Source organism: Lampris incognitus, unplaced genomic scaffold (assembly GCF_029633865.1).
Source record: "Lampris incognitus isolate fLamInc1 unplaced genomic scaffold, fLamInc1.hap2 H_2, whole genome shotgun sequence".
Lineage (NCBI taxonomy): Eukaryota > Metazoa > Chordata > Actinopteri > Lampriformes > Lampridae > Lampris > Lampris incognitus.
Genome location: NW_026611077.1, coordinates 850,210 through 1,138,567, shown reverse-complemented (window position 1 = coordinate 1,138,567; position 288,358 = coordinate 850,210). Strand labels below are relative to the sequence as shown.

Here is a 288,358-nt window from a genome sequence, read left to right as displayed (position 1 = left end):
CAGCATGCTCTCCAATGAGGACGTGTTTCTCCATCTTCTCTCCGAGTTCCCTGACCTCACTCAGCCCACATTCTCGTCATCTACGACCAAACATGGGGTTGAACACCACATCGTCACCACCGGCCCGCCGGTGAACGCCCGAGCTCGGCGCCTCGACCCGACCAAGCTCTCTGTCGCCAAGGCGGAGTTTGAGAACATGGAGCGCCTCGGCATCATCCGTCGCTCCAGCAGCCCGTGGGCTTCACCCCTCCACATAGTGCCTAAGCCTGGCGGTGGGTGGCGTCCATGTGGTGACTACCGTCGGCTCAATGACGCAACAACACCGGTCCGCTACCCGGTCCCTCACATCCAAGATTTCTCCGCCCACCTGGCTGGGAAAGTGATCTTTTCCAAGGTGGACTTCGTCCGTGGATACCACCAGGTGCCCGTCCATCCCGCTGATGTCCCCAAAACGGCTGTGACAACTCCGTTCGGACTGTTCGAGTTCCTGCGCATGCCGTTTGGGCTTAAGAACGCCGCGCAGTCCTTCCAACGCCTCATGGACTCAGTGTTGCGGGACCTGCCTTTCCTCTTTGTGTACCTGGATGACATCCTGGTCGCTAGTACCTCCGTGTCCGAGCACTTGTCCCACCTCAGAAGCCCTTTTCGAGAGACTCAGTCTGCACGGGTTGATAGTTAACCCGGCCAAATGCCAGTTTGGTCTGAGCACCATCGACTTCCTGGGCCACCGGGTCACCAAGGACGGGGCGGCCCCCCTTCCATCTAAGGTGGAGGCCGTCGCAGACTTTCCTCGCCCACACACGGCCCAGTCCCTCCGGGAGTTCATTGGCATGGTGTCCTTCTGCCACTGGTTTATCCCCCGGGCTGCCGATCTCCTCCGCCCCCTTTATGAGGCTCTGAAGGGCACAGCCCCCAAACACGCTGTGGACTGGTCTGCAGAGAGGGACACGGCTTTTAAGGATGTGAAGGCCGCCCTGGCTGACGCGGCGATGCTGGCACACCCTGTGTCTGTAGCGCCCATTGCCATCACGACGGATGCTTCGGACTACGCTGTCGGCGCGGTTTACGAGCAGTGGGTCAGCGGTGCGTGGCAGCCGCTTGCCGCCTTCAGCCGGCCGTTGAACCTGAGAGAGCGCAAATACAGCACCTTTGATCGTGAGCTGCTTGGCCTTTTCCTCGCTGTTAGGCACTTTCGTTTCCTACTAGAGGGCCGTCAGTTCACGGCTTTCGTTGATCATAAACCGCTGGTGTTCGCGATGGCCACGGTGGCAGAGTCGTGGTCAGCCCGCCAGCAGCGACAGTTGGCCTACATCTCAGAGTTTACCACCAACGTGAGGCATGTCGCTGGGAAGTCCAACCCGGTCGCTGACTGTCTCTCCCGGGCCATCGCTGGTGCCGCCCATTTGGGACTCGACTACAGCCAGATGGCGGCTGACCAGGCCGCCGACCCAGGAGTGCAGGCATGCAGGACCGCCGACACAGGGCTGCAGTTGGAGGATGTGGCTTTCGACGACGCCGGCGCCACCCTCCTGTGCGACGTCTCTACGGGTCAGCCCCGACCAGTCGTTCCGACTGCTTGGAGGCGACGGGTCTTCGACGCAGTCCATGGGCTGTCTCACCCTGGCCAACAGAGTCTCACACGTTTTCGTTAAATACATACGAATTTAATCAAATACATTTCGTGACTATATACGAAAAGAACGTATCAATATAACGGGCGTCGACTTCCTGGTTCCCGGTTTACGTTGTCTGGCTATAGTTTTCCGGTGGAAACAACCACATGTTTTATTTGGAGGAAATAAAATAAAATAGATGGATGGATTACGTTTATTTGGTCCAACCGAGTAACGTTACGGAGAAACGGTAGTTAATGGTAGCCGTCAGTACGTGAATGTCGTTATTTCGCGAATAGTGGGGACGAGCGGGCGGTCTGTGTATTATTGATATAATGTGAATTCTTACTTAATGTCGTAAACTGTCTATTTATTTAATTTGCCTCGGCGAAGTTAACATAGCAGCCATGTATGTGGCAACACAGGTTGAATTGCTGGTAGCCCACATTTTACATAGTAGTTAAAAGGTACCGTATAGACTTGTGTGCGCGCATCTACTGCATTCTAGAACGGCAACACAAAACGTGCACTGTAATAATAATAATAATAATAATAATAATAATAAGCAGTATCTTTAGGAAGGGATCGAGCGACCAAGGGAACAACGAAGGAAGGACACGTTGTTATTGGAACTACACCTTCGCGCGCCAATCTCAATGTCCCATGCGCACAACGGCGCTGCGCTCATTGCGACGTCGACTCTGGTAAGTTGAAGACGTGTCCATCAGGCTTTATCTTACGCATATAGTAGCATGTGCAGTTCTGTTTGAGAGCGTTTTGGCTACAATACACACGTTTCTGCCATGTTACTCATTTGTTTGTCAAAGTATGGCCTAAACGTTTGGTCCAAATAGTTAATGAGAGTGGAATTAGATCGCTAATAATGTCAGCTAGCTAGCATGCTAGCAAGCATGTTAGCTAGCTAGCATAGTCCGCAGAGCTAATGCGTTGCAAAGTGGGGAAGGGGGTTGCTATTTTTTGGAGAATGGAGAGCCTCACAAATGACTTTTTCTGGCTAACACAACAATTTCGTGTAACTGACTTGCTAACCTAGTTGACTAACAGTCCTTATAGCTTGTACATAGCAATAGCATGACATGAGCCCATGTTTCGCCACGAGTTGCTAGCTCATAGCTGCATTAGCCAACTCGGATCACCGGTATACTGTAGCTCGAGCGGTCGGAGAAGATGAGGGTTTCTCTAACCTCATCAACATTGGATGAGTATTACTGTATGTGGCAATATAGTATTCAGCCCTCTTTTCCTTGTCATTGCAGCTCCAGTCAGTCATTGTTTTTGCCCCACCCTTGGATCACTCAATATTATTAAACCCAAAGGCTCTTTTAAGAGCCAACCTCTGTCATTCTGTCTGTCTGTCCTTCCGCCCACCCATCCATCCATCCATCTCTCTGTCACTCTTTTGTCTATCCGTCCCTCTCTCACACTCTTGTATTTCCAACATCTGTCCATCTGTTCGTCTCTACCCTGTCTGTCTGTCTGTGTCCGTCTATCCATCTGTCTGTTTGTCTGTCTGCCTCCCTCTCTCGTTCTCTCACTCTTAGTTGGTCTGTCAAAAATGAGTGTTCCCACAAAAAAAGCTTCCAACAAAAAGACTTGCACTTTCTGCAAGGGTGTCTTGTTTTGTGCAGCAAAAGTGTGTTGCCACTGCAAGAGGGACCAGCCTAAAAAGCAGTGGCTGCAGAAAAAGCTACAGAATTTTGATGCCAAGCGGGAGGACTGGCTAAGTCGCCTACAGAAAAATCACAATACCGCATCCTTAAAGGATGAAGCCATGTTGTTGGTATGTAGGTTATTTGGATAAATATTTCATTGAGTTGAACTTAATCTGACAAAGGATGGACACTGCATCATTCTCATAATTTTCCAAATCTGCACAGCCCTTTAGAACCTTTGTATGAGCTATTGCAGTATAAATGACTTGCAACCTAAACATACACAGCCTCAGCGTTGTGGCTGTCAATGAGAGAGACAAATATTATTGAAAGAAGGGCTGATAGTCAGTGATTATTTTGGATGATCATATTTTAGATGTAGTTCTGCTACTACATGTCCTGCAACCTTGACAGTAGAAGTAGCCTAAAAGGCCTTCTGGTATTCAATTAATTCAATAATACAATTTACATTTCCCTCTGTCCAGCTACATTTTAGTTTTGTTTTGACTATTGTGCCTATGATCGCGGCACAGCCATTCTGATATTCATCTTATCATAGAATGGCTTCGAGTGTTGCTATTGCATATTGTATTGACTATATTAACCTTCATACTGGATCCTTAATGTCATTCCAGCTTGAGAAACTCCAGGCTGTGGGGTACAGACCCACTCTTCTCCTCGGCAAGCCAAGCAAAAAGAAGCTTTTTGACTGTGAGATCCTACTTCCCCGTTCCAGGCTCACAATCATGCTCAAGCAATGGTCAAAAAATTTGAGGGGATGTATGACATGGTCTGTGAAGGTAAGATCAATTTATTTTGAAGTCATAATTCAAAAATAATGTATCATTTTTCTGTGACTAATACGAATACTTGTTCACCTTCTTTTTGCACAGGCTGGGTCCCTGGTTGCAGTGATGAACATAGCTTAATTGAGGAGGTCTGTTTGGATATTCTGTTTGCATTGTATATATAGCCTTGGGGGTGGCTGTGGCTCAGGAGGTAGAGCAGGTTGTCCAATGATTGGAGGGTTGGGTTTGGATAAAAGTGCTATATAAGCGCTATTTATCATATATATTGAATTCCAAACATCACTGTACATACATTTGCACTGTATCGCTGTAATTTTCACTGTTATGACACGTCAATGTATTATTTTCTGAATGCACTAATTGACCAAGTAAATTCCTCTTAGGTGAAAGCCTACGTGGCAACAATAAAACTCATTCTGATTTTCACAGACATCAGACCTTGTGACCCTGAATCTGACAGCTGTAGACCCGGAGGAACCCATGGTCCACGCCACACCCATGGAGGCACTTGAGGATCCCATGGTCCACGCCACACCCACGGAGGCACTTGAGGATCCCATGGTCCACGCCACACCAACGGATACACTAAAACCTGTTGAATCGGGAGAAGAAGGTACCAGAGAGTGTTGACATTTCTATAATGCCTATGAATACCTACAGGATGTTTTTGTTTACAACCTCATCATCTCTTTTTTTTATTCAGTCGTCACAAACTCACTGGGAGACCTCACTGATCACTACAGTAATTATTTGTCTCACTTTGCCTTCATTTTACCTGGAATCTAGAGAGGCCAGGCTGAGGCCAGGCTGATTAGGAGTGAAGCATGTGAGCTTCCAAGAGTATGCTGGTTTAATGGGGTACACAGCTAAACTTCACAGGAACCGTCCAGCTGTGATGACCAGTTTAATATAATAAATTAAATATTAAGAGCACTTTATCTTTCTCAAACCCACAGCTATCTCCACCAGATCCTCCTCAGCCTCAAGGAGGGGGGAGAAAAGGACAGGTATGTACAGAATGTTAAGACTGTGAGTAGATATTTCTCTGTGAAATCTGAGAAAATGTGTACATTCTCTAGTCAAGGCCAATCCCCAGGGCACCTGGAGTGACATAAGAACTGATCTCAGTGTACCATAGAAGAATTATGAGTTTCCTAGGACACCGAAGTGAGAAATTAAGTCTTGGAAATCTGTGTCCGTATGCCTTATAGAGCCTGTAGTTTCAGAGTGAAGAGGTTGCCATCTAATAATTGCAAATCTGATTGAAATTTGAATGCTTGTGCCATTTTAAAAATATTGAAGCATCTCCTGTAAATACAAAATCTCACCCACAGTTGTCTGTAGGCCAAGGGAGGCTAAAAAGCCAACAAATGTTAGGTTTTCACTATGTCTACTGCATAATCATCGCTCAAGGTATTACCAGATTTTTCAGCCTTTGATCATAACTCTTACGTTTTTCGTTGACCTCTCACCTACTGTATAGTCTGTTTGCCTAGTTGCAATCAACATGAGTTTATTCTGCTGATTCCTATAGACCCTTTTCCTAGTATCCATTTAAACATGTCATACCAGGGTAAACACAAATGGCCCTGTTCTATTTAGGGTAATTCATACAATCATTCTGAATCCTAAGACTTGAGAGTGTCACCTTTCAAATGAGCCCAACATCATGACTGTAGCCTAAAAGTATGAGGTATTATGGGTATGTCATTTCAGGAAAAAACATTAGAAAGGGGTGATTGTTAATCAGTTACACCTACCCTACTATCACACGTCAAAATGGCTGCTGGGGAAAGGGGTCATTGTCGTTCAATAGGGTTGGTTGTCTTAATAAGCATCCACAATAATCTGAGTAAAAATAAACATTCAGAACTATTAGAAAACCCAGTTCAAAAACGTCTCATTTTGCTGTTCAGACAATTTCTCAAGACTAGGTGGGCGTGGGCATGGCCGATTACATTTTGATTGACAGCTCCCTGTTCCAATGGTTACGTACAACAATGGCAGCAGCTACTTTTCATGTTGTCCAGCCCTATAGAGACAGAGCGCATTGAAGTCCTGCTCCCACCGTAGGGTAAAACAGTATTATCGTTCCATTGATTCTGTATTGCGTGAGGTGCCTCCCTTCGCTTCCATCTGCTAGAAAGCAACATCACATTGTCTAAAAGGTTATGTGTATATAAACTAGCCTACACCAAGAGGGTAACGAACCCGCCACTAAGTTTGTATAATCCGCCAAACCGAAAAACTGCCTTTCAAAAAGACAAAAGTGGATCCACCACCAGGCACAGTGCAATGCTGAGGAACAACGGCTTTGCCAATCGTGTAGCCTAAATGTGTTGTCAAAACGCGTAGCCTAAATGTGTTGTCAAAACGTGTAGCCTAAATGTGTTGTCAAAACGTGTAGCCTAAATGTGTTGTTGAAATGTGCGCTGCATATGCGGCTGCTGTTCCTGACAACAACACCGCGGCTCCCCAGACACGTGGTCCACTGTTTCTCCACCAGTTAGGGAATAAAAGAATGACACGTTGTCACCGATAGATGTGCACCCGGGGACAGCACAGAGAGGCATGACGGGGAGCGGGAGATAGATAGAAAAGGTTAGAAAGACTCAGACTCATCACTGTTTTTCAAGCAACAAGCAAGACAGTGTTGGGGGTGGGACAACTGTCGTGAATTTGTTCATGATTGGTTGGATTTATGACGCCATAAACTGTGACCATAACCCCGCCCATTTCAACCCTACTGAAACAAACACTACAAAATAAAAAATGACAATATTACGGATTCGGATTTAAACGAATTTCTAATACTTCGAGATGCTTATTATTATGTACATAGGACCCTCAATTACGTAATTAGAAGGACATTGTGGATCTGGGTTGCCAGGGGCTTTAAATTCTAGAAGACCACATTCTGTTAACAAAACCATTTGGCATCTCTTTCACCCATTGGCCGAGCTACCGCTTCATTTTTCAATGAAATCTTTCTTAATTAATCACTAAAAGCTTCAGCACTTCACTTCGAAGTGGCCAGAGACCACACAGGAGTACAAGCGGACCAGTGTGTGGTTGTTTGTTGCATAGTCTGGTATGATTGAGGTGTTCTCATCTCTCAAAACATACCATGGTGATGTTGAATGCCATCCAGTGTTCAAACAGACTAAATGTGAAAGCTGTTGGACATTTGTAATTTCACCTCTCCATTTGGTCATCACAACTCCACGCTTTACTAATGTATGCTTTTGCTTTTTTCAGAGTGCTCCTATCACAGTGGGCTGGAGGTTTTCCCTATCTGGAGTGTGAACACTACCAGAGTGAGAAAGGTTAGAAAGACATAAGATAAGATGCAAGACCTTTCAATTATATTATCCTCGCTGTGACACTACGTAGCATTGTTAATGCAAACTATTAGGCTTTTTAAGCATAGACATAGCATTTTTTGTATCAATTCTGGAAATAATTAATCATACACCAACGTTGCACCAATGTTCCTTACTCAATTGGTAACTCATTCTTTATTTTTCTCTCTCCCCTCAATAGGGCAAAGCAGAGATTTTTGTGGACTGGCAGCCCTGCCCAGTATGGTATGTACCCAGTATTTTTTTTTGAAACCGTTATCACCTGGACTTATCAGAGTAGGAGGAAGGAATGCAGCACTCAACTTAAACATCACACTCAGACTCAGGGCTGTACAAAGATGTTCCACCAAGTCTGTGGTGGTGCCAACAAGAGTGGGAATTAGCCTGTTAAGTTACAAAACAAGCAGGACAGTACTGAATTTGGCACAACACACAAATGATACCACATTGATATTATCTGTTGTTATTATTATTATTATTGATATTATTTTGTTTGTTTTCAGTGGAGAGGAATGGCCCCCTTCCTGGCAGCCGAAAGAGAACATCGAGATGACTCGAATAAATTAATGAAAATGAGACATTGGACTTTGAGTTCCTCCTTGCTTTCGCTATTATGAATAGTGTGTTTGTTGTGGATAGGTGGTATTTTTTCAACATGGTAACTGGTGCCATCAAGAGAAGGCGGACAAAATGCAACAATTGAATCTGAAAAGCTATATATTTATTCTGTCAGTGTACATTGCACATAAACAGATGTCGAAGGGATAGATAGGTAGAATGACCCAAAAAACATCATTTAGTAAAGCCTATATGTCAGTACAGGGATTGTGTTCTACACAATACCTGCACTCTTCATATGTCAACAAAGGTGAGGAAACTATTTGTAACCGGTAGTAGATCTGATCAAATAAAACAAATAGTGTTGCCTGAGCCAATATGACCAAGCAAAGAATGTAAATTTTGTTGGTCAATTTCAAATTTCGCAGTAACTATAATGGTGATAAGTAACTATAATGGTTTCAAGAGACACTATTTGGAAGTGGAAACAATGAACCATCCCAAGAAGACGGATTGGATGACACGACTACAATGCATGAACAGCGTCGACGAGTTCAGAGAAGGCGGAAGTATTATCTGACAACTGGACGAAACATCACATTTGCAGAGGCCTATCATTTCCAAATCATTGACCACTTGACTTTTTCAATAATTGTAATACACAATTTCAAGCGACAACATTATATTTTAAATTATAACAATAATTAATATTTAGAAAGAACTTACAGGACCATGGAGAGACTATCAAGGTACAGCCCCGACACATATGGAGGTAAATGTGCCATCACATGCAGTTGTGCAGTGATCTGCCCTTGAAAGGGATGAGTTGCTTAGCCGAAGGTTTACCTGCGTTCTACCAAAGCCACGTGACCGGAAGTTGCTTTCAACTTCGCTAACTCAGCTAAGGTGCCCAAATCCCACTCTCCGCCAGAATCTTACTCCCCCTCACGGAAGTGGTTGTAGCTACGGCTGTGGGGGTGCTGAAGACATGAGCCAATATACTTCTATATACGCCAGAGTCTCCTGAACACGGAGAGACCAACCCCAAGTCGATCGGCGCTTTCTCGGCCGAGCTATAGCTTCTTTTCCGCACCTACTCCCACACCGGCAAATGCCTCCATTTTGCGTCTTGCCAACCCAGGCTAGGTGGTTAGGGGTAGGTGCAGAAAAGTGACCATAACTCGGTCGATAAAGCTCCGACCGACTTAGGGTTGGTTTCTATGTGTTCAGGGGACTCGTGCGTATAAAAACGTGCCGGACTCATGTCTCTATCACCCCCACAACCGGAGCTACAACCGCTTATGTGAAGGGGAGTGAGATTCTGTCGGGGAGTGGGATTTGGGCACAACACCGGCGCTCAGGGCGTAGGCTACCCGGGCATGAGCACCCTTCTCCGGTTACAGAGGGCGCCGATGATCGGTACCTCTCGCGGCACCTTACCGCCGTGGGCTGCATAGCTACATGTCAAATTGTCGCTGGTGACACACATTACATAGATAGATTGACAGACAGCTATATTGATAGACAGCTAAATAGATATTTTAATGACCCCCGCTATAGCAAAGAACAGTGAAGATCCGCAGCAGCCTGCCAGCCCGTTGAAGCTCGATGTAGCCTATCTTATAAGGCATGCTTCGTCAAGAGACTTCAGTGTGTTTCTGTCATTAGGATACTGTATGTCACAATGACATGCATATAATCAAAATATTGAGTAAGCAACCTCAAAGAGGTTCTTTCATTAGAGACCAAACATATGTTTGTACGTGAAGAGGTTATAAGTTATAAGCCTTCTATCTTCAGTATGCTGGTGTCCAAGTGTTCCTCCATCCATCCGTCCATCCATCCATCCTTCCACTCATCCAACCATCCATCCACTCATCCATCCATCCACTCATCCATCCATCCATCCATCCATCCTCTATGGGGTTTTCATTGTTTACTTCACCTTTTGACCCCAGCAAGATAAGGGTTGTGGCTATGGCTTAGTTGTGTCTGTGTGGGTGACAGGACAGTGGAGGGTCTGGGTGGAAGTTTTGCTATCAATCAATAGGCAAGAACTGACGAGACTTCCACTGAGAACACCACTGAGTTGTAATGCAGCAAATGGTTATTATCGATAGATTAGTGACAATGTGTTTCCAGGGAAGGAGACTCTGAGGCCATATCTCTGGAAGGCAGCCTGTTAGACACATAAGCCCAGACTCAAGATAAGCAGAATCGCTGGCTCCATTGAATATGTTATTTGTAGTATTTCATGCAAGATTACATACACTGTACTCCAATAACACCATGTGAGAGGCAAATTAACATTGAAGTCTATGGGGGGGGGGTATAACGTCAAAACACTATTTCTCTGAAATACAGCACACTCCAGAACTAAGTCTAACATATATGTTTAGATATATGTTAGATCTTTCCAAAAATGTGTTTGGTTGTGTTCTACAACAAAACATTCCAACCCTGTGACTTGACAGTTCAACTTGCCATGGAACTTGTGGTCTTATAGACCATGCATGGTTTTTGGCTAGGGTTGGGAAATTGAGCTTCCTTTATGCTAGAGCCAAACCAAAGATATTTTCAGAAAGGCCTTTGCTTCCAGAAGAAAGCTTGCAAATATGAAAGATTGGAGTTGACCCTAGGCTCAGATATTGACCTTTGAACACTGACCAGAGGTCACATTTGAAAACGCATAGCTCTGTAATTAAAATAGCCATCAAAATAAAGTAAACTCTTTTGGACAGCTCCGGACATGTACTTTCAGAGGGGTGGAAGTGGGGAACTGCAAAAATAATTTTAGCTACTTAAAATGGCCTAAAATCAAATTCTGGGCTTTGCAAGTGATGTAAACTCACACAGCGCAATTATGTTGTATATATTGGTAGAAAGAACATATCTTGAGATTCCCACCTAAAAAGATTTATAACTTAGAAGATAATGCTATGTTTGATTAATAAACTACATCACCCATAAGAATTTCAATACAAACATGCAACATGGCGCCCATATTTGTAGTTCAGTGAGATGCTGAGCAGGGTTATGGTATATTAGGGTTACAATCTGAATGAATTATCATTTCACTCTATACGTTTCTAAGATCAGAAGATGCATTACTGTCCACAGAATGTGGGACAGGCGCTGTTTCAACATTAGAAGCCCTCTGAGTGACGTTAAAAGCATAAAACATGCAGAACTATGTGAACAATTCTGGCCAATTGGCTTTCCTCCACGTGGGGTGCCAGAACGCCGCGAACAATCTCAGCCAATCAGTAGTGTTGACCTTCCAAGCCTCGTGCGTGTTGCTAAGCAACATCGTTCTGCGTAATGCGGGATTGTCTATTGATTCATATCTTCTCCGTAGGCCCACTCAACATTCTTTGTCACCTACGTCATTTCATGTTTTTAAGTAGCCTACACAGGAATGGAAACGCTCATTCACGCTGTCAAAGGCAAGGTCTTCATAATAATATCTAAGTACACATTATGCACTGAACAGCGTATTATAATTATAATATCTTCATTTCGTTAACTACATTTCCAAATGACTGGGAGGTGTAACTTATGCATCCTCCAGCTAGCTTATATCACAGCCTTAACTTTAATCAATGTTATCCCCTAATAAATCGTAAAAACTGTTCCACTGCTAAAATCATATTTATATGTATATGGTGTGGTGACCCACATCTATATAACTAGAGACATTCACCTAAGAGAGAATGCACTTCCGCTTCCGGTCCAGAGAGTTCAGTGTCGTTGTCGAATATATGACATGTAAAGTTGGAGCTAGTAAACTACCTGGACTACGTCTACTCTCACGTCTCCTGTCTCGTTGTTTTCTAACTCCACAATGGGATATATAGCCTATATCCCATCCCTTGGTCCTTTCTGTGTGGAGTTTGCAGGTTTTCCCCGTGCTTGTGTGGGTTTCCGCCGGGTTCTCCGGTTTTCTCCTGCCATTAAAGACATGCATGCTAGGGTGCAATTCAGCATGCAACACATCACAGAATTTCTCCAAGAGGATTAATAAAGGGTTCTTCTTCTATTTTCAAACTTAATGTTGCCAATTACATATATCACATATATCAGTGACAATCAAACAAGGAAATGATAACAATTGGTAGGACCTGAGTAAGAAACAAGTAAGGTAAGCATGGTAAGCTCTACACCCTTTAAATTGATTTTCTCTGTTTATAACCACAGGGCACAATATTGTAGGAAAAAAATCAAATAAAAAAGTGATCACAGTATTTTCAATATCTTTATTTCACAATTAACAGGCACATACAGGTGTTACCAGCTCACTCTGCGTGGTGTTATGGTCATTGAGCAGTCTGGAGACCGATGTACTGCATCCAACATTTATTGAGCCCATCTGCGTAGAGTAATCATAGAGCAAAAAGATTTGATCGCAGGGCTCTTTCCCAGCTTAGCATTATTGGCCAGCTAGCTTCAGCTTCAACAACATAAATCATCGTCGTCACTCTCATTGCTTAAACTATTCGTAAAAAAATGACATTTTCACTACACAATCATACCTATAATACACATGACAATTTAGAGATATTTAAATCAAACATTATGGACATTCAAACATTCTAGCTTCTCATAAAAAGGATGTACATAGAGCTCCTGGGATTACTAACCTCTGCCCACAACAGCTAGACCTGGGAAAGAGACAGAGACCTAAGAGTTCACGACCCCGCCAATGTCCCAGCTCATAGCCCATCAGTAATCAGGATATTAAATGTGGCCAATCAATAATCAGGATATTAAAATAAAGTAAATAAATCAATAAAATGAAAAATTAAACAAGACAGGCGATCACAGAAACAGAAAAACAAATAAACAATAGCAAATTAGACATAAAAATCTAGTGAAACATACAAACAAAATGAATCCTGTTACACAGGCAAACAACCATGCATACCCCAGGAGGATACCTAATAATAATATTAATAACTCAAGATTTCTATAGCGCCTTTCAAAAAACCGAAGGTCAGGTAAGGGGTCGGGAAGGGCAGTGGGGGGCAGCAGCAAAAAAGGGGAAAATTAACCTAACTAAACTAAACTAACTAATGGGGAAAAGCCTTGGTAAAAAGGTGTGTTTTGAGGGCTGTTTTAAAAGTGTCCAGGGTTGGGGCGCCATGGATGTAAGGAGGGAGAGAGTTCCAGAGGGTAGGGGCCGCCACACTGAAGGCTCTGTCACCAAAAGTCTGCAGCTTAGTATGGGTGTGGAGAACAGACCCAGGTCAGAGGACCGTAGGTTCTGGGATGGAGTGTACTGGTGGAGGAGCTCAGACAAGTATTGGGGGGCGAGGGCATGGAGGGATTTGTAGGTGAGGAGGAGGAGTTTGTAGGAGATACGGCTCTTGACTGGGAGCCAGTGGAGATGGATGAGGGTGGGGGATGATGTGCTGCCAGGGCTACCTAGGTTGCCTCCTCTTCAGCCTCCTCCTCACTCTCTTCCGAACTGCTAGGTTCACTTTCCTCTTCATCATCCAAGCCTCCAAGGAGAGATGCATGTGGCCCCAAAGCAGCCTGGTAGTGGTGTAGGACCAACCGCAAACTACCTTCCACTTCCGAAAGTCTTCGAATAAGAAGACATCGTAGTCCTTCACTTCCCTCTGCTGACATTCAAAACAAGACAATACACAAACCAATAGTAAGGATTCTGATAGTATGTAACATCTAATCAAATGCCTGCTGATTTTGTGTTGCAAAATTTTTTTGGTGGGATGGCAGTAACATGAATGGAAAACAAAGTTGTTGTTTTTTTTAACATACCCTCACTTATAATTTTGGTCCTGAGAGCCGAGGCCAGGTTTCGCAACGAAGTGCAGTGTTGGGCCATCTCCAAAACCAGGATGCTCCTCTCCTCTTGCAGGCGTGTGGTCAGCATCTGCTGGTCATGCACTCGTCTCTTGGTGCTGATGTTCACTGATGATCCTGTAAGTTATACAAAAGATCCCCTATTGACTTGCTAAATGTCACTTTATGATGCATGATCAGGGCATAGTTCCGTAACTTATATTCTATATAATTATACCCTGGGTCTCAAAACACACACATTTGAGCATCTCAAAAGGCACGTACCACTGCTGTACACCTCCCATGGCCATATGTGTGACACAGTGTGTCCAGCCAGCGACCTCTCGACCACTGCCACATTGATCTGCATCTCTGACACCAGCCTGTTGTATTCGGCAATCTGTTCGAAGAGACGCCGCTTGTCTTTCGCCAAATTTTTGCGCAGGCGGTGACGAAGCTTGTTGCTGTCTAACAAGACAAAAGTAGCACAAAAACAACTGACAATGTAGTGAATGGGTAAGTGATCATGTACATGTTTACATATGATACAAATAAATACTTAAAATTTTACCATACCATTTTGACGGTAGAGGCTCTGTTTTCTGTGGTGAAGGCTCAGATGAAGCCCCTCAATGGACTGTTGTTGCAGGGATCGTTGATCACTGGCGGCATCTGTTGTCTCTACAGAATTGGGAAATAGTAAAGGAATACCAGATATAGATATTTAATCTAACAAAATCATTTAATCGCACACCTACTTCACAGTTTGTATATGTGTTGCACTACTTTTTCAGCATTCAATAACAGCTACTTCTGAAAGTACAGATATAAATGCAAAAAAAGGACAAAAAGAGATGGGAGAGATATGATTTCCTGTCATCCTTACCCCCAGCCCATTCCTGAACATCCATAACCCACTGCAGTGCCATCTCCTCTGAGCAATGGACCTCTTCTCTGAGCTCTAGAAGTCTTGCTGTCTCCTCCACAGCTCTTTGACAAGTCTGAAAGACAGAAATATTTTCAGCATCAATTTCAAGTCAGGTACAGTCACCCAAATCTGCTTCACGCATGTGGGTTTAACCAGATACACAAACACATAATGATACAACAAACATGAATACAGGACATACCTTCACATATCTTGTGGAGAGGGCCTTGTGGAGATTGTCTCCCTTGTGCCTGTTCCATTCCATTGCATGGACAGTCAGCATGTCCACACGGGCTGTTGGAAGTAGAGGATGTCATTATGGACCGCAAATTATAGAACAATGTGAGAAGATGACACACTTCAGGATAGATACAATGCCACTTTTTAAAAAGAAAATTAGAAAACGAAGTGAGAGTGAGTACAGTAAGGTACAGTTGAAGAGAGTAGAGTTGAGATGAGTAGGGATTGGGTGCTGGAAAAGTGCTGAAAGTGACCAACCTGCTTTAGACATATATTTTGTTGTCAGAGCACAACGGGAGAGGTAGCTGTTCACCTGCTCAACCTCTTCACCAGCCGTTGTGCCCGCTCCCTCCTGATTCCTGCCACTCCATTTAAGCTGTTAAAGGAGACAATGAATGTAGTCAGGAAGCTGGATTGATCAAAAGTACCAGTGGCCCTGCCTTTGATCACGAAACACCCGGAGAACCCTGCCCCTGCCACTGACAATGGACTGAACACTGATATTAGCAGCAGTGCATGAAAATTGACATGGAATCTTGAGCTGAATCTCAATATTGTTTCTTTATAAAACAATACATAATAAATTGAAAAAATGAAAATATACCTCACACTTTGTGGCATGAGCCCTGGCATGCATGATGCTGAGGAATGGCCTCATCTGCAAGAGCCCCTGGAGTGGTGGAAGGGCAGCCACTACCTTTTGGAGGTATGGCCAGTACTTGCAGGTGACATCCATGGCAAAGAATTTGACATTTGCTGTGGCCTGAATTTCTCTCTGGAGATACAGAGGGTAGGCAAACATTTCACCCCGGTACATATTTAGGCCTTTCAAGAGGTAGCCATGGCGACACACGGCTACCTCAACGCCCTCCTCATCGAGTTTACTGGCCCTCCGTGAGGTTTCCCTGGCTGCTGCCCACTGCGAAGCACCGCATGTTGCTTTGCCTTGCGTCTGTGAGAACAGTGCATTAACAGAAACATTTGAAACACAGGTACTACAGCATCATTAACATTCCTTTCACTTAATACCCATTGGTATCGGGAGTAGCTGAATAGCCCACTAGTATGTGGTGAGTACATACAGTAACAACATGATTAATGTATACTTGGCTGGTGTAAGACTTACGCTTTTCACTGCAGTCCTAATGGTGTCAACAAAAGCTGACACCTTACTGTCCTTGGCAAGAAACAGCCCTTCAAAAAATGCAGTGTTTTCGAAGCTAATGAAAAAAAAACAACAACCATAACATCAGTAAACCATTCCCGTTGTCCTAAAGACCAAATTCAACAAAAAGACCACAACCAAAAGACACACCCGCTGGATCGTTTAAAGCGGTAAAGCTTCCGGTTTCCATCAGCTGCTACAGCCACCATTTCTGGGGTACAGGCGGGGCAGGTGAACGGGGTCGCACAGCAGAGCTGGTCCTCCTCAAACGAGCAATAGCTGAACTCCAGGAAGCTCCGCTGAAGTGCATCCCCATTGATTTGCCCTGACTGAAGTGTACATAATTATGAACATATGGGTATTGTCTATTTAACAATATAATAATAATTATGAAGACATTTGTTCTATTACACTTAACTCTTCCAGCACGCCGAGTGCGATGTTCCAGCAACTTTGCAAAAGCTTGCCTGGAAAAGCCAGGTGAAATGACCTTCAGGTCTTGGAATGAGTGGAAGAGGTCAATAGTGTACAGGGTCTGGGAATGTGAAGAGGCTGGCCAGTAACCACTCTTGATTAGATCTTTAAGATCCGGGGTCCAGTGTTGCAGGCAGATATTGCACACATGAACAGGCATGTGCAAGTCGAACCGTCCTGGTGATATATTTAAACAATTTAGACAATGACATGTCATTATGCTAACAGATATGAAGTATAAAAGGACAACTCTTTACCGTTTATGGTGATAAGGATGACTTCTCTGCCTGGAGACATAGTGACGTCAGCAACTTCACATGAGCATAGCTGTGGTGCGCGCACTGTGGGTAAAATGGAAGCTGACAGAAAATAAAATAGAAACATGTTATTTGCATAACAGACAGAATAGAAACATGTATATTTTAATGTCATACACTCTCACAGAAATAACTACCAATCAAAAATTTGAGAACATAAAATAATGCCTTAATAGTGAGTGAGTAAAAACACATAGAATATGTACCTTGCTTGTGTGAGATGTAGTGTCCAGTTTCCCCTTTAGTATAGCATGTGGATGGTGGGATGGCCTTGAGGAAGCCATCCACCACGCTGTCTCTGTTGTGGAGTGGCCATCTTTTATGGTGCAACACATCACAGGCCTCACACAACCACTCCTCGGGAAGGCAGTCTCTGCACCTATGCAAAGAAAAACAGATAATTATTTCATAAGCAAATAAGACATGCCATATATTTTCAACTTTGCATTTGGTTGGAATAATTGGAGTAAGATTGAGCCATGTCCTTTTGTTAGGACATATCCTTCCGTATTTATTCAGCCTATGATAACAGTGTGTAAACTAAACTATTTACAAAAACTGAAGAGAGCTGCAGACATCTGACTCCAACCTTATAACAGCAGCCTGATGGCAGATAGAGCACAACTCCTGGCCAACAGCCTCAGTTGCCAGTAGATATTGCAGGTGGTCTGGCCGAGCTTCCTTCCACTGTTCTTGGGCTGTCAGCTGACGCAAGGACCAAGACGAGGAGCTTTGCAGAGGCACAGCAGGCACATCAGTATGGAATGACCCAGAAGTCATTGACAGCCTCTCCATGTTTCGGTCTATGAAGGAAATGCAAAAGCATGTTGAATATGTTAAAGGTGCAATAGAGAACTTGTAATCTCTACTTCCATTTGAGTGCTCAAAAGCCATAAAGGGTCGTTGAAAATCTAACAGTACCATGCCTGTATATGAATAATCACGTCTGATCAGTTGCAAATTACTAAACATCTAAACTAAGGATTACTTGGATCAACAGGGTGAATGACAAAAATTTTATCTGTAGATGCAGTATTACAGACCAAGTGAAACATGTCTATGGTGCAATGAATGAATGGTGGCAGGGTGCTTTAATGAGATATAACCCCAAATAGTATAGCGTCCTATACCATGGCCAATTGATACCCTGTGTGGCATCTTTAAGATTTCAGGATGATGCGATCTATGTGTACAATCTTACCAAATTCTTCTTGAGCAAACACTCTTGGCTGGGAATTCCCTGCAGTAGTCGTGGCCTGGGAGTCCTCCGTACCAGGGCATGTGACTGTAAAACAAGACATGCAAGAATAGAAAGAGATTAGGAGAACCCTAACATGTTTTGAAGGTTAAGGCAAAATAGCAACAATCTATTCACATGTTCATTACACTACAAATGACGACGCTCAACAACAGCTTGACAACACTGTTAGTCCCATCCTTGGCGTTGATTGGCTAATCATTAGAACCCGCAGGATTTCCCACACATAGTAAATACTTTGCAGGCCGCCCAAGTATATTCATGGCTGCCAACGTATTGAAAAGTATCAAATCTAGCAATAGCAGAGTCTGATCATACCCCACCCCTGCTACCACCACAAGTATATTTCAATCATGAGGGAAACGCTGATCCTGTGATCACTTTGTAGTCAGAGAAACAGTGACATGAATGATTAGTTACATAGTAAATCAATGAGACTTAATGAATTTCAAATTTGTTTAGGAGTTACCAGCAGTTGAGGCTCGACGCCGTCCTCCACATCTCCCTCTTGGCTTGCCTCGTCCTGCATGGTTCCTTTTTATCGGCTGAGGGACCTTTCTTTGCGCATTCTGTGTGTGACAATTCTTGTAAGACTGACATTTAAAAATAATGATGAAGGCACTGTTTTGAAACTGAAAATGTAAATCCACACAAATTGCTATTAAAACACTAACCCTGGCTTCAGTTGGGACAGCATCGTGCTTCACATGGAGTGCTATGACCCTCCCCTCCTGGTAGGCCTCGTCCAGTAAGTGCTCGTCCACGTCTTCAGCATAATCAATTTCATGCCTCAGAGCAAGTGCAATGCGCCTCCCCTCCTGATAGGCCTGGTCCAACATGTCTCCAGTCAAGACAGCTTCATTGTTGAAAGCATGTCCAATGCGCATTCCATAAGTGTGGTCGCGGATGTGGTCCATGTTGGAAGCCATGGATGAAATAGACAAGAGCGTGAGAGATGGATAGCAAGAGTGTGAGAGACTGACAGACAGACAAGAGAGTGAGAGACTGACAGAAAACGAGAGTGAGAGGCTGACAAATAGGCAGGAGTATGAAAGAGAAGGATGGATGGGTGGGCGGAAGGATGGACAGACAGAATGACAGACAGAGGTTGGCTCTTAAAAGAGCCTTTGGGTTTAATAATATTGAGTGATCCAAGGGTGGGCAAAAACAATGACTGGAGCTGCAATGACAAGGAAAAGAGGGCTGAATACTATATTGCCACATACAGTAATACTCATCCAATGTTGTCTTTTTTTGGAGGTTAGAGAAACCCTCATCTTCTCCGACCGGTTGAGCTACAGTATAGCGGTGATCCGAGTTGGCTAATGCAGCTATGAGCTAGCAACTCGTGGCGAAACATGGGCTCATGTCATGCTATTGCTATGTACAAGCTATAAGGACTGTTAGTCAACTAGGTTAGCAAGTCAGTTACACGAAATTGTTGTGTTAGCCAGAAAAAGTCATTTGTGAGGCTCTCCATTCTCCAAAAAATAGCAACCCCCTTCCCCAATTTGCAACGCATTAGCTCTGCGGACTATGCTAGCTAGCAAACATGCTTGCTAGCATGCTAGCTAGCTGACATTATTAGCGATCTAATTCCACTCTCATTAACTATTTGGACCAAACGTTTAGGCCATACTTTGACAAACAAATGAGTAACATGGCAGAAACGTGTGTATTGTAGCCAAAACGCTCTCAAACAGAACTGCACATGCTACTATATGCGTAAGATAAAGCCTGATGGACACGTCTTCAACTTACCAGAGTCGACGTCGCAATGAGCGCAGCGCCGTTGTGCGCGTGGGACATTGTGGTTGGCGCGCGAAGGCGTAGTTCCAATAACAACGTGTCCTTCCTTCGTTGTTCCCTTGGTCGCTCGATCCCTTCCTAGAGATACTGCTTATTATTATTATTATTATTATTATTATTATTATTATTATTAAAGTGCACGTTTTGTGTTGCCGTTCTAGAATGCAGTAGATGCGCGCACACAAGTCTATACGGTACCTTTTAACTACTATGTAAAATGTGGGCTACCAGCAATTCAACCTGTGTTGCCACATACATGGCTGCTATGTTAAGTTCGCCGAGGCAAATTAAATAAATAGACAGTTTACGACATTAAGTAAGAATTCACATTATATCAATAATACACAGACCGCCCGCTCGTCCCCACTATTCGCGAAATAACGTCATTCACGTACTGACGGCTACCATTAACCACCGTTTCTCCATAACGTTACTCGGTTGGACCAAATAAACGTAAAAAGTTTTGCTCTATTTTATTTTATTTCCTCCAAATAAAACATGTGGTTGTTTCCACCGGAAAACTATAGCCGGACAACGTAAACCGGGAACCAGGAAGTCGACGGCCGTTATATTGATACGTTCTTTTCGTGTATAGTCACGAAATGTATTTGATTAGATTCGTATGTATTTAACGAAAACTGGTGAGACTCGGTTGAAGCCTGCTCACCTGGACTTAGACCGCCCTGTTGGTCTTACCCTGCCCCCACGGCGGGGGCGCCCCCCGGCTCTGCCCCCCTCCCCCGGCGAGCCGCCCCCTGCTTCCCCAGCCCCTCCCTTTCCCCGGTCCAGCTGTGAGGACTCCGCTGCTTTGCCTGCGGTTAACCAGCCCCCAGCTCCTGTTCAGCGGAGCCGTTGGGGCAGAGAGATCCGCCCCCCTCGCCACACTGACTTTTCGTATTAAGGCGAATTATGGGGGGACGTGTGTAGTGGTTATGGGGCTACATAATTCCCCTTATTGAGCTAGTAGGACCGTTAGTTTAAGTTTACAGCTGCTGTTTCCTCGGTTCGGGTTTACAGTGACACACTTCCGCTGCGCGGGTTTTTTGTGGTGGTTGTAATGGTGGAAGGAATAAATGGTGCACGTTGTGTAGCCGAAAGAGAAAGTTGTCACGACTCCTGCTTGAGCTCCTCTACAGAGACTTCGTTGTTGTGTTTGGTAACAGCGTTTTTTTTCTCAAATCCAAATGTTTCATGTTTTTTTACATCATATTTGGGACTTGAGCTCACTTATATGCGGGTTTGGCCGCTTCCAGTTCCAATCAGAATCGCGACCGCACTGGACTCTGAACAATGCGCACCTGACACCGCTGGACTTATTATGTCAGTAACGTTACTTTCTCCTGCCTCTTGTTTATTTTACCAACGTTACAGGTTACTTAACGTTAACATGTTATTACTGACTGCGCTTAAAGGTTCCATGCTGGTTCATATGTTGCTTTTATTTTTCTTTCATTTCTGATCACTGTTGGGCTACGTTACTTGTAAGTACACAAATGGGTGCTTCCATGCCTGATGTTAATGCTACACCCAGCACAGTTGACTGGCCATATTTAGTTTAATATTTGAGAAAGGTATGTTTGAGAAGGGATGTCAGAACCGACCATTACAGTCTTTTTTTCCACTTTCCCTCTCTTTATACACAATGTTCTATGTTTTACATTTCTCTATACAAAGGTTTAAGATGGGAATTGTTTTATTTCATTGGGGAGGGAGATTAACCTGGGAAGGATATGTTTATCCAGGAAGGATTGTATCCAGGGAGATACGTAAGCTTGCAGTTTCCTGCGGGACTGGGGTCCCCCTGGGGTGAGTATGTGTGTGTGTGTGATGCGTGTTGGTCCCCCTTTTGCCCCCCCTTTTTTGCCCCCCCTCTCATCTCAATTTCAGGTACAGGTACGACTTAGGGAACCATGTCAGTGAGTGGTAGAAACATCCGCTTCATCTCTTGGAATGTTAAAGGGATGAATACTGCCATCAAAGCTAACAAGGTGACCAATCACTTGCAGCATCTTAAAGGTGACCGTTGTTTTTTACAGGAGACACATATCCGCACCTCAGACATTTCTCGAATCAAAAGATCATGGATGGGACACCTGTTCCACTCAGATTTCTCTGAGAGCTAGAGGTGCCGCAATTATTATAAACAAGAATGTGGCTTTTGAACCAGTCACCACCATAGCCGACACCAATGGTCGTCATGTTATAGTGACAGGTAGATTACAGAATACTCCCGTGGTCCTGGCCTCACTGTATGCTCCAACCTGGGATGACGACAAATTCATGTCTAATTTTTTCTCCTCCTTACCTAATATCAATGATCACTATATTATTATTGGTGGGGACTTCAATCAAGTTCAGGATACAGTACTAGACAGGTCATCCTCCAGACTCTCAACAACGTCAAAGTTCGCCAACATTTTAAAATATCATGCTGAGCAACAGGGCTTAATAGACCCTTGGAGAACTAAATTCCCCTCCAACAAGGTTTACTCATTCTTCTCACATGTTCACCACACTTATTCATGGATAGATTTCTTTTTACTTGATAATAATCTAACTCACAATGTTCGCTCCTGTGACTATCACAGCATAGTTATCTCTGACCACGCCCCCACATCTGTAGAAGTTAACTTCCCTCATGGCAGACCACCTTCCAAACCATGGACATTTAATACACATTTATTAGCTGAGCCGGATTTTAAAAGCTTTCTTGCTACACAAATTCAGGTCTTCTTTGACATAAATGACACATCAGATGTTAGTGGTGGCACACTTTGGGAGTCCTTTAAGGCGTGCCTCCGCGGACATATAATTTCATTTGTCTCCCCTTTCAAGAAGCAAGAACGTTCAAAATTGATAGAAATTTCAGATGCAATACGAGAACTGGATAGACAATACTCACAGAACCTCTCTCCAGCTCTATATACAAAACGGCTTCAACTTCAATCGCAGTACGATTTACTATCAACCGGTCAAGTTGAGAGACTCTTCCTACGTACCAGACAGCGCTTTTTCGAACAGGGAGATAAGCCAGGAAAACTTCTTGCATACCAAGCACGTGCGGAAAGTACATCCCGGCTGATACCTAAAATACATTCACACACTGGCGAGGTCACAACAGACCCAATAAAAATTAGTAACGTCTTCTCTGAATACTACTCTAAATTATACTCATCCGAGTCATCACTGTTTGACTGGGACAACTTGAATCCTCTAGATCTATTGACTCTTCGCCAGGTGGATGACTAGCGAGCTGGGCGCTCCCATAACAATTCTAGAAGTTAAGGATGCAATAAAGTCACTACAAAGCAGTAAGGCACCTGGGCCTGATGGCTACACCACTGAGTTCTATAAAACCTTTTCAAAAGTACTCGCCCCAATCTTAGTGAGGGTCTACAATGATGCCTTCTTAGTAGGCTGTTTGCCCTCTACTTTATCAGAGGCTTCAATTGCACTGCTGCTCAAAAAGTCTAAGGACCCACCCCTCTGTGGGCAGTTACAGGCCGATCTCTCTTCTTAATGTTGACTTAAAAATACTGGCCAAGGTTTTGTCGTGTCATCTCCAAAAAGTCGTGCCGGCTCTGATTCACCCCGATCAGATGGGTTTCATTCACGGAAGACAATCCTTTTTTAATACTAGAGGGTTGTTTAATATATACTCTTTTCCTCCGCCACCGACTCACCTGAAATAGTGCTCTCCTTAGATGCGGAAAAGGCGTTTGACAGGGTGGAGTGGGGGTACTTGTTTTACATACTTGAGAAATTTGGTCTAGGTGCCAATTTTGTCTCTTGGATAAAAGTCCTGTACTCCTCCCCTGTAGCGTCGGTCTATATTAATGGCACTAGATCAAGCCAGTTCTCACTCTACCGCGGCACCCGCCAAGGTTGTCCATTATCCCCATTATTGTTCGCCTTGGCCGTGGAACCACTAGCCATTTGGCTCCGTGGAGAGGACAGATTTAAGGGCATTACACGGTTTGGGGTGTCTCATAAACTGTCCTTATACGCTGACGATTTGCTGCTCTACGTTACTCTACCCACTGTCTTCCATTCCCGTAATCCTGAACATTCTGGAACAATTCAAAAAGATTTCTGGATACAAACTTAACCTCCAGAAAAGTGAATATCTACCTATTAACCCTCCCGCGGAGAGACTCCCCCAGGCTCCATTTCCCTTTAGACGAGTCACCAAGGGATTCAAATACTTAGGAGTCTTCTTCACCAAATCTTTTACTGAGCTATTCGCAAAAAATGTCCAACCCCTGTTAGATCGTCTTAGGTCTGACCTGTCTAGGTGGTCCTCCCTCCCTCTATCACTTTCAGGACGCGCAAATCTGATTAAAATGACAGTTGCTCCTCGTTTTCTTTATGTGTTCCTCCACATCCCGATTTTCATCAAGAAATCTTTTTTCTACACTCAATCAGATGATTAACTCATTTCTGTGGGGCCTTGCCAAATATCCGCTACTATTACTGGGCGTGTAATATCGGTAAGATTCTCTTCTGGAAAACCACGGCGGCACAGGATAACCTGCCTCTCTGGGCACAGATGGAGCTGGCCTCTGCACGTCTCTCACTCTGGTCGGTGGTCTGCTCGCAGTTACCCCCCTCAGCTAGAAAAATATCACAGAACCCAGTAGTCACAAACACTTTAAGGATCTGGAACCAGTTTAGGAAGCAGTTTGGCCTGCACTCTCCAACGGGTCTAGCCCCAGTATATAGAAACCACCTCTTCTTACCATCATGCTCTGATCCAGTGTTCCAAATTTGGTCAGAAAAAGGACTATTAACCATCTACAATCTGTACGCTAATGGTGTTTTCTCCTCCTTTGCAGAGCTGTCAACAAAATGCACCTTCCACACACCCACCTGTTCCACTTCTTCCAAATCAGGCACTTTGTTAAAAACCAGTTCCCACAGTTCCCTGGTCGCCCACCAGAAACACAGTTAGACTTGTTTCTGTGTCCAGACGCTAGTCGTAAGGGTCTCATCTCAATCCTATACAATAACATACTCAGACTAAACCCAACTCACCTAGACTCCCTGAGAGCCGCTTGGGACCAGGACCTCGGGACCACTATGACAGATGAGCAATGGTGGCAGGCACTAGACCTTGTACACACTTCTTCTATATGTGCAAGACACAGTTTATTGCAGTGTAAGGTTTTACATAGAGTCCACTATACCAACGCTAGACTAGCTAGGATTTATCCAGACAGAACAGACTCATGTAACAGATGTAAACAGTCTCCAGCTGATTACATACATATGTTCTGGTCATGTCCGCGGCTTGCTGAGTTCTGGACAACATTTTTTGATATATTAAGTACCGTCTCGGAGACAGTGATAGACCCTGTCCCTCTCACTGCCCTCCTTGGAGTTGCCGAATCCCAACTTATGTTTCCTAAGGCCACAAACCAAGTTATTGCATTTACTACTCTACTTGCCCGAAGGCTCATACTTCTTAAATGGACCCACTCTTCCCCTCCCACTCACAATAGCTGGATTCAGCGGATACTACACTGCATCAAACTTGAGAAAATTAGACACGCATTAAAGGGTTCTCTACAGACATTCCGTAAAACTTGGCAACCCCTCTTAGAACACATTGACACCTTAACTATCAATGAAGAAACTGACTGATCAGAGCTGACCCCAACCCCCCCTCTTTTTTATTATTCATTATTCATTCTTTTCATGTTATCCTTATTTTATTCCTTTTAGTTTACCATCTCTCTTCGTTTACCATGTTTTCTCTCAACTCTCTGTAGTTGGCCCTACTTTTTTTCTTTTTTTTTCTCCTCCTTCCCCTCTCCCTTGAAATGAATGTGTGTGTATGAATGTGACCCCAGGGGAACGGGCGGGATAGTGGGCGGGGGGGGGGACTAGAGTGGAGGGTGGGGAAGGGGGTTCATGGGATGGGTGGTGGGGAGGAGGGTTCATGGGATGGGTGGTGGGGAGGGGGGTTCGAGAATTGGGTGGGCTTGCTTTGAGGGATGGGTTTTTGTATCACTAGCAGGACAATTATAACACTGTTGTCTTTATTGTTCCACTGCTAACACAATCATTCTTAATTCTACTGTATAACTGTATACATGCACTTGCCTCCCTGTGTGAAAAGCAATAAAATTATTTAAAAAAAAAACATTTCAATCCAGTCTTGGCCTGAGTGTTTGTCTGTGTTGTCACCTCTGAATGTCTGGAGTACTTTATCAGACTTAGCATGGACAGTCACATGTGGAACGGCATGTCTGTTAACATCACAGTGTGTGTTTTGGGTTGTGGTAGTAGTCTGGTCGCCACTATTCATATTTACAACACCAGATGATATTAACTTTGCTACAATGGATTCACCAATTTGAGCGCCTAACCTCCCGACCATGTCTGTAAAATGGCGGATGGAATCGACATCACTACCAGGCGTAGAAGAGTGGGGACCCTCCCTCATGAACTCACTAACAGGAGTACAACCTGCGTTCTCACTTGTATCTGCACAGTTATCATTCATGAACCTTGAATGTCCCACATCCCTACTGTTGGCAATATGACCAAGCCAAGCACCCATACCTTTTGGCAAAGTGGGAGTAGCAAACTCATTCGTTTCCATTTTAGCATTAGTTTTAAACCATTAAATGTACTTGCGTTGTGTAATAATATTTTTCCCACAGAATCAACGTGAAGTAAAAAAAAAAAATCAAGTCAGAACATCTATGAAAAAAGCACATTAGTTAACAGTTATAGTTTCACTGAGGAAAAGCTAGTATGTAAACACTATACCCTAATCCACAGTCTTTCTTAATTTTTTTCTTTTACTTTTACTTTTACTTTTATTTTTCTTCTAACCAGTCAATTCTGCTGAAATGGAGATCAGGACGGCAGCACAGCATCCACGGCGACGAGGATCAAGCTGGTCTGAAGATCCCGAGGGTCACGGCACCAATGTAAGGGATGCGGCTAGGGCATAGAAGGAGGCAACTCTCAACGACAGTTTTTCGGCAGTTATTGGCTCTGCAGAAGACAAACTCTTTATGGACATGACGACTAATGCGGTTTCTCTCAAGCTGCCGGAGTTCCGGGAGTCGTCCGCCTCGGCTTGGTTGGCCCAGACAGAAGCGCAGTTCGAATTGCGGGAAATCACCGCGGACGCCACAAAATACTATGATGTGGTGTCGGCTCTCGGCAGTTCAACAGTAGCATAAATACCAAACACTCAAGGCTCAGCTGTTGAAAGATTTTGAACTTTCTGACGCTGAACGGGCCAGCCGGCTCTTATCTCTACAAGGCTCTCCCGAGAGAGCAAAGCCCGACTTCCTCTTTGTCGAACTGTTTTTGCGACACCTGCCTTGTCAAGTACGGGCTGCTTTAGTCAGAAACGCCATCACTGGCTGTCGTGCTCTGGCCGAGGAGGGTGATAGTTTTTCCTGGCTGGTCAACAGCACTGCGCCGCCGCGTTTTGTTTTTGTTTTTTCCCTGCCCAAACATTTTCAGCTCCTCAACGGAGCAGGACCACGGCCTGTGTTTTTACCACGCAAAGTTTGGACCCATGGCCAAGCGGTGCCGATCTCCATGAGGTTTCAGCGCGGCGGGAAACGCCGGGGCCGGCGCTCAGTAGTGGCCATGTGCATCGGCCGAACTGGCAGGCTGCTCTTCATCAAAGATACCATTTCTGGATATGCCCCCCCCCACGGAAGCCCCTAACGGCAGCCCCATCCGCACTTATGGCACTAGGTACGTGGAGCTGTGTTTCGGATTCTCACTCCCAACTCGTCACATATGGACGCTTGTTGAGGACGACCTCTTCGTCACTGTTCAACGCTCTAGGTACCCCTTTAACATCAACTTTCAACGTTGAGGGTAGTTGTAGGCACAACCCCCCCCAAAAAAACATAAACATTCGAGATTATCCCTACTGATTTTTTATAGAAGTATCTGTGTGCATTCATCAACATAATCTCACAGAAATACGTGAAATGACCACGACCTCTTAACACTTGCAGTATGTGGTTGTGGCACGTAATGTTTTGTGTTAAAATTACGTGCCGGCACCAAGGACGATTTTTTGTTCTCTAAAAACACTGATTTGTGTGTGATATAACTCATTTTGATGTAATGATGTTAGGGTTAGTGTTACGGTCGTCAAGAAAGTGGCGAGGCGTCTCCTTCGAGACTGCCGGCCGGAGAGATGCAGTTGGCGAACGCATGCAGTACGGGGGTGGGTGTTTGAACTAAAATGGGGATCGATTGGCCACTAAATTGGGAGAAAAAGGGAAAAATCAGAAACATATTTACAAAAAAAAGAATAAAATGTCGACCTTCTGAAAAGTATGTTCATTTATGCACTCAGTACTTGGCCGGGGCTCCTTTTGCATGAATTACTGCACGAATTACTGCATCAAAAATTACTGGCATGGAGGCAGTCAGCCTGTGGCACTGCTGAGGTGTTATGGAAGCCCAGGTTGCTTTGATAGCGGCCTTCAGCTCGTCTGCATTGTTGGGTCTGGTGTCTTGATATATGAATGATATATGAATCTTGATACATGAATCTTGATGTATGAATAATGAACTTTTCCACAATATTCTAATTTTTCTAGATGCACCTGTAGGTTCAGTCTGTTGGGAGGCCGTATCTGATGGCCATATCGAGAGAGAGCAGGAGAATGGGGTGACGATTGGACAGCAGAGGTGTCCAAAGTCTGTGGTGTCTGTGGTGGTTCTGGAGCCCATGGACTGCTATAGAGCCTGCTGGGAGAGGGTTGAGGAGAGAACGTGCATGCCCTCTCACCCTCCGTCTTTTCACTCTGTGGCTGAGACCCACTGCATTCAGATGAAGGCCCCTCTGCGCCAGCCCTAGGGTTTTGTGATGGCTTTGGCTCTGCCATACGTAGATCAACACGACTGCGATGATACAAGGTGCCCCTGACATCTACCAGACATGATCGTGGGGCCACTTTCTGCAGACACACTCCCCGTCGCCAGATGCCAGTCCTGTCCCCTGGTAGTGGTTTCATCTGAACTGCTTCTCCCACCACGAGCTCAGGTAAATCCTTATCAGTCCTGTGAGTTTCCTGTGTCGCAGCTTGTCTACAACATCCGTAATGACGCATGGCTCAAGAAGTGCATCGCCCACTGGCAGAGCTGACTTCAAACGCCGTGACATCAGTTGTTGGGCAGGACTGCTGTCCATACCCTCTGTCGGGGTGTTTCTTCATTGTAAGATTGCCTTCCAGGCATCCTCGCCATCACGTAGTGCTTTCTTGCACAGGTTCTTTGCAAATTTCGACCGCTGCTTGCGCCTTCCCGTTGGCCTTAGGATGCCTTGGTGAGGAGGTGTTATGGTCAAACCCCCACTCCACAGCGAATTGCCAGAACTGAGTACAGGCGAACTGGGGCCCGTATTCGAAAATGACCCTGTCAGCAATTGAGCCTTGCATCATTTTATTATTGTCTCCGCGCTAAGGTCTGGCAGAACATCAATCTCCCAGAAATCTGAGTAGTGATCAACTACCATCAGAAATTCAGAACCAGACTTATGATTTGCCAGGGGTGTGTGGGCAGTTCATGGCTCAGCATTGTCTCCTCTTGCTATTCAATTGCATACTCATTGCATGTAGAGCATCTACTGACATAATCCTTGATTTCGTTCTGCATTCCAGGCCAGTATATGGTCTCCCGTGCTTGTCTGTAGCAGGCCTCACCACCGATGTGACTGCCATGTACTCTGGCAAGCATCTCAGGACGCAATGATTTTGGGATCACCACTCTTCTCCCCTTAAACAAGACTCCGTTCAGGACACTTAGCTCCTCTTTGATAGGCCAGAACTCTCTGACTGCCCCGCTCTGTTTCATCCTTATCAGCGGGCCAACCCTTCAGGATACTAGACTTCACGACTTGCAGCTGTCTGTCGTTGTCTGTGCGTTGCTGTATCTGTAGCAGCCTCTTGTCTGTGACATTCAGATAGTCGGCCATATTTATGTGCTCAATTGCCAGCTGCTTGTCCACCATACTGCAGACTGTGTGCTCTGCATGCATAGAGCCAGGGTGTGTTTTGGAAGTGACAGCCCTGCTTAATATGTCACTCACAAACATGTCCGGTCCTGGTTTGTAAATCACCCTCAGGTTGTAATTCTGAAGAGCCAGTAGCATGCTCTGCAAGTGCTTGGGAGCATTGAGGAGAGGCTTGCTGAAGATTGCTACGAGGGGCTTGTGATCTGTCTCCGCTGTGATATTGTCTCGACCATACAGATAATGATGGAAACGCTGGCAGGCAAATACTATGCTGAGGTATTCCTTCTCTATCTGTGCATAGTTTTGCTCTGTAGGCGTGCGTGCCCTCGACGCGAAGGCAATAGGCTGTCCCTCCTGCATCAGGATGGACAACAACCGGTGGTTGGTTGGAGAGTTTTTGACGTCACTCTCTGTCCACCACATCCTTAAAGGATACTTCTAGAGTCGGTCTTCTTGTGTGTAGTCCCTTGACACCAGATGAATCATAGCTATAGTTTGCGAACATGTGTATAATTTTGTCCAGAATTCAGTGGGGGTGGGTGTAACAGAGTTGAAAATGACCTCACTCAGATAAAGTGAATTCTCCCAAAATTTGTATTTTAACATGTTATTGTAATCCAATGCTTTTTGATGGTTTGTGTAAACCCCAGATGTTGTACCGCATTCACTAAGGTTAAATATGAGGCTGCGCGACTGTTTGTCTATTTACTTTCGCTTTGACACATTTTGGGCATTTGCGCTACCCGTGCCTTAGAGCTAGACCATCTCCGCTGGAGGTAAGCAGGCTTTGGGAGCGCTCTGTGAATAATTTGATATTTTAATAAATGAACATGTTTTCTTTGCAAACTATGGGTTGGATATAAATGTATATAAGTTGTACTAACTAATGCTCTCGAAAAGTAACGATAGAAAGTGATTTGTAAGTGTTTTAACCGAGTTAAAGTATAATTTTGGCGGCAACCACGCTGCGCTGTGCGTCATGGAGAGCATTGTTCTTATTTTGGTTTTTATGCTATTTTAGACTTGTATGCAGTCGCGTTGCAGCAGAAACCTCATGGATTGTTGTTTTATTTGTGAATGCAGGTACGTGGTTTATGTATAATGTAAATGTGTAAGAACTTGGTTATGAATATTGCAAGAGTCAAGAATTTCTATGTTAAAACTATACGATCACTCAGTGCGCTATGCCAGTGCTGTCTGTCCTTTTGTTTGGTTTGTTTTGTACTTTTGTTTACACGAAGATTAATGAGTTGTGCATTTTGATTTCCATGTAAGTTTAGTATGCTATGCAACGCATGAGGTTAGCCAGGAGAAACATTGTTTGCTAGCTCATGCACGAGAGAGCTAGACCATCTCCGCTGGAGACTTGTATGCAGTCGCGTTGCAGCAGAAACCTCATGGATTGTTGTTTTATTTGTGAATGCAGGCAATAAAAACCACTGTTAGGAACCCCTGGTCTGAATCTCTATCACGAACACCTGCACAAGTGAGGGTCGTTACACTGGTGCCGTGACTTCTTCTGGATCAATTGGATCAGCTCCGCAAGATCGCCGAGGGGGCTGCGCTGCGCTGTCTTCCTGGAATGTGCAACGTGATTTTTCTGGTGATTCCGTATATGACCGCTAGGGGACACTCTAACACTGCATTTAAGATATATCCATGGTAGTTTTGATACGAGGAAGTGTAACTACACTGTACATTGTCTAGCCATTTCTCTTTAATTTCAGTGTACTATATTGCTATATTTAGAAATATTTTTCTCAAATCACACTACAGTTTAGCGTCCAGTATTTTTCAGGTGGTGTGACAGCAATTTTCTGCATTTGTCATTTCTAGTTTTATTATTATTTCTTTTTCTAATTTTATGTTTCTAAAGGTATCATGGCTGAGGGAAATAACAGTCAGGTCAATGGGTTTAAAGGCTTCTCTGTGAATAGGGGCAGGGGTGCTCATTTTAATGGTCTGAATGCTAACACATTGTCTAGTGGGTATGGAAGTGAGAGTGCAGGTGGTCTTCAAGAACATGTTAGTGTTGTTTGGGACTGGGGGCATAGTGTGAGCCCGGGCTGGTCTCCTAGTGAACAGTTTTTGAGGGTGGATGCACAGACTTCTACTCCGGTGAATGATAGCATTGCCATGCAACGCCTGACTGATATGGTAGGCCAACTGGGAGAGCAAATAGGTAACTCCATTGCAGCTAGACTTTTCTCTTCTGGACTTACTGATCGTACTAATACACATGATACACCTTTGACTGACAAACCAGCGACTGTTCTGACTTCAGGCCCTACACAACATAACACAACGCCAGTAGTAGTTCATGTCAAGACTGAACGTGAACCTGTGACTTTTAGGGGAAATAGTTCTGACAAGTACTCTGTTCAGGAATGGATAGCCATGACGAAAGCTCACCTTAGGAAACAGTCTTACACAACAGCTGAACAGGAGGATGAGATACAAGGAAGGCTTTTAGGAAAGGCAAGAGACGTGGTCAAAGTAGCTCTGAGGAGTGATGACACACTTGATGTGAAGCAGAACCCAGATCTCATGTATGACATTCTAAAGCGATATTTCAGTCAGTCTTCATCATCACTTCCGTTGCAAGATTTTTACACCACACTGCCCAATCCAAAAGAAAATCCAGTCGACTACTGGATCAGACTAAACAAAGCAGCAGACACAGCTGATGAGGGACTGCACCGTCAGGGTAGGAGAATGGAGAACATAAGTGGAGAGGTGGCACAAATGTTTGCGAAGCACTGCCCTGATCCGCAGCTTTCCTCAATTTTGAAATGCAAGCCTGTCAGTGAGTGGACCTCTAAAGACATCCAGCTCAGGATAGATGAATATCAAAGGGAATGGGGTGCGTCTGCAACATCTTACAGTGTCCCACAGCTGAAAAGTCACCCTGAAGCTGTGTTCAACAATGATTCAAACACCTGCGCTCACTCTGATTCTCATCGGATGGACTCCCAGTCAACTTGTCCACCATGTTCTCATGCCACGTCTTTGTTTCAGACTCCCAGCTCATGCTCCGACTCTGCATGTGTCCAGCAGAACGTCCAGCGACCACAGCACGTGCCGTCGCCACAGAGTGATCAGCAGCCTGATGATGGAGTCCTCGGCCGCATGATGAGCATGCTTGAGAGAGTCTTGGCCAGGGTGGAGCCGCGCAATCCTGAGCGTAGCCAGAAACGCCCCAGCCCTTTCAGCGCACCGCCATGTAGAGTTTGTGGAGATGTTAATCACTCCACCTTGTTTCACTGCAAATCTGACCATCTCTGTTTCAAGTGTCTGGCCCCTGGTCACTCAAGGCAGCACTGTCCAACCCCAACTCAGCCCGGCTTCGGGAAACTAGCTGAACTGTATTCAGAGGGAGGCAATACAGGTCATAAAGAATCCTCCCACTCGCTAGACACCGATATTTTCCATTCAACTTTTAATTTTGTCAATTTTTCTCAATTTCAGTCAACAAACATTGTGTATCAAAACACTCAGACTGTGGGTGGCAGTGACAGCTTATTTTACGTACCAGTGAAGGTGGGCGGCAAAGTGACTCTTGGGGGTATGCTAGATAGTGGCTCAATGGCATGTACAGTCAGTGATACTGCTATGTGTAACCTGCTCTCTGTTTGGGCAGTGTGTGAAGCAGAGAGATTCTCCACCAATGTGACTCTCATTGGTGTTGGTGGTCGACGAGTGCACCCGAAGTCAGCCTTTTACATTAACATGGAAGTTAATGACTGCAAAATGATTGTGCCGACGATTGTAGTTGAAGGACAACATGATGACCTAATTATCGGAACCAATGTGATCAAACACATACTGTGTGAGTCAAAGAAGTTGTAGTACGTACTGGACAGCAGTTTCTGCACCGTCCTCTACCGACACTGAAACTGAACATTTTCTCTCCATGCTAGCTGGCTTGCATAGATGGGGCGCTGGTGAAATGCCTGACAAGATAGGCACAGTACGTTGCAACTCGGCCACTTGCCTTCAACCCGGCTGTGAATACCTTCTGTGGGGAAAGCTGCCAAAACTCACACATGTTTCACCTGGTAGTGCGGTGATGACAGAGCCTACGTCAGTACGGTCTGCACCCAAAGGACTGATGGTCGCCAGAGTTGTCACACCCCTGTGGGCAGATGGATGGGTTCCCTTGAAAGTGATGAATGTCTCTGAAAAGCCTTTGTTTTTGAGACGTAACGCTAAGCTTGCTGACCTGGTACCCTGTGTCGCTTTGGAAGATTTAGACCTAGTCAGTGGTCATCAGAGCGCTTCCACCGTGCCTGCTACTCCTGTCTGTCCTGATGCAAGATGTGCTGGGGAGAATCTAGAGTCCATTGGCCTGAGTGAACTGGACATCAGCCTGTGTGATGCGTCATCGGACTGTAAAGACAAGTTGTCCAAACTTATTGTTCACTACCAGGATGTCTTCTCACGCAACCACCTTGACTGCGGAAAAGCAGAAGAGTTTGTCCACAGAATCCACTTGATTGACCAAAAGCCATTCAGACTTCCTTTCAGATGTGTGCCACCGAGCCAGTATCAAAAACTACATCAGGTCTTAAGTGAAATGGAAGAAAAAGAGATCATTCGAAAGTCAACAAGCGAGTATGCCTCACCATTAGTCCTTATCTGGAAGAAGAATGGTGATTTGCGTGTGTGTACTGACTTCAGGTGGCTGAACAAGAGGACTTTGAAGGACGCTCAACCTCTGCCACATCAGGCTGATTGCTTGGCAGCACTTGGTGGCAATTCATTGTTCAGCACAATGGACTTGACTTCAGGATTTTATAACATGCCCTTACATGAGGATGACAGGAAGTATTCAGCGTTCACTACACCTATGGGGCTTTACGAATACAACAGGCTGCCACAGGGGCTCTGTAACAGTCCAGGGAGTTTCATGAGAATGATGACTTCCATTTTTGGTGATCAAAATTATCTAAGTCTGTTATGCTATTTAGATGATATTTTGATTTTTGCTCCTGATGAAAGTTCTGCCCTTGCACGTCTTGAAATGGTGTTCAAAAGACTCCGTGCCCACAACTTGAAATTGGCACCTAAGAAATGCTACTTTTTGAGGAAGTCTGTCAAATTCCTTGGCCATATTGTTGACGAGCATGGAGTTTCGACTGACCCAGGCAAAGTTGAGAGCATAAGCAGTATGACTGTGACTGACTTGATGGACGCGGATGGAGTGACACCATCTGAGAAACGTGTGCGATCTTTTCTTGGCATGCTAAATTTTTATCAGCACTTCATCCCAGGATACTCAGCCCTTGCGAAGCCTCTGTTCTCACTGCTGGTTGGTCAGAAACAGAAGAAAGGCCGAAAACCTAGGTGTGCTGTAGTGAGCCGCAAACTAAAATCAACCGACTGGACTACTGACCATGATAGGGCATTTGCTGAACTCAAACAGGCCCTCATAGATTCCGTTGTTTTGGCCCACCCAGACTTTAGTCAACCGTTTTTGCTGTCTACGGATGCCTCGTTGGATGGCCTTGGGGCCGTTTTATCTCAAGTGCGTGAAGGTGACTCAGTGGCTAGACCAATTGCATTTGCTAGCAAGTCCTTAACTCGGTCACAGAAGAACTATCCAGTCCATCGATTAGAGTTTCTTGCACTGAAGTGGTCAGTTTGTGACAAGTTTAGCCACTGGTTGAAAGGCCACGACTTTACTGTGTGGACTGACAATAATCCATTGACTCATATTATGACTAAACCTAAACTTGACTGTTGTGAGCAGCGATGGGTGTCAAAATTAGCCAGTTACAATTTTGACATCAAATATGTGCCAGGCCCAAGACATATTGTTGCTGACGCTCTCAGCCATGTCCCTTTTTGCAAAAGTGTCGGTCGCAGACTGGTCAGTGAACCACTTCATGACCTCACCAGCGAAGCTGCTGTTTTGTCTGACACAGCTATTCAACAGACCTTCAGAGAGTCAATCAACCAGTCTGTAATGGCAGAGAAGCAAACACGTCTTGTAGCCACAAATACCCAGTCCCTTCCTATGTCAGCTCAGTCTTTATCCACACAGGAAGTCTCCGCTGTTATCCAGTCACACACTGAATGGACCTCTGGAGCAAAGACGCGTGCGACAGCCCTTGTGCGTCACCTACCCCAGCTCATTCCTGACGGTTTGCCCAGCCTGCCTGCCTTTACTGCTGGAGATCTCCGTGATGCACTATCTAGAGATGGTTCGTTGTCTCGCATTCGTTTTTTTGTTGAGAGGTCTCGGAGACCATCCAGACGGGAAAGAGCACAGGAGTCGAGTCAAGTCCTGAGGCTGCTGAAACACTGGGAAAAGTTTGTTCTGAGTGATGACGTCTTGTACAGAGTGTCACGCGATCAAATCTCGAAGACAAGACGCCATCAGTTTGTTGTTCCTGATTGTCTGAAGACTAAAGTCTTGAAAGGAGTGCATGACAGTGCAGGTCATCAAGGTCAGTCAAGAACCCTGAGCATTGCCAGACAGAGATTTTTTTGGCTGCACATGGACAGAGATGTGCGAGAATACGTTCGTCATTGTCAGCGTTGTATAGTGAGCAAAATGGCCGAGCCTGTAGGAAGAGCTCCTCTTGAAAGTATTGTCACTTCCAGACCACTGCAACTTGTATGCATTGATTTCTGGTCAGCTGAAGATTCGCACAACAAATCTGTGGATGTTTTAGTAATGACCGACCATTTTACCAGACTGGCTCAGGCCTTTGCCTGCAGGGATCAATCAGCCAAACAAGTAGCGGAAGTCCTCTGGGAGAAGTATTTCTGCGTCTATGGATTCCCTGAGAGGATCCACAGTGACCAGGGTCCAAGCTTTGAAAGCGAGTTGATCGCTGAACTTCTACAGTTATCTGGTGTGCGAAAGTCCCATACTACTCCATACCACCCGATGGGAAATGGCAGCGTCGAACGTTTTAATCGAACACTGGGCATTATGATCAGAGCTCTTCCCTCAGAATCAAAGCAAGACTGGCCCAGATGTTTACAAACTCTCATATTCATGTACAATTGCACTGCCCATGAGACAACAGGATATGCACCATTTTACCTGATGTTTGGAAGGGTGCCCCGTCTTCCAGTAGATATCCTGTTTGGAAACATCTTGACTGACCCTGATGTGACCGACTTTGGCAAGTATGTCACGAAGCTGTCTGAGGACCTTAAGGAAGCCATGCTAATTGCTCAAGAGCATGTGACAAAGGAACAGAATAGACAGGCAAGACTGTATAACAGGAAAGCGAAAGGACCGACAATTGAAATTGGAGACCGAGTGCTTGTGGCTAATAAGAAAGAGAGAGGAAAGAGAAAAGTTGCTGACCGATGGGAGTCTATTGTTTACACTGTGACTGAGCTGAATCCCCAAACGCACACATATAAGATAAAGGACACTGTCACAGGGCGTGAGCGGACTGTCCATCGTAATCTACTTATGCTGGTGAATTTTCTTCCTATTCAAGATGTGCCACAGTCTTCTCAGTCTGGTCTCTCAATGTCCTCCATCCAGGCCTCTGTATCTGTCCATTCCATGGCCTCAGGTCAAGCTACGTCAGAGCACACTCAGACTCAAGTGTCCGTTCAGCAGGATGAGACTCAATGTGGAGTTGATGATGTGCACAGTCTTGTGAGCTTCCCTGAACCTGAAAATTACTCAGATATCCTGCCTGCGTCTGAGGAGAGAACCAGAGAATGGGTCAGTCAACTGAACAACACCCCAAGTCAACAGTCTCCTAAAGGAGGTGCTAGGGAGCCTTCTACTGACTTTACTAACGACGTGTTGACTGACAAGGTCCCAGACTCACACTCTGAACTCTCTCACGCCTCACTCACTAATGACACTGTTGATAGGGATGACACCTCGACTGTTAGTGGCCATCACACAGTTTTGTCTACAGTTACTTCTGACTCTGTAAGTGACGCTGCACATACTGTTGCACCCACTGAACTGCCTGAGTCTGCACCACACCGCACTACACGTCTGGGTCGTGTCGTTCGACCAGTTAACAGGCTCCTTTACACGATAGCTGGATGAGATGTCACTAGACGACTGCGGCAGAATGTTCAGACTGTATGCAGCGCTGTAGTTCAAGCTCTTAGGGCATAAGTCTCTTTGTTTTTTTCTTTTTTTGCAGATCTTTCTAATGTCCTTAGAAGTGCGGTACTAGGTGAACACTTATACCTACTTCTATGTGTATTGACAGTTTTAGGCAAGTGTAGAATGTATAAGGCATTCTATAACCGGTGGTTGGTTGGAGAGTTTCTGACGTCACTCTCTGTCCACCACATCCTTAAAGGATACTTCTAGAGTCGGTCTTCTTGTGTGTAGTCCCTTGACACCAGATGAATCATAGCTATAGTTTGCGAACATGTGTATAATTTTGTCCAGAATTCAGTGGGGGTGGGTGTAACAGAGTTGAAAATGACCTCACTCAGATAAAGTGAATTCTCCCAAAATTTGTATTTTAACATGTTATTGTAATCCAATGCTTTTTGATGGTTTGTGTAAACCCCAGATGTTGTACCGCATTCACTAAGGTTAAATATGAGGCTGCGCGACTGTTTGTCTATTTACTTTCGCTTTGACACATTTTGGGCATTTGCGCTACCCGTGCCTTAGAGCTAGACCATCTCCGCTGGAGGTAAGCAGGCTTTGGGAGCGCTCTGTGAATAATTTGATATTTTAATTAATGAACATGTTTTCTTTGCAAACTATGGGTTGGATATAAATGTATATAAGTTGTACTAACTAATGCTCTCGAAAAGTAACGATAGAAAGTGATGTGTAAGTGTTTTAACCGAGTTAAAGTATAATTTTGGCGGCAACCACGCTGCGCTGTGCGTCATGGAGAGCATTGTTCTTATTTTGGTTTTTATGCTATTTTAGACTTGTATGCAGTCGCGTTGCAGCAGAAACCTCATGGATTGTTGTTTTATTTGTGAATGCAGGTACGTGGTTTATGTATAATGTAAATGTGTAAGAACTTGGTTATGAATATTGCAAGAGTCAAGAATTTCTATGTTAAAACTATACGATCACTCAGTGCGCTATGCCAGTGCTGTCTGTCCTTTTGTTTGGTTTGTTTTGTACTTTTGTTTACACGAAGATTAATGAGTTGTGCATTTTGATTTCCATGTAAGTTTAGTATGCTATGCAACGCATGAGGTTAGCCAGGAGAAACATTGTTTGCTAGCTCATGCACGAGAGAGCTAGACCATCTCCGCTGGAGACTTGTATGCAGTCGCGTTGCAGCAGAAACCTCATGGATTGTTGTTTTATTTGTGAATGCAGGCAATAAAAGCCACTGTTAGGAACCCCTGGTCTGAATCTCTATCACGAACACCTGCACAAGTGAGGGTCGTTACACTAGCCATGTGCAGCCATGATAGTAATTGTCGTTCTGTTGTTGTTCTTGACTTTAGTTTTCACGGTGTCTGAGGAGGCGAATGGGAGAGTAATAAACACTGGACATCAGTATGAATCGTGGCCTTTTATTAAAGTAAATTGGACCTGTGTAGCTACAGTGAAAACGTAACGCCGATGCTGCCAAGAAGAGAAAAGTGAAAGTAATCGCTAACGCGGCCGAGAGAGGCAGAGCTAGCCAGCGAGGGCGAGAGCTAGCAGTGACATAGCTAGCCAGCTAAACCACCGCCAAGGCGCACGAGAGGAAAACGGAGCAGGAGCAACGTGAGCTGAAGAATTCCATTGAGAGAAAGTCTGCAGGCGAAGATGTGTAGAGCCGCGGTTTTACCACAAGGGGAAAGCGGTGGACAGTAAACAGTTCTGCATACTGCAAAGAGCAACCATCGGTGTGGGACTGTCATTGTCGCTAAGAGGAGCCTGTGGATTGCATCATCCAAGAACCAGCGTCAGGTTTGAGTGATAACCCTGCAACGTTATAAACGTCTGAAAAGGTACTATAGGAAAAGAGACATTGATTAATCAACATCAAAACCTATTGGCTTATTCTTGAATGCTACTGCTGCATTGTTGTGAATGTTCTAATGTGTGCTTGAAAAATAATGTTGATTTAATAGAAATCCAACTATAGTAGAAAAGCTTTGGGTGAAGAGTGTAGGCTTATTTAATTCATTCAAGTTCATAAGGTTTATTTGAATAGCCAAATTCATTACTCCTGAATATCAGTAGCCTACTTGGCTTTTACTCACAAGAAACACACCATTGTGGTAAGCATTTATTTTGCACCTTACAATAACATTGTGATTGATACAACACATTGCACAACATGTCGGAACATAGTGAAACATCACATGGTGGTGAATTAAGGAAACAATTAGATTCTCTCCAACTAGAATTTATCAGATTATGCGAAGAAACTGAAAAACAGGGGGATGATGCTGAAAAAAATAAATCTGAGGTACTCATCAATGAGCTATATACTGAAATAGTAACGCACCAAACAACACTGAAGGAGCAAGAGGCTTCTAAAATGGAAAGATTTAGCATGCAGTACGAAAAGTGGAAAGAGGGAGTTAGAACTGCACGTAATAAACTGAAAGCTGAGTGCTCTGACCCAGAGTTGACCGATATGATGGAAGCCATTGAAGGGCTAGAGACACAAGTGAAGGATGCATATGATCAAATACGAGTCCAGGCTGCACCTTTCCCTGATATCAGAAGAAAGATGGATACCTGCGGAGCATCAACAATGAGGATGATGGATCTATTGAAGGTACGCATGAGTGAAACAGGACCAGGCGAGTTTGATGCTGAAGCAGAAAATGCAAGACTGCATAATGTGCTGAATGTCAAGTATGCCCGGTCCATATTTGGGGGCACAGTCTCTAGGCCTGTCCCTAGCCACCACACAGGCCTATCAGCAGGGCAACATAGCCTCACAGTACAAAGAGTAGAGTGCGCCGCCGCACTTGCTGCAAAGAAGGCAGAAATAGAGATGACAGATGTGATTGCAGCACAAACACTAGAGCTTAGAAGGTTAGAAAATCAGAGAACAGATGAGATTGCAGCACAACAACTAGAGCTTAGACGGCTAGAAAACCACAGAGATCTAAAAGTAATAGCTGCCAAACTTAAGGCATACTCTGAAGCTGATTTAGGTGAGAAATATGATGAAAATAAATCAATAAGTGGTGAGGTAGATGTCCCTCACCCGGTACCTGAAAAGGAAGTTAAGAAAGAGGACATGTGTAGGCCTAAGAGCAAAGATAATAAACAAGCAAACAGTACTACTAACAATGAAACAACATTTGTACAAGCCCTACATGATGCAATGATACTTACCAGACTTCCCACACCCGAGCCCTCCGTCTTCTCAGGAGATGCGCTGAGCTTCCTAGAGTGGAGCACAAGTTTCAAAGCACTGATTTGAACGTCGCTGCACAAATCCAGCTGACAGATTATTTTACCTACAGAAATACATCAGTGGAGAGGCACAATCTGTATTGGAAGGAAGCTTCTTTAGAAATGATGATGAAGCCTACGACCAAGCATGGGCGGCACTGAACACTCGGTATGGCCACCCCTTTGTGATCCAGCGTGCCTTTAGAGACAAACTAAATAACTGGCCCAGGATAGGTTCGAGGGAGTCCATTAAATTAAGACAGTACAGTGACTTTCTCAAAGCTTGCAGCAATGCTATGCCACACGTGAAAGGGCTAAAAGTGTTAGATGACTGCGAAGAGAATAAAAAGATGCTTCAAAAACTGCCGGACTGGGTGACCTCGCGCTGGAATCGTCAGGTCACAAAGCAACTGCAACAAACAGAGGACTACCCAAGTTTCAAGGAGTTTGCTGATTTTCTTGCACAAGAAGCTGAAGCCGCATGCAATCCTGTGACATCCCTCCACGCGCTGAAGCCTCCTGAAGAAAGGCAATCCAGAGATATTAAGCGCCCAACTGGCCAATGCATTCCTAACAAATGCATCACCAGAGAAGTCAACGACAGACAACACAAAGGAGTCTTCTGAAGACAAGGAACAATCCTTATCGTCGAACCCAGTAAAATGCATGTACTGTGAAGAGAGCCACTCCGTTCACAAATGCCAGAAGCTCCTTTGTCAACCTGTGGAAGAAAAGAAAAAGTTTGTAAGATACAACAACCTGTGCTTCGGGTGTCTCAGAAAAGGACACAACTCAAAAGACTGTAAGAGAAAGGCTACTTGTGGCATATGCAAGAAACAACATCCAACTCCACTTCATGAGGACAGATCTCCCGCAGACAAAACATCTGCGCATGCCATGCAAGCAGCAGAAGAAACCACATCTTCTCAGTCTTGCTATGTAAACAGAGGCGATGAAGGAAGCACATCCATGATAGTGCCGGTATGGATGTCTTCGGACACCACCAAAACAGAGACCTTAGTATATGCCCTACTAGATACTCAGAGTAGCAACACGTTTGTAGACAGGGATGTATGTGAGAAGATGGGGGCAGTTTTAGAACCAGTCAAGTTGAAACTTTCCACTATGATGGGAAAAGACTCTGTAGTTCAGAGTGAAAGAGTAAGTGGGCTTAGAGTTAGAGGGTTCACATCACAAATCACTATCAACTTGCCACCCGCATACACCAGGGATTTCATTCCATTAGAACGATCCCACATATCTACCCCAAACACTGCCAAAAAGTGGAAACATTTGAATAACATAGCACAAGAAATACCAGAAAGAATTAATTGCGAGGTTGGACTCCTAATAGGCTACGACTGCTCCAGAGCATGAGCTCCACGACATGTCATCACTGGAGATGACTACGATCCCTACGCCATCAAGACAGATCTGGGCTGGAGCATCGTCGGCGGTTCACTGCGGGTCATAAGGTCAACAGACGTGACAGGTCTGTGCCAAGGACAATGTTCTGTCAAGATTCGAGAGGTTCTCAAAATGGCAGACAGCACTGAATGTTGTTGCTCGAATCCAACATCTAGCAAAAAGACAAAACAGCAGAGCCCATACAAGTGGAAGACAGAAGAAAGGCAAGTCTTTTGCTCGTCAAGTTGGCACAAAAGCATGCCTTCAAAGAAGAAATGAAAGCTCTGAGTCAAGGCGAACTGTCACAAAACCACCAGTTATACCAGCTCGATCCAATCCTGCAAGATGGTGTTCTCAGGGTGGGAGAGCGCCTAAAAAAGGCTTCCTTACCTCTCGACTTGAAGCACCCAGTAATCCTGCCGAGGGATGGTGTGATTACACGTCTGATTCTGGACTACTGCCATACAAAAAACTCAACACCAAGGCTGAGGAATGACCCTCAATGAACTGAGAGAAAATGGATATTGGATTGTCAGTGGGAGCGGCAGATTAGGACAGTAAGGAGTGTGCTAAACTCGGTCCTCTCACAGAGCGCATGTTACATTTTTAAGAATGACGCGATGGCCGGTTCTTGTATAGCACATTAATTTTTATTTTTATTCCTGTTGGAACATAAACAAACACAACATCAGTCCTGGCGTCTGTGTATTATTCGTGCGTCTGACGACTCATTCTACTAGTGACAGGCGTCAATCACCGATACCTTACACCTACAGCGCCCCCTGCTGACCATGTGTTCCAACCATTTAAGACAGAACCAGAAATACTAGAAAATAATAGAAATCACATGAACAACATTGAAGCAGTAATTTTAACATATTTTAAAGTCTTTCGCTTTTTTTATAAGGAGTTTTAATTTTAAATGGGGGGCAAGATATTTTAATCTTGTTCATGCCAATGTCTATGAAAACACTCAGCGCCACACGCAGATAGATTAGATGATGCTTCGTTGAGAACGTTTTTCTATGAAGCCATGTCAATCGTGAATAGCTGCCTACTCACAGTCAACAGTATCAATGACCCCAAAAGCATAGAGCCACTTACACCGAACCATTTGATCACCATGAAGTCCTCTGTTCCATTGCCTCTGCCGGGAAAGTTTGGAGTGGAAGATCTGTATGCCAGGAAAAGGTGGCGCAGAGTACAGTATCTAACGGAGCAATTCTGGAGCAGATGGAGGAAGGAATATCTTGCAAATATAACTCTCAGACAGCGGCGGCACTCTCCAAGACGGAATCTGAAGATAGGAGATGTTGTCATTGTCAAAGAAAAGGAGACCCACCGTAATGACTGGAAACTCGGAAGAGTGCTTAATGTTCACAGAGATGATGATGGACTGGTACGGAAAGCCAAAATCCAAATAGGAGATAGAAATCGAGGGAAAGAAGGTCAAAGGCTCATAAGTCCCTCCACTCTTGAGCGTCCCATACACAAGTTAGTGGTACTTGTAGAAACCAACTAAATACTACCTGTGAATAGATCTTACCTGTTAAAGAGAGTAAAGTACAGTTAATATCTTGAGAAGAGTTGTTTAAAACATCCAGTTGGTTGTTGAAATTACCAGATTTGCTCAATACTTACATCCCAAATCGCAGTAATTTGGTGGGAGTGTAGCTGTCTCAAAAGTAGAGACTTGGTTTGTTATAGTTTCATTATGATTTCATAAATAATTTCATGTGACAAATATGTGATTAAGAATATAAATACAGGTTAAAATGTTATAGTTAAAACAAGTGACTTTTACTTTGAAAGTTTGTTATGATCACATGATTGCTGTACGTAGTTGCACCTACAACTACTGCATTATGGAAAAGAGAAATCTACCGCTGTGCTGAGACGCCATGCAAAGTTCCAAATATTCATTCTACACATGGTCTGAGAGGCGCACACGGTAACTATTTCACAGTCTGTATTATTTTATGTATCCTGTCATATCTTTATGTTTGTTGATCTTGTGTGTAATTGATTGTCTATATCGTTGTTATGTTACATTGTACAATGATGGAACCTAGCCATGTGCAGCCATGAAGTAATTGTCGTTCTGTTGTTGTTCTTGACTTTAGTTATCACGGTGTCTGAGGAGGCGAATGGGAGAGTAATAAACACTGGACATCAGTATGAATCGTGGCCTTTTATTAAAGTAAATTGGACCTGTGTAGCTACACATCTGTTCCGGCCCCAAGGGTCCAAAAGGTGGTCATGAGGCTGCGAGCCTCATCCAGTTTACACTGAAGAAAAGCATCTCTTGAATCGACCAGTGCGAAGACCTTGGCTTTAGTCAGTTTATAGAGCACATCCTCCAGTGTGGGCATGAGGTAATGCGAGCGCCTGAGTGCCTGGTTGAGATGGTGCGGCTGTAAACATATACGCAGCTTTTCTGGTCTTTTGACTATGACCATGTTGCTGATCCTATACGTGGGCTCACAGACTGATGTGATATGACCCACTCTTTCGTATCGATTGAGCTGAGCCTTCACAGCTTCCTTCATAGCCACCAAAACATTGTGTGGTGCAATCTACACCGGCTGAACCGCTGGATCCCAGTCGAAATTAACCTCTCCAGGGAGTGCCTCCACAGAACCAGTGAAGACATCCTGATATGCTCTGATGACTGTACTTCTGGTGAGAGGCATGGTGGGGCTGTCGTCCACTGCGTTGAGCCCTTCTACTCAGAGCTCTTCTGCGATGGTGGAAGTGTATGAGCCCCATCTCCTCTGACGTGGACCCTGACAGCAGCGGCAACTGTCCCGTATTTACGACCTCAAAATCCAGCTTGTATTTGCTGCCCCGTACAACACACTCAGTGGTAAGGACCCCCAATGATGGCAGATCTTGTTCTGAGTACATTTTCAGTGTGGTGCTACTATGCTTTAGTTTCTCTCTGGGAGCTAGCCTCTTCTTGTCCCTGAGACTCATTACATTGCACGTAGCTCCTGAGTCCAGTTGGCATCTCTGTAGTTTGCCATTCAGGCAAAGATTGGCAAACAATTTCTTGCCTTTTATTCCCACTGCACCAATGCTTTCTGTTGCATACACATCATTTGTGTCCATGACTGTGTTGTCTTTATCCATGTTCAGTCCCTCAACTGCGTGGAGTTTACCATCTTTTTTCTTATTTTTATTACAAACTCTCGCAAAGTGATTGGCTGTGCCACAAGCATTGCAGGTCTTGCCATATGCTGGACAGTGTTCTCTTCCCCACTCATGTGCTGTGCCACAGTATTTGCATGCAGAGAGGCCCCCACCTTGTGAGCTGGGGTGCCCACTCATTTTCTTTGTAGTACTGCCTGATCTTTTGAATGTTTCCCTACAACATTGACATTGTCCACGAGTGAGCTCTCCTGCTCTATGGATCTCAACTGCAAATCACTCAGCTCTGCTGCTCTGCACGCTTCAATAGCACTGGCTAGAGTCAAGTCCTTTTCCCTTAACAACCGTCTGCGTGTACCCTCCTTTAAATTTATTTCTGATTTTTCCCTTTTTCTCCCAATTTAGTGGCCAATCGATCCCCATTTTAGTTCAAACACCCACCCTCGTACTGCATGCGTTCGCCAACTGCATCTCTCCGGCCGGCAGTCTCGAAGGAGACGCCTCGCCACTTCCGTGACAAGGCAAGTCCAGGCCGAACCACTGCTTTTTCCGACACACACAGATACGCATTCATGTGACGAACACAAGCCGACTCCGCCCCCTCCCGAAGACAGCGCTGCCAATTATTGCTGCTTCATCGAGTCCGACCATAGTCGGATCTGACGACACCGGGGCGCGGACACCGGGGCGCGAACCCCGGTCCCCAGTGGGCAACTGCATCGACACAAAGCCGATGCTTAGACCGCTACACCACCGCGGACTAGACTGCGTGTACCCTTAATGCCGATGACTATTCTGTCCCTGATTAAGTCATCTCTTAGGGCTCCATATTTGCATGTGGAAGCTTTCTCTCTGAGCCGTGTCACAAAGTCTATTGTTTCACCTTTCTCTTGTTTACAACAGCCAAAACCTTAGCGCTCATGAATCACATGTTTAGCAGGTTTGAAAAAGCAATGAGTCCAGTATGACGGTCGCGTCGACCACGCTCCTGGATAACGTCAGCGCTTTCGCATCGGTCCACAGTCTCACATCCCCGGAAGTCTGCGGTCGGCGGAATACGTTTTCATCTGCCACGACGCCCACCGTGGACCCCTGCAGTCTCCCTACGACGGGCCGTTCCGCGTCCTGAAGACCGGGAACAAGCACTTTGTGGTGGAAGTCGGCAACAAGCCAGAGCGTATTTCAGTGGATCGCCTCAAACCAGCTCAGTTGGACTTGGACCGACCTGTCGGACTTGCCCAGCCTCCACGACGGGGGCGCCCTCCTACCCTGCCCCCACCCCCCAACAAGGCCCCGAAGGTTCCTCCACCCCCCACCCTACCCCCACACCGCCGCAGGGTCCCTAAAGCCTCTCTTATGGGCTCCCGGCCCTCCGCACCTGTTCGGCGAAGTCACTGCGGCCGGGCCATCCGTCCCCCTCCACGTTGACTCTCTCTATTATGGTGAATTCTTGGACGACGTATGTAGTGGACTATATGGACATAATTCACCATAATAGGTTCTGGTCGCTTAAGAAAAAGTGTTTCCCGGTTGACAGGGAGAGCTACGGCGATGATTGATTGGAGCAGCGCCATGTTGCTCGGACTATTGGTGGGTAGAAGGAATAAAAGACACACGCGTTCATGTAGTCAATGAGAGAAATTGTCCGTCTCTACTTTCCTCCAATTTTCACAAGCACAGTGTCGGCGCCAGAACAAATCTGACGGCCGGGCCTACGGTTTTCACGGGGGGGGGGGGGGCATGAGCAGTAGGGCTGTTAAATTTACATTCTATATTTGAATATTCTTCGATTGTGACATTTTTTTATTAATTATTAATTATTTGCTAAATTAACTGTTGTGGTTACACCGCCCCGAGCTGCCTCCCCGGCACGTTCAAGCCACTCCCCCAGCTCGGACGTGCCGGAAACATCCGAGCGCTCGGCTCGCGCTCTGAGACGAGCGCTGCACTGCACCAGGTGTTTGCCATCATCCATCAGGCACACCTGTGGCAATCAGGCAGCCTTCTACAAAAAGCCTCCCAGAACGTCTCTCAGTGCTTCGACGTACTGAACCCTGCGGTGAAGTTCTGATAAGCCCTCCAGCGTTCCTTGCTTTCTGTTTATTCCCCAGTGTCTATCTTCGTGTCTCTGTTTCCTCCCAAGACTCTCCCTCCGCGATTTCCACGGCTCCCCGCGTCTCCCTCGTCCCCAGCGACCTTCACGTTTCTCCCCGGACCTCTCCTGCGATCTCCCCCCTTGTCCCTCTACCTGGACCCCTCCTTTCGGACTCGACTTCCCGGATCTCGGACCTGGATTTTCTCGGACAACCCCTCTTGGATCACGGACTGGACTTTCTCGCCAGGTGCACGCACATTTCTTAAACACCTCCTGGTCATTTACATACCGCACCACACATTGGCTAAAAACACTCACACATAGTTATACACGCAAACCACGGGACACCACACATAGTTTATTCACACATCCCACTAACGGAACGCCTTTTTTCACCATACATTTCCCTCCCACAATAAAACCCCCCTTTGTAGACTTAAAAGTCATCTCGTGTTTGTCTGTCTTGGGTTTCGCCACACGGGTCAGGTTCTGGTGCGCGAGCATAACAGAACGTCGAAGCCATTATGCACCCAGGCAAACCCAAGGAGCGGACGGTCCCTGTGACGCCCCTGAGCCCCGTCCCCCTAGAGGCAGTAGTAAGAAGTCACAGTTGCCAACTTGCCTCTCTCTGCTCAGAGCTTACTACTGCCTTCACCCGTGTCACCGGAGAGATCAGCGATCTTCAGTCCGGCTCCCAGGCCGCGACGAGCACGTTAGATGCCCTCACCGAGCAGATCGATGCACTCTCCACAGCGTCTCCAGGATGAGCGACCACCCTGCCCTGGCCTCGGTCTCTGCCCCCAGCTCGGCCTCCGGTTTCCCCGTTCCTGGTCCCGACGTTCCCCCTCCGAGTCAACCCCCACTGGACCCCCGGTGCGAGCCTAACCTCCCCTGCCCCAAGGCCTTCGGTGGGGAGTTCGAGCTGTGCAGGGGTTTCCTTGGTCAGTGTGAGCTCCTGTTCAAACACCAGCCAGCTAGGTATAGGACAGGAGAGACCAAGGTAGCCCTTGTCATGTCCCTCCTCACCGGCAAAGCCCTCAGCTGGGCCATAGCGGCGGTAGGCCATACCGAGCAGCTCGCCTCGGACTATGGTGCCTTCCGCCGCGAGTTCAATCTGGTGTTCGACCACCCAGCTGACGGGCAGGACGCTGCCGGCCGCCTCCATTCCATCCAACAGGGAGCCAGGTCGGTGGCAGAGTATTCCCTGGAGGTAAGGATACTCGCGGCAGACAGTGGGTGGGATGACACTGCACTAAGAGCGCGTAAAGGAGGGGGCTGAGCGAGCCCATCAAAGATCTTATCGTTCGGGACCGCCCTGCCTCCTTCAACGAGCTCGTCACCCTCGCCCTCCAGATGGACGAACGGCTGCGGGAGCGGCGGCAGGAACGCGCCCCGCGCGCTGGCCCCTCCCATAGACCAACCCCCGTCCGTCCTACCGGTGCCTTCCCTGGGTCAGCGTCCCGTGGGCTCTCTCCACCCTCACACTCCACCTCGCAACCCTGGGTGGCTTCTGGATCCAGGCCGGAGGAGGAGCCCATGCAGTTGGGTCGGTCACGGCTCCCGCTGGAAGTTAGGGAGCAGAGGATGCATGGCCACCTCTGCCTCTACTGCGGGAGGTCGGGCCACTATATCAAGGCCTGCCCGACTCGCCCAAAAAGACCCGGCTCACTAGTGAGGGGTGTCCTAGTGAGTCTGACGACCCTTCCTCAGCCCCAGCCCAAGAAGGAGCACAACCACCTCTTTCTGGTCACTCTCACCTGGGGTAACCGCTCACTGTCTGTTGGTGCACTCCTGGATTCGGGGGGGCGGACGAGTGTTTGATGGACACCTCGCTGGCCCGGCAGGCGGGCATTCCACTCGTCCCCCTAGACACACCCCTCACAGCCCAAGCCCTAGATGGACGTTCACTAGGTAAAATCACACACAGCACTGCTTCCCTCACTCTTTCGGGTAATCACGTGGAAGCTATCCGTTTCTTGGTTTTGCGCGCCCCTGGTGTTAGGAAGACCGTGGTTGGAACGGCACGATCCCTACATCTCTTGGTCTACTGGGCGGATTTTGGGTTGGAGCGTTGCGTGTCATGCCAACTGCCTTCGCTCCGCCCACTCCCCGTCCAGCGGCCTCAGACCCGTGCCTCCTCCCACGGATCTCACTGGTGTTCCTTCCATTTATCACGATTTAGCCCCTGTATTTAGTAAAGAAAGTGCTCTTTCCCGGGGCCGCCCTTCCCACCGGTCGGTTGTATAACCTCTCCGTCCCAGAGAAGGAGGCTATGCGCAATTATATCAGAGTCCCTGGCCTCAGGAATCATAAGGCCCTCGTCTTCCCCGGTGGCGGCGGGCTTCTTTTTTGTGGCAAAGAAGGAGGGCAGTCTGAGGCCTTGCATAGATTATCGAATGTTAAATAATATCACGGTGAAAAATAAATACCCACTCCCCCTTATGAGTTCCACGTTCGAGCCACTCACTCACGCCACGGTGTTCACGAAGCTGGACCTGCGCAGCGCGTACCACCTGGTGCGCATCCGGGAAGGGGATGAATGGAAGACGGCCTTCAACACCCACCTAGGGCATTTCGAGTACCTCGTTATGCCCTTCGGCCTCACCAACGCCCCGGCCGTCTTCCAGGCATTGGTCAACGACGTGCTCCGGGACATGCTGAACACGTTCGCGGTGGTGTACCTGGATGACATACTCGTGTTCTCCAGGACTGAGGAGGAACACCACCAGCATGTCCGCCTGGTCCTCCAACGGCTGCTGGAGAACAGGCTCTTCGTGAAAGCCGAGAAGTGCGTGTTCCACTCCGCCTCCGTGGAGTTCCTTGGCCACATCGTGGAGAAGGGGCTCGTCCGCACTGACCCCAGGAAGACCCGAGCGGTGGAGGAGTGGGCACGGCCCACCAACAGGACGCAACTCCAGCGCTTCCTGGGGTTTGCAAACTTCTACCGGCGCTTCATCAGGGGGTTCAGCCGTGTGGCCGCCCCTCTCACTGCACTCACCTCCAACCTCCGCCCCTTCTCCTGGACCTCGGAGGCGGAAGCCGCCTTCTTGGCCCTGAAGAGGCTGTTCACAACGGCTCCGGTGCTCGCCCACCCGGACCCGTGCAGACAGTTCATCGTGGAGGTGGACGCATCGGACACGGGCATCGGAGCCGTCCTCTCCCAGCGGTCGGAGGAGGACCAGAAGATCCACCCGTGCGCCTTCTTCTCCCGGCGTTTCAGTCCTGCGGAGAAGAATTATGACATCGGCAACAGGGAGTTGCTGGCCGTCCACGCCGCCCTAGAGGAGTGGAGACACTGGCTGGAGGGAGCAGGGCAGCCGTTCATCGTATGGTCCGATCACAAAAACCTGACCTACGTACGGACGGCTAAGAGGCTCAACCCCAGGCAGGCGCGCTGGGCTCTCTTCTTCAGCCGGTTCGACTTCACCCTGACCTACCGCCCGGGCACCAAGAACGTCAGGGCAGACGCCCTCTCCCGTCTGTTTCCCGAGGGGTCCCCTGACGCCCCAGACACCATCCTTCCCCCGGCCCGGGTGGTGGGCGCCGTCACCTGGGCCATCGAATCAGTGGTGAGAAGGGCCCAGCGCGCCCATCCCGACCCAGGCAATGGACCCCGGAACCGGCTATTTGTGCCTCCCTCTGTCCGGCCCAAGGTGCTGGAGTGGGGCCACTCCAGCCATCTTGCCTGCCACCCCGGTGTCTACCGAACGGCGGCCTTCATCCGCAGGGGTTTCTGGTGGCCCACCATGGAGGCAGACACCAGAGAGTTCGTGGCAGCCTGCGCCCGCAGCAAGGCTCTCCATCGCCCTCCAGCAGGTCTCCTGCGCCTCCTTGTCCCCGGCCGACCTTGGTCCCACATTGCCTTGGACTTTGTAACTGGCCTTCCCGTGTCCCAAGGCAATGACAACATCCTGACCATTGTCGACCGGTTTTCCAAGGCCGTCCATTTTGTTGCCCTCACCAAACTCCCCTCTGCAGCCGAGACGGCGGACCTTCTCGTCTCCCACGTCGTCCGACCTCATGGGATTCCCCTGGACATTGTCTCTGACCGTGGTCCCCAGTTCACTTCGAAGGTATGGCAGGCCTTCTGTAAGGGGATTGGGGCCACGGTCAGCCTCTCCTCCGGGTATCACCCCCAGACCAATGGGCAGGCAGAGCGGGCCAATCAAGCCCTGGAGGCGGCTTTGCGTTGCGTTACCACCAGCAACCCCGCCTCCTGGAGCAAGTACCTGCCCTGGGTGGAGTACTCGCTTAACTCCATGGAGTGTTCGGCTACCGGTTTGTCCCCCTTCGAGTGTTCCCTGGGCTATCAACCCCCTCTGTTCCCCCATCAGGAGTTGGAGGTAGCGGTCCCGTCCACGAGGGCCCATCTCCGCCGATGCCGGCGCGTTTGGAAGACCGCCCGGGCCGCTATGTTGCAAGCTACAGAGCGGGCCCGGCGCAGCGCCAACCGGCGGAGAGTGCCGGCCCCAGCTTATCGACCTGGCCAGAGGGTATGGCTCCTGGCCCGGGACCTGCCCCTCCCTACCCTCAACCGGAAGCTGGCTCCCCGCTACGTCGGTCCCTACACCATCGACCGCATCGTCAACCCTTCGGCGGTGCGTCTCCATCTCCCTACCTCACTCAAGATCCATCCCGTCTTCCATGTCTCGCTCCTCCACCCCCCAGGGTCCTCGACGGTGGTGAGATGGTCTGGGATGTCGACCAGCTGCTCGCCGTACGCCGCCGGGGGCGTGGGTACCAATACCTGGTGGACTGGGTTGGCTATGGGCCCGAGGACCGCAGCTGGGTTCCGCGGTCCTACCTGGCCGACCCCGCACTCCTGGAGGAGTACTATCGGGCCCACCCCAACGCCATCGGATGGTCGCCCGGTGTCTCCCGTAGGAGGGGGGGTCCTGTTGTGGTTACACCGCCCCGAGCTGCCTCCCCGGCACGTTCAAGCCACTCCCCCAGCTCGGACGTGCCGGAAACATCCGAGCGCTCTGCTCGCGCTCTGAGACGAGCGCTGCACCAGGTGTTTGCCATCATCCATCAGGCACACCTGTGGCAATCAGGCAGCCTTCTACAAGAAGCCTCCCAGAACGTCTCTCAGTGCTTCGACGTACTGAACCCTGCGGTGAAGTTCTGATAAGCCCTCCAGCGTTCCTTGCTTTCTGTTTATTCCCCAGTGTCTTATCTTCGTGTCTCTGTTTCCTCCCAAGACTCTCCCTCCGCGATTTCCACGGCTCCCTCGTCCCCAGCGACCTTCACGTTTCTCCCCGGACCTCTCCTGCGATCTCCCCCCTTGTCCCTCTACCTGGACCCCTCCTTTCGGACTCGACTTCTCGGACCTGGATTTTCTCGGACAACCCCTCTTGGATCACGGAATGGACTTTCTCGCCAGGTGCACGCACATTTCTTCAACACCTCCTGGTCATTTACATACCGCACCACACATTGGCTAAAAACACTCACACATAGTTATACACGCAAACCACGGGACACCACACATAGTTTATTCACACATCCCACTAACAGAACGCCTTTTCCCCCCCTACATTTCCCTCCCACAATAAAACCCCCCTTTGTAGACTTAGAAGTCATCTCGTGTCTGTCTGTCTTGGGTTTCGCCACACGGGTCAGGTTCTGGTGCGCGAGCATAACATTAACCTTCGAATGTGCGCTTAGAATCCTTACTTGTGCTCTGCTCTTTCCCCCCGTTTTCCATTCGCGCACAGACGCTACAAGCAGTTCGCGTGAGCTTACTCGCAGCAAACAGCCCACTACAACAACGCACTGATATGCTAGCTGCACTAGCAATGCACAATGATTCTGTTCTGGACTTTGTTAGTCATTGTTTAAGTTGAGACCTTTATTCTGTCGACAGACTTTTATTTTGAAGTACTTCATTCGCGACCGGCAAATTGTAAGCAGGAAGTGTTATACCGTCTTACCAGTGCATCGTGTGTGCCGCAAAAGGTTACCCGCCATCATTGATTCTTACATTTTGATACACGAAATGTTTTTTCACCTTTTGGAAAGTAAACATCATGAGCTTCACTCCGCCTCCTGAAATGATTGATTGCCAAAGAGTTTAGCTGACTGGATAGTTGGGTTATTGCTCAGATCCTCCGAGACCAGTACAGTGAAAAAAAATATCAAGCCGTAAGAAGGGAGCAGCTGGATAAGGGACTGAAGGACCGTCACACAGGCTTTGAGCAAGCCTCCACGACACCCTCCCTTGATGTTCTCACGTCAGTGAGCCCACAAATCTTCTCTCACCATGGCAGAAGGAGGTGCACATGCTAAAGTTCTAGAAGGATGTGCCACAGAAGAGGACCTCCCCTCATTACGTTCTCGTAGTTCCAAATCATCACTCACCATCGTCAAAGTACGAGCCAAAGCTGAGGGAGGTATCTCCAAGATGGCCTATGCTCAGAGGAAGAAGGAACTTAAACTACAGAAGGCCCATCTGGAAGCTGACCTAGCAGTAGAAAAGATCAGCATAGAAGCCACCCTAGAGGCTCTTCAAGTAGAAAAGGAAACGGATGCTGCACGGATTGAAGCAGACATACTGGAGTCAGGTTTGGTGGACCAAGACCATCAGTCACGTAGCAGTAGCGCCTCTAATCATCTCTCACCCCAGACACGACTTCAGTATAGAACACTATGTACTGGACCAAGCCAGCCTGCAGTCCAACCCATTCAGCTCACATGCCTCACCTTATCCTGAGCTCCAAGTCACAAGCCACATCCAGCAGCCTTCTACATCCATCCCACTCTACAGACCCCTTCCCATGAAAATGGAGCCGCTCTGGTAGAACAATGGAGGAGTGGACAAGAGGGATCAACAACGACCCCTCAGTGATCGTAATAATAACCAAAACAGAGCCGTCAGCCAAGGTACCCCTGACACCTCCACCACTAATGACCTCGTCAGGTTTCTTGCACGGAGCCAGTTGGTGATTTCAGGGTTGACCAATTTCGATGATAAGACAGATAATTACTGGGTGTGGAAGTCCAGCTTCAACGGAGCCATCACAGGCCTGTGCCTGTCAGCGGGAGAAGAACTTGATCTTCTCATCAAATGGCTTGGCAAGGAGTCTTCGGAACAGGCATGGTGGCTCAAAGCAGTCAACATTAGGCACCCTCAGGTCTGATTGATAATGGCTTGGCAGAGACTGGAAGAATACTACGGCTCACTCGAGGCAATCGAAAGGGCTCTCTTCAATAAACTTGAAAACTTTCCGGAGGTGATGCAGAAAGACCCGTACAAGCTCCACGACCTGGGTGACCTGCTCCTAGAAGTGGAAGCTGCAAAGAGGGATGGCTACTTAACCGGCATGTCTTACTTGGACACCTCTAGAGGAGTGGCTCCCATCATCAAACAAACTTCCATACAATCTTCAGGATAAATGGGCATCATTTGGATCCACGTACAAGCAACAAAACAATGTGGCCTTCCCTCCATTCACTGTGTTTGCTGACTTTATCCGCAGGGAAACCAGAGTAAAAACAGATCCCAGCTTCAACCTCCCACCATACCACACAGCACCTGAAAGGAATGAGAGGTCAGACAGACATGGGAAGACAACTATATCAGTACACAAGACGCAAGTGTCTTGTACAGAGAAAACTGAAAATCAAAAGAAAGATTTTGGCCCTGGAAAGCACTGCCCCATCCACGACAAGTCCCACCCACTGCGGAAATGTAGAGGCTTCAGGGAGAAGACTCTAGAAGAGCAAAAACAGTTCCTCAAAGACCATCACATATGCTTCCAGTGCTGCTCCTTCACAACCCATCTTGCTAGAGACTGCGACATAGACGTGGACTGCAACGAATGTGGCAGCGACCATCACACCTCAGTTCTCCACGCGTGTCTGGCTCCCTGGAAGTCCAAGTTGTCTACTCACGCTTCAGAGAACGGACGGGAGGGACAAAAGCGGACAACCAGGAAGTCCCCTCCAACTGCACTGAAGTATGTGGAGAAGGAATACGTCTTAGGGCATGTTCGAAGATCTGCCTAGTCCACGTTTATCCTGAAGGACGCCGGGGGGGGGGGGGTCCAGAAGGATGTATGCCATTCTGGACGAGCAGAGTAACCGTTCCTTGGCAACACCGGAGTTCTTCAGTATCTTCAAGGTAACGAGTAGTCCATCACTGTACACACTCAAGACATGTGCAGGACTCAAGGAGACAGCTGGCAGAAACGCCTGGGGCTACATTGTGGAGTCAGCAGACGAGAAGGTCAGTTTCCCTCTCCCCACACTACTCGAATGCGATCAGGTACCAAACAACCAGTCGGAGATCCCAAAAGTTGATTCCAACTGAAACGACATGCAAGCTCTGTTCAGGCAATCCCAAACTGGAGGAAATCCCGCACATCACAGACAAAGCCAGAATCCATTTGTTGTCCAACCGGCATATGACAATTGGGCACCATGGATTGGGAGGGAGACGAGGAAAAGCAGCAAAGTACTCAACACGGAGTATGAAAAGGTCCCATTGCAGACATCGAACTAGAATAGGGTCTAATTGGTTTTTCAGATTTCATCTTTTCATCTTTTAAAGGCATGGCAAGGTTTTTGCCCACTGGACAGAGCAGTCCAAAGCTCTACTGAGAGGTGACCTGCCTCTTGTCTTCAGGCTCCCAAGACTCCGGAAACGGACGTTTTCGGAAGTCGTCCAGGTCAGATTGAAATTCAATTTAACTACCGGTATAATCAGAACCATTAATAACTAATACATTCAGGTGCTTCAAACACTTTATTAACTAATGTTGAAAAGTGCATCTACTCATTTATTTTCGTAATTTGTGTGTGTGTGTGTGTGTGTGTGTGTGTGTTAGTTAGTGTAGATAGCAGGACCGAAAACTAAAGCATTTATGATCCTAATTCTTTTTGGAGGTGGTAGGTATTGTCTCGGAGAGTAAGGGAAAAATCCCAGAAAATTAAAATTATGCATAATTATGCATACATATGCAAAATATGCATTTTTTCTAAAAATGGCTAAAAACCACTTTTCTCGGCATTTCAGATGATTCTGAGCATCTTTGATTTTTTTCACCTATATAAAAAAAAATTTCTAGGACATGTTTTGGCATTATGCAAAATATGCATTTTTGCAAAAATGCACTTATGATCCTAATTTTTTTTGGAGGTGGTAGGTATTGTTCCAGAGAGGAACAGAAACATAGCAGAAAATTTAAATAATTATAATAATTATGCATAATTATGCAAAATACGCATTTTCTAAAAATGGCTAAAAACCACTTTTCTCGGCATTTCAGATGATTCTGAGCATTTGGGGGAGGGAGTTGGAGTGGGGGGGGTTTAGGGGCAGGGGGAAGGCGGTTAGCTGGCAGGATGAAGAGGAGGGAGATTTAGACGGGTGGATAACCAAACCGCTACATTGTAGCGGGGTTCTCCTAGTTGTTAAATAAATATATTTTTCAGTCATCATCTGTCTTGTTGCTCTCTTACATTACAGGAACATAACGAGGGCTTAGAACCAGAGGGGGGTAAGTGACATTTGACAAACTTTACAGGACAGCCACAACAAAAAATGACCATACATTGTCATTGCGTGTTGTGTTTTTACGATATTTGATGAATTACTCTGGATTGGTTTAGAATTCACAAGTTGTCCTTTGCCACACATCCCTAGAGGTTCCTTTACATTACTTGATGACCACTACACCCACTACAGCAAAGATGGCAAAACGTGCAAGAGAAGCTCGCAGGTCTGCCCATGAAAGATTGGTGGACTTCATCACGAAGCTGAAGGGGTCGGACAAACGGCTACTGGTATGATACTAATAATAATAATGCTTATACATAAAAACATTTCTAATAGCAAAAAAATATGATCAAAGCCTGATCTCCTGCAGTGCATTTATTTGACATGGTCTTTGTTTCTATACGAAATAATCACAGGTGAAGGCAGCTCCAAGTGGCTGGTGAATTTCAGGTCTGCGAAACCAGACAGGGTCTTCACCTACCTGGAAGAAGACGACCAAATTGATGAAGTTTTTAAGCACATCAACTTGGTCCTCAAAGGAGCCACAAAATGTGCACCTTATGTCCCAACGACAGAGTTCCAGAGAGTCAGCTTCGTGTTGGATGTGCTGATGCCTGAGGTAAGGTTTAACTCAACCATCTAATCTTAGTTACATTGATTTCAATAATTGTCTGTTTATCCAGTCATCAAAGCCTGTATTATAACTGTTAAAAGGGCATTCCACGATTTAGTGAATGGGTTACGGTCGCCCCTCCACTAATTTGTAGTGTGTTGTAAATATGGGACCCCTTTTAACTGGAGGTTACCTATTTCTACCAGGCCATTGTCCACGCTCTTGTGGCAGTGGACAACCTCTCTCTAGCTGAGGCAAAGAGAAGATTTAACGCGGGACCATTGTATGATGAAAGGTACAAATGTCTGAAATCAGTCTACCACTTTGTGCCTAACATCCCCTAGCTGTGTTAATATTCATGATACACCATGAGTTCTCATGTCCGATCGATTGTATTTCTTATCTCTCCTTTTCTCTGTCTCTTTTCTTTTCCCAAGGTATTCTTTAGTGAAGTGCAAGAATTTAATGATATTATCAAGATGCAGAAGAGGCAGTAGATCGAGGCCGAGCATTACTATTTTTATTTCTATTTTATTTTATTTGTACTTTATTTTATTTATTTTGTTTTTGTTTTGATGTTTTTGTTTATTATTATTATTATTATTATTATTATTATTATGTAAAACCCCAACCACATTCTTTAAAATGCTGAACCCGATGATAACACTGAAAAATGATAAAATAAATTACTTTAAAAAAAAAAGAAAGAAATGTGCGTCTGCCTTGGGGGCCCTCCACCCCGGGGACCTCCACCAAGCCCCTGGTCACAGATGTTTACCATGTGAAGATGTCAAATGTTGCGCACAATGTCACATTAATAAAGATTGTTGTTATATTTAACCCAATTTATTCTGTTTGTACATGCATATTAACCCTCAATAGAGTGGGATATCCCACTGTTATTATGGCTAAGACAAATAGTCTCCTTGTCATATGTATCTTAGACTGTGTGCACAACTGCACTGGTAATTGTAAGATTTGACTGTATGAGAGGAAATGCCAAATTTCTCAATTGAGTACACATCACATTAGGGATCGGCTTGATAGGTTTTGAAGATATTTTACGTTTAGACATTGAATACTAAAAGCCTATGTTGACTTAACTACTATTTCACCTGGGCCCTATACTACAAAGTGAGTTTGTGTGTGTTTGTAAGTTTCGGTAGATAGCCCCTTCAGTCTCATTTGTCCCAGTAGTAGATAATGGAAGGTTTTATGGGTGTGTTTAAACTGTGGTTGGATAAGGCACCATGTTATCAGAGCCTGTGTATTGTGCTCACAGTGTTTGCTCAAAGGGGCATCTGTTTGCCATTGAGTCTAGGTTATTTTGCCCTCGGTGGGCTTCTGTAAATCTTGCCATAATTGTTACACACTCAGGCAGTGACTTTCTGTATCCGATAATAACTGATTAATGAGGGTCGAGTCGTTAGGAAAATAGCCCACATTCTAACCATCCATAGCAAACGTTAGCTGGCATTCGCTAGTGTTGTTAGACATGTAGCTAACGTAACGCAATTGCTAACATTGTTGGCTAACGTTATCTAGCTAACGTATCGCTATTGTTGTGCCTCCTGCGCATGCTCCTTTCAAGTGTATCTTGCGCATGCTCCGGTCAACTGCGGAGATGCCTCTTGCGCATGCTCCTGGCAACTGCGGAGGTCACGTGACGGTCCTGTCAACTGCGGAGGTGCCTCTTGCGGAGGTCCGCCATTTTGTCTGCAGCCAGCTACTCTTGGAGATTAACCAGTTGACTAAAGGATCCGACCCGTTAGCTAAGGGCCAACGTGTCTCCTTATCCATGCACGTTACACTACCCACCTCCTTCGGGAAGCGCTTCAGCATATCAGCTCCCTCACGCCTCTGGGCGCACGCGCTTTCGATCACCTCACGGTCTCACCATTCCACTTCTGACACTAATGTAGCAAATTCGGGGGGCAGTCTGGGAAACTGTCGCCACAGCCGGGACGCGAACCCGTGTTTCCCACTCCGCAAGCGACAACGTTAACCAGTCCACTAAAGGGTCCGAACCGTTGGCTAAGGGCCAACGTGTCTACTTATCGGTGCACGTTACACTAATGTAGCGAATTCAGGGGTGCAGCTCGGGAAGCCGCATCCGGGACGCGAACCCGTGGCTCCCACACCTCAAGTCATTACGTTAACCAGTCCACTAGTCGAGCGGTCAGCGATGCCGCCCGCGGTGTGGGCGAAACGGGTTCGCGTTCCGGCCGCAGCGGTTCCTGTGGTTGCCCCTCCAAACTCGCTAAAAGATTAATAATTTTGGATTAACAATGCTTTTTGTGATAATTTCATTTGCTAAGGTTAAAAATGGTAAACTAAGCTAAATGTAGCTTCCTGTCGTAGCATGTGCATTTAGGCTATTTGTAAGTAATGGGAATTAATTTGTGCTGTACTTTGAGAACAGTTTGGAACCAAAGCATTGTAACTTTGCATTTATTTCAGTTTTACAACAACAAAAAGGAAGAAAAGAAAAGAAATGAGGACTCAGTAAAACACCTTAACTTCACTCCCGTATTCGACTTTTCTCTGAATCCTGTTTGTTTGCTATCTGTCAGTTTTTGCGTTGATGAAACATGCATCAGGGACAGAATAGTAAAAAAAGCAACCTCACATTGGGTACAACAATTCAAGGAAAGAAAGCTTCACTTTAAGCATCCCTCACTCATTATCACGATTCATACGCCTGGACGGCATCAGCATTACATGATGGCAGAGGAAACACTTGACATTGAAGATGCAATAGAGCAAAGCCAAGCATTGGAGACGAGATCCTTCGCCTCCATTTCAACAAATGGATGAAGGAGCTCATCAGCTAGTATAGCCGCTGCCAAGGCTCGTGCGAAGCTGGAGGCCGCCCAAGCCAGGGCTGAATGCCACAAGAAGGAATCTGGAGTTTTGATTGAAAAGGCTCAATTAAAAGTAACAGAGGCTCATATGGAAGCGACTCTAGCAACCCTGAAGCATGAAAGTGAGGTAGCTGCAGCCATTGCCGAGACAAAAGTGCTGTAGGCAGCAGTAGAAGGTGAGCGTGGAGAAAATAATTCAGATGTAAGAGAGGTCTCTGAACACACTCGCGACTACATACTGTGTCAGTCCCAGCTAGGTTCAACAACTCCTTTAAGGGTTGACCCATATCAACCACCTCTAGAGCCCATCATCCACGTGTTCAGACCTGAAACACGATTGAGGTAGCATCATTGTACAGCTCAAAATGTTAGAGCTACTTGCAAAAAGCTTGATAATGATGATGCAACACAGCAGCCTCAGAGGCCAACACCAGTGATTCATCACAACTCTCCAGCACCGCCATTCACTACCTCACCTATTAGGACTATACCACAGCCATCACTCAACAAAGACATGGAACGTAAGTGATGTCGCTAGGTACTTTGTACGCCATGAGCTTGTTAACTCAGGACTCACAAAGTTTGATGATCATCCCGAAAACTATTGGGTGTGGAAGTCATCTTTCACAATTGCCATAGAAGGGTAGCACCTATCAGCTAGTGAGTAACTAGACCTTCCACCAAAATGGCTGGGAGAACAGTCCGCGCATCATGTGAGGAGAATTTGAGCCGTGCATGCAGGTAATCTTATTATGGGCCTAAGAAAGACTTGAGAGCACCTGGAAGACTGTTATGGCTCCCCGGAGGTTATTGAAAAGTCTCTCTTCGACAAGATTGACAACTTTCCAAAGGTCAGTAATAAAGACACTGTAAAACTTAGGGAGCTTGGAAATCTCCTACAGGAGGTGGAGTCTAATAAATATGAAGGCTACTTACCTGGACCTACCTATCTTGACACCTCCCGTGGTGTAGCACCCATTGTAGACAAGTTACCTTGTAGTCTTCAACAGAAGTGGATGGCTCAACGTTCCCAGTACAAAGCTATACATCATGTTGCCTTTCCTCTATTCTCGTTCTTCGGTGACTTCATCTGCAGAGAGGCACGGGCACGCAATGATCCAAGCTTTGCTCTTTTCTCAGGAAATCAAAGTTTGTTAAACTGGAGCAGCCAGCACAGAGGCAAGGGAAAAGCTCAGTCTACACCCACAAAACAGAGGTCTTGACAGATACTGTGAGTCAGACAAGCAGGAGCGATTTGGATGATGTTGACAAGAAATGCCCACTTCATAAGAAGCCCCTAGACCAGACTAGCTTGGTCTAATCAGAAAGGCACGAACTGATGAAGCCTCTTGGATGAGAGGCGAAACGTCTTCACGGATATATAACCAAGTCCAGTTGCACTTGATTCAATTCCTTTGGATAACATGGATAGAGAGATGTTCATGGATGACAGCAACAGTTAGGTGGTGCAGCTACCATTCAGAACACCATGCCAGTGGCTTCCCAACAATAGAGACCAGGCATTAATATGCCCTACTTCTCTTCTACGCACACTGGAGAAAGAAGCCTGAGATGAAGACTCACTTCATCACCTTCATGCAGAACATCTTTGATCACGAACATGCTGAGGTAGCCTCTCCCCTGCAAGAAGGCCAGGAGTGTTGGTGCTTACCTATCTACCACCCACAGAAACAAGATCAAATCAGAGTTGTGTTCGACTCCAGTGCACAAAAGCAAGGCATCTCACTCAATGAGGATCTTCTTTCTGGTCTACTTGGAGTTCTACTGGGTTTCAGACGAGAAATAGTAGCTGTGACTGCAGACATTGAGCAGAAGTTCCACAATTTCCTTGTAAGAGAGGACAGCAGAGATGTCCCTCGTTTTCTTTCGTTCAAGGACAATGACACCAGCAAAGAGATCATCAAATACCGCATGAGGGTGCACGTGTTCGGGACCCGACGGGACCCGACGCACAGCTGCCCATGATGAAGAGGAGTATGGTTCAGATGCCAAGCGCTTTGTTGAGAGAGGGTTTTATGTTGATGACGGACTTCTGTCAATGCCAACAACTTCTGTTAGCACGGACACAGGAGATGCTCGTCACCTCAAATCTCAGACTTCACAAGTTTGCCTGTAACAGCAAGGAAATAATGGAAACATTCTCCACCGAAGATCATGCGAAAGGACTCAAGGACCTTGATGTGGAAGTTGACCCTATTCCTATCCAACGCAGCCTTTGACTTTTCTGGGATCTGAAGAAGTGACATATTTACCTTCAGGCACGTAGCCAGGTAGGTGGTTTTCGTGTCTGAACCCCCCCCCCGAAACCCCACGGCCCGTCTGAAATGGCACCAATAATTATTTAGTCATCGTTTTGATTATTTGTCACCGCCCCTCTAGCCTACTCATACACTGCATCTATCGTGACTGACAGGCGTTAAACCTGTCAGTTAATTTGTTTCCAAACATGATGTATCTTATTGGTCTGTTTCGTAAAACAAATAAAATCACACGCTTTTGATTGGCTCAGGGGTCTGACGAGTCAACTAAGCAACCTGCCACTGGTTATGCTAGCTAAATGGTCGATCTATAGTTTGCTTTTCAAAAGCAATGGAGCCGCCGAACGCTACCTGTAAATCAGGCAAGAGCAGTAAAGTTAATATTCGTAAAATCAGTGATTTTTTTTGTTTCAACGTGTCCCGACTCAAAAAAGAAAAAAAAGAACATCACAGATGATCTGGTCACTAACGTTACCGATTTTCCGGAGCAAGTGTTAGCAGACCCACTGCCCTCCTCGGAAACGGAGCCAGAGTTAGCAGACCCGCCGTCCTCTACCTCGGAAACGTTTTCACACGACTTTGTGGATTATATTGGTGGGAAAATATTCAGACGAACAGAGAAGAGAACTATACTCACTGGACTGGACGGCCAATATCGGACAAACATTCCCTACAAAACTAGGAGGTAAACTACGTTTCCAACGTCTTTGGATTGACCAGTTTAGCTGGCTAGTATACTCAACAAGGTCCGACGGTTGTTTTTGTAAGCACTGTGTTGCGTTTGCAGTCGAGCATGTGGGCAAGGGAGGGCACAGAAAAGCTGGCAAGCTAATTAATGTCCACTTCTCAGACTGGAAACATGCTTTAGAGACGTTCAAAGACCATGCACAAAAGGCATATCACAAGGATGCATGTTTGAAAGCGGACAATTTCCAAATGGTTCTCAACAATAAAATGGATGCAATTTCACTGAGGCTAGATTCTGAGAGAAAAAAGCGAGTCCAAGAAAACAGAGAAAAACTCAAAAGCATCATTGCAACGTTGATTTTTTTTGCGGTCGCCAAGAACTCGCCCTGAGAGGTGATATTGATTCAGGACCAGTGACATTGAATGAGCCAACTCACAATGACGGAAATTTCAGGGCTTTACTCAGGTTTAGGGCTACATCTGGCGACACAGTACTGTTACAACACTTGAGTAAATGTGCAGCAAACGCTAGCTACTGCAGTCCTGATGTACAAAATGAAATAATCAGCATAATTGGAGATGTGATAACAAACAAACTGGTGCAGAAAGTAAACTCCGCGCAGTGTTTCACTGTGTTGGCAGATGAAATGAAAGATGTTTCAGGGCAGGAGCAGCTTTCTGTCTGTGTCAGATACGTGAACCAGCATGACAGCCAATATAGCATCAGAGAGGATTTTTTGTCCTTTGTTGATATCGAGAAGGTAACCGGGGAGGCAATCGCCAATTCAATGGAAAGTCAGTTGACAAACGCAGGCGTTGATTTACAGTTTTTACGTGGCCAGGGATACGACGGCGCATCTGCCATGAGTGGCCGTTTAAATGGTGCCCAAGCTAAAATCAAAGAGAAGCACAAGCAAGCAGTTTATGTGCACTGTGCCAGCCACAGTTTGAATTTGGTCCTAAACAAGTGCTGCACTGTACAAATGGTGCAAAATTGCTTTGGAATTGTCTCGGAAATCTGCACTTTTTTCCATGATTCGGCTTTGCGGTCTGCATGCAGTCTGCGGCACGAGACGGAGCGTCTTTTACCCGACTGCAAGAAAACGCGACTGACGAAGTTGTGTGAAACGAGATGGGTCGAACGCCACGACGCAATATTTACATTCAACGAGCTTTTAGACCCTGTGCGATCCAGCCTGCAGAAAATCAGTGAAACCTTCACAGGAGACACATCTGTCAAAGCCACTCAGCTCTTTAATTCAATTGACAATGCAGAATTAATGCTGTCCATGAATGTGAGTGAGAAGATGCTTGCAAAAACCTACCACCTGTCCACCTTCCTTCAGAAGGAAAATTGTGACTTGGTGAGTTGCGTTTCAGCTGCTGATGCTGTTATTAAGCAGGTAGATGAGATGAGGGCTAACTCTGAGATGGAGTTCAGGCAGATTTTCCAAAAGACCTCTTCCCAAGCAGCCAAGTATGGGGTTGAATTTCGACCACGAAGAGGCATGGACTGCAATGAGGATCCATTGAAGGCCTGTGAAAATCACTACCGGCAAAAGCTTTTCATAGTCATGCTTGACTTTTATTCATCACAGATGAAGGAACGCTTCAGCAAACACAGAAATGTCATCTCCAACCTCTGCTCCTTACTGCCATCTAAGGTCAGCATGCTGAACGACAGCTCAGCTCAAGCGCTCTCCAACCTGTATCCTGATGAAGTGTCACCGCATCTGGAAGTTGTAAAGTCAGAAATTGACACCTGGCGGGATAAATGGAAAGATGCAACTTATGTTCCACAAAATGCCATTGAGGCATTAAATGCCTGTAACAGTGAGTTGTTTCCAAGCACCTTCAAGCTTCTCCGCGTTTTGACCACGCTTCCTGTCACCAGTGCCCATGTCGAGAGAAGTTTTTCCCGTCTGGGAAGGATCAAGGACAAAATGCGCAGTACAATGACGGAAAGACGGCTTAATGGACTGACATTGCTCTCGGAGCAGAGACATTGTGGTGACGCCGGAAGAGGTACTGGACATCTTTTGCAGACAAAAAAGACGATTGGACCTGCTTTTATAAGGTAAGACCCACTTTTATTTATCAATGCATTGATGATTATCTATGGGCCATTAATACGTTGACATTTACCGTACGGTTGGGTATTAGGCTATAGTATACAGTGTGGGAATTTTATTTACCGGTAGCTTTCGGCAGTGTTGCCCGACCCCCCCCCAAAAAATATGTTTCTGGCTACGGGCCTGTTTACCTTCCGTGTAGCTGACACCGAGAAGCCTTTTACAGTAGAGGGGTATTCGCTACCATCAATAATCTCTTCAACCCACTCGGGTTTGTCGCACCCATCACATCCAGGGAAAGTTCCTGCTACGGGAATTATTAAGTGAGGCTGACCTCCACAGACAACAATGGAGGCAGGTGCAGCAGCTTGCCAACACCTTCTGGAGCAGATGGAGGCGTGAATACCTGGCAACACTTCAGAGCCGAAGCAAATGGCAAGAGGAGCGACAAAACCTGAATGAAGGCGATGTGGTCCTTCTTAAAGAGGCTCAAACCAAGCACAATGAATGGCCCATGGCTCTTGTGACCAAGGCATTTGCTTGCAGCGATTAAAGAGTCAGAAAGGTTGAGCTCAGGGTCGCAAGACCAATCAAGATGTTCCTCAGACCTGTTCTTTAGCACCCCTTGTGGTAGTTTGTTGTAAAAAACGGTGATAAACGTAAAGTGTTTTCTCAGTGGTCAGTTCAGATCATGTGACTCGTAGGTTAGAGGTCAACCAGGAAACGACGGCAGTTTGTAAGAATTTCTCCATGCGTCTGACAGAAAGTTCCACTCCATTTTTCTTAACGTCTGTGCCCTGGAGAGCCTTTGCTTGTAAGTTTGTAACCTTACCCGTGTTTTGTGCAAATGTGCACATTAATAATTTGGAATTCAAAAGTTTGGATTAACAATGCTATTTGTGATAATTTCATTTGCTAAGGTTAAAAATGGTAAGCTAAGCTAAATGTAGCTTCTTGCTGTAGCATGTGCATTTAGGCTATTTGTAAGCAATGAGGATTCATTTGTGCTGTACTTTGAGAAGAGTTTGTAACCAAAGCATTGCAACTTTGCATTTATTACAGTTTAAAAAAAAGAAAATTAAAAAAAGTAAAAGAAGAGAAACGAGGACTCAGTAAAACATTTTAACGTCACTCCCATGTTCGACTTTTCTCTGAATCCTGTTCGTTAGCCTTCTGTCGGTTTTGCGTAGATGAAACACGCATCAGGGACAGAATAATAGAATATAAGAGATACAAGATATAAGATATAAGCGATATGAGATAAGAGATATAAGATATAAGAGCTGTATAAGAGATACAAGATATAAAATATAAGCGATATAAGATATGTGATGTAAGATATAAGCGATATAAGATTTAAGAGATATGAGAAATAAGATATAAGATATATAAGATATTGTGGCGGACACTAGGGGCTATGCCTCTCACCCAGCAGGACTGTGAGCTGGGGGCGTGGTTTAGGTTCCCGGGCTCGCCGGTGCGCGATATTATGAACCCTACATAGGCCTCGCCAAAATCCCGTTTCTGGCTTTGTCACGTGTGCGCCACCGTAGCAACGCGAAAATATGTTGTTATGGGGTTAGCGCTCATCAAGGAAACGCTGTACACCCACAATTTAACCTGTCTAAGTTATCCACAATCAACATTAACGTTTTTAACTCAATCTTTGCTTGCTCCACGTTTGAGCATAGGATACTTCACCCCTTATCATGACTACAAACAAAACGAGCTCCTATATTGTAGTAATATGACTTTTACAAGTCTTACACATTAGCGCCACCTTCAGCTCTTGCACATTAGCGCCACCCTCAGGAAGATGACATATTTGACTCTGTCGTGATGTAATACTCAATGTAACCTTTTAGCTGGGGTTCATTCTGATTCTTTGTCTCATCAAGCCTCAAATGCATCACAATTATAATACCAATAACGTATCCAAGGAGCAGAGGCAGACCTTGTAACCTAAAATTGTTAGGTTAGTCAACTTAAGGCTATTCTTTCCCTCACAATCATAATTTCAACCCCATGGTTCACTTTTTAGACGATTCATAAGTTATGTAACTTAATATTTTGATTATTTTTAATCAAAACCAAAAATAATCTAGACTTCCTGCTTAATTTCGTTTTCAGGGCAAACACTTAAATCATAAGACAAACATCCTAGTCATGTCTTTCATTTCATTTACCAGAAAGTTTACATTTTCTACTATTAGCCTAGGCCTATAGTGTATAGTGCACAGTGTTGTATAAAGAAGGCCTGCTGAAAAGCTATAGGCTACTTGGGTAAAAGTAATGAAGTATCAGACATCGAAACTACTCAAGTTTCAATGAGCAATGAGGATCATGAACAGAGGAGAGCACATAAGACTGCCATTTTAATTATTATTTTGCCACTAGGGGGAGAAATTTACTAACTTTGGCGACCCCTCACTCTCGACAGGAGCGACTGCAATAATTGAAAATACCACCATTCATTTAGATAAAAGCAGATCTAAAAATAGGGTCCAGGGTCTTAAAAATTGAAATTCCCCTTTAAAGAAGACACGCCATGGATTTCATGAAATTTATTACAATTTTGACTGTATTATTACAATTCTAAAAGGAGAGAGAAAAAAATCATTAGGTTGCTACTGCATTTATAAAGGAGATTGGATGTACAGTATATCACACTATCATGTGCGACTAGTCTGCTGGGATCTCGCAACTTAACACTTTGTTCCCTGATGGAACAGGGAATCTGTCTGGCCAGACAGATAAGCCAGCCCCTTATGTCTTAACATGACTCCTTACGATGGGACTGGACCTCCGCCAATAGGGGCTCAGGGCCCAACAACCGTTTTTGTTCTCAAGCTCTTTTTCAAATAGATGAATTCAAATAACACCGTCACCAACCTAGATTGCCATTCTAATGGCAAGGAGTCCCTGGGGTTCCTCAAGAAACCATAGTTTTGAGCTATAGGACCTGCGCCCAAGCAATGGAGCCCATTTCCTTTTAGGGAGTAGAGGAGCTTCTGCACAAAGCTAAGAACAGGGCTGAGCTGAGCTGAGCCAATATGTGGAAAGCTATAGCTTTTTTTTAACCTTCAACACCCAGGTACCTGACACAAATCAGTTCATGGAGGTCCATTTGTACGTCATTGGTCACTGGAAAGTGCTATTGCTGAATCAATATAGTTACCATATTTTTCGGTGTATAAGTCGCACCTTTTTACATAGTTTGCCAGGCCCTGCGACTTATACACAGGTGCGACTTATATATGAAAATATTTTGGCCTTATACACCGGTGCGACTTACACACCTGAAAATACGGTAGTTATTACTATTATTCATATTAGAAACAAAAGCAAGCACTTTACCAAGTATCACTTGTCCTTTTTAACTGCTAAAAAAAAATCTATTGACAACATGCTCGTGTTATGGGTGTGAGTCTGTCATAGGCTCTAACCTCTATGAGGCATCTACAGTAGTTGGGTATTCCTTATGGGAAATAGTACTAAAATAGTTGGATACTTCTAATGGGATATTAAGCTAAAACATGAACATAAGTGAACAATCTACCAGCAAATTGTGCTCAATTACAATATTTCTCTAAAAAGAGAGAAAAAAATCATTAGGTTGCTAGTGCATTTATAAAGGAGACTGGATGTACAGTATATCACTCTATCATGTGCATGCATATGGCCCTCAGTGTGTCTTCCCTAAGGCACTGTTTTCTTGGACACAGAAGGAAAGATTGTGAGGTGCGGGCTTTGCTCTTCCCTTCTTGTTGTAGCCGTGCTCCTTCTTAGAGCTTTTTGGGGGCCGGCCGGCTGCAAGGCTTCTCCTCCCACCCAAAGGGGTCTTTCTGCGTCTCACCGCTGTAGGTTGGACACCTATTGTGGTGGTTGTTTGGAGGAAACCCCTTGGTCTCTTCCGTCCCATCGGTTGGGCTTGTGGTGCTTTCCCTATGGAGAACAAAGCAGACTGGATGGCTGAGTCTGTGTGGAGCTTTGAGAAAGTGGACAGAAAAGCCTTAACAGGTGCGCTGTAGCTCTCATCCTCCTCCAACTTCCTTTTCAGGTCTCCAACAAAGTCATCCAGCTGCCTCTTCAGGTCCTCTGTGTCTGATGTGCCTAGATAGATTAAATGGTAATTAATTTGATGCTGAGTATCAGTCAAGGGTAGCGATAGGATCTGAGGATTAGTTGTGACCTTACTTGTTCCAGCTACTGAGCTGCTAGTAGCTTCATAGGTAGCATCAGATGCCTCATCTTGATGTGAGGGTGGTTCGCCTGTCAGGAAGTGGCAAAATGTAGATATTATGTAAGGGATAATGCCCGGAGTGAATTGTCATCCAGCACAGTTAAGAATTGCGAATAATTTTACACTTTTTTGAATGGGACCAATCTCAAATATATGTCCCTAAAGTGTAAAAGACACGGTTACTGCCCTTTGATGCAAATGCAAACTTTTTCATCTGCAACATTCACTGGACAGCCTTTATTGAAACAGCCTGGAGACACACGTGTCTGTCTTTCATGTAGGTAGCTTGTCCTGAGTGACAGCCTTATGGGCTGTTTTTCTTTTAGCCCAGCTGCGCCTTTGTCTTGGCTGTAAGACACAAGCACCTCCCAATACGGTAACAACAGTGAATTATGACTGCCACAATATGGGGTAACATGGTGAGCAAAACAATCAAAACGAATATTTTCAAATGTTTTGTTGGTTCATCTTTAAATAAGTGTCAGCTTATTACACTACACTACTCTTAAAAAAATACTTGCACCTAACCTCGAGCTCTTTTGCTTTCTCCTCTGCAATCTGACTGGGCTTGCAAATCTGACAGCAAAGAATATCTGCCATTTCTGTAAAGCAAAAGGAAGTAGGGGATGAGCAGACAGAAAGTGTGTGTGTGTGTGTGTGTGTGTGTGTGTGTGTGCGCGCGCGCGCGCGTGCGTGCGGGTCGAGAGAGGGGGCGAGAGAGATAGGAAGGGACTTATGGGTGTGCAGCGAGGGGAAGTTCATCTGGATTGCGCGTTTTGGCATGTTAAACCTCACTTTCCTTCACAAAGTCAACTCTACTTGTGCAGTAAGTTAGCTAGCTGGTAAATAGTGAGATTGCTTTTTATACACAGGTAACAACTTACTGATCAGCTTTCTTAAATGTGAGAAAGTCTATTTATTAGATATATGTTCATTTTCAGACAACTAACGTTACTTACCTCCGTTCTGTTGTTGACAGCCAGCAGTCCAAAATTACAAAAGCAGCCAGCTGTCCAAAATTGCAGCGGAAATCCGGCGTCCGTTCGCGAGATTTGGGACAGGGTACGGGATTTTGGCGAGGGCTATGTAGGGTTCATAATATCGCCGCCGGTGCAGGGTTGTTCCTGCTGCAGTTGGTTTTTGGAGTTGAGGAATAAACATCAAACTCGCCTTCGTCTGCTGTGTTTTTCCTGCCACATTGGTGACCCCGAATTGAACATGTTTGGAGCAGAAGAGGAGTGTGAATCCACTTCGGCCACGCCGCCCCAACTCTCACAGCCGGCCGTTCTCGCCGCGGCTGTGAAGCTCCCAGAGTTCTGGTAGAGCGACCCGGCTTCGTGGTTCCAGCATATCGAGGCGCTGTTCCACCTGCGTGGAATCTCCGCGGACGACTCCAGATACTATTTGGTCGTCGCTGCGCTGGACCAGCAGTCCACACGCCGGGCCATGCAGCTGTTGCGCGCCCCTCCACAACACGATAAATACGTCGCCCTCAAACATCTTCTGCTCCGGAGATACAGCCTACTGCCGCAGAGAGGGCAGATAGAATCCTTCCCCTATCCGGTTTGGGCGACGGGACGGCTGTGGATCTCATGGACAATATCCTGCCGCTGCTAGGCTCGGACGAAGGTGGATTCCTTTTCCCGCACGGTTTCCTGCGCCAGCTTCCGTCTCCTGTGCGCGCGGCTTTGGCTAACTCCCCGTGTCTGGCCGCTGGTGACTGCCAAGGTTTGGCTGAGGAGGCCGATCGGGTCCTGCTGGCTACCAGACGGTTCTCTGTGCGGAGTGTGGCATTGGAGCCTCTGCAGCCGGCGTCGGAGGACGCGGACCCGGCAGTGGTGGCTGGAGTGACTGCCCGGAGACGGCGCGGAAGCGGCCTCTGTTTCTTCCACCAGCGGTTCGGCGGCAAGGCGAGGCGCTGCGTCCCTCCGTGCACGTTTGAGGCGCCGGGAAACTCCCGGGCAGCGCTCAGTAGCAGCTGTGGGCGCTGGCGGACGTAGTGAGCTGCTCTTCATTAAGGACACGATGTCAGGAAGACGGTTTCTGGTGGACTCAGGCTCGCAAAAGAGCCTACTCCCTCCTGCTAAGACAGACAGGTCGGCCGAAGGAGGCGGCCCACATTTAAGTGCAGCTAACGGTTCGTACATTGCGACGTTTGGCACAAGGTTGGTGACTGTTTGCTTCCACGGGCGCCATTTTGAGATGGAATTTGTAGTCGCCTCCATTACTGTTCCTATTATCGGCGCGGATTTTCTGTGTGCTAATGGTCTGCTGGTTGATGTTGCAAACCGCCGTTTAATTGATGCTGTGTCTTTCGCCACTTTTCCGTGCGAGACAGGGGGAGCCGGGCCGTTAACACACGCTAACTTTTTAGCATTAGGGGATGTTTTTCAGCGTTTGCCGGCGGATTTTCCATCGGTGACTACACCTGCTTTTTCCACCGCGGTTACTAAACACGGGGTAGAACATTTCATTCCCACTGTGGGACCGCCAGTTTTTGACGCGGTAAAATTGGCTATAGCTAAGGAGGAGTTCGCCATCATGGAGCGTCTGGGTAGAGTGAGGCGTTCCAACAGCCCGTGGGCCTCGCCGCTTCACATGGTGCCCAAGGCGGATGGGGCGTGGCGGCCTCGCGGCGACTTTCGCCGCCTGAACAACGTCACCGCCAATGACCGCTATCCCATCCCACACATACAGGACTTTTCCATACGCCTGGCAGGTACCACTATCTTCTCTAAGGTGGACCTGGTGCGCAGCTATCATCAGGTTCCCGTGCGCGCAGAGGACGTGCCCAAGACAGCAGTGATCACCCCATTTGGGCTTTTTGAGTTCATACGCATGCCTTTTGGCTTGAAGGGGGCAGCGCAAACCTTTCAGAGGCTGATGGACTCGGTGTTGCGTGACCTTGCTTTCGTGTTAGTTTATCTCGACGACATATTCGTGGCCAGTCCGTCAGCTGAAGAGCACCTGGCGAACCTGAAACAGGTTTTCTGTCGTCTGGATGAACACGGCCTGATAGTCAACCCGGCCAAGTGTCAGTTTGGACTGCCGGTGATTGACTTCTTGGATCACCGCATTTCGCCGCAAGGCGCGGTCCCGTTGCCTTCTAAGGTGCAAGCGGTGGCGGAATTTCCCCGCCCAGTCTCTGTTAAGGCATTGCAGGAACTCTTAGGCATGGTGAATTTCTATAACCGTTTCCTCCCTCGCGCCGCCCACCTCCTTCAGCCACTTTACGAAGCCCTGCGGCTTAAGAAGGCTAACGACCCTGTCGATGGACTCCCGAACGGGTCCAGGCCTTTGACGGAGCTAAGTGCGCCCTGGCTAACGCTGCCCTCCTCGCCCATCCCACACCCACGGCGTCCATAGCTTTAACAACCGATGCGTCTGACATGGCCGTGGGGGCTGTGGTTGAGCAGCGTGTGGCGAATGCGTGGCAGCCACTCGCATTTTTTAGCCGCAAACTGCGAGATAGCGAGCGCAAGTACAGCGTTTTTGACCGGGAGTTGCTGGCACTGCACCTTGCAACCCGGCATTTCCGCTTCCTGCTGGAGGGTCGCCCATTCACGGCTTATGTGGATTATAAACCGCTGACTTTCGCCATGTCCAAGGTGACTGAGCCGTGGTCTGCTCGTCAGCAGCGCCACCTAGCGGCAATCTCCGAGTTCACAACGGACATTCAGCATGTGGCCGGGAAGTCCAACCCTGTTGCTGATTGTCTGTCGCGTGTGCTTGTGTGTCCTGTGCACCTCGGTGTGGATTTCTCCGCTATGGCTGCCGACCAGCCCAGCGACCCGGACGTCCTTGCCCTTAGGTCAACGCGTACCGGCCTCAAGCTAGAGGACGCTGTGATGCAGGAAGGCAGTTCTGCCCTCCTCTGCGAAGTCTCCACCGGCCGTCCCCGCCCCGTTGTTCATGTGGCCTGGCGCCGTCGAGTTTTCGATTCGATTCATCCCCTCTCGCACCCTGGAGTTCGGGCGTCGGTGAAGTTGGTCGGTTCCAAGTTCGTTTGGCCTGGCCTCCACAAGGACGTCAAGGGGTGGGCGGCTGCATGTGTGGCGTGCCAGCGCGCTATTGTCCACCAGCACACTAAGTCGCCCCTCGAACCGTTTCCGATCCCGGCCAGACGTTTCGACCACGTGCATGTGGACCTGGTGCGCCCTCTACCTTCTTCACAGGGTTTTACGCACCTGCTCACAATGGTAGATCGGACCACTAGATGGCCAGAGGCTGTCCCTCTATCCTCCACAACATCCTCGGATGTTGCACGCGCTTTTCTGTCCTCCTGGGTCGCCCGTTTCGGCACTCCGTCATCATCTCAGACAGGGGCCACCAGTTCGTGTCAGAGCTCTGGTCGGCACTTGCGCGATCCTTGGGTGTGCAGGTACATCGCACTACCGCGTATCACCCTCAGGCTAACGGCTTGTGTGAACGTTTTCACCGGTCGCTCAAGGCAGCGCTGCGTGCTGCGCTCTCGGATGGTAACTGGGTGGATCGTTTACCTTGGGTTATGCTCGGGTTGCGTTCGGCTCCTAAGGAGGACCTCGACGCTTCGCCCGCTGAGCTGGTGCTCGGTCAGCCGCTCCGCGTCCCTGGGGAATTTTTGCCTGGGAGTTCCGCTCCTCGACCCCGTCATGCCGTTTATCCTTTTTTGTCCGACAGCACTTGGGTTCCAGGCCCCGTTCACCACTGTTTTCCGCGGTCGTTCGTGCCTGCGGAGCTCATGTCGGCTCGTTTTGTTTTTGTACGGCATGATGCTCACCGCTCGCCCCTCCAACCCCCATACGATGGCCCATTTCGGGTTCTTGAGACGGGTCCTAAGGGTTTTGTGCTGGATATGGGTTGGCGTAGGGAGCGTGTCACGCTTGATAGGTTTAAACCGGCGCACAGGGTGGCAGGCGAAGTTGTGTTTCCGGCCCAGGTTCCCCGTCGGGGTCACCCTCCTTCCAGGACCCTGGCAGTGTCTTCACGGGTTCAGCATTCTGCTTCTCAGCCGGCTTTGGACTGTTTCACCTACTGTTTAGGCTGAGGGACGGCGCAACCGTTATGGCAGGCTGCTTAAGCCTCCAGTGAGACACTCATTTTCTTCCCTGGAGTACCTTCTGGGTGTTCGGGGGGGGGGGGCTGTGTGGCGGACACTAGGGGCTATGCCTCTCACCCAGCAGGACTGTGAGCTGGGGGTGTGGTTTAGGTTCCCGGGCTCGCTGGTGCAGGGTTGTTCCTGCTGCAGTTGGTTTTTGGAGTTGAGGAATAAACATCAAACTCGCCTTCGTCTGCTGTGTTTTTCCTCATCCTGCCACAATATAATATATAAAAGCTATATAAGAGATATGAAATATAGTATATAAGAGATACAAGACATAAGATATAAGAGATATAAGATATAAGCGATAAAAGGAGGTAAACTGATCCAACGAGCCACTCCTGGCTCCTTCAAAGTTAAAACTGTCAATCCCCCCCCCTCACATGTACTCCATACATTTATGTACATTTATGCTTGCACATGCAGCTAACAGGTGTCTCAGGGCAGTAGTATTTCCTATCTTGGTGCCTACACCGAAAAACGATAGTAAACCCCAAGTACAATAACACCACGTTTGATAAAAGTGAATCCTGTGAGGTTTGTAGCAAATGAGTTCAGATTCACAGACTGAGACTGTTGAACAATACCCCACAAAATCCCCAAAAAATAACTTAGAGAAAGACAGACCACAGTGTACTTTATTTAAATGAATTTGGTACCGTGTGTTGCATTTGATTCAAATAAAAATTTACAAAAAAATGCAATATATACAAAAATGGCATGTCACCTTTCCACTCTTCATTTGATTTTTCCAAGAAATTGTATATTTTTTTCTATTTAATTGATTTCAGCACTTCAGACTTTAATCACACAATGCAACAAAAACAATAATTACATCTTGAGCATTTTTAATACACCACATATACCACTTTTTGTATTTACTCTGTAGCACATCATCATAGTAACAGCCATCAATGGCGGCATCAAACCTCAAGACAGCCTTCACAGTCAACTCAGAGAGGAATGTTTTAACATACAGTTTGAATACACTTATTTACAGATAAGCTTCTCAATGCACTATTTGATCTTGTTTTCCGCAACCAGTTTCTAAAAGGCTATCTATACATGATAATTATACAAGTCCCACAGGATACAGAACACCTGGATTCCTCTTACTCCGTTACTGTGCTTGTACTCAGATTTATACAAACAAAATCTCTGATCTTGATTTGTGGTCAATATTTGATATTCTGCTGATTTCAGCAGGGAAAAAACAAAGTGGAACTTTTGTTTTCCTGAAATAGTCTAAGTGGGACAACGTATTCCAAAACATTTACACCACCACTTTGCTCTTTATTGGAAATTAGTTTTTTTTATGAACATTAATGAGGTTCATGACATAGAAAAAGGCATCCTAATACTTTAATCTTTATTTGCTAAATAGTTGACTTCAACATAATGTCATGACTGACACCTCAAGAGAAAACTCATGAGGCTCACCGAAGAGACATGAACATCTCAGCCCGAGCTGGACACAGGAAGCTGGTCGGAGAGAGAGTAGGGTATGTCTAACACTTATAGAACACAGACTCATCGATAAGTACTGCCTGCCAAAGTATATGCACAGACTTATTGAACCAAAATGTCATTAAAACGTAATGAAAGACACATTCATTCATTCACACACCACTTTGACCGGATGTGGATAACGCACCATAAAAGAAACTCTTGAATGATGAGGATTAAAATTAAAAAAGGCAAATATATTATTGAATGAAAACAAATTCTACTGCTTTAAAGGCTTTGTTTTCACGGAAGAAAATACATTTCTATTCCTCTAAGTCTCATGATGGGGTGTTTATGTAAGTGCATTTCCTGTCGTTTCTTCACACTTGATGCACGTCCTGCGGCCTGAGCAGCACCACCATCATGCTCACCCTGCACCACCATGGTCACTCTGCACCACCATGCTCACCCTGCACCACCATGCTCACCCTGCACAGCTCCAGCACCGACACAACCAGCACCATGCTCACCATGCACACCCTGCACTGCCATGCTCACCCTGTACCACTATGCTCACCCTGCACAGTTCCAGTACCGACACAACCACCACCATGCTCACCCTGCACCGCCATGCTCACCTTACACCACCATGCTCACCCTGCACCACTATGCTCACCCTTCACAGCTCCAGCACCGACACAACCACCACCATGCTCACCCTGCACCGCCATGCTCACGCGTCACAGCTCCAGTACTGACAGAGCCAACTTACAGCACGCTGCCCAACTGCTGTGTTTATGGCAAAATTAGACATAAATCATTTGAGGTGCAGCCAAGACTGGTAGAAAAAGGCACCCCCAGAATTTAACTAAATCAATCAATAGCAAAATGACCATAACCAGTTGTGTTAAACACTGAAGCGTTTTTTTTTTTTGGTCTCTTAAATTGACTACAGAAATAGGGAGCTGGGTGTGAAGTGTCATACTTTAACTAGTAATTGGACCCAAACAGGAAGTGTTTGTCAGTGTCACAGTGGAGGGTTGTCTCTCCATGAACCAAGCTGAGGTAGCTTTATGTACAATTTCTATGTCAGCTTCTAAGATGGACAATTATACAATAGCTCTGATAATTCAACAAACATATTTGAGAGTTAGGCTACAGTGTCGGCATAAAAAAACGTTGTACGACATGCATTAAGCACGCATTAAACAAGAAAAAGTCGATTTCAAAGAACTATTTTTACACTGGGAGCAAAGTAAATCTCTTTGCTATCTGACCTCTCTAATGGCCAACTTATAAAATACAAATATTAATAAGATAATATGTAATTATCCCTTGTTTGTGAGACCTTGAGATGAACTTAGTAAAGAGAAAAACTGCATTTTTTCCCCCATTTAGGTGAGTAGTGCCTAAGGTTTATCGAGAAATAAGTTCCAAAATATAAATCAATCCGGTCATGCACAGGTATGAGGACTAAGTACATTTCTTTTTTATGTTTGGCATCTTATTGTGAAACGTTGACACTGAGGACTGTGCATAGAAGTTTAGGAAGTTTTGTGCAAAAACCTTGCATCAATTCTGATGTAAAGAGAGGCTCACACTAAACAAGTGATTTTAGGCTCATTAGCAGTATTAGTAAAGTCAGTGAGAGCAAGAATTATGTCTATTTACTTGTGTTACTGAAATAAAAATAACACCAATATGCATTTTTCAATTCAAACATAATTTGTCCCAAGCACTTCAGTTTCTCTTTCGGACTCCTTGGCATTAATGTTTCTAAGGTCTTTGAAAAATTCAGGCATTTGGCTCCTTTTCTCTCCGGGATTACAGATAACATGAGAAAAAAACAAAAACAAAACACTGTCTGCATCTATACTTAAGGATGGTGAGATTGTGAGAATAAGGAATACCATAGTTTGGATAGCAGGGAATGTGTCACAGATGGAGAAGAATTGAGTCTGTGTGTTGTGACTACTGAGCACATCCGTGGAGGTGACATGGAGTTACATGGAGGTGACATAGAGTTACATGGAGGTGACAGAGTTACATAGAGGTGACATGGAGTTACATGGAGGTGACATAGAGTAACATGGAGGTGACACTGAGTTACATGGAGGTGACAGAGTAACATGGAGGTGACAGAGTTACATGGAGGTGACATAGAGTTACATAAGTGTGACATAGAGTTACATGGAGGTGACATAGTGTTACATGGAGGTGACATAGAGTAACATGGAGGTGACAGAGTAACATGGAGGTGACAGGTTACATGGAGGGGACAGTAACATGGAGGTGACATTGAGTTACATGGAGGTGACAGAGTAACATGGAGGTGACAGAGTTATATGGAGGTGACATAGAGTTACATGGATGTGACATAGAGTTACATGGAGGTGACATAGAGTTACATGGAGGTGACATGGAGTTACATAAAGGTGACATAGTAGAGTTACATGGAGATGACATGTCTTTACATGGAGGTGACATAGAGTTACATGGAGGTGGCACAGTTAAATGGAGTTGAAATAGAGTTACATGGAAGTGACAGAGTTACAGCTGCACTGCTGCAGACGACACCATCCGATCCTGTGCTCCCATCTGCTGTTGACTTGTCAAACGACAGTTTATATGTGAAATGGAAAATAAAATCTATTCAGACAGATTTATATTAACATAGCAATCATAGTTAAAGGCGTGTGGTGTCACATGAATTAAAAATAATGTCGTGTTTGATGTCATCTTTAACATGACAGGTGATCGTGTGCATTATAAACCTAGGTAGCCAAAGTTACGATACCCAAATAATATTAGTAGGCTGACAGAAGACTACTCTTTTGTTATTAAACATTTTCATGCTTTATTCCATGCTGAAACCTACCTTTTACACACAAAGGATGGTGTGCAACAACAAAATATTGGAAAATAAGGTAGTTATGACTTCTTTTACTGTGGTGTGTGCTTTGTGTATGCAGCGATGGGCAGACAACACCTGCTGTGTGTGCATGGGATGTGATGACACTTTTACTCTACATTTTATCTATAGGAGAAGTATGAATTTAATTGTTCTTCAAATCAAGTGAAATAACATTTCAACTTGATAAACATGAGAGGCACCAAGACCACCTTAAAGTAACTTCTTGCTTTCTAGGGCTTGTCATTCGGGAGAAGCTGCTGACACTCCTGCTGGTCCTGACTGATCCAGCAAAACCTTCAGCCATCTGGTCAAATAAGTCAGTAATTCATTTTGCGTTAATATTTGATCAATTCTTGCACCCGGGCCTGTCATCACTCGCTTCTGCAGGTTGCCAAACATTTAGAATTGCTGTGATTGTGAAGGCATGACTAGAGCCCCTTGAGAAACAATCCTCCTCATAGTCAACATATTTAAATCTTTTAAGAAATCCAATCTGCCTCTGATAATAAATCACACCATCTGATTCTCTGACTTGATTGGACGACCAATGAATTGTCGTCACCAGTCTGTCAGTTGGTCTGTTTTCGAATAATTGCCTAGGAACGTCAAGTTAGTTGTGACTAACTACCGATTATGAGCTCAGGGTGGTGCACCTCCAACCTTAGAAGACTTTGCTTCTGTTCAGAGGGGGGCGCTAAAACCGTTATAAGAAATCAAATGTTAGTTAAAAACTGAAGAAAAAAGACACCCCAAACATTAATATTCTACGATATTGGTGACATATCAGCAATTTGCCTTTTACCACCAGACGTTCCGGCGACCAGATGCTGCAGCGACCATCCTGTCTGCCCTACCTGCGATCTGATGACGTCTGGCTTAACTAAACAGGGAATTGACCTGCTGTGGTTTAGGACGTGATTTAGGATGATTCTTGAAATGTTGACTTTAATCACGAAGGTTATTCACCTTATAAATTAATTTTTTCATCCTCACAACCTATTTGAGACAAATTTCAACCTTTGAGGGAGCATAAATGGATGGAAGTTCAGATCTATTGTTGACGAATATCCTTCTACTGTAACAAACTAAACTCAGTATATCTTTGAATGCTGAAATGTTGAACAACACAATACTGTGTACAGGGTTAGGGTAAGTACACACTGATTTTAGTTGTTTACATTTTGAATGTATGGGATTATCGCCTCATTTAGCCTGTGAAAATTAATCCTTGCATATTGTAGCGAATTCGGGGGACAACGCAACCACAGGAACTGCCGCGGCCGGGAAGCGAACCTATATCGCCCGCACCGCAGGAGACATCACTAACCGCTCGACTAAAGGGTCAGACCTGCCGGCCAGCGTGTCTGCTAATCCATGCACGTTACAATATATCTGAAGATAGTTGTGTTGTATTGTTGTTATTCTATGTTAAGTACACTTCGTTAAGCCACGAAAGTGTATATTAAGTACACTTCGTTAAGCCACGAAAGTGTATGTTAAGTACACTTTCGTTAAGCCACGAAACCGCAGACCTACATGGCCAATAAACATGATCCTGATTCTGAAATAGCAACGTCAAATGAGCCTGATGCTAACTGACGCGAACCGACGCGAACCGGTGCTAACCGATGCTAACTGTGCATCCTTGACTGGCTTGTAGAGGATTCAGTTGAACACGTCACTGTAGAAACACAAAACCCAACCCTGATCTGCTGCTGGTGCTACATGTAGCATTATGAGCTACTGTTTGGTTTATTTGCCTACAGTTTGCCACTGATCAAACCTAGCCTGTTTTTACAATCACTGGTGAAGACACAGTGCTGCAGATTACTGTCAAATTTCCCCAACATTTTTGGCCTCAATACCTTTTTCTCAAAAAAGTAAATGAATAGTATATACTACTCTATACATTTTCAGACTTACATGGGAAATAAAGACATTTTATGAGAGTAGGTAGAGTTATCATAAAATAAAACAACACAGTATGATCATAATAAACTGGTTCTGCTCCATCCGTCTCTTTAAACAGCGAACCACAACCCAACGGCTGCTGACTAGCCTGCCCTCATCTTTATTAAAGTCAAAGTAAAATATTATGAAGTTTATTGCTATAAAGCAGTGTTCCTAATAAACGTTCCCTAAACAATGTAAACAAATAATTTGCTCTTGTACAGTACATGATCTGCATACAAAGTATTGCCATGTAGCGGAGTATGCAAATAATTATACTGTTCCTTGATTCGAGATACTGCATTTGTCTCTGATGGACACTGCAGTGGCTTTATCCGAATCTGACTCAACTTTTTGTTTCTATTAAAATGAATCCAAATAAATGATGGCTACCCCCTTGTCCTCCTTTTATACAGAAATTGGTAACGTAAAGCATTTTTATGACTAAATGGAATTGTTTTTCAACAGTCATATGCTGCACATGAGTTATGTCCAAAATGGGATGCTGATGACGGAAATGAAGGATTACCTTTTCCTCACAGAAACAAGTGCATTTAAAGAGACAGCAAGCCCTTTATTACATCTCTTAAGCTAAATACATCTTGGATTTTCCTTGAGTGGTAAAACGGATTTTCCCACTGATAACTTGAACAAAAGCCAAGAACACATCCGCCAGCTCTATGAGGGAGAGCATCTATGCCATGTCTTTCTCTCACGGTGAAGACCCCCAGCGGCCAGATGCCATCCCGCTGCTGACACACATGGGTCCAGAAACAGAAAGGCAGCTCTCTGGGTAAACTTCTGAGATGCTGGGCTATGGCATTCACCTACAGTGTTGCCACCTTCAACCAAGGGCACAGATGCCATTTCAATATCGGAGGGAACAAGATCCCGTACGGCGGTTGAACGGTTTTCAAAACTGGGCTTTAAACTACCATTTTATGACTGCTTCCGGTGAAAAAAAGACTATTCCACATCATCAACCAACCACTAACAGAATATTTTTTTTCTTTTCTGGAATGTTTTAACTCTTTTACTGTCCACATCACACAATTTGCATGCCAGAAGAGAGCAGGTCATTGGTGGCCCAAATAGTAGCGAAGGGAACACGCGATAACCATAAGCGACCTGTGTGAAATACGGGAAGTTCGGAGGAGAAGTTGAATCAAATCATCCCATCAAGAGACGATTTGTGTAGGCTAAATCATTAATGAATGGCAAATGAATGCTGAATCAGTCTATTCAAAAATTACAAATATTGGGCGTCCGGGTAGCGTAGTGCTCTATTCCGTTGCCTACTAACATGGGGATCACCGGTTCGAATTCCTGTGTTACCTCCGGTTTGGTCGGGCGTCCCAACAGACACAATTGTCTGTGTCTGCGAGGGGAAACCCGGATGTGGGTATGTGTCCTGGTTGCTGCACTATCGCCTCCCCTGGTCGGTCCTAATCCATGTTGACACAAGTGCCCCTTTTTAGTTGTTTAACTAGCAGAAAAAGTTGTCTCATAATTATAATAATCATAAATATAATAATCACAATATCAATATCAATCAATTAAGCTGTATTTTATAGCGCTTTTCTAGCTGCAACAGCCACTCAACGCGCTTTACAATTAATTAATTCACACACACACACACACACACACACACACACACATACATACACACACACACACACACACACACACACACACACACACACACACACACACACACACACACACACAAACAGCTGTTGGTGTCGTTAGTAAGGCTTGCGAAGGGAAGTTCGTAGGACTGGGCAGCTGAATGTGGGGGGGGGGGAGTGGTGGTCACTCTCCACGCTCCTGCGCAGAAGCTTGGACATGACGTCACACTAGTCATACGCCTCTGCCCCAATAAGAAGCGAGTAGCGTCACATGATCCCACCATTCCCGCCAATGCAACGTTTCAAAGCGGAAGCAAAGCGTCACTGCCTGTCTGTAAGGTTTGAATTTCAAATGAATAGGGGCTGTCTAAATACATCCTCATCAAATATGTACCACTCCTAACAATATTGTGCTGTTCACATCCTGGCTCACCCTGTGCTTTTCCAGGTTTCTAATGATGCCACTGTGATTACTGAAGCATGGTCCCTTTTCTGTATGTCAAAGAATCTGGTAAAATAATGTTCATTATTTTAAACCAGTAAAACATAGGCTTGTAAATTCAAAGAAAATGGTTAGATTAAAGCTTATGCAAGCAGCTGCCGATTAACTTGTTCTCCAAAAACATGACAAAAGAAAACAGTACACACTGAAAAGTCAAGGTATACAAAAAAATAATAAAAATAAATACATTATCTGATGGTGCTGTTAAATATAGGTGTCTAACTAATCAAACATGTCCTTTTAGATTCTCCTGAAAATCCATTATTTCACTGACAAAAATATAACAAATTTGGTAGTAACGCACATACAGTTGGTGGGGTGCAACAAGGCCAACAAATGTAGAAAAATATTCATACAATTTTTGTTTGTATGGTATAAAGTTGTTATATAGCCAATGTTATAAAGCTTTAAAATCTGACACTTGAACAACTTAGAAATGTTAAAGCAGCCAACTTAAGAACTAAGTGAAAAGACAACAGGAAAACCTGAACTAACTGTTTCCTGCAGAAAACCTGGAGCCCATTTATGTGCACACAAATACAATTATTTTTCCTGACATTTTTTTCTCCTTTTTTTGTTGTTAAATCAGTGAACTTAAATACCGTTTCTTGTCAACTGTAGCATGCACAAGTTGATATGCACGTACAAAAGCTGGATACACCAATATCCAACCAGGACACTGTCAGGTGTATATCTAATAACATGTTTAGGTAATTTTGTGATCCGTGATCTGATCCCATGGTGATATTTAGAACACACCATTTACTTAAGAATGCAGGGATATTTGTTTTTTTTTTTTTCGTTTTTTTGGGGGGGGATTTCCCCCCCAGTTTTGTCCGGCCAAATACCCCACTCTTCCGAGTCGTCCCGGCCACTGCTCTACCCCCTCTGCTGATCCGAGGAGGGCTGCAAACTACCACATGCCTCCTCCGATACATGTGGAGTCACCAGCCCTTTCTTTTCACCTGACAGTGAGGAGTTTCAGTGGTGCGTGGGAGGATCACGCTATTCCCTCCAGTCCCCCCTCCCCTTCCAAACAGGCGCCCCAAACCAACCAGAGGAGGCGCTAGTGCAGCGACCAGGATACATACCCACATCCAGCTTCCCACCCACAGACACGGACAATTGTGTCTGTAGGGACGCCCGACCAAGCCAGGGGTAATACAGGTATTTGAACCAGTGGTCTCCATGTCGGTAGGCAACGGAATAGACCGCTACGCTACCCGGACGCCCCCATGCAGGGATATTTGTAAATGTGATATTAAGAAGTATATTACTGTATATGTCTGGCATAAGCCCTTATTAGGGAACTGAGGTGTCAGAATCCTAGATGCACATGAACAGGCTCATTGTGACAGGCACATCTTATTAGGCAGAACCAACATAATTTCCTCATTCGAACATTTTTAACAAAAACATATATCCTTCACTATTCCTTTTCACTATTTTCACAAACTGGGAGCATTCATTTCAGGCCCCATTTTGACATATTTCCTTTAATCTTGTCCATATTGATAGGTTAGAGTAGTCCAAACGACTAATATATGATCAAATCAGATGGGTCTTATACATCTTAGCCTACAAAGGTCTGCTTTGATAGCATGAAAACGGTTACAGCCTCATGCTACAATAAGCTCCTTGACGTATTTTGTGCTTCTTACCATCCTGCTATCCTCGGGGGGAAAAATAGGGGAAAAAGACATTGCATTTGTGTACTAGACATGACAAAAACATATAGTAAGTACCTTGAGCAAAGAGGTTTAAGAAATGTTGTTTTTAGATGTGCTACAGTGTCAATATTTCCCAGAGGGAGGGTCACTTCGGGAAGGGAGCAAAGAGCTGAAACTTCTTCTTTCCATTTACTCAGCTTCTACAAGCACAAAAAACAGCTGATTTGTGGATGTCTGCTTTAAATAGCTAATCTGTATGATGATATCCCTCCTTCTGACTTCCCATAGTTCCTTGGAGCCTGTCTGTTTTCATGGTAACAGCTGGCACCAGTTATGCTGTGGTAGATTTCTCTTGCAATTGGTATTAAAGTTATCATCTGCCATTTTAAGCTTTCAATTTTTGTTGTAACAAAAACAAATTGTCTCAGGCCCAACCAGGCACTGCAATGAACACAACTGGATGTGTTCTTGGGTGGGAAACACAAAGGACAAATGCATCACCATTTCAATTAGTTCCTGCTGGCAGCCTACACAGCAGTGGGGATGGACACATGGGGGAAATAGTGTGAATTTCCCCACACCTTACGTCCCCTTGTAGAAACTGGCAGCTGGCAGGTGAAAAGAAGTAGTCAGCAAATCCACAGGCATTGGAGGACAGGGGTTTTGCCATGATAGGAGAATAGAAGAATGTAGGGAATTGGACATGCCAAATTGAGTGACTATTCAATAGGATAGTGAAACTGTGCAATTGTTTTATTTCCATGAATGTATATGAAACTTTAAAGGGTTACGTCTGACGTTTAGGTTTCGTGTTCTCACAAAATACTTACAGTGCAGAGAAAGCTTCAGAATTTTCACTTCAGTTCACAAAAAAACTTAATGCTAGCATTGCTGCCATTTCTCATTTAAACCAGTCGGTGCTAGTAGCTGCAGGCTAGTTTGTCATCTTGCAGTTAATGGCAACCTCTGGTTCCAATAATAGATGTGAACAGAACCTGAAGGACAGATATGAAAAAAAAACTCCCTGCAGGATAACAAGTGTCTGAAAAAAAAGCTAAAAGGTCAAAGTAAATCTTTAATGATTCACTTGGCGGCACAGAGCAGATTATGGCATTTCAACATAGACCTTCCAGCTTTTTGCTCTATTCTTATAGCCAAACATACCACCTCTTGTGAACACATACGGTTGCAATAATTTTATTACACTCTAAATTGTCTGTAAAGTTAAAAAAGCTGCATGTCAGTGTACTATAAATCCTGGTAGTTTGGTTTGTTGGGTTTTGTTATCCTGATTGTTTACCTACTTTGTTCTCTTGAGCTTCCTCTCATCTTTTCATTACTCCATTTTACTCTCTTCTTCACTCCATTCCCACTTCTCTTTGATTCCACTGTTGGCCAATTCACTTCTTCCATTCTCATTCTTTTTTTTAACCCTCCTCAAGCCTTTGTCATTTTATCATTCTTGCCCAACTTTTACACCACCTCTCCTTTTTAGCACCTTCTCTACTCTCCCCAGCATTCATCCCCGAAAAGCAGAAATCAGTGTCTTTGTAAAGCCAGGTGGAAAGAGGCTGATTGTTAACAGTTGAGTTGAGCTGCCAGAAAAGTCTTGTTTGCCATTATATGATGTTTTTTTTTGCAGATGGTAGACCAAAAATTTGTCTGTCATCGTTCACTTCATCTTTGTTGAACATTCAAGTGCTATTTATCCAGAGACGACACAATGATGCTACTTTAGCGGTTGTTTTTCAAGTTGTTCACTTTCTGCTGTACCTCTATTTTTTTGACTTTGTAGTCTAGAATAGAGCTGTTACTGACTAGTTGGGCAAGAAAAACATTTTTCCAGATATAAAACCATAAAGTGGAACTTTCCTAATCTACATAACTCTAATAGAAGAGCAGTCAGAAGGAAACTTTTTGGCACAAGAACACAGCTGATGACCTTTAGGATGTTAGAGAAGCCTCTTATATCAAGATGTAAGTACATCTTCCCTGCTCAATCTAACTCTGCAAGAGCTACGGATCATTGAAACTTGAAATCCTTGGAACTTGAAATCATTCCAAAAACACAAAGCATTACAGTTTCTACTGGCGTTGTATGAATTTATTCTTCTGTTGGGCTTTAGACGTAGAGCAGTTCCTTGATTATTCTCACCTTCTTATGTAGGAGAATATTCTGGATTTCCAGCTACTATTCAACACAAGAAAGGGGATTACTTGATATAAAATCAGGGGTGTTTCAGTTTTCAGTGGAAATCAGGTATTGCATTCATAACAGAAGCTCCCCACACCAAAGATCCTATCTGGATATATGTTGCAATCTCAGACTTTGGTGGACAGGATTCTTGCTTCTCCAACCTTTACAAATGCTAAACAAAAAAAAGTGTTACCTTGGGGGGTGGGCGTGGTTAATTAGTTTGAAACCATTCTATCAATTTAATTAGCATTACAGAGGATTTTCCATGTTAAGATGAAGTAGGAATGACATTGAGGCTTCCCCCTGGAGCTGAGATCTCCTGGAACAACCATCCATGATGGCTGATCCTGTTGCTCAGCTGGAGTGCCTGGTGTTATCGTGGCATTTACCTCAAGCATAGCACTGATACTGCCAAAGGTTAGGGGTTCAATTCCGACTGGGGCCATTCATGTGATATAGGCTATGAATGTGATAGCAATTTATTGCTGCAGTCCTTGCTGCTGTTGATCCAATAGGAGGATTTATTCTGCCAAACAGCTCCTTTCAATTTCCCCCTACAAGTAATGGTAGGGTGGGACTATAATGTGGTCTCATACTCCAATCTCTCCTGCACCAGAGCATCATCTTTGTACTGCAACCGGGGGGCTGTAGGGGAGAAGTCTATAGCCAGGATTGCCTTACGTATACTCCGGTCCAGGACATGACGTTCCCAAGCTGGGTAGTGGTTCCGACAAAGATCAATCTTGATTACGGTCTCTTCAAGGCGTGGGACACGAGATGAAGGTGTGGAAGGTGCAGTGGGACGCACCTGGAACACTGGCATACAACCATCCCGTTCTGAGTACTTCCCCATATCACGTTCAAGTGTTGTGGTACCACCGCGGTTAGAGCGCAGTGAGTTGGTGGCACCTTCTGAGGGTAGTGTTGAGAACTGTGCAGTAGGGTCCAAGTCAAGTGCTTGGCTGCTGAGTGAGCGTCCAAAGCGTGGACCATTAGGGTGAAAAAAGGCATAGTACATGAGCATAAAGACTACACCAGTCAGAAAACTGCTAAAAATCACACAGAGTGCGGGCACAGCAAAGGCGTCAGTGGTATGGGGCAAGCGGTAGAGGTACCAAAGCGTGCTCAAAGTTGCATTCTCCACTAGGATCACCAGGTAGTAGATGAAGAGACGACACCTGCCACAAAGACAATGTAAAGTCAAACTGACTAATCAAGTGAAGAGGGAGATACAAAGAGAAATTAAGTGAAAGCAAAGGAATCAGCTTAGCACAATTCAATGATTTGTATCATAAATAGGAAGAGATAAAACTAGAGGAAATCCACATATTCCCACTCAAAACAGCTATTTTGAAGCTGTACTGAAGTCTACTTTTACTTTATAGTGGTAAAAAAATAAATAATTAAAGGATAACATCTGTATTTTGATTTACAGTTAGGGACATTTCAAACTACAACTTCTTTACACTTTTAATGAAAATACATTTCAACAACACAATATGAAAAACCCATTCTAGGTCATATATAACAAATAATCAGATTTTCTTTTTACAATACTTAAAAGTAACCAACACACCTATCTTCTGATCACCTGAACAACTTCAAAACAAAAAACAAGGAAATCAAATATCACTTCACTGTCAGATTAAAGCCATGTATATTGAAAAGGAGCTTTGAGGAGCTAAGAATTTTTTTTTATTTGGAATTAAAGCAGAAGCATTTATGAAATTATATGAAAAATGAAGAGACATATTGTCCTGAAATAAAATTAAAATGTTGACCAGTAACACTTTAAAATCAAGGAAATTATATAATAAATGAACTAAAAAGAATGAACAACCGAGGGCAGCATTCACAGTGCAAACAAAGAGTATTCCAGTCCCACATAAAACCCTGTTCACTCTGGCCTACCTACTCTTTTCTGTTTTCTCTTTTGGTTTTTTGTGTTTATTGTTGTTTGTTTTCTTACAGCATATATATAATCCAGTTAGTCATGTAAATTCTCTATGAGACAGTACAACCCTGTTTCATGCCATAAGCTATAAGTATAAGCATCATTATCACATGAAACAGGCTTGTACTGTCTCATAGAGAATTTACTTGACTAACTGGATTATTTTGCTCCTTATTTGTTGAGCACTTTCTCTCCCGTTGAGTGTTTCTTTTAACAGTTATATATACTTAGCACAAAAAGTAAGGAAATGTGTGTTTGGTAGATTATTCTTTTGTTGTAACAATGGTTCTTGGCAATAAATCTTGTACCGTTGGAAAGCCTGTTTATTTCCCTTTTAAATGGTGCCTCCTTTGTAAGGAACATGCATTTGTGCGATGAGCAGCAGAGCTGAGTATGTGGGCTGTGCCCATGAAACATTTGCCAAATCTTCTCTGCCAATGCCAAACAGCTTATTTTGCTGTTGCTATTGACTCTTGTTTTGAGCTTCTGGTACCCCAGGTGCTGACAATCAGGTGCCTGATATAAGATTTATTGCCAAGAGGCATTGTTACAACAAAGAAATAATCTACCAAACACACATTTCCTTACTTTTTGTGCTAAGTTTATATACATATATTATATTATATTTATATATTATATATACCGCTATTCCTTGTATTTTCCTCTTTTATTAATTATTAATATTATAAAAATATTAAATAACTATTTATATCATTCATTATTTCATTCATTCTTTCATATATTCACAGGACCTTAAAATAAATAAATGAATACGCTGAAGCTAGTGTAACGAAAATTTCATGGATGGTCAAATTCAAAAGTTGACTTTTTATTAATTGATTGACAATAGCCAGATACCATTATATACCCTCAGCACTACAAACATCAGAGAAATAACTGAGTAGAATAGACCTGACTGGAATAAAATAGAAATGAGCACCAGCCTTACCTTGTGCGCCCTTCCTTGACATTGAACCAGGAGAAAATGTAGATAATACCCACCACCATATCGAACACAATCTCCTCCCACTTGCTGATGCAGAAATCAGTCTCACAGTGGACTATCCAAAAGGTCATGACACACCAATGCAAGACAATGAATATTCCGAAGTACAGCTGGAACACGGAGGCAAAAAGAGCGAAGGTGATGACTCGTGCCGCTATGGTGAAAAAGTGCCAGCAGAACTGGATGATGACCGCCAGGTAACTGATGGGCTTTTTGTCATCCCGAGAATCACGGAGAGCCTTCTGGTAGGATGCCAAGGCCCATGCCAGGGATACCAGGGAAGCTGCTGCTGTCATTCCTGGTACAAAGATGGAAGGACAGGGGCATAAGCAGAAAGGAAGGTAAACAGAAAGATGGACACACACACACGCACACACACACACACACACACACACACACACACACACACACACACACACACACACACACACACACACACACACACACACATATATATATATATATATACACTACCGTTCAAAAGTTTGGGATCACCCAAACAATTTCATGTTTTCCATGAAAAGTCACACTTATTCACCACCATATGCTGTGAAATGAATAGAAAATAGAGTCAAGACATTGACAAGGTTAGAAATAATGATTTTTATTTGAAATAAGATTTTTTTTACATCAAACTTTGCTTTCGTTAAAGAATCCTCCATTTGCAGCAATTACAGCATTGCAGACCTTTGGCATTCTAGCTGTTAATTTGTTGAGGTAATCTGGAGAAATTGCACCCCACGCTTCCAGAAGCAGCTCCCACAAGTTGGATTGATTGGATGGGCACTTCTTTGAGCAGATTGAGTTTCTGGAGCATCACATTTGTGGGGTCAATTAAACGCTCAAAATGGCCAGAAAAAGAGAACTTTCATCTGAAACTCGACAGTCTATTCTTGTTCTTAGAAATGAAGGCTATTCCATGCGAGAAATTGCTAAGAAATTGAAGATTTCCTACACCGGTGTGTACTACTCCCTTCAGAGGACAGCACAAACAGGCTCTAACAGGTACTATTTAATGAAGATGCCAGTTGGGGACCTGTGAGGCGTCTGTTTCTCAAACTAGAGACTCTAATGTACTTATCTTCTTGCTCAGTTGTGCAACGCGGCCTCCCACTTCTTTTTCTACTCTGGTTAGAGCCTGTTTGTGCTGTCCTCTGAAGGGAGTAGTACACACCGGTGTAGGAAATCTTCAATTTCTTAGCAATTTCTCGCATGGAATAGCCTTCATTTCTAAGAACAAGAATAGACTGTCGAGTTTCAGATGAAAGTTCTCTTTTTCTGGCCATTTTGAGCGTTTAATTGACCCCACAAATGTGATGCTCCAGAAACTCAATCTGCTCAAAGAAGTGCCCATCCAACCAATCCAACTTGTGGGAGCTGCTTCTGGAAGCGTGGGGTGCAATTTCTCCAGATTACCTCAACAAATTAACAGCTAGAATGCCAAAGGTCTGCAATGCTGTAATTGCTGCAAATGGAGGATTCTTTGACGAAAGCAAAGTTTGATGTAAAAAAAATCTTATTTCAAATACAAATCATTATTTCTAACCTTGTCAATGTCTTGACTCTATTTTCTATTCATTTCACAACATATGGTGGTGAATAAGTGTGACTTTTCATGGAAAACACAAAATTGTTTGGGTGATCCCAAACTTTTGAACGGTAGTGTATATATATATATATATATATATATATATATATATATATATATATATATATATATATATATGTGTGTGTGTGCTGCTATTAGCATCTGATGAGTGCACGACGCACGAAACAGGCTTGTACTATGTATTAACGCTTTTTTTCCCTGCATCTGTATAGCGTTTTTTGACGGTTTCCGAATTGAGCATTTATCAACACCATTGACGGTTTCTGGAAAAAAAAGTTTTTTTTCTTTTTCAGAAATCGTCAATGGTGTTGATAAAAGTGCTCAACTAATGAGGAGCGGAATATTAGTGCGCGACGCACGAAGCAAGCTTGTACTGCTATGTATTCAAAAAATTTTTTCCCCTACATCTCTCTATATATACGTGTGTGTGTGTGTGTGTGTGTGTGTGTGTGTGAGAGAGAATGAATGCCAGCTAAGATGACTGTCTGCAATACTACAATACTGGCAGTACTTGCCATTGAGTATGAACTGGTTAAACAGATGCACTTTAACGACATTATAAAGGACTTTGCATCCAGTAACCCAAGGAAGATGGCTGTATAAGAGGCAAAGATGAAGCCATAAGGTAAAAAATTTACATTTTCTACTAAGAAACGTATGGTGTAAGCATAGCAGATCCTTGTTGGCCTTGGTGTGTTTAAATGTGTCAGAGTTCTATTATGGTGTGTGTGTATGTGCGTGCCTATGTAGTCCTCTTTACTAAGTCTCAGTTTTCATTGCATGTGCTTAGTAGGAGAGAGAGCATGCACATACGTTGATATGAGTAAAGCAGATTTTTTGGGGGGGGCATTCAGAGGACCTTTTCAGGGGCCCTGCGTTTTCTATGAACGGGCCTGTGAAACAGTCTGAGACATGGGAGAAGCAGATAGATGGGCTGATACAGTGCTTTGAAAAACTCAAATAAACACAACATACAGTTTTTAAATGATCATTTCCTTTATTGAAGAAAAGAAGTTATCCAACACCCATATTATCCATGTGGAAAAGTAATTGCCCCCTGAACTTCATAACTGATTGTATCACCTTTAGCAGCAACAACTGCAACCGAATACTTCATATAATTGGAGAGCAGTCTTTCACATCACTGTGGAGGAATTTTGGCCCTCCTCATTACACAATTGCTGTAATTCAGCGACACTGGCAGGTTTTCGAGCATGGACTGCCCATTTAAGGTCCTGCAACTGCATCTTGATGGGGTTCAGGTCAGGATTTTGACTAGGCCACTCCAAAACCTTAAGTTTGTTTCTTTTGAGCCATTCTGAGATGGATTTACTTTTGAGTTTTGGATCATTGTCCTGCTGCATAACTGAGTTACGCTTCAGCTTAAGATTCCGGACTGACATCCTCCTTCAGAATTTCCTGGTAGAGAGCAGAATTCATGGTTCCTTCAATGATGGCAAGTCTTCTGGGCCCCGAGGTAGCAATGTACCCACACGCAAACACACTTCTACCACAATATTTTTGCTGTTGGTATGATGTTCTTATTGTGAAATGCTGTGTTAGCTTTATACCAGACAAAGCGGGACCCGTGTCTTTCAAAGAGTTCTACTTTTGACTCTTCTGTCCACAGACCACTATCCCAAAACGCTTGGAGATCATCAATGTGTCTTTTTGCAAATGTGAGACGAGCACTAATATTTCTCATAGCAGTGGTTTGCGCCTTGACACTCTCCAATGAATTCCACTTTTTCCCAGTCTCTTTCTTATTGTCAAATCATGAACAATGACCTAGAAATGGCTTTGTAACGCTTTCGAGAGTGATATAGCTCAAAAACATTTTTTTCATCTCTTCTGGAATTTCTCTTTTTTATCCACCCCCCCCTTTCTCCCCAATGGTATCCAGCCAATTACCCCACTCTTCCGAGCCGTCCCGATCTCTGTTCCACCCCCTCTGCCGATCCGGGGAGGGCTGCAGACTACCACATGTCTTCTCCGATACATGTGGAGTCACCAGCCGCTTCTTTTCACCTGACAGTGAGGAGTTTCGCCAGGGAGATGTGGAAGGATCACACTATTCCCCCAGTCCCCCCTCCCCCCGAACAGGTGCCCCGACTAACTTGAGGAGGCACTAGTGCAGCAACCAGGACACATACTCACATCGGGCTACCCAGCTGCAGACACAGCAAATGTTATCTGTAGGGACACCTGACTAAGCCGGACGTAACACATGGATTCGAACGAGCGATCCCCGTGTTGGTGGACAACAGAATAGGTATCCTCTGTTGCACACCGTTTCATCTACTCTCCTCACCAGATTCACTTTACAGACAGCGGCCTGCTGAGTAAGTTGTCGACAGTGCGTCTGCAGATTACATATGCTGTGAGTGGGTGAGTCTTTCCTTTGTAGGCACGAGGTTGATATTGCAACAAATGCAAAAAATTAAGCCACTTTGCCAAAGTATGCAGAACCCAAACACCGACATACAAAACACAGACAAAGAAAAATCCATGCTATCACAGACATTGCATAGAATTCTGAAGAGTTGTTCATTGACACCATCATAAAAGAGCAATCCTTTGCTGAATCAGGAATCAGGAACACTTTGTCATTTCACATATCCAAAAACTACAAGAACTGCAAGAACACATATATCCAAACTAACACATAAATCCAAACCAAAAAAAAAAAGAAAAAAATACTGTCCAGGAGAACGAATGCCAGCCAGGATGACTGTCAGAACTGCTGGTCTGCATGAGCTAGCAGTTAGCTTAGCCTGCCCTGCTTCCACGTCCTGTCAGACCACCCTAGGTGTTTCTTCTTCGGGCTCAGCTCTGGGTAGGGCCGTGGTCCTTGGGCCCACCAGATGCAGCAGACCAGGCCCCCTCAGCCAATCCAATGCCAACTCTCTCTGCCAGACACCTTTGACACACCTTCCTGCACTCCACATGACGACACTAAAAACACAGTCAATGCTAGGCGAGGCTGCTGCCAGACTGCCTTTGGAGTTATCAGAACTGCCGGTCTGCACCGACTAGCAGTTAGCTTAGCCTGCCCTGCTTCTGCATCCTATCAGACTGTCCTACCTCTTCAGGTGCAGTTCTGGGCAGAGCCGTGGTCCCTGGGCCCAAAGGATGCAGCAGACCAAGCTCTCCCAGCCGATTCAGTGCCAGCTCTCCCAGCCATCAAATGAAGACACAAACTTAGACGCAGACGTAGACAAAGACACTGCAAGGACAGTACTGTGTGAGGCTGCTGCAAATGCGAATTCGCACCATCATCTTCCCACACCGGAAGCAAAAATAGGAAGTAAAAGTTGGGCAAAAACACCAAGTCAAACTCAAAGTAGATACAGGTGCCCAAGCAAATGTAACACCTGCAAAGACTTTTCACAAAATGTATCGAAGCAGGGCCGGCCCAAGCCTTTATGGGGCCTAAGCAGAATTTGATTTTGGGGGCATCAGGGTAGCCCAGCGGGTTATTCTGTTGCCTACCGACATGGGGATCTCAGGTTCGAATCCCCGTGTTTGGTCAGGTGTACCTGCAGACACAACTGGCCATGTCTGTGGGTGGGAAGCCGGATGTGGATATGTATCATCAGAATCAGCATACTTTATTCATCCCCGAGGGGAAATTGGGTTCTATTACAGACAGTCAAGCTCTAGTAAGAAAAAAATAAAAATACTACTACTACTACTACTACTTTCGGCTGCTCCCGTTAGGAGTTGCCACAGCGGATCATCCGTTTCCATCTCTTCCTGTCCTCTGTATCTTCTTCTGTCATGCCAGTTACCTGCATGTCCTCCCTCACCACATCCATACACCTCCTCTTTGGCCCTCCTCTTTTCCTCTTCCCTGGCAGCTCCATATTCAGCACCCTTCTCCCAATATACCCAGCATCTCTCCTCCACACATGTCCAAACCATCTCAATCTTGCCTCTCTTGCTTTGTCTCCAAACCGTCCAATCTGAGCTGTCCCTCTAATATACAAGTTCCCAATCCTGTCCTTCTTCATCACTCCCAATGAAAATCTTAGCATCTTCAACTCTGCCACCTCCAGCTCCACCTCCTGTCATTTCATCAGTGCCACTGTCTCCAAACCATATAACTTAACTGGACTCACAACCATCTTGTAAACATTCCCTTTAACTCTTGCTGGTACCCTTCTGTCAGAAATCATTCCTGACACTCCTCTCCACCCACCCCACCCTGCCTGCACTCTCCTCTTCACCTCTCTTCTGCACTCCCCGTTACTTTGGACAGTTGACCCCAAGTATTCGTGCATCCTCCTCATTCCACTGTCCTCCCTCTCATTCATGCATATGTATTCCATCTCGGTCCTACTGACTTTCATTCCTCTTCTCTCCAGCGCATACCTCCACCTCTCCAGGGTCTCCTCAACCTGCACACTAGTCAAGTAAAGTCAACTGAAGTCAATTTTATTTGTATAGCCCAATATCACAAATTACAAATTTGCCTCAAGGGGCTTTACAGCAACACAACATCCTCTCGCTACAGATCACAATGTCATCCGCAAACATCATGCACTTTTACCTGACTTTTACTCTTACATTATTTTTACATTACATTTTACTTTTACATTACTTATTGTCAAGTTATTTAGGGGAATTTGCTTCAGCTCCTGCCCAAAATTGAAAAAGGCCTAAGCCAACCACAGGGAATGTATGGCACAACTCAAACAGCAATCTTCTTTAGTCTTGTTTTAATTAAATTATTTCATCTTTCAAGCTTTTTGATGATTGCGTTGTTAGGTTGAAAACATTTACATTACAAGGAGAGAGGAAAAAATAATGCGGCCATTACTGCTAATTCCATTCCACAAGTACAGAAAGATAAACCTAATTTTTAACTTAATCATTCTTTTTTAAGGGTATACAAAATGAATCCCACTCATATTCTACATCCTTTATCAAATTAATTCGATATATAACCATACATATTGCACATAATTGCACAGAACATGGCTAACCTCAAGCTAACTGAATTACACATGAGATAAGCTACACAGCAAGGCAATCTGAGTGATTAGCTAACCGTTTTCACATTACCCTAATACCAGAATGCTAACTAGCATTGAACTCTAAAAGCAGTGCTAACCAGCAATGAATTATGAAGACAAAAACGGATTAATTAGCCCACCAGTGGCATCCCTGTAGACGGCCAGCAAGATGAAGCTCTCCCCACTCCAGTTTTGGTTTAACTGCGACTAGTTGGCTCTCAATTAGCACGCATCTGCAGCTCATGCCACACACTCTGTCTCTCCGTTTGTGAGCTCTTTTTATCTTTCTTCTTCCATATGCCCTCCACAGCCAACTTAAATATATATTGGATGGAATGAAGAAGGAGGGCATAATTCGAAAAGTCACCAAACCTACGGACTGGGTTAGTGCTCTAGTAGCTTTCGAAAAGCTGAAAACAAGGCAAGTTAAGAATCTCTCGGAGACACACAAGCTTCCCCTGCTGCTTACCTTGTCGTGATAGGGAAACTTTTGTGTCACCATCGGGAAAATTTCAGTGTAGAGACCAGTCACAATTAAGCACTTGGTCCTTTAGGTTGGGGGTTGAGCGTGGTGCCAACAACTCCACCCATTCAACATCCGCGGACCTTGCAGTGGACTTCAGCCAACCTACTGGCAGTAAGACCACTCCTGATGAAGACCTGCTGCAGGACGTCAAGAGAGCAAAAACTTGGGCTCAATGCCAAGATCTGCCTAGGTGCATGGAATGTCAGCACCATATTCGAGACATTAGAAACAGTACAGGTCACCAGTGAAATTAAAAGATATAGGCTGGAAATTGTGGGTATTAAGTCAAGTCAAATTTATCTGTACAGCCCATATCACAAATTAGAAACTTGCCTCAGTGGGCTTTACAACAATACAACATGCTCTCCTTAGACTGTCGCATCAGATTAATGATTGCAGATGGACCAGCTCTGGATGCCAAGTGTCGAGCAATCGCAAAGTTATCATGCACTCTGGGAACAACGATCAACACACATGTGACATTTGCCCTCATAATTGTTAGAGTGGGGGCCCCTCAGTGACAGGCGGATCAGAGCCTTCTTCACCTCCAAGCACGGCAAGCTCACCATCATTCAGTGGTATGCACCAACAAATGAAGCAGAGGAGAAGGAAAAAGATGACTTGTATGAGTCAGTCTCCAAAGTTCCGCAGCAAGATATGCTTCTGATCATGGATGACATCAATGCCAAGGTTGGAGCTGATAATACCGACTATGAGAGAGCCATGGGAAGGCATGGATGTGGTGTAATGAGTGACAGTGGTGAATGACTTGTTCAAATTTGCTTGAACAACTGTCATTGGTGGCACCATCTTTCCACAGAATCCACAAGCTCACATAGAAGTCACCTGATGGTTCCACTATCAATCAGATCGACCACATCTTGATCAATGGAAGGTGGCGCAGTTCTCTTCAAGATTTTCAAATTTGCCATTGAGCCGATGTCAACAGTGACCACTGCCTTCTAACAGCCATCATCAAGTTGAAACTAAGGAAAGTGGCAAAACTGGGTCATCACAAGAAAGACCTCCACATAGCCAAGCTGAAATGCCAAAAGACCAACAAAGAGTTTGGCATGGAGCTCTGGAACCGCTTCAGTGCTCTGGCCGACCCAACAAATGAAGACTCAGAAATCAACAGCAAGTGGAAGACCATCAAAAGGTTTTATGTAGTGGCAGCCACCAAAGTCTTAGGCTACAGAAAGAGGAAGAACAAGGAATGGATAACACCTGGACTGGACTTTAATCCCCCTGAAAGGGGAATTAAAGTCCAGTCAATTCAATTTTATTTGTATAGCCCAATATCACAAATTACAAATTTGCCTCAGTGGGCTTTACAACAACGCAACATCCTTAGACCTTCTCATCGGATAAGGAACTCCCTAAAAAAACATTTAACAGGGAGAAAAAATTAGGAAGAAACCTCAGGGAGAGCAACAGAAGAGGGATCTCTCTCCCAAGATGGACAAGGTACAATGGATGTTGTGTTTACACAATTTACAGAATACAACATTGAAAGAGGATAAACAGAAATATAATGGACTTATAAAATGTATATATTTATAAAGTATCAAGTGCAGAAGATAAAACATTATTGTAGTAGTCCATAAGATCAGGGAGTGAGGAGGTGGGAGCAGGAATGGGGTTCAAGGTAATTAAACTGCTGAACATATCTAATGTTGTTGTATCATATGGTACGATGCACCCTTGATTTACTGAGCAGTAGGTTGGTGTTGAAATACACAGCTTTATGGTCAGAGGTTCTGGGAGGGAAGAGTGGGATGTAAACAATCAGTCACCTGGAGAAGACTACAGAGTGCTGCAGGTTGGCCGCTAGCATTCGGCTACCCAGCCGGTTCGGGTGGACTCCGTCAGTTCTGAAGAGAGAAATGATCCCAATACAGATTAAAATTTTCAATAAAACCTATATTGTGAGCTCTGCAAGTGGAGATGAGCCACGTGTGGAGGCATAGGAGTCTGTTAAAATGCCCTGCTCCATGGGTCAGTGTCAGAATAGGACCTGAAATAAAAAATGACTTTCCACAAGTACTTAAAAAGCAAAACATGTCATAAAAATCCTTTTTTGTTAACTCAGACTGCTGATGACCTGCCTCGTTTGTCACCGCATGAACGATCACTCGATTGGTTGGAGGACAGGAGTGAGTGGATCAACCCTGGTATTGAATAAGGATACCAGGGACTGTTGCTCCAGGGAAAAAGTGTGTGGTTGTGCTGAGAAAACGGATGTTCCTGATTATAGAATCCCCAACTATTAATGTGGCTGTGGCGAAAAGGAGACGAGGAGATGTCGACTGTGGGTTCTCATGGCAGAAGAGTGCACGATCCACACTGTGTCTTGAAATCGCTGATTCGGAATAGGTGTCCGAGCAAGCAAGTACTGTGACAAGGCAGCTACATCAACTCTGGGTGCATTTCCCTTGGAGCTGGAGACACGGAAGACTTTGAGAGCATCTAATCACAGCCTCTTTCCGGATCTTATGACAGGAAGAGGATGTCACCACCTGGGATGAGGGCTGCTGTCTTGGCTTCACAGTGGGATGGCGAGCCAACTGAACACTGCTAGCCACTAGCTGGGAAGCTGCAGTGTCAGCAGGTGCCATTTTTGCAGAAAGGTCCAGATCGGGACTTGTCGGACTCACTGGAGCATCAGCTGGGTGGACCAGAGTGTCGTCAAGACAGGGTCGCGTAGCAATTGGACAGGCTTAGGCGAGTGGGGAAGGCAGCCCAGTCCAAGCCTCTCTTGTGACTGTGGACCACCACGTTGACCGAGGACGACTTGTCCACGACTTTTCATCGTGGACAAGAGCGGTGACGCAGACAGTACCACCACTCTGGAGGCCGGCGACATAGACAGAACCGCCGCTGGAGAGGTCGGCGACGTAGATAGGACCACCGCTTGAGAGGTCAGCAACGTAGACAGGACCTCCGCTCTCGGAAGGCCAGCAATGAAAACAGGACCGCCGCTCAGGAGGTTGGAGACATAGATAGAACTGCCGCTCGGGAGGTCGGCGACGCAGACAGGACCGCTGCTCAGGAGACCTGCAGCGTGGACAGGACAGAGGCAGCACAGGCACCGGGACAGCCGCTCGGGGCACAGGCATCGGGATGGCCACCTGGGGCACAGGCATCGGGACGGACGCTCGGGGCACAGGCATTGGGCTGGCCACTCAGGGCACAGGCATCGGGATGGCCGCTCGGGACAAAGGCCTCAGAGGCATCTTGATAGCCACTTGGAGTACAGGCAGCCGCTGCTCGGGGTACAAGCATCAGAGGCGGCGCGACCACTTGGGGTACAGGCACCAGAGGCGGCCGGACCGCTCGGGGTAAAGGCATCGGTGGCAGCCAGACCACCCGGGGTACAGGCATCGGAGGTGGCTGAACGGCTCAGGGAACAGGCATCGGAGGCGGCCGGACCACTCGGGGAGTAGGCATCGGATGCGGCCGGACCGCTTGGGGAACAGGTATTGGAGGCGGCCGGACCGCTCGAGGAACAGGCATCAGAGGCGGCTGGACCGCTCGGGGAACAGACTGGTTGTCGGCAGAGGCGGTTGATGGCTCGGGAACAGGCTGGACATCAGCAAAGGCAGCCAACGACTCAGGAACAGGAACAGACTGGGCATCGGCAGGGACCGGCCAACCACTCTGGAACCGGAAGAGTGTCCATAGGATGGTGCTGAGCAGCTGAGACTCAGGGACGCTGGGCAGCCATGGCTCGGGGATGCTGGGCAGCCAAAACTCAGTGATGCTGGGCAGACGAGACTCAGGAACACTGAGCAGCCGAGACTCGGGGACACTGGGCAGCCAAGACTCGAGGATGCTGGACAGCAAAGATGTTGGGCAAACATGGCAGGCCAAGATGCCGGGCTTGGGATGATCAGGGACCGGGTCACTAAATTACTGCCACCTAAAAAAAGGCTGTTTACCGGACAAACTCAGGGTCCCTCGTCCAGATGGCAGTGAGGAGCTTAAGGAAGCCTGGCTCCTCGTTCAGGAAGGTGTCCCTCGACACACCGAAATCCTCCCAGGTAAATGGCAAGCTAAGCGAATCGCTGGCTGAGAAGCAGTCGCTACGGTCGGAGCTGGCGGGCATCCTGGACCAGGAGCTGCTGCAACTGACTGGTGAGTGTACTACTGCTTAGTCAGCCAGGTCTCAACTCCACGTGATGGGCGTCCATCTCCCGGAGGCCATGACAGATGGAGCTCAGCTGTTCCTCATGCTGAGTGAGGCACCCGTCTTGAGAGCGGAGAGCGACTTCTAGCATGGCAGAGTCGGCTGGGTCCATAGTATGGTGGGATCATACTTTCACGCTGGGAGCAGTTAGGAGGATCCAAATGCATGACCCAGAGACGGGCTGGGCTAGGACAATGTTTTGATTAAACAACAAACTTACAGACAGCAGGTAAAGACACAGGGAAGGCTCGCAACAAGATGTGGTACATCTGGCGATCAACAGTCAATATGTGTCTGTGTGTGTGTGTCTGTGAGGTGATCCGACAAGGAGCCAGGGAATCATGGGGAATGTATACATAGGGGAGCCAATCAGGGAGATTGGGCGCAGGTGTGTAAGACAGGGCAGGAACAGAACAGCCAGATGGAGAAAGGGGAACGGGTGAGTGAAGCAGGGGCAATCAGGGTCATTCAGGTGAAATGGGGCACAAGTGAACCGAAACACCAAATCAGGGGATGGGGAACAGGCAAGCCCCGATGACCCAGATCACACACCCATGACAGATGCATGGTTTGCCAACAAAACGACAAAGGTAAGGCCATTGCACAACATGAGCACCTACCAACACCAGCAGGCACATTTGCAAATGTGCATATAGACTTTGTACATACGCCTCCCCCCATGCAATGGATTTAAATATATTTTTGGTAATTGTAGATAATTTGTCAACATGGGTTGAAGCATACACCAGGAATGAAGATGTTAAACCTGTACTCTTTGATGAAAGAAATTGTTTCTAGATTATAGAATTCCACAAGGCATAAACAATCATCAAGGAATTCAATTCACCTCTAAAGTAACACAAGGACTGTGCCAAGCGGAAGCTACATGTACCTTGGAGCATACAAAGCTCTGGCCAAGTTGAGAGAATGAATGACACAACTAAACAAAAGCTAATCAAAGCTGTTCACACTACTGGATTGAAGTAGTCAGATGCTATAACCTTGGTGCTTCATGCTATCAGAAGCACCCCACAGCTACCATGAAATTCTGATGGGAAAACCCATGTCCACAGGTGCCAGCCCACCTCTAACACATCACATAGCTACCCTGATATGGACTGAGGAAGCAATTGCAGATTTTGTCTTGACACGAGGCAAAATCTTGAGAACACACCATCACCGTGATTTATCACATTTACCAGTGCCCCCAGAAAGCCCACACACCCATTTTAACCAGGTAAAATATCAAGAAAAAGTCTCCCACTCTCTTTGGTGGAAAGGCCCATTCCAGGTCTTGCTGATGACCAGAAACTCTGTGAAGGTGGAAAGCAAACCAGAATGGATCCATGCTACTCACTGCTGCGCTACACCTGAAGAGGATGCTGCTACACCGTCCTCCCCCCCTAGGATGCCTGGCATCTGAACATAGGGACTGACAGTCTTCATATTCCCGAAAGACAACCTCCAATGGGCCTCAGTGTGAAAAAGCTCATATATTCCAAACAGACATATAAACTGATAACTGCACCAACACCAATGTGCTGTGCCATCAGCCACAGTAATGCCGATGTCCCAATGACCATACCGCAGACATCGCTGTTCTTCATAAACTAAACCTTATTGAAGATTTTGACCTTGCACAGAATATTTGGTATTTTCTTGTTGTATGTATGTATGTCAGTGACGTTAAGTGAGGTCAGTGGCTGGGTAGGCAGTGGGCATTCACAAATCCAAATTACATCCTTTTATGCTCTCTAATGTTTTTTAACAATCTGATCCTTCTTCGTTCTTCCAACTGCCACATAATTCTAGAATATTGCTCCTCCCTGGCTGATATATACATTCCAAATGAAAACCTAAACAAAAATATTGTCAAAGTATATATGACATACTTTTTACTTATTTTATATGGTTTTTGATAGGTGTGAAATGACTAAGTAACACCATTGCCTATCCTTAGAGCTCCCAAACCATTGTGGATTTCATTGCAGTCACTGCAAACAGCAGTTATGATATACTATTTGTAAATACTGTTGAAACATAATCTGAAAAGAAGAACACAACACAAAGAAACAACATTTGTGGTTAAAAAAAAGTAATTTAATATATGTAAAATATCTAATCTCATCTCATCATCTGCCGCTTCTCCGGGGTCGGCTCGCGGTGGCAGCAAGCTAAGTAGGGCACTCCAGACGTCACTCTCCCCAGCAACGCCCTCCAGCTCCTCCTGGGGGATCACAAGACATTCCCAGGCCAGATTGGACATACAGTCCCTCCAGGAGACACTGGGATCTCCTCCCAGTTAGACGTGCCCGGAAAACCTCCAAAGGAAGGCACCCAGGAGGCATCCTATTCAGATGCCCAAACCACCTCAACTGGCTCCTTTCGAAGTGAAGGAACAGTTGCTCTACTCCAAGCTCCCTCCGGATGTCAGAGCTCCCCATCGTATCTCTAAGGCTGAGCCCAGACACCCTCCGGAGGAAACTAATTTACGCTGCTTGTATCCGCGATCTCACTCTTTCGGTCACTACCCAAAGCTCATGACCATAGGTGATGGTTGGAACGACGATTGACTAGTAAATTGAGAGCTTTGCCTTCCAGCTGAGTTCCCTCTTCAGCACAGCGGTCTGGTACAATGTCCGCATTACTGCTGATGCGGCACCAATCCGCCTGTCAATCTCCTGCTTATGCTCACTCGTGGACAAAACTCCGAGATACTTGAACATCTTCACTTGAGGCAACAACTCATCCCCAACCCGGAGGGGGCAATCCACCATTTTCCGGTAGAGAACCATGGCCTCAGACTTGGAGGTGCTGACTCTCATCCCGGCCATTTCACACTCAGCTGCAAACCGCCCCAGTGCATATTGGAGTTCACGTTCTCTGATGAAGCCAACAAAACCACATCATCTGCGAAAGGCAGAGATGCAATTCTGAGGTTCCAAAAAACGGACACACTCCTCACCTTGGCTGCAGCTTGAGATTCTGTCCATGAATATCACAAACAGAATCGGAGACAAGGGACAACCTTGGCAGAGTCCGACACCCACCGAAAACGTGTTTAACTTTGTGCCGAGAATGTGGACACAGCTCTCACTTTGGTTATACAAGGACCACATGTCTTGTAGTGCCCCGAGATACACAGTTGTAAGCATTCTCCAAGTCCACAAAACACATGTAGACTGGCTGGTCAAACTCCCATGCCTCCCTCAGCCCTTCTGCAAGGGTAAAGAGTTGGTCCATTGTTCCATGGCCATAAAAAACTAAACCGAATATGTAAAATATACAAATACATACATTTAAAATGTGCACCCTTTCATTAATTCATTTCCAGTATTATGATGTATAATAAAATGTCTGATAGCAGAACTGAGAGTGAATTCATGCAAATAAACTGGGTACTGAGGTGACAGAAAGTTGAGATCATATGCATTGAGGTCACCTATAGCTGAATTAAAAACATTTATTTTTGGGCAATACATGTGAAAATAGCAGTTAGTCACTTAGGGCATGCTTTTATCCAAAATGCTTTAGAAGCAAACTTATGAGATACCAAGCGTCAGAGGGGAAGCACTCCCTCTGTTAAAGGCTGGACCATTAGGAGACAAATTGTGATAAAGTAAACATATAATAGCATGTATCCCATCATTGATGATTCTCCTGTGCAGTTAGATCCCAGTACTGTTCAACTACATCATATAACAACATGTAAACATTTTAAAAAGTGAATCGTGTAAACATTTTAAAGAGTGAATCAACATAATCACAAAAATTGTATAGTGAAAGTGAACAGTAAATATTATTTACAAGTAATTGCACTGATTTGTAGAAATGGAAGACAAACTGATGATTTGCACAAATCTTTAAACTTCAAAATGGTTGACAACTTTCAGGGCTGTTTTTGATTAACTGGTGGGAGATGAATTGTCAGTCAATGAAAAGAAAGTGTGGCATGATGCCTTGACCCAGCCTGAAAAAAAAAGCACGGCAAAAATACAAGTAAAAAAAAAGAAGTGTGACTTGGGAAGCCATATATGACCCATGCACTCGTGTCATTCACAGTACTCAATTTCACTCAATAGCCAGTATCTTAGAAAACACAAAATGACAAAAACATAATAAATGATACTGCCTGCAAAGCATGCATGCAAGCATCCACTGCAGCTAAACACTTTAGTTCAGCTACACAACTGCAGAAGCGCATGAATGTACGAACAGTCAAGTCAAGTCAGAGTTCATTTGAAGTGCATTATCACGCCGAGGTGTCCCAACACAGTTTGCAACAAAACCAGCATCAATACGATAATCAACAGAAGAACAGTGGCATATACACTCACCGGCCACTTTATTAGGCACACCTGTCCAACTGCTCATTAACGCAAATTTCTAATCAGCCAATCACATGGCAGCAACTCAATGCATTTAGGCATGTAGACATGGTCAAGACGATCTGCTGCAGTTCAAACCGAGCATCAGAATGGGGAAGAAAGGTGATTTAAGTGACTTTGAATGTGGCATGGTTGTTGGTGCCAGACGGGCTGGTCTGAGTATTTCAGAAACTGCTGATCTACTGGGATTTTCACGCACAACCATCTCTAGGGTTTACAGAGAATGGTCCGAAAAAGAGAAAATATCCAGTGAGCGGCAGTTTTGTGGGCAAAAATGCCTTGTTGATGCCAGAGGTCAGAGGAGAATGGCCAGACTGGTTCGAGCTGATAGAAAGGCAACAGTAACTCAAATAACCACTCATTACAACCGAGGTATGCAGAAGAGCATCTCTGAACGCACAACACGTCGAACCTTGAGGCAGATGGGCTACAGCAGCAGAAGACCACACCGGGTGCCACTCCTGTCAGCTAAGAACAGGAAACTGAGGCTACAATTCGCACAGGCTCACCAAAATTGGACAATAGAAGATTGGAAAAACGTTGCCTGGTCTGATGAGTCTCGATTTCTGCTGCGACATTCGGATGGTAGGGTCAGAATTTGGCGTCAGCGACATGAAAACATGGATCCATCCTGCCTTGTATCAACGGTTCAGGCTGGTGGTGGTGGTGTAATGGTGTGGGGGATATTTTCTTGGCACACTTTGGGCCCCTTAATACCAATTGAGCGTCGTGTCAACGCCACAGCCTACCTGAGTATTGTTGCTGACCATGTCCATCCCTTTATGACCACAGTGTTCCCATCTTCTGATGGCTACTTCCAGCAGGATAACGCGCCATGTCATAAAGCTCGAATCATCTCAGACTGGTTTCTTGAACATGACAATGAGTTCACTGTACTCAAATGGCCTCCACAGTCACCAGATCTCAATCCAATAGAGCACCTTTGGGATGTGGTGGACCGGGAGATTCGCATCACGGATGTGCAGCCTACAAATCTGCAGCAACTGCGTGATGCTATCATGTCAATATGGACCAAACTCTCTGAGGAATGTTTCCGATACCTTGTTGAATCTATGCCACGAAGGATTAAGGCAGTTCTGAGGGCAAAAGGGGGTCCAACCCGGTACTAGCAAGGTGTACCTAATAAAGTGGCCAGTGAGTGTATTTGTGGACATTTGTATAGGTTTGCAAAAATGAACAATATCAATGCAAATGTTGTATAGATTTATAAAATCCATTACTAAACACTTCAGTTCAGCTATACAAACAGTTGCATACCTTTGTGAACTCTACATTTGTATAGGTTTGTAAAAATTAACAATACATATCAATGCAAACTTTGCATAGATTTGAAGAAATTAACAAAGAAACTTGAATTAAAAACATATCGACAAAATAATTATATAAAGAGCTATCAATAATAAGGATGTGAAATAACGAGTGTGTGCAGCTGATAGGGAAGACGTTTCAGTGATGGTTGTCTGATGCAGGACAGCATTCTATAAAGCCCAAATTCAGAGAATAAAATCAAATTAAAAATCATATTTATATGCTAACTTGTCCAACACAGCCACAATACATGAAAAACATGTTTACAGATTACTTTAATTTAATACTGCCACAAGCATAAAACTGCAAAGGGCTTACCTTCACTTGAAGATGAAGTCCATTCGCCTGTCTGTTTCTACGAATCTCTCTGTGACGTGACATGATGTGATGTGACCTTGATGGCTCTGACTGGCTCGCACTCCTGCCATAAGCAGCGCCTTTCCTTTTCCGTCGATTTCGTCTTAAGATACGCAATACGCATGCGCAAACCCCGAAATTAAAACAACAAAGGCAATCCTGAAAAAAGCAGAGCATACCCTTCCCATTGAAATAAATAGTAGGCGAGCTCGTGCGCTATATGGCGTTTCACTCTTACAAGTTTAAGGACTTAAAAAGGACATGGCCATAACAATATCATTATAAATACGTTACAACACAGCATACTTGTAACTAGTGTGAGATTTTGATTTTAATTTGTTGTATGGTTATTTTGATTAAATTATCCCCTGCCTACCCTGACCGCACGTCATTAATGTATGTATGTCTCAGTCCTTCTCCACCCTTGATTGGATTTGGATCGCACAATTCCCCTTTTAACTTCTCCTGTCAGAAAAAAATGCTTCAGTGGTGTTAACCCTCAGGAGGACAGATCGGAGTGTACCCACCATACAGAAGAATGTTCGTCACTCTGTTCCCTCCTTTGGTGTCCCATGGACAATCTTCATGATCATCGCCATTCTCCCATTCCAATACCTCTCCAACTAGGGCTTCACTCTGTTTTTATAACAATATTATAACTTCTCCCTCTGTTAAAGGCTGGACCAGACACTTAGGATTTTTTACATGTGACTCCTACTATGCCTACTTATTCACACGTGACTTCCCATGACTATTCTGCAACCATACCATAATCATGGTTATATTCGCCCCTTCTCAATGGTTTTACACCAGTAAGGTCACTAACCATAGACTCACTCTGCATAAAAGCAGTAGTGGATTTGTGGAGACAATGCCTGTGATGTTCTCGTGTGTAACACAAATAGGCAGACAACTTATTAAACAAACACGGAACTTTACTGGAGAAGCTCAGGTTCAATGCAGCTTGAATGTGAACTATGGTCTGACTAACTGATTTCGCGGGTTCTGCCTCATGTAATGTATGACTGTACATGACGGCAATACGCAACTGTCGTAAATATTAATCACTGTAAGGTTGTACTTATCCGTAAATATTACATCAATCCTTTTTTTTAAATTAATACCATTGTCTTCACAATCAGGTTATAAGGTCTTAGACATAACTGATTCACTTACTATCTGTAATAGCAATATTAATTCTCAATCGCAACTCAAAATACAATTTAAAATTCAAATGCTAAATTGTCTTAGTTCAAGTTCAAATAATCGCATTCATTTGGCCACATTGATGGCCTAAAGGTAACCATCTTAATCATAGTCATTGAGGTATGACGATTGCTTCTGAAAGGATACCTCAGCGTTGCAACAGTAACAGTGTCACTATCATCCTTGACAGGATCTGTTTGGGTGTCCTGTATCTCAGCATTGATCTTTTTAAAGAAAGAAGAGTTTCTGGTTATGGAATGTCCATCTTTGGTTGCTGTGACCATCGAGCCTTTGACCTTTGACACCGTGTAAGGCTCATTGTTGTACGGAGGGGTGAACTTGTTGTGCTTGGGTTGTTGGTGAAGCACAGTATCACCAGGGGTGAGTACGCTTGACTTGGCATGATGGTGTGCATATCTGAATCAGACCTCATCTTTGTTTTAGCCGTCTTGTCTCATTCTCTGATTTTGTGGTCAATGTCACTTTAAATGGTCGTGGTGATCATCGGGATCTTGGTGTGGATTTTACGTTGGAATATCAGTTCTGCAGGTGAAGCTTCAGTGGTGCTGTGGAGCGGTACTCACGGAGAAACGTGTTGAGTCTCTGTTTCCATGGGATGTTCTGAGTCTCTCCCACGTGGACGGCTTTTCCAAGCATGTGCATGAAGTGTTCTGCTGTTGCATTTCCTTGAGGCCAGAGGGGCGCTATTTTCTGGTGGTGGAAACCTAGATGGCCAGCAAACTTGGAGAACTGTTCACTATTGAAAGGAGGGCCATTGTCTGTTTTTAGGTTTCTCGGAATTCCAAATATGGAGAACATTTTATCTATGGCTGGGATTGCTGTGTTGGCTGAAGTGGATCTCACAATTTCAACTACTGGGTAGCGTGTATATTCGTCTATGATAGCTAACAGGTATTCTCCGGTAGGGAGTGGGCCATAGAAATCTGCACTGACATTATGCCAGGGGGGCTACTGGTAATTCGGACATCTTCAAAGTTTCCAACTGTGCTATGGGTGTATTGGCCTGGCATGCTAGACAGTTCTTAACAGTGAGTTCTGGCTTCAGGTCAATGTTAGGAAACCATACCTTTGATCTGAGGAGTGTCTTTGTCTTTATAGTGCCCTGGTGTCCTTCATAGGCTAGCTGTTGCACTCTGTGTTCAAGAGATGCAGGGATGACAATCTTTGTGCCTCGCAGGATGATGCCATCAGTGTGTGACTCAGTGAGCTCACTACTGATTTGTTTGTACTTCTTGAGTGTTTCAGCATGCAATGTCACTCCCAACTTTGTACCATGTATTGTCTCTGATGTGGGTACTGGCGGGTGGTTTCGATCGGAGGTGTTCCAGATCACCTCGAGTGCCTTGTGGTCTGAGACAAGGGTGAAAGGGTTGCCATACAGGTACAGGTGGAAGTGATCACAACTCCAAACAATGGCCAGTGCTTCTCTTTCTGTTTGCGAGTAGCGTCTTTCCACTTCACTGAGGGCATGGCTGGCATAGGCTATGGTGCGTCTCTCCCCTTCTTCCTTTTGGTAGAGAATGGCGCCCAGGTTGACAGGGCTGGCATCCACGACAAGTTCTGTGTCTTTGCTAGGGTCAAAATATGACATTACCGTGTTGCTGGTCAGGCTTTCTTTGATGGTCTGTATTGCTTTGTCTTGCTCTGGGCTCCAGTGCCACTGTGTGTCTTTTCTGGTCAGCTTGTGTAGTGGTGCTGAAATTGAAGCAAAGTTTTTGATAAAGCATGAGCAATAGTTGGCCATACCTAGTAGGCTCCTGACTTCAGTCGGGTCTCGTGGGTTGCTGGCTTCCTGAATGGTGGCGACCTTTTTAGGGTCAGCTGAGATTCCATGGCTGAGAAGATGAACCCGAAAAACTCGAGCTTGGACTTGTTAAACTCACATTTTTTCGTGTTGAGTGTGAGCCCTCTCTCTTTCAGTCTCTGGAACACCGCTCTGAGGCTGTCATCATGGTCAGTCTGCGTTTTCCCATAGACGATGATGTCATCACTCAGGTTCTTCACCCCTTCGATCCCTTGTAGTGTCTGGCAGATTGCATTATAAAACACCTCCACAGCTGAAGATATCCCAAAATTCAGGTGCTAGTAGTGTCTCAAGCCTAGGTGTGTTGTGAACATCATGATGTACCTGCTGTCTGGGTGGAGTTCAAGCTGGTGGTACCAGGTGTCAGGTCAAGCTTGGAGAAGACTGTCGCTCCGTTCAACTCATGTATCACGTCGTCCATGGTGGGGGTGATGTGACGTTTGCACTGGATGGCGGTGTTGGCTTGTCTCATGTCGACACATACTCTCCCCTTGTCTGGATCTTTTGGCTTGGGTGGTGTGACAATGGGTGACACCCATGTCGTAGGGCCTGTTACTGTTTCAATGACGTCATCATCTTCTAGCTTTTAATTCCTCTTCGACTTTCTGTCGGATGTGAAATGGCACTCGCCTGTGTGGCTGACAGGTCGGCTGAATGTCGGTGTTGATGTGCCAATTCATCTGCTACTGTTCGGCTGCTTGGGGAGGCACACTGTTCACGATTTTGATGAGGCCTAGCTCCACAGCTGTTTTGTAGCCTAGCAGGAAGAAGCTGTCACCAGTCATCACATAATATGGCTTTAGTCTTTGTATCTCCTGCTTCTGGGGTGGCACAGTGGCGCAGTGGTTAGCGTGTCGCCTCACAGCAAGAAGGTCCTGGGTTCGAACCCCGGGGTAGTCCAACCTTGGTGGATCATCCCAGGTCGTCCTGTGTGGAGTTTGCATGTTCTCCCCGTGTCTGCGTGGGTTTCCCCCGGGGGCTCCGGTTTCCTCCCACAGTCTAAAAACATGTAGGTCAGGTGAATTGGCCATACTAAATTGACTCTAGGAATGTGTGTGTGTGTGTGTGTGTGTGTGTGTGCGCGCGCGCGCATGCGCGCGTACGTTGGCCCTGTGATGGCCTGGTGGCCTGTCCAGGGTGTCTCCCCGCCTGCCGCCCAGTGACTGCTGGAATAGGCTCCAGCATCCCTGAGAGCAAGATAAGTGGTCAAGATAATGGATGGATGGATCTCCTGCTTTCGTGTTGCATGTGAATGCACCGGCTACGGGCAGTGGTTTAGTGCAGCCGTAAGGGAATATCCTCATGTCAGCTGTGACTTGTGGGCGTGGTCTCAGTGTACTAAGCACCTTTTCACTAATAATGGTCACTGCAGCCCCTGAGTCTATCAGTGCTGAAATCCTAATATCATTCAGTCTAATGTATGTCTGTGGCTGCACAGCATTGTTGCTTCCACTGGCTGCAAACACATATGCCTTATCACTGCTAGATGAATCTTGTGTGTTAACGCTATGTACTGTTTGTGCTGTTAATATTATACACTTTCTTGTGCGTTTTGAATTGCTTACTGTCTCTGGGTTTCATTTCAAAGTCTTACCAGGTTGCTTTTGCTTTGACCTGCACTGCTTCGTGAAGTGATTCAGCTTGCCGCATGCTTTACAGTATTTCCCTTTTGCTGGGCATTCTCCATCGTGAGGGTATTTTCTACCGCAATTGTTGGTTGGTTGGTTGTTGGGCTTGGCTCTCCAGGCGCGTCGGCTGGTAGCTGGTCGCCCCTTCTGATGCATTGCGTTCACTGACGCAGCTACACTCTGCTCCATGCCTGCTGCTTGCTGCTCGGCCAGTTCCAGCGATATCCCGTGCTCTAGGAGTTCATCCGGGCTGCTATCAAGCTCCCTGGGCGCTCGTCTGCGTAGCCTCGTTGAAGAGCAGCTTTGAATCAGTTGCGCTTTGTTGACGTCGTTAAACACAATTCTTCGCTAGCATACATAGTCTTGCACAGTGTGTGTCTAAAGTTTCACCTGGCTGTTGCACTGCCTTTTAAAACATGTACACTTGGTATTGCACATTCTTTTTAGGCGCGAAGTACTGCAGCGAATTCAGGGGGCAGCCGCGGGAACCGCCACAGCCGGGACGCGAAATCGTATTTCCTGCACCCCGGGCGACAACGTTAACCAGTCGACTAAAGGGTCCATCCCCTTAGCCAAGGGCCAATATGTCTACTTATTCGTGTACGTTACTCTACCCCCCCCCTCCTTCAAGAAACGCTTCCGACGGCCTCACGGTCCTTCACGATCTCACCATCCCACTTCTGACACCAATGTAGCGAATTCGGGGGGCAGCTCGGCCGGACTGTCACAGCCGAAAAATGAACCCGAATTTCCCGCATCGCGGGCGACAACGTTGACCAGTCGACTAAAGGGTCCGACCCCTTAGCCAAGGGCTAGCGAATCTATTAATCCGTGTACGTTACACTACCCCTCCCTTCGGGAAACGCTTCCGATGGCCTCACGTTCACCCCCCTCCTTTGGGATCCCCGGCTGTGACAGTCCGGCCGGGGACGCCCTATCCCGAAGGAGGTGGGTAGTGTAACGTACACGGATAAATAGACTCGCTAGCCCTTGGCTAACGGGTCAGCCCCTTCAGTCGAGCGGTTAGCGATGTAGCTTGCGGTGCGGGGGCCCCGGGTTCGCGTCCTGGCTGTGGCGATTCGCGGCGAATCCCGAAGGAAGGGGGCAATGTAACGATCACGGATGAATAGGCTCTGTAGCCTTTGGCTAACGGGTTGGACCCTTCAGTTGACTGGTTAACGTAGTCGCCCGTGGTGCGGGAGACCCGGGTTGGCGTCCCGGCTGCGGCGATTCCCGACTGCCCCCCGAATTCGCCACAGTACTTTCCTAGCTTCTGATTTACCTCAGCAAACTTGTCTGCCGCTGCTGCTAGCATGTCATGCACGCGCTCTCCTGCTAAGTGTAGCAGCAATGCTTTTTGCCTTGCATCGCCTGTAATGTTCATGGCAGTAGTATAATTTCCAAAGCTATGCAGCCATTTGGTCCAGCCTGGTCCTACTTAGCTTGGATCCGTTTCTGTGTCGAAAGCTGGCAAAGTGACGGTGTTTGGAATGACATTTTGAATTCAGTCTTTTGCTAGCCACTCATTCAGTCTCTTGTGTTAGCCACTCGTGGTCGTCCATTGGTTAGCTTAGCACTTCGTTTTTTGTTCGGTTTGGTTTTCCTCTATTTTTCTTTACTTGCGTGCCGAGTGGGTCATTCGTCGTCGTTTTGTCGTCCTTTTGTCCTCGTCGCCAATGTGATGTTCTTGTGTGTAATACAAATAAGCAGACAACTTATTAAACAAATGCGGAACTTTACTGGAGAAGCCTCAGGTTCAATGTATACAGTCGTACTGTGAACTACTGTCTGACTAACTGATTTCGCGGGTTCTGCCTCACGTAATGTATGACTGCACATGACGACAATACGTCTCTGTCGTAAATATTAATCACTGTAGTGTTGTACCTATCCGTAAACATTACAATGCTCATCATTATCTTCCCTCTAACTGGACTGGTTGCTGCCATCTAGCAACTCTCAACACCAAATTATCCATTTTTACCTACAACTCCTCTCCTTATTCTTCCCCTCCAATACGTCATAAATGTGCTATAGCAAATGTTGATATAACGGCTAAAGAAAACATGAAAAGGTAAATCAGTGGACTGCATTTTATATAGCACTTTTCTAGTTGCAACAGCCACTCAAAGCACTTAATAATTAATTAATCAATTAATCATTTACCCACGCACACACACAGTCATACACCGATGGTGGCGTCAACCATGCAAGGTAACAGTCGAGAGTAGTAAGAGGTTAGGGGAATTGCTCAGGGTCACCTCAACATTGTTGCCAGGAAAAGCTGAGGACCGAACCAGAAACCCTTGAGTTAGTTACCAGACAACCTACTCTCCTTCGTGAGCCACTGCCAGCCATATATGGTTATTCCCTTATTATGGTGTTGTTTCTTGCTGAACACATTGATAATGATATTTACACTGGAGACACGTTTACTAAGGAGACCATAGACAGATTCCAACTCTTATCGAAAGAACTCCATGCCACCCATATGATTTCTGTCCAGAACAGACCCACTCTAGATGACCTGTTGGCTGCTCAGGGTGGTATATGTGGCATCTTAAATGACTCCTGCATGGTTGTCCATCGCTACATGACAATATCACCGACGTCATTACCCTTATGGCCTCCATTCGAGATGCGCTCCAGGTTCAGAACCAGAAGAATGTGGAATGGGACCCCTTTGCTACCCTGCATCATTTCTTTGGATCTTGGGCATGAGGTATGATTAATAGCATTAAAATTCTAACATCTGTACCTTTGGTATTTGACATTTTATTCTGCTGTTGTATTTGCTGCATGGCTTGTTTCAAATTACTTGTTAACAAAGGCCCCTCCTCTGTCTTCCAACAATTAATGTAATGCCCTCTCCCCCCTCAAACTGTTCCCCTCCGCTCTACCCCTGAACATAATGAGGACAATGGAGATTTCCCTGACCGCTACTCTGTCGTTTTTTGTTGTTGAGTCTTAAAAAATATGAAACGACATAAGGAACCTTTAGTCTCCATTTATTGCTCAACTCCCAACACCTGCGACTGGTTCCCCGAGCAAAACACAAGTACGTCACGTGATACATTGTTTACATTTTTTGTCCATTAAAATTTTTTTTTCCTTATACACTATTTAACGACCACTCTATCCATGATTTGTTTATTATTTATTTCCCCTATTTGTTTCGATCTAATTAGTTTCAATCCACATTGGTCCAATTTAATGAATGCATATCTTGTCTGTCTACATTCAACTCCCCCTCCTTGCCTTTCTTGCTAGTTGCCACTTATAAAATTTGCTCAATGAGCCTCAGAGGTGCTTTAATGTTTCCACCTGACCTCCTGATTTCTGTTTCAGTATGCCCATTACTTCCCTTTACAGGTGTTTCAGATACAGGTGAATTTGCAGTTTCAGTTACAGGCAAGTTTGCATTATCAACATTCACGTTTATTTCCTCGATAGCACTTTGTTCCTTTTCAGGTGTACCTTCAATTCATAGTTTTCAGTCATGTGACTAACGCGGAGCCCTGGTGGGCTCCAGCATGGCGGCCAACAGCGGAAACTCCGTAGAGCAGCAGCACAGACCTGTGCATTTTCCAGTTGTTCCAAGCAACAACTATTTTGATCACCTTACGAAAAAAGAAAAAGAAATATATATGAACAAACTACAGGTTTTGGGCACTTGCGATTCATATACAGCACCAGCCGTAGTATTTCAGTCTAAAAACAGCGAAGTCCCTGCCAGAGCTCCAATTTGGCGATGTTTACATATATCTTGTGGAGAATCCCTCTCCTTACACTGCCGCCAGAATGAAAGCTTACAAAAGTACAGCCAGTTATATGTATTTTCGTTCTGGATGGGTCAATAATGCTCCCATTTTGGGAAGTGAAGGACAAGAAATTATTTATCGTCAAGGCAAAGGTGAGTGCTAATTAACGTTAGCTATGTTGATCGCAGGTGTTTCAGATTGTAGTCAGCATTCTAGGGCAGTAGTGACAAGGAAGGCAAGGCAGTAATATTTGGTTAGGTTGACAATCTATGAAATCTAATCAAAACTTCTCTCCAATGTCAGGTAAACCATTGTCAGGTAAACCTGTCCAATGTCAGGTAAACCATCCCTACAGTTTAAACGACCCACCATTGACAGCTTGGGTTGACAGCTGTGGAGAAGGAGGGATAGGTGCGACCTGGCCACTGCACTTGTATGGAAGAGTTAGGAGAAGTGTGCTCGCATGTAGGTGCCATACTCTATGCTTTGCTAGCAGCTGTGAACAAACTGAGTGGCACTACATGCACTGATAAGGCAACTGAAGTGAGCCTAGTATGGCAGCCACAAGGAAAGTATGCAGAAGGGAGCCAGATAGCATTCACAAAGGCCGGGAGAAAGAGATCTGCTGATGGGCGTGGTGACCTCCCCCCTGCAAAGATTCCACCTCCAACCCCAGATGAATGCACAACGTTCTACAATATGCTACATATAAGGCACTGAAAAGGAACCTGTCAAAAGCTCAGTTTTGTCTGTTTTCCCTGGCCATGCAAAGAGGTTCATACCTCGGGCAGTGCAACTGAAAATTCCTGCATCCTTAAGCAAGATGTACAAGCCCCAGTAAAGGTCAATGTCATGCCAAGAACTGCAGGCAAAGAGTGAAGAGGTCTTTACAGGGTTCAGCATAACAGAAGAACAGGTAGCCTCCACTGGCAGTGGATGCAAACAGGCTTAATAAACTGATCCGCATGGCCGGTGATGTTGTGGGGATGGAACTGGATTATCTGGCGGCAGTTTCTGAGAGGACAATGCTGTTGAAATTACGTGCCATCGTGGACAGTCTCCCACCCACTCCATGACAGGCTGGTTGGGCACAGGAGTACTTTTAGTAATAGACTCATTCTGTCGAAAAGCACCACAGAGCGCCACAGGTCATTCCCGCCTGTGGCCATCAAACTTTACAACTCCTCACTCAGACTCAGACTGTCAGACACTTTGAGTTAATTGTCATTGGATTGGCACTGTCGAGTTTTGTTTGTGCTGCTTGTTGTGTGCTGCGGTAGTGAAGTATACATAGGGTGTTATGTGCACCATGCTTGTTTATATATTTTGTTCTTATTTCTATTTCTTATTTATCTTTTATTTCTGTTTGTTTCTGTTTCTATTTTCTTATCTTGTTAGTTTTTAGTTGTTAGTTATTAGAGCATGAGTGTCTGTAATAGAACTCAATTTCTCCTCGGGGGTAAATAAAGTATTCTGATTCTGATACATCAGTCAGTAATGTGGTTGAATGCATGTCAGGAATATCCCAGGCACAAGTAACTAGGATAGTTGAAGTGCAGAATTATAAAGTCATCTTTTTAAATATATTTCTCCCCGATAAAAGTTAATTGATCACTGTTTAGATTTGTCACATATCACAAACTTGTTACTCAACCTTTTTCAATTGTAGTGCTGTGTGATAGAAACGGAGACAAGATTACAAGCAAAATTTGCCACGTGGTTTGACCAGAAGTCAGGAAGGGTGACTGCCTCACTGACCCAGACAAACCAGCTGTCTCCCTGCTGAAGAAAGTGTACTATCATGTGGCCTACAAGGAGTCAAACAACAACACATCACACTCTATCAGGTATTCACATACACTTTACACTGGATGATAGCAGCACACAAATAAGTAGAAATCAGGATTCGCAAATACATCAAAAGAAAGCACAAAAGTGATGGGGAGGTAAACCTCTGCAATGCACAGAAACATGTTTGATACAGCCTTAAAATACTCCTTTCACAGCTTTTGTGTTTTGTTTTTTTTACATCCACTTACCTCATCACCTTGCTGGTAAAATACAAATTATCCAGATAAATAACATCTGCTAAGAACATCATTTGGAATGATAGCTCACAGTAGCAATGGTACTGTGATATGAGCAGTATACATTGTCATGGTTATTATTTATTACTATCATTTGTTTTGTTTTTAGATGAGGCACTGAACATGAGGGAAAGGTAGGTGAGGAGTACACCAAGATGATTTAGGGCCACCACACCAACCTCACTGTCACGGAGGGAGGGCTGGTCATCAACCCTCAATATCCATGGTTAGGGGCATCACCAGATGGCATATTGACATGTGACTGCCATGACATGGGTGTGTTGGAGGTAAAGGCACCCAGCAGCCTTCAGAATAGCACTTTGATGGAGAAAAGCAAACAGGATAGCCTTTTTTGTCTCCAAGAGGTGGAGGGTAAACTTTCACTGAAGAGGGACCATCAATACTTCTATCAGGTCCAGACACAAATTCATCTAACAGAAAGCAAGCTACTGTGACTTTGCAGTCTGGGGACCAGGAAAAGGAGGCACAGGGGAACTCCACATTGAGAGGATTCTGCCTGATACTGACTTTTTTGAAACCATGTGTGAAAAGGTTCACACATTTGTCCAGACATGTGTCATTCCAGAGCTAGTAGCTAAAGTGTTCACAGCTCCTATGCACCACATGATGCCACCAAACCATCTGAAGTCATGGGCTGTTACTGTGGGGTGCCTGTCCTACATAATGAAGACAGACGAGTGTAAATCAGGAATCTGTAAAACACAATACATTCATAGAAGTTGTTTAAAGCTTGACACCACTCATTTAAAAATGTTGTGTTAGAAATGCAGTATGCGAGAAATAGCTAAACAAAAGAGGTGTAACAAAAAACAGAACAAAGTATAATCTTGAAGTGTTTTATTCAACACAGGGCACATACTTCCTACTGTAACAGTGGTGGAATAATTATTCAGTTATTTTATATTAAATGTACATTTGTGATTGTGACGTGTGATTACATATATACATTTGTGATTTAAAATCTGAACTCATCATTGTCAGGATTTCATTGTAAATGAACTGTTTCAATGAGAGAAGGACCCTTGGAGACGACAGAACAACTACTCTGCTTTGAACACTGCCGCACTGTGTGGCTTGGTGCAACATCCTGACTGCCGTGCCTGTGTGTGTGTGTGTGAGAGAGAGAGAGAGAGAGAGAGAGTAATACGTTTTAACCCAAAGGGACAATTGAGCGAGTGGTGCACAGCACAAGTGGACAATTTTATCTAAAGGTGTAAGACCTTTAGGATGCTCGGCTTCACACATCTGAATTCCGATCGTACTTTTAAGTATAGTATAACGATACCTTGCCTCACCGATGACCCTCTCTACATGGATTCTAACAGATGTAAGTCCTCGTGTGGAGTCCAATTCCACAGGACCCAGTTGCTCTTTCCCCTTAGTAAAAGCTGGGATCTTAAGCTCAGCATTGTATAGACCAACTGAATCTGCCACATCAAATTCTCTATCAGCCAGAATCACATCACCTGGGTTGAGTTGATCCAAAAACCCACTTCTCTCAGTCAAGTGTTTGTCTGACGTTCTGCCACCCCATCCTTTAGATATAAGAGAAACTGTTCCTTGTGGTGTTATGCCAATTAGATATTTCATGGTATGGTGATGTTTGTATTGTGAGTATGTCTGTGCTCTTGCTCTTAGGTCTCCAGGCTTTTCAATGAAAATCTAAAAGCAGTCAATAATACAGGCACATTTACGAAAGACCTGTCTAAATATCATAGGCATTGACATCTGAAGCTCATCTCGATTTGGCCAAAACACAAGTGCTGGAACAAGCCTGGCGTTCAACACTTCAATGGTGCTTCTAAATGTTCTGCTAGCAGTTGGAATTGACCTTTCGCAAAGTACCTCCCCAGAATGGTGCTTGTCCAATCCTACCTTAGCAATGGTCCGTCAAGCTTTCAAACACACAACAAAATGCTGAAACGGTGTGCCTATGGGATCTGCAAATCGGATACTAGATATGTGAAAAGTTTGGAGGGGGTGTAATTTTCTTTCCCTTCCCGAAACCCAGAACGGAAGAAGCGCAATGTCGGCAATAGATTTCACAGTATAGCAGACTCCATGGCTAGCTTAATCCATCCAAAATCAACAAAAATACCTGTCTGCTCCAAGCTAAGCTTGCTACTAGCTATTATTGATAGCTAATACAGCTAACGTATTATTACTGTTACTTTTACCCACACAATGCGCTGATTTCTTCCTTCATGTTTTCGTGTTTTCCAGCTACTTCCTGGATAGTTCTGAAATGCTTGACGGGCATAGCAACAGTAACTAAGGGGGGCGCGACTTTGCAAAAGGTCAATTGAGACCTTAAAGATGCAACTAAGTAATGAAAGGGGAAGGTTCATTTTCAGCATCATAAGTGTTAAGAGCAGTTGTTGGAAGGGAGAGAGGGTTGTACCAGTCTGCAGAAAGGATATGACAAACATTAAAAGTACATGTAACTTGGAATATGTAGGGATTCCAGTCATTGCCTTCACTTTTCCATCATCTTTTTCAAAAGCCAGTTCATCAAATGTTCCCTATTTAATAAAGTCCTTCAGCCGATGGTTTTCCTCCCTGAGGTAATTGCATTCCCTCTGTAATCTTGCAATGTTCTCTTTGCATGGTTTTTTTGTCACACTGCTCAGCCTCAACAGGGGGCTCTGGCTCAATGTCTGGCAGTGGCATTGACGACAATTCTAGGAGGACGTCCACTGCATCTTGCTTCCTTTTCTCATCCACCCTCTTTTTCTACATTCTGCTGTGCTGCTCATACCTTTCCATGTCTTTCTCGCTGTTCCTCTTCTTGGTGGCTGGTGTGTGCGAGAACACGGATGGAACCCAGCCAGGGGACAACGGGTCATCAGATTTGGTACCTATAAGTTAATGATATAAGAGGGTTTAAGTCCAACACATGCCAACAAGTTAGAAGTTGTTAACATATGTGATATCATTCCTGCAGACTGAACTATTCAGACTGAAAATTAACATTCTCCTTAACTAACTTAACAGAATTTATTATTTAGCTTGCTAGCTCCACTGTGACGGCAAGCTATCTAGCTACTGTAGATAATCTAGCTAGATAAAGGACTGGTGCAATCAACTCCTAACGTTAGCTAGCTAGCTACTGACTAGTAAACCATGTCAGAATGATTACACAAAGATCGGCTAATGACTAAAAAAATACAATAATTAAAATACTGAACGTTTACTTGAGCTTACCTTTGATGAAATGTTCGCTGCAAAGACATGTGTACTTTGACGGTTTCCATTCTTTGCCCTCCCCAGGGACGGAGGCATGTCTAATAGCATATATCCACAGTCTTCTCTCTCCGGATTTTCTTTTTCAGGCGGGGTTCTGTAAAAACACAGCCCAGGGTTGTCTCTTCGTCGGTTACTGCAACCGATTGCACAGCAACTATCCGGCATTTTCAAACGTTTAGGTAAAAACTTGCTAAAAAAAATAGCTGGCGGGCAGCGGAAGAATGTTTTGCTCGACAGGTGGGCATTCGAATATGAATGTGACGTCACGTGAAAACTATGAATAAGTGTGCAATTTCTCCTGTATGTCCCGCTTCTTGTGTTTGCACCTCATAGGATCTTGGAGCTACATTTTGCAGTACCCTAGCTTCTAGGCTCCAGTATTTTCCATCATGAAATTAACCCTATCATTTTGTTTCAGCTCGCTCAGTTCTTTTTACCCTCTGTCATAATTTATTTTCTGTTTCAGTTTGTCCTTTTGTTTTCTCTCAACTAACCCTTTATCTACCTTTGTCTAGTACACATTCACTTTCCAGTAATTGTGGCATCCAGGTTTTTAACTATCTATTGAACAGCAGTTCAGCTGGCGACCACCCGTGTGACAGTGGAGTTGACCTGTAATTCAGCATTGCTAAATAAGGATCAGTTTTAGAATCAACAGCTTTCTTGATTAGCAGCTTCACAATTTTCACTCCGTTTTCAGTGAGACCATTAGACTGTGGATACTTTGGACTGGAAGTCACATGTTTGAACTCATAGGTCTTTGCAAAGTTGCAGAACTCCTCACAACTGAACTGTGGTCTATTATCAGTCATTACATAATCAGGTATGCCATGACATACAAAAAATTACTTGATATATGCGATAACCTAAGATGCTGTTGTATTTTTCAGGAGCGCCAAATCTGGGTAGTTTGAGAAATAGTCAACCACAAGCACGTAGTTTTTCCCTTCTAACTCAAACAGATCTATGCCCACTTTGCTCCATACTTTACACACCTCATTATTTCCAACCCACATGAACTCTTTTGCGTGCTTGGCCCTATGGTTCTGATAGGTTTCACATGAACGTGTGGTCTGCTGTACGTCCGAACCTATACCAAGTATAATACTGCTTTGGCTCCTCTCTTAGACTTCTCCATACCAAGATGTCCCTCGTGTATTTTGATCAACATGTTACATTGCAAACCCTTAGGAATCACAATTCTAGGACCCTTAAACAGAATGCCATCTAATACTGACAACTCGTCCCTGAACTGGCTGTAAGGTGCAGGTACACAGTGTACAGAACAACCCTGGGTGTTTGCTTTAATTACACTTTTAAGCATTACGTCCTCAGCTGTGGCCTTAGCTATGACCGTTCACATCTCATCTGAGACTGGACAGCTTTTCCTGATCAAATTGACATGAACGGGTTCATCCTGCTGATACTGTTGCACTGGGACTGTGCTGTCGTATGCACATGACCGCATGTCTGCCACCAACAGTTCTTTACCAAGTCTGTATTCAAGCTCAGTGTCATATTTCTGCATTTTAAGGAACAACTTTTGTACCCTAGCTGGTGTGTTTGCTAGGCCTTTTTTTGTGCTATAGCCATTAGTGGCTTGTGGTCTTTTTCAGCCCAAACTTTTTTTTTTACCATAGATGAACATGTGAAACTTTTTACACCCAAATGCAAGAACTAAAGCTTCCTTTTCTATCTGTGCGTAATTGCACTCGAGGTTTGTCAGTGCTCTTGCGGCATAAGCTATTGGGCGCCATCGGGTGTCGTATCTGTGCAGCAACACTGCACCTATCCCTGATTTAGATGCATCTGCTGAAATTGTGGTTTGACGTTTTTCATCATAGTACTTTAAGATGAGTGCTTTCACTATCAAGTCTTTCAACTCATCAAATTCTTTCTGATGGTTACTGTCCCAACTCGTCAGAATTTTTGACTAGTAGACCTCTCATTTGACTGGTGTGCTTGAGAAGTTAGGTATAAACTTGCCTATGTAGTTTACCATTACAATAAATCTCTGAACACCCTCTTTGTCGGTTGGTGCAGGCATATGCCAATGGCTGTGACTTTGCTTTGGTCAATTTCTATACCATCTTGTGTCAGCTTTTCACCAAGAAAAGTGATTTCTGTTTGTCTGTACTGACATTTGCCTGCATTCAGTTTCAAGCCACTAGTTCTGGCTGTGTCTAGTGCCATTTTCAATTTCTGGTCATGCTCCTCAATTGTACTGCCCCATATCAATATGTAATCAATGTATACCTTGATGCCTGGAATGCTCTTAAATTTTTGTTGGATTGTTCTATGAAACACCTCAGGTGCAGAAGCCAGCCGAAAAGGTAATCTTTTGAAAGAATACCTTCCGAATGGAGTATTGAGTACAGAGTTTGACACTCTCTTCATCTAGACTTATCTGCCAAAACCTGAGGACACATCTTTTAGCAAAGTATTTTGCGTCTGCTATGTCACCAAATGTGTCCCCTCTTGTAGGCAGCTGATCGTGTTTTCGTTTTAAATATCCGTTTAACACTTTGGGATCCATACATTGCCTAAGTGGGTCTTCATTTTTCTCTACTAGAACGATGGAGTATGCCCACTCAGTAGGTCCCTGTCTTGTTTCTACTATGGCCAAGGATTCTACTCTGTTCAACTCTGCTTTTAGTTTTCCCCATAGAGCTAGTGACAACTGGCTTGTTTGGCTTTTCTAGCTGAATTTTGTGAGTGACTTTAAGTTTCCCAGTACCCTGAAAAACATCAGCATAATCATTCTCTACATTTCCTGTGCCTCTGAGCGACGGGGCAACCAGGCATCCCGAGACAGCAGAGCGAAGTGGTCGGGTGGGGGTGTAGGGCTTGACCATGGCCTGGAGATAGGAAGGAGCTGTTCCTTTCACTGCCCTGTAGGCTACCACCAGAGTCTTAAACTTACAGATGACTAACTGGATCTAAAAAGAGCAGTCCTTGCTTGACGAAGTCTTGGCTTGAAAAAGTCGCACTTGCCTTTGTTCACTCCAGCCTTCGTTCAGCCTAGAACTGTTTACCTGACGCTTGGACGCTTCCAAGTAGCAGCAGTGATTTAAAGAACAGATTGATAATTGTCTGCCAGGAGTGCAGGTCAAACCCTGGCTACTTGACACCCAATTGGCCAAAGAGCTAAAATGAAAGTAGACCTATTGCCCAGAAACTGGTCACTTATGTAAAACTCTATTAAACCTCACACAATACTATTAAAACTGCAAACAGCGAGTTACCAAGGGATATATGTATAAGCTCCATTAGTTTACTCGGCAGTCCAATCCTCGTCCTTCACAGCACTGTAGACCACTCCCACGAAGAGGTCACCTGCAAGCGTCACTGTCGTCATTGTCAATACAGTGGATCTTTCTCTGGATCTGTTTGAAGACCCTGGCAAAGTGGTTCTTTCTGCCACACATTCAACATTCCTGCCACTTGCTCTTTTTGTGCTTTTCGCCACTCTGCTGCTTTGCTTTGTGCTTAGTTGCACAGTCTATTTCCATGACTGTGTCTTTCAGCTGACTACAGTCCATGCTTTTCAGTCTATTCTGTCAATTCTCTTGCCTGACACACTTTTATCGCTTTCTTTAGCGTCAAGTCAGCTTCTGAAAGTATTTTTTCTCTCAGACTCTTGTCACGTACTCCCATCACTATCTTGTCACGGACCAGCGAGTCAGCTAAACCACCAATATTGCATGTTTGATTTCTCAACTTAACGTCCATAATAAATTCTTCAACAGTCTCTGACTCGGTCTGTGACCTGCCATTGAAAACATACCTTTCATATGTCTCCTTTTTCTTTGGGTTGCAAAAGGCTGCAAATCTCTCCACCACCACATCAAAATCCACCTGTTCCTCCTCCGTTAGCTGCATGCTGTTGAAAACATCCAGTGCATCTGCATAAGCCACCGTTAGCAACTACGCAACCTTTTGTGCATCTTCCATTTTGTCGCCCTCAATTGCAGTCACATACAGGTCGAACCATTGCTTGAACGTTCTCCATTTTTCTCCAACGTTCCCCGTCAACTTTAGATCAGTAGGAGGCTTTAAAAGAAGCTCCATCTTCTCCAGGCGCGATTTTCGCACCCGCGTGCCGCGACTACCATAAGCTAACACTGATAACACTAGCAGCTAAAGTCAGTACTTGCCGTTCGTCGTCCAACTTTTTGGCCACTTAACTCGTCTCCTCACGAGTCTAGCATGAGTTCGACAACTCCTGGTACCATGTCGTCTTTTGTTGTTGAGTCTTAAAAAATATGAGACGACATAAGGAACCTTTAGTCTCTATTTATTGCCCAACTCCTAACACCTGCGACCGGTTCCCCGAGCCGTACGCAAGTACATCGCGGGAAACGCAGATCACGTCATGACGTATGACACATGCTGACGTATACTGACGTATACTGTAAACCTCATTGTAACGCTTCTTATCATGGCCATGTCTCCGATTCCAGCACTGATGACCTGACTCCTGACAGTGACTCTAATAGTGGCTCACACCTTGATATTATCTTGTAAATAGATTGATTGCTTTGTCATGCGTATCTATTAGTGATTTGCTGAGTAAAATATATTGTTTTGATTATTCATTGACGGCCATTTCGATGACTGGGTTGTTTTATTGTGGCAGTTGTTTGAATGTTTGCTTTGCTTGCCTATAATCTTTTGTATGTGTGATCTTACAATCAAAAAGGGGGAGGGACTGTAATGGAATTTATTTATCGTACTCCTCATGCTCTCATACTTAGGGAGTAACACAGTCAAGGAACTAAGATCCAGCTTTAACCAGTTCTTTTTGGGAGGAGTCCCCCCTTTTCGCCCCAATTTTACTCATCCAATTACCCCACTCTTCCGAGCAATCCCGGTCGCTGCTCCACCCCCTCTGCCGATCCGAGGAGGGCTGCATACTACCACATACCTCCTCCGATACATGTGGAGTCGCCAGCCGCATCTTTTCACCTGACAGTGAGGAGTTTCACCAGGGGGACGTAGCGCATGGGAGGATCACACCCCCCGTTCCCCCATCCCTCGTCCCTATCCCTCATCCCTATCCCTGAACAGGCGCCCCAACTGACCAGAGGAGGCGCTAGTGCAGCGACCAGGACACATAGCCACATCCGGCTTCCCACCCGCAGACACGGCCAATTGTGGCTGTAGGGACGCCCGACCAAGCCGGAGGTAACACGGGGATTCAAACTGGCGATCCCCGTGTTGGTAGGCAACGGATTAGACCGCCACGCCACCCGGACACCCCAGCTTTAACCAGTTCTTATCTCATCCTGGCCGTTTGCAGAGGTTACGTCATCTTTTTTAGGAAAGCTTTTTTTCTCCATCTATAAATCTCAAAGTATTTTTTTTCTCTGCAGATCACAGAGACAGACTCTGTACTGTGCTTTGTGGTCTCCTATGATCATGCTGATAAATTCACACAGTTGAACAACAAACGAGACTACACATTCATTTCCTCAACAGCAGGCTTTTCTACAATTCAGAAAAATGAAATCTATGATTTTCAATAGTGTTGTATAATGTTTTTCCTTTATTACAACAGTTCTAAAGTTTTGTTTTAACATGCTAAGATGTGTCAATAGCTTAGAGTAGTCCAATAGTTGTACTCACGTTGTATGGTTCAATATGGTCAGAAAAGGGAGAGGTTGGACTTGCACACCAAGAAATATATTGATCCTTCTGAAGACCTGGCTCCAGTCGTAGCCATCAATAACGTATTACTAATCTACTCTGTGCATAACTGTAGTCCGCTGTTCACTATATCATGTTATGTCCACAATTCCGTCCGTCCATCCATCCGTCTGTCCGCTCATCCTCATAATTGTGGACGTAACGTGATATGTACAGCTGGAAACATTTCACCCCTTTGCTGGTAGGTGCAGGTGAAAGTTTATCAAAAATTCTGTGCATGTGGTTGACATTTATCCATGGTAAATCTTGCAGGCATCGCGCAAAACATGCATTGTCAACAGCACAAACCAACAAACAGGAAACTGGTATGACCGCTGCAGTAGTAACCGGATGTCAGTGAACTACAGTTTTGCACGGAGCCGATTCACACTAGACCATTCTGGCCATCACAAGCTTGCTTTGGAGTATGCTGTTGACGTAAATGTCATTACAACTACTAATTGTTGGTTGCAGAAACCATTGAATTATCACAGCATTTGGATCACAGTTAATTATGTGGCTTGTATGACATTCACAGAAGATACTGTAGAACCCGGGTTCGCGTCCTGGCTGTGGTGGTACCGGACTGCCCCCCGAAATCACTACATTGGTGTCAGAAGTGGGATGGTGAGACCGTGAGGCCATCGGAAGCACGTGCGCCCAGAGGCATGAGGTAGGTAATATGCTGAAGCGCGAAGGAGGGGGGAGTGTAACGTGCACGGATAAATAGACTCGATAGACCTTTGCTAACGGGTCGGACCCTTTAGTCGACTGGTTAACGTAGTCGCCCGTGGTGCGGGAGACCTGGGTTCGCGTCACGGCTGTGGCGGTATCGGACTGCCCCCCGAATTCGCTACAATACCAATATACGTAACACAGGACATGGGGTGTCTGTCCTCTAACGGACCACTTGTAGGTTGGGGACAGATTTAAAACAAAGTGCTATACAACAGTACCAGAAGAGAGTCCAAACAGTCTGAGAGAGTCTACCGCTAATTTCCACTATGATGTCAAATGTGAATATTGAGAGTTGACCTTGCTTCTAACAGAAGTATTTACTGGGTTAATTGCATGTATTGGGCGATTATAACACATTCAAGCTTTCACAAACATTGACATCTATATCAGTGGTTTTTCATTTCTAGACATATTTTATTATTCTACTGTTAATTTCTCATTTCATTGTCATACAGAATAAGTGTTTATTCAAAAATATCTTAATATTAAATACCCAAAATAACCATGTAAAATGTAGAATAATTGTGTGTAAGACGTAAAGTATGGTTTTCAGCTTGTGTGTTTGGAGAATGAATTTGATTCTGGCTATCTACAGTGTATGAACTTTTAAAGTTTTCGTAATGTTCTTGAATGTGTGTGGTTTTACTATAAATCAGTATTGTCTACCTGTGTACTTGCGTGTTTATGCATGCAAATTACCTTGCACAGCCTGCAATTTGTGAGTCTGAATGATGATACAGAGTTGCAACACCAGTTGTGGCGCACTCTCCAGAAAGGTGGCCAGCAGATGAAGCATGCTCACATCAGCAAACTCATAAACCATCCTCCAGTAGTAACGCCAGCGCTCGGTTTCTCCGCTCTGTCGACTTCGAAAACCCAGGTAGATGGTGTGGAAATACCTGAGAAGAGCAGCAATTTTGTCCAAGTTTAAAAGTGAAATTTAAAATTCAGTTTGTGTTATTTGTGCATCTGTTGAAGCAACTCCACATCTGACATTTTATTAGCATTTTCTCAATATGAAGTCCAGTCAGGTCACTTTTATTTGTATAGCCTAATATTACAAATTTCAAATTTGCCTCAGTGGACTTTACGGCAACACAACATCCTGTCCTTAGACCCTCTCAGTGGATAAGGAACAACTCCCTAAAAAAAATAAAAATAATAATAATAAAAAAAACCTTTAACAGGAAGAAAAAACAGGAAGAAACCTCAGGGAGCGCAACAGGGGAGGAGCTTTCTCCCAAGATGGACAGCGTGCAATGATGTTGTGTTTACACAACTTACACAATACAACATTGAAAGAGTGTAACGCAGTTATAATGGACTTATAACATTAAGAAGAATATGATGAAGTACAATAATAATGGACTACAAGAAAACAAGAGGAATACTGTAAAAAGGGGCCTACAGTGAGATTTCACTCACTTGATGTCTCAGTGTAGGCCTGTCTTTAGCATCCATGTCACAACCATACTATGTCCCTCTTTCTTTTCTTTTCACCACTTTTTTCTTCCCAACCATACCCGGCCAATTACCCCACTCCTCCGAGCCGTCCCGGTCACTGCTCCAGCCCCTCTGCCGATCCGGGGAGTGCTGCAGACTACCACATGCCTCCTCCGATTCATGTGGAGTCGCCAGCTGCTTCTTTGCACCTGACAGTGAGGAGTTTCACCAGGGGGACGAAGCGCGTGGGAGGATCACGCTATTCCCCCCAGCCCCCCCACCCCGAGGTGGCTCCCCGACTGACCAGAGGAGGTGCTAGTGCAGTGACCAGGACACATACCCACATCCGGCTTCCCCCCCACAGACACGGCCAATTGCGTCTGTAGGGATACCCGACCAAGCCGGAGATAAGGAGATTCGAACCGGCGATCCCCGTGTTGGTAGGCAACGGAATAGATCACCATGCCATCCATGTCCCTCTTTTCTAATTGAATATCTATGCTGCCACAGCCAGAATTAACTTAATAAAATGTTTTTCAGTGTTTTCCAACCAAAATGAATAATCATTTAATGGTGTTTTTGTCAGTATAAGAATATCGTTTTCCTTATTTCAAACATAAATCTAGAAGGAAACTGTCTTTTTGTTTTGGATCAACAATTTGCTATTCTTCTTTAAAGGTGTCATGTATGGCAGTCCAGTAGTGCAGCAGTCCATTCATTGCACTTGTGTCAAACCAACAGGGGTTACACCAGTTTGCTTGAGAAGAAAAATGACTACAAAAGGTTTCCATAATTCTGTGAAACTTTTTTTGGATGGAGCCATATGCTAAATATTTTCTATTCTCTAGTTTCTGATAAGTCATGGCTACCCTAACACAACGTATGTGTGATGGGTTTGATCCGCTTTCCACATACAGAGGACAAGGCAGTGATCAATATGTGAGGAAAAGTCAAGGGTCTCTGAGTGGCGATTGGGGAATGTGAAACCCTCAGTGGCTGTTTCAAAGATGGTGATGACTGCATTGTCAACAATCGGATTTTGCATATGCAGAAACACATTTTTGAAATAGATTTTTTTCTTTTTTGGTATTTGTTTTGCACTTTGTCCAGGGCCTGAGTGTAGTGAGTGACATAGTCATCACTCCAATTGTGGCAGACACGAATTCGATTATCTCCCCTCAAATTCTACCCATTATACAGCTGTTGCCCTGTGGTCAGAATTCTTTTCCATTACCCTGCATCCAAACAGTCATTTTTTATTTATTTATTTTTACTTTCACTTATAAAGGGCACTTGTAATTCCTGGACTAGACCACCCTAAGTTTACACTGAAAGCCCGGCTGAGTATTCTGCGACTGTGAAACGTGACCTTGATGAACTCTGAACTATGGCAGTACGCTCCTGCAGTATGCTGATGCCTTGCTGTTGGTAACACCCAATCAGCTGCAACTTCTGAAGCAGACTCAGTGTTGTTCCTCACTCACTTGGCAAACAAGGCACACAAAGCCTCACTTTCAAAACTCCGGTACTGCATTCCCACTCTACCATATCTGGGATGTGACAACGAAACGCTCTCCTGACAAGGTTACTGCCCTCTGTTCTGCCCCTCCGTTAAAGTCTAAATCTTTAACGCTGTATTTTCGGGGGATGGATAACGTTTTTAGACGTTGGATCTACAACTACCACATCATGAACAGTGTCTTTCGTGCCATCACTTTTTCCACTGCCGCTCAAACCATAAAGTGGGCTCCTAGCAGACTTCGGACTGCAACCATTCAGTGGATTCCATTCTTTTACCATTTCCTTCTTTCGATGATGTCATTAAAGTCAAGTCAATTTTCTTTGTATAGCCAATTATCACAAATTACAAATTTGCTTCAATGGACTTAACAGCAATACAACATTATGTCCTTAGACAGGGGCTCCCGCAGGTGCTGATAAAATTAGCAGGATGTGTGGTGAAGAAAAGGCTGTGCTCCTCTGGACTCTGGCTTGTGGCTCCACCCTGATGGTAGAATTGTGTTCCCCAAATGTCGCAACACGAAGGATACTCCATGTTCTGGCTCAAGTGGCTCATGGGCCCTCCTCACATGTAGGAAAGGGGGGAAGGGGATGAATTATTCAATCACAATGGTTTGCTCCAGGTATAAATGCTATTACCTATTCCTTGACAGAGAGATGCATGGTTTGCCTACAAAACGACAAAGGTAAGGTCATTGCACAACGTGATCACCTACCAACACCTTCAGGCACAATTTTAAATGTGCATATTGACACATTCCCGCTCTGTGCCCTAAGTTTTGTTTTCTTCATGTCATGTCTTGTCTATTGTCGGGTCTTTTATTTTGAAAGTCTTACCTCTCCTCTCGTTTCAGTGACTTCACTTCCTGCCCCAGTGTCTGCGTCCTCCTGCGTGATTACTTTCCCCACCCTGATTGGATTCATTTGTGCCTAGTCACCTCCAGTGTATTTAGTCTCTGTGCTCCCCTCTCTCTGTGCCAGTTCGTTTTGTGCCTAGTGTCAACTCGTGCCAGCCTCTCTCTAGTGTTTGGATTTCTTGTGTATATCTTTGCTCTGCCCCTGGACCTCGCTTTTGCCTAACCCTTTTGGATCATCTGTTTGGACTATTGGATTTGATCTCCTTGCTTTGTCCCTGGACCTCACCTTCGCCTTCTCCTTTGGTATTGTTTGCTTGGATTACTGGACTGCCTTTTCTGTGTACCGAACCCTGCTTTTCAGTAAAGACTACTTTTGAACTCTTCGTTCCCCACGGAGCGCGCCAAGGTGGCGTACATCATTTCCCATCTCACCTGCAGAGCAGAAGCCTGGACTACAGCCGAGTGGGCCAGGAGATCCCCGGTCTGCGCGTAATCAGAGCTGTTCGCCCAGACCGTTCGCCAGATTTTTGACCATCAGACCACGGGTCGAGAGGCAGCGAGGGCTTTAATGGGCCTGCGTCGGGTCTCTGACTATGCTATTGAATTCCGCACTCTGGCTGCTGACTGTAGTTGAAACCAAGGCTTTCTATTTGACGCCTTTCTTCATGGATTAGCTGACCCGTTAAAGGATCAGTTAGCTCCTTAAGAGCTGCCTTCAAGTGCCCTCAAGGATGACCTAATCGCACTTACCATTAAGATTGACACCCGGCTCCAAGTGAGAGAGCGGGAAAGAGTCAGGCCTGTTGGCTTCCCGCCTGTCCAGAGGAGGCAGCCTGCGGTCACTAGTCCTCCTCCCCGGCGTCCGCCCGCCCGTGCCGTTCCGGCGACCGTCTCTTCGTCGCCCCCTGCTGCTCCGGAGGAACTGATGCAATTGGGCAGAGCCAGACTCACTCCCGAAGAACGGCAGCACCGCCTGCGGGAGGGAAGATGCACTTACTGCGCTCAGCTGGGCCACTAAATCTCCTCCTGCCCGGTAAATGCACGGGCTCATCAGGAAGAGAGGGCGCTGGTGAGCTGTGCAATTTTTTCCAATGATCCCTCTCGACCACTCACTCAGGCACGGCTCATCTCATCTTCACTGTCTCTTGGTCTCCCGGTGTTAGTGGACTCTGGGGCGGATGGACATTTTATGGACTGGGGGTTAGCGAAACGGCTGAAACTCAGTCACGTTCCCCTGTCTGAGCCTCTAGAGGCCAACGCTCTGGATGGTCATTGCCATGTATTAAGTTTGGATTTGACACCTGTGGATACCCGTAAGGAGTGATGTCATACCCGGAATGTTGTAGCAAGAGAATTCACTCACTAAAGTGTTGAAATGCGAGTATGCGTTTGTTGTTCGTTTTGATTCAATTCAGTGTCACTGAATTGAACCCTAACCCTTGTGATGGTCTAATTTCAAGTATTAAGACGTGAGCACAACAATGGCGACGAGGGGATAGCGCGACCATATTCGCTTTAACTGGCAGTGATTAGGTTTGAACTGTTAACATGGAGAAATCCGGGATTCAAAACTTTGCCTGCTTTGGCGAACCAGCCACGCTTGGTCAGAGAAGGACAAGATGGTTGACGTGGTTCGAACTCTATGCTGATGGCAAAGGACCCATTTTAACTAACGACGCTACGGACGCCATAAAGCAGAGAAGAAGGGCTCTGCTCTTACACCTTGCCGGACCAGATGTACAAGACTTGTTCTCAACGTTAGCCAACACAGGGGAGGTCCGCGGCGCGGCGGTCCGCGCTTTGAATCAGAACTTTGTACCCCAAGTTAATGCAGCATTTGCGCGGCGAACTTTTCACAAGTCATCTCAGAACACTGGTGAGACCATACAGCAGTTTACTACTCGGCTACGACAGGCTGCCAGAGATTGCGACTTTGGGGGGGGGGGGATGCTGATGATCAGATAAGGGACGCTATCCTGAGCAGATGTACTAAGATGTACGTGAGAAGGAAACTGTTGAAGGGAGGGCCAGGTTTCACACTCGCCCGCACACTGCAGCTAGCCTCGCAGTGCAAGAAGGTGGAGGAACAGCTGTCAGCCATTTTGGGCGCGACGAAGGTGGAAACAGAGACTGTCCATCATGTTGCACAAAAAGGAGGGAGACACGTGAAACATTCCAGAGGGAAGCCGACGACCAAAAGCATCAAAATGAAAGGAATTGTTACAGAAGTGGACATACAGATCACCTTGGCAGGAACCCGAAATGCCCCGCACGCGGACAGACATGTCATACGTGCAACGGAAAGGACCACTTTTCAGCAGTATGTCGCACCAAGCCTAAAGGTGCCAAAAAACGTGTGAGTAATGTTGAGGAACAAGGTGACTATGCATTCGTTGCCAAAGAGAATAACACAACTGAGAGACTTACCTTTTCTGTGGGGGGAGTAAAACTGCAGATGTTAGTTGATTCAGGGGCGACCAGTAATGTGATGGGTGAAACCACATGGAAGAGACTAAAATCACAATGTATAAAGTGTCATTCATACATTCCCAAGACAGAGAGTAAGCGGCTCTCTTATGTTGCTAGCCAACCACTATCTGTTAAATGTGCATTCTCGAGTGAGATTGCAGTTGGAAATAAAACTGAGCAGGCAGAGTTCGTTGTGGTTAATGGCATGGGAGAGGCATTGCTAGGAAAGGAGACAGCCATGAGACTTGGAGTTTTGAAAATAGGAGTCGATGTTGCAGCGGTATTGAACATAAAACCGTCACTTGAACAGCAGTGTCCAAAGCTATTCCAAGGGGTTGGAAAACTGAACTCCAAGCAGGTTAGCTTACACATCAACCCAGACGTGAAGCCTGTCACCCAGCCTTTTGGGTGCATACGATTCAACCTCAGGGGGGGGCAGTAGATGCCAAAATAAAGCAATTGATGGACATGGACATTATTGAACCTGTAGACGGCCCCACCCCATGGGTAAACCCTGTGGTTATCGTACCAAAAGCTGACAATGATGTGAGACTATGTTTGGACATGAGACGGGCAAACCAGGCTATAGAGAGGGAGCGGTATCCTATTCCCACGGTTGATGAGATACTCCAAGGCATGAATGGCTCAACGGTGTATAGCAAGCTAGACCTAAAATGGGGATACCATCAGTTGGAACTGAGCCCTGAGTCACGTGGAATCACGACCTTTGCCGTACAGGACGGAGTGTACCGATATAAACGGCTGATATTCGGTGTTTGCTCAGGCAGCGAGCAATACCAGCACGAGGTAGCTAATGCACTAGTAGGGATAGAGGGGGTCGAAAATATATCCGATGACATCATCGTGCACGCACACGACCAGGAGACACACGACAGACGTCTCTACGCCGTCCTGACCAGGCTGATGGAGAGAGGCCTGACTCTAAACCCAGACAAATGCCAGTTTAACATGAACAGATTCGTTTTCATGGGCATCCTGTTGTCTGAGAAGGGCAAAGGACCGACGGAAGAGAGAGTGCGAGCAGTGGCGGAAGCTCGCGAGCCAGAGAATACGGCGGAAGTGAGGAGCTTCCTCGGACTAGTCGGATACAGCAGCAGATTCATCCCTTAGTTTCGACCCTATCGGAGCCGCTACGACGTCTGACGAGAAAGGACACCCCATTTGAGTTCGGACCAGAGCAGAGAGAATCATTCAATGCACTCAAGGATAAGGATGAACTGGCAAGAGCTGGCACTTTAGCATACTTGGATAAGGAGGCACAGACCAAGGTGATCGCAGACCCGAGCCCCGTAGGATTAGGCGCAGTGCTAGTTCATGTCCAACAGGGGGAAGAGGTGCCGATATGTTATGTGAGTCGTACCTTAAGTGACTGCGAGAGGCCCTAGCTCTAGTGTGGGCGTGAGAGGCAGCATCCGGGCGATACTGGTTCGTGTCCCGGCAGCGGCAGTTCCTATAGTTGCCTCCCGAATTCGCTACATTGGTGTCAGAAGTGGGATGGTGAGACCGTGAGGTCATCGGAAATGCGTGCGCCCATAGGCACGAGGGAGCCGATATGCTGGAGCGCGGGGACGCGTTTCCCGAAGGAGGTGGGTAGTGTAACGTGCATGGATAATTAGACACGTTGGTTCTTGACTAACGGGTCTGACCCTTTAGTCGAGCGGTCAGCGATGTCTTCCGCGGTGCGGGCGATATACAGGTTCGCGTCCCGGCCGCGGCAGTTCCTGTGGTTGCCTCCCGAATTCGCTACAGCATGTTTATGGCACACAGTTTACCTTAATAACAGATCATAAGCCTTTAGAAGTAATATAAGACCCTCACTCCAAACTCTGCGCTCGCATTGAAAGGTGTGTACTCCGATTACAACCATACAATTTCAGAGTGCTACACATACTAGGCAAGCAAAATATCGCAGACACACTGTCACGATTGCTGGGTGAGACAGCACAACGTGAGAGACACAATCACGGCTCAGACGAGTAGGTGAGGTTTGGCGCTGTCAGTGTAACCCAGGTCAAGATAACCCAGGTTAAAATAACCTACATATAATTACAGTTTAATCATAATAAATAAATAAATAATCATAATTATTCATTTTGCAAATAAATAGTGAACAGTAGATAAGTAATTCATGGTATCAATAAATTCATATTCATATTGTTGGTTCAGATTGCTATTTCTTAAAACGCAGCGCGTGCAGTGCTGATTAGCCAATCAGCTGCCTTGCTCAAGAGGGAGAAAGTTCCAGAACTAGCTAGGTTTCAGAACGCCAGGCAAACGCTTGAGAGAAGCCACTAGAACAGGAGCTGAAGATAAAAGATTCTACTTTGAAATAGCAGTGAGCCATTATCCAAATTGAGTATTTTGTTTGTTTTAATCATCCTCCGGACCCTGGGTTTTGTATTGTGTCCGAGTATCATCCAGGACTTGGTGAGTCAATTGCTAACTAGCCAAACTTTTCCGTTTTCAATGTCTGTGTGCATAGGCTAGTTAAAGCTATAAGTAGCTCAGTTTTATGTTGTAGATCATATTTTGTGTAAAGATTATCGAGGAGCTACGTTTTTCCTTTGTAAACCGAATTCAGATTGTATTTTTCTTTTTTGCAAACCGAATTGATAAACTAGCTAATTCCAGTTAGGCTGCAGCAGCATGGTGTATTAGCACAGAAAATTGACCTGCGTCACAGCTAGCTACATGCAGCCAGGCTGTAGTAGCATCGTGCACTAGCATAGGAGATTAAACTGCCTCACGTTTTAGCGGTTGGCAAATTGACTATGTCAATCGGTACTTCTCTTGTTTTCTTTTGATTATTTTATTGAGAGATATGCAAACTAATGTCTTTGCATGTGATGTGCCTGTTATAATGCAGGCCATGTTTTTTTTTTGATTGGGAAGATCGCGCTTGGTGTTTCATACCCCAAGCTGGGAAGAAGATGGCGAGCCACTCATAGGAGACTTGCTGGATCCACGTCGTCTGTCTGCGGCTGCAGACAGCTCATTCTCAGGACAGTGTTAGGGTTTGTGGAAGACCCCAAGCGCACGACACCAGACAGAGATGGGGTTAGCCGAAAAACTGGCGTACTTTATGCAAACATAGGAAGGCAATGAGCGACAAGGAAAAAACGGAAAGTCCAAGGGGGGAAAAAAACTCGCGGGTAATCCAAACGGGAACACGGCAGGATACTTCCACGGGGAAACTTTGCAAGGGAAAAACATGAACCAAGGGCTGAGATGAATTCGTAGAGAAAAGGACCGTGAGAGGAGAGTCGCCGCTACTGCGGGGAGGTTACAACACGAACTGACAACGGGCACGTGGGAGGCCACCAAACTTAAGCCCAGCCCTGATGACTAAACCCGGCCCTGACGAGCCGATTGGCTGCCGACGAGGGGTGGGCGGGCCACGGCGCGGGGTGGGCGAGCCATAACAGTACCCCCCCCCTCCACGGGAGCCACCAGGCGACTTGCCCGGCTTGTCGGGATGGGAATGATGGAACTCAGTGAGCAGCCCAGGGTCCAGGATGAGCTGACGGGAGATCCAGCTACGTTCCTCCGGACCGTAGCCCTCCCAGTCCACCAAATACTGGAACCCCCGCCCTCGGCGCCGGACGTCCAGCAGCCGGCGGACCTTCCACTGGGGGTGCCCATCCACGGTCTCAGGGGGAGGCGGAGCCGGGGCCGGAGGCATCAGAGGACTGTGGGAGACAGGCCTAACCCGAGACACATGAAACACGGGATGGGTCTTCAAGGAAGCCGGAAGCTTAAGACTCATCGCCGCGGGGCTGAGAACCTTCCTGATCTCAAAGGGGCCGACAAACCGGGGGTTCAGCTTCTTCGCGGTGGACTGAAGCGGAAGATCCTTAGAGGACAGCCACACCCTTTGGCCTGGTTGGTACGTAGGTGCTGGGGACCGGAGTCGGTTGGCTCCCCGACTGGCGTGCTCAGCTGCCCGGAGCAGAGCGTCTCTGGTCACCTCCCAGACGCGACGATACCGGTTCAGATGCCTGCACGGAGGGAACCGCCACTTCCGACTCCTGCGCAGCAAAGAGAGGCGGCTGGTAGCCCAGGGACACCTCAAAAGGTGAGAGGCCGGTGGCAGAGCTGACCAGGGAGTTGATGGCATACTCGACCCAGGGGAGGAACCGGCTCCAGGAGCTGGGCTTCTTGGCGGCCGCGCACCGGAGGGCAGACTCCACGCTCTGGTTCATCCTCTCTGTCTGTCCGTTAGTCTGTGGGTGATAGCCAGAGGAGAGACTCACAGAGGCACCCAACCCCTTGCAAAAGGCCCGCCATACCTGGGAGACAAACTGGGGCCCTCGGTCCGAGACGACGTCTAGGGGAAGGCCGTGGAGACGGAACACGTGGCTCGTCAGGAGGTCCGCCGTCTCAGAAGCCGATGGGAGTCTGGGGAGGGCCACCAGGTGCACTCCCTTACTGAAGCGGTCCACCACTGTCAGGATCACAGTGTTACCCTGGGAGGGCGGCAGTCCGGAGACAAAATCCAACGCCACATGGGACCAGGGCCGGCTTGGAGTTGGGAGGGGCTGCAGCAGACCCGCGGGTGCCTGGTGAGAGGCCTTGCTGCGAGCACAGACGGAGCAGGCCCCTACGAAGTCCCTGACGTCGTTCCTCATGGTGGGCCACCAGAAACGCCGAGCCAGAAAGGTGAAGGTGCGGTGGACACCCGGATGGCAAGCAAACTGACTGGCATGGCCCCACTGGAGAACCCGGGACCGGACTGCGTCCGGGACAAATAGGCGGCGTGGAGGGACGTGGCTCGGGGCGGGATGGGAGCGCAACGCCTGCCTGACCACGGTCTCGATGCCCCAGGTAACCACGCCAACCACCCTGGCCACAGGAAGGATGGAAGTCGGCTCCTCTGTAGCTGGCTCCCTCCTCGGGTGTTGTCGGGACAGGGAGTCTGCCTTCGTGTTGCGGGACCCGGGGCGATAAGTCAGCGTGAAGTCAAACCGACTGAGGAAGCTGGCCCACCGTGCCTGCCGACCATTGAGGCGCTTGGTTGGATGAACGTCAAGTTCTTATGATCAGTCCAGATGGTGGACGGCTGTTCCGCCCCCTCCAGCCAATGGCGCCCCTCCTTCAGAGCAACCACCACTGCCAGCAGCTCCCGGTTCCCAACATCGTAGTTCTCCTCGGCAGGGAGGAACCGGCGAGAGAAGAAGGCGCATGGATGGACCTTCTGGTCAGACGCTGACAGCTGGGAGAGGACAGTCCCCAAACCGGTGTCCGAAGCATCCACCTCTACGATGAACTGCCTCTTGGGGTCGGGGTGGAGCAGGACCGGGGCGCTGGTGAACCTCTCCTTGAGGGACTGGAACGCAGAGCGGGCAGCCAGGGACCAGATGAACGGCTGGGAGGGGGAGGTCAGCCTGGTGAGAGGTTCTGCCACGCAGCTGTAGTTCCGGATGAACCTCCGATAGAAGTTCGCAAACCCGAGGAAGCTCTGTAATTCCTTCCGTGATGTGGGATCGGGCCAGTCCACCACAGCCTGGATCTTGCGGGGGTCGGCCCGGGTCTGTCCCCTCTCAACGACGAAGCCCAGGTAGTCAACGGAAGGGGAATGGAACTGGCACTTCTCTGCCTTGACGAAGAGCCGGTTCCGGAGGAGACGTTCAAGTACCCGGCGGACATGCTGGACATGTTCCTCAAGGGTCCTGGAGAAGATGAGGATGTCATCGAGGTACACAGCCACAAACTCGTCGAGCATGTCACGGAGAATGTCATTCATGAGAGCCTGGAATACCGCCGGGGCGTTGGTGAGGCCGAACGGCATGACCAGGTACTCATAATGACCCCGGGGCGTCTTAAAGGCCGTCTTCCACTCGTCCCCCTTCTGGATCCGGACCAGATGATAGGCACACCGGAGGTCCAGCTTAGTGAAGACTGTAGCCTGGGTGAGGGGCTCAAGGGTGGAACTCATGAGAGGAAGGGGGTACTTCTTTTTGATGGTTATCTCATTGAGTTGGCGATAGTCAATGCGGGGTCGGAGGCCCCCGTCCTTCTTTTTCACGAAAAAGAATCCAGCTGCCACCTGGGAGGACGAGGGCCGAATGAGCCCCGCTGCCCAGGACTCGGAGATGTACTCGTCCATCGCAGCCTTCTCGGGGATGGTCAGACTGTACAGACGACTGCTGGGAAGAGGTGCCCCAGAGTGGAGGTCGATAGCACAGTCATAAGGTCGATGAGGAGGAAGAGATTGGGCCCGGGTCTTGCTGAAAACCTCACCTAACTCATGGTACTCAGGGGGAACAGAGGAGAGGTCGGGAGGCGGGGTACTAGGGGCACGTCGGGGGGATGGGGCGGGAGCAGCCTGGAGACATTGGGCATGACAGGAGGAGCTCCACTCCATGATGGTACCGGAGGCCCAGGCGATGTGTGGCTCATGCTGCACGAACCAGGGGCGCCCTAGGATCACAGGGACTAACGAGGACTGGATGATGTAGAACCGAAGTCTCTCCACATGGTTACCTGCTATGGTGAGAGAGACAGGGTGGGTGCGTTGGGTGACGCTGGCCAGGCAGCGCTCGTCCAGCGCGAAGGCCTCCATGGGCTTCTCCAGCGTCTCTAGCGGGATGTTAGCCTGGGCCGCAAACTCTGAGTCCAGGAAACACTCATCAGCCCCCGAGTCGAGGAGTGCACCCACCGTGAGCCGCTGGTCAGCCCAGGCCAGGGTAACGCTAACTAGATGGTTCTGTGGGGCAGGACGGCGGGAACCGGAAAGTCGGCTCACTAGGATCTCCCGGGGCCCCAGTGAGCCTAGTCTTTAGGCCGAGTGGGGCAGCCACTGATCAGATGTCCCCTCTGGCCACAGTAGAGGCATTGACCCGCCTTGAACCGGGCCTCCCATTCGGCCGGAGTAAGATGTGTGTGCCTCAGCTGCATAGGTTCCTCCTCCGTCATGGTCTGGGGCGCGGGGGGAGAAACGGCCACAGGGAAAGTGGGGCGAACAGGAGTAGGGATCCTGTTAGGAGTGCTGGACGACTGGGGAATGGACGGGGATCCACGCAGGGCTCGCTTGCGCCTCCTCTCCCGGAGGCGTCCGTCGATGCGGATGGCGAGCTTGATCAGGTCCTTGAGGGAGGTGGGCTCCTCCCGGGTGGCTAGCTGGTCCTTAACAGCCTCGCTGAGACCTCTCCGGAAGGTGACCTGAAGTGACTGGTCGTTCCAGCCGCTCTCAGCTGTGGCCAGCCTGAACTCCACCGAGTAGTCTGTGACACTGCCACTGCCCTGCTGGATACTGCTCAGCCGAGCACAAGGGTCCTGGCCACCGACTGGATGGTGGAAAACCTTCCGTAGTTCCGCCTCAAAGGCCTCGTAGGTGAGGCAGAAACTGGCCTTCATGGACCAAGAAGCAGTGGCCCACTGAGCTGCTCGGCCTGTGAGCAGGTTGGTCACGTAAGCGACCCGGGCAGCATCTGACGTGAACATGCTGGGTTGATGCAGGAAGACCAGCTCACACTGCATGATGAACGTGGCACAGGTCTCAAAGTCGTCATCAAACGGTCGTGGGCTGGAGAGGCAGGGCTCCCGGGGAACTGGGTTGAGCCCCACAGGGTTAACCGGGGCCGCGGGCCCAGGGGGCGGGTTACCCACGACTCCAGGGGCAGGCTGGCCCGGCGGCTGGATGGTGAGAGCCGCCGTGATGGTTTGCAACTGCCGCAGGATCTCTGCTTGTTGACTCGCCAACGCCGCCTGCTGCCTCGTTAGGTTACCCACACAGGCCTGGAGGGGCGGGACCCAAGTCTGAAGATCTCTCACCGCTGCGGAGGCCGCCTCTAGCTGCTGGGTATGGGAGTTAGTCGGGCGGATCTGTTCGATGAGGGCCGCTCGAAGCGGGCTGGCCGGTACGCTCTCCGTGTCGGCTGGGGTCGTCATGGTCAGTTCGTACTGACGATGACACCAGACAGAGATGGGGTTAGCCGAAAAACTGGCGTACTTTATTCAAACATAGGAAGGCAATGAGCGACAAGGAAAAAACGGAAAGTCCAAGGGGGAAAAAAACTCGCGGGTAATCCAAAAGGGAACACGGCAGGATACTTCCACGGGGAAACTTTGCAAGGGAAAAACATGAACCAAGGGCTGGGATGAGTTCGTAGAGAAAAGGACCGTGAGAGGAGAGTCGCCGCTACTGCGGGGAGGTTACAACACGAACTGACAACGGGCACGTGGGAGGCCACCAAACTTAAGCCCAGCCCTGATGACTAAGCCCGGCCCTGACGAGCCGATTGGCTGCCGGCGTGGGGTGGGCGGGCCACGGCGCGGGGTGGGCGAGCAATAACAGACAGTAGCCTACAGATTCGAGCACCTGGATTGTGGTAGGACTGAAATTTCCAGTTTGTTACTGCAAAACGCAGTTGGACTCAGTGGAGCCACAACGGACTTTCCAAGAAGGACGGATTATAGCCTACATTTATTATTGATTTTGATTGTTGATCTGATATTGTATTGTTAATTGCTGTATCGGCTGAGTTTATTACTCATTCATACTGTTCATGGGGTAATGCAATTGTGTGTTACTTTTGGCATTCTGATTTGCTGGTTAAGTAACTTAGGTTAATGGACATTAAAACTGAAACTTAAAGGCCTAATAGAACAAAATAGAACATACAACAAATTAACATATTTTTTCGACTCAAACAAGTGATAACTTCAAATTAGAATTAAAAGGATCTATGAACTAAAATATCTATCTAAAATATTTGAAACTCAAAATAGTGGTTTAATAACGGTTAAATCATAAAACAAGAGGTTTCAATTAATTTATCCATTCTCATTGTGTTATTGTGTAATTGTGTAAGTTTCTCTGTCTATGTTTACAATTCTTTATATAAAAACAAGCCAGCAGTTCAAACTTTATTCCCTGGTCTGTGGTCTGCAATCATTTGATGCTAGTTATAAACTGCTCCTACGAACCTAAAACTGGTCCTAGTCAACTGTCAACATCTACAGTGCTACATCAGCGCCATGCCAAAGGCACTCACGACCGGAGAGGTGGAGGAGGCCTCTGCGACCGACCCGGAGCTGATTGAGGTACGAAAGGCAATCACAAATGGGCGGTTTGAGAACTGGGCGGCACAGTGGCGCAGTGGTTAGCGCGGTTGCCTAACAGCAAGAAGGTCCTGGGTTCGAGCCCCAGGGTAGTCCAACCTTGGTGGGTCATCCTGGGTCGTCCGGTGTGTGGAGTTTGCATGTTCTCCCCGTGTCTGCGTGGGTTTCCTCCGGGGGCTCCGGTTTCCTCCCACAGTCCAAAGACATGTAGGTCAGGTGAATTGGCGGTACTAAATTGTCCCTAGGGATGTGTGTGTGTGTGTGTGTGTGTGTGTGTGTGTGTGTGTGTGTGTGTGTGTGCGCGTGTGTGTGCGTTTGCGTGCGCGTGTGCGCGCACGCGTGTCGGCCAGCATTGTGATGGCCTGGCAGCCTGTCCAGGGTGTCTCCCCGCCTGCCGCCCAATGACTGCTGGAATAGGCTCCAGCATTCCCGCGACCCTGAGAGCAGGATAAGCGGTTTAGATAATGGATGGATGGACAGTTTGAGAACTGCAAAGCATATGCAGCCATAGCAAATGAACTGTGCATAGTGGGATATTTGGTCTTCCGTGGGACATGTATTGTGCTATCCCGCGTGCACGAGCACTGGCTTTAGCACATGAGGGACATGTCGGGATATTGGGGACAAAACAGCACCTGAGAACCAAGGTTTGGTGGCCGGGGATGGATCGAGGGGCTAAAAAACACTGCAAAGACTGCCGTGGTTGCCAGATAGTAGCCAGAACCACTGAGACCCACACCCCTTCCAGACGGGCCTTGGCAGGATGTGGCCGTAGACTTGCTGGGACCCCTGCCATCCAACCATTCCATTCTTGTAGTAGTAGATTATTACAGCAACAGAAAAGGTTATTGATAGCCTAGTAGAGTCAATATTTAGCCGTCATGGCTTACCAGTCACCTGCAAATCAGATAATGGCCCACAGTTCAAGTCTGAGCTATTCCGAGAATATTGTGAAAATAACGGCATCACACATCTGAAGACAGCAGCTAAATGGGCTCAGGCCAACGGAGAGGTCGAGCGCCAGAATGCATCACTAATGAAGAGAATCAGGATTGCTCATTCGGAAGGACTGGACTGGAAAAGGGAGCTGAGAAAACATGTAACTGTGTACAGGAGTATCGACCATACCACGACAGGGAAGAGCCCGGCAGAATTGCTCTTTAATCATAAAATGAGAGGCAAGCTGCCAGACGTCACAGAGTCACACACAGACATGGAAGTGCGTGATCGGGACAGTGAGAAAAGGAGCAAATCCAAACTGTACATAGATGAACGCCAGAGAGCACAGCACTCAAAGATCGAAGTCGGCGACACTGTGCTTTTAAGGCAAGACAAAGTGGGTAAGTTTACCACTCCCTTTAACGCTACACCACACAAAGGAGTCATGTGATTCTAGAATCCCCAGCGGGAGCACGGTAGGCAAGAAACAGTACTTTCGTGAAAAAGTACAAGACTACTTGACCGGAGGAGACAACCCATGAGCAGGACGACACACAAGGGGTTAAGGACATCACAGTGGACTCTGATAAGGACACAGTGACCCCGCCAACACCCACCTGGCAGAAATGCCTAATGCAGGCAGGCCTCAGCGGGCCAAACGAGCGCCTCAGAGACTGTCTGACCATGATTTGACTTGAATTTAAAGTAAGGGCACGGGTGACTTTGAGGACGTTTTAGTTTTATTGTCAGACACAGGTTTTTAAGATGTCTGGATGCAAAGTAATTACAGAATGCAGTTATCAGACACAGGTTTGTAAGATGTCTGTAGATCTTCAAGGAAAAAAAGGGATGCCATGTATTGTGTTTGGATTTGACACCTGTGGGTACCCGTAAAGAATGATGTCACATTCGGAATGTTGTAGCAAGAGAATTCACTCAGTAAAGTGTTGAAATGCGAGTATGCGTTTGTCGTTCGTTTTGATTCAATTCAGTTAATATCGTATTGGTCTAATTTCAAGTATTAAGATGTAAACACTACTCTGCAGAGTTACCCATCAAACCATCCCCGTTCAACTCACTATGGCTAACAACCACACTGAACCCCTGAGCTTCTACCTGTTCAACTCCCCAATGCATCCTCTTATCCTTGGCCTACCCTGGCTGAAATAACATAAGCCTCACCTGGATTGGACTACTGGGGAGGCGACGGGGTGGGGCTCTAGTGCCTGCCTGTGTTCCGTTTCCACCCCGGATCATTCTCAGCATCCTGACTGCTCGTCTACTGTACCTGCCACCTCTGTGACTCCTGCCTCCGCGTCACCTCCAGTTTTGTTGGACCCTGACTTTCCAGACCTCTCCAGAGTGCTGTCTTGTTACTACAATCTCAAGGAAGTGTTCAACAAGGCTCGTGCTATGTCTCTGCCTCCTCACTGACCCTACGACCGTGCCATTGATTTGCTTCCCGAGACCTCGCAGCCCAGGGGCCGTCTGTATTCCCTGTCAGCCCCGGAGACTACGGCTATGAAGGACTATATTGACTCTTCTCCGACCAAGACTCTGACCATCTTCATCTCCCGCGGGGCGGGGTTCTTCTTCGTTGAGAAAAAGGACAAGACTACCGTGGCCTGAATGACATCACCATCAAGAACAGGTACCCCCTTCCTCTTGTCTCTTCTGCATTCAAATTATTGCAAGGTGCTAAGATTTTCACCAAACTCGAGCTTCGTAATGCCTTTCATTTGGTCAGGATACGGGATGGGGATGAGTGGAAGACCGCTTTTAATACTCCTACTGGGCATTACGAATACCTTGTGATGCCCTTTGGTCTGACCAATGCTCCAGCGGTTTTCCAGGCTCCAGTGAATGACATCCTTTGGGACAAGTTGGACCGGTTTGTTTTCATCTACTTAGATTATATCCTCATCTTCCCCCCCGATGAAGAGTCACACGTCCAGCATGTACGGCAAGTGCTGCAGCGCCTCCTCGACCATCAGCTCTTCGCCAAGGCTGAGAAGTGTGAGTTCCGCGTTTCCACCGTCGCCTTCTTGGGGTACATCATCTCTGAGGGCAGCATGGAAATTGATCCCGCTAAAGTCGGTGCTGTTACAGAGTGGCCTATGCCCTCCAATAGGACCCAGCTCTGCCATTTCCTGGGGTTCGCCAATTTTTATAGGTGGCTCATCCGTCGGTACAGCACGATCACCGCCCCACTGCATGCCTTAACCTTCCCCTGTGTGAAGTTTCTGTGGTCTCCCCAAGCTGATCAGGCTTTACAGCGGCTGAAGGAGAGCTTCACATCAGCGCCCATCCTCATGCTGCCTGATCCCCGGCGGCAGTCCGTAGTGGAGGTCGATGCCTCGGATGGGGGACTTGGGTGCTGTCCTCTCCCAGCGGTGTCCAGAGGACAACAAGCTCCATCTCTGCGCTTTCCTCTCCCGGATGCTGGCCCCCGCTTAAAGGAATTATGATGTGGGGAACAGGGAGTTGCTGGCCATTCGGGTGGCCTTGGAGGAGTGGTGCCACTGGTTGGAGGGGTCGGAGCACCCATTCTTGGTGTGGACTGACCATAAGAACTTGGAGTACATCCGGACAGCCAAGCGACTCAACTCCAGACAGGCCAGGTGGGCTCTTTTTTTTACCTGATTTAATTTTACCCTGTCCTACTGTCCTGGTTCCAAGAACGCCAAGGTGGATGACCTGTCTCGTCTGTTTTGCCCCGACCCTGCTCCTCGGTCTCCAGCCAGCATCCTGCCTGCTTCCTGTGTGGTTGAGGCCATCACCTGGGGAGCAAGGTCAGACGGGCAATCTAACACCCTAGCGCCTGCTGGCTGTCTCCCGAATTGGCTGTTTGTTCCTGTCTCTCTTCACTCTCAGGTCATCCATTGGGCTCACACCTGCTGCCTTTTCTGTCACCCTGGTGTGCAGCGGACTCTCTTCGTCATTCGACTGTGGTTCTGGTGGCCAGCTATGGAGAAGGAGATAGGAGAATATGTTGACTGCTTGTCCTGTGTGCGCTCAGAACAAGGTCTACCGACGCTCTCCTCCTGGTCTCCTGCACCCGGTCCCGGTGCCCCGCCGTCCTTGGTCTGATGTCTCCCTGGACTTTATCACAGGCCTACCGCCCTCGGACGGTAACACCACCATTCTGATGGTAGGGGACCGGTTCTCGAAAATGGTGCATTTTATCCTCTGCCCAAGATGCTCACTGCCAAGAGAATGGCAGAGGTTGTGCTGTCTCATGTGTCTCCGTGGATTCCCTAGGGATGTGGTTTCTGATTGAGGACCCCAGTTCGTCTCAAAGTTCTGGAAGGCGTTTTGTTCACTGCTCGGGGCCTCAGTCAGTCTGTCTTCCGGGTTTCACCCCCAGTCCAAAGGCCAGGCAGAGCGGCTGAACCAGGAGCTAGAGACCGGGCTGCACTGTCTCGTCTCCCAGAACCCGGCCACCTGGAGCAAGCACCTCATTTGGGTTGAGTGTGCGCACAACACCCTGCCTTGCTCTGCCACTGGTCTCAACCCCTTTCAATACACCTATGGTTACCAACCACCTCTGTTCCCTGCCCTGGAGCCGGAAGTTGACATCCACTCAGCCCTGGCCTTCGTCCATCAGCGTCGGCGCACCTGGACCTGGGCCCGTCAGGTGCTCCTGAGGACCTCCGACCAGTATAAGAGGTTGGCTGATCGGTGGCAGATCCCCGCACTTGCCTACCAGCCCGGTCAGAAAGTCTCGCTGTCCACTTGAGACCACCCCCTGCATGTTGTCTCACACAAACTGGCTCCCAGGTTCATGGGGCAATTCCTCATCTCCCGGGTCATCAACCCAGTGGCTGTGTGGCTCCGGCTCCCCAGCTTCATGAGGGTCTATCCCGCGTTCCACGTGTCCCGGATCAAGCCTGTGTGGGAGAGTCCTTTGGTTCATGCCTCCTGGCCCCCGCCGCCCCCCGATTCGTTGACGGTGGCCCTGTGTACACCATCCGGCGCCTCCTGGCGGTTCGTGCTTGGGGCCGTCATTATCTGGTGGACTGGGCGGGGTACGGGCCTGAGGAGCGGTCCTGGGTCCCTGCCCACTTTGTTCTGGATCCGAGCCTCATTTGGGACGTTCATCGCCGCCATCCTGATTTGCCTGGGCCGCCCGGTGCCGGCCCTGGGGGGGGGGGGTACTGACACACCCCGTTCTATGCCACAGGTTTTGTTTTCTTTGTCATGTCTGTCGATTGTCGGGTATTTTATTTTGAAAGTCTCATCTCTCCTCTCGTTTCAGTAACTTCATTTCCTACCCCAGCGCCTGTTTCCTCCTGCATGATTAATTTCCCCGCCCTGATTGGATTCATCTGTGCTGTGCCTTGTTACCTCCAGTGTATTTAGTCTCTGTGCTCCTCTCTCTGTGCCAGTTCGTTTTGTGCCTAATGCCAGCCTTTCTCTAGTGTTTGTATTTCTTGTGTATATATTTTGCTCTGCCCCGGACCTTGCTTTTGCCTAACCCTTTTGGATCATCTGTTTGGACTACTGGATTTGATCACCTTGCTTTGTCCCTGAACTTCACCTTCATCTACTCCTTTGGTATTGGTTGTTTGGATTACTGGACTGCCTTTTCTGTGTACCGAACCCTGCTTTTCAGTAAAGACTACTTTTGAACTCTGACCTCATCTCTTGTGTCATGCTATTGAGTCCTCTGCCTAATGTGTGTTACATATATAGACTTTGTACATATGCCTCCATGCAATGTTTTTAAATATCTTTTGGTAAAATAAAAAAATAATGAAATTGCCACCTTTCACAATTTTGCCACCGCTAGCACTAAGAATGTCTCATTAGAGTTGGTACTTCCATAATTTAAATATAAATAAAAGTTTAATGCTCTGACATATAAAATTTCACCATCCTGTACAACCCATTTCGCGTACAAGTCAAACAGATGCTCTTGTGCTATTTTATAGAAGTGGTGCTATTACAGTAACAGGCAAGACTGAGATATGGGCCCTGGCATTACAGACAGCTCACTTTTTAGTTTTAGTTTGAGTGAAGCAGGAAGAACAGGAAGAGAGAAGGAGGGAAAGATAGAGAGAGAGAATAACACAAACTGGCTGCCTGCAGTAAGAGGACATGAAAAAAGAGGAAAAGATGACAGTTATTACACCTGCACATTAGGTTTAGGCATAAAGTAATCCAGAATATGTTTGGATGTAATGATTTGTGTTTTACCTTTTGAGCAAGCAAGTATTAGTGTCTCCAAATTTAATATCTTGCCCTGTGAAATCAGGGTCTTTCATTATTAGGTAGTGGTTTTCTCTTCATGGTGAGCTTGTATCACACAGTGCATGTTTCATATAGTCTATGCATAAAACATGGTCTTACCAGACAGCCGCTGAACCTGGAGTCCCCAAACCAAATTTTTGTCAGGACCACTTTAGTCAAAGAAATCTTTATTGCCATCTGCAGTAGTTATATTTGGCAGTATGGCTCTGTTCTGGGACCTCCCTGCCCTTCCATGTGCATACATTGAAATTCTAAGACAAGGAGAGCAGCAGCAAGACACCCTAAACAACAATACCAGGCAAACATCTCTGGCCTTCCATGCGCTTACATGGAATTATCAGCAGGAAGAACTAGCTGAGCAACCAAAGTAGAAAGCCAATTAGACTAAAATGTCATGCAATGAGGCCAGTTGAATCTACACAGACTTGCTAGTTGAGGTAACATAGCTAGTGCCATAAATTTTAATGTACGAGCCAACAGATCACAGGGGCACTCATATCTTTCTGAGCACCGAGGATGGCTTGAGCCTTGGGCCAGAGGTAGGCAGATGATGACCATCGGCCCATAGCCTTGAACATTGAGACAGGAACTATGGATGCTGTAGTTGTTGCTGCTCCTATGCGGAGAGCATGAGCAGTGTAGTGCTCTGGCACGAGCCCACAGGGCTGACAGAGGAGGTGAAGGCAAGAGGCAAACCAAGCATGGGACATGGGTTTTCCCTCCTCCGTGGCAAAGAGAGGCTCTTGTTGGCTGGCTCAAGGTCATCTTTTCAAACAGCAAGTCATAAAAGACAAGAGGACAAAAAGCAGAAATAGACTCAGAAATTAAAATTGCGGCTCCTTCCCTATCCCTATCAGTTTTTGAGCGTTTTAAGGATATAGAGAAATAGCGAGGGTTAATTGTTACATCAGCTACAGTGAGGTCATGCGAAAGGTCAAAAGACCGTGCATGAAGTGAACTCACCACCTCTGAGAAATCCATAAAAAGATATGAGGAAGACTGTTTCTAATAATAAGTCTGTGTAAGGACCAAAGCAACAATCCCTTAAATATATGATACATTTTTGAAAATGTTTATCAAATTTTGCAAATTTTGAGTAGGAGAGTGAAAGTGAGACATATATCATTGGTTTGTGGCTTCTCTCAATTACAGCCATGTAGCAGGAGATTAATTTATTGGTTTTTGAGCAGCTGGATGGATCCAAACAGCATGGAGGAAATTGTATACCTCTGACAAGTCCCTTTATGGAGGATAGCTTTATTTTGCGGGCTTCAAAGAAGTGAACTATATATAGGCACATATGACGGACATATTGACAGGAAAAATAGCGACAGAGAAGATGGCACAAAAGGAGGTGAAGTAAGGCCATGCAGAAACATGCATTTTCAATGCAGACTTAGCTAAGCCAGATTGCATATAGCGAGCAGACAGGAGTAGACTGAAGTTAAGTCCTGGCCCGACGCGTTAGCTCTTCTGTGTTTTGCCATCCTCTTTGCCAGCATCTGTTTGGAAAGGATCGTTATTTTCGGTCGTTGTGCCACTGTGCAGTTTATAAGGGTGGGGATACCTGCAGTCAGCTGAGACTGAAGAAGTCACTAAGATGAGTGATGAAACGTTTCTATCAATAAACGTTTTGTCCAGATGAACTGATTTCACTTTCTTTTATTGCCTTACCTGGATTATTGAGCATGCATTGCGATATGTGCAAGTGGGGGATGAATATGGACGATTTCCAAGAAAAATGCAAAAAGAGAAGAGAATATTCAACTGGGGCTGATATATTGTCTGAAAACAAGGCACTGGGCACTGGGCAATGGGCACTGGCCATCCACTAATAATGGGAGTATTTTGATTTTCACTTGCCAAACGAGAGCGCTGGTGAATGGAAACGGTGCTTTTTTCACAAGAGGCTTTCTCTGCTCCAGATTGCTGATGCTGTGAATTCATGATGCAGTCGATCTGCCATGAATCCTCATCATGGACGGGCATTGACATGACAAGCAGCAGGACAAGTTGAAATGCGTAAACCGATAGCATAATTGAAGATAGCTGCAGAAATAGTGAGGGAGACAGCTAGCAAAATACTTGGTGTGTCATCAATACAGAGGAAGCAAGACAAGGAGACTTGGTGGTGGAATGAGGGAGTGCAGCAAAGAATACAGAGGAAGAGGTTGGCAAAGAAGAAGTGGAATAGTCAGAGAGATGAAGAAAGTAAACAGGGGGATGAGGAGATGCAACGTAAAGCAAAGAGAGGTGGTGACGGCAAAGGAAAAGGCGTCTAGTACGTTTTATGAGAGATTAGACACTAACGAAGGAGAAAAGAACTTTTACCAATTGACCTTTCGCAAAGTACCGCCCCAGAACGGTGCTTGTCCAATCCTACCTTAGCAACGGTTTCTATGTGAGGGAGGTCCGTCAAGCTTTCAAACGCACAGCAAAATGCTGAAACGGTGTACCTATGGGATCTACAAATCGGATACTAGATATGTGAAAAGTTTAGAGGGGGTGTAATTTTTTTTCCGTTCCCGAAACCCAGAACGCAAGAAGCGCAATGTCGGCAATATATTTCGCAGTATAGCAGACCCCATGGCCAGCTTAATCCATCCAAAATCAACAAAAATACCTGTCTGCTCCAAGCTAAGCTTGCTACTAGCTATTATTGATAGCTAATACAGCTAACGTATTATTACTGTTACTTTTACCCACACAATGATTATTACCATTATTAACACATCAACGTATTACCGACTAACAAAATAACATTATTAATGTACCTGATGAACGTAACCAGCTTAGTCTGTGTCCAGAGATACCTAGTTTAATGATAGCTTGTGGAGTTAGAAAACAACGAGACAGGAGACGTGAGAGTAGACGTAGTCGAGGTAGTTTACTAGCTCCAACTTTGCATGCCATACGTTCGACAACGACACTGAACTGTGTACCGGAAGCGGAAGTGCATTATCTGACCCCTCACCTCTTCCCTTAAAGGTACACTGTCCTCTTAGGTGAATGTCTCTAGTTATATAGATGTGGGTCACCACACAGGCCCCCCCAGAATTCACCTACACAAAACAATGCAAAACAGCAAAAGCGCAAGTCATGAACATAAAAATAGACTCTACAACAGAACAGTCAATGACATAGTGCCAAGTCACGGGGAAAACAAGTGACGAGTCGGGGGGCGGACCCTGCGGCCATAACGTCTGCGCTTCACAGGAGGGGAAACAGATGGGGCCGAAACCCGGGCCATAGGCGGGGCCGAAGCAAGAACAGAGGCAGGTGCCGGGGCCGACCTAGGAGGGCGTCCCCGCCGCGGGGGTATGGCCAATTGCATTGGCTCCCCAATGTCCAAGTGAGCGGGCTTGAGACGGTCTATAGCGACCCGCTCCGGCCTGCCCCCCATGTCCACCACAAAGTTCTTATCCCCCGCCTCCAGGACGCGGAAGGGCCCGTCGTATGGGGGCTGCAGCGGGGACCGATGGCTGTCGTGCCTAATGAAGACGTACCTCGCCGGTGGCAGATCCTCGTAGGACCGGGGGAGGCAGTGTTGAGACATCGGAACGGGAGCGAAGGCACCGGCAGCGCTCCGGGACGCACTGAGGTGAGAGGCGGCCGACCAGGGAGCCGTAGCATCCGGAAGAAACTCCCCCGGAACTCGCAGGGGCTGGCCACACACCAGCTCAGCGGAGGAGGTCTGGAGGTCTTCCTTCGGGGCCGAACGCAGGCCGAGCATGACCCATGGGAGCCGGTCCATCCAGTCGCAGCCAGTGAGGCTTGCCCGCAGAGCGGCTTTCATGTCCCGATGGAACCGCTCACAAAGTCCGTTGCTCTGCGGGTTGTACGCCGTAGTGCAGTGGATCTTCATCCCCAGATGCTCAGCGACCGCCGTCCAGAGCTCCGAGGTAAACTGGGAGCCCCGGTCGCTCGTGATGTCACCCGGCGTGCTGAAACGGGCCACCCAGCAGCCGATGAACGCCCGTGCTACCTCTGCTGCCGTCGTGGAGGACAAGGGAATAGCCTCTGGCCACCTGGTGGCCCTGTCCACAATAGTGAGGAGGAACGTATAACCACGGGAGGGGGGCAGGGGACCCACCAGGTCAACATTGACGTGGTCAAACCGCCTCTCTGGAACCACAAACGGCGCCAAAGGGGCCTTGGTATGGCGGTGCACCTTGGCGCATTGGCACGCCACACACGAGCCGGCCCAGGCTCTAACATCCTTACGGAGCCCAGGCCAAACAAACTTGACGCTCACCAGCTTGGTCGAGGCCTTCACTCCCGGGTGGGAAAGGCCGTGGACGGTGTCGAAAACTCGGCGCCGCCAGGAAGTAGGCACCAGGGGGCGCGGTTGACCGGTGGAGATGTCACAGAGGAGGGTGGTGTTGGCCGCGTCGAACGTCACTTCCTCCAGCCGTAGCGCCGTAGGGGTCGACCGGTAGTCTTGAACGGTCGCGTCCTTGGCTTGGTCCGCTGCCATAGCGGCGTAGTCGAGTCCCAAGTGAACGGCATTAACAACCGCCCGTGAAAGGCAGTCGGCGACGAAGTTATCCTTGCCCGACACGTGTTGTATGTCCGTGGTAAACTCGGAAACCGCCTCGAGATGGCGCTGCTGACGCCCAGACCACGGTTCTGAGGTTTTGGCCATACAGAACGTCAGCGGTTTGTGGTCCACGAAAGCGGTGAACTGTCGACCCTCCAATAGGAACCTAAAGTGTCTGGTTGCGAGGAAGAGACCCAGTAGTTCCCTATCAAAGGTGCTGTATTTGCGCTCGCTCTCACGGAGTTGTTTACTGAAGAACGCCAACGGCTGCCAGCTCCCCCCCACCCACTGCTCACACACGGCCCCCACGGCGTAGTCGGAGGCATCCGTTGTAAGGGCTATGGGGGCGGCAGGCGACGGGTGAGCTAGCAGCGCAGCGTTGGCCATCGCGGTCTTGGCGGCCGCAAAAGCCTCGTCCATCCCCGAAGACCAGTCCAGCTCGTCCTTAGACTTCTTACCCCACAGGGCCTCATACAGGGGATGCATGATGTGGGCGGCACGGGACAGGAAACGGTTATAAAAGTTCACCATGCCCAGGAATTCCTGCAGCGACTGTACAGTGCGGGGGCGGGGGAACATGGTGACAGCCTCAACCCTGGCAGGGAGGGGAACGGCCCCCTGTGGAGTGATGTGGTGCCCGAGGAAGGTGATGGACGACTCCCCGAACTGACACTTAGCTGGGTTGATGATGAGGCCGTGTTCGCTGAGCCTGTCAAACAGCTGTTTGAGGTGCGTCATGTGTTCCTCCGCCGACGCACTGGCCACGAGGATGTCGTCTAAGTACACAAACAAAGATGGCATGTCGCGGAGCACAGAATCCATAAGGCGCTGAAACGTCTGCGCCGCCCCTTTAAGGCCGAAAGGCATAAGTAAAAACTCAAAGAGCCCAAAGGGTGTGATGACAGCAGTTTTTGGGACATCCAGTGGGTGGACCGGCACTTGGTGATACCCCCGCACTAAGTCGATTTTGGAATAGATGGCAGCGCCCGCCAGGTGGGTAGAGAAATCTTGTATGTGCGGTATGGGGTACCGGTCAGGGGTCGTGGCATTGTTTAGGCGACGGTAGTCCCCGCACGGGCGCCAACCCCCGTTGGCCCTAGTAACCATGTGAAGAGGGGAAGCCCACGGGCTGTCAGAACGGCGGACAATGCCGAGGCGCTCCATAGTCGAAAACTCCTCCCTGGCTATTGCGAGCTTGGCCGAGTCGAGGCGTCGGGCCCGGATGTAAACTGGGGGGCCCACTGTGGTGATATGATGTTCCACGCCGTGCTTGGCCACCGCCGAGGAGAAGGTGGGTGTGGTGAGCTCAGGGAAATTTGCAAGCAGGCATTGGTATGGATCCCCGGTGGAGAGTGTGTTAGCGAGGCACAGCGCTCCAGCGCCCCCAAGCGTGCAGGGGTATGACGCAAAAGAGACGGCATCAATCACGCGACAGTTTTTAACATCCACCAGCAGGTTGAAAGCACAGAGGAAATCCGCACCTAGGAGTGGGGTGGATACAGCAGCCATCACAAAGTCCCAGCCGAAACGTCGGCCGCCAAAACACACGTCCACATGTCTGATACCGTACGTCCGAATGGACGTGCCGTTGGCGGCGTCCATCTGGGGGCCGTGACTGTCGGTCATCGTGTCCACAGCTTGTGCTGGTAGTATGCTGCGTTGAGCGCCAGAGTCAACCAGCAGCCGTCGGCCCGACAAGGAGTCTCTGATGAACAACAGCTTGCAGTCACGGCCGGCGCCCATAGCCGTTAACGAGCGCCGGCCTTGGCGTTTCCCTGAACCCTGTAACTGCAGGGTTTGCGACACCGTTTTGCTTTTGCCCCAAACCTGGCATGGTAATAACAGAGCCCGTCGTCAGGTTGGCGGCGGGCTGTCACCGCAGCCGCGGTGTCCATATAGTCGTACACAGGTGGTGGTGGGGCGGTCTGGTGGGGTAGCAGGGCATGCACAAACTGTTGCTGGTTGGCCAGGAAAACCCTGTCTGCTTCAGCAGCCAGAGAACGGTAGTCCTTGGAGGCGGCGAGAGGAGAACTGGCCAGTGCTGTGCGTACAGGTGCGGGGAGCTGCCTCAGAAAAATGTGTGTGAAAAGAAAGGCCGGATCAGCCGATCCCAGCACAGACAGCATTTGTTCCATTAACTCAGACGGTTTGCCGTCGCCGAGGCCATTCGGGGACAGTAAACGGTCTGCCTTCTCCAGCTCCGACAGTTCAAATAGTTTCAGGAGGAATGTCTTTATAGTATCGTACTTGCCAGCAGCTGGCGGAGCTTCCAACAGTGTCATTGCTCGCGCCGTTGTCGATGCGTCTAACGCTGCCACTACGTGGAAGTACTGTGTTGCATCCTGCGTTATCCCTCTCAGCTGGAACTGGGCTTCCACATGTTGAAACCACGGCCGTGGATTATGCTGCCAAAAGTCGGGTAGCTTCACAGTAGTGGTGTAAATGCTAGCGTTAGCAATAGCCATGTTGTTAGCACCGGCGTCGTCGTTGTCAGACATACTCGTATTAGTAGTTCGATCACGTCGGGGTCACCAATGTGGAGTTAGAAAACAACGAGACAGGAGACGTGAGAGTAGACGTAGTCGAGGTAGTTTACTAGCTCCAACTTTGCATGTCATACGTTCGACAACGACACTGAACTGTGTACCGGAAGCGGAAGTGCATTATCTGACCCCTCACCTCTTCCCTTAAAGGTACACTGTCCTCTTAGGTGAATGTCTCTAGTTATATAGATGTGGGTCACCACAAGCTAATGATAGCTAGCCCACTAACATAACTTTGTTATGCTAGTCACAGGTTATCCAGGTTCCACCTTTCATTTCAGAGCATCAAGACCCGCGGAGAGGGTCGGCTGGGATGGTCTCTGGCCAGTCTGACCTCCTCATATCCGGCCTATTTTAAACGTTTCTCCCCCTCTGTGAGCTCCAGGTGGGGACCGGTCGTTCGGAAATTTCATCCCGCCCGCGGAGGCATCTCGTTTGCCTTATTTTGTTGAAAATACCGGTTGTGGTCCGAAGGTAAAACAAATAATCATGGGGCGGTTCCCCCGGTCCCGGGGCATGTCCCTGGCCGCCCTGCGGCCCTCAGGAGCCCATACAGGACCCCCGAAAAAGCCTGGATAAAAGAACGCCATGGGGAACCTTGGCCAAAATCAACACTACAATATTGTGATGTTGACAATGGATTATCAAAAATATACCAATCATAGCTGAAATATGTAACTTACCCTACAGAGCAAGAGCACAGCTGGTCCACAATGTGTTTCAGAATTAGTTGATGGGGTTTCTCATTCTTTGATTGCGACCGGTAAGCTTTACGCTCAATTACAGTCGCACCCGGCAGCCCGGAGTCCACGCAAGTCAGTTTTACTGTTAATATTCTGAATGCGTCCCGCCACCGCATACTGTACCCCTTCTGCCTTTCACGGGATGATATTAAGGACGAATTACTCCAAAAATACATCACTTATTTTCTCTGCGAATGCGCTGATTTCTTCCTTCATGTTTTGCTGTTTTCCGGCTACTTCCTGGATAGTTCTGAAACGCTTGAAGGGCATAGCAACAGTAACCAAAGGGGGCGGGACTTTGCGAAAGGTCAATTGGCTAGACAGAGGGACTGAGCTGGAAAGATGTGCAGCAGGTTAGGGTGGAAATAAGCTGACAAGTGAGGAGAATGTGTTGACAAGGTGTAAGCAGTACTTTGAGGGGCTGATGATGAAAAAAGAGAGAGAAGGTTGGATGATGTGGGGATGGTGAATGAGGAAGTGCGGTGGATTAGCAAGGAGGACGTGAGGGCAGCTATGAAGAGGATGAAGAGTGGAGAGGCGGTTGGTTGAGACGTCATACCTGTGGATGTATGGAGATGTTTAGGAGAGATGGCAGTGGTTTTTTTTATAAATTTGTTTCTGATTTTTCCCTTTTTCTCCCAATTTAGTGGCCAATCGCTCCCTATTCTAATTCAAACACCCACCCTCGTACTGCATGCGTTCGCCAACTGCGTCTCTCCGGCCGGCAGTCTCGAAGGAGACGCCTCGCCACTTCCGTGACAAGGCGACTCCAGGCCGAACCACTGCTTTTTCCGACACACCCAGAGACGCATTCATGTGACCAACACAAGCCGACCCCGCCCCCCTCCCGAAGACAGCGTTGCCAAAGACAGCGTTGCCAATTATTGTTGCTTCATCGAGTCCGGCCATAGTCGGATCTGACGAGACCGAGGTGTGAACCCCTGTCCCCAGTAGGCAACTGCATCGACACAAAGCCGATGCTTAGACCGCTACACTACCGCGGAACCGTGGCAGTGGGTTTTTTAACAAGGTTGTTTAACACAATCTTGGAAAGTGAGAGGATGCCTGAGGAGTGGAGAAGAAGCATGCTGGTACCGATTTTCAAGAATAAGGGCGACGTGCAGAGCTGTAGCAACTACAGTGGTATAAAGTTGATGAGCCACAGCATGAAGATATGGGAAAGAGTAATAGAAGCTAGGTTAAGAGGAGAGGTGATGATCAGCGAGCAGCAGTTTGGTTTCATGCCAGGAAAGAACACCACAGATGCAATGTTTGCTTTGAGAGTGTTGATTGAGAAGTATAGAGAAGGCCATAAAGAGTTGCATTGTGTCTTTGTAGATTTAGATAAAGCTTATGACAGGGTGCCGAGAGAGGAGGTGTGGTTTTGTATGGTGAAGTCGGGAGTTGCAGAGAAGTATGTAGGGATGGTGCAGAATATGTATGAGGGCAGTGTCTCAGTGGTGAGGTGTGCGGTTGGAATGGCAGATAGGTTCAAGGTGGAGGTGGGAATACATCAAGGATCGGCTCTGAGCCCTTTCTTGTTTGCAATGGTGATGGACAGGTTGACGGACAAGATCAGGCAGGAGTCTCCATGGACGATGATGTTCGCGGATGACATTGTGATCTGTAGCGAGAGTAGGGTGCAGGTTGAGGAGAGCCTGGAGAGGTGGAGGTATGCACTGGAGAAAAGAGGAATGAAAGTCAGTAGGAGCAAGATGGAATACCTATGCATGAATGAGAGGGAGGACAGCATAGTGGTCAGGATGCAAGGAGTAGAGGTGACAAAGTTGGAAGTACTTGGGGTCAACTGTCCAAAGTAACGGGGAGTGCGGTAGAGAGGTGAAGAAGAGAGTGCACGCAGGGTGGAGTTGGTGGAGAAGTGTGTCAGGAGTGATTTGCGACAGAAGCGTACCAGCAAGAGTGGAAAGAAAGGTTTACAAGATGGTAGGGGGACCAGCTATATTTATGGTTTTGAGACGGTGGCACTGATGAAAAGACAGGAGGTGGAGCTGGAGGTGGCAGAGTTGAAGATGCTAAGATTTTTGTTGGGAGTGATGAAGAAGGGCAGGATTGGGAACTCGTATATTAGAGAGACAGATCAGGTTGGACGATTTGGAGACAAAGCAAGAGAGGCAAGATTGAGATGGTTTGGACATGTGTGGTGGAGAGATGCTGGGTATATTGGGAGAAGGATGCTGAATATGGAGCTGCCAGGGAAGAGGAAAAGAGGAAGGCCAAAGAGGAGGTTTATGGATGTGGTGAGAGGACATACAGGTGGCCGGTGTGACAGAGGAAGATGTAGAGGACAGGAAGAGATGGAGACGGATGATTCACTGTGGCGACCCCTAACGGGAACAGCCAAAAGGGCAAGGGGAAGGAGAAGAAGAAGAAAATGCATACCTCTGCATATACATATGCAGGGGTAGGCAGAGGTATGTCTCCGCATATGCTGTTACATTTTCATGTCAACTGTTGATTTAAGGTTTAAAGTGTGACTGTAGTTTAATTTCAATTTGTTTATTCTTCTGCCTGTATACACAGTGAATTTTTAGCTTTGCGTCTATTTGTAGTTATTTTAGCTTTGATTTTTAATTTGTCATGCTGGACTGGAAATAGTTATTTTGTAATTTTATATGTTTTGTTAATTTTTAGATTTTTTTTAGTATTAACTTAATCTGTTATGTCATATTCTTTTGCTTTTTTATTTTTTATTTTTAGGTTGAATTGCTGTCTAAGCATTTAATTGCCAGCAATGCCTGTTTCGCTGTATTGCTGTGCACTTGACAAACATAAAAATAACTTGATAATGAGCTGAATGATTTCTACTGTCATTCTGAAAGACAAAGGGACAGTTTGGACTGCATCTCCCAACCCCCCAGCCATCAGCCCCTACACACCAGCTGCTCCATCCGGACTCATATCATAACTGAGTCTGCTTACACATGGGAGGTTGACCACCAGAACAACCTGGAGCAAAACCCCCCTGAAGACAGTAGGTTGTGGTGGACTTTAGGCGAACTCCAATCATCACTGTGGATTCATTCAGTTTCCTGGGCATCACCATCGCTCAGGACCTCAAGTGGGAGCTAAACATTAGCTCCCTCATCAATATAGCACAGCAGGTGATGTACTTCCAATGGCAGCTGGGGAAATTCAACCTTCCATAGACAACGATAGTGAAGTTCTACACCTCCATCACTGAGTCCATCCTAACCTCCTCCATGACCGTCTGTACCAGACGGTCATGGAGGAGGTTGGTAGTGGCAGCAGGTTCAAAGGGACCAGAGCAAACTGCAGCTCATCATACACTTGGCAGAAAAGGTGATCGGCCGCTGCATCCCATCTCTCCAGGACCTGCACGCTTCCAGGAAATTGAGGCAGGCAGGGAAGATTGTTACCAACCCCGCCCACCCTGGTCACCACAATTTTTGAGACTCTGCCCTCTGGTAAGAGGCTCTGAGGTCCATCAGGACCAAAACCTTACACCACAAGAACAGTTTTTTTTCTCTTCCAGTTACAGTCGGACTAATCAACAGGTCCCCTGCCCCACAGGCCCCCACTGACGGCCATTCTCCAACACACACACACACACACACACGACACAACTGGATTATATATATATATATATATATATATATATATATATATATATATATATATATATATATATATATATATATATATATATATATATATACATATATCCACAAGATGTTTCAATGAAACCTTCGATGTTGAAAAAAGAGCTCAACAATTCAGGAGCAAAGTGGCGGCGACAGAGAACTTTGATTTCCGGTGCTACGGGGGTGCTTGATCATTGACTGGGGGAGCTCTGTCTGAGATATTGGCTAGCCGAGTGCATAGGTACTAAACACAAAAAGGTGGGGGAGGGGGTTAGGTGTGGGCACACTCATTTAATATTAGTTTGCAAGTATCACAGAACTGTAACTGCTATAATGCCAATGGCTGACATTCACTCAATATAAAAGCCAAATGTGGCGTTCCACACAGATGTAGATAAACAGCTAGATTTATAGCATAATCACAACACGACACGCACGATGCGAAGCGCAGACCTAACGCCAGGGGCCTCTATGTCAAAACACAAAACTGCAGGCAACTCAAACACAGTATCCACATAATTATTAAGCAATTGGTTATAACCATCAATGCCATATGATACCAAAACAACTAAATGTCCATCCATATGATAATAGTTAACTCACAGTTACAATCATTCACAATATACAACACAATATTCAACCCATCGCCGTGGGGAAAAAAACACCAGTCAATTACCAGTCGACGTTTCACAGAAGGACAATGCGTCGGTTGTTGTGGCTGAAGGCAAATGTATCGATGATCTGGTGGACATCCAAGGCTCTTGCTCTCCTAATATTCATGGCCAAAAGTCAAAGGTTACTGGTACGAGCATCCCCGCTGGTGCTTCTCAAGTATGTCTTCAAGCGCCGGAGACAGGAGAAAGTTCGCTCACATGATGCAGATGTAACGGGAAGTGTCAAGGATATACATGTGAGTTTGTACAGTTCAATAAACGCGTCCTTGTATGGTGCCATCAGTGACAAAAATTCCAAAGTGGCATTCACAGTGTGTCCTTGCTGGGATGTCCTTTTGAGTAGACGTCGGAGTTGGTGTAACTCAGCATTTAAATTATCTTCGGTGATGTCCTACTTCTTTGCCATTGGCAATATGCACTGCTTATCTAAGAAAGATTTGTGTTTTGGGTTGAGGGCTGAGACCCCTGTCAGCACATGACCCGCATCTGTGGAGAAGCGTCTCTCAATTCATTGACCAGCCTGTCAATTACCGGATGAAAAAGCTGTGTGCGCAGGTCATCTGATGAATGTGTGTGGTGTATCGGATTCTGATCCTCGACCACATAGTCCCGTAAACGGCGGGATTGCTGCCGATCCCCTCTCCTTGGTGGTGGTGGTCTCTGCTGTGCTATGCCAGCCTTAACATACAGCTCTTTAGCACGCTCTTGTATGTTGCTCCATGACTCTTCTGACCATTTTTCCAAAAACATTGCAATGACTGACTGAACCAGATCATTTGCAGACGAGATATCCAGGTTGGGTGACTGTAACTGGTCCGAGGCAAACTTGCTCACCCTGAATACATCCTCAAGTAAAGTGAGGTTTAAAACGAACTGTTCATCAATAAGCCCTTGCACAGCCATAGCCTCTGTCTTACTTTTCGCGTTTGTCTGGCCTATGATGTCCTGGAACCGTGCCCCCCCCCCGCATATGGTCACGAAGGCTAACGGCAGCTGGCGCCCATGTGGTGATTACCGCCGCCTCAACAACGCCACGACACCAGACCGCTACCCCGTCCCGCACATCCAGGACTTCTCCGTGCGCTTGGCGGGGGCGGTCATCTTCTCCAAGGTGGCCCTCGTGCGCGGATACCACCAGGTGCCGGTCCGCCCGCAGGATGTGCCGAAGACGGCAGTAATCACGCCGTTCGGCCTGTTCGAGTTCCTGGGGATGCCATTTGGACTCAAGGGGGCTGCGCAGACCTTTCAGCGTTTCATCGACTCTGAGCTGTGAGATATGCCGTTCCTGTTTATTTACCTGGATGACATTCTCATGGCCAGTACGTCCGCGGCGGAGCACCTGGTCCATCTCCGCCAACTGTTCGAGCGGCTCAGCCAGCATGGGCTCATCGTCAACCCGGCGAAGTGCCAGTTGGGCCTGCCAGCCATTGATTTCTTCGGGCACTGGGTTACAAAGGATAGAGCAACCCCCCTCCCCGACAAGGTGGACGCCGTCGCCAGATTCCCCTGCCTGAACACGGCGAAGTCCCTGCAGGAGTTCTTGGGCATGGTGAACTTTTATAACTGGCTCATTCACCGGGCGGCTCATCTCATGCGCCCCCTGTATGAGGCTCTGAAGGGTAAGGACCCCAAGGGCCCAGTGGAGTGGTCGGAAGAGAGAAACCGGCATTTGAGGACGCTAAGGCTGCGCTGGCTTGTTGGCGCCGCCTTGTTCGCACACCCATCACCAACTGCCCCAGTAGCACTCACCACGGATGCCTCAGATTACGTTGTGGGGGCAGTGTATGAGTAGTGTATGAGTAGTATTGCGCAGTGAGAGGAAATACAGCACCTTTGACAGGGAGCTTCTTGGCCTGTTTCTCGCCATCCGCCGCTTCCGGTTCCTACTGGAAGACCGCCGGTTCTCTGTGTTTGTGGACTACAAGCCGCTGACATTCGTCGTGACCAAAGCCACCGAGCCGTGGTCTGGGCGTCAGCAGTGCCAGCTCGCTTACCTCTCGGAGTTCACCACGGACATTCAGCACGACTTCTTCGCCAACTGCCTTTCCCAGGCGATGTTTGGGGCCGTCCACTTGGGACTCGACTATGCAGCCATGGCTGCAGACCAAGCTGCTGACACAGAAGTGCAGGCCTACCAGACCGCTGACACCGGGCTGCAGTTGAAGGATGTGGTGTTCGACGACGCCGGGGCCATGCTTCTCTGTGACATCTCCACAGGTCAGTCTCGGCCCATGGTGCCCACAAGCTGGCTGCGATGGGTTTTTGACGCCATCCATGGCCTTTCACACCCAGGCGTGAAGGCGTCAATGAAGTTGGTGGAGGTCAAGTTCATATGGCATGACCTCAGGAAGGACGTCAAGAACTGGGCAGGCACCTGCGTGGCGTGTCAGCGCTCCAAGGTTCACCGCCAAACCAAGGCAGCCCTGGCGCTGTTCCCAGTGCAAGGGAGGTTTTTTGACCATGTCAATGTGGAAATAGTAGTACCCCTTCCCTCCTCCCGTGGTTCACTCATCTCCTTACCATGGTCGACAGGACAACTAGGTGGCCAGAGGCTATTCCGTTGTCAACCACCACGTCTGCTGAGTTGACCCGGGCGTTCATCGGGTCCTGGGTAGCCCGGTTTGGCACGGCATCTGACCTCACTTCTGACCGGGGTCCGCAGTTCACATCCGATCTCTGGACTGCAGTCGCTGAAAGCCTAGGGGTGAAGCTGCACCGCACCACGGCGTACAACCCGCAGGACAACTGTTTATGTGAGTGGTTTCATCGTTCTATGAAGGCTGCTCTTCTGGCCAGCCTCACAGACCGCAGTCGTCTCCCATGGGTCATACTTGGCCTGCGGACCGCCCCTAAGGGAGACCACCGGTCCTCGTCGGCCGAGCTGGTTTACGGCCAGCCACTCCGGGTCCCGGGGGAATTTCTCCCAGGCGGCGCGGCACCCTGGTCTGCTGCCTGCCAACGGGCTGTGTTCCAGGACGCTGCCGGCGTTTTCACTGCAGTCCCAACTCCGTGGCACAGCCTCCCTCCGTCTTACATCCCCAAGGACCTGCAGTCGGCTGGGTACGTCTTGATCCGGCTTGACGCCCACCGTGCCCCCCTGCGGCCCCCCTACGATGGCCCCTTCTGTGTCCTAGCGAAGGGGACTAAGAACATTGTGGTGGATGTCGGTGGTAAGCAGGAGCGGGTTTCAGTGGACCGCCTCAAGCCTGATCACCTGGACTTGGACAGGCCGGTTCAACTGGTCCTGCCTCCTCGGTGTGGACGCCCCACTGCCCCTACACCCTTCAAGAGGAGCCGTTTTGGCCGCATTATTCGTCCCCCGCCACGTTTATTTTTTTTCTTTTTGTCATGGTGAATTCTGGGTGGGGCGGGGCGTGTGTAGTGACCTACTTAAAGGTTAGTGATTCACCATGTGAGCCAGAGACGGTCCCTTTAAGACAGTGGGCGGGGGTGAGCAAGGGGGATTGTGCGTAGACACGAGGCTGAAGTTTGACGATAATGAACTGTTGACTTAGAGTTGGTTGGAGGAAATAAACGACCCCACGGCTGTGTGGTCAAACAGAGAAGTGGTCTTGTCTCCTTTCTTTCATCCTCTACAGTGTGTACATTTACCATCTACATTTGTTGATATGTACATTTGTTTTCTACGTTTGCACTTTTATGATTGTTTCGCTTGTATTGTCACTTTATGTAAAACCCATTTTGTCGCCTCTATTAAATGTGCTATATAAATAAAGTTTGTCTTGCCTCGCCATATTGTGTTGATGCACACAAGGCCTGGCTGTTTTCAAGACTGTAGCTCAAAAACACTCTTATTCATTTAAAAACACACTTATTCATTAAAAAAACACTTATTTATTTAAAAACACACTTATTTAGCCAGCGTATCAGTTGTTTGCAATCAACTGATTTGATTCCAGCATTTAAAGCTGAAATCGTTCTTGGAATGATGCCCAAATGACTCATGCGGAGGTTATCTGGCCACACACACACACACACATACACACACACACAAAGAAATGATCATGCTAACATATGAACACAAAAAATGCCCCTTTTCCCAAATACACACACACATTCTTGAAATGTTGACATACATGTCACCCCAAAGGAATTGTGCCTGCCTGCACAAATGAACATGTACACAGACACACAAATGAACATGCACACAGACACACAAATCAACATGCACACAGACACCAAATCAACATGCACACAGACACACAAATCAACATGCACACAGACACACAAATCAACATGCACACACAGACACACAAATCAACATGCACACAGACACACAAATCAACATGCACACACAGACACACAAATCAAATGCACACAGGCACCAAATCAACATGCACACAGACACACAAATCAACTTGCACACAGACACACAAATCAACATGCACACAGACAACACCACCAGCTGCTTTGTTGCTAATTACCACATCAGAATGTGGTTGTGGCAGCAGACCTGCACAGACGTACATTAACCAGAGCTGCTGTACCGAGCACAGATGTGTGTGTCTGCTTGAGTGTGTGTACAGCCCACTGAGTTTCTCTGCTTGCTGCTGTGTTGCATAACCAAGTGACTAGAGTCATGGCACACAGCACCAGCAGCTCTCCAGCTGCATGTGTCTGTGTGTGAAGAACACAGGGAGTCCGCCGCATGTGATCACATTTAATTCGGGTTTGAGGCTTATAGAAACGTTGTTGCAGCTCAATCTTGATTGACTCATTAGTCAAAATATCATGTGCAAACAGGCTATGGATCTGAAACATTACATAATTTGAAAAAGGCCATAATTTCCAAACCACCACCAGCATATGCTACCTGGCTTAATATTTATTGCATCCGTCACTTTGGATGGATGCAAGAGTTGGTTGTGAGCTTCCGTTATGGTTCATCACTTCATCGTTTTTATGTATTCAATTGAAAATTTGTTTACACATGCTCAAAGGCAAAATATTATTCAAAATCTGTCGGTGCACCACCCACTCGTCCATCCGTGCACGCTCCAATATTTTACCTAATACTGGCCAATTCTGACTAACCTACCACAAGTAATCGTCAAGTCTGTATGTGGGTATCGACCCTTTAACTGCTACTAACAGCTGTATGGACGCTCACGTTTACACATGCCCTTATGGCAGTCATGTTGATATGCACATATATTTAAACATGCATTTGCAGTAGCGTGCACGTATTATATTAATGTTTTTCTCTGTGTGCATATTGACTTTTATAACTTTGTTAAAAGACACATTCAACCATAGGGGAAGTGCTCAACAAATAAGGAGCAAAATAATCCAGTGAGTCAAGTAAATTCTTTATAAGAGAGTACATGCCTGTTTCATGCCATAAGCAATCATCAGCGGATGATTGCTTATATATGTACATACATACATTGTAAGTAGACACGTTGGTCCTAGACTAAAGGGTCGGACCCTTTAGTCGAGTGGTTAACGTTGTCGCTTGCGGAGCGGGAGACACGGGTTCGCGTCCCGGCTGTGGCGACGGTCTCCCAGACTGCCCCCCGAATTCGCTACACTGGTGTCAAAAGTGAGATCGCAGATAATACCCACAACCCGAAGATGGTAACGTCAAGAAGTACATTCTACGTGATGCTCCGCGAGATTGAGGACTTCATTGGGCGTCTTGAAACAGAGCTTTCCCGGTGGAAGAGCATCGGAGGAGGATGTCCCGCGGAGGGAGGGCTGACGGAGCCAGCGCTCCCCATCCTGCAGGGTCCGGCTCGGAGGCAGTGATCGCCGCCGAGAGGTCGCGGCCCACTCTGATTTAATTCATCCCGACCACATGTCCGCCGGCCGCTGCCATTCCGCCGCCGCCGCCGCCGCCGCCATTACGTCAACGGTCACAGTCACCACTTCACTGACCAACGTCACGACAACCCCAGTACCCCCTGCTAATGTGATGCTGCCACCACCAGTGAACTTCAAGCTCCCACGGTATGCTGGCATCACGGCCCTGGAGCCAGACCTAGCTCAAGTAAAACTGGCAGCAAGGCACAACCAGTGGCGCACCTAAGACACCGCTGCTCATGTTGCCCTGGCGCTCGAAGGGAATGCGTTGCAGGTATTGCTTGACCTTACGCCATCAGAACAGCAGGATTATGAGACACTGGCTGCTGCTCTAGAACGACGCTTTGGCCAACGGGTCTCTACTGACAGCATGCGAGACCGACTGGCCCGATGGCGCCGCCAAGAGGGCAAGAGCCTGGGAACCTATGCAGCAGACGTGCACTTATTTGCACATCGTGGCTACCCCACCTTTGATCCAGCAGCTCGTGACGAGTTAGCCCTGAGTGCCTTCATCCAGGGGCTCACCCAAGAGAGGTTGAAGGAGCACCTCCGCATCACGGTACCTACGACCTTCAAGACTACGTTGGAAGAGGCAGAGAGGGTGGAGGCTGTGATGGCCCCACACAACCAACCAAAACCCCGAGTGCGTCAGGCTGAGGTCCATGCAGATGAGGGAGACGTCGAAAGAGGGGTCGTCTGCCAGGCTCATCCATCATCACACTGAAAGCAACCATGCCGACGCCAACCACCCTTCAGACCTTGGAGGCCTCATGATCCATGCTACCACTGTGGAGAAGCGGGGCACAGGGCCCGTGACTGCCCTGCCCCTGCACCACAACACCGTAGCGCTCCCCATTCGGAAAACTAAAATGGGGTGGCACTGCAGGGAGACTGCCACCCAGCCAACCGACCATATCCCCCATTGAGAACTCTTCCCAGATCGGCAGAGTAGGCCACGCACACGGTCTCTATCTTTGTTGCTCCATTGATGGACACCGCTGCTGGGCCCTGGTGGACACAGGGTCCACCATCTCCATTGTGCATCCAGGGGTGCTGCCAGAGACATAGTGGAGGCCCACCACCTGTAAAATCAGAACTGTGACCGGAGAGCTAACCGGCATGCTGGGGAAGAGAGCACTGCAGGTGCAGGCAGGGAATGCCGCAGCCACCAACGAGTTTTAGTAGGCTGAAATAAAACACCCTTGCATCATTGGGCTGGACTTGCTGACTCGCTGGGGGTCTCTGGTCAATGTGTTGAGTAATGCCATTCTCCTCGGCACAGAGACCCTGGCCCTCCGGCGCCGTCCAGAGAGGAATGTGGGACATATCCACATCCAGCCAACTCCACCTGTCACCACGCCGCCGCTGCCCCCACCCCCACTGTAACCACCACTGCCACCCGAGGGGATGACGACACTGCCCAGCCCACCAACAATGACGACGACCCTCATTGAGGCTACCATACCTCAGACACCCTCACCGGACACTGTTGCCACCATCCAGGATCTGTATCAGTGGAGCAGTGAAGGGGTTGGACCCTCAGCAGAGCCAACAGCTGAAAGACCTGTTCCAACAGTTCGCTGAGATTTTCGCTGCACGCGAAGAGGAGTGCACCCAGACCAACCTGGTGCAGCACACAATCGACACTGGCACAACCCCGCCCATTAGACTGCGACCCTACCGGTTAGCGCTTGCCAAGCGTGAAGCTGCAGAGTGGATGATTCTAGAGATGGCTGCGGCTGAGGTGATAGAGCCATCTAATAGCCCTTGGGCCTCCCCTGTCATCCTGGTCAAAAAGAAGGATGACACCTGGAGGTTCTGTGTGGACTTGTGTCAGCTGAACAATGCAAGTCGTAAGGACTCCTACCCCTTGCCCCACATTGCCGACACTCTGGACCACATCGCAGGGTCACAGTGGTTCAGCTCTCACTTGACCTACGGAGTGGTTACTGGCAGGTGGAGCTGGCACCAGAAGCCAGACCCAAGACGGCCTTCACCATTGGCCAGGGACTCTGGCAGTTTCGTGTGATGCCCTTTGGTCTCTGCAATGCCCCCACCATGTTTGAGAGACTAATGGAGAGGGTGCTGGCTCACATTCCCCGCAACCGGTGCGTGGTTTACCTTGACGATATTCTGGTTCATGCCGCTGACCCTAGAGAACCTCCGTCAGGTCTTCCAAGCCATTCGGGGGGAGGGCCTGCGCCTGCACACCAAGAAATGCAACCTCCTTCGACATGAGACCAAGTTTTTGGGCCATGTAGTGGCGGCAGAGGGCGTGGCCCCTGTCCCTACTAAGGTTGAGGCGGTTGAGAAATGGCCAGTTCCGCGAAACATCAGCGAGGTGCGCAGCTTCATGGGGCTCGTCTCCTATTACTGACGTTTTGTCCGCAACTTTTGCCTCCATTGCCAGTCCCCTACATCATCTCACCAAGAAGGGACGGGAGTTCAACTGGGACGACAACTGTGCAGACGCGTTTGCCCGGCTCCGCACCACCTTGGTCACTGCACCCATCCTGGCCCTTCCAGATCCTAAGTGCCGCTTCATCGTGGACACAGACGCCAGCAATGTGGGGCTGGGGGCCCGTCTTGTCTCAGGAGGTTGCTGGGGGAGAGAGAGTGGTGGCCTACTACAGTCGTGTCTTGAGCCACCCTGAACGCAATTATTGCGTTACACGACGTGAGCTCCTGGCGGTGGTCGCGGCGTTCAATCATTTTCGTCCCTATCTCTATGGCCAGGCCTTTCTCCTGCAGACGGACCATGCAGCCCTGATCTGGCTGCTCAGCTTTACGGAGCCCGAAGGCCAGGTGGCTAGGTGGATTGAGGAGCTGCAGAGCTACGATTTCGAGACCCAGCACTGAGCTGGGCACCGGCATAGCAATGCAGATGCCCTCTGTCCCTGCAAGGACTGCAGACATTGTGAGTGCCAAGAGGAGCGAGACAGAGCAATCCGCCAAGTGTCCACCATACGGCAGGTTGAGCCAGAGGAGACGTGGCTGATGGCAATGGACAAGCAGGAGTGGCAAGCAGCGCAGGATAGTGATCCCACCCTGGCCAAGGTGGGACAGTGGGTCGACGCCAAGGCACGCCCCCACTGGCAAGCTGTCTCTGCCATGTCATTGGAGACCAAGGCCTACTTTTCCCAGTGGGCCACCTTGGCCCGGCGTGATGAACTGTTGTACCGGGTCTGGCAAGCACCGGGCCGGGGAAGAAGTGTGTGGCAGTTACTGGTGCCTAAGGACTGGCTCCAACGAGTGTTACAGGCGGCCCACGGCTCGGTGGGGGCAGGTCACTATGGGGTGGCCAAGACGCTGAACAAACTGTGCCAGTGGTTCTACTGGGCCAGATGCAGGCATGACGCTGTACTTTTTGTGCACTGTTGTGATGCCTGCACCGCCAAGAAAGGACCAACCAGACGCTCCCATGCCCCTCTACAACAATATCTGGTAGGAGCCCCCATGGAGCGGGTCGGTGTGGATCTCCTTGGCCCATTTCCCACCACAGACAATAGATACCACTACGTCCTTGTGGCCATGGACTACTTTACCAAATGGCCTGAGGCGTATGCGGTCCCAGACCAGAGCGCTGCCACTACAGCCGAGCGGCCGATGTGTGAGATGTTCGGTCGGTTCGGTGCGCCCAAAGAAATACAGAGTAATCAGGGGCGGAACTTCGAGGCACAGGTGTTCGCTGAGGTGTGTCAACGCATGGGGGTGAAGAAGACCAAGGCAACACCCCTCCACCCCCAAAGCGACGGACTGGTGGAGAGGTTCAATCGAAAGCTCACAACACAACTCGCCATTTTCACCTCACGGCACCATCGAGACTGGGACTGTCATTTACCCCTTGTCCTGTGGGCGTACCGGTCGGCAATACAAGAAAGTACTGGGTGTACACCGGACGCGCTCATGTTCGGGAGAGAACTGCGGACCCCTGTGGACTTAGCCTTTGGCACGCCCCCTGGCACTGACCTTCCCAAAATACCCGGTTTCGAGTACCTGAAGGACCTCCAACAACGTCTGGCCGAGGCACACGAGTTTGCTCAGCAGCATCAGGAACAGGCAGGTGCAAAACAAAAGCGGGCATATGACGCTCGTTGTCAGGGCCGCTCCTTCACCCCAGGAGCGAAGGCGTGGGTCTTCAACCCAATTTGGAAGAGAGGAGTCTCCCCCAAGCTCGCCAGCCAGTGGGTGGTGCCCTGTGAGGTGTTGGAGCAGCTTTCGGATGTTGTGTACTGGGTGAAACTGTGTGTCCGGGGGCGGGTGGTACTTCTGCACCGGGACCGTTTGGCACCTTACCGCTCCTTGGCTGAAGAACCTGCAGATTAGTTTAGCCCACCCGGGACGGTCCCTCCTACACCCACAGTCCCTACCAACCGGACGGACAGTGGGGAACAGGGACACGTGCCCCCGCGGCGGCGGAGACGGTTTCCCCTTCGCTATAGGGACTTTTTTGTCGGTTGAGGACAGGCGACATGCTGGGGGGAGTAATGTAGCGAAGAGGCTACCCCGTTAGAATTGTGCACTCCTGTTTTATCCATCAGGCACTGCGTTCAGATTATCAGTTGTTATTAAATGTTTTGTAAGTGTTTTATGTGGTTTTATGCATTTATGTGATTACTATTTGGTGTGGTGTAATTGTAGTTGTTGTTCTGTTGTGTTGTGTAGCTTTGGTACTGAAACCCTGATCAACATTGTTGTTCAGGTAGATGACCGCCATGTATTTCGTCGCATTTCTCTTGAGTTCCCGTCTCTGCGTGAGTACAATAAAGGAGACTGAAAGGTTACCTTTGTCATTACTTCCACGTTCGCCACACTGGTGTCAGAAGCGGGATTGGGAGACCGTAAGGCCCATCGGACGCGTATGCGCCAAGAGGCGTGAAGGAGCTGATATGCCTAAACGCGGGGACGCGCTTTCCGAAGGAGGGGGGCGGTGTAACTTACATGGATAACTAGGCACGTTGGTGTTGACTAACGGGTCGGATCATCGAGTCGACTGGTTAACGTTGTCGCTTGCGGAGCGGGAGACACGGGTTCGCATCCCGATTGTGGCGACGGTCTCCCATCCTACCCCCGAAATCGCTTACATAAATATATACACTACCATTCAAAAGTTTGGGATCACATTGAAATGTCCATATTTTTGAAGGAAAAGCACTGTACTTTTCAATGAAGATAACTTTAAACTAGTCTTAACTTTAAAGAAATACACTCTATACATTGCTAATGTGGTAAATGACTATTCTAGCTGCAAATGTCTGGTTTTTGGTGCAATATCTACATAGGTGTATAGAGGCCCATTTCAAGCAACTATCACTCCAGTGTTCTAATGGTACAATGTGTTTGCTCATTGGCTCAGAAGGCTAATTGATGATTAGAAAACCCTTGTGCAATCATGTTCACACATCTGAACACAGTTTAGCTCGTTACAGAAGCTACAAAACTGACCTTCCTTTGAGCAGATTGAGTTTCTGGAGCATCACATTTGTGGGGTCAATTAAACGCTCAAAATGGCCAGAAAAAGAGAACTTTCATCTGAAACTCGACAGTCTATTCTTGTTCTTAGAAATGAAGGCTATTCCATGCGAGAAATTGCTAAGAAATTGAAGATTTCCTACACCGGTGTGTACTACTCCCTTCAGAGGACAGCACAAACAGGCTCTAACCAGAGTAGAAAAAGAAGTGGGAGGCCGCGTTGCACAACTGAGCAAGAAGATAAGTACATTAGAGTCTCTAGTTTGAGAAACAGACGCCTCACAGGTCCCCAACTGGCATCTTCATTAAATAGTACCCGCAAAACACCAGTGTCAACATCTACAGTGAAGAGGCGGCTGCGGGATTCTGGGCTTCAGGGCAGAGTGGCAAAGAAAAAGCCATATCTGAGACTGACCAATAAAAGAAAAAGATTAAGATGAGCAAAAGAACACAGACATTGGACAGAGGAAGACTGGAAAAAAGTGTTGTGGACGGATGAATCCAAGTTTGAGGTGTTTGGATCACAAAGAAGAACGTTTATGAGATGCAGAACAAATGAAAAGATGCTGGAAGAATGCCTGACGCCATCTGTTAAGCATGGTGGAGGTAATGTAATGGTCTGGGGTTGCTTTGGTGCTGGTAAGGTGGGAGATTTGTACAGGGTAAAAGGGATTCTGAATAAGGAAGGCTATCACTCCATTTTGCAACGCCATGCCATACCCAGTGGACAGCGCTTGATTGGAGCCAATTTCATCCTACAACAGGACAATGACCCTAAACACACCTCCAAATTGTGCAAGAACTATTTAGAGCAGAAGCAGGCAGCTGGTATTCTATCGGTAATGGAGTGGCCAGCGCAGTCACCAGATCTGAACCCCATTGAGCTGTTGTGGGAGCAGCTTGACCGTATGGTACACAAGAAGTGCCCATCCAACCAATCCAACTTGTGGGAGCTGCTTCTGGAAGCGTGGGGTGCAATTTCTCCAGATTACCTCAACAAATTAACAGCTAGAATGCCAAAGGTCTGCAATGCTGTAATTGCTGCAAATGGAGGATTCTTTGACGAAAGCAAAGTTTGATGTAAAAAAAATCTTATTTCAAATACAAATCATTATTTCTAACCTTGTCAATGTCTTGACTCTATTTTCTATTCATTTCACAACATATGGTGGTGAATAAGTGTGACTTTTCATGGAAAACACAAAATTGTTTGGGTGATCCCAAACTTTTGAACGGTAGTGTATATCTTTGTTAAAAAACACTCAATGGTTTGGAAAATAGCTACAGTGACGAGAAATGACAACAACAAAATAGAGACATACATCGGTCTAACAGAGGGAACATTTAAAAAGAGGTTTAATGCACCGCTTTAGCTTTAGAAACAACCGATTAAAATATGTAACAATTTTAATGTAGATTATTTGACTAAATGATTGTACCGTTTGTCCACCACGAGCCACTGTACCTCTAGGTGTGTGTGTGTTGATGCGCTCTGTTATCTACTAGTTCAGCTTTACCAGGCAGACTAAGCAAGATTACCGGTCCCATGTGAACACGCTATTTGGTGTTGATAAACCAACGGTTTTGGCACACGTCACTGTGATCATTGACTCACACGCACAACGGAACAAATATCTATGAACCAGACTTCTACGGACTTCTCGGTCAGTGAGTAACGTGTTTTTCGACGGACCTGCTGGTTCACTTAGTGCTAACCGATTAGCCTGTGCTAATTAGCTAGAGACACGCTGGTTTCTGGACATTATGGCGGACGGATTTCGCACACCCGACCCTGTTGTTTTTGATGAAAATGTCGCTGAGAATTGGCGAATTTTTGAACGGGAGTATTAGTGTTGTTATTTGATGGCGCCCTTACCCATTGTGTTATGGTACATTCGGATGTGACGTCGTCACGTTCTCAGTGTGCGACAGTGTGTGTTGTAAGAGGGGGCGGGGCCAATATGGTCACATGAGCGCACGTGTTTTCGAGAGCTGATCATTAATATTTTCTAAAACAAGCGGGAACACGACCTGCTAAAAGACTATTGTATTACAACGCTATAAGATCTGTGTTGTATGATTTGTGTTGATGTGCTAGTCACCTTCATCGTTACTCTTGTCGTTTTAAACCGTTAAACTTATTCGAGGTAAAGGCTAAGTTAGCGGAGTTTGTTAGCCGAGGGAAACAGCATGGCCGAGTAAGTGAAGGAGAATCCCCTCGTGTCTTCGGCACACGACTACTGCATAGAAGTTCGACCTGTAACATTAGCTACCGTGGATAAAGATTTTCCTCCCTTGCCTATGACACCATCCAGGCCCCTGGCTACTAAGAAAAGCAAGACCCCACAAAGTCCAGCTGTAGATAGTAGTACAGACATTGCGCAGAAAATCTCAGTGATTTTTAACACCAGAATTGATGCTCTGGAAAAGAATATGGAGAGATTAATCTCTGACAACACAATGAAGAAGGTCTGAAAAAAACTGTTGACTTTGCCTGAGCTGAGATTCGAGATGTGAAAGGGGAAATGACAAACGTCGAGGAACGAGTCTGAGTGGCAGAGAAGAAAGCATGTCTGATGGAACAACGTTTAGCTGATCTTGGGAGCTACTACCGACGTTGGAACCTGCGACTCTACGGTGTAGCGGAATCTAAGGACCAGAACGTCTGCAGAGAGGTGATACAGATCTGTCAGTCCATCCTACCTGAGCACAAGGCCAAAGTTCCTGATGTAGTTGATACAGTGCATCGACTTGGCCAGTCGAGAAAAGGAGATTCCAGACCTCGAGGGATTGTTATCCAGTTCACCTCACGCGTTTCCCGGGACGCAGTTTGGAAAGCGGCGAAAAAATCCACCTTCCTTCGAGAGAACAACCTGCGCTTTGCCGAGGACTTGTCCCAGTCCGTCAGAGAGAAAAGGATGCAGCTCTGGGCTTTGGTGGCTAAGGCTCGCGAACAAGGGAAGACGGCATATTTCGTCGATGGTCGCGCCTTTGCTAACAGTACTGAACTGTTTCCTACCACTTGAGTTTGAGGTTTGATAGTTATCCAAAACTATGTAGGGTCAAAACCTGATAATGTTGTTTTGATATAGCCTGATAACATTAATTCTGATTCTCTAAATAACAGTAACTAGGCATTACATTACATTACAGTCATTTAGCCGACGATTTTATCCAAAGTAACTCACAATAAGTGCATTTAAGGTAGGAAATCAGGAGAACTACTAGTCATCAGAGGTCATAAGTGCATCTAAAACAACCATCTAAGAGCAAAACCAGTGCTAGAGTAAAAGTTCAAGAAAGATATTTAAAAAAAAATGTTTTTAAGGAGTGAATACAATAAGTGCTAAGAACAAGTAACAGGGTAGTAGTTCTTGAAGAGGTGATTTTTCAACCTGCGCCGAAAGATGGACAGCGACTCCGCTGTCCTGACATCAGTGGGGAGTTCATTCCACCACTGTGGGGCCAGGACAGAAAAGAGCCGTGACCGGGTCGATCGGCAGCAAGGGCCTCTGAGCGACGGGGCAACCAGGCGTCCCGAGGCAGCAGAGCGAAGTGGTCAGGCAGGGATGTAGGGCTTGACCATGGCCTGGAGATAGGAAGGAGCTGTTCCTTTCACTGCCCTGTAGGCTAGCACCATAGTCTTAAACTGGATGCGAGCAGCTACTGGGAACCAGTGCAGGGACATGAGAAGGGGAGTTGTGTGGGAGAACTTAGGGCGGTTGAACACCAGACGAGCTGCAGCTTTCTGAACAAGCTCCAGAGGTCTGATGGCCGACGCCGGGGCACCAGCAAGGAGGGAGCTGCCATAGTCCAGCAGGGAGATTACCAGAGCCTGGATGAGCACCTGTGCCAACTCGTCGGTGAGGAATGGGCGAATCCTCCTGATGTTCGGCAGTCGAGCTAGCGGGCCGCACAGCCTTCCGTGCCGACAGGACAGCGGACTCCGGCAAGATCCGCGGAGGAGGTTTTAGTATTTATGTCAATAACTCTTGGTGCAACAATATAAATATCATTGAAAGGCATTGCTCTGCTGATCTCGAGCTCCTTATGATTCAGTGCAGGCCTTTTTACCTGCCCAGGGAGCTAACGGCCATTACCATCGCCGCTGTATACATCCCCCCACATGCTAATGCTAAGGAAGCACTTAAGCAGCTACAATGTGCCATCAGCAGACAACAGGCCAAACACCCGGACAATGCCTTTATCATAGGGGGTGACTTTAATCAGGCTAACTTCAGGGCTGTATTGCCCAAATTCCATCAGCATGTCTCCTGCCCCACTAGGGGACAAAACATCCTCCACCATCTCTATACAAACATCAAGGACTCATACAAACTACTCCCTGCCCTCATCTGGGGCATTCTGACCACCTCTGCCTGTTCCTGGTCCCAGCCTACAAACCCCTAATAAAACGGGTCAAGCCAACAGTTAAGACAATCACTGTCCGGCCAGAAGGAGCAGTCTCTGAACTCCAGGACTGTTTTGAAAACATAGACTGGAGTATTTTTGCACATTCAGCTACCCATGGCTCCCACATAGACATTAATGAACAGACATCTGCCATACTAGCCTACATTAACTTTTGTACTGAGAGTGTCACAACAAAAAAAATCGGTCCGCACCTTTCCAAACCAGAAACCCTGGATGAGCAGTGAGGTCCGGCAGCTGCTGAAAGTCCGGGATGCAGCATTTAAGTCAGGTAACCGTGAGGCCTACAGCGCAGCCAGATCCAACCTCAAAAAGGGCATCAGAACAGCCAAACATAAATATTCCCTACGAATAGAGGACCACTTTCACAATAACTCCAATCCTCGGCGAATGTGGCAAGGCATTCAGTCTATCACAGACTACAAAAGCTCTAATCGCGGTCCCACTGTCCATGATGCCTCCCTGCCAGACAAGCTAAATCATTTCTATGCCGGCTTCGACAAGGACAATACTGACCCAGCCACAAAAAATCCCCAGCCACCCAGAAAACCAGGTGCTCACTCTACCAGTCGCAGAGGTCAGAGAATCACTGCGCAGAGTGAACACACGGAAGGCTGCCGGACCAGACGGCATACCGGGTTGGGTCTACCGGGAATGTGCCGACCAGCTGGCTGAGGTCTTCACACCTGTATTTAACCTCTCACTGTCCTAATCTAAAGTCCCGGCATGCTTTAAGACCACCTCTATCATTCCTGTCTCCAAGAAACCAACATCCACATGTCTGAATGACTACCGACCCATAGCACTCACCCCCATTGCCATGAAGTGCTTTGAAAGTCTGGTTCTGGCTCACCTCAAAAACATTATCCCCCCCACATTCGACCCACATCAGTTCGCCTACCTTCCCAAAAGGTCTACCGAGGATGCCATTGCCACTGCCCTGCACATTGCTCTGACACACCTTGAACTTAACAACACATACATCCGGATGCTGTTTATAGATTACAGCTCTGCCTTCAACACTAACCTCCCCGCCAAACTAACCACCAAACTCCTCTCCCTTGGCCTCAACCCCTCCCTCTGTAACTGGATCCTGGACTTCCTGACCAACAGATCACAGTCTGTTAGGTTAGGTGACCACTCCTCCTCCACCCTGACCCTCAGCACAGGTGCCCCTCAAGGCTGTGTTCTGAGCCCCCTCCTTTTCTCCCTCTTTACCCACGACTGTCTGCCAACTCACCCTTCAAATGTTATAGTTAAGTTTGCAGATGACACCACAGTCATTGGCCGTATCACCGAAAATGAAGAGATGGCCTACAGAGACGAGATTGAGCACCTCACATCATGGTGTACTACCAACAATCTTGTCCTTAATGTGCAGAAGACAAAGGAGCTGATTGTGGACTTCAGGAGGTCTAGAAGCTGCAGCCACTCCCCTATACACATCAATGGGGTGGAAGTGGAGCGTGTGTCCAGCTTTAAGTTCCTTGGAGTCCACATCAGCGAGTACCTTTCATGGACATTAAACACCCAGGCCCTTGTGAAAAAGGCCCAACAACGCCTGCATTTCCTGAGGAGGCTGAGGAGCGCCCATCTACCCCCCAAAATTCTCACCAACTTCTACCACCACACCATAGAGTGCATCTTGACCATCTGCATCTCAGTGTGGTACGGCAACTGCACCTCAGTAGACCAGAAAGCTCTGCAGCGGATCGTCAAGGCGGCCCAGCATATCACCGATACCCAGCTCCCAGCCATAAAAGACATTTATCACAGACGCTGCCTTCGAAGGGGTCTGAGCATCAGCAGAGATCCCACCCACCCCAACCATGGACTGTTCTCCCCCCTGCACTCTGGGAGGCGCTACAGGAGCCTCAAAGCCCGCACTACCAGGCTCAAAAACAGCTTCTTTCCACAAGCTGTTGCCCAGCTGAACCTGGCTACCCACTGAATGTGTGTAGATATTTTTAAATATTTTGTACTCCAGCTCTCTTTTAACTTATTTTTAGCTTTGGTCTTCATGTGTGTATATCTTATATTGTGTTTGCTGTATTTGTCTGTGTCTGTCTTGCACTGTTTGGTGAAGCCACAGCCCTCATTTCATTTTTAACATGTGCCTGCCCATTGCTTTTAATGACAATTGAATTGAATTGAATTGAATTGAATTGAATTGAATGTTATAGAGGAGAAATCTGCAGGAGCGAGCAACCACTGCAATGTTTTTAGCAAACGACAGTTGGTCGTCCAGGATCCCACCCAGATTCCTCATAGTCCGAGTTGGCGTCACCACGGTGTTGTCAATGGTGATGGCCAGGTCTCTGTGTGGGCAACCTTTCCCCGGGAGGAACATCAGCTCTGTCTTGTACAGATTGACCTTCAGGTGGTGTGTCGCCATCCACTCCGAGATGTCAGTCAAACACGCAGCAACGCGTGTCTCTACTTGTGCGTCAGAGGGAGGAAAGGACAAGATCAGCTGGGTGTCATCGGCATAACAATGGTAAGAGAAGTCACTCGAGCGAATAACAGAACCTGGGGATGTCGTGTACAGGGAGAAAAGGAGAGGACCCAGAACCGAACCCTGTGGAACGCTTGTAGTCAGTCTGCGAGGCTCTGACACAGATCCCCTCCTTGTCACCTGGTAGGAGCGACCCGTCAGATAGGTTGCAAACATTGAGAGTGCAGAGCCTGTGACACCCAGCCCCTCGAGGGTAGAGAGGAGAATCTGGTTGTTCACTGTGTCGAACGCAGCTGACAGGTCCAGGAGTATCAGGACAGAGGAGAGGGAGAGTTTGCTCTCGCAGAGTGCAGCGATTCTGTCACTGCAAGGAGGGCCGTCTCTGTCGAGTGACCCACGCTGAACCCAGACTGGTTGGGGTCCAGGAGGTTGTTCTGGTGGAGGTACAAAGAAAGTTGGTTATAGACAGCACGTTTGAAAGTTTTGGATAGAAAGGGTAGAAGGGAAACTGGTCTGTAGTTTTTGATGTCAGAGGGGTTAAGTGATGGTTTCTTGAGAAGGGGGGAGACTCTAGCAGTCTTGAAGGCAGATGGAAAGCATCCTGCCTGGAGGGAGGTGTTGATGAGGTGGGTTAGATAAGGAAGGAGTTCAGGTGCTATAGACTGAAGAAGAGGGGAGGGGACCGGGTCAAGGGAGCATGTGGTGGGGTGACTGGATGTGATGAGGTAGGGAACCTCGTCGGGAGAGAGTGGAGGGAGGTGGGATAGGGTGGGATGGGAGAGGTGAGGGAGGGTGCAGAGGGTGGGATAGTGCAAGCCTCACTAACCGGGTGGTGAGAAAAGGAGAATCTGATGTCGTTTACCTTCTTGTCAAAGAAGTTAGTGAAGTCATTAGGGAGAAGGGTGGAAGTAGGAGGAGGAGGTGGGGGTTGAAGAAGTGTAGAGAAGATTTCAAAGAGTTTCTTAGGATTAGAGGCAGAGGATAGGATTTTAGAGCGATAGAAGGCAGCCTTAGCAGCAGAAAGGGAGGAGGAGAACATGGAAAGAAGACTGGAAGTTCAGAAGGTCCTCTGGGAGTTTGCCTTTTCTCCATTTGCACTGTGCCACTCTCAGGCTCCGTCTGTCAGTACGTACTGAGTTGGTCAGCCAAGGGGCAGGTGGAGTTGGGTGTGCAGGCCTGGAGGTGAGAGGACAGAGATTGTCCAGAGAAGAGAAGAGGGTAGAGAGAAGAAGATCAGTAGCAGTGTCAGGGGGTAGGAGAGAGAAAGATGCAGGTGTAGGGAGGACAGAGGTAACAGAGGAAGAAAGATCAGTGGCAGAGAGAGAGCGGAGGTGTCTGTGGGTGGAAACCATGTGGGTAGGGGAAGGGGCTGAGGGGGGTGAAGAGAGGGAGAGAGAGTAGGACATGAAATAGTGGTCAGAGAGCTGGAGGGGAGTAACAGAGAGATTGGAAATAGGACAGTGTCTAGTAAAGATAAAGTACAGCTGGTTGCCGGCCTTGTGGGTAGCAGGAGAGGGTGAGAGGTGAAAGTCAAAGGAGGAGAGGAAAGAGAGAAGAGGATCTAGCTTGTTAGTGTGGATGTTGACGTCATCAAGAAGGATAAGTGCAGAGACATCAACAGGGAAGTGCGAGACAAGTGTGTCAAGCTCCTCCAGAAACTCACCAAGGGAGTCTGGTGGGCGGTACACAACCACGATTGTGAGTTTGACTGGATAAGAGACAGTAACAGGCAACAGCATGACATTCAAAAGAGGGGGGAGAAAATTGTGGAATGGAAACAAGAGAGTATTTCCATTTCAGGGAGATTAGCAGGCCAGTACCACCACCCCGCCTCCCAGCTCTGGGAGTGTGAGAAAAAGAGTACACATCAGACAGAGCTGCGGGTGTGGTGGTGTTTTCTGGCATGATCCAGGTCTCAGTTAGAGCAAGAAAGTTGAGGGAGAGCAAGGATGCATCGCCTGAGATAAACTCAGCTTTCGGCACCGCAGACTGGCAATTCCAGAGCCCTCCGGTCACCACTTGCTCAATGTGAGTGGAGAGAGTGGGATAGATGAGATTGGTAGTGTCAAAGCACCTAGGAGTGACCCAACGTCTATGCCAGCCCCGGGAAGAGGAAAGGACAGGAATGCAAAGGAAACACATAGTCTATACTAGGTACACAAAATACAGATGACTGACCGGATCTAAAAAGAGCAGTCCATGCTTGACGAAGTCTTGGCGTGAAAAAGTCGCGCTTGCCTTTGTTCACTCTAGCCTCCGTTCAACCTAGGCTTGTTTGCCTGATGCTTGGAAGCCAATGCTTCCAATTAGCAGCAGTGACTTAAATAACACTGATTGCTAATTGTCTGCCATGAGTGCAGGCCACACCCTGGCCACTTAACACCCAATTGGCCAAAGAGGTACACCGAAAATAGACTTATTGCCCAGAAACTGGACACTTATGTAAAGCTCTGTCAAAACTCACACAATACTATAAAACATGCAAACCACAAGTTACCAAGGGATATATTTATAGGCTAAAAGGATAACTAAGTCAAAACAGCTAGGCCACAAGAAATATTAAAGGACACACTAGGTGAAAAACAGCTACAGCTAGAATAAGTAAATAAGACAAGTAACTAAATAGAATAAGACAGCTACAGCTAGAATAAGATCCCACTAGGGACCAGCAGCAGATGTATAGAGAAAAGGACAAATACTCAAGCAGCTGGAATAAGACTAATAGCAAATTGTTAAGCAAGAAAGAGGATAATTACTCTATACTAGATGAACCAGCTATTCAGAATCACTCCAGAAGTTAAAATGCACACTGGATTGAAACTGAATGAGGCCAGACTTATAAATCCCTGTGATGTTCTGGCCACACCCTGGCCACTTACTGTTGTGCTTACACCGCCCCGAGCTGCCTCCCCGGCACGTTCAAGCCACTCCCCCAGCTCGGACGTGCCGGAAACATCCGAGCGCTCGGCTCGCGCTCTGAGGAGACGAGCGCTGCACTGCACCAGGTGTTTGCCATCATCCATCAGGCACACCTGTGGCAATCAGGCAGCCTTCTACAAGAAGCCTCCCAGAACGTCTCTCAGTGCTTCGACGCACTGAACCCTGCGACTCTCCCTCCGCGATTTCCACGGCTCCCCGCGTCTCCCTCGTCCCCAGCGACCTTCACGTTTCTCCCCGGACCTCTCCTGCGATCTCCCCCCTTGTCCCTCTATCTGGACCCCTCCTTTCGGACTCGACTTCCCGGATCTCGGACCTGGACTTTCTCGGACAACCCCTCTTGGATCACGGACTGGACTTTCTCGCCAGGTGCACGCACATTTTTTCAACACCTCCTGGTCATTTACATACCGCACCACACATTGGCTAAAAACACTCACACAGTTATTCACGCAAACCACGGAAACCACACATAGTTTATTCACACATCCCACTAACAGAACGCCTTTTTTCAACATACATTTCCCTCCCACAATAAAACCTCCCTTTGTAGCTATTTGAAGTCATCTCGTGTCTGTCTGTCTTGGGTTTCGCCACACGGGTCAGGTTCTGGTGCGCGAGCACAACAGAACGTCGAAGCCATTATGGACCCAGGCAAACCCAAGGAGCGGACGGTCCCTGTGACGCCCCAGAGCTCCGTCCCCCTAGAGGCAGTAGTAAGAAGTCACAGTTGCCAACTTGCCTCTCTCAGCTCAGAGCTCACTACTGCCTTCACCCGTGTCACCGGAGAGATCAGCGATCTTCAGTCCGGCTCTCAGGCCGCGACGAGCGCATTAGATGCCCTCACCGCGCAGATCGCTGCGCTCTCCACAGCGGTCTCCAGGATGAGCGACCACCCTGCCCTGGCCTCGGTCTCTGCCCCCAGCTCGGCCTCCGGTTTCCCCGTTCCTGGTCCCGACGTTCCCCCTCCGAGTCAACCCCCACTGGACCCCCGGTGCGAGCCTAACCTCCCCTGCCCCAAGGCCTTCGGTGGGGAGTTCGAGCTGTGCAGGGGTTTCCTTGGTCAGTGTGAGCTCCTGTTCAAACACCAGCCAGCTAGGTATAGGACAGGAGAGACCAAGGTAGCCCTTGTCATGTCCCTCCTCACCGGCAAAGCCCTCAGCTGGGCCATAGCGGCGGTAGGCCATACCGAGCAGCTCGCCTCGGACTATGGTGCCTTCCGCCGCGAGTTCAATCTGGTGTTCGACCACCCAGCTGACGGGCAGGACGCTGCCGGCCGCCTCCATTCTATGCAACAGGGAGCCAGGTCGGTGGCAGATTATTCCCTGGAGGTAAGGATACTCGCGGCAGACAGTGGGTGGGATGACACTGCGCTCAAGAGCGCGTACAGGAGGGGGCTGAGCGAGCCCATCAAAGATCTTATCGTTCGGGACCGCCCTGCCTCCTTCAACGAGCTCGTCACTCTCGCCCTCCAGATGGACGAACGGCTGCGGGAGCGGCGCCAGGAACGCGCCCCGCGCGCTGGCCCCTCCCATAGACCAACCCCCGTCCGTCCTACCGGTGCCTTCCCTGGGTCAGCGTCCCGTGGGCTCTCTCCACCCTCACACTCCCCCTCGCAACCCTGGGTGGCTTCTGGATCCAGGCCGGAGGAGGAGCCCATGCAGTTGGGTCGGTCACGGCTCCCGCTGGAAGTTAGGGAGCAGAGGATGCATGGCCACCTCTGCCTCTACTGCGGGAGGTCGGGCCACTATATCAAGGCCTGCCCGACTCGCCCAAAAGACCCGGCTCACTAGTGAGGGGTGTCCTAGTGAGCCTGACGACCCTTCCTCAGCCCCAGCCCAAGAAGGAGCACAACCACCTTTTTCCGGTCACTCTCACCTGGGGTAACCGCTCACTGTCTGTTGGTGCACTCCTGGATTCGGGGGCGGACGAGTGTTTGATGGACACCTCGCTGGCCCGGCAGGCCGGCATTCCACTCGTCCCCCTAGACACACCCCTCACAGCCCAAGCCCTAGATGGATGTTCACTTGGTAAAATCACACACAGCACTGCTTCCCTCACTCTTTCGGGTAATCACGTGGAAGCTATCCGTTTCTTGGTTTTGCACGCCCCCACAGCGCCCCTGGTGTTAGGAAGACCGTGGTTGGAACGGCACGATCCCTACATCTCTTGGTCTACTGGGCGGATTTTGGGTTGGAGCGTTGCGTGTCATGCCAACTGCCTTCGCTCCGCCCACTCCCCGTCCAGCGGCCTCAGACCCGTGCCTCCTCCCACGGATCTCACTGGTGTTCCTTCCATTTATCACGATTTAGCCCCTGTATTTAGTAAAGAGAGTGCACTTTCCCTCCCCCCTCACCGTCCCTATGATTGTGCCATAGATCTCTTTCCCGGGGCCGCCCTTCCCACCGGTCGGTTGTATAACCTCTCCGTCCCAGAGAAGGAGGCTATGCGCAATTATATCACAGAGTCCCTGGCCTCAGGAATCATAAGGCCCTCGTCTTCCCCGGTGGCGGCGGGCTTCTTTTTTGTGGCAAAGAAGGAGGGCAGCCTGAGGCCTTGCATAGATTATCGAATGTTAAATAATATCACGGTGAAAAATAAATACACACTCCCCCTTATGAGTTCCACGTTCGAGCCACTCACTCACGCCACGGTGTTCACGAAGCTGGACCTGCGCAGCGCGTACCACCTGGTGCGCATCCGGGAAGGGGATGAATGGAAGACGGCCTTCAACACCCACCTGGGGCATTTCGAGTACATCGTTATGCCCTTCGGCCTCACCAACGACCCGGCCGTCTTCCGGGCATTGGTCAACGACGTGCTCCGGGACGTGCTAAACACGTTCGCGGTGGTGTACCTGGATGACATACTCGTGTTCTCCAGGACTGAGGAGGAACACCACCAGCATGTCCGCCTGGTCCTCCAACGGCTGCTGGAGAACAGGCTCTTCGTGAAAGCCGAGAAGTGCGTGTTCCACTCCGCCTCCGTGGAGTTCCTTGGCCACATCGTGGAGAAGGGGCTCGTCCGCACTGACCCCAGGAAGACCCGAGCGGTGGAGGAGTGGGCACGGCCCACCAACAGGACGCAACTCCAGTGCTTCCTGGGGTTTGCAAACTTCTACCGGCGCTTCATCAGGGGGTTCAGCCATGTGGCCGCCCCCCTCACTGCACTCACCTCCAACCTCCGCCCCTTCTCCTGGACCTCGGAGGCGGAAGCCGCCTTCTTGGCCCTGAAGAGGCTGTTCACAACGGCTCCGGTGCTCGCCCACCCGGACCCGTGCAGACAGTTCATCGTGGAGGTGGACGCATCGGACACGGGCATCGGAGCCGTCCTCTCCCAGCGGTCGGAGGAGGACCAGAAGATCCACCCGTGCGCCTTCTTCTCCCGGCGTTTCAGTCCTGCGGAGAAGAATTATGACATCGGCAACAGGGAGTTGCTGGCCGTCCACGCCGCCCTAGAGGAGTGGAGACACTGGCTGGAGGGAGCAGGGCAGCCGTTCATCGTATGGTCCGATCACAAAAACCTGACCTACGTACGGACGGCTAAGAGGCTCAACCCCAGGCAGGCGCGCTGGGCTCTCTTCTTCAGCCGGTTCGACTTCACCCTCACCTACCGCCCGGGCACCAAGAACGTCAGGGCAGACGCCCTCTCCCGTCTGTTTCCCGAGGGGTCCCCTGAAGCCCCAGACACCATCCTTCCCCCGGCCCGGGTGGTGGGTGCCGTCACCTGGGCCATCGAATCAGTGGTGAGAAGGGCCCAGCGCGCCCATCCCGACCCAGGCAATGGACCCCGGAACCGGCTATTTGTGCCTCCCTCTGTCCGGCCCCAGGTGCTGGAGTGGGGCCACTCCAGCCATCTTGCCTGCCACCCCGGTGTCTACCGAACGGCGGCCTTCATCCGCAGGGGTTTCTGGTGGCCCACCATGGAGGCAGACACCAGAGAGTTCGTGGCAGCCTGCACCACCTGCGCCCGCAGCAAGGCTCTCCATCGCCCTCCAGCAGGTCTCCTGCGCCCCCTTCCTGTCCCCGGCCGACCTTGGTCCCACATTGCCTTGGACTTCGTAACTGGCCTCCCCGTGTCCCAAGGCAATGACACCATTCTGACCATTGTCGACCGGTTTTCCAAGGCCGTCCATTTTGTTGCCCTCACCAAACTCCCCTCTGCAGCCGAGACGGCGGACCTTCTCGTCTCCCACGTCGTCCGACCTCATGGGATTCCCCTGGACATTGTCTCTGACCGTGGTCCCCAGTTCACTTCGAAGGTATTGCAGGCCTTCTGTAAGGGGATTGGGGCCACGGTCAGCCTCTCCTCCGGGTATCACCCCCAGACCAATGGGCAGGCAGAGCGGGCCAATCAAGCCCTGGAGGCGGCTTTGCGTTGCGTTACCACCAGCAACCCCGCCTCCTGGAGCAAGTACCTGCCCTGGGTGGAGTACTCGCTCAACTCCATGGAGAGTTCGGCTACCGGTTTGTCCCCCTTCGAGTGTTCCCTGGGCTATCAACCCCCTCTGTTCCCCCATCAGGAGTTGGAGGTGGCGGTCCCGTCCACGAGGGCCCATCTCCGCCGATGTCGGCGCGTTTGGAAGACCGCCCGGGCCGCTATGTTGCGAGCTACAGAGCGGGCCCGGCGCAGCGCCAACCGGCGGAGAGTGCCGGCCCCAGCTTATCGACCTGGCCAGAGGGTATGGCTCCTGGCCCGGGACCTGCCCCTCCCTACCCTCAACCGGAAGCTGGCTCCCCGCTACGTCGGTCCCTACACCATCGACCGCATCGTCAACCCTTCGGCGGTGCGTCTCCATCTCCCTACCTCACTCAAAATCCATCCCGTCTTCCATGTCTCGTGCCTCAAACCGGTAGCCACCAGCCCCCTGTCTCCCCCTGTCCAAGCTCCTCCACCCCCCAGGGTCCTCGACGGTGGTGACATGGTCTGGGATGTCGACCAGCTGCTCGCCGTACGCCGCCGGGGGCGTGGGTACCAATACCTGGTGGACTGGGTTGGCTATGGGCCCGAGGACCGCAGCTGGGTTCCCCGGTCCTATCTGGCCGACCCTGCACTCCTGGAGGAGTTCTATCGGGCCCACCCCAACGCCATCGGACGGTCGCCCGGTGTCTCCCGTAGGAGGGGGGGTCCTGTTGTGCTTACACCGCCCCGAGCTGCCTCCCCGGCACGTTCAAGCCACTCCCCCAGCTCGGACGTGCCGGAAACATCCGAGCGCTCGGCTTGCGCTCATAAGTTAAAATGCACACCCTTTTCGTTCAGCTTTAATGGGTCTTCTTGCACATTACTTTTCCATTGAATGTCTAATAACTGTTGTAGCCTACTAGTAGGCTATTTGGTTTCAACAGACAGCATTGTAGCTTGCTAGTGTTCCTCTTTAGATACTTTTTTAGGACTTAAGATAGCGCAGCTCTTGACAGTTGGGTTAAATATCCTGGCTAATTATATTATATCCTTACTTCCTATTTTGATCCTTTTTGTTGTTAATATGTCCTTATCTATTATTACTCTCAATGCCAGGGGGTTATGGGATATTATAAAACGTAAAGCTGTTTTTTTTGTTTGCTAAGCAGCACAAAACAGATTTATGTTTCATTCAAGAGTCTCACTTGATTACCAGTGACGCTAGATTTTGTAGATCTCAATGGGGCAACGATTTACAGTGCTGCTTGAAAGTATGTGAACCCCTTGAGCAGTTTAGATGTTTCTGTTGTTTTACCATGATTTTCTTATTTTATCATCACCAGTTTTTATGTATGAAATGTCAGATATATGTTTATCAATTGCATGTACTTGTTTAGTGGGACGTGTTTAAGTAGCCCAAAAACTACATGAAACATGGAATTAGTGTATGTGCAAAAGTGAGTGAACCCCCAGCTGCATTGGTTAAGTCAGGCAGGTAACAGACTGAGGTGAAACACATTTGGGTGCTTAATTAATCATTTAAGCAGACCAATGAAATGAGACATCCTTGGGAAAGGGTTTGGCCTGCACTAATTAAAAGACAGAGGAAACCAACCAAACCACTGTGGTCCCATACAAATAAACAATGCCGAGAGCAAAGGAGATATCCAAGGACATGAAGAAGAGGGTAGTGACAGCCCATCAGTCTGGGGAGGGCTATAAGACCATCTCCAAAAGATTCCAGCTCCATCCATCCACTGTAAGACAAATAATTTACAAATGGAGGGCCTTCAACATGACAGCAACTCTGCCTAGAAGTGGACGCCCATCAAAAATATCACCCAGAAGCACCAGAAAAATAACAAATCAGGTAAAGGCCAACCCACACATCACCTCTAGAGTGTTTGCAGACCTCTCTGGTAGCATCTGGGACAAATGTGCATGCGTCTACAATCAGACAGAAATTGAATAGCCATGGGAGGGTTGCTAGAAGGAAGCCTCTGCTCTCAAAAAAGAACAAAGCTGCCCATTTCAACTTTGCCAGAGAGGACTTGGACAAACCAGAGGCCTTCTGGAAGTACATTCTCTGAACAGATGAGTCCAAAATAGAATTAGTTGGTCACAATCAAAACCAACATGTATGGAGAAAAGGCAACACTGCATATGAAGAAAAGAACCTCCTCCCAACAGTGAAGCATGGTGGTGGAAATGTGAAGGTCTGGGGCTGCTTTTCTGCTTCTGGACCTGGACGACTCCATATTATCCAAGGAACCATTAATTCCCCGGCATATCAACAAATTCTTGACCAGAATCTCCTGCCATCAGTCAGAGAGTTGAAGCTGGGATGAAAATGGATTATGCAACAAGACAATGACCCAAAGCATTCCAGCAAAACTACAAAGGAATGGCTTCAGAGAAAGAGGATTCGTACTCTGGATTGGCCCAGTCAAAGTCCGGACCTTAATCCAATTGAAATGTTGTGGCGAGACCTGAAGAAGTTGATACATACCAGATGTCCCTCCAACCTCTCTCAACTGGCTGAGTTCTGCAAGGAGGATTGGGCAAAAATCCCCATAAGCAGATGCGAGAGACTGGTTAGTGGTTACAGAAGACGTTTGGTTGAAGTAATGGCTGCAAAAAGAGGAGCCACAAGCTATTAATACAAGGGTTCACATACTTTTGCACATGTTAAATTTTCAGTTTTTGTGAAATAAACCACCTTTGTTGAATTAAATAATGAAAATATATCTCTTTTTGTGTGTGTGTCCATTATTTGGAAGGTGTGCTTTACAAATTGGGATTTGGATGTATGTGTAATAAGCTTATTTTAATGTTTTTTTACAAAAACAGTGACCATGTCTGGAGGGTTCACAAACTTTCAAGCAGCACTGTATAGTTGGTAAGCGGTTCTGAATACTCTGCAGGGGTTGCTACTCTAAAACACACATTCTCTGGTTCTATCCTTCTTTCTGTTTGTAACACAGCAGATCATTTAATGTTTCAAGTTATCGACATTGACCACTTTACTTTATAGTCGTTAATATTTATGACTACAACTCTAATGCTGAAAATGATCAGCTGCTTGATACGTTGGAGAATAAGATTCAACACGTGCTTAATAACTTTCCAAATTCTAGTACATTACTAGGTAGGGATTTCAATATGATTTTAGATCATAATTTGGATTGTTGGCCTTCTCGTTCATCTACTTAAGTAAATGAGGTATTCATGCATAGGTTTAATTTAATATATGTATGGCGGAATAATAATCCAAACATAAGTGCCTTTACCTGGCGTAATAGAAATCCCTCCAGACAGTCACGGCTGGACTTCTGGATGGTTTCTAGAACCCTGAACATTGACAAGATTTCAGTTAATATCTTTACAACACCATTAACAGATCACAATGCTGTCTCCATTTCCATTCCTTTACACTCTGTCAATAATTGTATAAACAGAGGCTCTTACTGGAAGCTTAATAATTCACTATTGCAGCACGAGATAGTTAAAATAGACATATAAAAATTGATAAAGCAATTTTGGCATAAGGTTAAATCTGAAGATTATGTTTGTAGCAATTGGGAATTTTTTTTAAAATTCAAAGCAAGCCAATATTTGAGGAATTATGGTAGTGTTGTAGCAAAAAAGTCATATAGTAGAATTAAACTTGGTTTCTAAAATAATTAAATTGTCGCAGAAAACCCCTGCATATTTATCAGATTAAGAAAGATCAGAATTAATTTCAGAACAGCCTAAACTGAACGAAATATATTTAAATAAAGCCATAGGTGCCTTTGTAAGATCTAGGAAGAGGTGCATTGAAGAAGGTGAGTAAAATTCGGCATTTTTTTTTAAAATTTGGAGTGGTATCATGGGAAAGCTAATACCATTCGGCATCTTAATGTAAATGACAATATTACTGATGACCCCAGAGAAATAGATGATTTATTGTTCTAACTTCTCTAGGAAGTTATATGACTCTAAATTTTGTCAGCAATCATGTACTGCTTTCTTGGATTCCCTGAACAACACCACTCAAATCCCGCAAAATAATAGAAAGCTATGGGATGATATTGTAACTATCGAGGAAGTCAAATATGCAGTTGGACGTCTCAAGTCTAACAAGTCTCCTGGGGTCGATGGCCTTTCTGCAGAATTTTATCAGGCTTTTTCTGAACCCTGAGCTCTTTTTTTGCTTAGAGTAATCATGGAAAGTATAGGTTAAGGTACGCTTCCTCCTTCACTGACACAAGGTTTGATCACCTTAATTCCCAAACCCCAAAAAAGATCGTCTTTTTATTGATAATCGGCAGCCCATTTCTTTGTTAAATAATGACTACAAAGTTTTTGCTTCAATAATTGCTAAAATAATTAAATCTGTGTTAGATCCAATTATTGATGAAGTTCAGTCAAGTTTTATGAGAAAAAGACATATTTCTAACAATAGCAGGCTGGTTTTTAGATGTAATTGATTATTCATTATTATGTCCTGATGACAGCTTCATTCTTTTTTTGGACTTCTATAAAGCTTTTGATACGGTAGAACACAAATTTATTTTTAGTTCCCTGGAAAAATTTGGTTTTGGTGACTTCTTTTGTCCAGCTGTTAAAACTCTGTATGCCAATAGTAATTATTCTGTCCTACGTGTTTGTGTCCATGTATAAACAGGCCGACAGATAGCCAACATAAAGAATCCCAAAGAAATACAGAGTCCCGGTCCAAGTTGAGGAACTTTACTGAAGAACTTTGAGAATTCAACCTTTTTTGTAAAACTGTATAGGGGGGCAATACAGAGAAAGAATGTTTCAATAAACATTGCATAAATTATAAAATGTTATCACATGTCTATGACATAACTACATAACACATGTAAATAACTGCACATGACTGCATGTAAATAATAATTGTAGGCTACATAATTGCATGTAAATAGCTGTACGTAACCTAGGAACTACGAAATCACACATGACTTATGAATGACTTATGAACTAATTGTAAATAATGTACGTATAACATAGATCAGTATGCTATAATATAGGCGGAATACGGGCAGACAGAATAACGTGACATTTCTACCACGGAGCTGACACAGCTAACTAGCAACCGAAAGCCTGGCTGGCTAACTAGCTAACAGAAAATGGGAGAAGCTAACGTTACACATAGCTATTTTCGTATTAACATGAATACAACGACGTTCTTATGACGGACATCATCCATCACTTAAATAATGTCGCAACTGAACTTACAGACGATGCTCTCCAAGGCACAAACGTAGATAGAAGCAATAAACACAGGAGCTGGGCAAACATATGAAACTCCGCATGGAAAGCTGGACTGTACTGCTACCATGACTATTAGGCAGGAAACTATTTCCTGAATTTAAGTCACGTGAGGAAGGCTAGGGGGAGCAAATAAAATTCAAAATAAAAGTACTCTTCTCACATTCTAATAAAGTAACGTCACACTCCCCGCCTGGTATAATTACTATACCACTATCTTAAACTAACATGAGGAGCATGTCCTGAGAACACAAACTAACTCAGTCCATATCCTCAGCAGGAATGAGTAGGACTGTCTCGGAGACAGGCCTCAGGAAGGTCTTTGTAGATCCATATTTTGTGACCTTGAGCTCAATCTTCCTGACCTTTCCATCCTGGCCAGGGAATGCCTTTGTAACAAGAGCCAGGGGCCACTCGTTCCTCGTCACTTGATTGTCCTTCAGCAACACTAGGTCGCCCTCCTTGGCGTTAGGACGCATGTCCTGCCACTTGCTGCGACATTGGAGTGTGAGGAGGTACTCACGCCTCCATCGGTGCCAAAAGGTGTTGGCAAGATGTTGCACCTGCCTCCATTGCTGGCGGTGGAGATCCTTGCTGTCGAAGGTCCCCAGAGGGGGAGGGAGAGTACACACCTTTTGCGTCAGTAGCGAAGCAAGGGTCAGGAGGAAGGGAGATTCTGGGTCCGAGGAGATTGGTGCGAGGGGCCTGGCATTGATGATTGCCATAACTTCTGCCATTAAGGTATACAACACCTCATGAGTAAGGCGTGATTGGCTGGTTTCCCTGAGGATGGAGTCAAGAATACGTCTGGAGACTCCAATCATACGCTCCCAGGCTCCTCCCATATGGGAGGAATGAGGAGGGTTAAAGATCCATGAACACCCTTCCTCACCCAAGTACTTCCTGACGTTGGGCTCTTCGGGATCTGTGAGGAGCATATGCAACTCCTTGCAGGCACCTGTAAAGTTCGTACCACAGTCTGAATGAATCTGCTTCGCAGGGCCTCTCAGTGCAAAGAATCGTCTTAAGGCATTGATGGAACTTGATGTATCCATCGATTCGATGAGTTCGATGTGCACGGCACGTGTGCTCATGCACGTGAAGAGGACTGCCCACCTTTTGCTGTTAGCTTGACTGCCACGGGTTCGTCTTGCGGTGACAGCCCAAGGACCGAACACGTCGAGTCCTACGTATAGGTGAAGGGTGGCTCTGTGCTCAGACGGTCGGAGGGTAGGTCCGCCATTTTCTGTTCGGCCGTCCTCCCTCGAAGTTTGTTGCAAGCCACGCATTTGCGGAGGATGCTGTTGATGCACCGCTTGGCTCCGACGATCCAGAATCCTGCTGTGCGGATGGACCCTTCCGTGAAGATACGACCCTGATGTTTGACTCTCTCATGGTAATGCCTCACAAGGAGCGTCGCGATGTGGCTGCGAGCTGGGATGACGACTGGGAACTGTTCTCCTGTGTCGATTGCATCATGCTTGAGCCTTCCCCCTATCCTCAGAAGACCATCTTCATCCACGTAGGGGTCCAGCTTCCTTAAAGGACTGTGTTTGGGAATACTTTTCCCAGCAGCCAAGCAGGTGAACTCTTCTCTGTAGGTCTCTCTTTGCACACAGCTGATGATGAGAGTCTCTGATATCGATAGCTGTTCCGTCGTGCAAGGCTTTGTGGGACCGGTACAGGTTTTGAGGTTGTCTTCCACAGCAGCTTTTTTTAGCTCCAAGATGCGGGTTAGGGATGCGATAGCTCGCACAAGAGACTTCCATGAGGAGAACCGCTCAAAGCGATGAGATCCCAGGTTAGCTGGAGGGACGGAGAGAGTCATGGCATGAGAACGCACCTCACTGTCAGAATCCGGGTCGACGAGTTCGTGAGGCTCCTCTTCAGGAGTGTGAACTCCGTCAGGCAGGGACAGGAAAGGGGGTCCTGTGAGCCATGTAGTGTTTGTTAGCTCGACGGCAGGTACCGATCGGGTAGCATGATCCGCTGGGTTTTGAGCTGTGTGGACGTAGCTCCACTCTTCTGGTTTGGTGAACTTCCTGATTCGCTGCACTCTGTTGCAGACGTACACATAGAACCGCCTGGTCTGGTTGTATATGTACCCTAAGACAACTTTGCTGTCTGTGTAGAACCACATCGTGTCTACACTGATGTCCAACTCCCTCTCCACCAGCTCCGCCATTTCCACTGCCAGCACAGCGGCGCCGAGCTCCAGTCTTGGGATAGTATGAGCGGACGGAGGCGCCAGTTTCGCCTTTCCCAGGACAAAACCGACATGACACTCTCCATCACTGTCGATCACCTTGAGGTAAGCTACCGCGGCGATAGCCTTCACTGAAGCATCAGAGAAGACGTGGAGCTCATTCCTTTGCGCGGTAGATAGGGTGGTGGGAGTGTAGGCTCTTGGTATCCTGATGTCTTTCAGGTTTTCTAATGAATCTTTCCACATCCTCCATTCTGCTTCCTTTTCATCTGGTAGAGGGGTGTCCCAGTCGAGAACTTCATTGCAGGTGAGTTCTCGCAGCAGAAACTTTCCCTGAATGACGACTGGAGCGACGAGACCAAGGGGGTCAAACAAGCTGTTCACCGTGGCTAGAGCACCTCTGCGGGTGAAGGGCTTCTCTGTGGCCGTTGCTCTGAAGGTGAAGATGTCGTGCTTGAGTTCCCAGCTGAGTCCCAGGCTGTGTTGGATGAGGGTGGAGTTGTCGTCGAAGTCCAAGTTTTGCAGTCCCTTTGCATGGTCTTCTGGAGGGAAGGCCTCCAGGACATCAGAATTGTTTGACGCTATCCTATGGAGTCTCAGGTTTGAGGCAGCAAGCATCTCCTGTGTCCTTTTCAACAGGTCGATGGCTTCTGTGGCTGACGGGAGCGACTTGAGGCCGTCGTCGACGTAGAAGTCGCGTTCCACGAAGTGCTTGGCATCCATTCCGTGTTCCCTGGAGCCGTGTTCTGCTGCTCGGTGAAGTCCATAGATGGCGACAGCTGGGGATGGTGAGTTGCCGAATACGTGGACTTTCATGCGATATTCAACAACCTCTTGGTTGGGGTCGTTGTTGTTGAACAACAGCAAACGCAGGAAATCTCTGTTGTCATCTCGAACGACGAAGCTGTGAAACATCTGCTCGATGTCTGCTATGACAGCCACTGTTTCTCTTCGGAAGCGCAGCAAGACTCCCAGCAAGCTGTTGTTCAGATCCGGGCCGGTAAGTAGCACATCGTTCAGGGAGATGCCGTGATGTTGAGCGCTGGAGTCGAAGACAACCCTGATCTTGTCTGGCTTTTGAGGGTGGTAGACACCGAAGATAGGTAAGTACCAGCACTCACTTCCCTCCGGTAGTGGTGGGGCCAACTCAGCCTGGTCGTAATCAAAGATGTTTTGCATGAAGGTGACGAAGTCGGCTTTCATCTTAGGCTTTCTTTCCAAGGTGCGGCGGAGAGAGGTAAGTCTGCTAAGAGCTTGGTCTCGATTGTTCGGGAGCCGTCGACGAGGGGATCGGAATGGGAGAGGCGCCACCCAGCTGTTGGTGTCGTCCATCACCATCTTTCTGTCCATGAACTCCAGGAACAGACGATCTTCGATGGAAAGCCCCACTTTGTCGTCATATTTAGTACTCTGGAAGATAGTGCTGCCTAGGCTGCAGTCATCAGGGACTGGGGTGTCATGTTTGACGCTGTAAGGAGGAGAGGTGCTGTTCTGTGCTTTGGAGCTGAACCTTTTCTTGACCTGGAGACGGTTGCGGCACGGAGTGAGGAGAGATGGCCTTCCATTTTCGAGCACGCTGGTGCGATAGGAAGTCACAGCTGCTGGCTTGTGGGCTGAACTCAGGCACACGTCACCTATAACCACCCAACCCAGGTCTAGACGTTGGGCATAGGGGGCGCTGGGGGGACCATTGCGTTGCTCCCTGACTTTATGGACCTGAAGGATTTCGTGTCCCAGAAGTATCAGGATCTGGGCTTCAGGGTCAAGGCGAGGGATTCTGCGAGCGATGGACTTCAGGTGGCTGTGGTGCTGTGCAGCTTCTGGGGTCGGGATTTCTGACCGATCGTCAGGCATATGGTTGCACTCGATGAGTGTTGGAAGCACCACACTTATTTTTCCATCCAACGACTCCGCCAAGAACCCTGTGGCTCTTCTTCCAGATGTCTCGGTGACTCCTGCACATGTACGCAGGGTGTACGGTGAGTCTGAACCTCCGATTTGGAAGAGGTCGAAGAATTCAGACCTTGCCAGAGATCTATTGCTCTGGTCGTCCAGGACGATGTAGACGTTAGTAGCTCTGTCTGGGTGTGCTTTGGGGTATACCTTCACCAGGCAGATTTTGGCACAGGATCTGAGGCTTTGGCCTCTGCCACAGACTTCTGTGCATTTAGAGGTGACTGCTGGTGGAGGCGCCTCCTCTTCACTCTCCCCGCCATGCTCTGAGGTGGGGTCCTTGTCTTTTTTGTCCCATGGAGGTGGTCCAGGGTGGAGCGCCGCTATGTGGTCATCACTCTGACATTCGCTGCACTTCAAAGTTGCCTTACGGTTCTTTGCCAGGTGAGTTGTGGAGGAGCAACACCTGTAGCAGGCACCATTCTCTTTCAGAAAGGCTTTGCGCTCCTCAAGAGGCTTGCTTCGAAAACCCCGACATTTCTTTAGAGGATGGGGCTTCTGATGGATGGGACATTGTTTCCCAATGTCGTCAGGCTTGCTGCTCGAACTGCATGACTGAGAAACTGAGCGGTTTGTTGAGACCTCTGTCTTGTGGGTGGAGACATGCCTTTTGGCGTGTCTTGATTCCTTTTCTGATTGCTCATGTTTTGAGGACCCTGAGGAGGACTTGTTGGACGTTTTCAAGGGAGCTGAAGGGAGAGTAAAGCTGGGGTCGTTTCTTCTGCATGCCTCGCTGCTGATAAAGTCTGCGAAGAAGGTGAATGGGGGTAAGAGACATGGTGCTGCTCTTTGTACTGGGAACCCTTAGTTATCCACCTCTCTTGTAGACTGTGTGGCAGCTTCTCAGCGATCGGGTTGACACCCCTGGTGGTGTCCAGGTACGAGAGCCCCGGCAGGTAGCCCTCATACTTAGCAGAATCTAACTCCATCAGCAGGTCTCCCAGTTCCCTCAACTTTACGGGGTCTTTCTGAGAGATTTTTGGAAAGTTCTCTAGCCTCTCGAAGAGTGCTCTCTCGATCACTTCAGGGGAGCCATAGCACTCTTCTAGGCGTTCCCAGACAAGTTGTAGGCCCACTACAGGGTTGGCGACGTGCACAGAGCGAATCCTTGTAACGTGCTCTGAGGACATTTTTCCTAACCAATTTGTCAAGAGGTCGAGCTCCTCGCTGGCAGTTAAGTTCAGTCCTTCAATGGCGTTGAAGAAAGAGGACTTCCATGCCCAATAATTTTCTGGGCGCTCGTTGAACTGGATGAGACCAGAATTCACAAGCTCTCGGCGCACCAAGTACCTCGCAATGTCATTTATACCAGTCGTGTCATCACGATGTGGCTGCGGTGAGGCTCTGAGAGGAGAGTGGTGCAGCTGAGCAGGAGGAGGCTGAGGAGGGGAGAGCTGAGCAGGATGTTGGTGATGTACTGCAGGTGTTGACCTCGCAGGTTGCTGTGCCAGAGCTGCCGGCGCTGACCTCGCAGGTTGCTGTGCCGGAGCTGCAGGCGCTGACCTCGCAGGTTGCTGTGCTGCAGCTGGCATCGACCTGGCAGGTTGCTGTGCCGGAGCTGCTGGCGTTGAACTTGCAGGTTGATGTGTGGCAGCTGGCATCGACCTGGCAGGTTGCTGTGCCGGAGCTGCTGGCGTTGAACTTGCAGGTTGATGTGTGGCAGCTGGCGTTGTGGTTGCAGGTTGCTGTACTGCATGAACATCGTTCGTGGCTGAGAGGTGAGGGCTCTGAGCGGCGCATATCGTTCAAGTTCTGGGGGCTCCTCGTAACTAGTCTGTAGCTTAGAGTGGTGTTCGACGTAGTCACGTGTGCGTTGAAGGCTGTTGCTAACCGATTTGTATCGACTCTTCTCGCTTCCCTCATGATCTTCAAGTTCAGCCGCTTCTTCGAGAACTTGAGCTTCTGCTATTGCTGCCGCTACCTCCTTCTCATGCCCCAATGTTGATAACTCGGCGGCTATTTGAGCTTCTTTAATTTTAATGTCAGCTGCTAGACGAGCCTCTTCTAATTTCAGGTGAGCTGCTATACGGGCCTCTTCTACCTTTAATTTAGCTTCCCGTTGACCGTAGGATGCACGTGCGCGGGCAGCTTCGACTTTGGCGCGAGCCCTGGTTGCAGCTTTGCCAGTTGAGGAGGTTTTAGATCCAGATGATGAGGCGGAATGTAGAGATGCAGCGTCAGGTGAGCGGACCTGTTTCGTCTCATCACCTTCAGTGTTTCCATTGGTTACGCTGTTGTCCGTCATTGTTTATTGATCCTGTTGCTGTAGTGCCCGCCGTGAAGTCGTCTTTTTACTATTCTGTCCTACGTGTTTGTGTCCATGTATAAACAGGCCGACAGATAGCCAATATGAAGAATCCCAAAGAAATACAGAGTCCCGGTCCAAGTTGAGGAACTTTACTGAAGAACTTTGAGAATTCAACCTTTTTTGTAAAACTGTATAGGGGGGCAATACAAAGAAAGAATGTTTCAATAAACATTGCATAAATTATAAAATGTTATCACATGTCTATGACATAACTACATAACACATGTAAATAACTGCACATGACTGCATGTAAATAATAATTGTAGGCTACATAATTGCATGTAAATAGCTGTACGTAACCTAGGAATTACGAAATCACACATGACTTATGAATGACTTATGAACTAATTGTAAATAATGTACGTATAACATAGATCAGTATGCTATAATATAGAAGGAATACGGGCAGACAGAATAACGTGACATTTCTACCACGGATCTGACACAGCTAACTAGCAACCGAAAGCCTGGCTGGCTAACTAGCTAACAGAAAATGGGAGAAGCCAATGTTACACATAGCTATTTTCGTATTAACATGAATACAACGACGTTCTTATGATGAACATCATCAATCACTTAAATAATGTCGCAGCTGAACTTACAGATGATGCTCTCCAAGGCACAAACGTAGATAGAAGCAATAAACACAGGAGCTGGGCAAACATATGAAACTCCGCATGGAAAGCTGGACTGTACTGCTACCATGACTATCAGGCAGGAAACTATTTCCTGAATTTAAGTCACGTGAGGAAGGCTAGGGGGAGCAAATAAACTTCCAAATAAAAGTACTCTTCTCACATTCTAATAAAGTAACGTCACAGTAATAGCTCCATCAAGTTGAAATGTGATACATCTCCGAGGTTTGATTTGAAGTGTGGCATCCGGAAGGGTTGTCCGGCCTCTCCATATTTATTTCTTCTATGTAGTCAAGTCTTTACTAATCATATTAAGAATAGTGTCATAAAAGGGAGGGAGAGATTTTATATTTAGTGAACTTGCTGACGACACTACCCTTTTTCTTAAGAATGCTAGTCAAGTTCCCATTGCTATTAAAACTACAGAACCTTTTTCTGCAGCCTCTGGTCTTTGTTTGAATTTGAACAAATGTGAGCTTTTTTCTCTTAAAGAGTGTAACATACTCCATATCTCTAACATACCGGTTAAGGAAAATATTACCTATTTAGGGATTATCATTATGAGAAATCAAGAAGAAAGATGTTGTGAAAACTTTAACCCTATTATTGAGAAAACGAAGAAAAAGCTTAGCCATTGGTGATGAAGAGATTTATCTTTAAAAGGGCGAGTATTATTAGCCAAAGCAGAGGTTTATCCCATCTCGTTTATGCAGCAATCCCTCTGTTTGTCAATAAACAGACTTGCAATGCAACAGATACATTATTCTTCAACTTGAAAAACAAGACTCATTATGTTAAGAGGTCTGTCATTATGAATACATATGACTCTGGGGGCTCAATTTTCTCGATTTTACTGCTCTTAATAATACCTTTAAGATCAATTGGATAAAGCATTTTCTGAACAACCCCACTTCTATTTGGAAATTTATACCGGATTATATTTTTTTCCAGGATTGTTGGTCTTAACTTTGTACTTTTACGTGATTGCAAGATAGAGAAACTTCCCTTAAAGCTAGCTAAATTTCACAGGCAGATGCTTCTGTCATGGTCTTTAATTTGCAAGCACAATTTCTCTCCACACAACTGTTTCATTTGGAATAATCAACACATTAAATTTAAGAATAGGTCTTTATTCTACCGAACATGGTTTAGCAATGGTATCATGTTAGTCAACCAATTACTTAATGCTAATGGTCTCCTGTTAAGGTGTTCTGAATTCCTTAATGCCTACGGTATTCCTGTTACCCCAAAGGAGTTTGCAACGCTCATGGATGCTGTTCCTTCTGGAATTCTGACCTTCCTAAGGGGTTCTGTAGGACCAGCGTCCTTGCCGACACTTTATCCTAAATTAACTTTTGTGGGTAAAGTATGCCTGCCTACCACTTTAAGGAATAATAACTTTAATATTATATTTCTTATTTCAATCTGACATTGCTTGTACACCTTCTGCTGCCTCATACTGATCTAGTTTTGTTGGCAACTTGAATTGGAAAATATATGGTGTCTCCCATACAAATATCTTCTTACTAATGAAATAAGGGACATTTCTTCTAAAATGTTACATAGATTCTATCCTGTAAATGCCCATCTAGTTAATAAGTTTAAGAAATACATGTGTGTAAAATGCTGTTTATGTGAATTGCACCCTGAAACTATGCTGCACCTGCTCTGGCAATGTCCTTATACTGTCAAATTCTGGAAAGACCTATCATGATATATTATTGATAATGTTGACCCTGACTTTTCTCTTTGTTGGAATAATGTATTGTTTGGTGTTCACGCTAATAATAGCAACAAATGTAAAGAATTCTATATCATAAATGTATTGATTATTTTAGCAAAGTATCACAACCATAAGTCAAAATTTAGCCATTCTAAACCCCTATTTTTAGTTTTTGAAAATTACACCAAACAATACATTAAGACCATCACTGACTCGAAAAATAAGAAAGCTGCAAAGACTGTCTATTTTTGCAATATATTTAATGTCTTTATTTGAAGATTCCCCCTGGCTCCATTTAAATTGTTGTTTTTTTGTTGTTTTTTTCTGTTTTGTTGTTGGTTATATTAACAACTCGGACAGACATTATATACCAGGACACACAGTGATATCTGAGCAAGACAGAGACATTATAAACCAGGACACAGTGATATCTGAGCAAGACAGAGACATTATATACCAGGACACAGTGATATCTGAGCAAAACAGAGACATTATATACCAGGACACAGTGATATCAGAGCAAGACAGAGACATTATGTACCAGGACACACAGTGATATCTGAGCAAGACAGAGACATTATATGCCAGGACACACAGTGATACCCGAGGAAGACAGAGACATTATATACCAGGACACACAGTGATATCCGAACAAGACAGAGACACTATATACCAGGACACACAGTGATATCTGAGCAAGACAGAGTCATTATATACCAGGACACACAGTGATATCTGAGCAAGACAGAGACATTATATACCAGGACACAGTGATATCTGAGCAAGACAGAGACACTGTATACCAGAACACACAGTGATATCCGAGCAAGACAGAGACATTATATTCCAGAACACACAGTGATATCCGAGCAAGACAGAGACATTATATACCAGGACACACAGTGATATCCGAGCAAGACAGAGACATTATATACTAGGCGAAGGAGTCACTCCTGTACCACAATGGAATCCCATGGCAGATAAAAGGTAGTAGCAAATTCGATGTAACCATGGTCAGCTTCAACGGGGCAGAAATGTGAACTAGTTGGAATGTATTTGTTGTCTCAACTACAGGACCTGGACATCAATGTTGGACTCTATAGGGATGATAGGCCAGCAATTTGTAGCAAAACACCATGACAGGTCGAGCAAATTAAGAAAACAATCTGCAAAATCACTACTGAAGCAAACACAAAACAAATTTACTTCCTGGACATCTCAATGGACCTTAGGAACGGCACATACACATAGGAGCTGATAGGAGCTGTAGTCAAATGTACATGAAGCCCAACAGCACGCTGCAGTATGTTCATAGAGAAAGCAACCACCCACCATCCAACTTGTAGAACATCCCAGAAAGCATTAATAGAAGACTCTCAAAATTATCATCTAATGAGTCCATCTTCAATGAAGGTACACCTCCATACCAAGATGCATTGCAAAAGAGCGGCTACAATTTTAAGCTCAAGTTTAACCCACCATTAAATACTGACTGCCAGCAAATCAACAAACGTAGCAGAAAATGAAACATTACCTGGTACAACCCACCTGTAATGATGTTTATGTTAACAACACATATGGGTGACCTGCTGGTGTCAGTATAACACAGATGATATGGATAGACAGGAAGTAAGTAACGTGTGCAAACCGGAACCAAGGGAGAACATTTTTAAAAACCGCCATTCACACCTGCCATTTCACTGGTAATCTCTTCTCGTTTTGGGGTTTGGTAGGTGTGAAATATTTCAGCAAACTGGATGCTTCGCAGGGGTTTTGGCAGTTGAAGCTGGACCCAGAAAGCAGTGAGTACTGTACTTTCAACACACCATTTGGGAGGTACTGTTTTCTGAGGCTCCCGTTTGGCATCATCTCAGCACCAGAAATCTTCCACAGGGCAGTGGAGTCCATAATAAAGGGTCTGGAAGGCACCAGGGAGATGACTTGGTGGTCTGAGGAAGTACACGTCAACAGCATGATGAAAGACTGAAAAATCTCCTGTAGAGTCCAAGACAGTGGACTCAAACTGAACAGAAAAAAAAATTGTCAGTTCGGGGTCACAGAAATTACCTTCTTAGGAGACAAGATTTCAGGAGAGGGGGTGGAACTTGATCAGTCAAAAGTACAAGCCATACTGGACATGTCTACTCCCACTGATGAAAAAGTCCTACTCAGGAGGACATCAATGAACATGCACAGGAAATTGAGTCTGAAAAGAGAGTTGGTGTGACGCCAGACTTCCATCAAACGGAGCCTCCTTCACCTTCCCCAATAACTGAGACACCAGCTCTTAGAAGGTCCACCAGACATAGGAAACCACCTGACAGACTCATAGAACAATAAACCATTGAGCTGTGGTTAGAAGGAACAGAAAGAGAGAAAAAAAGAGTGTTGATATTTCTGTTGATTAAAAAAAAGAACACATTTATTACGTTGACACAATGGCATTTTTTTTGTGTTGTTCTAAGTTTTGTCTTGACAGGATATTTGAGACTTTAATGTGCGTGTTATGTTTAATGTTTCTTTGCGCTACATTTAGACATTTTGAATGTTCAGAAGTTTACACTTGAAGTGCTATGAGTTATGGTTATGCAATACGTTATATTGACCTGTTTGGAAAGGGGATGTAATGTAATGATGTTTATGTTAACAATACATATGGGTGACCTGCTGGTGTCAGTATAATACAGATGATATGGATAGAGAGGAAGTAAAACGTTGAAAACGTGTGCAAACCGGATCCAAGGGAGAAGAATAAAAACAGCTAGCCGAGCTAGCAAGAAGTTCCAAACACTGTGTCTCTATCAATATAAAAAATAAGAACATTGCATACATACCCTACAGTGATACCGTGGCCACAAACATCGGTAAGCAGTTTTTTGAACTTTTGGATAAGTGCTTTACTCCGGACCATCTATATATATATGTGTGTGTGTGTGTGTGTGTGTGTGTGTGTGTGTGTGTGTGTGTGTGTGTGTGTGTGTGTGTGTGTATAATATATATAGCTGTATAAAATATAAAATATGCTATATTTTATATAGCAAAAATTATATATGGATTTTTTGCTATATAAAATTAGATTTATATCGCGCTTTTCTAACACTCAAAGTCGCTTTACAATAAATGGGGTGAAATAAGACAACAGATAAACATAACACAGACATAGAGGGGGTGGATGGGAAGGGGGGCTACGAGAGGGAGAAGCGGCAGCTACACACGACACCAGCAGTACTCTCCGACTTGGACAGATACAAAAGGGAAAGAAAAACAAACATCATAAATCACATAAATCACAGATGAAGTCTGAAGAGGTGAGTCCTGATTAATGACTTGAACTTGGGCAGATCGCAGCAGTGTCTGGTGTGCTTGGGGTGGGAATTGAGGGAGGGAACAGGTCGAGTCCTCGGTCTTTAGTCTGCCTCAGATTAGGGGTGGATGAGAGGATGGGGGGGGGCGAGAAGGCAATGGAGAAGAGGTGTGTCTTGAGACAGGTTGGAAGAGTGGGAGGGACTCTGAGTCTCTAATGATTTGAGGGAGTGAGTTCCAGAGCCTGGGAGCTGCCCTGGAGAAGGCTCGGTCACCAAAGCCGTGGACGTTGGACCTGGGGGTAGAGAGAAGGGAGGCTGAGGTGGATCTGAGGGACCGCGAGGGTTGGTAGGGGGAGAGGAGGTCGGTGAGGTATGGGGGAGCCAGTTTGTGAAGGGCTTTACAAGTAAGAACTGGGATTTTGTAATTGATAATTGATCCGGTGGGAGATGGGTAGCCATTGGAGGGCTTTTAGGACTGTGGTGATGTGGTGCCAGGATTTGGTGAAAGTTAAAAGTTGGGTAGGATGCGTTCTGGACCAATTGGAGTCTCTTGATAGAGCTAGCACTGATGCCATAGAGGAGTGATTTGCAGTAATCAAGGCGGGAGGAGATGAAGGCATGGATCAGTATCTCAGCAGCAGGGCGTGTGAGAGAGGGTCTTATTTTTGCAATGTTGCGAAGGTGGGAGAAGGAGGATTTGACCATTTGGTGGATATGTGGCTCAAGGGAGAGGGTGGGATCAAGGATCACAGAAAGGTTGCGTGTGTGTGTGTGTGTGTTTGTATATACATATTTACTGCCATTTAGTCCTTGTAAAGGCAAAACCTTTTCAGACGGGCCCAGAAGTGCATTTTGTGCAACAACAAGCTCTTGAAAGCCACTCATAAAGCCAACCACAAAAAGCCAGCTGAATGGTTTCTAAATGCAGTCCATCCAGAGAAAATGAGGAGTAGGACAGAGGATGAGAGGGAAGGAATCAGAAGGCAGGAATTAAGATTAAATGGATTCTAAGCATGGAGAGGAAACTGAATTAGCAGATTAAACACTAGAAGATAGGTAAACTTTGGTCATGCAGGGATGCACAATACTCAATACTCAAATAGGCTATGGCATTCAAGCAATGATTGATTGGTATTAACAGGCCAAGACTGTGCCAAGACAACATTCCCCACATCACACCACCTGGACTGTTGATACAACACAGGTTGGATCCATGCTTTCATTCTACTACTACTACTACTACTACTACTACTACTACTTTCGAATCACTGGATTATATATATATATATATATATATATATATATATATATATATATATATATAGTATCATCACAGATACAGGAAAAAAAAAGTTTTAATGCATTGCAGTACAGGCCTGTTTCGTGCGTCGTGCACTCATCAGCTGCAGCTGATGAGTGCCTGTACTGCAATGCATTAAAACTTTTTTTTTTCCTGTATCTGTGTTGATATGCCGCTCCTCATTGGTTGAGCACTTATAACACCATTGACGGTTTAGGAAAAAAACGCTATATATATAGTATAGCAGCTGGATAGCTCAGTTGGTAAGAAAGTCAACTTTCCATGCCAGAGATTGGGTGTTTATACCCCGGTTGGGACAAGCATCCAGTAAGTCCATGGTTTAGACTCCTAAGGGTATACAAGCCAGCTACCTCAGATATGAGTGAGAGTAACATGTATAGAGTCATACCGGCTCAGACGTCGCCTGGGTTAGCAAGGTCCGCATCAGGTGTTGGGGAACCAGGCAAACCTGATGAGAAATGGGCTACCTGAATAAGACATTCATGGACATGGCCCAAGAACCTGGAATTGATGGAATGCTACTATAACAGCAGACCCCTGGAGTGGGGATATATGACATGAATGTGAGAACTGTGGACCAGTAGGAGACCTACTTCCACACTGACTCAGAAGCAGCTAGTGGCTTAATGCTCAAACCTCAATAGAAGGAAGCTACTGTCACAACTTGAGATGGAGAGGCTCCAACAGGATGACCATACAGTTCAGCACCCTGAATGGCCACCCAGTAGGCAGGAAATACATGAGGACAGACCCCAACCAGCTGAAACAATCCTACCAGCCATGGCAGCTGAAGCTACTGAGGATCAAATGAAAATCATGTCCAGACTAAAGACAGTCAACCCCTGGGCAAGCCTTCAACGACTCAGCGACAATGTACCATCACACATCCTGCTTGAAGATGTGAACACAACCTTATGCAACATCTCAACTGCCACCATAACAGAGACCAATGAGCTTGTATATGCCACTGCGACCGTAATCCTGGAGATACCTCAGTACAGGATTAAGAACACAGGTCACCAACAGTACCCTTCCTGGAAGAGAAAGCTGGAAGCCAAGATCATACCAGCACGGAGAGATGTTAGCCAATTAACAGAGGTGCAGAAAGGTGTGATGAAAGACAGGCCCTGGTTTAAGAGGCACAGCAAGATATCCCTAACTGAGGCCCTGGAAACTGCCAAACAAAGGCTCAGGTATGTTAGGGCTAATAGTCTGGCCTGTGCCCCTGACCAAGGCAATGGAAAGAAGAACTGGACTTGGTCCCCAGGCGCTGCAGCTGCCCTCTGCTCCTATACAATATGATGGGTTAAATGCTGAAGACAAATTCATTGTGACCTGTACAATGACAAAATAAAGTGGCTTTCTGTCTTTCTTCTTGAAAGCCTCTGCTACAGTGCAATTGTTCTATTCTGTTCTGTATATGCTAACTTAGTTGGCTAACAATATGTTGAACTTGGAAAAAGTCTCCAGTAGATGGATAAAAAAAAGCAAAATAGGTCATCATTGACTGCATTCACTCCAGATGTGACAGCTTGAATAATAAAGTAGTGTAGAATATCTGCGTGCCCTGTAATGTACTGATGGCATCACATTTGGCCCGAGTAACCATTATCCACGGCCTCAGCAATAGTGCTGTAAAGCATGGTCAAGCAATCAGTTAACATTTAAAGCTGAAATCAATGATTTCCCTGATCTGTCACATTCTCTGGCAGTGAGAATGCCAAACAAACAGCCATTCTCACCTGTGTGCCGTCAGCTCAACAGCACGTGGCTCCCACCCTTGTGAGATGAGTCAGAAGTAACACAGGCAAGCTAATGCACTAAAACTACACCAGGCTATATGCGAAGACTGTTCCACTGTAATACTGACTGGAAAACTGGTAGATTACTTGTGCAGAAGAGGCATGTCCAAATCATCCTCGAGTTCATTGTCTTTCCTACATTGTTTGCCATTGCATTAGCATGTTTGACTGTCTTACACAGTCAAACATTTTAAAAGCAGGATATGGAGAGTTGCTTCAGCCACAGTTGTTCAATGACGCCATGATCTAGATTGATAACCATTCATTAAAACCCAGATTAAACCTTATTATTTTTGATTTTTAAGGAGCCTTCATATACATTTTTTTCAACTTAAGTGCTAAAAATTTTTGATTATGAATCATTCTTCAGAACCCCCCCCCCCACACCCCGTTGTATTTAGTTGTAGAGGAGCTCAAGCAGGAGTCGTGACAACTTTCTCTTTCGGCTACACAACGTGCACCATTTATTCCTTCCACCATTACAACAACAACAAAAAACCCCTGCAGCGGAAGTGTGTCACTGTAAACCCGAACCGAGAAAACAGCAGCTGTAAACTAACATTCCTACTAGCTCAATAAGGGGAATTATGTAGCCCCATAACCACTACATAGTTTAAATAATGGATGATGTATTTAGTTTGAATAGTGGATGTTGTGTTTAGTTTAAATAGCGGAAGTTGTGTTTAGTTTAAATAGCAGATGTTGTATTTAGTTTAAGTAACGGATGTTGTATTTAGTTTAAATAATGGATGTTGTGTTTAGTGTAACAATAGGAACTATTGTTAGGAACCATGGTTTTAGTTCCTTGTTTACACAGGGGTCGTTTATGTTGTTGCACTTGGATTAACGGACCGAGCATGATGTATAACCTTACGTGCCAAAGTTATTATTAAAGTTTATAGCCCAGTGGGGTTGAAACGAGTTGTAAAGTCTCATTAGTAGAAGGAAACAACACACATTAACATGGTGGCAGCGGCGGACGACTCGGTTTGAAGTTTGGTGCGGAAAAGTTTCTAGGAGCGGGAGAGCAGGTAGTGTTACTAAACAACGTTCAGTATATGTTAGCATTAGCTGCTAGTGTGAGACTGCCTTGTGACATGGATGGGCTAAAACCACCGCAAACGTTATGTCTGGACTCAAGCAACCTTTCAAAGACATGGAAGGCCTGGAGGGACGAGTTTGCTCTGCATGTGGATTTAGCCATGGCTGACGCCGATGACAAACAGAAGGTGAAACTGTTCAGCTATCTTGTCGGGGAGGGCGGCAGGGAACTTATGGACACGTTACTGGGCGACACACCGAAAGATGCATGGACGTTAGATGACGTTATCAAGAAGGTTGATGATCACTGCGACCTCAGCGTTAACGAGACTGTGGAACGTTATCGTTTTTTTTACAAGAAACCAGGGCACCAGTGAAAATATAGACCATTATGTCATGCAACTGAGAGTGTTGGCAAAAACATGCAACTTTGGGAAAGTGAGAGACTCGCTCATTCGGGATCAGATTGTGTGTGGAGGTAACAACACAATCATAAGAGAAAGACTGCCCCGAGAGAAAAACTTGACACTGGACACATGTTTGCAGCTGTGCAGAGCCGCTGAGCTCTCAAAGGACAATGTGAAAACCATCTCGGCATCGATGGTGGGAGAGGTACATGCTGTGCAAGGAGCACAGTATCGGAAACAGACGAGCAACACTGTGGAGTCCAGATATTGTGGAAAAACGCATGAGAAAAGTAAACAAAAGTGCCCAGCGTTTGGGAAGAAGTGCACAAAGTGTGGAAGAGAGAACCACTTTGCAGCAAAATGCAGAGCAAAACCGGAACTAAGGAAAAAGAAATATGTGAGTAAAATAACAACTGAATCTGAGAGTGATGAATATGAAGATATTATCACCTGTGTCACTGAAACTGAGACAAAAACTGTGGATGCAGTAGAGACTGACACAGGGAAAGATGTGTATACAGAGACTGTAGAGGATGTAAAAGAAACTGAGAAAATGAAGAAAACTCAGCTTCTCTATGCTGGCATGCTTCTAGGCAAGGACATGATCAAATTCCAAATAGACTGTGGTGCCAGTTGCAATATCCTCCCAATTAACCTGCTGAATCCAGATGCCAAATTAGAACACACGAAGAATGTACTAGTAATGCACAATAAAACCAAATTAAAACCACTGGGAAAATGTGAAGTGAAAATAAGAAACCCGAGAAACAACAAGCTATATCGCTTAGAGTTCCAGGTGGTGAATGCAGCCGGTACAGTGCCTCTGCTGGGTAGGAGAGCCACTGAGGCCATGAAATTGATAAAAGTACAGTATGAAAACATCATGACAATAGACAGTATTGTCACAACAGAAACAACAACAGGACAGTGGACAATGGGACAAATTAAAGATGAGTATGCTGATGTGTTCATTGGCGATGGCTGCCTCGAGGGAAATACAAAATAGAGGTGGACAGCACAGTGAAACCAGTACAGCTGCCAAAGAGGCGGGTCCCAGTCGCCATGATGAAACCACTGAAGGACGAGCTACAGGACCTACAAGCAAAGAGGGATCATAACACCTGTGGAATGCAATACAGATTGGATCAGTGCAATGGTGGTGGTACAGAAACCAAGTGGGAAACCAAGGGTGTGTATCGATCCCAAGCCTTTGAACAAAGCTCTAAAGCGCAGTCACTTCCCACTGCCAACCATTGAGGACATTTTACCGGACTTGTCAAAAGCAAATGTGTTCACAGTGTGTGATGTCAAGAGTGGATTCTGGCATGTGCAGCTGTAGGAGGAGTCCAGCTATTTAACAACATTTGCCACTCCATTCGGACGTTACAGGTGGCTGAGGATGCCAATGGGGATAAGTCCGGCCCCAGAAATCTTTCAGAGAAAGCTCACACAAGCGCTGGACGGTGTACCAGGCTTGTACATTATAGCTGACGATGTGCTGATCACAGGCCAAGGGGAAACACAGGAGGAAGCTGAGCGTGACCATGATGGAAAACTGAGACTGTTTCTTGAAAGATGCAGACAAAAGAACATCAAGCTGAACAAACACAAATTCAAGCTGAGACAAAAGGAGACCACATACATTGGACACCGCCTGACGGCTGATGGACTCAGGGCGGATCCAGAGAAAGTGCTTGCCGTTGAGAAGATGCCGGCACCGACTGATGCGAAAGGAGTGCAAAGGCTGCTAGGTATGGTAAATTATCTAGCCAAGTTTCGTCCCCACCTCTCAGACCAGTGCATAGTGTTGAGAGATTTGACGCACAAAAACAGGGAGTGGAATTGGACAGCACAGCACGAGGAGGTTTTTCCTCAAATTGAAAGAGACTATAGCAAAGGTCCCAGCACTGAAATATTACAACCCAGATGAGGAACTCACAGTGCAGTGTGACGCTTCAGACACTGGCTTAGGCGCAGCGCTCATGCAGATGGGTAAGCCAATAGCATTTGCAAGCAGAGCACTCACTCAAACAGAGCGTGGGTATGCACAAATAGAAAAGGAGTTCTTAGCAATGGTTTATAGCATGGAAAGATTTCACCAGTACACATATGGCCGAAAAGTGACGGTGCAAAGTGATCACAAGCCGTTGGAAACAATAGTGAGAAAACCTCTACTGAGTGCACCCAAAAGGCTGCAGGGAATGATGCTGCGCATACAAAAGTATGATCTAGATGTAGTATATGTGCCAGGTAGAGACATGCTGCTAGCAGACACTCTGAGCAGAGCTTATCTTCCTGAGAGTGCACCGGATGCAGAACTAGAGACTGTCAACATGGCACAACACTTACCTATCGCAGCAGACAAGGCTACATGATATACGATCTGCCACAAAAGAGGATGAAACACTGCAGCTTCTCATCAAAATGATGCAGCAAGGATGGCCTGACGATAAGTCAAAAACACCAAGGGAAATCAAGCCCTACTTCTCATTCCAAGAGGAGTTAAGCCACCAAGATGGAATAGTGTTCAGGAGGGAGCGCGCTGTCATCCCTGATGCATTGAGGAAAGACATTACTTGCCGCCTACACGCATCACATCTGGGTGTGGAAGGATGCCTATGGAGGGCTAGGGAGTGTGTCTATTGGCAGGGCATGAACGACCAAATAAAATCATATATAGCAAAGTGTGACATCTGCAGATCAATGGACATTAAGCAACAAAAAGAAACACGAATGTCACATGATGTGCCAAGCAGGCCGTGGGCAAAGGTGGGCATGGATCTGTTCATGTTTGAAAACAAAGACTACCTCATAATTGTTGATTTTTTCTCAAATTTTTGGGAAATAGATTACCTGGCAGATACCAAGTCAACCACAGTGATACGGAAGCTGAAAGCTCATTTTGCCCGCCAAGGTATCCCAGATATTGTAATCTCGGACAATGGCCCACAGTATTCATCACAAGAATTCCAGAAGTTCAGTCGACTGTGGGGATTTCAACATAAAACCTCATCACCAGGTTACCCGCAAAGCAACGGCAAAGCTGAGTCAGCCGTTAAGACAGCAAAAAGACTCTTGCTCAAAGCCAAGGCTGCTGGACAGGATCCTTATCTCGCCCTTCTGGACCACCGCAACACACCATCACAGGGTACTGATACCACACCAGCACTGCGGCTGGTCAGTCGCCGTACCAAAATACTACTGCCAACCAAGGCAAGCCTGTTACAGCCGAAAGTTGTGCAGGTGAAACAGGATTTACAAAATAACCAACAACGTCAGAGGGCATACTACAACAGGTCGGCTAAAGACTTGGACACGCTTGCCCAAGGTGAATGTGTGAGAGTTCAGCCTCTCGCACCCCACACTGGCTGGAGAGTGGGCAAGGTGCTGAGGCCGGTCGATAGGAGATCCTATGAGGTCCAGCTGCACACGGGTGGTGTCATCAGGAGAAATCGCAGACACCTCAGGCATGCACCAGGAGCAATCTTCACTGACACTATGGACATGGAGATCAGCAGCCCCAGTCAGCCAGAGAGTGTTGAACCCGGACATTCAGAGAGTGTTCCTTCTCGCAGTGTCTTAGCAGGAAATAAAACCAAGGACACTGGTGACAGGGCCAACCCTGTTACCACCAGATCAGGCCGCTCTGTTGTGCAGCCGCAACGATACAAAGACTTTGTGACCTCACACAGATGAATGGATCTGTAGCACTAATGGACCTTGGGGGGGGGGGGGGGGGGGCATGAATGAAAAAAAGAAGAAGTGAATCACAAATGTTGTGTACATGTGTTCTTGTTCACCTGGTTATCTGCACGTTCAGGTATTCATTTAAACCTTGGTTATGTTAAACTGTGAAGAGAAGCCATAGCACTGATACACAGTCGTTGATAATGTTCATTTTCATTAGGAGCTATAAGTAACTGATAAATATATGTCATTGTTAATATGAAAAACATTTTGAATGTTGATATTCGTACACTATTAGTAGCAAAGAGTTTTGTTTATATTTTATTGTTTACAGCGATAGACAATTAAAAAAATGTATTAAAGGTTCTAGAAAAAGAAGAAACTCTGAAAAGAGAAAGTATGTAACAATAGGAACTATTGTTAGGAACCATGGTTTTAGTTCCTTGTTTACACAGGGGTCGTTTATGTTGTTGCACCTGGAATAACGGACCGAGCATGATGTATAACCTTACGTGCCGAAGTTATTATTAAAGTTTATAGCCCAGTGGGGTTGAAACGAGTTGTAAAGTCTCATTAGTAGAAGGAAACAACACACTTTAACATTTAGTTTGAATAGTGGATGTTGTGTTTAGTTTGAATAGCGGATCTTGTACTTAGTTTGAATAGTGGATGTTGTGTTTAGTTTGAATAGTGTATGTTGTGTTTAGTTTAAATAGCAGATGTGTTTAGTTTGAATAGCGGATGTTGTGTTTAGTTTAAATAGCGGAAGTTGTATTTATTTTAAGTAACTGCTGTTGTATTTAGTTTAAATAGCGGATGTTGTGTTTAGTTTGAATAGAGGATGTTGTGTTTAGTTTAAATATCGGATGTTATATTTAAGTAACTGATGTTGTATTTAGTTTAAATAGCGGAAGTTGTATTTAATTTAAGTAACTGATGTTGTATTTAGTTTACATAGCGGATGTTGTGTTTAGTTTGAATAGCGGATGTTGTGTTTAGTTTAAATAGCGGAAGTTGTATTTAGTTTGAATAACTGATGTTGTATTTAGTTTACCTAGCGGATGTTGTGTTTAGTTTGAATAGCGGATGTTGTGTTTAGTTTAAATAGCGGATGTTGTGTTTAGTTTAAATAGCGGATGTTGTGTTTAGTTTGAATAGCGGATGTTGTGTTTAGTTTGAATAGCGGATGTTGTGTTTAGTTTGAATAGCGGATGTTGTGTTAAGTTTAAATAGCGGAAGTTGTATTTAATTTAAGTAACTGATGTTGTATTTAGTTTACATAGCGGATGTTGTGTTTAGTTTGAATAGCGGATGTTGTGTTTAGTTTAAATAGCGGATGTTGTGTTTAGTTTGAATAGCGGATGTTGTGTTTAGTTTAACTGGCGGATGTTGTGTTTAGTTTGAATAGCGGATGTTGTGTTTAGTTTGAACAGTGGATGTTGTGTTTAGTTTAACTAGCGGATGTTGTGTTTAGTTTGAATGGTGGATGTTGTGTTTAGTTTGTGTTGAACACCGATGAACACTGTCTGTCTTTAATGCCCTTATGCTGACGTCACTGTGCACAGGGGGGGGCGGGTGATTACTCTCTTTTCAATAAATAAACGGCCGGTTGCCCTTGTTTTGGCATTCCGGTGAGACCAGAGATCCGATGGCTACCGTGCATCAGTTTGTCCCCGTTAATAGTGCTTTCTGCTAGCTATATGTTACCTACACAGTCCTGATGGCTGCTGCAACAGGTTATGGGCCCAGGAGGGACGTGGGAACGCGTTGGAGCAGATTGTTTTTTGACGGGGACGAAAAGAAATATGAGTTGTAGGAAACGAAGTTTCTGGGACATTTGCGCCTTCAAGGCTTGAAGGACTGCATCCTTTACGAGCCCGACACAACTCACGCGGATTATGACGAGGAGAGCGAGCAGAGCAGAAATGAGGAAGCGTTCGCTGAATTGATCCAATTTTTGGATGACACTAGTCTCTCTGATCATGAGGGAAGCGGCAGATGATGGCCGAAAGGCATTAAAATTGCTCCGAGAACACTACGCAGGTAAAGGAAAGCCTCGTGTGATAAGCTTGTACGTCGAATTAACCACGCGGCAGAAGGCAGCAAACGAGACTGTTACTGACTATGTCATCAGAGCCGAAACGGCGATAGCAGCACTTAGAAACGCAGGCGAGATTCTGAGCGACGGGCTGCTAATCGCTATGCTATTGAAAGGACTTCCCGAGTCGTTTAAGCCATTTGCTGTTCATATCACCACCCAAGCTGATGACAACATGACTTTTTCCGAGTTCCGAGCTAAGTTGAGAAGCTTTGAGAACACTGAGAAGCTGAACACGCAACCTGATGACGGAGTGATGAAGGTGACTGCTATTCGCGGGGCGGGCGGGAGAGCGAACGTTACGTGTTTTTCCTGCGGGGAGAGGGCTCACATTGCCCGGGCCTGTCAGCAAAACGACCAGGTGGGCCAGCGGCCCAGGCAGTGGTGCACTCTCTGCAGGAGCACAACACACAGCGACGCCGCATGCAGACGGAGGAGGAGGGATGACGTGAAGCGCGCCACCATACTTACCGCCGACGAAGAGGAGCACGAGTTCGCATTCCGGGTCAGCGACGGACAGCGGGAGGGCTCCGAAGGTGGCCTGATGGTGGACACAGGAGCGACATCCCACATCATCACCGACGAACGCAAGTTTAAGAGCTTCGACTCAACGTTCCAGCCAGCGAAACACACCCTGGAGCTGGCTAACGGGACCAGGACAACGGGTGTTGCCACGAGAAGAGGAGACGCGGAGGTGATTCTGGAGGACACCAACGGCCGACGGGTGAAAGCGACGTTGAGGGGAGCGCTGCACATTCCCTCCTACCCACAGGACATCTTCTCCGTGAAGACAGCGACTGCAAATGGTGCCTCAGTGACCTTTCAACAAGGCAGAGACCGGCTCGTCCATAAGGACGGTACCAGGTTCGACATCAGCGAGCGTAACAGGTTCTACTACCTGAACACCTACGACAATGGTGAGCATGAACTCGAGAATGATGAAAATGATGAATGTCATGCATGCTATGATGTACAGACTTGGCACGAAATCCTTGGTCACTGCAATTATGATGATGTGTTAAAATTGGAAAGTGTCACTAAGGGAATGAGTGTTAAAGGCAAAACTGAGTGTAACTTGGTGCCATGTGAAATATGCATTCAAGGTAAATTTGCCCAAAGCAGAAATAGAGAGGCAGATGTAAAAGCTAAAGTCGCACTTGAACTGGTGCACACAGATTTAGCTGGCCCTATAGAGCCAACAGCCAAAGATGGAATTACGTACATTTTGGGATTCACTGATGATTATTCAGGAGCAATGTTTACTTATTTTTTGAAATCCAAGAGCGACACAGTGAAGGGCACAGAAAAGTTCTTTGCTGACGTTGCACCTTATGGCAAAGTCAAATGTATCAGATCGGATAATGGTACAGAATTTATGTCGAGAGATTTTCAGTCACTGCTTAGCAAAAATGTCATTAGACACGAGACCTCGGCCCCTTACTCGCCTCATCAAAATGAGACATCCGAGAGAAGCTGGAGAACATTGCTTGAAATGTCTAGATGTATGTTGCTTGAGAGTGGCCTACCGAAAGAACTGTGGACATATGGTGTTCAGACTGCTGCGGTTATCTGTAACAGATGTTATAATGGGCGTGTAGGGCAGACTCCATACTACATGTTGACCGGGAAGAAGCCTGATCTTTCCAAAATGTATATTTTTGGCTCTGCGTGCTATGCATACAAGCAAAATAAGAAAAAGCTTGATCCCCGATGTGAAAAGGGTATTTTTGTTGGTTATGACAAGAACAGTCCTGCATACTTGGTATACTATCCAGACACAGGGAAAGTGTTTAAGAACAGGTTGGTGAAGTTCATTACAAAGAGCGCTACTGAATGTCAGACTCAGACAGACCAGGAAACCAGTGAATGTGTTCTGCCTAGAAAGGGCGCTAAGACCCAACCACAAATCGAGATGACGAGTCAGAGTACACAAGATGTAGAGCAATGTGAGTCAGACACCAACATGAGTGGGGAAGGTAGTCGTCCAAGGAGAGACCGGAGACCTCCCCCGTATCTAGAAGATTATGAGTGTGATGACCAGGTTTTAACCAGCATTGACTACTGTTACAGGGTTATTTGTGATGTACCCCAAACCGTGAAACAAGCCCTAGGCTCACCAGAGTCCTCACTATGGGCTAAAGCTATGCAGGATGAGATGAGTTCCCTGAGGGAAAATGACACTTTTACCCTAACAACATTGCCAGAAGGTAAACATGCAGTGGGGGGCAGATGGGTTTACAGCGTTAAGGAAAACCCAGTTGAAACCACATATAAAGCAAGATATGTAGCTAAAGGCTATAGTCAAATTGAAGGGATAGACTATAGTGAGACCTTTTCCCCAACCGCTGATATGACCTCTGTACGCAGTTTAATGCAGGTTGCTGCACAATATGGTTTGGAGCTGCACCAAATGGAAGGATAACTATTGAGTATTGCCCCACATCAGACATGGTTGCAGATATTTTGACTAAACCTGTAACTAAAGCTCTGCTTGACAAATTTGTTTCTTTTGTTTTTGGTATGTAAGATGTTTTTTTTTATTTTCTTTGCTAGATGTACCTGACAACTGCATACTGTAATCAGCCTAAGAGCAAGTGGGGGTGTTGAACACCGATGAACACTGTCTGTCTTGAATGCCCTTGTGCTGACGTCACTGTGCAGAGGGGGGGCGGGTGATTACTCTCTTCAATAAATAAACGGCCGGTTGCCCTTTTTGGCATTCCGGTGAGACCAGAGATCCAATGGCTACTGTGTATCAGTTTGTCCCCGTTAATAGTGTTTTCTGCTAGCTATATGTTACCTACACAGTACTGATGGCAGCTGCAACAGTCTGAATAGTGGATGTTGTGTTTAGTTTGAACAGTGGATGTTGTGTTTAGTTTGAATAGCGGATCTTGTATTTAGTTTGAATAGTGGATGTTGTGTTTAGTTTGAATAGCGTATGTTGTGTTTAGTTTAAATAGACGATGTTGTGTTTAGTTTAAATAGCGGATGTTGTGTTTGGTTTAAATAGTGGAAGTTGTATTTAATTTAAGTAACTGATGTTGTATTTAGTTTAACTAGCAGATGTTGTGTTTAGTTTGAATAGCGTATGTTGTGTTTAGTTTAAATAGACGATGTTGTGTTTATTTTAAATAGTGGATGTTGTATTTAGTTTAAATAGCGGATCTTGTATTTAGTTTAAATAGCGGATGTTGTGTTTAGTTTAAATAGCGGATGTTGTGTTTAGTTTAGTTTGAATAGCGGACATTGTGTTTAGTTTGAATAGCGGATGTTGTGTTTAGTTTAACTAGAGGATGTTGTGTTTAGTTTGAATAGCGGATGTTGTGTTTAGTTTAAATAGCGGATCTTGTATTTAGTTTAAATAGCGGATATTGTGTTTAGTTTAAATAGCGGATGTTGTGTTTAGTTTAGTTTGAATAGCGGACATTGTGTTTAGTTTGAATAGCGGATGTTGTGTTTAGTTTGAATAGCGGATGTTGTGTTTAGTTTGAATAGCGGATGTTGTGTTTAGTTTAACTAGCGTATCTTTTTTTATAACTAGTGTATCTTGTATTTAGTTTAAATAGCGGAAGTTGTGTTTAGTTTGAATAGCGGATGTTGTGTTTAGTTAAACTAGCGGATGTTGTGTTTAGTTTGAATAGCGGATGTTGTGTTTAGTTTGAATAGCGGATGTTGTGTTTAGTTTAAATAGTGGATCTTGCATTTAGTTTGTATAGCGGATATTGTGTTTCGTTTAACTAGTGGATGTTGTGTTTAGTTTAAATAGCGGATGTTGTGTGTAGTTTAAATAGCGGATCTTGTATTTAATTTGTATTTAGTTTAAATAGCGGATGTTGTGTTTAGTTTGAATGGTGGATGTTGTGTTTAATTTGAATAGTTAATGTTGTGTTTAGTTTAAATAGCAGATGTTGTGTTTAGTTTGAATAGCGGATGTTCTGTTTAGTTTGAATAGCGGGTGTTGTATTTAGTTTGAATGGTGGATGTTGTGTTTAGTTTAAGTAGCGGATGTTGTGTTTAGTTTAAATAGCGGATGTTTCATTTAATTTGTATTTAGTTTAGATAGCGGATGTTATGTTTAATTTGTATTTAGTTTACATAGCGGATGTTGTTTTTAGTTTAACTAGTGGCTGTTGTGTTTAGTTTAAATAGCGGATGTTGTATTCAGTTTGAATAGCGGATGTTGTGTTTAGTTTGAATAGCGAGAAGTAGCAAGATGGCGGAGGGAGCAGACGTGGAATAAACGGCTCACGTAACAAACCCTGAAACCGACAAACTTGGTACAAAAAACTCACAGGAAACTTTCTCAGTTTGCGTTGGAATCTATTGGAGTCGCTCTTAGAACTGAGTAGGTCATTTCGGTCACTTTCTAAACACACTCTAAACTAAAAATGGCTAAAGCTAACGCGAAGCTAAAGGCTCTCCAAATGCACGACTACTGCGGTCCAGAGAACATGGAGACAAACGCGAAAGATACAAAAAACACCCTTACACCTCCTGCTAAGCCGCCAGGTCCTCAGGAAAACACCCTTACACCTCCTGCTAAGCCGCCAGGTCCTCAGGAAAACACCCTTACACCTCCTGCTAAGCCGCCAGGTCCTCAGAAAAACACCCTTACATCTCCTGCTAAGCCGCCAGGTCCTCAGAAAAACACCCTTACACCTCTGCTAAGCCGCCAGGTCCTCAGAAAAAAACAAAAAGGAGACGAGGCCACAACTGCTGGAGCCCATGCCGAGGACACCTCGAATGCTGCTATCTTAGCTGCCATCGGTACTCTCCGCAACATGATGGAGGATTTCAAGACGGAGTTGAAACAAAACACACTGACCATTGCTAACATCGCAAAAGTGGTCGAGTTTAACTCGGCCGAAATCAAAGAGTGCAAGGTTAAAAACAAAGAGTTGGATGAAGAAATAAAACAACTCCGTGTGAAGAACGCAGAGGTGGAAAAGAGAGCTGCAGAACTGGAGCGCTACAAGAGAAGATGGAACTTAAGACTTAACGGCCTGAAAGAAGAAAAGGAGGAGAATACACGACAGCTCGTCCCTGAAATCATCGGGGAGATTGTTCCACACTGGAAGGAGAAGATGGATTTCATCCTGGACTCTGTGCACCGTCTGGGGCCGAACAACAATAGCCGCCCTCGTCAGATCATCATGCAGTTCAATGGACGGCTCTACAGGGATGAACTCTGGCGAACCACCAAACTTCACCCAGTCTGCAAGAATCTCAATGTCCGCTTCGCAGAAGATCTCACCAAAGAAGACAGGGAGGCTGTCTGGCCGAAAGTTGAGCAAGCAAGGAGGGCAGGTCTGAAGACTTTTTTCCGTGGCCCATATGCGTTCATTAACGGTCAGAGAGTCACACCATAGACCTAAATAACTTGGAATGTTGATTCCTAAAACAAGTGAGTTATAAATAGAAAAAATGCTTAGGGTTTTGTTACACAAAGTTCAGTAACTACTAGCAGATAAACCGTTTTTTTGTTCTTTAAAAGTTCAGTTAACTATCTCTGTGTTTTTTGTGTTCTATGTTTAGTCAAAAAATTATATATCTCTCATTTCTGTTAATGCAAGGGGTCTAAGAGACATGACAAAAAGGAAAAGCTTCTACTTATTCTGTAAAGGGAAAAATGCAAATGTTGTTTTTCTACAAGAAATCACTCCAAGACTGAGGATACTTTATTTTGGTCTAAACAATGGGGAGATTATGCTTTCTTCAGCCATGGCACTTCAAGATCAGCAGGGGTTGCCATCCTCCTAAAAAACTTCAGAGGTCAGGTTATATCCCACAAGGCAGATGAACATGGCCACTGGTTGATTCTTACCCTAAACATAGATGAATTGAAATTCATCCTGATTAATGTTTATGGCTACAACAATAGTACAGAAAACAGAAGACTATTTGATCAAAGAAGATTACAATTAGACAACTTAAAATTATCATACTCAACTGATAATATTATAGTTGGAGGGGATCTGAATTTAGTCCAGGATGATTTCTTTGATAAATATCCTCTTAGAGATTCTGCAAGTCACCCTAATTCCATATTTTCTAACTTTTGCAATGAACAAAATCTGGTTGATGCATGGCGATATTTAAATCCAGGAATATTTAGATACTCATGGTTCAGCCCAAATTCAAATTTAAAATCTAGAATTGACTATTGGTTAATTGCAAGCCACTTGCTATGCTATGATATCAACTCTGATATCTCGGCTGCTCCACTTACTGATCACAGCATTATTTCTCTACATGTTAAACCTAAAAACAGGAGTACTTATTCTCACAAATATTGGAAATTTAACTCCAGTCTAAATACAAATTCTGATTACTGTAGAAGAATTAAACTATTGATTCAAGAGATCATAAACTCTGAAGAACTAACAACGCCTGTCAAGAAATGGGAGTTCCTAAAATATAACACACGCCAACTCACCATCTCATTCAGTAAAAAAATTAAAAAAGATCTTGAAAGAAAAGAACTAGATATAATTAAACAGCTTAATGTTTACTGCAATAAACCTAATCCCACTGAAGACAATAAACAGAAAATATTAAACCTTCAACCCAATTTGGATGAAATCTACACTCAGAAAGCAAAAGGAGCCTTTATTAGGTCTAGAGCTAAATGGATAGAGGAGGGTGAAAAAAACTCAGCATATTTCTGTAACCTTGAAAAAAGAAGGCAGGAAAAAAATAACATTAAATCCTTGATAATTGATGATATAGAAACCACAGATGAAAAATTAATCTCCTCGGAAATCCTTAAATTCTATAGCCAGCTTTACAGCTCTAAATTTTCTAATGAGGATTGTCATGCATTCTTAAAGGATATAGCAAGTTATATTCCCAAAATTGAAGATGGTTTCAAACAAACTTGTGATCATCAAATAACAATTGCAGAACTTGATGCAGTTATTAGTCGCTTGTCTTTAAATAAAGCCCCTGGGTCAGACGGCCTCACAGGTGACTTCTACAGACATTTCTGGGAAGATATTAGAGAACTACTACATCAAGTTTTCATGGAAATATTTGAAACTTGCACACTTCCACCTTCAATGAAACAAGGGATTATCATTTCAATTCCAAAACCCGGAAAAGACCCCAGAATTATAGATAATAGAAGGCCCATCACTCTTAGAAACTCAGACTACAAACTCCTAACCTACATTTTCACTACTCGTCTTCAAACAGGGATTTCGAATCTTATTGCAGAAACACAATCAGGTTTTCTAAAAGGAAGATCAATCCACAATAATATAAGGCTGGTAATGGACATTGTTGAATACAGAAACCAAATTGAAGATGATGGGTTTCTCCTGTTTTTAGATTTTTATAAAGCATTTGACTCTGTGGAGCATCCATTTATCATCTTGGTACTTGCACATTTTGAATTTGGAGTTAATTTTAGGAATTTTGTCAGTGGACTGTATCAGAATATTACCAGCTGTGTCATACTACCTGCTGGCACCACCCCCAGTTTTAAGGTTAATGTAGGGATTCCTCAGGGTTGTCCGGTTTCTCCATATTTATTCATACTAGTTACAGAAATGTTAGCAATTTACCTCAAAAATTGTGATGACATTAAACAACTAAATTTATTAGGTACAGATATTATCATCAGCCAACTAGCAGATGACACGACAATTTTCTTAAAAGATAGACACCAAATTCCAACAACTATTGAAAAAGTTGAAAAATTCTCTAAAGCTTCAGGATTAACACTACATTTTAAAAAATTTGAACAATTGGCTGTACATGACACCCCACTAAAAGAAATCTGTAATATTGTGGCAAGATGAGGAAAAAACACAGGAGACGAAGGCGAGTTTGCTGTTTATTCCTCAGCTCCAAAACCAAACTTCAGCAGCAGCAACCCTGCACCAGCAAGCCCGGGAACGTAAACCATGCCCCCAGCTCACAGTCCTGCTGGGTGAGAGGTATAGCCCCTAGTGTCCGCCACACAGCCCCCCCCCCCGAACACCCAGAAGGGACTCCTGGAAAGAAAATTAGTGTCTCACTGGAGGCTTAAGCAGCCTGCCATAACGGCTGCGCCATCCCTCAGCCGAAACAGTAGGTGAAACACTGTCCAAAGTCAGCTGAGAAGCAGAACGCTGAACCCGTGAAGACACTGCCGGGGTCCTGGAAGGAGGACGACCCCGACGGGGAACCTGGGCCGGAAACACAACTTCGCCTGCCACCCTGTGCGCCAGTTTAAGCCTATCAAGTGTGACACGCTCCCTACGCCCACCCATATCCAGCACAAAACCCTTAGGACCCGTCTCAAGAACCCGAAATGGGCCATCGTATGGGGGTTGGAGGGGCGAGCGGTGAGCATCATGCCGTACAAAAACAAAACGAGCCGACATGAGCTCCGCAGGCACGAACGACTGGAAAACAATGGTGAACGGGGCCTGGAACTCGAGTGCTGTCGGACAAAAAAGGATAAACGGCCGGACGGGGTCGAGGAGCGGAACTCCCAGGCAAAAATTCCCCAGGGACGCGGAGCGGCTGACCGAGCACCAGCTCAGCACGCGAAGCGTCGAGGTCCTCCTTAGGAGCCGAACGCAACCCGAGCATAACCCAAGGTAAACGATCCACCCAGTTCCCATCCGAGAGCGCAGCGCTGCCTTGAGCGACCGGTGAAAACGTTCACACAAGCCGTTAGCCTGAGGGTGGTACGCGGTAGTGCGGTGTACCTGCACACCCAAGGATCGCGCAAGTGCCGACCAGAGCTCTGACATGAACTGGGGGCCCCTGTCTGAGGTGATATCTGACGGAGCGCCGAAACGGGCGACCCAGGAGGAAAGAAAAGCGCGTGCAACATCCGAGGATGTTGTGGAGGACAGAGGGACAGCCTCTGGCCACCTGGTGGTCCGATCCACCATTGTGAGCAGGTGCGTAAAACCCTGTGAAGAAGGTAGAGGGCCCACCAGGTCCACATGCACGTGGTCGAAACGTCTGGCCGGGATCGGAAACGGTTCGAGGGGCGACTTAGTGTGCTGGTGGACAATAGCGCGCTGGCACGCTACACATGCAGCGGCCCACCCCTTTACGTCCTTGCGAAGGCCAGGCCAGACGACCTTGGAACCGACCAACTTCACCGACGCCCGAACTCCAGGGTGCGAGAGGGAGTGAATCGAATCGAAAACTCGACGGCGCCAGGCCACTGGAACAACGGGGCGGGGACGGCCGGTGGAGACATCGCAGAGGAGGGCAGGACTGCCTTCCTGCATCACAGCTTCCTCCAGCTTGAGGCCGGTACGCGTTGACCTAAGGGCAAGGACGTCCGGGTCGCTGGGCTGGTCAGCAGCCATAGCGGAGAAATCCACACCGAGGTGCACAGGACACACAAGCACACGCGACAGACAATCAGCAACAGGGTTGGACTTCCCGGCCACATGCTGAATGTCCGTTGTAAACTCGGAGATTGCCGCTAGGTGGCGCTGCTTACGAGCAGACCACGGCTCAGTCACCTTGGACATGGCGAAAGTCAGCGGTTTATGATCCACATAAGCCGTGAATGGGCGACCCTCCAGCAGGAAGCGGAAATGCCGGGTTGCAAGGTGCAGTGCCAGAGACTCCCGGTCAAAAACTCTGTACTTGCGCTCGCTATCTCACGCCACACGCTGTTCAACCACAGCCCCCACGGCTATGTCAGACGCATCGGTTGTTAAAGCTATGGACGCCGTGGGTGTGGGATGGGCGAGGAGGGCAGCGTTAGCCAGGGCGCACTTAGCTCCGTCAAAGGCCTGGACCTGTTCGGGAGTCCAGTCGACAGGGTCGTTAGCCTTCTTAAGCCGCAGGGCTTCGTAAAGTGGCTGAAGGAGGTGGGCAGCGTGAGGGAGGAAACGGTTATAGAAATTCACCGTGCCCAAGAATTCCAGCAATGCCTTAACAGAGACCGGGCGGGGAAATTCCGCCACCGCTTGCACCTTAGAAGGCAACGGGACCGCGCCTTGCGGCGAAAGGCGGTGACCCAAGAAGTCAATCGCCGGCAGTCCAAACTGACACTTGGCCGGATTGACTATCAGGCCGTGTTCGTCCAAACGACGGAAAACCTGTTTCAGGTGCGCCAGGTGCTCTTCAGCTGACGGACTAGCCACTAATATGTCGTTGAGATAAACGAACACGAAATCAAGGTCACGCAACACCGAGTCCATCAGCCTCTGAAAGGTTTGCGCAGCCCCCTTCAAGCCAAAAGGCATGCGCATGAACTCAAAAAGCCCAAATGGGGTGATCACTGCTGTCTTGGGCACGTCCTCTGCGCGCACGGGAACCTGATGATAGCCGCGCACCAGGTCCACCTTAGAGAAAATAGTGGTACCCGCCAGGCGTATGGAAAAGTCCTGTATGTGTGGGATGGGATAGCGGTCATTGGCGGTGACGTTGTTCAGGCGGCGAAAGTCGCCGCAAGGCCGCCACGACCCATCCGCCTTGGGCACCATGTGAAGCGGCGAGGCCCACGGGCTGTTGGAACGCCTCACTATACCCAGACGCTCCATAATGGCGAACTCCTCCTTGGCTGTAGCCAATTTTACCGCGTCGAGGCGCCGCGCGCGCGCAAAAACTGGCGGTCCCAGAGTGGGAATGAAATGTTCTACCCCGTGTTTAGTAACCACGGTGGAAAAGGCAGGCGTAGTCACCGATGGAAAATCCGCCAGCAAACGCTAAAAAACATCCCCTAATGCTAAAAAGTTAGCGTGTGTTAACGGCCCGGCTCCCCCTGTCTCGCACGGAACAGGGGCGAAAGACACAACATCAATTAAACGGCGGTTTGCAACATCAACCAGCAGACCATTAGCACACAGAAAATCCGCGCCGATAATAGTGTAGCCGGGTGGTAAATCTGTTAAATATGTTAAATGATTTTCCACTTAAATTTAGTATAGTTTAACTGTTAATATATGTAATTGTTACACTGTCAAGCCATGTAAAATGTCATTTGATGTAGTTAAATTGTGAAGCAGATTGTGAGTGTATTTTTATAGTTTTGGTTGTCGTTGCGTGTTTTGACCAGTAAGTGGCAGTGTTGCGGATTTTTATTGTAACTCCGTGCAAGTTATCCAAGTGCATCTTGGGTATTCTTTCTTTTTTTTCTTGTGTGGAGCACCTGAAGATTGCGGTGTGACGGTGCTCTGACTAAGGTAAGGGTAAATGTACTAAAGTAAGGGTAAATATCTTGTGAAATATACCTGTAACATTATTCCAAACAATATTGTATGTCGGTAATTTGACAAGATGGTTTGATTTAGACGCTACTGGAGTTGATGTTCGGTGATTTTGGGCGCGAGCCGTCGACCACTGTTCGCCATTGCAGGCATGACAAGGTAATGTTGGCGTGGATAAAGCCACACCATGCCATTGTATTTGGGATGTAAAGGTTTTATATGCATTTTAATTCTGTTTAAAGGTAACTGACAGAGTGAGAAGTTGCGCGATCTTCAGGAAGTTCCACATGTCTTTGTTAAACCCTGTTTAACATACATAGTCCACTGCCGTATTTTGCACCGTATGTTGTATGTTGTATTTATTTTCCTTTTAAAATCTTTTCTGTTAAACTTGCCACATCTGTGAACATTTATGAGCTGTTTGCTCGAAAGACACAGAAATGTATGCACTCAGTAAAACGATCTGCATTCGAAGGTTCAAACAATAAAATTAAAGCTACAAGAACCCCGGAAGTAATTGTGTCCTGTGTGGTATCTAATTCCACGGGCTACATAATTTTGGTACCAGGAGTGGGGCTAGCTAAAACATTTTTTTTTAAATTGGCAACAGAGTGGCTTATTTTTACTTAAAAAAAAAATACGGCAGTGGTGAAGATTGCTGGTGACGTCCGTTGGTGTTCAGTCTGAAGCCATCCTGCTGTGGAGGTGGTGACCAGCGAGAGACGACGTGAGGGGCTCTACGAGGTTCTGGTGCTTCCTGTGTAACACGACTCAGCCGTACCAGCGCAGAGGACTCCAGCGCTAACTTCAGCTACAAAGACCAAGATTCAGCAAGGCTCCAAGTTAAAGACTGTCCTTGTAGTATCTTTGAACCAGGTTTTGAACTAAATATCCTCATTTATACTGGACTGAGTAAAGATTAATATATCATTATGTCTAGTGATTCTGGTGATGAAGGGAGTTCACGTAATGATAATGGCCACACCTCAGGTGGCATAACGGGTATAGGTGAAGGTGCTACAAAAGAAATGCAGACCACCATGCAAGAGCTCGCCAGACTGCGAGATAAGCTCACCAGGTTAAATGGTGAAGCAAGGGCTCAGAGAGCAAGTGATAACAGTGCACCCACACGTTCATACATCTACGTTTCAAGAGAACGCCAGATCCAAGCATTTAGTGGGGAGTGTGGTACAGACAGGATATCTGTCGAAGAGTTTATTGAAGAGGTTGAAATGGTTTTAAGATACAGAGAGCAAACAACAGAAGAACAATGTGACTATATACTATCTCTATTGCGTGGCCCTGCATTGGAAGAGGTGCGACTATGCATTAGGGGTCAGTCAGTGGGGCCCAGTGATTTATACTCTTACCTGAGCAATGCATTTGGGGAAAAGCGCAGTTCCACACAGCTTTTGCAGACCTTTTACAACCATAACCAAACTGATGGAGAAGACCTCCGTGACTACTCCCATGCACTATCCCAGATTTTGAGCTCTGTAGTGAAACAGTCCACAGATGTAATACCTAATGAGAAAACTGTGCTCAGAGACCGGTTTATTGAGGGTTTAAGAGAAGCAGCACTCAGGCGTGAACTCAGGAAAATGGTTAGGGACAAACCAGAGAGCAGTCTTCTAGATGTGAGGAACGAGGCCCTCCTGTGGGAGATGGAGGACAGCAGGTCTCATCGTCCCAGGGTCATAAAGAGCAACCAAGTTACATTAGAGGTTCCAGAAACCCAGTGCTCTATTATTAAAACAAACAATGACCAAGGTACTGCATTAAATGATGTTCGGAGAGCAGTAGCCCATCAGGAAAAACAGCTAGCAGAGTTAGGCAAAACACTTGCTGACCTAGCCTTTGCTGTAGGTGAACTGAGTAAGCGCAGCACTCAACAGACATTCCTAGAGCCCAAGCCACGACCTAGACCCCAGCCAAAGTTCACACCAGATGGTCAGCCTATCTGTTTCAAGTGTAGAGGCATAGGTCACATTGCAAGAAAATGCTCACAGGCCAGAGGGGGTCAAGGGGACGCAACACCTAGTTCTTATGTAGTGCAGGAAAACTCGCACCCTCAGTTGTCATGAGCCACACAACTCGAGGGGAGGAAGCTGGCTCACCAAAAGAGACTCCAGACAGAAGCAGGATCTTAGAGCGTGCAGTCGGAGAATGTAAAACTGTTGAGGTGAAACTACGAGGTGTTACAGTGTCCTGCTTACTTGACACTGGTAGCCAGGTCAGTACAATTTCTGAGAGTTTTTTCAGGGAACACCTGTCAGTGAAAGGCGAAGACATTCACCCGGCATTTGAGTCGTTAAAGATCACTTCAGCTAATGGATTAGACATACCCTATATGGGCTATGTGGAGCTTGATGTAGAAGCCATGGGTCTGACTATCCCAGAGCGAGGTTTTCTGATAGTTAAAGATTCTGAACACTCTTCCTCTGTTCCAGGTCTAATAGGGATGAACATTGTCAAAAAATGCAGAGAGCTAGTACACACTGAGTTTGACACCACACTGCAGGAGAGGTTTGACTCAAACTGGAGAGAGGCTTTTAATCATCTTCATGCAGTACATGCAACAGACAGACTCTCTTTCGCTAGGTTAGCTGGTAAGGATGTAGTCCATATACCTGCTTCATCTGCTGCTACAGTTATGGCTAGGGGACTCAGGACCGTGAGTGAGGATGGTTCTTTTTTGTTGCTGGAGTCTGTGGGTGTCCCCGTTCCTGGAGGTTTGGTTGTTGTGCCTACTTTGGTTTCATCGGGCAATCACATTTTTCCAGTCCGAGTCATGAACATGTCTGATGAAGATATCTGGCTAGGGCCACGGACTAGGCTAGGGGTTTTGACTCAGGTAGACTGTGTGAAAAGTGATGAGCTTTGTGAGGTACAGTTCCAGAGAATCTCAGCAGACACTGAACAAGTGAGTATCAGTGAACACCCCGAAACACCGACAGATGTGCAGGAAATTCTCGGCAAGCTCAATTTTTGTCGTAGCCCAGAACAGCAAGCACAGCTGACTTTGTTACTGGAGAAGTACTCTTTTGTGTTTGCAACAGAAGATGAAGATCTAGGCCACACTGACAAAGTACAACATGAGATCCATCTGACAGATGACATACCTGTAACACAGCCATACAGACGAATCCCACCCACACAGTACAGTGAAGTCAGGAAACATATTGGCAAGCTGCTTAAAAAAGGGGTCATTCAAGAAAGCTCTAGTGCTTATGCTTCGCCCATAGTACTAGTGAGAAAGGCAGATGGTAGTCTGAGGCTATGTGTCGATTACAGGAAACCCAACTCAAAGACAAGACGTGATGCATTCCCGCTCCCGAGAATTGATGAGAGTTTTGATGCGCTGAGAGGGGCAAAGTTCTTTTCGACCATAGATCTGGCGAGCGGATACCACCAGGTAGCTATGCATGAGAGAGATCGGACTAAGACTGCATTTACTACACCGTTTGGTCTGTATGAGTACGTGAGAATGCCTTTTGGTGTTTGTAACGGTCCAGCTACATTTCAGAGACTTATGCAAGTTACTATGAATGATCTCATTTTTCAGATACTCCTGGTCTACCTAGATGACATCTTGGATTTTTCAGAGACATTTGAGCAGCATTTGGAGAGACTTGAGACTGTGTTTAAGAGACTGGCAGAGACGGGCCTTAAGGTGAAGTTGCAGAAGTGTGCTTTTCTACAACAGTCAGTAAAGTTTTTGGGTCATCAGGTGTCAGCAGATGGTATAGGAACTGACCCCTCCAAGGTCTCTGCTGTTAAGAACTGGAAGGTCCCAACCACTGCCAAAGGGCTGCAGTCGTTCTTGGGTTTCTGTAGTTACTACAGGAGATTCATTCGAGGCTTCTCACAGATTGCCGGGCCACTGCATGACCTAGTCAACAAATGTTCAGGTGTGAAAAAAACAGGGAAAGTAGGTCACCAGTTTTGTAGTATGTGGACACCAGAGTGTGACTCTTCCTTTGAGCAGTTAAAGGAAAAACTTACCTCTGCTCCCATTTTGGGTTTTGCCGATTTCACACAACCATTTGTAGTTGAGACAGATGCTAGTCAGCATGGATTAGGCGCTGTATTGTGTCAGCAGCAAGGTGACACCAGACGTGTCCTAGCATATGCTAGCCGCAGACTACGCCAGGCTGAGAAGAATGACCGAAATTATAGTAGCATGAAGTTGGAGTTGCTTGCCTTAAAATGGGCAGTTGCTGAAAAATTCAGGGGTTACTTGCTTGGTTCAAAGTTTGTTGTCCTGACTGATAACAATCCCCTCTGCCACCTCAAGACAGCCAAGTTAGGTGCTATAGAGCAGAGGTGGGTAGCGCAACTGTCTGTTTTTGATTTCGAGGTTAAGTACCGTCCTGGTTGCAGTAATGCCGCCGCAGATGCTCTCTCTAGGCAGGAGTTTGCAGGGGAGCCTGAAACAGACCCTGACTCGGATTTTGACGACTGTATCACTGTGTGTAACCTGATTGAGCGAGGAACAGTTCTGGATCCTGGTCTTGTCTCTAGAGGTCTGGAGTGTTACAAAGTGAGACAGATCCGTGCTGGGGAGTCGAGGTCTGGTGAGACAGGTACTAAACAGGGCAACACCCCCACACTGCCAGGTTATACCAGAGAGGAGCTGGTAGGTTTTCAGGCCGGTGACCCCACCCTAAAAGAGTTTAGGGCATTTTGGGATCGGGGGAGGAGGCCATGTCCCAGAGAGAGAGCAGCCCTGTCTCGTCAAGTGAAAAGATTGTTGAAACAATGGAGATGCATACAACAACGAGAAGGGTTGTTGTACAGGGTTATCACAGACCCACGTCATGGAGAAGTGTGGCAGTTACTCGTGCCTAGTTGTTTGAGGGACCAAGTTCTAGAAAATGTACATAACAACATGGGACATCAGGGCATAGAGCGCACTGTAAACTTGCTAAGAGGGAGGTGTTTTTGGGTATGGCTATGCGAGGATGTTGAAAGCTGGGTTAAAAACTGCGAGCGGTGCATTTTGACCAAGATGCCTCAGCCAAAAATCCATGCTCCAGTTCAGGCATTCCTGGCCTCCCGACCTCTAGAAGTGGTGGCTGTTGATTTTACAGTGTTGGAGGCAGCTTCAGATGGCCGTGAAAATGCCCTTGTTGTGACCGATGTGTTTACAAAGTTCACACAAGCATATGCTACCAAAGACCAGAAGGCTGACACTACAGCTAAAGTTTTGCTCAGGGAGTGGTTCATGAAATATGGGGTCCCAGAGAGACTGCACTCAGACCAAGGTCGAAATTTCGAGAGTGAAATTATAGCAGAGCTGTGCAAACTCTATGGGGTTAAAAAGACACGGACAACTCCCTGCAGGCCACAGGGAAACGGTCAGTGTGAAAGATACAATCGCACACTCCATGACTTGTTAAGGACACTCCCACCAGAGAAAAAAAAGCGTTGGCCAGAGCATCTGTCTGAAGTAGTATATGCCTATAATGTCACTCCTCATTCCACCACAGGGTACTCGCCTTATTATTTGCTTTTCGGGGTACAACCACATCTCCCAGTAGATGCTTTATTAGGGCGTGAGTGTGTGTCAGACAGGAAACAGGATTGGTTGTCTGTTCATCAGGAGAGACTCCGACAGGCACACGAGAGAGCCAGAGAGTACTCAGAGCAGAAGGCAGCTGAGAGGATCTCACTGCAAAATGAGAAGGTGTATTGTCCTCCTGTGGACATTGGTCAGTTGGTTTTCCTACGTCACAGACCCCCAGGTAGACATAAGATTCAGGACACATGGACCTCAACAGTCTACAAGGTAGTTGACATCCAGGGTACCACACACACTGTTGAACCTTTTGAGGGAGGTTCCATTAAAAGAGTTCATAGGTCAGAGTTGCGACCTTGTGCAAAACCAGTTCCCAAACCAAGAACTAGAACTAGGTTACAGACCACTACACAGCCTGTAGCTGAGGATGAGCCTGAGTCACCTGAGGCTGATTTTGTTATTGTTGAGGAAGTCATCCCTCGCCGGCTTGTGCAAGTACCTAACCTGCCTCTTGCAGCAGAAAGTGTTAGTTTACATGTGACAGCACCCACAGATGAGAGTGACGGTGAAGGACCTGAGGAAGGTTATTCAGATATGAGAAATTGTGGCACAGAAACAGAATGTGTTAATGATGTGCATCCAGACGTTAGCGACAGTGACTTGCCCATTATTGAAAACAGGGACAGACCCGCACTAACAGATGATGCTGGTGGAGCAGGACGTAGAACCTATGCACCTAAACCTGCCATTAGGAAAAGCAAGCGGGAAATGGCTGGATCTCATTCAAACACATTTCATCTGCCAAAGTCAGCCTGTAATGCAGTCCCAGTCAGCACAGACATGGTCTCTAAGGTTTTGACAAGCCTGGGTGCTGCTCTCTTTGAAAAGGCCTTGCAGGGAGTATTTGAGTCAGTTCATGTTTCGTAGTCACCGATGACGTTGACTATATTTGCAGGGGAGTATGTAGCCGGGTGGTAAATCTGTTAAATATGTTAAATGATTTTCCACTTAAATTTAGTATAGTTTAACTGTTAATATATGTAATTGTTACACTGTCATGTAGTTAAATTGTGAAGCAGATTGTGAGCGTATTTTTATAGTTTTGGTTGTCATTGCATGTTTTGACCAGTAAGTGGCACTGTTGCGGACTTTTATTGTAACTCCGTGCAAGTTATCCAAGTGTATCTTGGGTATTCTTTCTTTTTTTTTCTTGTGTGGAGCACCTGAAGATTGCGGTGTGACGGTGCTCTGACTCCGCAGTAAGTAAGGGTAAATATCTTGTGAAATATACCTGTAACATTATTCCAAACAATATTGTATGTCGGTAATTTGACAAGATGGTTTGATTTAGACGCTACTGGAGTTGATGTTCGGTGATTTTGGGCGCGAGCCGTCGACCACTGTTCGCCATTGCAGGCATGACAAGGTAATGTTGGCGTGAATAAAGCCACACCATGCCATTGTATTTGGGATGTAAAGGTTTTATATGCATTTTAATTCTGTTTAAAGGTAACTGACAGAGTGAGAAGTTGCGCGATCTTCAGGAAGTTCCACATGTCTTTGTTAAACCCTGTTTAACATACATAGTCCACTGCCGTATTTTGCACCGTATGTTGTATGTTGTATTTATTTTCCTTTTAAAATCTTTTCTGTTAAACTTGCCACATCTGTGAACATTTATGAGCTGTTTGCTCGAAAGACACAGAAATGTATGCACTCAGTAAAACGATCTGCATTCGAAGGTTCAAACAATACAATTAAGGCTACAAGATCCCCGGAAGTAATTGTGTCCTGCGTGGTATCTAATTCCACGGGCTACATTAGGAACAGTAATGGCGGCCACTACAAAGTCCCACTCAAAATGGCGCCCGTGGAAACAAACAGTCACCAACCTTGTGCCAAACGTCGCAATGGACGAACCGTTAGCTGCACTTAACTGTGGGCCGCCGCCTTCGGTCGACCTGTCTGTCTTAGCAGGAGGGAGTAGGCTCTTTTGCGAGCCTGAGTCCACCAGAAACCGTATTCCTGACATCGTGTCCTTAATGAAGAGCAGCTCACTACGTCCGCCAGCGCCCACAGCTGCTACTGAGCGCTGGCCCGGTTTCCCGGCGCCTCAAACGTGCACAGAGGGACGCAGCGCCTCGCCTTGCCGCAGAACCGCTGGTGGAAGAAACAGAGGCCGCTCCCGCGCCGTCTCCGGACAGCCACTCCAGCCAACACTGCCGGGTCCGCTTCCTCCGACGCCGGCTGCAGAGGCTCAGATGCCACACTCCGCACAGAGAACCGTCTGGTAGCCAGCAGCACCCGATCGGCCTCCTCAGCCAAACCTCGGCAGTCACCAGCGGCGAGACACGGGGAGTTAGCCAAAGCCGCGCGCACAGGAGACGGAAGCTGGCGCAGGAAAACGTGCGGGAAAAGGAATCCACCTTCGTCCGAGCCTAGCAGCGACAGCATATAGTCCATGAGATCCACAACCGTCCCGTCGCCCAAACCGAATAGGGAAAGGATTCTATCTGCCCTCTCTGCGGCAGATAGGCTGTACCTCCGGAGCAGAAGATGTTTGAGGGCGACGTATTTACCGTGTTGCGGAGGGGCGCGCAACAGCTGCATGGCCCGGCGTGTGGACTACTGGTCCAGCGCAGCGACGACCAAATAATATCTGGAGTCGTCCGCGGAGATTCCACGCAGGTGGAACAGCGCCTCGACATGCTTGAACCACGAAGCCGGGTCGCTCTGCCAGAACTCTGGGAGTTTCACAGCCGCGGCGAGAACGGCTGGCTGTGAGAGTTGGGGCGGCGTGGCCGAAGTGGATTCACACTCATCTTCTGCTCCAAACATGTTCAATTCGGGGTCACCAATGTGGCAGGATGAGGAAAAAACACAGGAGACGAAGGCGAGTTTGTTGTTTATTCCTCAGCTCCAAAACCAAACTACAGCAGGAACAACCCTGCACCAGCAAGCCCGGGAACGTAAACCACGCCCCCAGCTCACAGTCCTGCTGGGTGAGAGGCATAGCCCCTAGTGTCCGCCACAATATTCCTTTAAATCAGAAATCAAATACCTGGGAATTTTCCTTACAAAAGACCAAAAACGAAGTCAGTCTTTGAATGTAGAAAATAAGTTTAAGGAATGTAAATCAAAGCTAAACATCTGGCTCCAAAGAGACCTATCAATTCTTGGCAGAATTTATTTAACTAAGATGGAATGCTTATCAAGGTGTATTTACCCAGCCTATTCTCACGCCATTCCAAAAAATTAATCAAATCCATCAATCAGATTAATCTAAATTTCATTTGGCGAAACAGACCACACTATATAAAGAAAATTCATATGGTTAAATAAGTAAAGGATGGAGGACTAAAAGTTATTGATTTTGATTGCCTTAATGGAACTTTAAAAATAAATTGGCTAAAATCTTGGATCAAACATAGTAACTCCTTCTGGTACTGTATTCCAAATCACTTATTCAATAAAATTGGAGGATTGAAATTTATACTCAGAACTGACTATAATATTGATAAACTTCCTGTTTAATTATCAGAGTTCCATAAACAGATACTGTTGTATTGGAGAATGTTATATGTACATAACTTTTCACCCCACACCGCTGTACTTTGGAATAATAGATATATATTATATCGGAACAAGTCTTTATTCTTTAAGGATTGGTATGAGGAAAATATATGGTCAATAGTTGATCTAATGGATCCTAGTGGTAATTTATTAAATTATGAACAATTCCAGACAAAACATACTTTCAAGCCTCCCAAATCAGACTTAACTAAATTACATAAAGCACTCCCCAAATAATTTCTATCTCTGATAACAAATATAATGACTCACCAACCTATACAGCCACGATTGGCCCCACTGTCAATTCAAGGGTTTTTAATCTTGGACAAAAAATGTGATAATCATGTTATTAGAAACTGTCTCACGGAAAACTTATTCCTCGATAGACAAAACAAGAATGACATTTTATACAAATTTGATAAAAATTCAATTATTAAATTGAGAACAATGTATCTAACATTTCCTATCCCCCCCAAAGCGAAGGAAACACACTTCAAAATTATGAATAACATATATCCCTCCAAAGAACTACTTAGATCACGGTTTGGTTTTGACGATAATATATGTTAATTTTGTGAAAATGACATAGAAACAACGGACCATGTATTTTTCTCATGTGGTGTGGTACTTGTGTTCTGGCTTGACGTTCATAAATGGATAAAGCAAAGGATTTTGTCCTTTCCAACTTCGATTTCTAGAGACAATATAACATTTGGTATGATTTTGCAAAACAAAAATTATGAACTCTGTTGTAATGTAATCCTCTGCTTAGCCAAATTCTTTATTCATAAAAATAAATACTTTAAGTCATCCCCCAAATTTGTTGTTTTTTTTAAATGAATTTAGATTATACTTGAAATCTTTAAAACTACAAAAGCTCTAAAGATTTATGAGGTGTTAAGACATTTTCCCACTGAATCAGAAGACTGATATCCTTATTAATTCCCCCTCGCATGATGGACTATGTTTTATTATTTTCAATTAGTGCATGTCATGTATTTAATTTATTATTGTTTGTACCCTTATTTTCATAATACATTACCGTATATTTGTCATGTGACATTCAATCTCTATGTACTTCCTGATATACTGTATAGAAATGTTTACATACTGTTCCCTTTGGCACTTTGGATATATCTATGTATTTTTGGATGGAATGTATATTTGCCATGTTTGTTTTATAATGAACTTTCTTCAAGAATCTGTACATGAATATGAACAATGTTCAATAAAAATATATATAAAAAAAGTTTAGTTTGAATAGCGGGTGTTGTGTTTAGTTTGAATAGTGGATGTTGTGTTTAGTTTGAATAGCGGATGTTGTGTTTAGTTTGAATAGCGGATGTTGTATTTAGTTTGAATAGCGGATGTTGTGTTTAGTTTAAATAGCGGATGTTGTGTTTAGTTTAAATAGCGCATCTTGTATTCAGTTTGAATAGCGGATGTTGTGTTTAGTTTGAATAGCGGATGTTTTGGTCATCTGAAACATGTAGACCAGATTCAGCTCATCTGCCTGCTACCTCTTTATTAATCAAAGTTTGATCATGAACCCCCCCAACACACACACACACAAATTCATAATACACACAATAAGGCCGCTATATCTGTACATTATAGATATATAGATATATAAAGAAGAAATTCGAGCATTCGAGCACCAAGGCGCATGAATATGCTATGATCCACACATCATGCAGTAGAATGTAAAGAGATAGTAAAGAATACTAATGCATATTAAAAATATAGTAAATAATACTCTTGAATATTAAAGAGATAAAATAATATTAATGTATATCAAAGAGATGGTAAATACTACTAATGAATATTAAAGAGATTAGCGAATAATAATATTAAAGAGATAGTAAAGAATGTTAATGAATATTAAAGATATAGTAAAGCATACTAATGAAGATTAAAGTGATAGCAAAGAACATTATTGAATATTAAAGAGATATGAATATTAAAGAGACAATAGAGCATATTAATGAATATTAAAGAGATAGTAAAGATACTAATGACTATTAAAGAGACAATAGAGCATATTAATGACTGTTAAAGAGATGGTAAAGAATATTGTGTGAAAACAGTGTCAGACCATGATTGCAGCATGAGACTACATATGCCAACAGCAGTATAGTGATGCAAAGGATGCCATGAGAGAAACGAATGAGTTATTATGGGAAAAGTAGTTTATGTAACATCTCCACATGGAACGCCAAAGCTTCTTCCTGCACTGCTTTTGACTTAACCGTCTGTTAAGAGCCTGTGAAGTTAATAATGTTCTCCGTTTTTTTTTTCTTAAGAAACAAAACTGACCAAAACTGCATGGCCTTGTTCATTTTTTTTTTATTTCATCATAACAAATGTTCACAGGCCTGTACTAAGACAAGAATTGAAGCATAAAATGTTGATGTTGGCGATGAACCAGACATCATATCACAACGATTCCTGCTCTTTGGATTTCTTGTCACCAGAAATACATCTATGGGCTGAAAACACCCTACAGCAGTGATGTAGGACGGCCCGCCCCTAGGCCATCATAGTGTTTCAGCACAGAAATGCTGAAGTCACACAAGTGCCACCAAGTGGTGGTGTCGTTCAACCCGCTGGTGGTGGCTTGTGGATTTTTATTACATTTCCCTGTGATAACACTATTGTTTTTTTTGTTTTTTTTTAGGGATCGCTTTTGTGTTAAAAGGCCTCACCAAAATACTTGTATTTTCTTTAGACTCAAATTGCCCGATATACAGCATGCAACTCTGGTACACGTGTGCTGGACAGATCAGAAATCTGCTGGGAAGCATCAGATAAACATCAGCCATGTGTGTTCATGTAGGACTCTTGATGCTTCTGCACAGCAGTGGTGTAAATGACATAATGGATGTTGGAGATGTTGACTTGGAGCTGATCAGTATTACATCTACTACTACTACTACTACTACTACTACCGCTACCACTTTCGGCTGCTCCCGTTATGAGTCGCCACAGCGGATCATACGTTTCCATCTCTTCCTGTCCTCTGCATCTTCCTTTGTCACACGAGCCACCTACATGTCCTCCCTCACCACATCCATAAACCTCCTCTTTGGCCTTCCTCTTCTCCTCTTCCCTGGCCGCTCCTTATTCAGCATCCTTCTCCCAATATACCCAGCATCTCTCCTCCACACATGTCCAAGCCATCTCAATCTGTTCTCTCTTGATTTGTCTCCAAACCGTCCAACCTGAGCGGTCCCTCTAATATACTCGTTGCTAATCCTGTCCTTCTTCATCACGCCCAGTGAAAATCTTACCATCTTCAACTCTGCCACCTCCACCTCTGCCTCCTGTCTTTTCGTCAGTACCACCGTCTCCAGTCATTATCATGTGAACAGTCATGTGATCAGTATTACATCTGTTCTTGTTTATATCTAAGCAATACCATTCAGAGCTGAAATAATTCACCTGTGCAGCATCAATATGATAGATCTGATTCACTCTGAGTTTTTTTCCTCAAAGCTTCAGGTTAAAGCTCATGAAACATCACAGGGCATTTGTGGGTCAACATAAGGCCAGTATCCAGGAAGGAAAGCTTAAAGCTACAACCTGAAGACTGATGGTTTTCTCACTGGCACCTACATTAATTAATTCCAGCAGTTTTCCAGAGATCCACTTGAAATGAAACAAAGGTGCCAGCAGTGTTGTGTCAGCACCTTCCCCTGAGTTGCACAACATATCAAGGTTTTACTTAAGTCTTAGCTATTGACGTTGTAGTTTCTATTGGTGATGGTTCTCTGCAAACTTGGTCTGCCTGTTTGACACAACTTTGCTTCTTCTCCAAACTACTGACCTTATTCTTCAGTATTTGGCTTTGAAGACATAACAACAATTCATTGTGTCCTTTTTCCTGAGGAAGGTTCTTCCTGGCAATACCCATGAACATAAGCAGTTTGAAAAGCATTCAAGATTTGGCATTTACTCATGGATTGGCTATTGTCTTAAATGTGTCAGCAAAAAAAAAAAAAAATCAAACAGGATTTGGTTGTATGAAGTGTAAATCTTCAGGACTGTGACTTTAAGTAGTCATCTGTGAGGCTGCCTGACACAGATGAAGATGAAGGCTTCCTGCCTGCCATCCATGCTACACTGACATCTCACTGGCTAATTCACTGTCATTGCCACACTCAAAATGCAAGAAAACAAAAACATAATTTTATTACATTCCAATAACAAAATCTGAGTCGATTACACTCAATTCCAAAACTAGATTTAGTCTCTCCACCTCTCCAACACAGTCTCATGCAAATACTAGTCAATCTGACTGATGCCAGCGAAACACTCATACAGTATCTGAACAGAATTAAAATAGTCTGTGTGAGGGACCATTGGATTTTCTGCAGAATGACGATGGATGTAAGTTAAAATAACTATATCCTCCAGAATCTGCAAAGTTCTAATGTCACTCGGAACCCATGCAAGCCCTTGAGACATTATGAGGATATTACAAATACGTGGGTGTTAGTGGATCAAAACAAATGTGTAGACCAAAACAAATATGTTTCTCGTATTCGTTTTTTGTTTTTTTCATTAGAAGGTTTCAGCATGTAGATCTGCTGTCCTCTGCCTTTTTTTTTCTTTTGATATAATTTGATGATCCCCATAGGGAAATTCCTCTCTGCATTTAACCCATCCTAGCTGTGTAGCTAGGAGCAGTGGGCAGCTGCCGTGCAGCACCCAGGGACCAACTCCAGCTCGTCTTACCATGCCTTGCTCAGGGGCACAGACAAGAGTATAAACCCTAACATACATGTCTTTCTGGTGGTGGGGTAAACCAGAGCACCTGGAGAAAATCCACCGCAGACACGGGGAGAACATGTAAACTCCACACAGAGGACGACCTGGGATGACCCCCAAGGTTGAATAACCCCGGGGTTCGAACCTAGGACCTTCTTGCTGTGAGACGACAGCGCTAACCACTGGGCCACTGTGCCGCACACATTTTTGACCTCGGCTTTAAGAAAAGTCAAGTCCATGTGGATTTTCACTGATTGAGTGAATAGCAAAGCAGCAAGTGCAGTTGTACATCTGCAGGACTGCAACATGTTGTAATCTAATAACTGAGCACTAGGGGAAGAGTCTACAGTTTCCAAAGTTTAAACATACTAGATAATAATGATCAGAAAGATTTTGGCACAATTATTTTACCTGAGTAGCTTTGAAATGTTGTAACTGGCAGACTAGTGCAATGAAGCTGTTCAGATAAACACGGGGTTTGGTGTAGAACCCTAATCTAGAGGTCTACACCAAACCTATATAGTTTTATTTGTCAAGAGTTAGTAAAGAGTGACAGGACTGACATGGGACAAAAAGAAAAGATGTAAGCTAAACTAGAACGCACTATGTCATTAATGATAACATGACCTTATGCCATTCAGCCCCCCCCCCCCCCCCCCAACAGATTAGGGATTCATCATAAAGAACACATCTTATTTTATTGAATTGTGCAACCCTTGTTTGGTGAGGTATCGTTTAAACAAACTTTTTCTAATAGTAGAGCATGAAGAGGTGAATATATAACTCTTAAATGTACAATTATCTAGGCCCAAAATGTAATCCCAGTATTTGATAAATTGAATTACCTGTGTAGCTGCTACTGTGTTACTAAAATGAATTGCAAACGCTCAGTTAATCAAGTAATAATGTCCACATTGCTGACATTGTTTGACATTAGGAAGTACAAGTCAGGCTAACGTGGTCTTTCTGGGCTCACCTGTACTTTTAACCACGCGTCCTCTGCATTAGCAAGAGGGGGGATGAAGGAGAAGGGGCAAGAGAACCAAAAAAAGAAAGAAAAGAGGAAGCAGACGAGGGCACTGAAAGACTAAGACAGCCTAATCCCTGCTTGTCACCGTTGTGTGGGAAAGACAGCTAGTGAGTCAGCCTTGTGATTGTGTAGTGAGAGCAGCGCTCCGTGCTGCAGGCCTCGTGAAGGCTCCAGGACCTGGCCATCAAATGATGACACCCTGCCGTCTCTGGCATCACGCCCTTATCCTGTCCTGCTCCTTTCATTTTAAAAACAAAGGACATGCACACCAACAAAGCTACCCTTGTTGTACACAAGCGCTGGCCGTCAGCTTACCTCCAGATCTGCCCAAGCTGCAGAACATGAATGACGGTCTGTGCGAACCAGACGAAGAGCGAGTAAGCGGCCGACCTCTTTTTACTCTTACATCTCCCGACGGTGCTGGCGTTGCTGTTGGTTATGATGTTCCTGCTGGTTGTTGAGGCCTGTCTTTGAGGTGTTGACGGCTGGTGGTGAGCGGTTACGTCCCCATGTGAGGCTGAGCCGCTCAGCAGTTTGTTCCCGTCCATGTGCGAGCAGTTTGCCGCACCAATACCACCGCTGGATCCCGTCCCCGCTGAGGCCGAGCCGTCCTCTGTACTGAAATCGTGGACGAACCATCGGAAACTGAAGACCTGCACGGAAAAGGAGCCCAGAACCACGAAAAATAGGGTTAGCCCAAACCACCAGTAGTCATGCCGGAGGAAATAGTCGACAGACAACCAAACATCGGTTCCGACATCAGCGAAATAGACTGTCACTGCAGCCAAAATCCACATGCAGTCCCATATCGTGTATTTCTGCTGCTGCTCCCTGCTCTGTCGAAGGCACGTCGAACTCGAACCTCCCCCACCACAACATCTCGACTCTCCGTTCACAAAATCCCCGTCCCCTGTCCCTGCTGAGTCCGGCTGGGATCCTGGGTTTAGTCCTTGCATCGAGCCTGAGTGGTCCGAATTCTGCAGAGGCGTAAACGCAACGTCGCTCTTCTTCATTCTCAAGACCCCGTCAGATTTGGCCGCCATATTTGGAAGCTTGTAATAATATACTATTATTATGCCTCTATCCCTCCCCTCCTCTTCTCCTCTACCCTTCCTTTCTCATCGTCGACACCCCTCTGCGCTTCCCTTCTTCATCTTTCTCCTCCTACTCCGGTACGTTGTGTTTGAGAGACTTCCAAGTGGTCCTGGGCAGGGCTTCTCTCCACTGCAAGCGCCGCCCGTCAGTAATATAGGCCTGACTTAAATGGCAACAACTACATGGCAGAAAAATATCATTAGCGTCACTTCATATCTGTGTATGTATTATTCGACTTCACTCATTGGTGATAATCTACGTGAGCTTACTTGTCAACGACAATAACGTCCGTTTTTTTAATATGTCCATTGCGGTTCTATTTTTTTCCTCGTGCAGGACGCATTCAGCTTCTTGCAGCTCTGGCGTGGTGATTCCTGCATGCATATTCATCCGTCGATTGGTTTCGTCGCGGTTTACATGGTTTCGTCGTACTTGCAGCTCAACAGCAAAGCTTAAAATATTAATTTAGATAATGCAAGCAAACATTGCAAGCTCCGCTAGCTAATGTTGCAGCATGGTGAACGGCTTCCAGGCTGTGAGCAAGATGCTTCTCCCATGGCACACATTAGAAACTATGACATCACTGCTTTGCTTGCTCTCTCTGTCTCTCTCTCTGTCTGTCTGTCTGTCTGTCTGTCTGTCTGTCTCTCTCTCTCTCTCTCTCTCTCTCTCTCTCTCTCTCTCTCTCTCTCTCTCTCTCTCTCTCTCTCTCTCTCTCTCTCTCTCTCTCTCTCTCTCTCTCTCTCTCTCTCTCTCGAAGCCACATTACAACCATAATCAAGTTAACGCTTCTGGACGTTTTCGACTTAAAATGACATCGACAGACTTAGCCTTGTTAACAGTGCCGAGTGCAGGTTTCTCTGTAATTTTGTCGAGCTGTACCGGCAGCCTCGGCTAGTGTGGGGCATTAACTTCCACCGAGTCCACGCATTTCCGTTTCTATGTGGAGATGGCGAGGGGCTGTGTGGACATCTACCCCTGAGCAGCGGAGAAGGACCGGGCTGTCCGGGTCCAGAGGCTCGTTTCGGCACCACGGACAGTTCTGCTGTCCAACCGAATCCACGTCGCTTCAAATGTGAAGATGAAGGTGCTGAAAACAGACGCAACCACGGGTTTTGGCAGATATACACAAAGGGGAACTGGCGCTGAGTAAAGCAGGGGTTGTCGTTGTTAAAACCATTTTGAACATAAATATAGCATAATTACAAATAATAAAACCAAGATATTCCCTCTTTTTTCACCCCTCCCCTGTAGAATGGCCACAAGGTCTGCTTGATACAGGCACGGAACACATAGCGGAGTCATATAGGCGCGCCTGCTATATATATATATATATATATATATATATATATATAATGTGTGTGTGTGTGTGTGTTTGGACAGAGAGAGAACTTGTAGACGGGAGGGGTAGTGTGGCGGTAGTGCTCTCTATAAAATAGTCAATAAAAACATTAAAATAAAAACTAATATCTTTGCTGAGATAATATTAAAGATAGATTAAATCAAGATAATCAACGAAATCAAGTTTCTTCGTGTTGTCACATTCTATGAGAGAAATACATCTCATTCATATAATCTTGTTTTTTTTTCACTCTTTCCAATATTATACAGTGGACGATTCCATCCCGAGTGGCGTACATCAGAGGTGGTTGGCTTGCATAGCATGAGGAGTCTAAGCCACGGACTTTTGCATAGCATGAGGAGTCTGAGCCACGGACTCTTGTATAGCATGAGCAGTCTGAGCCACTGACTCTTGTATAGCATGAGGCGTGTAAGCCACGGACTCTTGTATAGCATGGGGAGTCTGAGCCACAGACTCTTGTATAGCATTAGGAGTCTAGCCACTGACTCTTGTACAGCATGAGGAGTCTAGCCACGGAATCTTCCATAGCATGAGGAGTCTGAGCCACGGACTCTTGCATAGCATGAGGAGTCTAGCCACGGACTCTTGAATAGCATGAGTAGTCTGAGCCACTGGCATTGTGGAGTCTGAGCCACTGACTCTTGTATAGCATGAGGAGTCTGAGCCACGGACTCTTGCATAGCATGAGTAGTCTGAGCCACTGACATTGTGGAGTCTGAGCCACGGACTCTTGCATAGCATTAGGATTCTAGCCACTGACTCTTGCATAGCATGAGCAGTCTAGCCACTGACTCTTGTACAGCATGAGGAGTGTAAGCCACGGACTCTTGTATAGCATGGGGAGTCTGAGCCACAGACTCTTGTATAGCATTAGGAGTCTAGCCACTGACTCTTGTACAGCATGAGGAGTCTAGCCACGGACTCTTCCATAGCATGAGGAGTCTGAGCCACGGACTCTTGCATAGCATGAGGAGTCTAGCCACGGACTCTTGCATAGCATGAGTAGTCTGAGCCACTGACATTGTGGAGTCTGAGCCACGGACTCTTGTATAGCATAAGGAGTCAGAGCCACTGACTCTTGTACAGAATGAGGAGTCTAAGCCATGGACTCTTGTATAGCATGAGGAGTCTGAGCCACTGACTCTTGTACAGCATGAGGAGTGTAAGCCACGGACTCTTTTATAGCATGGGGAGTCTGGCCACGGACTCTTGTATAGCATGAGAAGTCTGAGCCACGGACTCTTGCATAGCATGAGTAGTCTGAGCCACTGAAATTGTGGAGTCTGAGCCACGGACTCTTGTACAGCATGAGGAGTGTAAGCCACGGACTCTTGTATAGCATGAGGAGTCTGAGCCACGGACTCTTGTATAGCATAAGGAGTCTGAGTCACTGACTCTTGTACAGCATGAGGAGTCTGAGCCACGGGCTCTTCTATAGCATGAGGAGTCTAGCCACGGACTCTTCCATAGCATGAGGAGTCTGAGCCACGGACTCTTGCATAGCATGAGGAGTCTGTGCCACGGACTCTTGTATAGCATGAGGAATCTAAGTCACAGACTCTTGTATAGCATGAAGAGTGTGAGCCACGGACTCTTGTATAGCACGAGGAGCTAAGCCTCGGACTCCAGTTTACTGCAGACTCCACCATCCAACCAGGATTTGAACCCCTGATCGCCGGTGTTCATACTTACTGAGCTATACAGCTTACACTCCATGTTCTTCCATTGAATTTTTTTAAATATCTGCCCAGATAGATAGATAGATAGATAGATAGATAGATAGATAGATAGAGACAGAGATAATTTTTGAAGATGAGCATCATGTTAGTTCAAAACTAAAGACCCTTCTCATGGGAATCGAGTTGTGGGGACAACTCAAAGCCCTAGTCCACCCACCACCGCTGCTATATGTGCTGGTTCTTGGATTACATCGCCAAGGAATTTTTTTTCCCAAAAAATTTGAAGCCTGGTCATATTGCTGCAGACCGCCACGTGGGTAAGAAACAGGAAATATAAAATGAAGATAAAATGTTACTGAGGTCATCACACAGTAAGGAGAGACAGAGGAAGCAGAGTACCCAAGGTGGAACTTCTATAAAAGTACCTTTGTTCACTCTGCTTACATTAATTTCAATAAGCAAAACTTTACACACACACACACACACACACACACACACACACACACACACACACACACACACACACACACACACACACACACACACACACACAAACAGTGAAAGGGAATTCACAAGCAGAGAATGCAAGCAGCTAAACAAGTGTTCCTGCTTGGAGGTATCAAAGTAAACTACATAACATTAATGGTATTTTTGGAGCTCATCTCCCTCACAGATTTTCAGGAGGAAACCCAATCAACATACACATAGAACCAAGCTTCATTATCTGTTTTTGTGAAAACTGACAGAAGCACTATCCAGCATTATTATTATTATTATTATTATTATTATTATTTTACAGCTGTTTACACAATTTCTGAATATTTGGCTCATTTTCTCAAAACTTAAAAATACAAAACACAAAATACAAAACTCTACAAACCTAGCAAGAGGAAACATTGCATTCAAAACGGTTTCTCGGTCCAAAATGTTTTATTTGCATCAAAATGACTCACACATGCCATCATACGAATAGAACTTTCTGTCAACCAACAACTGATGTGCTCAACACTAAACACTAGGAATATCTCATCAGTAGGGTTATGCCTTTTGCATTTTCCGTGTTACATTGTAGCTGGTTGTAAAATATTGTTACAGTAATTAGATCTACTCAAATATATGTAAATAAACAACTGCAATACAGTAACAAAAACATTTTTCCATAAATTTATTTTTAGAACGCGTGTTTTGTATGTAACACTTTATATACCCAAAACGAGAAAACCAGGAAAAACGTTCCATAAGAAAAAGGGTTTTCTATAAAAAAAATTAATTAAACACAAATAAATAAATAAAGTGGCTCATTTTTTCAAAACTCTAAACAGGGAAAAAGACAAATAAACAAAAAATGCAAAAGTTAAGTAAAACAAAATTAGGTTGCATCCTGCCCCCTATTTTGGTCTGGCACCGCATCTACATCATAAGCAATGTTGTCCCTGGCTAAACAGTGGGGAAAGAATCTTCTGGAGTGACGGATCCAGTCACTGAAAGCCTCTTACATCAACTTCATCACATGCATCTTCTGTTGCCCGGAGAAGAGGCATGCATGCGAGGGGATGGCGGTCATAAACCTTCCATCACCACGCCAAAAAAAATACCTTTCCAGTTGTGTTTAGGAAGGGGGAATATGGTCAGAGGTATACAAAAATAAATTGTGGGTGGTCGACGAACCAGTTGCAGACCAGAGCAGCCGGTGGAAAGTCAAGTTGTCCCAGATGATACCTGGCCTATTCTGGTCCATACCTCTGCATGGCTGGAATAAGGATGCCATGTGTGTCTAGGAATGTGATGAGAAGGTGCAGTGTTGTAGGGACCAAGGCTGGCATAGCCATGAAGGATGCCTTGTTGGCTAATGGCAGTGCATATGGTGATATTCCCTCCATACTGTCCAGGGACATACACAATGGCCAATAATATTCCATCATTGTCCCCTTCTTTTGCTCGGTTAAATATGTTGAATTGAAGTGGCATCCAGCTCCAAGACTCTCTGAAACAGACAAAAGAGTATGAGAAATACACCTAGAGCATCCAATATGGTGAAGCACAATACACTGGATTATAGCACTGTAATGTGTCTATGGCATGGGCAACAGGCATGGGCCCCAGTCCATGAATACTGGGATGGCATCCAGCGCAATACTTGTGCCCTCGTTCATAGGGTTAGTGCCTGTGTCAGGAAGGGCATCCGATGTAAAATGTTGCCAAATCCATTTGCGGATTGACAAGACCATACTGGGTCAGTCGAGGCTCCATACCGGATCGGTCGAGGCCCGGGTTAACAACGGCCGCCATTGGTGCTGTGCCCTCACAGGGTACCGATGAAGACTGTAAAATCCGCTGTGGCGACCCCTGTGAAACAGGGAACTAGCCAAAAGAAGAAGTAGAATGTGTCTATACAGGGCTGATATGATAGCAAATTCACAGTATAGTAGTTACTTGAACATTTTTGTTCTTTAACTGTCTCCGAGTTCTGCTCAAATGGCACCCTGTAGACCTATTTTATCCAGATTCGGTTGTGCTATGATACACGGTCCGAAGTAGAAAAGTCCACCTGGTGAATGTTATTGAATATTGTCTTATCAGCAATTAGTATGTGGTTCTGTATTTCCCGTAGCCTAAAGGCATTGTTTGCTACCACCATGTTTACAATAGCCGTCTCCTGTTCTGGTGTGAACAGCCAGGGTTTTCCAATATGGCTTGGTGTTTTCTCAGTTCTGCAGAACATCCAACAATATGATATGATTGGTTACAGTAAGCTAAAATATGTTTTCCATATAAAATGACATTACCGTGACATTGGCCAACAATCATTGAGTAACATAGGCCTACTGACATGTCGGACTGCAGTATACTACAAATACTGCAGTCCGACGACGGCATACATACATACATACATACATACATAAAGAGCAGCAGCATGGTGTATATAGTAGGTACTACATTACCGGTTCTCATTTCTGAATGTACAGATGATAGGTGCAACTGTGCTGAACTCCCCGTACAGGCTCCCTTGTAATCAATCCATGGTTGAGCACATGGTCAACCAATGCGGCCTGATCTCATCTGAGACAATGTCCTTCCTCATCCTTCTCTTACTCTCACTCCTCGACCTCTAGCTTTTGCTTCACCATTACCCTCTATTTTCCTCCTAAACGGGAGAGTTCATCTGTGGCCTTTTTCATTTCTTATTTCGAAGTGAACAATTTAAGCAACTAGTGTTGACACCTGTGAGGAGTGGGTGTTGCCAATTAGTAAACTGGCATTGTGATTGGCGTTTTTTGTTTTTTTTTCTCCAAAGGAACGCATTACATTTTAATTTTGAATGTTGTGCCTAATGTAGAGAACTGTGTAGTGTTTTGCAAAAAGTGTGATTTAGAATTGAAAACTGAGTGTAAAGCAGAAATTGTGCTTGCAATTTTGCAGATTTGGTTTAGGGATTTGGCACATGAATTTCAGGTTTTAGTGATTGCATGTCAAGCTCCCTAGGTGTGAATCTGTGTGTGTGTGGGCCCTGTGATGGCCTGCTGCCCAATGACTGCTGGGATAGGCTCCAGCATCCCCACGGAGAGCAGGATAGGCGGTTTGGATAATGGATGACATTTCAATTTCCAATTTTAATGTGTAAACAACTGTGAAAAACTAATATGTATAGCTGTTTAGAATGTGTCAGTGCGTCAACTAATTAACACCAGAATGACCGGGATTTCACCCCTACCTAAAACGACAGAGGCGGTCAGAACTCTATATTCTGTCAAGATAAATATCCAATTGAGATATTAATGCATTGCATATGTTAGTATGTCTGTTAGGAAACGACTGACACCAAAATTAACATTTTAACAACTATAATACTATTTTAAACAATTTAAACTTCAGAGAGACATGGTCAAACTTGAATAGCAAAATAGAGAAAGTGAAAATATTACCTGAAAAACAAAACGGAAAACGCATATTGCTAATCTAACTTACGTAACAAGGCCTGTAACACGTGACATGTAAAAAAAAACTGGATATAACCATTGAAACAGCCCCAAACAACGACCGCACCTTAAAAACTACCAGAACGACCAGGGGCGGTTTTCAAACTCTGTATTCTGTCAATATAAACACCCAATTGAGTATTTATTACATATGTTAGTGTGTCTGTTATGAAACTAACTGACACCAACATTAATATTTTAACAACTTTAATACTATTTTTCAAACAATTTAAAATGGCCGCTGTCCAGCGCCTGTAAATACTGCACCACCTCGGTGGTAGTCATGGTGCGTCTGTAACGGCGTCTGTACCCAGACATGTTGGACATCATCACACATCAAGTTTAGACTATTTCTCTGCACTGGAGGGCGCTAGTGTGTTTCTAGGACACGACAACGAACTTCACGAAGGAATGATGACATGACGCGCACGATCACGCGCAAATTACGAGCGTTCATTTTGACAGCCCATGGTCGTTTTAGGTAGATCTTGTCATAATTTTTTGATGCAATTGATCTAAACTTCAGTTTAATGCAAATATATGCTATTTTAGGACCATTCAGGGAGCGGCAGGTCTGTATCTTTTTCTTTTTTTCACAAACTTGTGAAACTTTGAGAATCTAAAACGTTCAAAATGACCAGCTTGGTTGTTGTAGTGTGAAACAACACTCGATCCTTTTTTTCTAGAGGGGAATATGCATTTGGTCATGACAGCATGTGTGTGTCTGTATCTGTCCGTGATAAATATTACCAACGTTGCTCTCTGTTGCTGCCCGATCTAAGTCAACCGTGAGCACGAGTGACTCATATCTGGGGTTGATCGCCAGCAACACTGTCAAAACATATGTCGGCTATGAGTCTTAAAAGTACACAATAAGTCGATCATATTTTGCAAGTCAGAAAATCATTCACTGCTTATCTCAGCACAGGTCAACTGGAGGAACACTGGATGAACCAAAAATAACTTTTATTCCTCATTATCCCAGGGTTAGGGTTTGACATCCAAATGGTCGCATAGCAAACCTTTTCTCTTTTTGAAGTGTAAGTTCATATTAGACTGGGTTACATTTGTGCGAGGGTCCGTCTAGGAGGCAGCGCATCCACATACTTTTGAGCTTGAGTGCATGTTGAAAACTTATTTTTTAATATTTCCAATTCAATCGACTCGGGCACTGCGCAAAAGTCTTATAATAGCAGGAAAGAAACTGTTTTTCTGTCCATGTGTGCATGTATCGTTCCGCTGCTACTCTCGCATACTACTGGGCTTGTCAGCCTAACAATTTTTGTAAACAGTTATGATTGTATTATCAAGGACCTCTCGTGGTTGCAGTCATTCAAAACCTTTGGACAAACCTGTTTTATAACACAATTGAAGGCTAACTCTTCAGCTGATATCACAAAGTTGATTCAGTGCATCTGGACACGTTTATTGGGAGAAATGTTTAATCACTCATCTAAATGACCGCTTCAGTCTAAAGTGACTGCAGGTATCCCCACCCTTGTAAAAATTACTGTTGTGGTTACACCGCCCCAAGCTGCCTCTCCGTCACGTTCAAGCCACTACCCCAGCTAGGACGTGCCGGAAACGTCCGAGCGCTGGGTTCGCTCTCCGAGGAGACGAGCGCTGCGCGGCACCAGGTGTTTGCCATCATCTATCAGGCACAACTGCGGCAATCAGGCAGCCCTCAAGCCTCCCATAACGCCTCACTGGGCTCCGACGTACTGAACACTGCGGTAAAGCTCTGACAAGCCTATTCCAGTGATTTCCTGCTTACCCTTTTCTCGTGCCTATTCCCACGCTGTTGTTTTGTTCCTCAGTATCTAACTCCTGTGTTCCTGTTGTTTTGTGTTTTGTCTCATTTTGTGTTTCGTCTTCATTCGTGATACGTAACAGAACATCGAAGCCAGAATGAGCCAAAGCAAACCCGGCGGTCAGGCGGTCGCTCAGGCAGCTATAACCCCCTAAGCCCCAGAACCCTATAGCTCTCGAGACGGTGGTAAAGGACCACAGCACTCAACTCACATAACTCCATTCTGGGCTTAGCACTGCCTTCTCCCAGATCACTGGAGAAATCAGCGGGCTCCAGGCTAACTCGTGTACCTCGGCGAGCACCCTTGCTTCACTCTCTGAGCAGATCGCTGCTGTGACAGTGGCAGTGTCCAAGATAAGCGATCATCCTGCTCTAACTCGTCTCTTGCCCCAGCACAGCTCCAGCTCCCAGTCCATCCGAGCCTCCCTCCGGTCAACCGTATCATGATTCCCGTGTTGAGCCTAACCTCCCCTGTCCTAAAGCCTTCGGTAGGGAGTTCGAGCAGTGCAGAGGTTTTCTCAGACAGTGTGAGCTCCTGTTCAAACACCAGCAAGCCAGGTATAGGACGAGGGAGGCTAAGGTAGCCCTGGTGATATCCCTGTTGACTGGCAGAGCCATCAGTTGGGCAATGGCGGCGGTTGGCCATCACGAACCGTTCTCCACCAACTATGATGCCTTCCGCCGCGAATTTCGTTTAGTGTTCGATCACCCAGTGGACGGGGAGGACGCAGCTGGCGGCCTCCATTCTATCCAGCAGGGAGTTAGGTCAGTGGCAGACTACACCCTGGAGGTTAGGATACTGGCGGCTAACAGTGAGTGGGACGACACAGTGCTTAAGAGAACGTACGAGGGGGGGTGGGGGGCTCAGCGATTCCATCAAGGATCTCATTGTTAGAGACCGGCCCTCTTCCTTCAACGAGCTCATCAATCTCGCTCTCTGGATGGACGAACGGTTGCGGGAGCAGCGTCTGGAGCGCGCTCAACGCATCGGAGTCTCCCATAGACTTACCCCCGCCCGAACTACCAGCGGGTCCCCTGTTCCAGTGTGCCGCAGCCACTCTCCGCCCTCTCAGTACCCCATACTACCCCCGGCATCATCTGCACCCGGATCGGAGGAGGAGCCTATGCAGTTGGGTCGGTCACGGCTTCCACTGGAGGAGCAGGAGCAGAGGATGCGTGACCAAACCTGCCTCTACTGTGGGAAGTTGGGCCATTACATCCAAGCTTGCCTGACTCGCCCACAAAGACCAGACTCACTAGTGGAGGGTGTTCTAATGAACTTGAGCCCCCTGCCCCAGTCCAAAAAGGAGCACAATCGGTTGTTTACTGTCATTTTCACCTGGGATAAGGAATCACACTATCAGCGCACTGCAAGATTCGGGGGCAGACGAGTGTTTGATTGACATCTCACTGGCCCGGCAAGCCGGCATTCCACTCGTCCCCCTTGCCACTCCCCTCACAGCCCAAGCCTTAGACGGCCCTTCCCCCGGTAGGGTTATGCACAGCACAGCTTCTCTCACGCTCACTCTTTTGGGTAATCACGTAGAGACTGCATTTTTTGGTCTTGCACACCCCTGCAGCGCCCCTAGTGTTAGGCAGACCGTGGTTGGAGAGGCATGATCCCCCCATCTCATGGTCCACTGGGCGGATATTGGGTTGGAGCGTTGCATGTCATGCCAACTGCCTTTGCTCCGCTCTCTCTCCATCCAGTGGCCCCAGCCCCGTGCTCTCTCCCCCGGATCTCACTGGTGTACCTTCTGTCTATCACGATGTAGCTCCCGTGTTTAGCAAAGACGGCTCACTTTCACTTCCCCCTCACCATCCCTATGATTGCACCATAGACCTCCTTCCCGGGGCCGCCCTTCTCACCGGTCAGTTGTATGACCTCTCGGTCCCGGAGAAGGAGTCTATGAGCAATTATGCGTTTCACTCCGCCTCCATGGAATTTCTCGGCGACATTGTGGAGAATGGGCACATCCGCACCAACCCCCAGAAGATCCGAGCGGTGGAGGAGTGGACGCGGCCTACCGACAGGGCGCAACTCCGGCGCTTCCTCGGGTTCGCCAATTTTTATCGGCGCTTCATCAGGGGGTTCAGGCGAGTGGCCGCCCCCCTCACGGCACTAACCTCCCCCCTCCACCCCTTCTCTTGGACCTCGGAGGCGGAGGCCGCTTTCTCGGCCTTGAAGGGACTGTTTACGACAGCTCCGGTGCTTACTCACCCTGACCCATCAAAGCAGTTCATCGTGGAGGTGGACGCTTCGGACATGGGCATCGGAGCCGTCCTCTCTCATCGGTCGGAGGAGGACCAGAGAGTCCACCCATGCGCCTTCCTCTCCCGGCGTTTCAGCCCAGCAGAGAGGAATTATGACTTCGGCAAAAGGGAGTTGCTGGTGGTCCATGCCGCCCTGGAGGAGTGGAGACACTGGTTGGAGGGAGCAAAGCAGCCGTTCGTTGTGTGGTCAGACCACAAGAATCTGACCTACATGCGAACGGCGAAGAGGCTTAACCCCCGGCAGGCACGCTGGGCTCTCTTTTTCAGCCGGTTCGAATTCACCCTCACCTACCGCCCAGGTTCCAAGAACGTCAGGGCAGACGCCCTCTCCCGCCTGTTTCCAGAGGGGTTCCCTGACGCACCGGACACCCCTGACACCATCCTTCCACCAGTCCGGGTGGTGGGTGCCGTCACCTGGGCTATAAAGTGACCGTCCACCGTCCGGTCCCAGGTGCTGGAGTGGGGGCACTCCAGCCAGTTCGCCTGTCATCCCGGCGTCCACCAGACGGTGGCCCTCATCTGCAGACGCTTCTGGTGGCCCACTATGGAGGCGGACACAAAGGAGTTCGTGGCCACCTGCCCCATATGTGCCCGCAGTAAGGCTACCCATCGCCCGCCGGCGGGTCTCCTGCGCCCCCTCCCTGTCCCAAGTCGACCTTGGTCACACATTGCCTTGGACTTCGTCACTGGCCTCCCCGTGTCCCAAGGTATTGATACTATCTTGACCATTGTTGACCGGTTCTCTAAGGCTGTCCATTTTGTCGCCCTTCCCAAGCTCCCCTCTATAGCTGAGACAGTGGACCTCCTCGTCTCCCATGTTATCCGTCTCCATGGGATCCCTCAGGACATAGTCTCCGACCGTGGTCCCCAGATCAATTCTAAGGTGTTGCAGGTCTTCTGTAAGGGGATTGGGGCCACGGTCAGTCTCTCCTCCGGATACCACCCCGAGACCAATGGGCAGGTGGAGCGGGCCAACCAAGCCCCGGAGGCGGCCTTGCGTTGCGTCACCACCAGCAACCCCCCTTCTCCTGGAGCAAACATCTACCCTGGGGGGAGTATTCCCTGAACACCATGGATAATTCTGCTACTGGTTTGTCCCCCTGCTACCGGTTTGTACCCCTCTGTTTCCCTGTCATGAGTTGGAGGTGGCTGTCCCATGTACCAGTGCCTATCTCCGCCAGTGCCGTCGCATCTGGAAGACTGCCCAGGCCGATATGTTGCGGGCCACAGAGCATTCCCAGCGCGGCGCCAACCGGCGAAGAGTGGCAGCCCCGGCCTATCGTCCTGGCCAGAGGGTGTGGCTACTGGCCCGGGACCTCCCCCTCCCGACACTTTCCCGGAAGCTGGCCCCTCGCCACGTTGATCCCTACACAATTGACCGCATCATCAATCCCTCCGCGGGTAGGCCTCTTCTCCCTGCCTCACTTAAGATCCATCCTGTGTTTCATGTCTCTCACCTCAAACCGGTAGCCTCCAGCCCCTTGTCTCCCCCTGTCCAAGCTCCTCCGCCTCCCAGGGTCATCCACAGTGGCGATTTGGTCTGGGACATCAACCGACTGCTCACCAATCGCCGCCAGGGCCGGAGTTACCAATACGTGGTGGACTGGGTTGGCTACGGGCCCGACGACTGCAGCTGGGTGCCCCGATCCTACCTGGCCGACTTCACACCCCTGACGGACTTCTATCGGGTCCACCGCAACGCACCGTAGGAGCGGGGGTCCTGTTGTAGTTACACTGCCCCAAGCTGCCTCCTCGGCACGTTCAAGCCACTACCCCAGCTAGGACGTGCCGGAAACATCCGAGCGCTCGGTTCGCGTTCTGAGGAGACGAGCGCTGCACCAGGTGTTCACCATCATCTATCAAGCACACCTGCGGCAATCAGGCAGCCCTCTACAAGAAGCCTCCCAAAACGCCTCTCTGCGCTCCAACGTATACTGAACCCTGCGGGAAAGCTCTGACAAGCCTATTTCCGTGATTTCCTGCTTACCCTTTCTCGTGCCTATTCCCACGCTGTTGTTTTGTTCCTCAGTATCTAACTCCTGTGTTCTTGTTTTTTTGTGTTTCGTCTCACTGATGTTGTTTCCCTCAAGACCCTCCCTCCGCGACTTCCACGGCTCCCCGCGTCTCTCTCGCTCCTCGTCCCCAGCGACCATCATGTTTTCCCCGGACCTCTCCAGCGACCTCCCTCCGCGTCTCTCTCCCTGGACCTCACCCTTCGGACTTCACTTCCTGGATCTCGGACCCAGACTTCCTCGGACAACCCCCTCGCTCTACGGTTTCGGACTTTGGTAACCAGGCGCACACACATCGTCACAAGAACCCCCACCTGAGATTCCCCTGTTATCGTCCCTGTGGCAGTGTTGTTTATTTTCTTGCATTAAAATCGCCTTCGAGTTTTCTCGGTGCTCTGTGTCTGTCTGTCCTCTGGGTTTCGCTACACTGGCCTCTGGTCTTGATTCGTGATTACGTAACATACTGTAGTAAAATGACCGCAAACAATGATCAGTGTGGACTTCCTCATCAACCGCCCCCAGACTGTAAAACTGGGTAAGCACAAATCCTCTATCCTCATCCTGAGCACCGGCGTCCCGCAGGGTTGTGTGCTGACTGACCCCCCTCCTTTATGCACTGTTCACATATGACTGCCAATCCATCCACAACTCAAACAATATTGTTAAGTTTGTGCATGATACGACAGTCATCGTGCTAATATCAGAACATATGAAGCAGCATGGCACCATGACAACACGATGTACTAACAACAGCTCGTATTAAACACCAAAAAATACCAAGTAGGTTATCGTGGACTTTAGGACCTCCAAGAAAATCACAAAGTTATATCCACATCAACACAGAGGCTGTGGAGAGGTCCCCAGCTCCAGGTTCCTCGGAGTCACCATCACAGAAGACCTCTCCTCGGCTGACAACACCTCTGCAGTGGTGAGTAAGGAACAACAACGCCGTTATTTTCTGAGGAGCCAACCTCCCCCAAAAGCTGCTTGTCAACTTTTATAGATGCTCCATCGTGAGCATCCTAACAAACTGCATGACAGCCTGGTACAGTAGCTGCACCAAAGCTGACAAAAGCACCCTCCAGAGCACTGTGAAAACAGCACACCACTAGTGCCACTGATGGGCCTCTCTTCCAATGTATCCATCTGCATGCTAGTATTCTTTTTCGCCAGGGTCCACACGCCTTTTCGACTTTGGTCGTACTTTTCTATATCATATATACTCCGGGACTTCCGGTGATGCCATGTTCGAGGCAACAGCCTAATAGTTGAGCTCCGTCCATCTAACTACTAATTTTTTAACAAAACTACAAAAAACTCGGCAAAAACGCAAAAATTCATCATGGCATCGTCTGTCAGAGGTAAAAGTGCAAGTAAACAGTATAAGAACGACATTTTGAAACAACAAATTCAAACTCATGTAAGCGATACAGCCAATGCTAACCCACACGGTTCAGAATCCAAAATATTAGCTGAGGGAAACTAAGGAAAGAAAACCTGGAAGGACACAACCAGCCCAAGCTAACACTGACAAAGCTGGAATCATCAATGCAAGAATTGAAAGGCGAAATGACAAAAGTTAGGTCGTATTAGTGCCACAGAAGACAACAGCAGGAGATATGAGAGAGCAATCTGATATCTGCTGTACCGTGAGATGGATCTGACGGCCAGATGTGAAGACCTGTAGAACAGGTCTAGATGAAACAATCTGAGAATTTACCAAGTACCTGAAGAGAGTGAAGGGAAGGATATGAAGGTGTTTGTGAAGGAGCTGATTCTACAAATAGCGAGAGCCCACCGTTCTCTAACAACCAAACCAAGAAACCAGACAGCTCCCCCGAGGTCCATAATTGTTAAGTTTGTGGACTATTCAGTGAAAGACGCGATCCCAAGACAAGCATGGAGTCAAACGCAGATTCTGTACAAAGCAAAACCGATATATTTTGACCACGACCACTCCCCAGAGTTACAAAAGCAGAGAGCACAGGTACGGGATGGAATCAAACAACTAAAGCAGAAAAACATCAAAGCCAAACGCATGTATCCGGCACAGCTAAAAATGTTCACGAAGTCTGGTGAGAAGACCTACCCGACACTAACGGATGCTCTCCAGACACTTCAGGAGTTCAATATCCAGGTCCGAGTGGACGAACGGGAACAGATGGAGAGGGCGCTATCCCGCTGCAGGTGAAGCAACACAGAAGGGAGACGAAGGAAAGACCCAGTGGTACTATCCGGTACGGATGTCAAGGCTTTCTTCAACGGAGCTAAGTGTTCTCAGCGCACGCCCAGTTTTACTTGTGGAAATCGAAACAACCAACGTTAGGATCGGGACGACAACTCCAAGTGTTAATGCAACGGACGGAACTTAAATATGAGCCACGAGTGTAATACCCACATTTCGAGCAGCGACCGCTTCACACGAGCCGGACGACAGCAGCACCGACACTGCGTGTGATTCCCACGGAAGAAAAGTCACACTCATCTGCCCAGGCTACACCGGGAACTGGTTGTGCTGAAGTTATAATGTAATTGAGCAACAAAAATTGTGAAAAACCAGTTGGGTATGTGGAAGTTCACTTTACTTTGTTTTAGTTTACTTATATTACGCTATATTATTTGTTCCGTTTATTCTACCTTGAGATTTACATTGGGCCACTGTCATGCTGTCACACTTCTACCTTACTTTTTATATGTCTGTAACGTGCACGGATAACTAGACTTGCTAGCTCTTGGCTAACTGGTCAGGCCCTTTAGCTGACTGGTTAACGTTGTCGCCTGTGGTGCGGGAGATCCGGGTTCGCGTCCCGGCTGCGGCGGTTCCCGGCCGCCCCCCCGAATTCGCTACATTGGTGTCAGAAGTGGGATGTTGGCTTGGCCAGGGGGGTGAAGCGTCACATTCGCCTGCATAACCCCAGACCATTTAGAGAAATGTCACGTAGATTGGCTCCCGCAGACGTCGATGATATCCCCACGCCACATACAGCAGCTGTTAGAGACGGGGATTATAAAAGAGTCCCGTAATCCCTATGCCTCACTGATTGTGGTTGTTCGCAAAAAGAATGGAGGTGTCAGAATGTGTATTAACTACAGAACCCTCAACAGTCGCACCATACCGGACCAGTACACAATGCCTCGCATTGATGATGCCTTAGACTCACAGACAGGCAGCAAGTGGTTCTCGATATTGGATCTACGGAGCGGCTATTGTCAGATAGCTATGGCCGAGGAGGATAAAGAGAAGATGGCGTTCATTTGTTCTTTTGTATTTTGTGAGTTTGAACGTATGCCACAAGGAATAACTGGAGCACCTGCAATGTTCCAATGGTTAATGGAGAAAGCCGTTGGTGACATGCATCTCCTTGAAGTCCTGGTGTATTTGGACGATGTTGTCGTTTTTGGCAAAACCCTCAAAGAGCATGATCAGCGTCTTCTCAAGGTTCTGTATCGGTTAGAAGAGATAGGCTTGAAAGTCTCAATTGACAAATGCCAATTCTGTCAGCCTCAAGTCACATATGTGGGCCACATTGTTTCAGAGTCTGGGATTGCCACCAACCCTGAGAAGGTGGAAGTGGTTAAACATCGCAAGGAGCCCACTGATCTGAAATCACTGAAGTCATTCCTCAGTTTCTGTGGATATTATCGCAGATTCATTGCAAACTACTCTGCTATTGTCCGCCCCCTTACCGAACTCACGAAAGGCTATCCACCAACTCATCAAGAGAAGAAGAGAGACCCAACCAAGGCCCATTTCAAAGAGTCTGAGCCATTTGGAGAGCATTGGGACGAGGCCTGTTGAGATACCTTCAGTAAGATCATTGAGAGCCTGATCCATGCCCCTGTATTGTCATTCACGGACCCCTCTAAGCTCTACATTTTGCATACAGACGCTAGCATGAACGGCCTGGGCGCCATTTTGAACCAGGAGTACCCAGAAGGTCTCAGGCCAGTGGCCTTTGCCAGTTGGAAACTTAGTGTGTCTGAGCAGCATTACTCTGTCCACCAGTTCGAATTTCTGGCACTAAAGTGGGCAGTAGTGGATAGTTTCATGATTACCTGTATAGTGCCAAGTTTACCGTGAGAACTGACAATAACCCATTAACATATGTGTTTACTTCCGCTAAGCTAAATGCCACAGGACATCGCTGGCTCGCCGCCCTAGCCACATACGAGTTTACCATCCAGTATCGTCCAGGGCGCCACAATATTGACACTGACCTGCTGTCCCGGCGGTATGCCAAAGGAGAGGCTAAAGACTGGACAAACATCCTACCGTCAAGTATCAAAGCCATGTGCCAGCGAGCTTGTGTCAGTGAAGTACCGGATGCTCCTGTCAGACTAGTAGAACAGCTAGGAGCCCCAGCAACAGCTGTACCAGAAGCATATGCATTCCCTGTGAACATGAGTAAGAGCACCATCGACCAGCTTAACCTGAATGACATAGAGACAGCTCAAGACTTAGACCCAGTGACTGGACCTGTGAAGAAGATGATTGAAACCAGTAAGGTACTGACTCATGCTAAAAGTGACTCACCTGATGTTGCATTGCTCATCCGTGAAGGCAGTAAATTTGAGTCAAAGGCTGGAATACTATTTAGAGTAACAAAGAAACTATCTGGAAAGGAGATTAGAGAGTTAGTCTTGCCTGAAAGACACCGGACTGTGGGATTAAGGTCCCTGCACGACGAATGTAGACACATGGGAGTGGAATGAACCACTGAACTGATCAAAGACAGGTTCTACTGAATGCGCCTGACAAGTTAGCTTGAACGGTACATTCAAACCTGTGGAAGATGTACACTACCGTTCAAAAGTTTGGGATCACCCAAACAATTTTGTGTTTTCCATGAAAAGTCACACTTATTCACCACCATATGTTGTGAAATGAATAGAAAATAGAGTCAAGACATTGACAAGGTTAGAAATAATGATTTGTATTTGAAATAAGATTTTTTTTACATCAAACTTTGCTTTCGTCAAAGAATCCTCCATTTGCAGCAATTACAGCATTGCAGACCTTTGGCATTCTAGCTGTTAATTTGTTGAGGTAATCTGGAGAAATTGCACCCCACGCTTCCAGAAGCAGCTCCCACAAGTTGGATTGGTTGGATGGGCACTTCTTTGAGCAGATTGAGTTTCTGGAGCATCACATTTGTGGGGTCAATTAAACGCTCAAAATGGCCAGAAAAAGAGAACTTTCATCTGAAACTCGACAGTCTATTCTTGTTCTTAGAAATGAAGGCTATTCCATGCGAGAAATTGCTAAGAAATTGAAGATTTCCTACACTGGTGTGTACTACTCCCTTCAGAGGACAGCACAAACAGGCTCTAACCAGAGTAGAAAAAGAAGTGGGAGGCCGCGTTGCACAACTGAGCAAGAAGATAAGTACATTAGAGTCTCTAGTTTGAGAAACAGACGCCTCACAGGTCCCCAACTGGCATCTTCATTAAATAGTACCTGTTAGAGCCTGTTTGTGCTGTCCTCTGAAGGGAGTAGTACACACCGGTGTAGGAAATCTTCAATTTCTTAGCAATTTCTCGCATGGAATAGCCTTCATTTCTAAGAACAAGAATAGACTGTCGAGTTTCAGATGAAAGTTCTCTTTTTCTGGCCATTTTGAGCATTTAATTGACCCCACAAATGTGATGCTCCAGAAACTCAATCTGCTCAAAGAAGTGCCCATCCAACCAATCCAACTTGTGGGAGCTGCTTCTGGAAGCGTGGGGTGCAATTTCTCCAGATTACCTCAACAAATTAACAGCTAGAATGCCAAAGGTCTGCAATGCTGTAATTGCTGCAAATGGAGGATTCTTTGACGAAAGCAAAGTTTGATGTAAAAAAAATCTTATTTCAAATACAAATCATTATTTCTAACCTTGTCAATGTCTTGACTCTATTTTCTATTCATTTCACAACATATGGTGGTGAATAAGTGTGACTTTTCATGGAAAACACGAAATTGTTTGGGTGATCTCAAACTTTTGAACGGCAGTGTATCTCTAGGATACATGAAGGAAAAGCAGACTATAACACAAACAAACGAGGATGAATCAGAGAGTAAAACGGACAAAAAAATTTAATAAATCAGTTATAAAACCAAACAACATGAGAAAAAAATCAAAAGTAAAACAAAAAAACAAGGATAAATCAGACTTTAAAAAAACAAATATGAGGATAAATCAGCTATATAACAAACAAACGTGAGGATAAATCAGCTATATAACAAACAAACATGAGGATAAATCAGCTATAAAACAAACATGAGTATAAATCAGACTGTAACCAAACAAATGAGGATAAATAAGTCTATAAAACAAACAAACATGATGATAAATCAGACTATAAGACAAACAAACATGAGGATAAATCAGACTGTAAAATAAACAAACAAGGACAAATCAAACTATGATACAAACAAACATGAGGATAAATCAGCTATAAAACCAACAAACATTAGGATAAATCAGACTACAAAAACAACAAAGATGAGGATAAATCAGCTGTAAAACAAACAAACGAGGATAAATCAGACTATGAAACCAACAGACATCAGATTGTAAAACAAACAAACGATGACAAATAAGTCTATAAAACAAACAAACCTGATTATAAATCAGACTATAAAACAAACAAACATGAGGATAAATCAGCTATAAAACAAACGAGGATAAATCAGCTATAGAACAAACAAACATGAGGATAAATCAGACTGTAAAACAAGCAAATGAGGATAAATAAGTCTATAAAACAAACCAACATGAGGATAAATCAGCTATAAAACAAACAAACAAATAAACATGATGATGAATCAGCTATAAAACAAACAAACATGAGGATGAATCAGACTATAAAATAAACATGGGGACAAATTAGACTATAATATAAACAAACATGAGGATAAATCAGATATAAAACAAACAAACATGAGGATAAATCAGCTATAAAACCAACCAACAAACAAACATGAGGATAAATCAGACTGAGGATAAATCAAACATGAGGATAAATCATCTATAATAAAGAAATGAGGATAAATCAGACAGTAAGACAAACTGGGATAAATCAGACTGTAAAACAAACAAACATGAGGAACAAAAATCAGCTATAAAACAGACATGAGGATGAATAAGCTATAAAAGAAACAAATGTAAGGATAAATCAGACTGTAAAACAGACATCAGGATAAATCAGACTGTGAAATAAACAAACATGAGGATACATCAGCTATAGAACAAACAAACATGAGGATAAATCAGCTATAAAACAAATATGAGGATAAATCAGACTGTAAAGCAAACATGAGGATAAATAAATCTATAAAACAAACAAACACGATGATAAATCAGACTATAAAACAAACAAAGATGAGGATAAATCAGCTATAAAACCAACACACATTAGGATAAATCAGACTATAAAAACAACAAACATGAGGATAAATCAGTTGGAAAACATACAAACATGAGGATAACTCAGTTGGAAAACAAACAAACATGAGGATAAATCAGCTATAAAACAAACAAACGTGAGGGTAAATCAGACTATAAGCAAACAAACATAAAGATAATCAGACTATAACACAAACAAACATGAGGATAAATCAGACTATAACCAAAAAAAATATGAGGTTAAATCAGCTATAAAACAAACGAGGATAAATCACACTATAAAAAAACATGATAAATCAAACTACGAAACAAACAAGCATGAGGATAAATCAGCTGTAAAACAAACAAACATGAGGATAAATCAGGCTATAAAACAAACAAACATGGGGATGAATAAGTCTATAAAACAAACAAACATGAGATTAAATCAGCTGTAAAACAAACGAGGATAAATCAGACTTTAAAACAAACATAATAAATCAGACTATAAAACCAACAAACATGAGGATAAATCAGCTGTAAAACAAACAAACATGAGGATAAATAAGTCTATAAAACAAACAAACATGAGATTTAATCAGCTGTAAAACAAACAAACATGAGGATAAATCAGATTATAAAACAAACAAACATGAGGATTAATCAGCTGTAAAACTAACAAAAATGAGTATAAATCAAACTATAAACCAACAAACATGTGGATAAATCAGACTATAAAACAAAAATACATGGCGATAAATCAGCTATAAAACAAACATGGGGATAAATCAGATTATAAAACAAACAAACATGAGGATAAATAAGACTATAAGACAAACAAACCTGTTTATAAATCAGACTATAAAACAAACAAACATTGGGATAAATCAGCTGTAAAACAAACAAACATGAGGATAAATCCGACTATAAGACAAAAAACATGAGGATAAATCAGCTATAAAACAAACAAACATGAGGATAAGTCAGATATAAAACAAACAAGCATGAGGATAAATCAGGCTATAAAACCAGCAAACATGAGGATAAATCAACTATAAAACAAACAAACATGAAGATAATCAGACTATAAGATAAAAAAACATGAGGATAAATCAGACTATAAAACAAACAAACATGAGGCTAAATCATACTATAAACCAACAAACATGAGGTTAAATCACCTATAAAACAAACGAGATTAAATCAGACTATAAAACAAACATGATAAATCAGACTATAAATCAAAAACATACATGGGGATGAATCAGACTATAAACCAACAAACATGAGGTGAAATAAGCTATAAAACAAACGTGGATAAATCAGCTGTAAAACAAACAAACGAGGATAAATCAGACTATGAAACCAACAGACATCAGATTGTAAAACAAAAAAACGATGATAAATAAGTCCATAAAACAAACAAACCTGATTATAAATCAGACTATAGAACAAACAAACATGAGGATAAATCAGACTGTAAAACAAGCAAATGAGGATAAATAAGTCTATAAAACAAACCAACATGAGGATAAATCAGCTATAAAACAAACAAACAAATAAAAATGATGATGAATCAGCTATAAAACAAACAAACATGAGGATGAATCAGACTATAAAATAAACATGGGGACAAATTAGACTATAATACAAACAAGCATGAGGATAAATCAGATATAAAACAAACAAACATGAGGATAAATCAGCTATAAAACCAACAAACAAACAAACATGAGGATAAATCAGACTGAGGATAAATCAAACATGAGGATAAATCATCTATAATAAAGAAATGAGGATAAATCAGACAGTAAGACAAACATGGGGATAAATCAGACTGTAAAACAAACAAACATGAGGAACAAAAATCAGCTATAAAACAGACATGAGGATGAATCAGCTATAAAAGAAACAAATGTAAGGATAAATCAGACTGTAAAACAGACATCAGGATAAATCAGACTGTGAAATAAACAAACATGAGGATACATCAGCTATAGAACAAACAAACATGAGGATAAATCAGACTATAAAACAAACAAGCATGAGGATAAATCAGGCTATAAAACCAGCAAACATGAGGATAAATCAACCATAAAACAAACAAACATGAAGATAATCAGACTATAAGATAAACAAACATGAGGATAAATCAGACTATAAAACAAACAAACATGAGGCTAAATCATACTATAAACCAACAAACATGAGGTTAAATCACCTATAAAACAAACGAGATTAAATCAGACTATAAAACAAAAACATACATGGGGATGAATCAGACTATAAACCAACAAACATGAGGTGAAATAAGCTATAAAACAAACGAGGATAAATCAGCTGTAAAACAAACAAACGAGGATAAATCAGACTATGAAACCAACAGACATCAGATTGTAAAACAAACAAACGATGATAAATAAGTCCATAAAACAAACAAACCTGATTATAAATCAGACTATATAACAAACAAACATGAGGATAAATCAGACTGTAAAACAAGCAAATGAGGATAAATAAGTCTATAAAACAAACCAACATGAGGATAAATCAGCTATAAAACAAACAAACAAATAAACATGATGATGAATCAGCTATAAAACAAACAAACATGAGGATGAATCAGACTATAAAATAAACATGGGGACAAATTAGACTATAATACAAACAAACATGAGGATAAATCAGATATAAAACAAACAAACATGAGGATAAATCAGCTATAAAACCAACAAACAAACAAACATGAGGATAAATCAGACTGAGGATAAATCAAACATGAGGATAAATCATCTATAATAAAGAAATGAGGATAAATCAGACAGTAAGACAAACTGGGATAAATCCGACTGTAAAACAAACAAACATGAGGAACAAAAATCAGCTATAAAACAGACATGAGGATGAATCAGCTATAAAAGAAACAAATGTAAGGATAAATCAGACTGTAAAACAGACATCAGGATAAATCAGACTGTGAAATAAACAAACATGAGGATACATCAGCTATAGAACAAACAAACATGAGGATAAATCAGCTATAAAACAAATATGAGGCTAAATCATACTATAAACCAACAAACATGAGGTTAAATCACCTATAAAACAAACGAGATTAAATCAGACTATAAAACAAACATGATAAATCAGACTATAAATCAAAAACATACATGGGGATGAATCAGACTATAAACCAACAAACATGAGGTGAAATAAGCTATAAAAAAACGAGGATAAATCAGCTGTAAAACAAACAAACGAGGATAAATCAGACTATGAAACCAACAGACATCAGATTGTAAAACAAACAAACGATGATAAATAAGTCCATAAAACAAACAAACCTGATTATAAATCAGACTATAGAACAAACAAACATGAGGCTAAATCAGACTGTAAAACAAGCAAATGAGGATAAATAAGTCTATAAAACAAACCAACATGAGGATAAATCAGCTATAAAACAAACAAAGAAATAAACATGATGATGAATCAGCTATAAAACAAACAAACATGAGGATGAATCAGACTATAAAATAAACATGGGGACAAATTAGACTATAATACAAACAAGCATGAGGATAAATCAGATATAAAACAAACAAACATGAAGATAATCAGACTATAAGATAAACAAACATGAGGATAAATCAGACTATAAAACAAACAAACATGAGGCTAAATCATACTATAAACCAACAAACATGAGGTTAAATCACCTATAAAACAAACGAGATTAAATCAGACTATAAAACAAACATGATAAATCAGACTATAAAACAAAAACATACATGGGGATGAATCAGACTATAAACCAACAAACATGAGGTGAAATAAGCTATAAAACAAACGAGGATAAATCAGCTGTAAAACAAACAAACGAGGATAAATCAGACTATGAAACCAACAGACATCAGATTGTAAAACAAACAAACGATGATAAATAAGTCCATAAAACAAACAAACCTGATTATAAATCAGACTATAGAACAAACAAACATGAGGATAAATCAGACTGTAAAACAAGCAAATGAGGATAAATAAGTCTATAAAACAAACCAACATGAGGATAAATCAGCTATAAAACAAACAAACAAATAAACATGATGATGAATCAGCTATAAAACAAACAAACATGAGGATGAATCAGACTATAAAATAAACATGGGGACAAATTAGACTATAATACAAACAAGCATGAGGATAAATCAGATATAAAACAAACAAACATGAGGATAGATCAGCTATAAAACCAACAAACAAACAAACATGAGGATAAATCAGACTGAGGATAAATCAAACATGAGGATAAATCATCTATAATAAAGAAATGAGGATAAATCAGACAGTAAGACAAACATGGGGATAAATCAGACTGTAAAACAAACAAACATGAGGAAAAAAATCAGCTATAAAACAGACATGAGGATGAATCAGCTATAAAAGAAACAAATGTAAGGATAATTCAGACTGTAAAACAGACATTAGGATAAATCAGACTGTGAAATAAACAAACATGAGGATACATCAGCTATAGAACAAACAAACATGAGGATAAATCAGACTATAAAACAAATAAACATGATGATGAATCAGCTATAAAACAAACAAACATGAGGATGAATCAGACTGTAAAACAAACATGAGGATAAATAAGTCTATAAAACAAACAAAGACGATGATAAATCAGACTATAAAACAACCAAAGATGAGGATAAATCAGCTATAAAACCAACACACATTAGGATAAATCAGACTATAAAAACAACAAACATGAGGATAAATCAGTTGGAAAACAAACAAACATGAGCATAACTCAGTTGGAAAACAAACAAACATGAGGATAAATCAGACTGTAAAATAAACAAACAAGGACAAATCAAACTATGATACAAACAAACATGAGGATAAATCAGCTATAAAACCAACAAACATTAGGATAAATCAGACTACAAAAACAACAAAGATGAGGATAAATCAGCTGTAAAACAAACAAACGAGGATAAATCAGACTATGAAACCAACAGACATCAGATTGTAAAACAAACAAACGATGACAAATACACTACCGTTCAAAAGTTTGGGATCACCCAAACAATTTCGTGTTTTCCATGAAAAGTCACACTTATTCACCACCATATGTTGTGAAATGAATAGAAAATAGAGTCAAGACATTGACAAGGTTAGAAATAATGATTTTTATTTGAAATAAGATTTTTTTTACATCAAACTTTGCTTTCGTTAAAGAATCCTCCATTTGCAGCAATTACAGCATTGCAGACCTTTGGCATTCTAGCTGTTAATTTGTTGAGGTAATCTGGAGAAATTGCACCCCACGCTTCCAGAAGCAGCTCCCACAAGTTGGATTGGTTGGATGGGCACTTCTTTGAGCAGATTGAGTTTCTGGAGCATCACATTTGTGGGGTCAATTAAACGCTCAAAATGGCCAGAAAAAGAGAACTTTCATCTGAAACTCGACAGTCTATTCTTGTTCTTAGAAATGAAGGCTATTCCATGCGAGAAATTGCTAAGAAATTGAAGATTTCCTACACCGGTGTGTACTACTCCCTTCAGAGGACAGCACAAACAGGCTCTAACAGGTACTATTTAATGAAGATGCCAGTTGGGGACCTGTGAGGCGTCTGTTTCTCAAACTAGAGACTCTAATGTACTTATCTTCTTGCTCAGTTGTGCAACGCGGCCTCCCACTTCTTTTTCTACTCTGGTTAGAGCCTGTTTGTGCTGTCCTCTGAAGGGAGTAGTACACACCGGTGTAGGAAATCTTCAATTTCTTAGCAATTTCTCGCATGGAATAGCCTTCATTTCTAAGAACAAGAATAGACTGTCGAGTTTCAGATGAAAGTTCTCTTTTTCTGGCCATTTTGAGCGTTTAATTGACCCCACAAATGTGATGCTCCAGAAACTCAATCTGCTCAAAGAAGTGCCCATCCAACCAATCCAACTTGTGGGAGCTGCTTCTGGAAGCGTGGGGTGCAATTTCTCCAGATTACCTCAACAAATTAACAGCTAGAATGCCAAAGGTCTGCAATGCTGTAATTGCTGCAAATGGAGGATTCTTTGACGAAAGCAAAGTTTGATGTAAAAAAAATCTTATTTCAAATACAAATCATTATTTCTAACCTTGTCAATGTCTTGACTCTATTTTCTATTCATTTCACAACATATGGTGGTGAATAAGTGTGACTTTTCATGGAAAACACAAAATTGTTTGGGTGATCCCAAACTTTTGAACGGTAGTGTAAGTCTATAAAACAAACAAACCTGATTATAAATCAGACTATAAAACAAACAAACATGAGGATAAATCAGCTATAAAACAAACGAGGATAAATCAGCTATAGAACAAACAAACATGAGGATAAATCAGACTGTAAAACAAGCAAATGAGGATAAATAAGTCTATAAAACAAACCAACATGAGGATAAATCAGCTATAAAACAAACAAACAAATAAACATGATGATGAATCAGCTATAAAACAAACAAACATGAGGATGAATCAGACTATAAAATAAACATGGGGACAAATTAGACTATAATACAAACAAACATGAGGATAAATCAGATATAAAACAAACAAACATGAGGATAAATCAGCTATAAAACCAACAAACAAACAAACATGAGGATAAATCAGACTGAGGATAAATCAAACATGAGGATAAATCATCTATAATAAAGAAATGAGGATAAATCAGACAGTAAGACAAACTGGGATAAATCAGACTGTAAAACAAACAAACATGAGGAACAAAAATCAGCTATAAAACAGACATGAGGATGAATAAGCTATAAAAGAAACAAATGTAAGGATAAATCAGACTGTAAAACAGACATCAGGATAAATCAGACTGTGAAATAAACAAACATGAGGATACATCAGCTATAGAACAAACAAACATGAGGATAAATCAGCTATAAAACAAATATGAGGCTAAATCATACTATAAACAAACAAACATGAGGTTAAATCACCTATAAAACAAACGAGATTAAATCAGACTATAAAACAAACATGATAAATCAGACTATAAATCAAAAACATACATGGGGATGAATCAGACTATAAACCAACAAACATGAGGTGAAATAAGCTATAAAAAAAACGAGGATAAATCAGCTGTAAAACAAACAAACGAGGATAAATCAGACTATGAAACCAACAGACATCACATTGTAAAACAAACAAACGATGATAAATAAGTCCATAAAACAAACAAACCTGATTATAAATCAGACTATATAACAAACAAACATGAGGATAAATCAGACTGTAAAACAAGCAAATGAGGATAAATAAGTCTATAAAACAAACCAACATGAGGATAAATCAGCTATAAAACAAACAAACAAATAAACATGATGATGAATCAGCTATAAAACAAACAAACATGAGGATGAATCAGACTATAAAATAAACATGGGGACAAATTAGACTATAATACAAACAAGCATGAGGATAAATCAGATATAAAACAAACAAACATGAGGATAAATCAGCTATAAAACCAACAAACAAACAAACATGAGGATAAATCAGACTGAGGATAAATCAAACATGAGGATAAATCATCTATAATAAAGAAATGAGGATAAATCAGACAGTAAGACAAACATGGGGATAAATCAGACTGTAAAACAAACAAACATGAGGAACAAAAATCAGCTATAAAACAGACATGAGGATGAATCAGCTATAAAAGAAACAAATGTAAGGATAAATCAGACTGTAAAACAGACATCAGGATAAATCAGACTGTGAAATAAACAAACATGAGGATACATCAGCTATAGAACAAACAAACATGAGGATAAATCAGACTATAAAACAAATAAACATGATGATGAATCAGCTATAAAACAAACAAACATGAGGATGAATCAGACTGTAAAACAAACATGAGGATAAATAAGTCTATAAAACAAACAAACACGATGATAAATCAGACTATAAAACAACCAAAGATGAGGATAAATCAGCTATAAAACCAACACACATTAGGATAAATCAGACTATAAAAACAACAAACATGAGGATAAATCAGTTGGAAAACAAACAAACATGAGCATAACTCAGTTGGAAAACAAACAAACATGAGGATAAATCAGACTGTAAAATAAACAAACAAGGACAAATCAAACTATGATACAAACAAACATGAGGATAAATCAGCTATAAAACCAACAAACATTAGGATAAATCAGACTACAAAAACAACAAAGATGAGGATAAATCAGCTGTAAAACAAACAAACGAGGATAAATCAGACTATGAAACCAACAGACATCAGATTGTAAAACAAACAAACGATGACAAATAAGTCTATAAAACAAACAAACCTGATTATAAATCAGACTATAAAACAAACAAACATGAGGATAAATCAGCTATAAAACAAACGAGGATAAATCAGCTATAGAACAAACAAACATGAGGATAAATCAGACTGTAAAACAAGCAAATGAGGATAAATAAGTCTATAAAACAAACCAACATGAGGATAAATCAGCTATAAAACAAACAAACAAATAAACATGATGATGAATCAGCTATAAAACAAACAAACATGAGGATGAATCAGACTATAAAATAAACATGGGGACAAATTAGACTATAATACAAACAAACATGAGGATAAATCAGATATAAAACAAACAAACATGAGGATAAATCAGCTATAAAACCAACAAACAAACAAACATGAGGATAAATCAGACTGAGGATAAATCAAACATGAGGATAAATCATCTATAATAAAGAAATGAGGATAAATCAGACAGTAAGACAAACTGGGATAAATCCGACTGTAAAACAAACAAACATGAGGAACAAAAATCAGCTATAAAACAGACATGAGGATGAATCAGCTATAAAAGAAACAAATGTAAGGATAAATCAGACTGTAAAACAGACATCAGGATAAATCAGACTGTGAAATAAACAAACATGAGGATACATCAGCTATAGAACAAACAAACATGAGGATAAATCAGCTATAAAACAAATATGAGGCTAAATCATACTATAAACCAACAAACATGAGGTTAAATCACCTATAAAACAAACGAGATTAAATCAGACTATAAAACAAACATGATAAATCAGACTATAAATCAAAAACATACATGGGGATGAATCAGACTATAAACCAACAAACATGAGGTGAAATAAGCTATAAAAAAACGAGGATAAATCAGCTGTAAAACAAACAAACGAGGATAAATCAGACTATGAAACCAACAGACATCAGATTGTAAAACAAACAAACGATGATAAATAAGTCCATAAAACAAACAAACCTGATTATAAATCAGACTATAGAACAAACAAACATGAGGATAAATCAGACTGTAAAACAAGCAAATGAGGATAAATAAGTCTATAAAACAAACCAACATGAGGATAAATCAGCTATAAAACAAACAAACAAATAAAAATGATGATGAATCAGCTATAAAACAAACAAACATGAGGATGAATCAGACTATAAAATAAACATGGGGACAAATTAGACTATAATACAAACAAGCATGAGGATAAATCAGATATAAAACAAACAAACATGAGGATAAATCAGCTATAAAACCAACAAACAAACAAACATGAGGATAAATCAGACTGAGGATAAATCAAACATGAGGATAAATCATCTATAATAAAGAAATGAGGATAAATCAGACAGTAAGACAAACATGGGGATAAATCAGACTGTAAAACAAACAAACATGAGGAACAAAAATCAGCTATAAAACAGACATGAGGATGAATCAGCTATAAAAGAAACAAATGTAAGGATAAATCAGACTGTAAAACAGACATCAGGATAAATCAGACTGTGAAATAAACAAACATGAGGATACATCAGCTATAGAACAAACAAACATGAGGATAAATCAGACTATAAAACAAACAAGCATGAGGATAAATCAGGCTATAAAACCAGCAAACATGTGGATAAATAAGTCTATAAAACAAACAAACATGAGATTTAATCAGCTGTAAAACAAACAAACATGAGGATAAATCAGATTATAAAACAAACAAACATGAGGATTAATCAGCTGTAAAACTAACAAAAATGAGGATAAATCAAACTATAAACCAACAAACATGTGGATAAATCAGACTATAAAACAAAAATACATGGCGATAAATCAGCTATAAAACAAACATGGGGATAAATCAGATTATAAAACAAACAAACATGAGGATAAATAAGACTATAAGACAAACAAACCTGTTTATAAATCAGACTATAAAACAAACAAACATGGGGATAAATCAGATGTAAAACAAACAAACATGAGGATAAATCCGACTATAAGACAAAAAACATGAGGATAAATCAGCTATAAAACAAACAAACATGAGGATAAGTCAGATATAAAACAAACAAGCATGAGGATAAATCAGGCTATAAAACCAGCAAACATGAGGATAAATCAGACTATATAACAAACAAACATGAGGATAAATCAGACTGTAAAACAAGCAAATGAGGATAAATAAGTCTATAAAACAAACCAACATGAGGATAAATCAGCTATAAAACAAACAAACAAATAAACATGATGATGAGTCAGCTATAAAACAAACAAACATGAGGATGAATCAGACTATAAAATAAACATGGGGACAAATTAGACTATAATACAAACAAACATGAGGATAAATCAGATATAAAACAAACAAACATGAGGATAAATCAGCTATAAAACCAACAAACAAACAAACATGAGGATAAATCAGACTGAGGATAAATCAAACATGAGGATAAATCATCTATAATAAAGAAATGAGGATAAATCAGACAGTAAGACAAACTGGGATAAATCAGACTGTAAAACAAACAAACATGAGGAACAAAAATCAGCTATAAAACAGACATGAGGATGAATAAGCTATAAAAGAAACAAATGTAAGGAAAAATCAGACTGTAAAACAGACATCAGGATAAATCAGACTGTGAAATAAACAAACATGAGGATACATCAGCTAAAGAACAAACAAACATGAGGATAAATCAGCTATAAAACAAATATGAGGATAAATCAGACTGTAAAGCAAACATGAGGATAAATAAATCTATAAAACAAACAAACACGATGATAAATCAGACTATAAAACAAACAAAGATGAGGATAAATCAGCTATAAAACCAACACATATTAGGATAAATCAGACTATAAAAACAACAAACATGAGGATAAATCAGTTGGAAAACATACAAACATGAGGATAACTCAGTTGGAAAACAAACAAACATGAGGATAAATCAGCTATAAAACAAACAAACGTGAGGGTAAATCAGACTATAAGCAAACAAACATAAAGATAATCAGACTATAACACAAACAAACATGAGGATAAATCAGACTATAACCAAAAAAAATATGAGGTTAAATCAGCTATAAAACAAACGAGGATAAATCACACTATAAAAAAACATGATAAATCAAACTACGAAACAAACAAGCATGAGGATAAATCAGCTGTAAAACAAACAAACATGAGGATAAATCAGGCTATAAAACAAACAAACATGGGGATAAATAAGTCTATAAAACAAACAAACATGAGATTAAATCAGCTGTAAAACAAACGAGGATAAATCAGACTTTAAAACAAACATAATAAATCAGACTATAAAACCAACAAACATGAGGATAAATCAGCTGTAAAACAAACAAACATGAGGATAAATAAGTCTATAAAACAAACAAACATGAGATTTAATCAGCTGTAAAACAAACAAACATGAGGATATATCAGATTATAAAACAAACAAACATGAGGATTAATCAGCTGTAAAACTAACAAAAATGAGGATAAATCAAACTATAAACCAACAAACATGTGGATAAATCAGACTATAAAACAAAAATACATGGCGATAAATCAGCTATAAAACAAACATGGGGATAAATCAGATTATAAAACAAACAAACATGAGGATAAATAAGACTATAAGACAAACAAACCTGTTTATAAATCAGACTATAAAACAAACAAACATGGGGATAAATCAGATGTAAAACAAACAAACATGAGGATAAATCCGACTATAAGACAAAAAACATGAGGATAAATCAGCTATAAAACAAACAAACATGAGGATAAGTCTGATATAAAACAAACAAGCATGAGGATAAATCAGGCTATAAAACCAGCAAACATGAGGATAAATCAGACTATATAACAAACAAACATGAGGATAAATCAGACTGTAAAACAAGCAAATGAGGATAAATAAGTCTATAAAACAAACCAACATGAGGATAAATCAGCTATAAAACAAACAAACAAATAAACATGATGTTGAGTCAGCTATAAAACAAACAAACATGAGGATGAATCAGACTATAAAATAAACATGGGGACAAATTAGACTATAATACAAACAAACATGAGGATAAATCAGATATAAAACAAACAAACATGAGGATAAATCAGCTATAAAACCAACAAACAAACAAACATGAGGATAAATCAGACTGAGGATAAATCAAACATGAGGATAAATCATCTATAATAAAGAAATGAGGATAAATCAGACAGTAAGACAAACTGGGATAAATCAGACTGTAAAACAAACAAACATGAGGAACAAAAATCAGCTATAAAACAGACATGAGGATGAATAAGCTATAAAAGAAACAAATGTAAGGATAAATCAGACTGTAAAACAGACATCAGGATAAATCAGACTGTGAAATAAACAAACATGAGGATACATCAGCTATAGAACAAACAAACATGAGGATAAATCAGCTATAAAACAAATATGAGGATAAATCAGACTGTAAAGCAAACATGAGGATAAATAAATCTATAAAACAAACAAACACGATGATAAATCAGACTATAAAACAAACAAAGATGAGGATAAATCAGCTATAAAACCAACACATATTAGGATTAATCAGACTATAAAAAGAACAAACATGAGGATAAATCAGTTGGAAAACATACAAACATGAGGATAACTCAGTTGGAAAACAAACAAACATGAGGATAAATCAGCTATAAAACAAACAAACGTGAGGGTAAATCAGACTATAAGCAAACAAACATAAAGATAATCAGACTATAACACAAACAAACATGAGGATAAATCAGACTATAACCAAAAAAAATATGAGGTTAAATCAGCTATAAAACAAACGAGGATAAATCACACTATAAAAAACATGATAAATCAAACTACGAAACAAACAAGCATGAGGATAAATCAGCTGTAAAACAAACAAACATGAGGATAAATCAGGCTATAAAACAAACAAACATGGGGATAAATAAGTCTATAAAACAAACAAACATGAGATTAAATCAGCTGTAAAACAAACGAGGATAAATCAGACTTTAAAACAAACATAATAAATCAGACTATAAAACCAACAAACATGAGGATAAATCAGCTGTAAAACAAACAAACATGAGGATAAATAAGTCTATAAAACAAACAAACATGATATTTAATCAGCTGTAAAACAAACAAACATGAGGATAAATCAGATTATAAAACAAACAAACATGAGGATTAATCAGCTGTAAAACTAACAAAAATGAGGATAAATCAAACTATAAACCAACAAACATGTGGATAAATCAGACTATAAAACAAAAATACATGGCGATAAATCAGCTATAAAACAAACATGGGGATAAATCAGATTATAAAACAAACAAACATGAGGATAAATAAGACTATAAGACAAACAAACCTGTTTATAAATCAGACTATAAAACAAACAAACATGGGGATAAATCAGATGTAAAACAAACAAACATGAGGATAAATCCGACTATAAGACAAAAAACATGAGGATAAATCAGCTATAAAACAAACAAACATGAGGATAAGTCAGATATAAAACAAACAAGCATGAGGATAAATCAGGCTATAAAACCAGCAAACATGAGGATAAATCAGACTATATAACAAACAAACATGAGGATAAATCAGACTGTAAAACAAGCAAATGAGGATAAATAAGTCTATAAAACAAACCAACATGAGGATAAATCAGCTATAAAACAAACAAACAAATAAACATGATGATGAGTCAGCTATAAAACAAACAAACATGAGGATGAATCAGACTATAAAATAAACATGGGGACAAATTAGACTATAATACAAACAAGCATGAGGATAAATCAGATATAAAACAAACAAACATGAGGATAAATCAGCTATAAAACCAACAAACAAACAAACATGAGGATAAATCAGACTGAGGATAAATCAAACATGAGGATAAATCATCTATAATAAAGAAATGAGGATAAATCAGACAGTAAGACAAACTGGGATAAATCAGACTGTAAAACAAACAAACATGAGGAACAAAAATCAGCTATAAAACAAACATGAGGATGAATAAGCTATAAAAGAAACAAATGTAAGGATAAATCAGACTGTAAAACAGACATCAGGATAAATCAGACTGTGAAATAAACAAACATGAGGATACATCAGCTATAGAACAAACAAACATGAGGATAAATCAGCTATAAAACAAATATGAGGATAAATCAGACTGTAAAGCAAACATGAGGATAAATAAATCTATAAAACAAACAAACACGATGATAAATCAGACTATAAAACAAACAAAGATGAGGATAAATCAGCTATAAAACCAACACATATTAGGATAAATCAGACTATAAAAACAACAAACATGAGGATAAATCAGTTGGAAAACATACAAACATGAGGATAACTCAGTTGGAAAACAAACAAACATGAGGATAAATCAGCTATAAAACAAACAAACGTGAGGGTAAATCAGACTATAAGCAAACAAACATAAAGATAATCAGACTATAACACAAACAAACATGAGGATAAATCAGACTATAACCAAAAAAAATATGAGGTTAAATCAGCTATAAAACAAACGAGGATAAATCACACTATAAAAAAACATGATAAATCAAACTACGAAACAAACAAGCATGAGGATAAATCAGCTGTAAAACAAACAAACATGAGGATAAATCAGGCTATAAAACAAACAAACATGGGGATAAATAAGTCTATAAAACAAACAAACATGAGATTAAATCAGCTGTAAAACAAACGAGGATAAATCAGACTTTAAAACAAACATAATAAATCAGACTATAAAACCAACAAACATGAGGATAAATCAGCTGTAAAACAAACAAACATGAGGATAAATAAGTCTATAAAACAAACAAACATGAGATTTAATCAGCTGTAAAACAAACAAACATGAGGATAAATCAGATTATAAAACAAACAAACATGAGGATTAATCAGCTGTAAAACTAACAAAAATGAGGATAAATCAAACTATAAACCAACAAACATGTGGATAAATCAGACTATAAAACAAAAATACATGGCGATAAATCAGCGATAAAACAAACATGGGGATAAATCAGATTATAAAACAAACAAACATGAGGATAAATAAGACTATAAGACAAACAAACCTGTTTATAAATCAGACTATAAAACAAACAAACATGGGGATAAATCAGATGTAAAACAAACAAACATGAGGATAAATCCGACTATAAGACAAAAAACATGAGGATAAATCAGCTATAAAACAAACAAACATGAGGATAAGTCAGATATAAAACAAACAAGCATGAGGATAAATCAGGCTATAAAACCAGCAAACATGAGGATAAATCAGACTATATAACAAACAAACATGAGGATAAATCAGACTGTAAAACAAGCAAATGAGGATAAATAAGTCTATAAAACAAACCAACATGAGGATAAATCAGCTATAAAACAAACAAACAAATAAACATGATGATGAGTCAGCTATAAAACAAACAAACATGAGGATGAATCAGACTATAAAATAAACATGGGGACAAATTAGACTATAATACAAACAAACATGAGGATAAATCAGATATAAAACAAACAAACATGAGGATAAATCAGCTATAAAACCAACAAACAAACAAACGTGAGGATAAATCAGACTGAGGATAAATCAAACATGAGGATAAATCATCTATAATAAAGAAATGAGGATAAATCAGACAGTAAGACAAACTGGGATAAATCAGACTGTAAAACAAACAAACATGAGGAACAAAAATCAGCTATAAAACAGACATGAGGATGAATAAGCTATAAAAGAAACAAATGTAAGGATAAATCAGACTGTAAAACAGACATCAGGATAAATCAGACTGTGAAATAAACAAACATGAGGATACATCAGCTATAGAACAAACAAACATGAGGATAAATCAGCTATAAAACAAATATGAGGATAAATCAGACTGTAAAGCAAACATGAGGATAAATAAATCTATAAAACAAACAAACACGATGATAAATCAGACTATAAAACAAACAAAGATGAGGATAAATCAGCTACAAAACCAACACATATTAGGATTAATCAGACTATAAAAAGAACAAACATGAGGATAAATCAGTTGGAAAACATACAAACATGAGGATAACTCAGTTGGAAAACAAACAAACATGAGGATAAATCAGCTATAAAACAAACAAACGTGAGGGTAAATCAGACTATAAGCAAACAAACATAAAGATAATCAGACTATAACACAAACAAACATGAGGATAAATCAGACTATAACCAAAAAAAATATGAGGTTAAATCAGCTATAAAACAAACGAGGATAAATCACACTATAAAAAAACATGATAAATCAAACTACGAAACAAACAAGCATGAGGATAAAACAGCTGTAAAACAAACAAACATGAGGATAAATCAGGCTATAAAACAAACAAACATGGGGATAAATAAGTCTATAAAACAAACAAACATGAGATTAAATCAGCTGTAAAACAAACGAGGATAAATCAGACTTTAAAACAAACATAATAAATCAGACTATAAAACCAACAAACATGAGGATAAATCAGCTGTAAAACAAACAAACATGAGGATAAATAAGTCTATAAAACAAACAAACATGATATTTAATCAGCTGTAAAACAAACAAACATGAGGATAAATCAGATTATAAAACAAACAAACATGAGGATTAATCAGCTGTAAAACTAACAAAAATGAGGATAAATCAAACTATAAACCAACAAACATGTGGATAAATCAGACTATAAAACAAAAATACATGGCGATAAATCAGCTATAAAACAAACATGGGGATAAATCAGATTATAAAACAAACAAACATGAGGATAAATAAGACTATAAGACAAACAAACCTGTTTATAAATCAGACTATAAAACAAACAAACATGGGGATAAATCAGATGTAAAACAAACAAACATGAGGATAAATCCGACTATAAGACAAAAAACATGAGGATAAATCAGCTATAAAACAAACAAACATGAGGATAAGTCAGATATAAAACAAACAAGCATGAGGATAAATCAGGCTATAAAACCAGCAAACATGAGGATAAATCAGACTATATAACAAACAAACATGAGGATAAATCAGACTGTAAAACAAGCAAATGAGGATAAATAAGTCTATAAAACAAACCAACATGAGGATAAATCAGCTATAAAACAAACAAACAAATAAACATGATGATGAGTCAGCTATAAAACAAACAAACATGAGGATGAATCAGACTATAAAATAAACATGGGGACAAATTAGACTATAATACAAACAAACATGAGGATAAATCAGATATAAAACAAACAAACATGAGGATAAATCAGCTATAAAACCAACAAACAAACAAACGTGAGGATAAATCAGACTGAGGATAAATCAAACATGAGGATAAATCATCTATAATAAAGAAATGAGGATAAATCAGACAGTAAGACAAACTGGGATAAATCAGACTGTAAAACAAACAAACATGAGGAACAAAAATCAGCTATAAAACAGACATGAGGATGAATAAGCTATAAAAGAAACAAATGTAAGGATAAATCAGACTGTAAAACAGACATCAGGATAAATCAGACTGTGAAATAAACAAACATGAGGATACATCAGCTATAGAACAAACAAACATGAGGATAAATCAGCTATAAAACAAATATGAGGATAAATCAGACTGTAAAGCAAACATGAGGATAAATAAATCTATAAAACAAACAAACACGATGATAAATCAGACTATAAAACAAACAAAGATGAGGATAAATCAGCTATAAAACCAACACATATTAGGATAAATCAGACTATAAAAACAACAAACATGAGGATAAATCAGTTGGAAAACATACAAACATGAGGATAACTCAGTTGGAAAACAAACAAACATGAGGATAAATCAGCTATAAAACAAACAAACGTGAGGGTAAATCAGACTATAAGCAAACAAACATAAAGATAATCAGACTATAACACAAACAAACATGAGGATAAATCAGACTATAACCCAAAAAATATGAGGTTAAATCAGCTATAAAACAAACGAGGATAAATCACACTATAAAAAAACATGATAAATCAAACTACGAAACAAACAAGCATGAGGATAAATCAGCTGTAAAACAAACAAACATGAGGATAAATCAGGCTATAAAACAAACAAACATGGGGATAAATAAGTCTATAAAACAAACAAACATGAGATTAAATCAGCTGTAAAACAAACGAGGATAAATCAGACTTTAAAACAAACATAATAAATCAGACTATAAAACCAACAAACATGAGGATAAATCAGCTGTAAAACAAACAAACATGAGGATAAATAAGTCTATAAAACAAACAAACATGATATTTAATCAGCTGTAAAACAAACAAACATGAGGATAAATCAGATTATAAAACAAACAAACATGAGGATTAATCAGCTGTAAAACTAACAAAAATGAGGATAAATCAAACTATAAACCAACAAACATGTGGATAAATCAGACTATAAAACAAAAATACATGGCGATAAATCAGCTATAAAACAAACATGGGGATAAATCAGATTATAAAACAAACAAACATGAGGATAAATAAGACTATAAGACAAACAAACCTGTTTATAAATCAGACTATAAAACAAACAAACATGGGGATAAATCAGATGTAAAACAAACAAACATGAGGATAAATCCGACTATAAGACAAAAAACATGAGGATAAATCAGCTATAAAACCAGCAAACATGAGGATAAATCAGACTATATAACAAACAAACATGAGGATAAATCAGACTGTAAAACAAGCAAATGAGGATAAATAAGTCTATAAAACAAACCAACATGAGGATAAATCAGCTATAAAACAAACAAACAAATAAACATGATGATGAGTCAGCTATAAAACAAACAAACATGAGGATGAATCAGACTATAAAATAAACATGGGGACAAATTAGACTATAATACAAACAAACATGAGGATAAATCAGATATAAAACAAACAAACATGAGGATAAATCAGCTATAAAACCAACAAACAAACAAACATGAGGATAAATCAGACTGAGGATAAATCAAACATGAGGATAAATCATCTATAATAAAGAAATGAGGATAAATCAGACAGTAAGACAAACTGGGATAAATCAGACTGTAAAACAAACAAACATGAGGAACAAAAATCAGCTATAAAACAGACATGAGGATGAATAAGCTATAAAAGAAACAAATGTAAGGATAAATCAGACTGTAAAACAGACATCAGGATAAATCAGACTGTGAAATAAACAAACATGAGGATACATCAGCTATAGAACAAACAAACATGAGGATAAATCAGCTATAAAACAAATATGAGGATAAATCAGACTGTAAAGCAAACATGAGGATAAATAAATCTATAAAACAAACAAACACGATGATAAATCAGACTATAAAACAAACAAAGATGAGGATAAATCAGCTATAAAACCAACACATATTAGGATAAATCAGACTATAAAAACAACAAACATGAGGATAAATCAGTTGGAAAACATACAAACATGAGGATAACTCAGTTGGAAAACAAACAAACATGAGGATAAATCAGCTATAAAACAAACAAACGTGAGGGTAAATCAGACTATAAGCAAACAAACATAAAGATAATCAGACTATAACACAAACAAACATGAGGATAAATCAGACTATAACCCAAAAAATATGAGGTTAAATCAGCTATAAAACAAACGAGGATAAATCACACTATAAAAAAACATGATAAATCAAACTACGAAACAAACAAGCATGAGGATAAATCAGCTGTAAAACAAACAAACATGAGGATAAATCAGGCTATAAAACAAACAAACATGGGGATAAATAAGTCTATAAAACAAACAAACATGAGATTAAATCAGCTGTAAAACAAACGAGGATAAATCAGACTTTAAAACAAACATAATAAATCAGACTATAAAACCAACAAACATGAGGATAAATCAGCTGTAAAACAAACAAACATGAGGATAAATAAGTCTATAAAACAAACAAACATGAGATTTAATCAGCTGTAAAACAAACAAACATGAGGATAAATCAGATTATAAAACAAACAAACATGAGGATTAATCAGCTGTAAAACTAACAAAAATGAGGATAAATCAAACTATAAACCAACAAACATGTGGATAAATCAGACTATAAAACAAAAATACATGGCGATAAATCAGCGATAAAACAAACATGGGGATAAATCAGATTATAAAACAAACAAACATGAGGATAAATAAGACTATAAGACAAACAAACCTGTTTATAAATCAGACTATAAAACAAACAAACATGGGGATAAATCAGATGTAAAACAAACAAACATGAGGATAAATCCGACTATAAGACAAAAAACATGAGGATAAATCAGCTATAAAACAAACAAACATGAGGATAAGTCAGATATAAAACAAACAAGCATGAGGATAAATCAGGCTATAAAACCAGCAAACATGAGGATAAATCAGACTATATAACAAACAAACATGAGGATAAATCAGACTGTAAAACAAGCAAATGAGGATAAATAAGTCTATAAAACAAACCAACATGAGGATAAATCAGCTATAAAACAAACAAACAAATAAACATGATGATGAGTCAGCTATAAAACAAACAAACATGAGGATGAATCAGACTATAAAATAAACATGGGGACAAATTAGACTATAATACAAACAAACATGAGGATAAATCAGATATAAAACAAACAAACATGAGGATAAATCAGCTATAAAACCAACAAACAAACAAACATGAGGATAAATCAGACTGAGGATAAATCAAACATGAGGATAAATCATCTATAATAAAGAAATGAGGATAAATCAGACAGTAAGACAAACTGGGATAAATCAGACTGTAAAACAAACAAACATGAGGAACAAAAATCAGCTATAAAACAGACATGAGGATGAATAAGCTATAAAAGAAACAAATGTAAGGATAAATCAGACTGTAAAACAGACATCAGGATAAATCAGACTGTGAAATAAACAAACATGAGGATACATCAGCTATAGAACAAACAAACATGAGGATAAATCAGCTATAAAACAAATATGAGGATAAATCAGACTGTAAAGCAAACATGAGGATAAATAAATCTATAAAACAAACAAACACGATGATAAATCAGACTATAAAACAAACAAAGATGAGGATAAATCAGCTATAAAACCAACACATATTAGGATAAATCAGACTATAAAAACAACAAACATGAGGATAAATCAGTTGGAAAACATACAAACATGAGGATAACTCAGTTGGAAAACAAACAAACATGAGGATAAATCAGCTATAAAACAAACAAACGTGAGGGTAAATCAGACTATAAGCAAACAAACATAAAGATAATCAGACTATAACACAAACAAACATGAGGATAAATCAGACTATAACCCAAAAAATATGAGGTTAAATCAGCTATAAAACAAACGAGGATAAATCACACTATAAAAAAACATGATAAATCAAACTACGAAACAAACAAGCATGAGGATAAATCAGCTGTAAAACAAACAAACATGAGGATAAATCAGGATATAAAACAAACAAACATGGGGATAAATAAGTCTATAAAACAAACAAACATGAGATTAAATCAGCTGTAAAACAAACGAGGATAAATCAGACTTTAAAACAAACATAATAAATCAGACTATAAAACCAACAAACATGAGGATAAATCAGCTGTAAAACAAACAAACATGAGGATAAATAAGTCTATAAAACAAACAAACATGAGATTTAATCAGCTGTAAAACAAACAAACATGAGGATAAATCAGATTATAAAACAAACAAACATGAGGATTAATCAGCTGTAAAACTAACAAAAATGAGGATAAATCAAACTATAAACCAACAAACATGTGGATAAATCAGACTATAAAACAAAAATACATGGCGATAAATCAGCTATAAAACAAACATGGGGATAAATCAGATTATAAAACAAACAAACATGAGGATAAATAAGACTATAAGACAAACAAACCTGTTTATAAATCAGACTATAAAACAAACAAACATGGGGATAAATCAGATGTAAAACAAACAAACATGAGGATAAATCCGACTATAAGACAAAAAACATGAGGATAAATCAGCTATAAAACAAACAAACATGAGGATAAGTCAGATATAAAACAAACAAGCATGAGGATAAATCAGGCTATAAAACCAGCAAACATGAGGATAAATCAGACTATATAACAAACAAACATGAGGATAAATCAGACTGTAAAACAAGCAAATGAGGATAAATAAGTCTATAAAACAAACCAACATGAGGATAAATCAGCTATAAAACAAACAAACAAATAAACATGATGATGAGTCAGCTATAAAACAAACAAACATGAGGATGAATCAGACTATAAAATAAACATGGGGACAAATTAGACTATAATACAAACAAACATGAGGATAAATCAGATATAAAACAAACAAACATGAGGATAAATCAGCTATAAAACCAACAAACAAACAAACATGAGGATAAATCAGACTGAGGATAAATCAAACATGAGGATAAATCATCTATAATAAAGAAATGAGGATAAATCAGACAGTAAGACAAACTGGGATAAATCAGACTGTAAAACAAACAAACATGAGGAACAAAAATCAGCTATAAAACAGACATGAGGATGAATAAGCTATAAAAGAAACAAATGTAAGGATAAATCAGACTGTAAAACAGACATCAGGATAAATCAGACTGTGAAATAAACAAACATGAGGATACATCAGCTATAGAACAAACAAACATGAGGATAAATCAGCTATAAAACAAATATGAGGATAAATCAGACTGTAAAGCAAACATGAGGATAAATAAATCTATAAAACAAACAAACACGATGATAAATCAGACTATAAAACAAACAAAGATGAGGATAAATCAGCTATAAAACCAACACATATTAGGATAAATCAGACTATAAAAACAACAAACATGAGGATAAATCAGTTGGAAAACATACAAACATGAGGATAACTCAGTTGGAAAACAAACAAACATGAGGATAAATCAGCTATAAAACAAACAAACGTGAGGGTAAATCAGACTATAAGCAAACAAACATAAAGATAATCAGACTATAACACAAACAAACATGAGGATAAATCAGACTATAAAACAAAAATACATGGCGATAAATCAGCTATAAAACAAACATGGGGATAAATCAGATTATAAAACAAACAAACATGAGGATAAATAAGACTATAAGACAAACAAACCTGTTTATAAATCAGACTATAAAACAAACAAACATGGGGATAAATCAGATGTAAAACAAACAAACATGAGGATAAATCCGACTATAAGACAAAAAACATGAGGATAAATCAGCTATAAAACAAACAAACATGAGGATAAGTCAGATATAAAACAAACAAGCATGAGGATAAATCAGGCTATAAAACCAGCAAACATGAGGATAAATCAGACTATATAACAAACAAACATGAGGATAAATCAGACTGTAAAACAAGCAAATGAGGATAAATAAGTCTATAAAACAAACCAACATGAGGATAAATCAGCTATAAAACAAACAAACAAATAAACATGATGATGAGTCAGCTATAAAACAAACAAACATGAGGATGAATCAGACTATAAAATAAACATGGGGACAAATTAGACTATAATACAAACAAACATGAGGATAAATCAGATATAAAACAAACAAACATGAGGATAAATCAGCTATAAAACCAACAAACAAACAAACATGAGGATAAATCAGACTGAGGATAAATCAAACATGAGGATAAATCATCTATAATAAAGAAATGAGGATAAATCAGACAGTAAGACAAACTGGGATAAATCAGACTGTAAAACAAACAAACATGAGGAACAAAAATCAGCTATAAAACAGACATGAGGATGAATAAGCTATAAAAGAAACAAATGTAAGGATAAATCAGACTGTAAAACAGACATCAGGATAAATCAGACTGTGAAATAAACAAACATGAGGATACATCAGCTATAGAACAAACAAACATGAGGATAAATCAGCTATAAAACAAATATGAGGATAAATCAGACTGTAAAGCAAACATGAGGATAAATAAATCTATAAAACAAACAAACACGATGATAAATCAGACTATAAAACAAACAAAGATGAGGATAAATCAGCTATAAAACCAACACATATTAGGATAAATCAGACTATAAAAACAACAAACATGAGGATAAATCAGTTGGAAAACATACAAACATGAGGATAACTCAGTTGGAAAACAAACAAACATGAGGATAAATCAGCTATAAAACAAACAAACGTGAGGGTAAATCAGACTATAAGCAAACAAACATAAAGATAATCAGACTATAACACAAACAAACATGAGGATAAATCAGACTATAACCCAAAAAATATGAGGTTAAATCAGCTATAAAACAAACGAGGATAAATCACACTATAAAAAAACATGATAAATCAAACTACGAAACAAACAAGCATGAGGATAAATCAGCTGTAAAACAAACAAACATGAGGATAAATCAGGCTATAAAACAAACAAACATGGGGATAAATAAGTCTATAAAACAAACAAACATGAGATTAAATCAGCTGTAAAACAAACGAGGATAAATCAGACTTTAAAACAAACATAATAAATCAGACTATAAAACCAACAAACATGAGGATAAATCAGCTGTAAAACAAACAAACATGAGGATAAATAAGTCTATAAAACAAACAAACATGAGATTTAATCAGCTGTAAAACAAACAAACATGAGGATAAATCAGATTATAAAACAAACAAACATGAGGATTAATCAGCTGTAAAACTAACAAAAATGAGGATAAATCAAACTATAAACCAACAAACATGTGGATAAATCAGACTATAAAACAAAAATACATGGCGATAAATCAGCTATAAAACAAACATGGGGATAAATCAGATTATAAAACAAACAAACATGAGGATAAATAAGACTATAAGACAAACAAACCTGTTTATAAATCAGACTATAAAACAAACAAACATGGGGATAAATCAGATGTAAAACAAACAAACATGAGGATAAATCCGACTATAAGACAAAAAACATGAGGATAAATCAGCTATAAAACAAACAAACATG

At 45.0% G+C, this 288,358-nt stretch overlaps 2 protein-coding genes across 2 annotated transcripts; both read right to left on the bottom strand.

Annotated features, from left to right (window-relative positions):
* Positions 1-14,052: 14,052 nt before the first annotated feature.
* On the bottom strand, positions 14,053-19,119 carry LOC130131969 (uncharacterized). The gene is made up of 16 exons (XM_056301696.1): positions 18,877-19,119; positions 18,336-18,396; positions 18,146-18,229; positions 17,534-17,747; positions 17,151-17,323; positions 16,885-16,986; positions 16,644-16,732; positions 16,304-16,482; positions 16,115-16,208; positions 15,593-15,940; positions 15,247-15,364; positions 14,951-15,042; positions 14,707-14,821; positions 14,397-14,501; positions 14,162-14,288; positions 14,053-14,059 (listed from the first exon to the last, which is right to left on the bottom strand). The coding sequence occupies exons 1-16, from the start codon at positions 19,117-19,119 to the stop codon at positions 14,053-14,055; spliced, it is 2,151 nt and encodes a 716-aa protein (XP_056157671.1).
* A 68,427-nt stretch (positions 19,120-87,546) lies between these two features.
* Positions 87,547-242,410, bottom strand: LOC130131973 (XK-related protein 4-like). The gene is made up of 4 exons (XM_056301698.1): positions 241,573-242,410; positions 128,915-129,114; positions 90,543-90,897; positions 87,547-88,817 (listed from the first exon to the last, which is right to left on the bottom strand). Exons 1-4 carry the CDS (start codon positions 242,298-242,300, stop codon positions 88,217-88,219), a joined length of 1,884 nt encoding a protein of 627 aa, XP_056157673.1. The 5' UTR covers positions 242,301-242,410; the 3' UTR covers positions 87,547-88,216.
* Positions 242,411-288,358: the final 45,948 nt, after the last annotated feature.

What these genes read in the sequence shown, in the direction of transcription:
- LOC130131973 (XM_056301698.1), bottom strand. Translation starts at nt 242,300, where the DNA reads ATGGCGGCCAAATCTGACGGGGTCTTGAGAATGAAGAAGAGCGACGTT. An exon ending in CAGCTTGGGCAGATCTGGAG is followed by an intron (nt 129,115 to 241,572) that starts GTAAGCTGACGG and finishes TGCTCTTCTCAG; the next exon opens with GTATTTCCACACCATCTACC. An exon ending in GTCAAGGAAGGGCGCACAAG is followed by an intron (nt 88,818 to 90,542) that starts GTAAGGCTGGTG and finishes TCTTTGTGGCAG; the next exon opens with GTGTCGTCTCTTCATCTACT.
- LOC130131969 (XM_056301696.1), bottom strand. Translation starts at nt 19,119, where the DNA reads ATGGACCACATCCGCGACCACACTTATGGAATGCGCATTGGACATGCT. An exon ending in CATCCTTATCACCATAAACG is followed by an intron (nt 16,733 to 16,884) that starts GTAAAGAGTTGT and finishes CGGATCTTAAAG; the next exon opens with ATCTAATCAAGAGTGGTTAC. An exon ending in TCTCCACAAGATATGTGAAG is followed by an intron (nt 14,822 to 14,950) that starts GTATGTCCTGTA and finishes TCTGTCTTTCAG; the next exon opens with ACTTGTCAAAGAGCTGTGGA.